The sequence below is a fragment of the Amaranthus tricolor genome, chromosome 13, assembly GCF_026212465.1.
Source record: "Amaranthus tricolor cultivar Red isolate AtriRed21 chromosome 13, ASM2621246v1, whole genome shotgun sequence".
NCBI classification, from domain to species: Eukaryota; Viridiplantae; Streptophyta; class Magnoliopsida; order Caryophyllales; family Amaranthaceae; genus Amaranthus; species Amaranthus tricolor.
The window spans coordinates 11,895,329-12,140,328 of NC_080059.1; the positions used below are offsets into that span (position 1 = coordinate 11,895,329).

Consider the following 245,000-nt stretch of genomic DNA (forward strand, 5'->3'; position numbering starts at 1 on the left):
CTTCAATCTGTGCAAAATTATATTAGTTTATAAATTATAAACAGTGTAAAATTTCTACTAATAAACATTCGGCCAATAAAAAAATTATACATGACAACATTATGTTAAAATGCCATTTTTTAATTTATATTAAAATTATTAATTTGTATGATGCTTTGTAAAGATGACTTTAATTGTCGTTATAACACAACAATTGTGACCACAATATCATTATTATTTTTTGTGGATATTTTGATTTATAGGTACCTTGCTGAATAATTAAGAGATACAGGTCAAGGTGATCAAGACATAACCTTTTTGTGTTCCAAAACAATTTATAGAGATGAATTTAAAATTTGTGGTAAGTTTTGATATTATCATGGAAAAATGAGTTTAAGACAATATCCAAATGCTTACTAAAATTTATCTGATGGGTAAATATATAACGTGATAAATAAGCACTTGTATCCCAAATCATACCATAGGTAACTATAATTGACTTAAAATAAAAAAATATTAATTTTAACAAAGAAAACAATTTTTTAAAATTGGAAAATAAATCTAATCCCACGTTTTGTGTTGAAATTTGATACATGATCACTCTTTTGGCCAAAACTTTTGATAGGAAAATCATGTTACTGCAATGTTTACGGCATTAAAACGTAGATTTCAATATCTTTCCAATGATATATTATATGCCTGATTTCGATAACCGAGAAAGAAATGATGATCGTTTAAAGTTTGCTTGTGCTGAAATTTGATATATGTTCACTCTTTTGGATGTAACTTTTTATACAAAAAATGTATTAATGCAAGGTTTGTGACATTAGAAAATAGACTTCGAGAGTTTTCCAACGACATATTATATACCTAATTCTAACGATCGAGCGAGAAATGACGACCGTTTAAAATTTGCAGTGATTTCTAACATTCAGTCGCGCGTTTTACGCGGCAACACCGCGGTTCGATCGCTCGTTTTACGCAACCATACCTCGGAATGGTCGCGCACGACAAGATGTTAAAAGTCCCTGCAAATTTTAAATGGTCGTCATTTATCGCTCGGTTGTCAGAATTGGGCATATAATATGTCATTGGAAAGAGCTTGAAGTCTAGTTTTAAATGACGCAAACCTTATATCAATAAGATTTTTTGATAAAAAGTTATTCCCCAAAAGATTGAACATGTATCAAGTTTCAGCACAAACGAACTTTAAACGATCGTCATTTCTCGCTCGGCTATTAGAATTGAGCATATAATATATCATTGGAAAGATCTTGAAGTATAGGTTCTAATGCTGTAAACATTGCAATTATGTGATTTTCCTATTAAAATTCATAGCCAAAAGATTGAACATGTATCAAATATCTATGCAATCATTTTTTTTGAAATTAACGATCATTATTGATGCTTACCGAATCATTTGGTGATTATTTTCATTTGCCATAATATTTTGATATTGAATTTTAATTCAAAGAGTTTTCATGGAGAGAAATTAGAGGGATAAAGTTATTAAATTTTATAAAGGGCAATATTAGAATTTCAATATAAAAAGGATGGTGACACAATGAAAAAGGTGGCGAAGTATAGTAATGCCCATTCAACATTTTGTAGTTATTGATTGGTCAACATCATCATAATGAGACCAGTGATAAGTGCACTTATTGCACTTATTTATATCATTTTATACTCCTTAATGATTGTCGTTGTTTGTAAGTTCGTGCTTATTTTGAAGATTTATGCTACATTACTCATTTTGGTTATTGATGTTGATTTTGAGTGGTTTTGATTGTTTTAAGCATAATTCAAATGGTTTTAATGATGACGGAGTTTACTAAGGGGATTTTAGCTCGGTTGAAGATGTTCTACAAAGAAAATGAGCAAAAGGGTAAAAGAGTGTTTACAATGCAAAAGTTTTGAGGTGAAATTTGATACATATCTAATCTTTCGGTCATACCTTTAGATAGGAAGATCTTATAAATGCAAGGTTTACGATATTGGAAACTAAACTTCAAGAGCTTTCCAACGGTATATTATATGTCCAATTCCGATAAACGAGCAAGAAATGGCGACCGTTTAAAGTTGCTACGATTTTTCAGCACAAAACGCCGACTCGGCTAAAATGATCTTTTCTTTAATCTTTGAATTAGCTTTTTAGAGTTAAGTCCTTATTAGTATAAATAGTCCCTAAAAAACTGATTAGGGTTCCTCTCCTTTTCTTTATTATTTTTCTTTAGACTTTCTTACTCCTTTTTCCATTAGTTTATTCTAGAATTCACACTTCAATTTAGTTCATCATTAATTTTTTCCATCAATCTTTCATTGAATATTGTAAGTTTTTCTTTAACATTTAATTTCCTTTGTTTTTAATTTCTTGTACTAGTTTAATCTTCCATTAGTGAACTTTTGTTATTGTCATCAATCATCCTTTAATAATAATTAGTTTTTGTTCTTCATTTATTGCTCTTTGATTCAGTTGTTGTGTTCTTTGGCATTTAACTATTGCTTCTCTTGTAATTTTCATTAATATCATTCTTATTCATGTCTAGTATCATCTTAGGGTTTATGTTTATTGCTTTCACCATGATTAGTGAGTAGATCCATTTTCTAGGGTTAGTCTTTAAACCTATAAATTAAGTATGATCTAATGATTGAATGTCTCTATGAAATTAGGATTAAAGTGGTTAAATTGTGCCAAATAACTCTAAATTAAATACGTTTTGTCGGACTAGTCCATAGAACTAGCATGTGAAATTGAGATCGACTTTGCTTTAGAGTAAATTTTAGTTAAATTCTTATTAATTCGTTCGTGCGAGAGTTGAATTAGTAGGGTCTAAATCAAATAGTTAATCAACAGAGCGAGAGTTTGAGATTAACAAGATCATGTTTAACCACGTAATTAATCCGACATCTCATGGACACTAATGAGAATTTGATCATACAAGACTTTAGGGGATTCCCGAAACCCTAGATCTCTTCATCATATAGTTTTAATTCATATTTCTTATTGCATTTGTAGTTTGATAGCTAAACAAGCAACCAAACATTTTTCTCCTTGAGCAATATAATTAGTAGAAATTTGTAAGTTTATTGTCCTAGCTTCCTTATGTTCGACCCTCGACTACATGTACACCATGCGCTTGCGGTTAAATAAAATTTGCACATCAACCGGTCAAACAGATAAGATTGAGTAGGGTTCGGGTTCATTTCATATATAAATAGGTCCAAAACTGTTTGAGGCATATGTAACCCGCTTAATTAATTGAATCAAAATCATAACATGATAATTAGCAACACAGAAGGTCAACCCAATTTTTACCCATTTAATCGGTTTAGATTTTTTAATTTCATTTTAGGAGTTTTCACGACGACTTCATCTTATTCCTCAATATTTAACGTTATTATGAGTCTTAATTTGGCATTTATTATGAAAAACAGGAAAATATTACCGTATTAAGTTCAGGTTATATTTATTGATTTAACTCGAAATTAATTTGTTTGATTAAATGAATTATACAGGTTTGTTTCAAGTTTAAATTTTTAACCTTAAAACATTTCATTAAATAAACAAATCGGATCGAATCAACCAACTTTATTATTTGGATTAAAAGTTTTATTTTTTCGTAGCATAATTAGTGGCATAAGTTCTTGTTTGTCACGATATGTATATTTATCCATGGTATTGTTTGTAGCACAAGTGCTTGTTTGCCATTATATATATTTAACGATGATATCAGTGGTGGATCCAAGATTAAGAGCCATAAGGTGCACTATCAAAACACCATATTGCCTCCACGAGTTACTGAATGAACACCATATATAATGTTTTCTCTGCTGCTGCAAGAGCTGAAGGCTCGTGATTCTTTTTCTTCCTCGTCTTCTTCAATACGAACTTGATTCATTTACTTATGAACAACATGATCACTAGCTTAAATAAAAATCTTCATGTAAGGATTTGGGAATTTTGGATGCAAATTTGAATCTTGTAGTTTCCGAGGGCGGTGAGCAAAATTTGAAAAATTCTTCGAAGGCCCTATGCAATTTTAAAAATATTGATATTTTTTTAACAAACTTTGTATTTTTAACACTTAACATATACAACGTAATTCAATATCGAGGCCCTGTGTGGTTGAGCATGTTGTGCGACCCCTGGTAGTTTCAATGTGTTAACAATTGATAAGTGTAGTATTTTACACTTATTACACCTTGTTTGTTGTTTATCAAAGTCATTAATTAGTGTTTTGAGGTTTAAACTGGTTGAGATTCCCTATTTTGAATTCACGTAAGGATTTTGAGAACTTTGGATGCAAATTTGAATCTTATAGTTTCAATGTATTAACAATATTTGGATGCAAATTGGGATCATACAGTGTATTAATAACACTATTAATTCTTAGGGTAAAATGGTACCTTTATTTTCATCATTAAACTTAAATCAATGGAGAATTCCATATAATTATTCTTCTAATTGTGGATCCATTTGCACAAAAACTAAGAAATATAAACAATTATTAACTAATCAGCTTCAAATAATTGCAGAAAAAAAGAAACATTAATTTTTAAAAAATCGTCCCTTGGGCACATAGCCCCATGTTGAATTTATTTTGATAAACAATTAACCCGTACGTACAAAATGAGTTTTGATAGAAGTAGTGGCATAGGCAGTATGTGTATATCAAAATCAAAAAAAAAAAAAAAAAAAAAAAAATTACACTTAAACCTACGTAATAACTAGTAGAAAGATGGAGACCTAAGTAGGTAGTCTAACGTTTAAACCCTTTGAAAATTGATACTATCTAATAATGTGATATCAATGTACATATAATAAGTTGGTTAGCATGTTGACCGAGTGAAATTAGATATTTTCAAAATATATTTGATAATCTATTATTTACCTGATCAAGTTAGCAAACTCTAGTAGCCTCAAACTGTAAATAAATTTAAAAATATCTAAATATCAATATAGAGACAAAATTAAATTTTAGATCAATCCGAAATCGATCTAATTACGCAAATAAACACCTCTAATTAGAACTATTACTTTGCGAAATAAGTTGTAATATTTCAAAAATATACAAATACTATGTTTTCCAACCTAAATAAACAAAGAAATGTAATGAGACATTAGATGCATAATATAGCGTAGTATTAGAATATCAAATAATAAGTTACTTTAAGATGTAACAAAGTTAGGAATATGTGGATTTATAAATATATATTATTATTGCTTTGCTTTGTAGCTTTTATTGTTTGATATTCTAATAGTGAACTGCATCTACTGTCTCTTTTATCTTTCCTTGTTTATTTCAACTTAATCTACTTAATACACCAATTTATCACAACGTGTATTTATTATAAACAAATTATAATTTAGGTTGGAAACACAGACTTTGTATATTTTTTAATGATAGGTTTGTAGAGTAATAGTTTTAATTAGGTGTTTATTTGGATAATTAAATTTATTTTAGATCGATCTAAGAACGAATATATTTTTGCATTCACATTGATTTACATATTTTTAAATTTATATAGAATTCGAAGCTATTAAGGTTCAGTAACATAATCGGCTAAATAATAAATCATCGAGTCTACATACTACAATACCAACTTATGACAAGTACTCAATGATTGATATCAGTTGACTAGTATCACTATCCGTAACAGCCTGTTTTGGAATCGTTATAAATGCTTGTTCAACATCTTCAATCGCACAAGACCCTAAAAAATTAAGGGCCTCAATATTAAATTACGTAGTATATATTAATTGTTTAATGATACAAAATCGTTAGAAAAATATCAAAATTTTTGAAATTGCACAAAGCATTCAATGAATTTTTCAATTTTTGCTCCGCCACTGGTAATGAAAAGTTAGTGTAATTTTGGTATATATATATATATATATATATATATATCTCTTCAAAAATTTAATGGTCATACTTATTCACTTTCAACAGTCTCATTTTTTTTTCACAAAATTCATTCAATTCGTTAACATTTGAACATGTGGGTATTAGGTTGTAATGAAAATTTGTGAATAAAAATCTATTTTATGGTCAAAATTTCAATACCATGGGAACAACGAATAACATTTGTTCTCTTTTGTCCTTTCAAAAGTTATAACATTGTCTTTCTTTTGTTCGTTATTATCAACAGCGAACAAAGGGTTTTAACTTTTGACCAATTTTTTTATTCGCTATTAGTTTTAGCGAATAAATATCTGATTTCAGCTTTAACATGAACACGTACATTTTAAAAATCAAAAAGCTTATTTTCAAAATTTTTTTGAAAATGAGTTTAGTCGTTCAATTGTTCACATAATTGATCCATAGATTGAAGTATGCAATAGAACTTGGCAAAAAAGAACTCAAAAAAAAAAAATTGGAATTGTTCGCTAGCTTCTTGGGCTGGTGGGCTGCATTTTCATTTGACAGTACTTGCATTTCATCAGTTTGATATATTGCTTTAACAAAATTTACATCAAATAACACAAATTTCTATTTGAGACCGTCTTTATAAAAAACGTCTTAAGTTTAGGTCAGCCTAATTTTTAAATTTAAAAAAAAAAAAAAAAAACTATAACTTTTTGAACAATGCTTTTTAACTTTCATTTTTCAGTTTTTTTTTTTCTGTTTCCTAACAAAACTACTTATATTCCTCTTCCAAACTCCATTTGTGGTTTTCAATCTCTTCTTCTCCTCTCTAACTCCATTGTTGTTTATTCTTTATTTATCTTCTTTAGCATTTGCAAAACCATCAAAGTTATGTATTTATACTTCATCCTTTTCGTTTTTAAAGCTTTCATTGTCATTTTTTTTTTGGATTGATTGTGTTATATATTAATTGGATTTACAATTTTCTGATTTTTTTTTTAAATTAAGTTTCATCAATGGTGTAAATAGTGATGTTGAAAAAGACAACAATGTCTACTGTTTGGGGGAAATTAATAAAAGCAATTGTGGTTATAACATAATATATTTGGGGTTATAACATAATATACTTGTAATTATAACATAATATATTTGGGGTTATAACTATAATATATTTGGAGTTATAACATAATATGGTTGGGGTTATAATAAAATATATATTTGCGGTTATAACGTAATAGATTTGGATTTATAACAGTATATATTTGTGGTATACTACTACAAATTTGATATTATAATACTACAAGCAAATATATCATGTTATAAAACCTCAAATATATTAAATTTTAATTCCAAATATATTGAGTTACAACCCCAAATATATTATTTTATAACCCCAAATATATTATGTTATAATCCCAAATATATTATTTTAACCTCAAATCATAAAAATCAGTCATAATTGTCTTCTTCAACATTATTGTTTTCCATCATTAATGAACCTTAATTTTTTTAAATAAAAAAATCAGAAAAACCACAATTTCTATTATTACCTTCCCCTAATGTTATACATTGTTGTTTTCTTCAACATCATCATTTTTCACCATTGATGAAGCTTTATATAAAAAAAAAAATCACAATCGAATTCAAGCATTATTTCTTCCATTGTTAAGACAATATTTCAGGTTGTAGAAGGTGTGTATATTTGATGGTTAAAGAAAGAAGGGAGATAAAAGAAATCTGAATTATTACTAAATCATATTTTATTTTGCATGGGAATAACAGTTAATCAGAAAACTTTTAATCCCAAAAAGAAAGCAGTATTCTACAGTTTTTTTTTTAAACAGCAATTGTTTTTAAAAAACAGCAATTTTTTTTTTAAAACAGATATTATTAAAGAAGGAAAGTGGCTGAACTCTTGAGAGCCGTCTTTAGAAAAGACAGTCTCTCAAGAGAGAGACTGAATTTAAAATAATGCACAAGACTGAATCTAATACCATTTCGTTCCCTTTATCTTGAGAAAGGATGTCATAAAAAAAAATTAAAAAAAAAAAAAGAAAAGAAAAGAAAAAAAGAAAAGAGTTGTTTAGTGAGGAACATAGTTTGATAGTTACAGGTACTACATAGGAAAGAGAAGAAACATTGATTTTATATTAAACTATGTTCTGAATGAATAGGATGGAAGAGACAACTACTTCAATTGTTAGAGATATGAACCGAGTTTCAGAGAAATTTGTTACATCATTGATTTTAATTGCAATTCATTTTGTTTGAATGCCAAGTTGGAGAATATCATTACGTTAATGATGATGATAAATTCTCACTTAGAAACAGAGAAATGAAGAATGTCATTTGGTAAAGAGGTTGGGTATGTTGGTGGTTTCGTTGTTCGGTAGATAGGCTGGGTAATTAAGATTTTATTTTATTTTTTTAACAAAGTCAAAATTTTCATAAGTAGCCTGTATAAAAGGTTATAAGTCATTCACTCGTTTGGCTCTTTTATTGTAAATAGAAGCAAAAGATTAAACCTTTGTAGAATAAACGTAATGTAATGATTATAAATTACTCCTATAAAGAAAAGCATATTTGAAGATAAGAATTCCATTTATTACCCATAAGAAATGACATCACATTATATGAAAATCTAAATTAAAACTATTTCACAACGTACATTAAAATAGCCACAAATTATTGTGCAAACACAATCTTAATAAAAAACATGACTTATATTTAGGTTAATATATATTACTCATTTTTTTAATCGCATCACCGTAAATAACCTCTCTAATAGAGTAACTATAAGATAGCAGTACCAAAGCACAACACGGCCCTATGCCACCACACCTTTATGGCTTTACACAAGAATCCAAGGCAAGAGGGGGAAAATGACCCTATTCGTCCACATTATGTTGATGGATGTTAGTCCTCCAAAAATATATTTTATTCATTACTATAATAATAATAACAATAATCTACAGCTGGCAATGGGTGTTGTACACGTTCCCAATAAGGTGGGTAATTGACGATAATAATAATCCACAAGCTATACAATTATAAAGAAAACCCAAAAAAAATTTAAATGAATTACTTCTATTGTCAATGGTTTAGAAAAGTTTTATCAACAACTTAGTAGACAAAAAATGATTGCACATGTCCAAACCGACACCCATCCTTAAATCACGCGATAGATTACATTAAATCACAGATAATTAACCTCAAGTAATATGATTAACAACTGCAGATCAACAAACATGTACCGGGAGAGATCTAAATTTTGATAAAACCACAAACTTACTATTAGAATTAACCATTTTCACTAGTTGATTAAGAATATATTAGCAGAAATTCTAAATCTTAGAACAAATTTTGATCTATATTGAATCCTATTTGTATGTCCTATATAGTACAGCCGAATCCCCTTTGCAATAGTATACAATGGCGATTCTTTGTATGAATGTATACAGCTGCGTTTCACAAAAGAGGCGGAAACAGATGATTCTTTCCCTTTGGTCAAGCAGGAATCAAAGAGGTTCATCATTGTTTCCAAGGGAGGGGAGATTCGTGTAATCGACATATACCTTAAACACTCACCAGTCAGAAGATGATGCTACGTTAAGTTGGTTACTTCTAATCTGAGATTTCTGACATGAAAGAACAAACAGGGATTGAAGGGATCCAAGTAGCAAACCATTATGCTTCAACTTCTTTGTGAGTTGGAAAGGATGAATTCAACCGACAAACTTCAATTACTTTTCATATCACTGGAATAGAACAAACGGAATGCGCAAACTTATTTTCCGATGTTATACCCAGCTAGTCGCTGTCGCTGTGATATCTATCTGCACAAGTGTACAAAAGTGATGAATTCAAATATTGCAGTCGTGTACTACTATATTTTAAAGAATTAATAGAGACGTCAAAACATACTTCCAGAAGGTCTTTTCCCTTCCATTGCTTCTCTCTTTTCCTGGCAGCTTTGGCACAAGAAAGGGCCATCCCAAGGCCGAGATTTTCGATTAGAAGAACCGGCATGTATTGAAATACCATCTCCTGGTTTAATCTCAACTTGACAAATTGCACACATGAACAATTTGAACATATTGCAAAGTGGATATTTGGTCTCAAGCCTACAAAACAAAAATGCTGTTAACTCTTATAAAAAAGCCATATATTTAATCCATAAGTTCCCAATAGGAGTGACATATAAATTAAAAAAAAATAAAGGTGACCATTATTGGTTAAGAACTAGACTCCTGAAGAAAATTACAAGCTAGAGATGATGAGAGGAGATCAAAACCTTCTCGCTAGACATGCAGATCCATCTTCAAAAATTTCCTGAACCACATCTGGTTCCATATACTCTTTTTCAGTTTGAGATGTCGACTCAGTTGCCTTCTTTCGGAACATGGCCTTGAATACCCCTTTTCCTGCTTTTTTCGGGGCAGGCATAGAAGGAATATTCTTCTCTGATTGACAAATGTCAACAACAATGCATGTAGTATCATCCCTGAGACCCTTCAACTGTACCGCTTCCTGAAAATGCAACAGTCAGGAAAACACCAACCCTCATTTAACACAATCAACGTTTACCAAATAGACCTCTGGTTCCTCGGATTCAATATAAGTACTTTTACATAAAGCAAATCTCGGGAAATATAAAAGTACTTTCATCAAAATCTGGTATCTAAGTAAAGTTTATGCAATGTTTTTTACGAAATAATTAGGCAGATACTAGATAGAATATGCCAATTAAATTTTTTAGAGCAAGATACTCTGAAAGCACATTATATTCAGATCAAAAAGATATTAAAAGCACTGCACTAAGTAGCCTACCTTCACAATCTGAGCAGCTGCTGCATCTGCTGACATCGTACGAGAACAATCAAGTGCTGATTCAAAACTTAAAATATCCCATACACCATCACTAGCAATAATAAGCCTACCACCAGAAGATGACAGCTGCAACAATTGCACACAAATCTGATCAGCAAAATGTACATGGCATATCCCATTGTATTGGTATTTGGTACACAATAAATATGAGAAGGTCTTAGATGTGCTTGCCTCATGCTAAGTTACTACAAGGCATTCAAAAAAACAAAACATGTCGCCCAACAAAAGGCGCCAAATCAGATTGGATCGAAATCATAGAGAGAGAAAAATGATGGTGATGTTTTAGACCTGAATCATCTACCTAGTCTGGACTGGTACCAATGAAAGAATATTTTTGGTGGAGAAAAGAAAACGCCCGAGGAAGTATCTCAAGATGTTCAATTTAGAGTTGAGGTTAGGAGCAATGACCAGATGAGAAACTTTATGATATGAAGTTGTATATAAACTTCTTATGATAGAGCCCTAGTAAACCCTACACCAAGAAGGTGGGACTAGTTCCCTTGATGCTATGAAGTTGTATTAATATAAACTTCTTATGATAGGGCCCTATTAAAACGCCCGGGGACACTTTCAAGCTTCTACCTCATTGTGTAAATTTCCTTCTTCGGATTAAGAAAAACTTAATTTCCAAAAACAGGTGCCAAATCACCTCTCTAACAAGATAAATAACTCTTAATAAGTTAATAACATTTAATCATTTGGAAGTAATCCCATGCTACACTTTAGCCAAAGAATCTACATCTCTGTCAAATGGTTATAGTTCTAGAAACTCATTCCCTACTAAAACAATAATACAATACAATAGCAGTATTCTCAGTTTTATAATATATGCTATAACATCTAAAATCAAACACCCTTAGGTCTGTCAAAAACGCTAAGTTCACCAACTCTTCAAAGTATGATGCAAAAGAAAACATGAGCATATAAAAGAACGTAAAGCCTATGTTAAATAAACTTTCATTCAGATTTCAAACAGGTCATACATCAAATTTTAAAGAAGCGTAATCTTAAAAAAGATTCCATGACAGTCACCTAACTGTAAACAGATCCAAAAATGACAAATCATTGGATCATATAGCTGAGTTCATCAAGGATCAAGGTTTCGACATCTTTAATACCCCTCCATTCCATTTTGTTTTTGTATCAACCTTAATTGGCAAAGAAGTTAATTAACACATACTAGAGTAAAATCTTGATTGATTCATCTCTATGTAAACTGTATTAACAGTAACTCTATAACTTTAGTTATGCACGATTAAAGTTATCAAGGATTGATAATTATCTAGTAAAGAAAAGATTAATTATCACTAACAAGAAAAATAAAGAAGAAAAAGGAATAGATAAAGATATACGTAACATACCCTCACTTGTTTTACATAAGGAACCGGAACAATAAACTCACCGACATCCCTATCTCCAATGGATCGAGATAAACACAAGCCACCAGGCCAACATCTCAATGGACCAATCTGCATACATTTTAAATGGCATACTCAGATAAAGAACATCAAATAAGGAAAGGTGAGACTGGGTCTGGGAATGACATCCAATAGAAAAAACTCATACATTCACTGTACAAAAACAACAAACAAGTATCAAACAATAGCATTATTCATATGACCATGTGCTAACACTTTAAGTCCTCCATTATTGTTAATAAGCAAATTATGACATAGAAAAAGGAAGAATTAAGCTTCCAAAAACGATTAGAAAAAGGTCCCTGAATGAATTACGTCAAATGAAATCCAAATAGTTCAAGCATAAACATTTCGAGAGTTTAAGAACTACTAATGAGACACATTTTACTGGACAACATTTTTAGTTTAAAAGGAGTCAAGAACATTACATGGCTCAAGGGCCCAAGGGACAACAGGGATGACAAAAAAATGACTGGATAAGCACTCAGAAACAACAAAAGAAAGAGCAAATATAATGGAACAGAACTATTCTAATAAACAAAGAATACCTCTGTTCCACCACCAGTGTTAAGCCGACCAACCTCACCCCCACAAGCGGTGACACGTTCTCGCCTGATTGGAAAGTTGAAACAAAAGATGAATGAGCAGCACCTATTAAAGGTTGACTAGCATTGTAACATAAGTTATGCCCAGGACATACTCTTGAACATTGCTTTCAAGCCTGTGATCAGCTGATAAGCAAAATATATCACCTTCAGCAGATTCAAAAATGCAACGAGAGTCCCCGACAGATGCTACAGTTATAGACCATCCTTCAATAATCGCAAAGGTAACAGTAGTTCCCGATGCATGTCCTGAGTGTTAAACATCCAAAAAAGTTACATATTTGACAATATCCTACAACTACAAGCTACTTGATCCATCCCAGCAATGACATTTCCTTTCACAATATGCCACAAGCAACGTCAGTTTTTGAAGCTATACTACAATCAACATTTTCACCAAAATATGACTGTCGTTTTTCGTTGAAGCACGAGTGACCTATCAAGCAAAAAATTCAATTATGGGGTTGATGTCCTATCAACGAAGACAGCTTTGGTCTAAAACACACCTAATATCATTATTAGTATCAATGTCAATGTCAATGTCAATGTCATGGTTGAATATTAAGCATGCAACACAATGTCAAAGCCTTAATCTCAATAAAAACAAATCAATATGAGAAATCGTCGCTAATAAAGATTAGTTTTATTCGTATCTAGCTAATACTAATAGTGTTCCAACTAAGAAAATAAAAACACACTTTGTATTACACAAGCTCTTAAGAAAAACAAAATTCTACTTCATTCAGTAAACTGGAGTTTATTATTTTAAAAAAAATCAAATAAAAATGTTTACCTTTCTCCAAAAACTCTTTATCAGTTTTGACAAATCCAGCAACCAGAGCCCTGGGAAGAGCAGCTACCCAATCATCTCGATTAAGATCCGTAGGTATCGCTTTTAAAACATTACTTAAAAGATTTTCTTTGGCATATATTGCAGCTGCGGTTCCATTATGTCCATCAAACAACTGCAGTAAACAAAATTACTTCCATTAATCTCATTCAACAACAGCTTTTGGCCCACAACTAACACATCAAATTTAATTCAGATTAATCCATACAAAAGTCATCCAGTAATCAACTAATCCACACACAATTAACTAGATGAAAATCAGAATTCCTTTCATAAAAGTCAAAATTACATCAATCACATTCAACTACAGTTTTCAGCCTATAATCAAAAACATATCAAATTTAATTGATTTACTAATACAAAAACCATCCATTAACCAGCTACAACAATGCCAAATACTTAATTCTGAAGAGACTGAGTCGGTTACATGATACATCTTTCCCAACGGTTGTCCACATGAATCTGTTTTTCTATTCATTTCAATCTTCTATAACAATTAACTAACTAATCCAAACAAATTTATGAATGAAGATCAGATTTCCTTAAATAAACTTCAAAACCATGTCAACCAACAAAAAAAAGAAGATTTTACCCCAAAAACTGAAAAAGTGGCGACACCCTCTCCAACAATTCGTTGACATTCAGTTTTTAAAAGCGTGAAATCCTCGCCTTTCTTGCTTTGATTAGCCTGACCATAAGAAAGTTCTGGATTTTCAATTTTCTCACTGTTTTGCTCCCTTCTTAACAATACCGATAAAGGTACAGTTTGATGGTCGCCTCTCGACGCCATCGTCTTCGCTTTTTCCCAAAAAACGAATCAATAACGGAAATCCACAAGCCAACCCACAGAACCTGTCTTCAATGCATAGAAAACTTTCTGCATTATTATTCACAAACAAAATATCATCAAATATTATAAAAATATAAATTCGAATGTGAAAGTTGGAAAAAATAATCGAATTTACCAGGAAATGGAGAAAAGGAAGATCGAAACGGCGGCTAGACGGAGAGAGGAGAAGATACGGTGGTGATGATGACGGATTGAGTTGATCGTGAAACGAGGATCCCGGCCAAGGGGAGAAATTCCATTGTTGAATGAGAGAAAATAATGTGGGGGAAGGGAATGGAGGGGAAGAGAAGGAAAGTGCGAAAATGGAAGATTGTGCTGCTTCGCTAATTTATTTTTTTTTATTTTGGGCTTTATTTTTTATACGTGTATAAGTTTTTGTATACTCATCCAGTGTTCGAGTAGTATTACTTTCGTAATTTGGTGGTTTATATAAAGTTACATTTTTAGTTGGTTTAAGACGCGATCCTCTCAATTTTGATATAAGATGGATAGCTTAATCAGTTGAAAAATAGTTTTTTTTCAATATGTACATAATGCTTTATCTATTTAAGATTATAATTAATATTTTTAAGGTTAAAATTAATTTTTTGATTGACCATTTTAAGGTCTGAATTGATCATTTTTTGATTAAAATTACAAAAATTTTGATCCAAAAAGCATTCATTTGTTAGAATATTTTAAGGTCTGAATTGATCAATTTTGATCGAAATTTAAATTTTTATAACAAAGCAGCCATAAACTCTTGATCATTTCCAAGACCATTCATCGAATGATTTGGCGAAACATAACTCGAGGTCGACACTTCCACCGAACTTCACATTAAAGATAAGCAAACACTATACCTACAACTTTATTTTCAAGTCCATTATAAACAGAAACTGTTGAGGAAAAAGTAATATCACTATTTATTGATCGATGATTAAAGAGTACAAGTATTCTTATGTTCCATTATAACCATTATGTTGCATTGAATAATAGTACTTATATTGTGTAATGTTTTAAAACTATATTGATAGTGTTATTAATCATTTATTTGTTGTTTAAAATCAATCTATAGAATGATAGAATAATACATTAATACTCCCTCCAATTTAGCACTAACGTCTCATTTGCTTTTTGAACACTATTCATCACTTACTCTTAATTTGTATTTTATTATTAATCTACAAGTTAAAACATAGTCATGTAGGATCTTGTTTGATTCGTCTTAATGCAAGGATTATTCATATTAACTTTCCATGATTTTTAATAATGCACAATTAGAGATATTAAGGATTGAATAAGTGCATTGGATAGAGTGCATAAAGTAAATGAGACGTTAGTGCTGAATTGGAGGGAGTATCATTTTATTAAACTCCGTTATGAAATAGTGAAAACAAAACCATATTTAGGTAGAAATTGATCAGTTTAACGTCAAATTTGATCACTTATAGGTCAAATTTGAAATTTTTTTATTTTTAATTGATCTGTACAAGGTTTACTTTAAGTTGAAATTGATATTTTCAAGGTTAAAATTGATAAATGCCCAGAAAATGAAAAAACGAGAAAAAGTATGTAAGACATTTACACATTTGAATTGGATAAGCCCAAATTGATGATCTCATAATAGGACCGTCTCAGCCAAGTTTTTGTGTTACATATTAAAGTATATTAAATCTCATTTGAGATGGTTATGAGAGATTATGTTGAATAAGTTGGCCCATTTCAAAAAAAAATAAAAAAAATACTTAAGACAAGAAAATTGCGGAAAAAAATTTAATATTGTAATGTTTAAATTCCACTGATATTTCAAATTTAGTTTAATCAAAATTGCCTTTATTTTCTTCCTTACATTGTTTGTAATTTGTTTGTTTACTTCTTCCTAACTAACATTTAATTTTTTTCATTTTATGGATTTCTATTGTTATTATGTTTTTTTGGAATCTTTTCCTTATATATTGCTTTTTTACAACATATTTTCAAGTTTACGTGGGTCATAAATATATTTCCCACAGTACTGTTCACATAACATTGATGTTTTTTTAAAAAAATGCTCCATAAAACCGCCACCTATAGTAGCGATTTGATGCAAAGCATAAGTCGCCACCTGAAGCAAAGGTTCATGAGAGTTTTTATTTTTTTTAAAAAAGTAAGAAAACTACCACTTCAAATGGTGGTTTGATCTTGGGATAAAATTTTGTGATAATATCCATCATTTAATCTTGAAAATCTGCAGGTGAAATATCCATCATTTATAAATAGTTTAATGACTGTTAGCATTCAGATAATTTACCATCATTTATTATATATATACGCAATTATTAGAATTTTAAGATGATAAATTTTGTTAAGTGAATCTCTTAAGGAATACATTCATAATGTATTCAAACTATGTTCTTGGTCAAATAAAATGTCTTATCAGTTGAAAAGTAATTATCATTTTAGATAAGTCATAAACATAACTACAATAAAAACATTTAACTTGTGAAGAAAATTATAACCATGTAATTTTTCATTATGCATGTAAGAAAAATATTTTACTACTTTGGTTGAATGATCATAACACTTTATGTCAAATAAAAGTATAATTGTTATGTAAATATCACTTTGTTTTATGATATTTATATACTAGAAAAAACAATCAAATGTTTCATTATATTTTTAAAATTACTTTTTCTTACAAGGACTTTCCAAGTCACGATTAGTTGCTACACTGTTGACAAAAGACTTACATTGAAAAAAAAAAGAGCAAATTCAAAAGACAAAAGACTTACATTGAAAAAAAAAAAAAGCAAATTCAAAAGACAATATTGGTCTTCAATCTACTTCACTATCTTCAACAGGTGTACATTCATTTGATTTCACTACTAGCATTTACCATCCCTCACTTATTCTGCTATTTTATGTCTCCTCTAAAACATTTTTTTGTGTTTTCTTTTGGGGATGGGGGTGGGTACATGTTGGTAGTTTTTAAAGATTCAAACGTTGTTGAACCTCAACCCACCGTATTCAAGAAGATAATTGCAATGAAGTTGATTAAATTAGTTGAATGATTGATCTTATGAACAAAGAAGAGATTCAGTGAAAGAAACTTTTTTTTTTAGGGTTTCAGCATAATGAAAGCAGTATGAAGCTGCTGTGTTTTATTACCCGAGCATAACCGCCACTTGAGATGGCGGTTTCCATAGCATTATTTTTTTTTTAAATTAAAACCCCATTAATGCAAAACGCTTTTCCAAAAAACGGTTTGGTTCAATTTTCAAATAAAATCGCTTTGTGAAGTGGCGGTTTACTTTTAAAAAGGAAAAAAATATATTTTCAGTACTGTCCTACATGGACAGTATATAGGGAAATAATTTTCTGAATAATGTAAAGTTGGAAATATTTATTATAAAAGCTATATTTATAGAAAAGGTTCGTTTTTTGTGGATATATGGAATTTTTTTGGGTTTAATTTCATATTATTTTTATTTTTTTCCACGAATTCTTTCTTCTATATCATATTTTCAGATATGGAACCTTCTACTAATGCTCATTATTCTTTTGAGGACGACGAAGCTCTTGCTATTGTTATATAAAAATCGAAAATATAGTTCACAATGTGAAAGATGTTGTTTCAAAGAGGAAGGATGGTTTTTCTCAGATAAGTTGAAGTATCTGAGTCAAAGCCTAAGGCTAAGAGGGCAAAATTAAACATTGTGAAGTTGGAAACTCAATGGGGAACATAAGTTTAAACTATGACTAATCCTATGTGAAATTTCAATGGAGTATCACTATGTCGGAATAATCAAAATCACTTATCCTATATCTAATATATGTATCAAAATTAAGTTAAATTTGCCAAATTACTATTTTTAGATTCGTTTTAGACATGTAGATCGGAGTCTAGATCTAGATCCCCTCTCTGAACGGATCTATATCGGAGTCCATCGAGACTCGGTCTAGATACAACATGTGTTAGAATTCACAAAATTAAGATAGTATTGAACAAATAATATGATTCACTACAACAATTACGTAGCATTTCAACCAAAATAGAGCAGTGACTGGTGAATTTCAAAATTCACGAAATAACAAGATATTTCTGGAAATTCACAGAACCTAAATAAACATAAGAAATACAACCAAATCCAACTATTTTATGGAAAAGGGCTTTAAAGGCATAAAATAGATCAGATGAATCTTTGAAAAAGAAAGAGTTCTTACTTCTTAGCCAAACTGACATCCAGCAAACCTAATCTTTTACTTAGGCTATAACCCATCATCAAATCAGTCAACAAGAAGCTTTTTTCTCTTGTATCTCACCATCACCTTCCCCTTTACGCCCACCACCATAGCGTTCCAGTCGATCTCTGGGAATGGAGAAATTAGTTCAAACTCAAAGTTCCTCAGAAGATGGCTCCATATAGCCTTTATTTGCAAATAAGCAAAAGGCTCTCCAAGGCATCCATGCCTACCGCCTCCAAAAGAAATGTACGAGAACTGTCCTGCTAACTTGTCCTCGTCCCTCCCAGGGCCAAAACGATCAGGGTCGTAGCTGTCTGGATCTTGGTATATATGTGAGAGACGGTTTGCAACTGCTGGCGAGGTGGCAACAATATGACCCTTTGGAATGTCATATTCTTTACCGTCTTGTGTAGTCACACTGAAATCACTGTGCGACTGGCGGAGTAACATAATCAATGGAGGATGAAGTCTAAGCGCTTCTTTGATGCATCGATGCAAGACTTCCATCTCGGATAAAACATCATGATCTACATACTCCCCGTGCTTCTTCATTATAGTTTTCTGCTCTTCAACAACAGCAGAAAGGAATTTCTTGTATTGAAGAAGGTAAGCTCCAGTCCATGTAGATGTAATGGAACTGGTATGTTGACCAGCAAATAGTGCAGCAATAAGAAGACCTGTCACCTCTCCTTCAGTCGTACCACGACCATCTTTGTACTTCGAATCAATAAAGCACTGCAACATGTCATTTTCACATTTACCAGACGATTTTCGAGAGCATATAATGCTTGAGAAGATCTCTGCAAGTTTCTTACGGGCTCTATCACGACGACGATGAGCAGGTATAGGCAGGTATGGAAACATAACACTAATAGGTTGCATCCCATTATCAAGATCATGAAATAGGGCAGATACATCATCAAAGAGTTTGTCACGAACTTCACGACCCAAGAGACATCTACTAGCAGTCAAAATAATAAGATGCTCCAGCTCGTATTTCAAATCAACCTCCCCAGAATCACCCCACTTGGAAAAGTAGTCCTGCAAAAAAAAAATCATTCAGCTTTATACGGTTTCCATCAGAGAGTAGGCTTAAAAATCTTATTTCACCTTCGTAACACAGTTACAAAAGTTCGATAACAGTGCAACCAGGCAGCGGCAGCTATATACTAAAGCAACTGTAAGTAAGAATCAGAGACATAATACAAACACGATTGAAGTATTAAGTCTAAAGTGAAATTCAAGCTGTCTACACTGTTTTACTCGTATTTTATATGTTTTTGCCCAAGATTGGAACACCGCAATTCTCTGATGAAAACTCGGATACACCGAATCATTGGTAACTCAGACTCTCAGTTCTTCTGATAATTTTTGGACTTATTTAATGCTTGCTGAGCAGAATTTCCAACAAGCTGTTATGCCCTAAATACGCGGATAAACAACAGCTACAAAGTGAAACATATTTTTTAAAGGGCATGCAGTCTTAGAGATGAAGAGTATATCAGCAAAGGACTGATAAATTTGGACATTTGTGCTCACGTGAGAATATGAGATGCTCAGAGACCACAATGTCTTAAAAAATTTCATATCATGTTTAATTTTAGAGCAAGATACACTGTAAAGGGCATTTTCTAGGATGAGGCCACAGAAGAAAAATATTAGTTACATGAAAAAAACAGTGCTCAATGATTTGTATTGAACACGAGTAATAAAACATTATTAAGGGGAAATATTTCTGTTTGAGATAGGCATGAGAATCGATATGACTAGTCATCAACGTTCCATTAAACTAACGCATTACATGGTTCCCACTTAAGCGGAGTTTTGAGAGTAAACTGTACACAAACTAACCCTTGATAGTGATAACAATATAATAGGCAATATGACGTGATGTAAACATCAGACAATTATGCACAGCAACAAAGTATCCTGGTCCGCTGGTCAACATGAACCGTATTTGAGTGTGGAATAGGTAACTGATCATTGCTAAATGCTGGCTAGGTCAATAATTCAGCAGTAAAATGTGCAAGACCGCAATAGGTAGAACACACACTTCAAATAGAACATATAACAAAGCCGGTTAGGTAGATAATTCAGCAGTAAAACATGCAATGCCGAATCAAAACCATACAACAACAATGCCAAAGTCTTGATCCCAACAATACATGTTTGGCTTCAAGAACCAAAACAAATTAGCGTGGGAAATCGTAATAAGTTATAACATATCACTTCTCCCTAAAGACACATTATTTTCTAGAGCCTATGCTGGTATTCCATCATTCACCAGTTTATAGTTTTTCAGGGAACAATGATAATACTGAAAGATAAGAGAAGGCAAGTGTGATAGAATAAGGTGAAATACCTGAGCTTCCGTAACCATCTGATCAACATAACCCTTAAGCTTATTGGCTCGAAGAGCCTCAGTGAAGAAGCGAAATTGCTCCTGGCGAATGGAATAGTCTACATCAAAGACCACACCAGGTCCAAATGTCGGGACATTAAAGCGATAAACCTCCTGCTGACTAAGATCAGTCTCAGAAGCCTTAAAAAAGTGAGCAGACACCTCAGGGCCAATTAAGAAGGTAATATTCTTATGGACAAGATTCAAGGTAAATACACTTCCAAGCTTTGGGTACTCCTGCTTCAACATAGCAATGGGTCCCTTTAGGAAACGAAGGAGGCCACCAATTACAGGAGGAAAGGCTTTTATCACAGGAGGAAGGCGTTTTCGTGATCTTGGCATTATGAGGACAGATATTAATTTGGCAGCTATAAGAGTTGCCACAATGAGAAGCCCTACATTAAGAAACTTGCTGTCCATGACCTCCATCTCCATGTTTGTTCTGGCTTGATAAGCTAACAACTGGGAATCAAGTAAAATGACAAAACATAAGTTAATTATACTTGGAACAAAATTCTTGCAGAATTACAACTTGGAATGATTACAAAAAAAAAAAAGTGAAGTATTAAAAGTCCTCAACTTGATACCATCATTTCTCAAATGATTTACTACCCATTTGGAGATCACAAATTCTTAATTGAGACAGTCTCATGATGAGACCATCTCATCTTTATTGTGTTGGTCTATGTACATTTAGTGAGTTAAAATGGTCACTTACAATTTTAAAGTGATTAATGAGAGAAATAGACTAATTATATGACCCTTCTCAAAGTGAGACAGTGTCATACAAGACGAGTTGTTTTGAGATAGATTAAAACCCATTATAATGCAGATGAATCAGTAGCTACAAGTCATTCATTCACACAAAATAAACCCATCTAAGGACAGAACCTACCCTAAAAACAGACATCTACTGAGATCCAAGACAAATAAAACGAAGAATACAAATTCCTCCATGTATTTCAATTGAAATAAACTTTTTTTGTAATGTATCAAAATCAATAGGACAAACGGAACACTATAAAACAAGAAATAAATTATCATAAAATACAAATTACTGAAACAAAGTAGCAATGACCAAACACATTATTTACCAAAACTCAATATAATCAATAACTCCTATTCAAATCAATACTCTAAAATAATCAAATAAGCAAAAGAAAAAAGGTTTCATTATTGTATTAAAGCATTAAGAAGATAAACAAAACATATCAATGCATCGATGATATCGAATCAGAAAAAAAGTGAGATTATTGAGAGACATTACAGATTGAAGAAAAGAGCACATATCAAAACTTACATGAAACAATAGCGGATTAAACTAAGCAGCAAAATTATATAGAAGCATGATTAACAAGTTGAAATAGATTAATGAAAAAAGACAGAAACAAAGAGAAGAGAGTGAGAAGAATTACCTAGATCATGAAGAAATGAAATGTAGGATTGGAAAGAAAAAGTGGAAATTAACAATCAAAATGCTACAGCCTAAAGCCCGTGGTAGGCACTAAGTGGTCACTCTCAATCCACTTGGCAATGTTTTTGTTTTTCATTTAGTGCCTCGTAAATGAAGAATAGGTGGCAGTATTGGGCTGATTAAGTGTATAATTACGATATTAAAGTAATTATCTGTATTTTTAAGATCATAATTTACTGTATTAAAGTGATTATTTTTTATAGTATTGAATAGATTAAATAATTACTTATAATCTTAAAGTGATTACTCACGATCTAAAGTGATCAATTAGAGAAATTGTCTATTTATTCAAACTTATTGGTTGTTTTTTACTCCCTCCGTATACATTTTACTCTATAACATAATTTGATGTTTTATATTATTTGGAATGATTATATTTTAAGTTATGAAAATACCTAATTAGTTATTTTAAACAAAATTTCAGTTGATTTTATTATTTTTACACATTAACCGCGAGTTTACAATATATAAAACCATGTATCAATTTTCATTTTAGTTCGTCCCATCGATTTTATGCCTCATTTGTTTGGAATGGTCTCACATTTCTTTTATTATTTCATATAAGCTTTCTTTTTTTCTCCTCATCTTAGGCTTTGTTTGGTTCAACTGATTTTTACTGATTGAAACTGATTTTATTTACTAAAATTAATTTTTACGAATTTGAATTGATATTTACAGATTAAAATTAATTTTTAGTTATAAATTATAACTAAATTTTACTAATTAAAACCTTAACTCTTATCATTCACTTTTTTTGTCTTATTTTTCATTTTAATTTCGCAATAAATTTTTTCAATTTTACACCTTGTGAAAAATAAAAGAATGTAGAGCTAATAGTGTTTTACGCCCAAAACACAAACACAAATGAGGATGTCTGTTAAATTGTGGGCGCCAGACGGATTGTGTCCCGATCAACTAGTAGTGATTTGTTCTGCTTAATTATTATTATTAGTCATTCAGATCTAATCTTATTCTTGACCACCATGGTATTATAATAAACAACGCTTTTAATTGAGAGTTAGGTCTTATCTCAATTGGGGTGTGTACTATTAATTTATATTTAATTTATAATGCCCTTGCTCTAGCCTTTTTTTTGTCTGTATATTCCGTAAAAAAATAAAAATATTTGTAAATTATAGTCTTTAAATTTAGAGTTGTTGCAAATTATAGACACAATTTTATTTTTGCTAATTGCAGCATTCAACTTACCAAAGTGAACACCATTACAACCAAGTCATCGAATTTTATTGAATCATTTTCGAAATACCATTTGACTTTCCCAAAAAGCCAAAGGGACTAAGAAGTCGATCAAAGGGTATTTTGTGAAAATTCACTGGAATACAATAACTTAGCTGCAATAGTATTCACTTTGACAAATTAAAGACAGTAATTCGCAAAAATAAAACTTTGAGATTGTAATTCGTAAAAGTCAAAGGCTTTATTTGTCGTCATCCTTTGTATTATGCCACCAATTTTAGTTCATAAATATTTCAACTTTGACCCTCCATCCTCAAATAGTCTCTCAATTCAATATCTCTTTTGGAATCCGACTAAAATTTCGATTTCTTGCAATTTTATTTTCAAGGTATTAAGTGTTGTTTCGTATTTTTCAAAAAATAAAAACAAAATTAGGCAAGTCATACAAAATGGGCAACTTGCCTAGGTCAAGTTGCCCATTTTGTATCATTTGCCTAGTTTTTCCCCTTTTATATTTTAGTTTTTGTTAAATTTTATTATAATTACATGTTATATTATTATTAATTAATTATTTGTTCAATTATTTGTAACATCCTCAGAATAGGTCAGACTTTTAAAAACACATTTAATGAAAAACACGAGCCAAAACCTACTCATGGGAGTGTTACCGCCACATCTATTTCTAATAAAATAAATGTAAGGCTTAACGACTAAGAAATAACTTAATAATTTTAAATCCAACAAAGGGTTTTACAACATAAGAAAAGACTGAAACGTAATCTGTGTCCATATAAAATTTAAACAACCTAAGGTAAAATTTAAACTGAAATACGACCCTAATAAAAACTATATTTCTAAGTGATCCTCACCCCACGATTCCCACGCAATCGATAACCTGCAACATAAGAATGCAAGAAAAACAAGGGGAAAACTCCCAAAATCAGAAAATTGAGTAATTCCAACTCCATCCCGTAGAACGATTAAGTTTGAAAAGGATTTAAGAAAATAAAATATAATCAAAATGGAAAATAATTTTTAAAAAAATAATATATATATATATATATATATATATATATATATATATATATATATATATATATATATATATATGAGTTTAAAAGAAAAACAACTTGAAAAAAAAACCAATATATAATATCACATAAACCAATTTATTAATTTGATATTTAATAATGACAAAAACATAATCAATTTTTAATTTAAGGGAACGAGAACGTCAGTAGGCCAAGGCTTTACCCCTATACCTACTTCATCAAGAGGTCGTCACCCCAAATAATTCAAGGCCAGCAGAGTAGTCTCAGGGAACCCTAGTGTGCACACCCCTTCTATTTGGATCACAACAAATAGAAGGAAGACCAAACAACGTATCAAGTATCAGAAATAATAATACCTGTCGGCAGTTATACTAACCAAATAGGAGTTCATCACCCTTATATTTGGATCACAACAAATATAAGAGCTTCATTTCCCTCGTGTTACACTTTACGTGATTTAATATATTTTAATAATTAGTCACAAACACACAAACATATAATCAAACATACATTATACATTTTATTTTATGATCATAGGTTTTCCCAAGAAAAATATATCTCAAGAATATTCAATTGCAATATTAATATCATAATATTTTTCTCCCAAATTCAATCGCATTTAAAACTATTATTAAAATAATAATATAACTTTCATCAAAACAATAATATTATAAGTATTCCCTTTCAAATTAAAACCGTATCTAATTTCGTTATCAAAATAATAATATAAATTTTATCAAAATAGTAATTATAAATTCAAGTTTGACAAAATATAATTTGAAAATATATAAAACATAATATCATACAAAATAATGTCATATCAAATCATGTACCCATTTAAACATATTAATTATCACTTAGCACATAATACTAACGGGATAGTCCTAATTAGATGGACATTGAGAATTACCTTGTCACGCGATCCTAGACAACGTACGCTCCTAATAATCTTTGTCTACGAAATCGCTGTCTTTAATATCGAAATCTTGCGTTTCCTTGACTGAATTTTAAGCAAATGGGAGATGGAGGAAGTAGTTTGTAGGAGAAAAAGGAAGTGTGAGTAATAATGTGAATGAATTAAGGGTAATTGGTTTAATTTATAATAGGTAAGTGAGGTTTGTTATAAGATTTAGAGGGAGAAGTGGGAAGTTATTTGTTAATGGGGAGTTATATTTTTTTTATAATTTCTGAAATTTATTTATTTATATATTATTATAATAATTATTATTATTATTTAAAAAAACGGTTGTTACATGATTATTTAATAATGATTTAACTATTGTTTGTTAATTTTTAATTTTTAATATAATTTATTTATTTAATTATAGTTAATGTTTAATATTGTTTTTTTTTTGAGATTTGATATATTTTATAATTAATTTTTTTTAAAAATTTTTTTATGTGTAATTATGCAAATAAAAGTTTGATAATCATGGTAGATGAAAAAATTATTTAGAGTTGGATTAATTGTAACTAGTTCTAGTTCTAAGCCTATTAGAAGCGACTCTCATTACAGGGGTGTTTCTAGGTCAATGTGGTGTGCTAGGCAGCAAGAACTTAGGAGTCAGGCATATAGGGCCATAGGCGGATTTAGTGTATAACCCTAGGTAGCACGTGGTATCCATGATAGAAAAAAAAAAGTTTTGAGAGGAAACTTTAATCATCATGCACGCACTTTATAAAATTATTGGAGCATTGCCTTGAGATAATCATTATTGTATTATATTGCTTATACATGTCAATTTAGAGTAAAGATTTTTTGTTGTTGTTTAATTTACAATTAACATTCTGCTAAAATTTTTACAATAATTTATATAATTTATTTACTTCAATAAAGTAATGTTACCACTTACCCATGAGTTTGAATCCTGCAACCGCTACTGTATAGGGCTATTGCCTTTGAACAAGTACGTAATCATATATGAACCTATAAGCGAGCACAGTTTCTTAGGATTAATAACTAATGAAGAGGATGTGTCTAGTGAGTCTGAGCGACAAACACACATTCTCTAAGACGACCCATTGGTTGACCTATCGAGAAGGGTTAGAGGTATAGGTTTCTTTGTTCATAAACAGGTGCTAGTATTTTTAGCGGTGTTGATGGCCAATCTGTTGATAGCTCATTTAATGATCCTACTCCTCGGGGTAGGCAACATAGGTAGGCTTCGGGCGAGAATTAGGTTAATTATGGATGAGCCAATGCTTGGCGGCCTACAAAATGTCGACTTCTTCCTAGCTATGGAGGACGCATATCTAGGCTAATATTTGAAGGGAAGGAGCCTACTCCTCCAGTTTAGGGATGCAAACGGGGCAGGGCGGGGCGGGTATTGGAATTACCATCCCCATCCCCATCCCCGCGGCGGGTATAATTTTTTCCCCGTCCCCGCCCCGATGGGTTTGTATCTAAAACCATCCCCGCCCCACCACCCATCTGGGTATCCATCCCCGTGTAATACCCATTTTTCCCGCCCCACCACCCGTCAAATCCCCGCTTAATACCCATCTGTGCCATATATTTATATTCAATCATTTTATAAAACTAATAACATTATTGCATAAATATCAATAACTAGTTAAAATACCAATCGACTCATCATTAACAACTTTGAACTCTTTTAACCATTTTATGAAGACAAATGTGAGTCCGGACGAAAAAGATATCGCATTTACAAAACGGGAAAGAAAACGGAAACTACCAAAAGACTTAAAAATATTTTAAGGCGGGGCGGGGCGGGGCGGGGCGGGTATGGGGCGAGGCGGGGCGGGGATGGGGCGGGTATCACCTAAAACCCATCCCCATCCCCATCCCCGCGGTGGGTATGAATTTTATACCCGTACCCGCCCCATGACCCATCAAACCGGGACCCATCCCCTCCCCGATGGGGCGGGGATGGGGCGGGTCTCCTATTAGACCCGCCCCGCCTGCATCCCTACTCCAGTTGCAATATCATATCATTTATGATGTCAATATATTAATTTTTTAATTATTTTGAGATTTTTTTTTATCAAAATGATTTGTTATTAAGTTAAGTGACATATACATGGATGTGTATACATATCTAATTATACATTTTAAGATGGACAACTAAAAAATTACTAAATTAAAGAGTTTCACATCAATATTATCGATAATAGGAGAAATGCTATTAATCGAGCTTAACAAAGTGTGGGCTATTTTTTTTTTTAAAAAAAAAAAAAGTGTGGGCTAGGATTAAATTTTTCGTAGGAGAGCCCAACATTTTCCACGAAAGGGTGAAAATTTGAAATAAATAAGTAATTTTAAAAAAAATAATAAGCTTTGAGTAAACTTAATTCCAAAAATAAGCGTCTTTATGTTGGAGTCTAAGGTTAGGTATGTTCGCAGTTACTAACAGCGAACAAAAACATTGATCAAAAAAAGTCAAAATTGTTTGATCGCTGTTATAAACTGCAAACAAAAGAGAGACTATGTTATAACGTTAGATGGAACCAAAAAAATAGAAATCATGTTAATGTTATAACGTTAGATGGGACAAAAAAATGGAAATCATGTTTGTTCACAATTACTGATTGCGAACAAACTTGATTTTTATTTTTTTTCTCCATCTAACATTATGATATTGTATCCCTTTTGTTCACAGTTACTAACTGTAAACAAATAATTTTGACTAATTTTTTTGTTCGTTGTTAGTAACCGTGAACATACCTGATTTTAGGCTAGGACATGAAGACGCCTATTTTAAGAATTAAGTTTACTAGAAGCTTATTTTTTATTTTTATTCTGATGTTAGAATTACTTTATTTGTTTCAAATTTTTCCAAAGGGTTGACATAAACTTTCAAGGAAAATATAAAAATAAAAGAAAAACCAAAAGGCTTCATCTTGCTTCTCTCTCACGTTAAACCAAAATATGGAAGCTTGCAAGTCGCCTCGCCAGCCATACATAAAGGGAGTGATGAGATGAAATTTTGAAAAAAATAAACTTATTTTTTAAAAAAAATTCCAAAATAAATTTTTAGAAATTTGAATTTCCAAAATAAGGTCTCAATTAGGTCTTTATGCCAAAGCTAAAGTCAAATGTTTGTTCGTTGTTATTAATAATAAATAAAGAAACTAGTCAAAAAAGTTAAAATCCTTTATTCAATGTTATTAATAACGAACAAAAAAAACAATGTCATAACATTAAAAGGACAAAAAACAAGTACAAGGAGTAAAAATAATAAAATGGTAAAAGTTCATGGTATTAGTGTCCTCAAGATTCTACTTAGGAGACCTAGGATTCTATGCGTGAGTAGAAAATCATTATAACATAATGTGCGTTTAGTGAGATATATTTAGCTTTTTGAAGATTTAGTAACATTTATTAGATTCTTTAGCAGTATAATAAATAATCACACTAAATCTTTTTGCGACATAAGATCTAGTGACATTTCTCAGAAATGTCACTATAGACTATAGTAACAATCACATATACTACTAAAGACGAAATAAAGTATCGCTAAATCATTTTATAGTGGAACTTAAAATAAAAACTAATAATTATTAAACTAAAAATATAAATCAGTGACATTTTTTTAATGTCACTAAATCTAGTGTCGCAAAAAGTAAAATGTGTTGTAGTGAATCCAACACCTATTTTTAAAAGATAGTTACTCTCTCCGTTCTTTTTTGTTTTTCTCGTTTATTTTTTGCATAGTTTTCCAAGTAAGTTTTGAGTGTTAATATCTCTAAATGTGCATCATAAAACATTACAAAAAAAATATAGTAAAAAGTAGACATTAAGACGAATTTGACGAGATCTCGCATGATATATTTTATCATCTATATATATCTTAAAAATTTTTATTAAATTTCTCTCTCTTTAAAATAAAATATTTTCTAAGTGGGAAGAACATTAGGAAACGGAGGAGTAAGTTACAAGGTGGTAGCTTAATATTTAAGGGAATAAAATGCGATATTATTTTGGGCGTTTCCACACTTTTGTATTATAATATCACCTTGATTACAATCATAATAACATGCTGAGATAAATCAAGTGATTACTAATATTCAAATGCAATATTATGTAGATAGTATCAAATATTAGCCACATGGTTCTATTATATTAGCCATCTTAAGGATACTTGTTAATGGACATTTTTGGTTCTTGAAGATTCGATATGATATCCTCTTCCAACAACCATAATTCATAAGGTTTGAAGATTCTAATCTAAGTTGAATACTATGAAATTGCAGGACATTTAGAGTATATTAAGACAACTATATATACTACATATTATGTATTATAGTGGAACAATATGTAATAATAGCAAAGTCCAAAATAATGCCAAGAGGTGAAAATGCAAAAACAGATCAAAACAGAAGAAAAGCGACTAGTCGTCGCTTGTTCTTTACCTCTCTCAATTTTGACAGAAACAAAATCCGACTTTGCTTTTTGGGGAACATCGAGTCGGCATTCAGGGCGACGACTCGTCGCCAGTCCCTTGCCTTGAACTTTGCTGTTTGGTAAGCTTCAAATGTTAGTTATATTTGTTAAAACATCATTTGTCTCATATGTGAGCTTTGGTTGAAAGAATCATTTGTTTCATAGCTTGATTTTGGATTTGAAGATTGGCTACAGAGTTTCTTTGATCACCAAGAAAGACACCATGAAAATTAGGTTGCAACGATGAACGTCGTTCGCACTTGATATTAATAGAAGGCATTTAAACACTTTTCTTTTGTGATATTTCTGCCACAAGAGTGTTTGGGATGACAAATAAAATTCACAATGAGATATAATCTATTACAACAATCCCTTAGCACAAAGAGATTGCAATGTAAGACAATATATTGTAGATGGATTAAAAACTTAAAGATGTAATAAAAGTTAATTACTCCTTCACCACAATTTATGCAAAAGAAAAGCAAGAAGAATATGTATATTCAAGAAAGAAATCAGCAATGTATGAATGGATGAGTGAAATTCCCTGGTGTGTGTCAACCAATGCCAACTTATATTTCTAATGGAAGCTATATGAGAGAGTACAACATAAATCACTTTCTTCTAGATCTTCTCTAAAATATCTATTGCTTTGTTATTGAACCTATACTTGTTGTAAAAGGAACTCAAGGAAGTATGACATAAATTGGTTATACTTCAAGATCATTTTATAAAGGGATATTCTACGTGGTAGTAACAAACTTTTGCGAAAGGCCTGTGGTAGCAAATTTTTAAAAAATTCCATAAAATAGCATTGTACTTTTAGAATTTAAGTTGTCGTAACATTAATGTCCAAAAAAACGTTGGATTATACATTAAGTTGTGAAATTTCATTTTTACTTTTGTCTTCTTCCTTAAAATACAATAACGTTCTTTCTTTAAAATTCAACAAAATAGCATTGTACTTTTGGAATTTAAGCTGCCGTAACATTAATGCCCAAAATACTTAGATTATGCGTTAAATTGTGAAATTCCAAAAGTACAATGCTATTTTGTGAAATTTTTTAAAGATTTGCTATCACTGGCTTTTCGCAAAAGTTTATTGCTATCATGTAGAATATCTTTTTATAAAAGCTTATTTAAAATCACTAAGACACTAAGTGTTTACAGTTGAGAATCACTTTCAAACCAAGTTGCTATAAGACTATGATTTGAATGTCATCAATATAAAACGTATCTTTGATTTTGTGGTAATATATCGAACCGTGTTCAGTAGTGTACGTAGCAGTCTCAAGCTTTTACATACACCAATAGAAAGTCAAACCAATAGAAATTGAACAATACACCAAATGTAATCTGGTTCTAGAGGAAGGAAATGAGCAACATCGATTTTGTAAGATGGAGGCTAACACTTGCATGGCAAAGACAAGAACAATAATGAAACTTCCACAGGTCTGTTTGTGGTTTTAGGGGGTAGTTGTTTGAATGGCCCATGTCCTGTATTAGATGTTAATCTAGAAAAATCTATGTAAAAAATCTAAACAAGAAACTTGTCGAACATGTTTCTAGAATATTGTTAGTAAAAATCTTAGGAAAAATCTAGAATTAGCAACCTAGAATAATCTCAAGAATTATCTAGATATGAATATAATATGCTAGAAAGTGTATAACACTCTAAGCTTAGCTAGAATAGCCTAAAAACTAGGAGACTTACCAAGGCTATAAATAGCCACTTGTTGTACTTTTGAAAAATGAAGTAATGTAAGCTATATTCACTTAACAATTCAAAAATATTGTCCAACTCATCTTTACTCCTCCCCTAACTTGCAACAATAACCCACTAACTTCCGCATATTAATTCTAACATTTGGTATCAAGAGCCAATTTAATCCAAAGCCTCCACTTTTTATCATCCATCTTCTAACCGTCATATTAACATTATATTAACTCCACACAAAAAAAATATAAAGTGGCCTACTCTACAAACTCAAACTCAAATACAAACACAAACATTTTTAATCCCCAAGTTAATTGGGTACCTATATTTAAAGGGGAGAAATTTGATCGATGGAGTATGCAAATGAAATCAATCTTCATCACCCAAGATATTTGAGAAATTATTGAAGATGGCTACGAGAAACCCAAAGATGTCAATGACGAGGCTTCTTGGGATGCCTCAAAGAGAGGCCAATATAAACAAAACATAAGAAAGGATCATTATGCCCTTTCCATAATTTATCGCAGGATAGATGAAACAATACTACCTACGATCATGGCCGCTACAACGGCAAAGGAGGCGTCGAGTATCCTGGAGACAAAATATAGAGGCTCGGAAAAGGTAATACTCTTTAAACTTCAATCTTTGTGGGGTCAATTTGATAGCTTACAAATGACAAATAATGAATCAATTCAATCCTATGTTGATCGAGTCTCAAGTATTGTTAATCAAATTCGATCTAATGGAGACACAATTGAAGATGTTAAAATAATCCGAAAAATATTACGAACTCTTACAAAAAAATTCGATCACATAGTGGCTGCTATAGAAGAGTCTAATAAAGATTTAAGATTGCTTACCATGACTGAGCTAATGGGCTCTCTATTGGCTCATGAAGAAAGAATGCGTTGATTTGATGAGCAGTCGGTAGAACAAGCCTTTCAAGCTAAATTAAAATTTTCTAATGGAGAAAATAAAAATTGCCAAGAAAATAATTTTCAACCAATAAAGAAAATTTTTAATAACCGTGGTCGGGGAAGAGGAATTTATAAAACCAAGGGAGCCGAGATAATAACTCTTTTTGCATATTGTGTAAGAAAAATGGCCATAACACAAGAGACTGTCGGTACAAATGTAAAAGATGTACACACTCTCATTTTGAAAAAAATTGTTATTTCCGGCAAAAAGAAGAGGCTAATTTTGTAAAAAATAATAACTCTAATGATCAATTATTTTATACTTGTTTAAATGCTCAAGAAGAGCAAAATGACACATGGTACACTGATAGTGGTTGTTCCAACCACATGACCGGAAATAAAAATTTCTTTATCACTCTTGATGAAAATATAAAATCACAAACAACTCTTGGTGATGGGAGTAATCAGGAAGTTTTCGGAAAGGGAACAATTATTGTTAAAACAAAAAATTGCTCCTCTAAATTCATCCCCGACGTCTTTTATGTCCCGCTAGCACAAAATTTGTTAAGTGTGGGTCAGTTAGTCCAAAAAGGCTATATGGTAAAATTTGATAATAATCAATGCCATATATATGATAAGAAAAAGGGGCAATTAATCACTACCACCAAAATGGCTCCAAATAAAATTTTTCCACTTAAAATGCAATTGGAGTCTAATACTTCCTTAAGTACAATGGTGAATGAATCCGCATTGTGGCATTTAAGATTCGGACATTTAAATTTTGACAGTTTAAAACTGTTAAAAAATAGAGAAATGGTGATTGGGCTATCACCAATCACTAATGAAAAGAAAATTTGTGAGGGTTGTATCTATGGCAAAATGCATAGATCACCATTCCCAACCTCATCTTGGAGGGCTAGAGCTCCATTAGAGCTTGTCCATGCTGATATATGGGGTCCTACCAGGAATCCGTCTCTTGGCCGAAAAAGATACTTTCTATTGATTGTGGATGATTTTTCACGCATGATGTGGGTGTATTTCTTGGAGAAAAAATCAGAAGCATTATCCCACTTCATGCAATTTAAAGCCCTCACAGAAAAACAAAGTGGGCATTCAATAAAGGTTCTAAGAACCGATCGTGGGGGAGAATTTCACAAGCAATGAATTCAACAAATTCTGTAAACAACACGGCATCAAAAAGGAGCTCACAGTCAGACGCACACCACAAAAAATGGTGTTGCAGAAAGGAGAAACAGGACAATTGCTGAAATGGCTCGGAGTATGATGCAAGGAAAAAATCTGCCTAAACATTTTTGGGCAGAAGCTTTCTACACAGCTATTTACATATTTAACAGGTCTCCCACAAAAGCGGTAAGAAGCATGACGCCGTATGAAGCTTGGCACAAAAGAAAGCCAAGGGTTGAGCACCTCAAAGTTTTCGGGTGCATTGCATATGCCCACGTCCTGAAGGAGAATCGGAATAAGCTAGACGGAAAAGGAGAAAAATGTCACTGGATACAGTGACGAGTCTAAAGGATATCGTCTCTATCAGCCCGAATCCAAGGAGTTGATCATCTCCAGAGATGTCATATTCAATGAAGGAGCACAGTGGCAATGGAACAAGAGCAATCCAGAAGTTCACAATCCAAAAGTTCCAGTGACAGTCATTCCACCTCCAAACCCAGACCAAGGCGAAGACACAAGCAGGCTAAGATCAACACCAAGCAGCCCAAGATCACCACCAAGCAGCCCTAGATCACCATCAAGCTCGAGTCCAACACCAGAATCAAGTCCAACACCGGCCTACTTGGATAAATATCAGTGTAATCATGCTATCATGGCTCTCATTGCCAACGAACCACAAGGCTTCCAAGAGGCAGCACAAGAAGAGGAATGGATTGACGCCATGAATGAAGAAATCAAGATGATCGAGAAGAACCGCTCATGGGAGCTTATTGACAAGCCTCGAGACAAAGAAATAATAGGCCTCAAATGGGTCTATAAGATCAAATACGATGAAGATGGCTCCATTCAAAAGTACAAGGCTCGCTTAGTTGCAAAAGGCTATTCACAACAACCCGAAGTTGATTTCAACGAGACATATGCTCCAGTTGTTCGAATGGAGACGATCAGGTCAGTCCTTGCACTCGCAGCTCAACTTAAATTACAAGTTTTTCAATTAGATGTCAAATTTTCTTTTCTTAATGGCGAGTTAAAAGAAGAAGTATATATTAAGCAACCGCAAGGATATGTAATTGAAGGCAAGGAAGAAAAGGTGTATCGCCTTCGAAAGGCCCTTTATGGGCTCAAGCAGGCTCCTCGTGCATGGAATAGCAATATTGATGGCTATCTTATTCAAAATGGGTTTACAAAAAGCCCAAGTGAGCCATCACTTTACATCAAGACACAAGAGTCACATGATTTTCTCATCTTGTGCCTTTATGTAGACGATCTCATTTACATGGGCACTAACTCAAAAATGATCGAAGATTTCAAGAAAGCAATGATGTTGGAATATGAGATGACCGACCTTGGAGCTATGAAATACTTCCTTGGCATGCAAGTTAAGCAAGGTCCAGGAAGAATTTTTCTCTCACAGGAGAAATATGTTGAAGATATGCTCAAAAATTTCAACATGAGCGATTGCAAGCCAATGACGACACCAATGGGTACGAATGAGAAACTTTCCAAATATGATGGAAAGGAGAAAGTAGACGCATCGCTCTATCGTAGCATGCTCGGATCTCTCATCTATCTCACAAACACAAGACCAGACATCGTTCATGCAGTAAGCATCATCTCAAGGTTTATGAGTGAGCCAAGCAAAGCACACTTAGCAGCAGCCAAGAGGATACTCAGGTATATCAAAGGAACAAAAAGCTATGGGATAATGTACGAGTCCGAAGCAGACTACAAGCTCATAGGCTACATGGATAGTGACTGGGCAGGATGCATCGATGATCAAAGAAGTACAAGTGGATACGTGTTCCAGCTAGGGTCCAAGTCTATCTCATGGTCATCAAAGAAACAAGCTACGGTAGCACTATCATCATCAGAAGCAGAATACGTATCAGCTACAAGCGCGGCATGTGAAGCAGTATGGCTAAGAAGAATCCTAAAAGATCTACAACAAAAGACAGAAGATGCAACTACCATCTATTGTGACAATATGTCAGCAATAGCCATGACAAAGAATCCAGTCTTCCATAGTCGCACAAAGCATATTGAGATACGACACCACTTCATTCGAGAATTGGTCGAGAAACAAGAGATCGAGCTACAATTCTGCAAGACAGAGGAGCAACTCGCAGACATATTTACCAAGGCACTTCCAACAGAAAAGTTCATCAAATTTAAAAGACAGCTTGGAATTCAAGATTTTTCAGATTAAGGGGGAGTATTAGATGTTAATCTAGAAAAATCTATGTAAAAAATCTAAACAAGAAACTTGTCGAAAATGTTTCTAGAATATTGTTAGTAAAAATCTTAGGAAAAATCTAGAATTAGCAACCTAGAATAATCTCAAGAATTATCTAGATATGAATATAATATGCTAGAAAGTGTATAACACTCTAAGTTTAGCTAGAATAGCCTAGAAACTAGGAGACTTACCAAGGCTATAAATAGCCACTTCTTGTACTTTGGAAAAATGAAGTAATGTAAGCTATATTCACTTAACAATTCAAAAATATTGTCCAACTCATCTTTACTCCTCCCCTAACTTGCAACAATAACCCACTAACTTCCGCATATTAATTCTAACATCCTGAACCGAGTCATTCAGGCACCTGGTTAAGGGTACTCAATATTTTGGGTCGGGATATCATGTGCCTGATTTTACTACATCATGATCAACTTGAATGTTACATTAAAGAGAAATGGATTAACATATTTTTATTCCAATTTGGTGGTTTATATAAAGTTACATTTTTAGTTGATTTAGGACGCGATCCTCTTAATTTTGATATGAGATGGATAGCTTAATCAGTCGAAAAATAGTTTTTTTCAATATGCATTTAATAATTCATCTATTTAACATAATTGACATTTTTAAGGTCAAAATTAATTTTTCAATTGATCATTTAAAGGTCTGAATTGATCATTTTTTTATCAGAATTACAAAAATTTTGATCCAAAAAGCATTCATTTGTCAGAACATTTTAAGGTCTGAATTGATCAATTTTGATCGAAATTTAAATTTTTATAACAAAGCAGCCATAAACTCTTGATCATTTCCAAGACCATTCATCGAATGATTTGGCAAAGCATAACTCGAGGTCGACACTTCCTCCACCTTCACATTAAGGATAAGCAAACACTATACCTACAACTTTATTTTCAAGTACATTATAAACAGAGACTGTTGAAGAAAAAGTAATATCCTATTTATTGATCGATAATTAAAGAGTACAAGTACTCTTATGTTCCATTATAACCATTATGTTGCATTGAATAAGAGTACTTGTATTGTGCAATGTTTTAAAACTATATTGATAGTGTTATTGATCATTTATTTGTTGTTTAAAATCAATCCATAGAATGATAAAATAAAACTCCCTCCAATTCAGCACTAACTTCCTATTTGATTTTTGGACACTACTCATCTCTTACTCTTAATTTGTATTTTATTATTAATTTACAAGTTAAAACATAGTCATATAGGATCTTGTTTGATTCGTTTCAATGCAAAGATTATTCATATCAACTTTGCATGATTTTTAATAATGCACAATTAGAAATATTAAGTATTAAATAAGTGCATTGAATAGAGTACATAAAGTAAATAGAACATTAGTGCTGAATTGGAGGGAGTATCATTTTATTAAACTCCATTATGAAATAGTGAAAACAAAACCATATTTAGGTAAAAATTGATCAGTTTAATATCAAATTTGATCACTTATAGGTCAAATTTGAAATTTTTTATTTTTAATTGATCTATATCATTTTATTAGATTTGCCAAATTACTATTAGATTCGTTTTAGACATGTTGATCGGAGTCTAGATCTAGATCCCCTCTCTGAACGGATCTATATCGGAGTCCATCGAGACTCGGTCTAGATACAACATTTGTTAGAATTCACAAAATTAAGATAGTATTGAACAAATAATATGATTCACTACAACAATTACGTAGCATTTCAACCAAAATAGAGCAGTGACTGGTGAATTTCAAAATTCACGAAATAACAAGATATTTCTGGAAATTCACAGAACCTAAATAAACATAAGAAATACAACCAAATCCAACTATTTTATGGAAAAGGGCTTTAAAGGCATAAAATAGATCAGATGAATCTTTGAAAAAGAAAGAGTTCTTACTTCTTAGCCAAACTGACATCCAGCAAACCTAATCTTTTACTTAGGCTATAACCCATCATCAAATCAGTCAACAAGAAGCTTTTTTCTCTTGTATCTCACCATCACCTTCCCCTTTACGCCCACCACCATAGCGTTCCAGTCGATCTCTGGGAATGGAGAAATTAGTTCAAACTCAAAGTTCCTCAGAAGATGGCTCCATATAGCCTTTATTTGCAAATAAGCAAAAGGCTCTCCAAGGCATCCATGCCTACCGCCTCCAAAAGAAATGTACGAGAACTGTCCTGCTAACTTGTCCTCGTCCCTCCCAGGGCCAAAACGATCAGGGTCGTAGCTGTCTGGATCTTGGTATATATGTGAGAGACGGTTTGCAACTGCTGGCGAGGTGGCAACAATATGACCCTTTGGAATGTCATATTCTTTACCGTCTTGTGTAGTCACACTGAAATCACTGTGCGACTGGCGGAGTAACATAATCAATGGAGGATGAAGTCTAAGCGCTTCTTTGATGCATCGATGCAAGACTTCCATCTCGGATAAAACATCATGATCTACATACTCCCCGTGCTTCTTCATTATAGTTTTCTGCTCTTCAACGACAGCAGAAAGGAATTTCTTGTATTGAAGAAGGTAAGCTCCAGTCCATGTAGATGTAATGGAACTGGTATGTTGACCAGCAAATAGTGCAGCAATAAGAAGACCTGTCACCTCTCCTTCAGTCGTACCCCGACCGTCTTTGTACTTTGAGTCAATGAAGCACTGCAACATGTCATTTTCACATTTACCAGACGATTTTCGAGAGCATATAATGCTTGAGAAGATCTCTGCAAGTTTCTTACGGGCTCTATCACGACGACGATGAGCAGGTATAGGCAGGTATGGAAACATAACACTAATAGGTTGCATCCCATTATCAAGATCATGAAATAGGGCAGATACATCATCAAAGAGTTTGTCACGAACTTCACGACCCAAGAGACATCTACTAGCAGTCAGAATAATAAGATGCTCCAGCTCGTATTTCAAATCAACCTCCCCAGAATCTCCCCACTTGGAAAAGTAGTCCTGCAAAAAAATACTTTATACGGTTTCCATCAAAGAGTAGGCTTACAAATCTTATTTCACCTTCGTAACACAATTAAACATGTTCGATAACAGTGCAACCATGCAGCTGCAGCTATATACTAAAGCAACTGTAAGTAAGAGAATCAGAGACATAATACAAACACGATTGAAGTATTAAGTCTAAAGTGAAATTCAAGCTGTCTACACTGTTTTACTCGTATTTTATATGTTTTTGCCTGAGATTGGAACACCGCAATTCTCTGATGAAAACTTGGATACACCAAATCATTGGTAACTCAGACTCTCAGTTCCTCTGATAATTTTTGGACTTATTTAATGTTTGCTGAGCAGAATTTCCAACAAGCTGTTATGCCCTAAATACGAGGATAAAAAACAGCTACAAAGTGAAACATATTATTTAAAGGGCATGCAGTCTTAGAGATGAATAGTATATCATCAGCAAAGGACTGATAAATTTGGACATTTGTGCTCACGTGAGAATATGAGATGCTCAGAGACCACAATGTCTTAAAAAATTTCATATCATGTTTAATTTTAGAGCAAGATACACTGTAAAGGGCATTTTGTAGGATGAGGCCACAGAAGAAAAATATTACAGTTACATGAAACAACAGTGCTCAATGATTTGTATTGAACACGAGTAATAAAACATTATTAAGGGGAAATATTTCTGTTTAAGATAGGCATGAAAATCGATATGACTAGTCATCTACGTTCCATTAACCTAACGCATTACATGGTTCCCACTTAAGCGGAGTTTTGAGAGTAAACTGTACACAAACTAACCCTTGATAGTGATAACAATATAATAGGCAATATGACGTGATGTAAACATCAGACAATTATGCACAGCAACAAAGTATCCTGGTCCGCTGGTCAACATGAACCATATTTTAGTGTGGAATAGGTAATTCATTGCTAAATGCTGGCTAGGTCAATAATTCAGCAGTAAAATGTGCAAGACCGCAATAGGTAGAACATACACTTCAAATAGAACATATAACAAAGCCGGTTAGGTAGATAATTCAGCAGTAAAACATGCAATGCCGAATCAAAACCATACAACAACAATGCCAAAGTCTTGATCCCAACAATACATGGTTGGCTTCAAGAACCAAAACAAATTAGCGTGGGAAATCGTAATAAGTTATAACATATCACTTCTCCCTAAAGACACATTATTTTCTAGAGCCTATGCTGGTATTCCATCATTCACCAGTTTATAGTTTTTCAGGGAACAATGATAATACTGAAAGATAAGAGAAGGCAAGTGTGATAGAATAAGGTGAAATACCTGAGCTTCCGTAACCATCTGATCAACATAACCCTTAAGCTTATTGGCTCGAAGAGCCTCAGTGAAGAAGCGAAATTGCTCCTGGCGAATGGAATAGTCTACATCAAAGACCACACCAGGTCCAAACGTTGGGACATTAAAGCCATAAACCTCCTGCTGACTAAGATCAGTCTCAGAAGCCTTAAAAAAGTAAGCAGACACCTCAGGGCCAATTAAGAAGGTGATATTCTTATGGACAAGATTCAAGGTAAATACACTTCCAAGCTTTGGGTACTCCTGCTTCAACATAGCAATGGGTCCCTTTAGGAAACGAAGGAGGCCACCAATTACAGGAGGAAAGGCTTTTATCACCGGAGGAAGGCGTTTTCGTGATCTTGGCATTATGAGGACAGATATTAATTTGGCAGCTATAAGAGTTGCCACAATGAGAAGCCCTACATTAAGAAACTTGCTGTCCATGACCTCCATCTCCATGTTTGTTCTGGCTTGATAAGCTAACAACTGGGAATCAAGTAAAATGACAAAACATAAGTTAATTATACATGGAACAAAATTCTTGCAGAATTACAACTTGGAATGATTAAAAAAAAAAAATAGTGAAGTATTAAAAGTCCTCAACTTAATACCATCATTTTTCAAATTATATACTACCCATTTGGAGATCACAAATTCTTAATTGAGACAGTCTCATGATCAGACCATCTCATCTTTATTGTGTTGGTCCATGTATATTTAGTAAGTTAAAATGGTCATAGAGAAATAGACTAATTATATGACCCTTCTCAAAGTGAGACAGTGTCATACAAGACGAGCTGTTTTGAGATAGATCAAAACCCATTCTAATCATCTAATGTAGATGAATCAGTAGCTACAAGTCATTCATTCACAGATAATAAACCCATCTAAGGACAGAACCTACCCTAAAAACAGCCATCTACTGAGATCCAAGACAAATAAAACGAAGAATACAAATTCCTCCATGTATTTCAAATTGAAATAAACTTTTTTTTGTAATGTATCAAAATCAATAGGACAAACGGAACACTATAAAACAAGAAATAAATTATCATAAAATACAAATTATTGAAGCAAACTAGCAATGACCAAACTCATTATTTACCAAAACTCAATATAATCAATAACTCTTATTCAAATCAATACTCTAAAATAATCAAATAAGCAAAAGAAAAAAGGTTTCATTACTGTATTAAAGCAATAAGAAGATATACAAAACATATTAATGCATCGATGATATCGAATCAGAAAAAAAGTGAGATTATTGAGAGACATTACAGATTGAAGAAAAGAGCACAGATCAAAACTTACATGAAAACCCAGATGTAAAGCTTAACCAAATACAAAACCAAAGATCAGAAACAACACCAGCTCTAATCCCTCTTTTCGTCAAATATAGTGAAAGAAAACCAAACAAATGAAATCAGAAACAAACCCAAAGAATTGAAATCACAAACAAAGCCAAAGAGTTTAGGGTTAGGAGTTTTCTGAGATTGGAGAGTGAGAGAGAGAGAGACGGATTGTGTTAAATTGTGGGCGCCAGACGGATTGTGTCCCGATCAACTAGTAGTGATTTGTTCTGCTTAATTATTATTATTAGTCATTCAGATCTAATCTTATTCTTGACCACCATGGTATTATAATAAACAACGCTTTTAATTGAGAGTTAGGTCTTATCTCAATTGGGGTGTGTACTATTAATTTATATTTAATTTATAATGCCCTTGCTCTAGCCTTTTTTTTGTCTGTATATTCCGTAAAAAAACAAAAATATTTGTAAATTATAGTCTTTAAATTTAGAGTTGTTGCAAATTATAGACACAAGATTTTATTTTTGCTAATTGCAACATTCAACTTACCAAAGTGAACGCCATTACAACCAAGTCATCGAATTTTATTGAATCATTTTCGAAATACCATTTGACTTTCCCAAAAAGCCAAAGGGACTAAGAAGTCGATCAAAGGGTATTTTGTGAAAATTCACTGGAATACAATAACTTAGCTGCAATAGTATTCACTTTGACAAATTAAAGACAGTAATTCGCAAAAATAAAACTTTGAGATTGTAATTCGTAAAAGTCAAAGGCTTTATTTGTCGTCATCCTTTGTATTATGCCACCAATTTTAGTTCATAAATATTTCAACTTTGACCCTCCATCCTCAAATAGTCTCTCAATTCAATATCTCTTTTGGAATCCGACTAAAATTTCGATTTCTTGCTATTTTATTTTCAAGGTATTAAGTGTTGTTTCGTATTTTTTAAAAAATAAAAACAAAATTAGGCAAGTCATACAAAATGGGCAACTTGACCTAGGCAAGTTGCCCATTTTGTATCACTTGCCTAATTTTTCCCCTTTTATATATTAGTTTTTGTTAAATTTTATTATAATTACATGTTATATTATTATTAATTAATTATTTGTTCAATTATTATTTAATAATGATTTGACTATTGTTTGTTAAGTTTTAATTTTTAATATAATTTATTTATTTAATTATAGTTAATGTTTAATATTGTTTTTTTTTTGAGATTTAATATATTTTATAATTAATTGTTTTTCTTAAATTTTTTATGTGTAATTATGTAGATAGAAGTCTGATAATCATGGTAAATGAAAAAAATATTTAGAGTTGGATTAATTGTAACTAGTTCTAGTTCTAAGCCTATTAGAAGCGACTCTCATTACAGGGGTGTTACTAGGTCAATGTGGTGTGCTAGGCAGCAAGAACTTAGGAGTTAGGCATATATATAGGGCCATAGGCGAATTTAGTGTATAACCCTAGGTAGCACGTGCTATCCTTGATAGAAAAAAAAAAATTTTGAGAGGAAATTTCAATCATCATGCACGCGCTTTATTATATTATTGGAGCATTGCCTTGAGATTATCATTATTGTATTATATTGCTTATACATGTAAATTTAGAGTAAAGATTTTTTGTTGTTATTCAATTTACAATTAACATTCTGCTAAAATTTTTACAATAATTTATATAATTTATTTACATCAATAAAGTAATGTTATCACTTACCCATGAGTTTGAATCCTGCAACCGCTACTGTATAGGGCTATTACCTTTGAACAAGTACGTATTCATATATGAACCTAGAAGCAAGCACAATTTCTTAGGATCAATAACTAATGAAGAGGATGTGTCTAGTGAGTCTGAGCGATAGACACACATTCTTTAAGACGACCCATTGGTTGACCTATCGAGAAGGGTTAGAGGTGTAGGTTTCTTTCTTCATAAACAGGTGCTAGTATTTTTAGCGGTGTTGATGGCCAATCTGTTGATAGCTCATTTAATGATCTTACTGCTCGGGGTAGGCAACATAGGTACGCTTCGGGCGAGAATTAGGTTAATTATGGATGAGCCAATGCTTGGCGGCCTACAAAATGTCGGCTTCTTCCTAGCTATGGAGGACGCATAGCTAGGCTAATATTTGAGGGGAAGGAGCCTACTCCTCCGGTTGCAATATCATCATTTATGATGTCAATATATTAATTTTTTAATTATTTTGAGATTTTTTTTATCAAAATGATTTGTTATTAAAAGTGTGGGCTAGGATTAAATTTTTCGTAGGAGAGCCCAACATTTTCCATGAAAGGGTGAAAATTTGAAATAAATAAGTAATTTAAAAAAAAAAAAAGCTTTGAGTAAACTTAGTATCAAAAATAAGCGTTTTTATGTTCGAGTCTAAGGTTAGATATGATCGTAGTTACTAACAGTGAACAAAAATATTGATCAAAAAAAGTCAAAATTGTTTGATCGTTGTTATAAACTGCAAACAAAAGAGAGACTATGTTATAGCATTAGATGGAACAAAAAAAACAGAAATCATGTTAATGTTATGACGTCAGATGGGACAAAAAAATAAAAATCATGTTTGTTCACAATTACTAATTGCGAACAAACTTGATTTTCATTTTTTTTCTCCATCTAACATTATGATATTGTATTCCTTTTGTTCACAGTTACTAACTGTCAACAAACAATTTTGACTAATTTTTTTTTTCGTTGTTAGTTTCCGTAAACATACCTGACCTTAAGCTAGGACATGAAGACGTCTATTTTAAGAATTAAGTTTACTATAAGCTTATTTTTTATTTTTTTTCTTTTGTTAGAATTACTTTATTTGTTTCAAATGTTTCCAAAGGGTTGACATGAACTTTCAAGGGAAAAATAAAAATAAAAGAAAAACCAAAAGGCTTCATCTTGCTTCTCTCTCACGTTAAACCAAAATATGGAAGCTTGCAAGTCGCCTCGCCAGCCATACATAAAGGGAGTGATGAGATGAAATTTTGAAAAAAATAAACTTATTTTTAAAAAAAAATTCCAAAATAAATTTTTGGAAATTTGAATTTCCAAAATAAGGTCTCAATTAGGTCTTTTTGCCAAAGCTAAAGTCAAATGTTTGTTTGTTGTTATTAACAATAAATAAAGAAACTAGTCAAAAAAGTTAAAACCCTTTATTCAATGTTATTAACAACGAAAAAAAAAAACAATATCATTAAAAGGACAAAAAAAACAAGTACAAGGAGTAAAAATAATAAAATGGTAAAAGTTCATGGTATTAGTGTTCTCAAGATTCTACTTGGGAGACCTAGGATTCCATGCGTGAGTAGAAAATCATTATAATATAATTTGCTTTTAGTGGGATATATTTAGCTTTTTGAATATTTAGTGACATTTATTAGATTCTTTAGCAGCATAATAAATAATCACACTAAATTTTTTTGCGACATAAGATCTAGTGACATTTCTCATAAATGCAACTATAAACTATAGTAACAATCACATATGCTACTAAAAACTATAGTAACAATCACATATGCTACTAAAGATCAAATAAGGTATCGCTAAATCACTTTATAGTGGAACTTAAAATAAAAACTAATAATTATTAAATTAAAAATATAAATCAGTGATATTTTTTTAGTGTCACTAAATCCAGTGTCGCAAAAAGTAAAATGTGTTGTAGTGAATCCAACACCTATTTTTAAAAGATAGTTACTCTCTTCATTCTTTTTTGTTTTTCTCGTTTACTTTTTGCATAGTTTTCCAAGTAAGTTTTGAGTGTTAACATCTCTAAATATGCATTATAAAATATTATAAAAAAATATATAGTAAAAAAGTAAAAACGTATAAAAGTATAAAAGTATACCTTTTGCATCAGTGACATTTGTTTCATATGTGAGCTTTGATTGAAAGAATTATTTGTTTCATAGCTTGATTTTGGATGAAACATCACTTGTTTCATAAGTTGGCATTGGTTGACACACATCAGGGAATTTCACTCATCCATTCATACATTGCTGATTTCTTTCTTGAACATGCATATTCTTCTTGCTTCTCTTTTACATAAATTGTGGTGAAGGAGTAATTAACTTTTATTATATCTTTAAGTTTTTAATCCATCTACAATACATTGTCTTACATTGCAATCTCTTTGTGCTAAGGATTGTTGTAATAGATTATATCTCATTGTGAATTTCATTTGTCATCCCAAACACCCTTGTGGCAGAAATATCACAAAAGAAAAGTCAAACCAATAGAAATTGAACAATACACCAAATGTAATCTGGTTCTAGAGGAAGGAAATGAGCAACATCGATTTTGTAAGATGGAGGCTAACACTTGCATGGCAAAGACAAGAACAATAATGAAACTTCCACATGTCTGTTTTTGGTTTTAGGGGGGTAGTTGTTTGAATGGCCCATGTCCTGAACCGAGTCATTCAGGCACCTGGTTAAGGGTACTCGATATTTTGAGTCGGGTTATTATGTGCTTGATTTTACTACATCATGATCAACTTGAATGGTACATTAAAGAGAAATGGACTAACATATTTTTATTCCTATTACTAGATAGAATGATAAGACTTTAAGCCCTAGCTACTTTTAGGACTAAGAATATTATTAATCATAATCTTCTGTTCAACTTATTGATAGATAAACTACTAATTCTTAAATGAGACAATCTCATATTGAGACCATCTCTATATGGTTGACATATGTGTAATTAGTGCGTTAAAGTTATTAATTAGAGAAATGAACTAATTATATAACCAGTTTCATGGTGAGTCGATCGAGCTAAATAAAGAAAAAAGAATTTTATCTTATAAACAAGTAAATGAATCAACGTGTATCGACCAATTAATAATATTTGAACCATAATCCGACCCAAAAATTTTATATTTCCCAAAATTTTGACGTGCAATTAATAGTTCGGGTCATCAAGTAATCGGGTCAGTCGAGACGGTTTTTTGAACACCCGAGTTCTATCTAGTTTTTTGAATATTACAATTGTGGCACAAGACCTCATAGACAACCATTATCCGGGAGATGTACTAGGATTTACCCGACCGAATGGGTAGCTACCAGACAATTCCTGTTTATTCAACTCTTACAATAAATATAGTCGTCTATATTGCTTCCCCTGTTCCATCGCCCATTAATTTCTTCTTCCTCTCTCTGTATTTCTCTTACATTACATGTTTCCATATTTGGAGTATTCCTGCATTAGATCCTCAATAGCTTCCATGGATTCCTTTCTAAATTTTTCTGCTACCTCTTCTTTCTTCTTTGAGGTTAGTCTTTGTAGCTTTTGCGTCGACTGATCACTTTTTCCTTTGATCGGTAAATTCGTTATATCACAATCACATCACAATCACTACAAAAAATTTTATGTAATATTCCCATGAATAATTTAATTTGTCCTTCATAGCTTTGAATTGTGATCATTTATATGAGTTAATTGTTGGATTTTGGAATAATAGGATTTTAAATCGAATATTCTCTCATCCAAACTTTTCTGGGTACCCTATCTTACAAACTGTTCTTTTTGTTTTTTTTTTGGTTTACCCCTGATTTTGCATTTTGGGTCTGTAAGAATATTGGGATATTCTGTTCATACAAGTCAGTTATTCCCAGATGTTTAATTGGTTTCTGCTGAACCTAAATTATTTTGTTTTTGAGCTAATTATCTGAATATTCTGTCAGATGATACATTGATCGGTTAGAATCATATTCAAAAGGGTATTTTTCTTAATCAGAAATCTTGAAAAAAAGGGGGAAAAATACAACTTTCTGATTCCGAAGAGTTTTGGTTGTTTTGTAAGCTGTAAATTGGTAGGTTTTCTGGTTGTAGGTTAAATTTGGGGCAATTTTATCTTCTTTTTCAGATTCATATGTTTAGTATCTATGATTATCTTTTTGTGGGTGCATCATATGATTGTGAGTAGAATAACTTACTGTGATCTAAGTTGGAATTGAATTGAAATTTCATACCAAATAATGTTTGCTGTTGGGAGGTTAGGAAGCTATATTAGCCGCGGTGTATACACCGTTTCTGGCCCTTTCCATCCCTTTGGTGGTGCAGTTGATATAATTGTAGTAGAACAAGAAGATGGTAGTTTCAAATCTTCGCCATGGTATGTTCGATTTGGAAAGTTCCAAGGTGTTTTGAAGGCTTCTGAGAGAGTAGTTAGTATAAATGTCAATGGAGTGGATGCTCATTTTCATATGTATTTGGACCGAAAAGGTGAAGCATTTTTTGTTAGAGAGGTTGATGCAACAGAAGGAGGATCAGTGGTGTATCCTTCTTCTGGAGATGAGATGGAAGTGAAATCTGATGATTGGAGAACCCAAAAGTCTATGAGTTATAACTATGATGCTAATAGGCCAAATCTGGTTTCTGAATTGGAAGGAAGTAATAGAAGGAATTTAGCACGGACAAATAGTCGTCGTGCAAGGATATTTGGACTCCCTTTTGGTAGAAAATCAATGAAGGGGAATGGTTTTCAAGAGGGAATGTCTAGTGTTGAAAGTGATAGTGTTACGTCTTTAGAGCGTGCTGAGATTGCTGCGGACTTGTTGGAGGTACGGTGGACGACTAATATTCGTACGAGTAAAACCCAGAATGTCATGTCTGTTGCTGATAATAAGTTGGAAATTGCTGAAGGGAATGTTGTGTCTGGTATGGCTGGATGTAACATATCAAGTAATCAGGAAACTGATGCTGAATTTTCTTGGTCAGCAAATACTATGAAGTTTACCCTTGAAGAAAGTTACATGGAAGCTGATTTTACTTCTTATAGAACTAATATCTCTGATGAAAAAAATTCTATAGGTGAAAAATCTGTGGAGTCTAATTCAAGCTCGAAGATTTCACCGATGTTGGAAAACGAAAACAGTGGCGGTAGTTCTTCCTTTGATGATGCTCCTCTTGCAGACGAGGTTGGTACCTCTCCTCGATGTAGTGTAGGTGACGGGTTTGTTGTGGACACTGCTGAGAAGAAAGATGTTGAAGTAGTTCGTTTGGAAGACTCGGTCACAGAGAAGGAAAGTTCTTCAAGTACTCAAGATTGTTTCGGAGGTCCTACCATGGAGGGTAGTCATAGAGTGAATTCCTTAGATAATTCAAAAGAAGAGCATTTCTTGTTCAGTGATGATGATTCTAAGGTAGAGAACGCGGAATCTAAAAAGTCATCGTCAGGGAGTGAAGAGAGTTTTTCTCAAGACTCAGTAGGAAGCAATGAAGATCGCATGTCGGATTCACTTATCATGGATGTGCCAAATCAAGTGATAAATAGAGTATCTAGCCCTATAAGCATTTCAAAAGTTCATAGTAATGCTAATGAGGAATCCTTGGTACAAGTTGTAGAATCTTTACCTAATATGATGTTTGATGGTGATGATTTACCACTTAATGCTCCTCAACCGTTCGGTCGTTCCTTGGATTCTACACTTGAAACATGTAAGATGATCAATGATGATGTTCCAATTGCTTCTGGATTAAGTGAAGGGATCACATCTTCAAGATCCCAGATGTCAGATGAAATTAAAAAGATTCTTTCTGATCCTGCAATAGGTAAAGACATTTTGATACTTAGAACTAACAAAAGTAAATCATAGTTAAAACTATTTGGTTGGCGTGCTATCATTCCAACTTTTATATTTGTAGTGATTTCTTTTGTGTATTTGTGCTTCTGTGCTTTTCATTGTGCACCATATCCTGATCCGTTTCATATGAAAATTACATATTCAATAGCTATTACGGCCCGTTTGGTAATCGATACTAAATGTTGGAAATGGTAATAGCATGTTAGTGTAATTTTTGTAAGAATATCTGTTGATAAATTTAATGTCCATACTTATTCTCCTTCAACAAGCTCATTTTCCTCACAAAGTTCATTCCAATGCATTACCACTTAAACATGCGGTATTAGGTGGTAATGGAAAATTGTGAACAAAAAAACTTTTTTACGATCAAATTTTCATTACCATGGTAATGACATGATACATATCATGAAAATTTACATAAAAAATCATTTCCATTACCACCAATAAGTACATTAACCAAACGGGCTCTTAGGGTGTCAGAAAATGTTATTTATATTGTAGGTACAACTTAAATGCTACATCAACATTTTTTTTGGAAATACAAAAATTACCTTAATTACAATTTTGCAGAAGTATCTCTTTGCAAAGGCTCTTTATATGAAGGAATGGGTTATGAAGCTGCTGCTTGTGCTTTCGACGCCAAAAAATTGGATATTGACAAATTTTTATCGCTTGATTTTGATGTTTTGGAATTTGATAAGCTAGTTGTCAGAATCGGCGGTCTTTATTTTCCCTGGGATGCAGCTTTACCTATTGCTTCAGCCATAGGCTCAAAGGAACAGGGGCGTATTCTGGAACCAAAAGGTATGATAGATGTTGGTAAAGCAGATAACAGGAATTGTGAAGGAGTCACTGAGAATTCACTTAATTCCAGAAGTGGGTCTTGGAAAATATGGCCATTTTCACTTAAGGGTTCAAATAGGAGGCAAGACAGAATTTCTAGTTCTGAAATTTCTACTCAAAGCCCCAATGAAATCGTTGAAAATGCTGATGTGGCTATTAGTGGAGTTGCAAAAAAAAAGATTCGAGCAAAGAGTCCTACTTCTGAACAGCTTGCATCGCTGAATCTTAGGGAGGGGAAAAATGTTGTGACTTTCACATTCTCAACAGCAATGCTTGGAGAGCAACAGGTCGCCAAATTGTTTTTGTTTGTTCATTCAATTTTGCTTATATCCCCTCAACCATTATGGTTAGATTTGATTCTGAATTGAACTTACTTTGTTAAACTGAACAGGTAGATGCAAGAATATTTTTGTGGAAATGGAATGCACGAATTGTGATTTCAGATGTAGATGGGACTATTACTAAGTAAGAACTAACCAAATTTTACACATGTGCTAATGCCATTTCTGCAAAATATATTTTATGCATATTGTTGTTATTGATTCTTTAGAAAGGATTATGCATTAAATTTATAGAAAAAATTGAACTTTTCTGAGCTTAATCGTTTAATTGAAGTTTTTGGCAATATGTATGTTCTTTGTCGTTCATCTTATGAGATGAGTCAATTATATAATATAAGAATTGGCTCTCCATTCAGTGGGTGCTGTTGCGCTTGATGCAATTTATATTCCTTTTTCTCTAAATACGGTTTAACTGGGGTTACAGATGGAGATTCTTGAATTTTTTGGTGTTTTTCTACAAATCTTTTGTGCTCACATTGTTGTTTATCATGTACATTTTGATGTTATAGCATAATTCACTTTTTCATATGAATAAATACAAACATTATTGGTCGAAAGACTAAAAAAAAATATTTTATATCTATGTGTGTGTGTTTTCATGAAGCATTTGCTATTATTTTTTTGAACATCGTAGTTCAAATTAATAAAGGAAAGGAAAGTGATGGACTCTCTGGATGGGTTTTGTTGCAACCTCCTGTTGTTATACCTCTGCTTTTATCTATTTAGTTAAGGAGGCATTTGATTTGCAGTAATCAATAGTAACTTACCTGCTTCTGCCTCCAAACGTGTCTTATCCTAAAATATATTGTCTTACAATTATTTTTCATGATTTTTTTAAGTTGAAATTTCACAAGGATTGAAAAATATATGGAAAGGAATCTCTAGAAATACCGTTTGGTAAAGCAGTACATTAAATGTTTGAAGAGGCACTAGATAATTATTCTAAGGATCTTTCTCTTCAAGAAAACAAGGAACAAAAAGTAAAAAGCTTAGGCCATCTATATTTAAATACTTTTCTTTGTCACAACAAAGTAAAATGTGTTTTTGGGTCTTTTGAAAATAACATCTCTAATGGTTTTGATTGTTTTGGTGTAACGCTACTTGCCGGGTACATTTGGACTTATCATGACTTTTGAGCATGGTGCAAAAATGTGGTAATAGTTACAGTAACTAACACGGTGATGTGGTAACGAGGATGATGCGGTTTTCGACTTGTCGTACCGCCAAATATCGGCCTAAACCATGAAATATCGCTTGGAATGGTCTGAAGCGCGGGTTTTTTAGATCATTACGATGAGAGGGTGATACCGGTTTGGTAAATTTAAAAACCTTTACAATACGGCCGATACAATACGATGCGACCTTGTTTTTGCACTATGATACTCACTGAGCATATGAGTCTATTGCTTCTGTAGCTGTAGGAACAAAGTGATTTCTTCACTGACTGCCTTTGTTGAAAACATGTTCCTACGTTATAGGTTTAATTTTATTCCTTTTCATGCATTAAGGATATAGCTAAACTAAGTTAACATTTATTACTATAGTGGTTGTGCTTTATTTATTAAATTCCACTCTTAGTATACATTATTCATTAATCTATAATATGTTGTTATTAGAAGTTGACAGATTAGCTATGTACTTGATAGTAAATTATATTTTGAATCAAAAAGTATTACTAGAATGGTTTACATTATGAAATGAAGGGAGTACTTTTGGCTGAAATGTAGAAAAAGAAAGAAAAAATAACCTACAGTAATGAGTAATGACTTGCTAACTGCAATAAGCTTGACTCTCTTTACCATGTTGAGTGTTGATCCCTATGTCTTATGAAATCCATTGTCTTCATTTGTAACTCTTTCTGTTGGACATTAATATGCAGATCTGATGTTCTTGGGCAGTTCATGCCTTTGATGGGACTAGATTGGTCACAGACTGGCGTAACAAATCTTTTCTCAGCTATAAAGGTTTGTCATGGAATACTCTGTGGAAGTTTTATTCAGCTATATCCAAATTATTTTTACATTGAAATTGAACAGACATAAATAGGAATAGTTTTTGCTTATAAGGTGATATTCTATTATAAACATCTAATTTAACTATCATAAATTCCTTTTTTTTGTTTTCTTTGGCAAACTTACTAAATGATACTTCTCAAGTTTCAACTCTAAAATCGAAATGTATACTAGATGCTCTCTAGGTTTCCTCTTTTTATGCAAGCTTTGGTGTGAGATTTACGAATTGCACGGCCTTATTTGCTCTTGTTGCAGGAAAATGGATATCAATTGCTTTTCCTTAGTGCTCGCTCCATTTCACAAGCCTATCATACTAGGCAATTCTTATTTAACCTTAAACAGGTGACTGGTGATTGCAGATATTGATTTTCTTTCTCTAATGTGGGTTCCCTCTGTAATTAGTTTCGAACATGCTTTAAAATTTGGCAGGATGGGAAAGCACTACCTGAGGGCCCTATGTTAATATCTCCTGATGGACTTTTTCCTTCTCTTTATCGTGAAGGTTAATATACGATTTTTCTCATGGATAAAATGTATCCATTTTCTTTAAATATATTGTCCGTTACTCACATTTCACATTCTAGCTGACTTATATTGAGTCAGTTAAAATTGCTAATGGAACAAGTTGTTATTGGTAACATATTTAATTACTGGTTGTGCTTGGGAGTTGGGATACTTTTCTTAAGTTATTATGCCTCAGAATTTTGTCATTTGTAAGGCTGAAATAGAGAGAAACAAATGATAAAACAGAGAGATCATGGTGTCTTTTCTGCAATTAAATCCCTGCCCTGGGGTGGGTCTTTTGTATGTCTTGGATGACTGACATGGTGGTGTTATTACTACTAATTGTATATAGTTTTATCATGTATGCGGATGTTACGTGTAACATCATAGTTCATGTACTTCAATGATGTTTTCAACTCTATTTAGCAATCCTAACTTATTACCTCTGATTGTTGTTATTACTTTTCTGGTGCAGTAATCAGAAGAGCTCCACATGAATTCAAGATTGCATGTTTAGAGGTCAGTTCCTTGACTGCCTCTTTATTAATCCTTGTTTTTGTTCAACTTGACTTTTCAAGCTATTTTCATCATCCTGTTTTCTGTTAATAAGATTAAACCACATCGCCTTGCGCTGATACGGTAGCGGAAAAGTATGATTGTGTCATCCAACTGTTGGATTCTTTAATAGATTAATGTATCCTTAAGGTGGAAATCAGGAAACCTGGCACATATCATCTCATAGTCTTCCTTCAAAGAGGACAACAACCACTTATTGACGGCCTGCAATCTGTTGTCCTGCCCCACTATTTCTTTCTGACTTCCTGCCCCCCTCACGGATAGTATAAATTTGTACTTCTGTACTCTGAAGTTAGCTGAGATGGCCACTTACGTTTGGCTATTGAGCTCACATGTTTTTCTGAAGTTACTCTGAAGAGCCACCTTGTAGGCGATTACTATTCACTAATCACTAAACAACCTAAAGTGTTCATATAACCTTGCTGCTAACTTTCCAAAGGGATGTGCAGCTAAGGATTTTAGACGGTAGTGCTGTAATTTCTGGGCAGACTTGGTTAACCAACTAAAATGTCCTCTTCAAGTTAGATGCAACCTTTATTCTATGCTGAGCCCTAAAGAGATGATACAAAGTTCATGTAATATGACATCCCTTTCAGTATTTGGGTATCCATATTCCAAGCTGTCTACTGCTGTTTCCCATTTTCCAATTTTTTGGGGATGGGCTATGATATTCGATGAAGAACAATAAAAAAACTAATGCAAAGTAAACACCCAAAAACAGAGCAAGCAACAACAATGGCAAAACACAAGAATATATGAGGTATCTAATGATACCTCCCCTCAAACAAAGTATCTTATCATTTATATAAACAAGAATACATTAATGACTCACCTTACAAGCTTTAAGAGCAATCTCCCAAAGCAAAGATTGAACCTTTACTTCAATCTCTCACAAATATGCAAATACAAGGAGAAGAATTCTTATGGTGTGAACCCTAGTTTTACTCTCTTGTATATGCCTCTCCCTATCACCCTAATGATGTTCTAAGACTCCTTATATAGCCCTAAGACATATTAGAATAACCTAAAACAAAAGGCTTAAAAGCCAAAACAAAACCGGATACAAAACAGAATCGCATTGTTTTCCCCACTGATACTCGCTCGACCCGAGTGAGTTATGCTCGACCAGTCGAGCGCCTTTTCTGAGGTAACTGGTCAGCTTCTGTCTTGTGGCTCGATTGAAGCCTACATGCTCGACCACTCGAGCCACCTTAGAAACCTTCCATGAGCACTCCCTTGCCTTCATCAAGGCACACTAAATCTCCCACTTTGATCACTTTATCAAGTGATCCAAAACATAAGCCCTCATACTTCCTTGCACTCACAACCTCGTTCTCAAACGTGCAAGCCAAGGAGTACACTACGAGGTGATCGAACTCACCTCCATCATGTTGAGATTTGGGGCTTGACTCAACACAATTTCTACCGAAATAGGATAACCCCATCCATATAGACTTGAAAGGTGTCATTCTCATGCCCAAAGATGTACGAGAACTTCTTTGGGCATGACAATGACACCTTCCGAGGGAATCTTTCTATCTTTGGGCATGACAATGACACCTTTCAAGGCTAATTGGTTAGTCTCCTCACGAATCGCGAATTGCAAAAACGAATTATGGTCGGTTTTGGGCTATTCTTGGGAAAACTTGAGCGATTCACGAACTCAAAAAAAAAAATTAGCGAGCGAATTATGTTACATTGGCTCAACTATTTTTAATCTGTTTTTCAATTTCATCTTTCTGTGATTGGGGATTATGATATGGCCATACGCTCACAAGATTGCTTCACATCCTCAAAATAATGGTGTGCTCCTTCCCTCGAGTAGGAGGCAGTCACACTTAGGGTTGAACACGGTCCGGTCTGGTCTGGTTTGACAGAAAAATCAGACCAGACCAGAAATTCCGGTCTGAAAATTTTTCAGACCAGTCAACAGATCAGACCGGACCAGACCAGACCGTTCTAGAATGGTTTGGTCTTGTCTGGTCTACGGTTTTTTTTTTAAAATTTTTTTTAAAAATTTTTATTGAGTGAGAATCTAAGATAAACGATAATCTGTAAACAAAATACATCATCAAATCCGAAACATCACAAATTTTCAATAGTTAAGTACATCACTAATTTTATAATATAGAACATAAAGTAAATTCATAGTAGTCACTAGTCAGCACTCAGCAATAGCGACTTCATCCATGAATATGCATCATTGCATCAAGGAACATCAATAACTGAAGGAGCCAAATTGATCTTCGATAACTCTATACAATAAAAAAAAAAATCAAAAAATATAATTTTATAAAATAAACATAATACTAATCATGATATGAAAGATCACATACCGTTCTCTAGTTGTGCTATATCCTCCAAGCACTCCTCAACTTTTAGAGAAGAAGCACGAAGCCAATCTTGACAAGAAATAAGAGCTTCTGCCATTTTTGGACTTAATGAACTTCAAAATGAATCTAGAACTCGACCTCCAGTGCTAAAGGCACTTTTCGATGCAACTGTGGATACAGGAATGGCTAGCACATCACGAGCTACAAGAGAAAGAATGGGAATCTTCACCATATCTTTCTTGCATATCAAACATTACATGATACATCTCACAATTAATCACAGTGTTACATCAAAATTACAGCACTTAATCAATATATGATAAGTCAAGATTCATAAACCAATAATCATCAAAACAGAAGATATCCAGTAAATTGTACAATACAAGTTGCAAACTTTATCAGTTGTGGTCATCAAAAAATTACACTTACCCAATATATAAAGACTCAAGATTCAACCAGATAATCATCAAAATAGCATTTATCTAATAAATTAACAATAAAACATGCAAACTTCATAATTTATAATCATAAAAATTAACATTTATACAATATAAATTATAATTTGTACAAAGTGGGATTTCGATGAAGTCATCTTCCTAACTATTTGTCTGCGGCATTTTATACATAAATTATAATTAACAACAAAAAATTAGTTATGTCGAAGAAGAAATGGAAGATGAAACAAAAACCCTAAAAATCAAAAACTGATAAAAAAACCCTAAAAATCAAAAAAATCAACCAATATACTTACATTACGAGATTCTACACTTGATTCCGTGGTGAATGGTGAGATTGGAGAATGAAGATTGGAGGAGGAGCGTCGAAGCCTCGAAGAACCACAGAAGCAGAGGCGTCTTTGAAGGAGGTCGTTTGTCGATTGGCGTCTGGCGTCTGGCGTCTGTCGATGGGTTGAAGCTTGAAGAGTTGAAGGAAGCGAGGCGAGGCGAGGCGACTGTCGACTTCAGAGACTCAGACCTGGGCAGGAGGCGAGGAAGAGAGGAGAATGGGAGAAGGAAGCAGCTTTGCCTTTTCGTAATTTACGGCAGCAGGTCGAGGAAACAGGAAATAAGGAATACAGGATAGCCCTAAATCTAATCCCTAATATTAGAGTTTATTACGGTTTATTGGTCTGGTTTGGTCTACAAAATTAAAAACCGGGACCGGACCGTAAACCGTTTAAAAAAAAAAAAAAAAACCGGACCAGACCATTCAGACCGTAGACTAGACCAAATACTTAAATTACGATTTGGTCCGGTTTGGTTTACGGTTTAGACCAAACTCTGTTCAGCCCTAGTCACACTAGCATGTTAGATACACCCTTAAGCCAGTGCACCACTTCCTTCAAAAAATCTGGTACCTCTGCCCATTTCACTTTCTTTTCCTTATTCACATTCCCTAACTTAATTCTATTCAGCTCTACTAAAATGCCATATCCTTCCTTGTTAAATCTTTATTGCTCTAGACATGGACTTCTAAGAAACTAATGAGTGGTCAAGAAACAGATCATCCTTAACTCTCATTTCCTTTGCCTCCAAGTTGGGTTGCATACATATTACAATTTAAAGGGGCAAAAGATCATGCCGAATGACATATTGTGACCGCAACAAAAATTTACCAATGCAATGTGCTATCTTGCCAGCTCCTAATGTCACACCATAATTTTTTTTGATTGATTATGGAAACACCTGACTACTCCATAGTTGTAGTGGAAACGAAATTATGAGTCACACTCGAATTGATAATGGGAACACCTAACTTAGGTAGTTTCACCCTTTTTACAATATCATGCTTTATCCCATCTACACTTAGTTGCAAAAATCTTGGGCCGCACACCCGCAAAAAGGCACAAGGGGTTTCTCCCATGAAATAAAAATAAGGTGTCATTCCGTTATATAATGGACTCTTTGTAATGGATTTTGAGCTTACAGTTTTGTAAAACCCTGTTGTGTAACCTGTATTTAACACCACGAGGTGTCACGTCCACAACATGGTGATCGTTACGCAATCGCGATAACATCTATGTTTTTCCTGTAGTTGTGCCTCGCCTAGCGCCCATCTTTTTCCCATTTTTGGCTAAACTTACAAACCAAAACACATAATTTTCTTTTTGCACCTCAACTCATGTACCCTAGACTTGGAATTTGGAAAATCGATCATAGTTTTCTATGAGCGGATACACTGGGTATAATGATGATGATTTTTCAAGCACCTGCCTCCTGTCACCCAACTAACGCCAACTTTACAAAAATTAAGCTTTTAAAGTTTGCTTGTGCATCTCTAAGGTGGATCAAGAATAGGGTGTTCCTTGTGTATTAGTGTGAATAGAGGTTGTTGGAATAAAGGAAATTTTTCTTGAATAGTGTACAACAAGGATAAGGTTACATCCGACTCCAAAACCCCACCCTAGGTGGTAGTCACTTAATGATCTTGGGGAAATTAGATGTTGTTGAATCTATCAAAAACACTATTTATGGGTGAGATGTACATTTGAGATAAAGTTGCACTTAGGGAGTTGCATATACCGATAAAATAGAGGTTCAACTCTATATATTTAGACATGTGTTAGCACAAGAAGAAAATGTTGTGATAAGGAAAGTGGGGGGCTAGGCTGCAGTTCCTTTTAACCACCATATTGGCACTCAAATTGAGAGTTGATACAGATGTGTGTCTAGAAATAAAGGTTGGATACCTTAATTAGCCTCAAATACAAGTAGAATTGGAAAGAGATGAACCATTTAAGAAGAGGGTTGATTGATTGCCTAATTTTCTTCATATTCCATGATTGTTTTAAGATCTAGATTAGTTAATTGACCAAAGTTTAAAATTTTCCATAGACGTGCGGAGTCATGCTTGTCAGGTGTGGTGCAGATCTTTGTTTAACTCTGCCACATCTCACAGGCTTCCTTTCCCCCAAATTAGGAATTAAAGAGCGTGAGAGATCAATGGTAAACTGGAAAGTCGGATGTCTTTGTTCTTTTTTCTAACCTAGGAAGGGTTTCATTGAAATATGAAGTGTCAAAAATTAAGAAACCCGAATGTAATTGTGTATGACGTCTTTTTTCCGCTTTCTATTTTCTCTCTAATATGATTCTTAAAAGTTTTTGTCGCTTCTACTCTATTTCATTTTCTCCAAACCATGGCATTTCAAAATGGTAGTAACTAACTGAAGAAAATGTTTGACAAATTAATATTAAGTACATGCTCCAAAAACAAAGCTCATTAATTCTGTTTGGTGCGTCGTCGCGCTCCAGTCCAATTTTAAGAAGTGTTTATGTATCCAAAATTATCAGAAAGACTTTGACTCCCAGTAAGATCAATGCCCATGTCATATAGATCAAAATGCTACTTAACTGATATGCTTCTAATATTGGAAACCTGATGCTTGCTTTTTATGTTTATGATGATTAACCATGTTATGGGGATAAATATCTGATGGAGTTTGAAACCGTGGGTATCTAGGATGTCAAGGTGCTGTTTCCTCCAGATCATCATCCATTCTACGCTGGTTTTGGAAATAGGGACACTGATGAGTTAAGCTATCTCAGAGTTGGGATCCCCAGAGGAAAGATCTTTACCATTAATCCCAAGGTAGACAAAGAAAATACTTCCTCGGTCTTTTTAATTGCACGATTTTTCTTGTGAATGCAAAATAAGCAATCAGGATAATAGTGTCTTTTGACAAAGTTAGCCATGTAATTCGGAGGAAACATTATCTCCATGTGCAGGTATTGTTGTCATTTGCTAGGTTATCTGGACTCTTATACCCATGTCTGCTCAGACACGTGTCCAAGTGTCTTGGCTATTTATGAAAAAAAGTTAATATTTTGAACCAAAATTGAAATGTCCAATTGTCATATCTATGTCCGAGTGTCAAGAGTTGGACACGGATACGTGGGGTAAAGTGAAGAGCCCGGGTAGAAAAGGTCATTTAATGGCACCAAAGTTGTCGAGTAGGAAAGAGTAGTCATTTTGAAATTTACCACAGAGGAATATGGTACAACCAAAATGGATGGAGGATGTTGCTATTGTAATGCAACATTAGTTTCGAGGATTCGTTCTAATTTTTCTTCGTTTGCAGGGTCAAGTTGTTGTAAACCGTCGAGTGGATTCAAAATCGTACACTTCCCTTCATAATCTTGTGCATGACATGTTTCCACCAACAGAAGTACATGAGCAGGTTATTTCTCTGTTTATACTATTACTAATCTAGATCCAAATCCGCGGGTCCAAGTTTTGAGGAACAAGATCAGATTACAGATCCAGGATCATGTCCAGATCCAAAATGGATCCAAACTTATTTTCGTGTGTTTAATTGAATTTTGTTTCGTATTGAGATAGCGATAAAGGTATAGACTTAATTAATGATAGTGATATAGGTACATTTATCTACGGTTGACGATCAAAGCCTTGGTCAGAGAAACATTATTTTTACTACTAAATGATTATAGAATACTTAATTTTGTGATATCTAATTAGCGCTTGTATAATATATAATAAATGATTAAGGCATCCTCCCCCGGCCCTGGGTGTAGCTTCGTTCTGATTTTTGGCTCTTGAATTGCATTTCTTGATGTCTTGAACTCATGCTTTTCTCTGTTTCCAGGAAGATTACAACTCATGGAATTTCTGGAAGCTTCCTCCTCCAGATACCATTATTTGAAAGATCTATGTACAATGATTTAGGCATCAAAATAGAAAGCAAGAAATTTGCATGTTACTGCAACTGCGAAGGTGCTTTTCTATACTCTTGTCCTCAGTTAGTAGTCGAGCCTATATCATAATGTGTCTTAAGTCGTAATATGTGACGGTTATGGGAATCACTTTATATACAAGTTTTCATGGTAAGTGGTATGTTCCGCGTAACATAATTTGCCAGCCAATCCGGTTTTGAACCACAACCTCCTCAAAATGGCTTTAAAAAAGCCCGAAATCGACCAGCATTTACTTTTTCTGATTCGCTAGAAGATTAGCGAATCGTGTAATACTGGGCATGGTATAGTCGATATTATATGGTTGCTTAACTCGGTCCAAATATTTTTTTCATCTTGCCGATTCATGATGCAAGTCATAGTCCCGGCCTCAAAAAAAATTGTATTAACTGATTGTAGTTTATTATGCAGGTTTACGAGTGCAGTTTCGGATGCTTGATGTTTTTGTGCGGGAGTTAGGTTATGCACTGTTAGTATAGAGATAGTAGTAGTATACGAGGAGGGAAAAATGGAGATTGTCTAGTCTCTTCTCTTTTTTCAGTGGATATAGGATTCCTTATTGTACATACATTGTGATTACAATTCTAAATTGAATAGGTGAAAATAACGAAAGCCGAAAGAAAGAGAGCTTGTATAATGTTCAGCTAGTAGAATTGAGTCTTATCTTAGTTGGAGCAAATCCTTTTCTTCTGTCAATATACTCTGTAATCTAAAAAAGAAAATATATATATTTAGCTAGGATGATATTAAATTAAGCTCTAAGTAAAAGAATAATGCAAATATATATTATCATGATTAAATTTATCGAATACATGACTTTTTTGAAGTAAAAATTAAATATTGATTTTTTAAGCGTCGGAAAAACAATCTCATTTCCATGTAAAAAACCGTCTAAAATCAAGCGTCGAAGATTTGTGACGTTAAGTTTTTAGACGCTTTTGGAAGCGTCGAAAAACTATATGCTTTTCCATCTAAAAACTCGTTGTTGTGACTTTTTCATTTAATTAAACATATCATATTCTAAATTAAGTATATAGAATTGCTATAATAAATTATATAAATGCTTATCTAATTTAGCTCCAATATTAAAAAAAATCTTAATTTAAATTAGGTAAATATTTTTATGTAATCAACAACTCCCTCCGTTCTTTTTTGATCTTTCACTTTGGGTTTTTCACACATATTAAGGAAAATAGAATCTTTGGGTTGTAGTAGGTATTATTTTAATTAAATAGTAGTGTGAAGTAATGATTGTATTGAAAGTATGAGGTTGTAGTGGGTATTATTTTAATTAAATAGTAGTATGAAGTAATGATTGTATTGAAAGTATAAGAGAGAAAATAATTATAAATAAAAGAAAAGAGGTACATTAAAAGAAAATGGGGGTTTTTAAGGGGTAAAAGTGGGATAAAAACTTTCTAAAAATAGAAAGTATTTGAAAGTGGAAGAACTTTTGAAACTACCCGTTATAGTAATGTGGAAGATAAAAAAAAAACGGAGGGAGTATCACTAAATAAAATAATTTCATTTATCAAGGCTCCCTAAGAATGATAAATGTCATTTTCCAATATTTTTATTAGTATGTATGATAGTTATCTGATCATTTAAGAACAAAATATACTTCCTATATGAAGCATGTGTGGTAATTTTTTTTATTATATAAAGATTGATCAAGAGAAGGGGAGGAATAGGTAAAATATGTATACAAGACTTTATATGAGAAAAGTAGTACTTATTTTAACTGAGACAAAATCTGATTATCATGAGCGGAAATTTAAAGAATGATAGAAGCAATCAGAATGCAAACATTTGATATATAATTAATTTAATATATATGATAGCTATGCGATTTTTTGATTAAAAAAATGGTCGAGAGGAGGGGAGGATTAGGTTAAAATCGAATGAAAAACACAATATTTACCTCAATAAAACAAGACTCGTTTATCATCAAGCAACTAGAATGCTAACATTTGATGATTGAATTATTTAATATAATGGCGACGTAATTTCTGCTCATTGTGAAGGTGACTGAGTAACTAAAATAGTTGTTGAAACCTATCCTTACGCCAAGCCACGCTTATCTTTATCACTTAGTTTTCTTATACCAATTTGCCCTCCTTCTAGGGCTGTTGCTGTGGATAGTTTTAAGGTGCAATCGCTTAGGGCTCAGCTTATAAAGAGACTTAAAGTGAGTTAATCCTTATTATTAAAAATTAGTTCTTTAATTATATTTTTGTACCATATTATTATTTGATCTTAAATTTGTACATTGGTTTGACATTAATATTATGAAAAAAATATGATGCATAGTTAAAAAAATAAAACTTTACTTATACTTTTTTATTTTTCACCTAGGACCTAACTATTATTAAAAACATTGCAGCCTTCTTCTTTCTTTACCACTTCACTGCCAATAAAATTAATTGAGTGTACATTACAAGTCTAATATAATTATACCTGATGTGTTCTAAGAGTTGGCTAGAAGTGTGATAAAAGAAAAACAATAAATTAACGAATATCCTATAATACAGAAAAAAAACATTTTGTAACAATATAGTTTTTCTGTCTATATAATAGATAATTAATTTCTGACTTAACAATAATATTAAAATTGAAAATAATATAGATATTTTATATTTTTAAATATGAAAATTAACCTTAATTAATGTTTTATATAATTATATAACTTATAATCCTACAATATAAGAAACAACACTTGTCTAAGATAATAAAGTCTAAAATAATACAAACATGTTTAGGGTTTAGTGCGTTTAGCAATATGCACCACAAATATAAGATGAGTGTGATTGAAAATCCAATTTCTGCCTAAAACAATGTGTACGTTACAGTGACCAAATGGCTATCAAACCCAATACCACATGCCCTAACTCTCACACCAACACTCTTACCATTAGACCACAAGTTGTTTAGCAATTCTTTTTGTCAAATTTACATACTTAAAAATATATGTTTAATACTTTACTTATAATGCTTTATTATATATTATTTATATATATTATATATTATATATTACTCCTTCTTATTCATTATTATTATCCCAAATAAAAAATAAGTGAAATTCCTTATATATCAAGTCATTCTAAATAAAGAAAGTACATATTTACGTATGTCCAGTTTGTAAATGAGATAAAATCCAAGGGCATTAGAGGTAGTAATCAAGAAATTGATCTAGAAATGTTGTTACCAACTACATGAGTAAAGAAAGCAAGATTTGGCACCAAACAATGATATGTACCTTCAAAAGCAATGCAACCTTTACTTGTTATTAAGACACTTGGACCTTCAATTCTTCATAAATTGTTCAACAACCTTATTTCACAATTCTTGCTTTTCTTTAACCTACTATTATCCCTTCTAATAATTATGATTTAAACTCATAATTAAGAGCTATATATAATCTAAACTATTACCTTTCATTTTATATATACACATATTAAAGGGTAATATTGCATTAATATGTTACTCAAAAAGATAATCATGAATACAAAACCTTCCAAGGCTTTGGTAATTAGAATAAATGTCATACTCTTTGCTTTGTTTATAGTTGCTTATTGCACTCTTCTTCTTGCCCCTTTTTCTTCTACAAATCAAGGAAATAATGTTGCAATATCATCCCTCCTTCACAAGGTAAGGTGAGGTTATTCTATATAGTTAGATAATGTTTAATTATTTATACACAAATGGTAATTCATTTTCGAAAGTTTTCTCTTTCGCCAATATAAAGGTTCGATTCTCATCACATCATAATGGATTATTTGCTCAATTTCCGAGAGATCCTCCTTACGTTGAAATAAAAAAAAAACTGGTGTTAGATTTTCGAAACTATAATTTTTTGTTTTTTTATGATTTAGTATCTTCATTTAACATATTACGTTATCTAACTCGTTAACACTTTCACAATTATGTATATGTAAATTCCTATATCTAGGTGTTCATGTATATAACAACCATAAAATATCGATAAATCTACAATTATTGATTTTCAAAGCCAACAACTATAACTATATAACAGAAATTTTATTTGTTTTATTTTATATTGCATGTGTTTGGTTTTTTCTCACCTATTAATAATTATACATTAAAATACAAATAAAAATAATATAATTAGAAAATAACTTTTATATATATATATATATATATATATATATATATATATATATATATATATATATATATATATATATATATATATATATTCTTTTTCAACGATATGTCACAATCAGTTAAAACGTATCATGACAGGGCGTAGAAGATGGCGTGAAAATGAAGGCAATAATAGAAGAGCAAGAAGTTAGATCACATGATGTCATAAGGTCCAAAATCATAAGTACAAAAAGGGAAAAACCAAAATTCCTAAAAGAGATGGGAATAAGAGGAATGATAATAGGAGCAATAAACATGGAAAATGATGATCTTAGTGAATGGAACAAAAATGGAGACACAATAATAAAAATTCCCATAGAGAAAGTATCACAACTTTTTGAATGGAAACATATATTCCCTGAATTCATTGATGAAGAAGAAGAGAATGAAGGTTATTCATGTCCCGAGATCCCGATACCGAGTTTCCAAGAGTATGGGAATTTAGACATGGTGATAGCTAATTTGCCATGTAATTTGGAAGAGAAAGATGGGTGGAATAGGGATGTGTTTAGGTTACAAGTACATTTGATTGTAGCTAACTTGGTTGTCAAGAAAGGTAGGAGAGATTGGTATGGAAGAAGTAAAGTGGTATTGTTTAGTAAGTGTAGACCAATGTTGGATTTGTTTAGGTGTGATGATTTGGTTAAAAGAGAAGGAGATTGGTGGTTTTTTCATTCTCATATGGGGAAACTTGAGCACAAAGTTAACTTGCCTATTGGATCTTGTAACCTAGTTTTGCCCTTATGGGGAGAAGGTAATTCTTTTTCTAACCCTATTATAACTATCTTTAGACAATAAATTTGGTAATAATTTAAAATTTTGTTTGGAATATTCTCTAATATATATATTATTACATTTACCTATTTAGAAAATATCTTTTATTGAATTCAAAATAATTACCAAATTTATTGTCTAAACTTATGCACTAGGTGTATAAGTAAGAAAAATCGTTATTATTATTATTCTTGTTTTTTACTATTTTTATATTTTTTAAATAAAATAATGATTGAAAAAGGGTTCTTCGCATAATATTATATATTTATATATGGATGTAGGATCAAATAAGAAGGCTATTTAAAATAATAAGATCAAAGATAAAAACATTTTTTAGGCGCCATCATGTAAAACTCCTAAAAAGATATATGTAAAAGTTAATAAGGTAAGAGATAGGAAAAAAATAATAACAAAAAAGACATTTATGTAGTTATTTTTTGTCAAAAATAATAATGCAGTAAGTACTTCTATTTTGAAACATTTAAATAAAAAAATAGAAGCAAATATAAAACAAAACTACATATGCACAACAAATTTGTTTTGCTTTTTCCTTTATTTTCCTGGCTAGCTTAATCTAGCTAGATCTAATGCTCATAATTTACCATTACCATATATTTTACTATTAATTAGATGTTTTTATTTATACTCCCTTTTTGGAATTTTTAACTTGTGACAAACGTAAAACAATAAAAAAAAAACTTAAAACAATATAAAACATAAATGAAATCTAAATACTTTCTCCGTTCCTTTTTGTTTGTCCACTTTAAGTTTTTCCACTTTAGGAGAGGAAAATTAAATTCGATTTTTAAAGTATATATTGAAGATAAAATATATTCATGTGGGATCTTTTTATATTCCTCTTGATGCAAAAAATTTTGATGTATAAGTTTTACAATTTTTTATAATATTAATGCGTGTTAAAAGATATTGAGGCTCAAACTTTGCTTTAAAATGCGTATAAAAGTAAAATAGACAAACAAAAGAAATAAGGGAGTATAATATTTCTAATTCTATTAAAAAAATTTTGTTGCATTTATGTTCACCAATCATGTAGCAGAAGGTTGGTAATTGGTATCACGTCCCTTTCGGTTTTTAGTTGGTTTCTTCAAACATTGGCAAAATGCAAACTAGTACCCACTTTGTTTTCTCACTTTTTTTTTAATCTGCTTACCATTGAAAATGATACACAAATAAAAAATAATTGCCGTAGGATCTAGTAAAAATCATTAAGTTAATTAGCGAAAATACAAAAACAAAAAAAATACATGCTTATATAGATACGTTTGTGTTTTACTATCTGAAAAAAAACAAAACAAAAAATAAATTAAGTTCTTAATAATTATGAAAATGACATCAATGAATGTGGAACATGAAACCGTCATATGTACCCTGTTTTCGTTTTCACCAAGTTAATAATTAATTTTCACGTAATCTTATTCATAAAAAAGTATATGTAAAAATTAATATATATTCTCTTATGTAAATCACACACTATATATATATATAGCAAGCCTAAAGAAAAATACATAACGAATAATGAAAAACTAAAATATTTTTGTTGAGAAATTAATCACATAAAAAGCTAAATATAAATATAGATATAATTAATGAAAAGTAAAGTATAATTACATGGTTAGTTGTTTAATATGTGTATAGATTATAATTTGTCCCTAAAAATATATTTGTTTGTGACATACATTAGGGGTGAACGAAGTGTACGATACATCAAATATAGAAAAAGAAAGAAGAAAAATGAGAAGACGAGAAGCGTACGTGACAGTATTACACTCCTCAGAAGTGTACGTATGTGGTGCCATAACTTTAGCACAAAGTCTTGTTCAAACTAGTACAAAACGAGATCTTGTCATTTTGATAGACAAATCGATTTCACTCCCTAAACGAGAAGCTCTCATAGCAGCTGGTTGGCAGATCCGTTTGATAAAACGGATCCGTAACCCTAGAGCTGAGAAAGGATCCTACAACGAATACAACTACTCAAAATTCCGGCTATGGCAACTTACGGACTATGACAAGCTAGTTTTTATTGATTCTGATATAATTGTATTACGTAACTTAGATCTTCTATTCCATTTTCCTCAGATAACCGCGACAGGAAATGATGGATCTATATTTAACTCAGGAATAATGGTAATTGAACCTTCAATATGTACTTTTCGAACCCTAATGGGGCTTCGAAAAGAGATAACATCCTATAATGGAGGCGATCAAGGGTTTCTAAATGAGGTATTTGTGTGGTGGCATCGACTTCCTAGACGTGTTAATTTTTTGAAGAATTTTTGGTCAAATACAACACTCGAAATTAATAAAAAGAACAATTTATTTGGGTCGGATCCTCCTAAATTATACTCAATACATTACTTGGGTTTAAAGCCATGGTTTTGTTATAGGGATTATGATTGTAATTGGGATCTTGTAGATCAACATATATATGCTAGTGATATTGCACACAAGAGATGGTGGAAGTTACATGATTCAATGGATGTTAAGTTGCAAAATTTTTGTGGGCTTACTAAGGAAAGGAAAAGGGATTTGGATTGGGATAGAATGCAAGCCAATAAGTTTAAGATTAATGGAGATCATTGGAAGATCAATATTAGTGATCCTAGAAGATTTATTATACAATAATTCTTGTTAGTTAATTCTATTATTTTTGTAGCAATGAGATTTTTTTTGGTAACTATTAATGGTGATTTTTTTTTTTACTTTTTGTTTGTACATTTTGTGTTCTTTTTATTTATTTTTTATTAATATATAGGAGTATGAATTATATAATATTAGTATATTACTAGTAGTTCTTTTCTAGAGCTCTTGCAAATTAATGATGTCCATGACTTGGTTTTTCTAAAGAATAAAAAACATCAATTTAAACGGGTTGGTTAAATTATTAATTTTAGCAAGCTAAAATACCATCTTAAAATAGTTAAATGGTAAACTTAAGCCAGCTTAATAAATGGAAAATCAAAAATACTTACTGTGAATTAACTGAATAAAGACGATATCATATTAAGCAGAATAAAAAATAAAAAACGCATACAAAAATGAAAATCAATTTGAATAAAAAACGCCCTCACAATTGTAAATTAAATGTTCAATTTGTTTCAGGTTTGACAAAAAAAAAACTATTACCAAATAAAACTCTAATCAAATCAACTTAAACTTCATTTTTAACATTAATGGTGAAAATTTAATTGGAAAAAAAAAAGGATAGTATAAATATTTGATGGATAATAAGGATAAAAGTTATAGGTGGTTTAACTAAGAAAGATGACAACCACAATTTTTTTGCTAAAAAACAAGGATGAAAGAGGAAAGCTCATAATTTTTGAAGTTTAAATTTTTTTTTTAATAAATTATTGAAACGGTTAAAGAGACGCATCTCTTAGAGAGACTATCTCTTTGAAGAGTTTGTGCTAAATATTAGGTATCTAATACATCAATATTTAGTGGAGTAGTTTAAAATCTTACAATTAATTTTCCAAAAAGTATACTAATCAAAATAATAATAATAATAATAATAAAAAAACACTAAAACTGATAATTTTTCATACTCTACAACAATATGACGCTTATTTTGTTATTAGTTGAACACATTTTAAATAGTAAAAGCTCATGGTTACAAGGTAAAAGTAGGCTTATTTTTTGGAAAGAAGGTAAAAGTAAGCTGGGGAAGAAGGTTTTTGAGAATTAGACATAATAGCAAATTGTGTAAAATGAGAATTAGAGTAACGGGTAGGAATCATTAGTAAACATCCAAAACAATGAAAAATATATAGCAAATCGATTGGACAAATATAAGTACAGGAAAAACATATAGCAAATCGATTGGACTAATATAAGTACTTATTCTACAGCTGAGTTTACACTATAATATTAAAAAAGCTCTTACATGTTTGTATTATATAGTGCAAACTCAAAATGAGGAAGGTATATTAATTTGTCCTTAAACAAATCAAAAAACAATGTTAAAACTTTTATTTCATTAATATATGGTTGATTGTTTGAAGTCTAAATTAGAGCTACACAACGAATTGAGGGCCTATTAAAACTGAAATGCGACTTCAAATATGTAGACTTTAAATAAACTGAGTTTTATTTACTCAAGAAAATAGGCTAGAATAAGTTTGAAAAATAGTACTTCCTCCGTTCTGAAATACTTACTATTAATTGTGACTTGTTCAGTAAAGAAATGTCACTGTCAAGCAAGTATAATAAAACAGAAAAAATAAGAAAAACAAATAGACTTAATAATTAATACTCATAGAATAATAAATGAGATTAATTTTTTAGCACTTGGCCAAGGATCCTCTTACTCTTAGGCTCCAATATTTTATCCCAAAATTTAGTTGTTATATTAATATTAATTTTTAAAATTTTTTTTGGCAAAAACAATGTCGCAAGTCCAAAGTTACTACAGTTTGAGCTTCCAATTAAGCTCACTTGTTTCCCGTAACCCTAGAAACCATTATCTTCCATTATCATCTTCATGCTTCTTCTCTCACACTTCCTCTCTTTCTCCTCCAAATTTTGTGACGCTTTCCAGAAGAACGAATGTAGTTATTCAAGCCTCATCCGAAAATTCACCGCCTACCAATACCATTTCAGTTGATGAGGATAATACGCTTCAATCTGAAACGCAACTCATTTCTGCTTCGGAAATTGTTAGAAACTTTTATGCAGGAATTAATTGTCATGATATTTCTGCAGTTGAGCCCCTTATTGCTGATAATTGTGTCTATGAAGATCTTATTTTTCCTCGTCCCTTTGTTGGCCGTAAGGTAACATTTTATTGCAAAAGGGTTATATAATGTAAGCTTAATTTTTTTTAATTATAGCAGCTTTAGATAAAATTCATTTGGTGTTATAGGACAAACATTCTCGCCCAAACGACTAAGCCTATAAACCCCACCCCAATTGTACTTTATCCCGTTCTTTGAAATGGACCATAATAATCGAAATCCAATAAGGCCAACGTCCTCATTGGGTCACGGCTGCATTGGGTCACAGTTACGTTGGGTCACGGCTGGCTCTTCCAGGCCACCCACTCTGCAAGCCTTCCACTTTGCAGGCCACCCACTCCGAGTCGGCTCTGATATTATTATTAAAGGACAAACAGGAGAGTTCAGGTGGGAGCCCATTTGTCTATAAACCCCATGGTGCGATAGCTCTCTCACTTAATAGGTTAGTCTTTTGGTGAGCTCTTCTGTTTGTCCTATAACATTTGGCATTTGGGATTATTTCAGCTTTTTCTGTCTCATTCAGTTTGATACGTTTGATTTTCGATAGAGAAGTAGTTATAATTAAAGAATGACACTTCCCAGTCCATAAGACTAATGACAATACAAGACATAGTTTCCTTGTTAAAAAATTATCTTAATTACATAATGGAAATTCCTAGTATTAAATTTTGAAGCTCTTCAAGAATGCGCATGAACATTCCAAAAGTAATTCTTATATTGATAAGTGAAGTACTGGCCTGGTGCACTAGAGGGTACTTTATTGATGCCCGTGGACATAGCTGTTTGCCTTTTTCTTGCGTACTAGTTACCATATAGAGCAGCAATATGATTGATATGGTCGATGTGTTTTTGCTGATGATATGCATTGCTGATCTATGTTATAGATACTTCAAGGGTGTTACCATAAAAATAGGATAAAAAGAAGTCCATGCCTTCTAATTCTGTTCTTGATAGTACTCCTTTTTTTTGTAATCATAATGCATATGCTCATCTCTCTAAGATGCCTCATATTTTGCGTCTGGCTATCCACAGTCTATCCTGGAATTCTTCGGAAAGTTTATTGATTATGTCAGCACAGATTTGCAATTTGTGATTGATGCTATTTCTGAGGAAGATTCCTCAGCTATTGGTGTCACATGGCATTTGGGTATGGAAAAAAATCTAACTTCATGTTCTCGCTTTTCTTCGGTTCCTGCTTTTAGATGATCTTAACAGTAACTGACTGCTAATGTTTTACCCCAGAATGGAAGGGAAAGCCTTTTCCATTCAGCAAAGGTTGCAGCTTTTACCAAGTGGGAGTGTTTAATGGCATGCGACAAATAGTGTAAGTATGCATTTTCCCTGTTCATGAGTAATTTGACAGATTTAACTTATTGTCTGAAACATGAATTTGAGATAGTTCTTGTTTGCATACTATAGCTGTTTTTTTTGTCTTGTCATTCTCTAATCTCTCTCTACCCGTGTTTGTCTCATTATGTTTCTAATTAAACTCAATACAACTCTTATATATCTACTCATAACCTGAAAATTTCCTCCAATTTTAAAAAGTAAAAGAAGAAATGAGAAATGCTCTTCTATTGAGTATGGATGACTCATTTTAAATTTAATTCAAGTAGTCTATTTCCTCAGTTTGGAAATAGTTGTCTTCTTTGGAGCACTGGAGTTTTCATGAAGGTTACCCTTTCCCTTTTTTAAACACTTTTTTAAAAGAAAGAAACTCAATTGAAGTTGAGGAGAAGCTTTTTCTTTGATTGGTCAGTAAGCTGTCTCCATTAAAATTGCAAAGTGACCTTTTCTTTCTAAAATTAAGGGAAAACAAAAAAAGATTTGTGCACTTTGTGATAGTTGTGCCATTTGATATCTCTCACCATTTAACAAAAAAGAATAAGCATTATTATATTTGTTAGTTGATTAGTTTTGCCAATAAGATAGCAACTAAGACAACAAACAAAAATGAAATAAAAACAAGGCAAATAAACTAGGGATTGGGTAATTGACATATTGATAGCAAAGGGAATGACAAGCAAGCTAGCGTGAGAAATTCGATAGGACTGTCTTGTGATAAACTGAACTAAGGTATTGTCTCGAACTCTAAGCCTAAACATTTAACCAAGATAAGGCTCAAGCATACATATACGACATGAGGACATGCAATTCTACACAAATGATAATCCTGCAGATCTTTCTAAAAGGAATCGAGATCCTTAACGAAGCATGCTTCCGAGCAAGACAATGCCAACATGATTTCCTAGACAAAACAATCAACTCAATAAAAAGCATGTAAACAACCAAGGATGTGAACTACAAAGGACTAGAGCATACTTTCTAGAGTAGCCTTCATTCCTCCATTGACTTAAGCTTCTAAACTTAGCTATGGAACATTGGAGTACCAAATTCATCCAAAATTAAGCCACTAAACCACCTACATATCAAGGGCTCAAATCCCCAAACCCGAGGGTCAACTACTCATGATCCTTAAAAACAAACAAGAAAAATATGAGTAAATTCATAGATAACAAAAAAAAAAAAAAGAATCTACTAACAACTAAGAAGCAATATATAAGCAAAATCCATAAACAACTCGTCCTCAAAAAATTTGGTTGTTTTTGCCATCGGGGATAGAGATCTTAAAAAGATGTGGGTGATTTATTCTTTGCCATGTTATGGCCTATATGGCTAGAGAGTAATAGGATAATTTTTAATGATCGATTTCTATCGGGTGGTGGTGTTATGGGAGAAGGTGGTTTTTTGGCGTTTCTTTGGGCTAAGGTACACGAATTATCAACGGTGCTCTCAAAATGATTTATGTAGAAGTAATTGGAATGTGATATTGTAGTTATTATGATTTTGATTTTGGTATCCCTCATCCCTTGGGTATATGAAAGTATTTCTTCATTAATTTAAAAAATTTCCTTATCAAAATAAAACTTTTATTATATCAGTGTTCTCCTGATGCTCAAGTGGGATGAAAATTTCATGATACTTGAAAGCTTAAGGGTAATGGTATGTGCAATTCTTAAGAGGCATATCTAAAAGAATCTATTTCTTGCCGCTGTCACTGATTAGTGTTAGATACTTAGATGTATGGGTATTGCCTACCATTCAGAACTTGTTGCATACACCCAATCAACCTATTCTGTTTAAGCTAGAATATGATTTTTACAATGCAAAAAAGCTCTTCATGGTGGTTGTACATTATCCCCATTACATAATTTAATTAGTGGCACAATACAACATCCAGTAGTGAACAATCATTGTTTTAAATATGTGACTAATTTTTGTGGATGCCCTTAATAGATTCTTGTGTAATGGTTACATTTACAACAACCTTCTGTTATTCCAATCCCACTTAGTGGCTCCCGCTAGAGGGGTCAGGGGTGATCAAATGTATCCAATTTTAACCTTGTAAGTTGTAATAACAAAGAGGTTGATTATAATTGACCTTTTGTAATACTCTGACATCACCTGCTGTTGCATTGCTCGGTCAGGCTTTTATCCATTGTGGAAAATTTCCATCCTCTGAGACACTTTACATAAGAAGCACACATCACTTAAGGAGCCATTTTGCTATATTCCATTATGACGGAACCTTAAACTACAAGTCTTTGGCTCCTTCAAGACTGGTCAGAATGGTTGTATTTAGTGATTTCAATATTTTTTCTTGATACTTGATCATAGTGCATGGTATTTACATAGCTCTTCTTCTTATGATCTTCAGGAAGCCCTTCTCCCTTTTTCGCACTCCTACATATTATGTTTTACAAATTTTGATTTGGTGCGTCTCATATGTTTAACATGAAGTTTCTGTTTTTCGAAAACAGCTATGCTCGAGATAGTGTGGAACCTGCAATTAAACCAGGAGAATCGGCTTTGGTGAGTTGATGCATATTTTTAAAGATCTTTTGAAGTTTGTTTTATATGTTTCATGCATGGAAAATTACACAAGGGGCACAAGAGACATTGATTAAAAAAAAGCAAAAAAAACAGCATTATGCACAACTATAAAAAAGAAATCAAAGAAATTAGAAAAAGAGAAATTTCAAAATCCCGTGGTAACAATAAGAGAAAGACAATTGAGGTGACTTCATATTTTGGCACCACAAAGAACTTTTGGATTCCTATCTTCTGATTCCGAAAAAATAAAACAGGGGAGAAAAAGCCTTTGGAGGAGCTTAGAAAATCATAAAGAATATGTTATGTTATCTGATCCTCCCTCTGAAATTCATTTCTATATTTTCCTATTGTTTTTACTTATTTATTTTATTTATACGCATTTTATTTATCTTTCTCGTTGCAGAAAGTTCTCTTAGTCTTTCTCGAGTCGGGGGACTCTTTTGGCCACGCTCTCCTTTATGGGTATGAGTTGCCGCCGTCCTTCTCTCCCCAAACCATAGTTTTTTATGAGCGGGATACACTGGGTATGATGATGATTATGATGATTTTCCTATTGCCTCTATGATGAAGGATTCATCACGATTTCACTTTCTTATCCCATATAATAATTGCGTATAAAATTTTATGACAAATAATTTTTGAAGACTAAGAGAGAGAACAAATGTGATTTATTCCATGACAAGCATAATCAAGCATCTTTAGTGTTCCTCAACTATGCTGCCTTTACCTGCCAGTAGAACTGGCCACTGGGGTGGATTACCCTAGTCCAACTCAGTGTGTCCGAAACTCCAACTCACATTTAACCGAGCCTGATGCAGTTCTAATAAGTTGGTTTTTGTGTTTACAAAGAAGCATTCTGGGATTTAAACCTGTAAATATTTGTATCATTAATCATATGCTATATGTCTAAATATAAGAATTAAACAATTTTAAGTTGACTTCCTATATCAGAGTCCTTCCAATTGAAAACACCTGCATCCAGTCCTGAATACAAAATGATATCATGATCTTCCATATTCCTCCTGAAGACATGAAAAACACTTTTAGTTAAGCAAATGCTGGATTCTATTGAAATTGCAACTATATTATCTTATTCCCATGTGGTCATAATGTACAGGTTGCTATTAGAGGAGTTGTATGGCTTCTGCAGCGATTCCCAAACCTCATAGAACGACTATAATGAAATGGTCCTGGATGCGCAATTATTCACATTCACCTTGATTCCGAGTGATTTGTCTGTTAATATTTGCAGCATTGCAAACACACTAATACATATGCTGAACTATTTTTTCGTACAAGATTTTTGATGGGCCATAGATTCACCTGCCTTGGTGTATATTTAGAATGTGAAACGGGAATTAATAGCAAATTAGAAACCCCTTAGATTTGCTATTATATCTGCTTACTGTAAATCATTGTATAGACTGTAAGCTATTGAAATATATGTACAAACTGGTTTTTTATTTTAACTTGATTTTATTTTGTTTTATTTTTTTATTATTCAAAAGATATCAGTTTCTCTTGATAGTACCAACCATCCAACTTCTTGAAATTCCATAATTCATCATCTAATATAATTATATGGTTTCCACACAGATAGTTTAAAGGAAACTTGTGCAATATTATTCTTACATAAAAAATCATTTCTAATTGACCGGCCCTTAAATGTAGCAAACATCATTATGTAATACTTACAATAATTTGATTAAAATAAGTCTTTAAATAATAGTGTTTATCCTTTACAACTTTTCTGGAAGTTTTCACAGAGATTTCCCCTTGATGTCGACCAAACTTTCACCATTTCCTCCAGAACATCCCCTATGTATTACATTTAAGATGACGGATATGAATCTAAACCAATTATATTCATCCACTAAAAAATCTTGATCAGTTTGACAAGAATATCAAGCACTTTAAGAGGCATTTTATATGCTACCATTATGCCTGATATTTTACCAATGTTAAGAGAATTAATTATATTAGATTACATGAATCAAAGAGTTCTCTACAAGGCTATATGCACATAATGAGCAACTGTGAACTTAAAAACTGCAAATTGAAGTGAGCAGCAAAAAAAAAAAAAGAACATCACAAACTGAAGGGTATTCCCAAGTTAGGTTCTAAATCCTTCAAATGACGAAGAAAGAATTTTGAAGAGTCCATCTGGGTTATCAGCTTGTACCTGTCAAAATAAAGAAACCAAGAGATTTGAATACAGATAAAGAGAAAATAATAAAACAAAACATTCAAGAACAATACCCTCCTACAATACACATTTGACATACACAAAATATTGTCAAAAAACACTGAAAAATCAAAGGTTTATAGCAAGCTAAAGATTCATTCAAATCAGCAGAAACTAAAATTGACCCATTAATTATCAGCAGATAACCAAAGACATTAAGGGATTTATCTCATCACTTATAACTAAATAAAACAACTGGGCAGAATAACTCGACACAAACAGAGATTTGAGGTTTGTAGGATATCCAATATACTTCCTCTTGTTCAAATTAGTAACTACACAAATGCATTACTTTAACCCATAAATATCTTTAGTTGCACAGCATTAAAAAGTTGAAATTATGAAACATATACATCGAGAAGAATCAAATAAAACCTCACTAGACTCATTGTTTTTGTTTGCAATTTGCAGTAAGTTTAGTGAATTCAGAAGCAATTTGTGTTTCCATGTTTGCTTTTAAAAGTCAACTAGGACCAAGCCAACATTTAGAAATAAGGGAGTAGCAAATAGAGAAAGGAGCGCAAGTAGGTAAGGGAAATATTGAATAAATTAAAAGTCAGTCCTAGACCAACTTTTGCATTGTGTTTGGATAGAGCATTAAGGTGGAAAGGAAAGGGAGGGACAAGAAAGGAAGGAAAGAGAAATGAAAGGAGATAATTTATTTGTTTGTTTAGATGGGCAATGGAAGGAAGAGAAAAGAAAAGGAAAAGATTAAATTTTTGCACTTAAAAATCATGGAAGAGAAATGACAATTTCATCCAGATTGGAGAACAAAATGATAAGAGTAAAAGTGTGTTTGGATGGAAAGAAATAGAGAAAAAGAAAGGAGAGGGATTTGGAGGCACGAGGGATCCCTTGTTTGGATAACAAAATTGGAAGGAATTTAGAGGGATTAGATGAATGTTTTTTGTTAAGGTATCAATATTTCCAGAATTAAAAAGATTTGAAAAGAAAACTCTTGTCCCTTTCCTTTCCCTTCCCTTCCCTATTATCCTAAACAAACAAGAGATTCTTCCCTTTCATTTCTCTTCCCTTCTCTCCCTCCCCCATCCTTTTCTTTCTTTTCTCTCTATAGTTGCAATCCAAACATAGTATAAAAGTCATTTTCATTTTTTATTATTTTGGTGGTCAATATACCATTTTCCTTCCAAATAATTGCAAAATTGAAAAGATTTGATGATTAAGAAAAATAAAAAATAAACCCCTTCAAATCTCCTCAAATTACTACCCCCCAAATTCTTACCCCTCTATCCAAACAAAGGAAAACATACCCCTCCAAATCCCTCCCTTTTCTTTCCTTCCAAATCTCTCAATAACAGTGTTGATTTCAAGATTTCACTATTCAGAGTCTTCACATTCCTCAGCTTTTGAGCTACCCAATTATCCTGAGTATAAACAATGAATTGACAGCCTGATGTTACTCCACCTCCAGAATCACTAACATGAGACCTAAACCCATTATCCGAGAGTCAAAGACCAGCGTCATCATGTCATCATCTAGAATTTCAACATTATGCTTGCGGCTCATTCATCAAACTACTAAATGCTTAATATCCTAAATTCTAGAGATGATAAAACCATTTTGATAAAAATAGACAACTAAGTGATTCGCAACATAATTAAGGTAGCCACCCCTAAATGATGTTCAACATTTCATTCGAAATCATGTTTTAGATTTGCATTACCCCAAGGCCTAAAGGCCCTCTTGTGGATAATAAACATTGGTAACGAGTATGAATTTGTATGTCACTTTTTAGCCATAGTCCCACTTCATGTCGAGGTAATGGAACTCCACCGCCCAAACAAGTGTTTTTCTTTCACAAAATTCAATTCCTAAATGTTCCACCTTTCAGATGGTAATAGAAATTTATAAAGCAAAATAGAAATTTTGAGAGGTAGACAAGTATTATCTTTAACGATGGTGAGAGATTTATCTTAAGAATGACTATACATATATACTCCCTCCATTACTTAGAGAAGTTTCCACTTTTCATTTTGGAATGTTTCATTTGTTGTTTTTATAAAAAATCTTTCCATTTATATCACAAATTTTAGACAAAAGGGGTGTTTTATTTGTTGTTCTCATAAAGAATCTTTCCATTTATATCACAAATTTTGGACAAAAATAACCTTACTCATCCTCATTTTAATATTTTGTTTGTGGCCCCGTCAAATTTTCCACTAACTTCATTTTAACATTTTTATATTCCTTATGGTACCTTTATGTTTCCCACTAACTTTATAAAAACATTTTTTAATTAGTTGCAGACCCCATATTTTTTCCACTAACTTTCTTTTAATATTTTTTAATATTTATGATCCCCACTTTTTCTCCATCAAATTTATCATTCAATAAAATAATACATTCACTATCTATAAGATTCTATTTTTCTTAATTCCGTAAACATTCCTTATGGGAACTTCATTAAGGAGCGAAGGGAGTATATATTTTCCTCATATCATCATTAAGTAGCTATTGCCAAAAGGATCATAAAATCAATCTCAACAATGACACATTACACTAGTCTTTGAAAGTTTTCGGTTAAGTTATCAAAAGGGTAAAAAAGTATATGAAATTTTAGGACAGCTGCAAATAGCAACGTAACCTAGTACCTAAGGAACAAAGACAAAGGTTGTCCAATGGGAGATGCCACAATGCTCTGTGAACACTTGAAGACAGTTGAAAAAGAAAAGGACAAGTGATAGCAGGATGACCAATGCTAAAACGCTTTCATTCGAATTCCTACAGTGCTTAGGGCTCTAAGAAATCATAACATGACCTGAAGTAGTCAACCTTCTTTCTCCATCCTATTGCTCCTATCCTCTTTTTTTTGCTCCTTTTCATTGTTCTCCCCCTTTCTTTTCACTAGTAACAGAAAAATGTCGGGGCTTTTTCTAATAGCTTGTTCTCAAAAAGTGATAGGCTGGAACATTCAAAAACCTATGAGGAATTGATGTAGCTACAAAGGCCACGCTCATAGATGGAAACACTTTACAAATTTCATACTTCTCCAGAATCCAAGCCAACTTTACTAAGATTATAATTTCCATGCAGCAGTACACTGGGTTATACTTATAACTAGGATAAATGTACTCCATCAAAAAGTCAAAGTATATGATCATTTGCATCAAACTTGTTTTATCCAAAATATATCATCTTCTTGTTGAACCCGAAGTCTAAAATCAAACATTTATGGGCAACACTCCACAGATTTGTCCTCCAAACATTGATATTCATGTCCTACGAATCCTCCTATGTATAATTAGAATCAAACCAAAACTATAAATAAATGATCATTTAAAGCTCAGACTCTCCTAGAGAAACTCTTGTGTAGACTTGGTCCACACTAAAATAGTTTGGACCAAGTTTTATTACTCGTATTCCACTCTCTTCACTCTATATTATCAATGTGACCCTATTGTGATTCAATGTTACCCTTGTTGTAAGACAAAGTTACCCTATATTTTATGATTGTTATTCTTCCCCTATAATGTAATTAACTTGTATTTATTGTGTTTGGTTTAAAATTTTATCATATTAACAACAAATTTTGAAATTGATTTGTGGTTATTTATTTTAAAGTTTATAATGAAGGTGACCTCTATTTTGATTCAATGTTACCCCTCTAGAAATACCCTTTATGATATACAAAAGGTGTCCTTGTAGGGTCTAATTAACGTAAAACTTGCATTTTTATATTGTTTGGTTTAGAATTCTACCATATGGACAATAAATTTGAAATTGATTTGTTGTGTTACAATATAATTATTGATTTTTAAGTTTACAATCACGGTGGCCCCAATCGTGACACAATGTCAACTCTTTTGTATGAAAAAGTTGCCCTTTATTACATCAAAGTAACTGGAAAAAAAAATTGAAAAAAATAAATTGGAAAGAAAAATGGTCATGTGGTTTTAACTTTTTTTAATTTTTATTATTTTTAAAATTTTTAAGAGTGGAGTGGAGTGTAAGAGTGTAAGAATGTAAAGAGTATAAGAATGAAGTAAAGTGGAGTGTAAGAGGATAAGAGTAAAGTGGAGTAGAATGGAGTGGAATACTGGAGTGAAGTGAAGTGCTAAGAGTTGGTCCACACTAATATTAGTGTGGACCAAGTCCATTCTAGACTTCTTCCTCCTCCCATCCCCCACCATAGCATATAGAACAAGTCATATGATTAATCTAAGAATTAACCTGCAATCAGCAATTTGGAACACTTGACATTGTCTGCAGGTAACCAAGTTGCTCAATAACATATAAACTCACCCAGTGTCCCGCATCTTCAAGGACATGCATTTGCACACCAGCTCCCTCGTCAGCAGCAACCTCCTCGGCAGCATGAATTCGTTGAATATCCTCAAGAGCCCACCTATGCAAGCTCCTCTCAGCTTTCAGAAAATTTACATGCACACCTTGAGGAACATCTTCGACAACTTTCCTGTAATAGAACCACGTCAATGAAGTAAGTTTCCCTTTTTTGCATCTGACAATTTGGATTCAAAACAATGCTGCAGTAGATAGGTATCAGCAGTTTCAGTTTCGTGCTCAATTTACAATTCTATTAAACTAGAATCAGGAGGTACTGAACTTGATTTTCACATTGTTGAACAATATCCAAATAATTATGAATGTTCAATTACCAAGTTTACAGGCAGGACGGTAAATGCAACAGAGCTGAGTTTTTCCAAATAGATAGGTTGCACATACCATAAGTTTGTTTCTTCAAAAGAGTGATACATTTCAGCAATTCCCTCAAGATCAAATGCCCATGAAAAGGATAATTCTGAGTTAACCGAGCTGCTACGTTGGAGATTAGTTGCTACCCACTAATGACAAAAGACAATAGAAAGGAAAATAAAAAATACATACAAAAAACTTAGTTAAAGAATACTTAAGTTAACAGTACATGCAAAATTTGGTCCTTCGAATTTCACGAAAGCCTTTTGTGATCATTTCATGCATGGATACATCGACCAGCAATTTTGCAGAAAAGTAGGGAATATAAGTGCAAAATAAGACTAAATAATTCATTTCTACTGAAATCTTGCTGTCTGAGAAAAGATTCAACACTGAGAGATCCAGGGTAATGTGTAGAACAATATTGATTACTGCATAAGAAGCTGAGGTATTATGATCATATCATTAAACTACACAAACACGTACACACAAACACAGAACACAGAACACAGAACACTGAAACAAAACTCTTACTTTCTGTGCCACCATGCTGTCTATTTCTCTCTAACCCCCACCTCCTCATTAATTACACATTCTTAAACATGGAAAGTGGATCTTAGTAGCTTAGTGCCAATTCAGTATCATTTTAAGTTTTTTGTTGTCCAAAAATTAAAACACGATATCAATTTTAGCTTTAAAATTTTCTAGAACTAATACATGAGGTATTAGTCATAGTTTCAAAATTTTGAGTTATCTCTAGTTCTTTTACGTCATACTTTTCCTTTTATGTTTTTTTATTCAACATCATCATGCAGCTTCTTCATAGTGAAAACTCTATCCTTTGCTTTAAGCTCAATTTTTTCTAGGAATGACTAGTATGAGCCAACAACAATGCTTAGCCTTAATTCCAAAATATTAGGGTCAGCTACATGAACAAATATATCAATTCCAATGGTCGTCTACATGGATTCTTCATCTTCATTCTGAAAACGCTGGTTGAATCCATACAAACTTCAAAAGGAGCTCCACCAATGACTACATAATGTGATTAATTGTAGACAAAAATCCTTCTGAAGAAGTTGGAAACTCCATTCTAGCAAGATATTAGAGCTTAGGCATGATAATAGCTAATGATAGAGAAGTTGTATGAAAACCGCAGTGTATATTGAAATGTAAACATAAATTGAACAAAACCAATTCAAGAACTACAATAATGGATAGATACAAGCATTCGAAAGGCTTGCAACTCTCCCAAAATGAGCAAAAGAGTAACATAAAGTGAATAATTCTGATGGCTTTTTCATTAACCCTCATCCTTATTTATACTAGTTTTTCCTTCTCTAGAATTATTCTCTTCTAGAATATATACTCCATAGCTAATACGAACTACAATAATGGATAGATACAAGCATTCGAAAGGCTTGCAACTCTCCCAAAATGAGCAAAAGAGTAACATAAAGTGAATAATTCTGATGGCTTTTTCATTAACCCTCATCCTTATTTATACTAGTTTTTCCTTCTCTAGAATAATTCTCTTCTAGAATATATACTCCATAGCTAATACTAAATACTTATAGTACCCCCATATGGACATACCAATGCTTACAGTGGCATAGAGCATAGTGGTCATGGTTCCATAGAAGTTCAGTTTCCCATCAATATGAGCATTACTCGAGGTGCTAAACAATAGACGAGTATCCCAATGTGATCCACAAATAAATTAAGAACTAAGGATCCCTCTATAACACAATGCTCTTGATAAATCCATGGAGCCTCACAATATATCAAAGATTAAGGTAACGACATGAGATGCATCATTGGTTTTATTGAATGGAACAAAAAGAGCCATCTCGCTAGTTTAGTCAACCTTAACAATTGCATCTTTTTGCGTTTTTTGTGCGAGGAATTACAAAGGATTAAAATAAAAGTATCACCTTATTGCATGTAAAGCTTAGCATCGGATTACAAAGGATTAAATTAAAAGTATCACCTTAATGCTTTATTTCTTCCGCTCCTCATTTTGTTCGGTGCATGGAATTTAGCATTTGTGAAATAGAAAACGTGATGCTACCATAAATCAAATTTGTTGTTACTTAACTACCGAGAAAATATTATTCACTTAGGTAACATACTAACATTGGAGGTCCACAATAAACATGACATAGACTCGCCAGAGAGCCATTTGTGTAGCATAGCTAATACCACATCATATCATGAACAAGAAGATTAACTTCACTAAACAAACTAATGTATCGATGAAAAACAGAAGTAGGAAAAATTAAAAGATTTTTGAGGATTATGCCAACAAGAAACACAAATTAAGAAGTGAGAATATTAAATTTGCACAAAACGTATTAAGTTAACATAGGTGGAAAGATACCTGTGCCACATCTTTAGAGAACCCTTCTTGCTCAAGGGCATCCATGACATATTGCTTTGACGGAACCTTCCTCAACAACAGAAAAAGAGTCAATAAATATTATTCATTTCACGTATTATTAAGATAAGAACATATGACAAAATATTTTAACAAGCAACTGCAACCAGAAGTAGGCGTTAACTGATCCAACAAGAATGGAGGAAAATTTCATAGTAGACTTCAAGTCGGTTTAAGAATTAGAGTTACAAAAGAAAATGACTAACTTTAAAACATTATCGTGGAAGCTCATAATATGTTGGGTATCTCAAGCATGCTACTTGCACGAAATTTACGTGAAGGAATAAATAGAGTAATATTCCTTTATATACTCCTCTCCCTCTTTAGAACTACCCCTAAAAATGACATTTTGTGAGGTCTTTTTGGAAACATTCAAGGCAATCTCATGGGGACAGATGTATACTTTCAGTATATATTGAGTTAGACATATGACCAAACAATATTAGATTTCTCTCCAAACAAATAGCATAAGGTAATCAGCTGTCTAGATTTATAAATATGTTGCTTGAATCAAAGGTTTAAACGATATAATTGTTTGAATCAGTGTATCAAGACTCAGACTAATTGAATGATCCTTAGAATAGAAAACTCCAACCGGTTTTGAACATAGAATATTATGAGTAAAGCCACAATTACAATCCTAACCCTTCCCAATTCAATCCTAGGTGAGTGAAACCTTTGAATTCATTTTAGAACCCTTAATAACACGATAAATAAAAAGTTCAAAAAACAATAAGATTTTTAGATATAAGACTATCTTTTTAAGTAATTCGTAGCACATTGATCACTGAAACATACAAAAGCTAAGGTAATTTTTTGTTCATTGGGTATTGGTCTCAATGTCTCAGTATAGGGATTTTCAATTGATTTGACAATTTTCGTTTGAGAAAAGTCCATGTTTCCATAGTGTTCTGAAGTTGGATTTTGTTTCATTTCAAAAAAAAAGTTGGATTTTGTTTGAAAAGCTCCACCGAACTAAGAATCATATCTGTATCAATTCAAAAGGGAAACTTCCTGAAATACTAGACCAGGCTGCACTATTCTTACATGGTCTTACACAAAAGACAGAAGCACCAATAGCTAGGAAAGGGAGGGAGAGAAGGATAAACCTTTATTCTGTCATAAGTATCAATCAAACAAATTCCTACACTTAATGGGACTAGGGAGTACCAATTTTTCTTCCAATGAATCAGATTTACAACCACCGAAGTAGATGTACATTGTTAACTAGCTCACATGAACTGAAGCACAGAATAGAAAGAGGTAACAATTTCACTTCAAAAATAACAAACCTTTTCAGGCATTCTCTTGAGAAAAGAAATCAATTCTGCTGGGTGATCCTCCCCGTGTCCACCAGGTCTTACTTTTCCTGGAGTAGCATCCAGTACCCAAACCTGAGAGAAAGCAAAAGGGAGAGCACATAGAAAGCACGGTGAATTTAAATACAGTTCAAATTTTCAATTAAGTCATAAGATTCAGATTTTCCACTACAGTTACACGACATAAAATTACAAATTGTGAGATTTCCAAATAAACAGTATATAAAGTATTCAAGAGAGAAACGTTGAGGTTAAGGTCAAAGACAACAGCCCGGGGAGAATCAATGCAATATTCACTTGCGAGTTGTAAGCAAAGAACAGCAATTAGTTTCTGAGAACTCCATCCTTACCCTCACAGGTCTTGCTAGAGGTTTTGCAGCTTGCTCCACCATGCTCAATACAACTGCATAGCTTTTCCAAAAAAAATCAATAACTTAATCATACAAATATTATAAGGTAGGCATCAAGCACCACTTTAATTACACAATTCCATGCAGTCAAATAATGTAAATACCTTTTCCCCCAAAGCTGTGACCAACTAAAACTCGAGGTACAATTCGAAGCTGAGCAACCTATAAGTGGAAAAAGAGGAAGGTTCTTTATTGGCTTGCAGTTAAAATTATGAAATGAAGGGTACATAAATGGTGAGTGGAGAAGGAAAAAAATATGCATTAATGGTTAATGATGAGAAATATAAGTACATGAAGTATAAGGTGACATGACTGATTCAAAAAAATAAACCCGGAAGAGACCAAACACAGACAAGAGACAATAATAAATACAATATTCCATTACATTACATTACCCCAATGCAATTGGCTCGCACCTAGGCAAGGTTTGGGGTTCCGATATACACAACCTTACCCTTGTTTGCAAGTGATAACAAAGAGGTTGCTTCCGATTAAGCCTTGATAGATAAATAACAAGTACACATGATAGATAAATTTACAAGTACGCATGATTTGATGAATCATTTTAATGAATAAGAATTGATAATTGGTAAACTATAGAGCATGTTAGTGAATGCAAAAGGAAAGTTGCACAAAGAAGATCTCAAAATTATAACCGAGTTGGCTAGTCCAATATGATTTCGGAACATGGCGAAAAAATGCAATAACGGTCACAGTTGCAGTAAAGGACACGGTGATGCGTAACGACCTAACAGGAATGATGCGGTTGCAGTACCGCCATATATACCCACAAATTTATACTTATCAAAATTTATACCCACCAAATTCAAAACATCGCGAGCAGCAGCAGCAACAGTATGAGGCAATCCTTTCTTAACTGATGCCGACTCACCATGGCATCGCAAATCTACTAGTAGAAACTGCACCAACATAAGAAAATAAAATTCTTTAATGTTATGGACAAAAAAAAAGCTCACAAAATTGGAAAGGAAGCCCAAAATCTTAAATTTGTCAAGTGTAACAGCAGTTCAAAACTTCAAATAGTCAATTAACCAAGCCTCCAAAAGCAGTAGAACTGGACATCAAAAGATAGATTATATACTGTTGCAACTTTGTTCAGAAGCTAGTTTCAAAACTAATCCAATCAAAAGGTGAATTAATCTTCTAATTCTAACAACACTTCCAAATCTATTGAACTATTTTAGAAAAGAATAAGCTGGCTAAACTATTACGAGGTCAGTTTTTGACCATTTCCCTCTTCCCCAACTCCCCCACCCCATAAATAAAACAACCACCCACGATCCTATTGAATTATTCTTTAAGCATTTTGCAGTGCAATGTTACTCTTTCATTTGGAATATTTTTCCTGAACTCACAGTACGCACATCCTTATGCTCAAAAAAAATACATTCATTTTTTTGTAGCAACAATTTCCAGCTTCTCTATTTACGTACCTGCCTGAACTAAGACTCAATCTACAAGCTCAAGGAATAAGACATTCAATATTCAACATGACAATGAAACTATGTTTCCAAGACACAATTATGATGATCGTGTGGATCCAAGTATCGTCCTTTTTTTAAAAATTTCAGGTTATGGGGCCAACATCCTAAATTAAGGCACAAGTACAACCATATGAGCCACAAGGATGACCAATTTAAAAATATATTCCAAAAGGAAAAATGAATAAGACGAACAAGCAAAATATAAAACTTATTGCAATGTTAAAGAACTATTACATGTAAATCCAATAGTACTTCGTTTTGACTTTTGTCTTCCAAGATCCACCCGTGTGTGTGTATAGTTTAGAGCGAAATAAAAATGAAAAAAATAACATCCCATTACCCCAAGGCCATTAAGTGGCTCGCAGGGTTTGGGTTGAATGTATGGAACCTTATCCTTATAAAAACAAAGAGGTTGTTTCTAATTGATCATTAATAGGAAACATCTTATCCTTATAAAAAACAAAGAGGTAGTTTCTAATTAATCATTAATAGGAATCACCTCATCTAGACGACATATAGATAAAAGGTCCACACGATATGATTAGCAAATATACCAAAAAATCATTATAATATAATCTGAAATTAAACAATTAACTTTTTTGACTTCAAGGAGAAAAAAGTGGATAAAAGCACAAAAACAAAATAAAAAGGATAAAAACTTCAGAATTTCTTGCCAATTCCAGCGACCAACTTACGCCATTTGGTTTTTACTTCGACCGTTTTTTTGTCACAACTGCCTCCATACGTTTGAAGTTGTTGTAAATACTGTCACTACATCAGACTGTAAATTAAGTCTTAGTTACCTGATTAAGTTGCTAATTACCATTTGACTATCACTAATCACATTTAAACCTAATTTTCCAACTAAATCTATTTTAAAAAATAGTCATTATTATTTTCTCATTGTTTATACTTTATAATTTTATTAATTCATTTACTACTTGTTTAGAATCGTTTTTGTAATCGTGATTTGGTTTCATATAAAATTCATATAGAGTTGATTCGAGCATTAGCTCATAAATAGTTGTTTATGTAAGAGGGATTTTGTTTTGAATTGATTAGCTGGTATGTTACACTTTGTTAAAAGTGACAAATTAAGATTACATTAAGGAAGCATAGTAACACTAAGGAGTAAGGACAGCTCTAAATTTTAGCAGCTGGTAGTATTGACTAAATTGGACGTGGAAGGAAGGCCAAAACTTGATCGGTAGTAGTCAAATGGTTGCAACTTAATTGGATAGTTTGATTTAATCAACGGGAGTCCAGCCAAGTAGCAATAACAAGTATTTTAAACTGATCAGGCAGCAAATGGCCAAAAAAAAGGTTGGAGGCTATAAAAATGAAAAGCCTAAAATTGATAGCTATAATCAAAAAAAAATATTCTAAACTTAAAAGTAGATCAGAAAGGATAAAAACTTCAAAGTGGATTACAACTCCACCTAATAATCCTCTCATATACTCAATTGATTTTATTTAAGAGTCCTTATAATTTTAAATTAGCAGCACAAGTTTTACTATATTATATCTAATTCTTAACGCTTTCAGTCTTTGACCCTTTAAATCTCTCTTTCCTTAAACATCTTTGGTAAAATCCTGACGAGAATGACTGCCAGGTATGACAGTTTAGTTCGCACCATCATAATCATCTCATCTTCGCAGTCAAATTCCCTAATTTTGTTAAAAATATTTCTTAACTATTTAGTTTGTTTTTCTTTGGCTTGTTTCCTTTCATAAATGGTCTTACCCAAGGTATGTTACCGTAAAGGACAAATTTTCCACACTGATACACGTGTCGCACCTGCCGTACACCAGTACGCCAACGGAAATTCGATGCACAAGCAACACAGCATTAAATAAGAATACTTTCTAAAATTATAGTGTAGATATGATCTCACTCCTTAAGGCCTTATACAGAGTACAAACTAGTCAATCAACCAAGATAAACGAAAAAGAAGATTACCTGCCACATTGGGAAACTTTTGGCCAACCTGCGAGCAAAGGATCCTAATATTCAAGAATACCAATGAGAAATTAGATCAGAACTTCCACAAAATCCAAGGTACAAATAAAATCACAAATGTTAATTAAGATAGTAGAGTAAATGAACACCAAATAAAAGATATGGAACTTCAGAAAGCTAAATTTTGATGTTGGTTAGTACTTGGTACAAAAATAGACCATAAAAGCCTTGAAAGATAGTTACAAGGAAAACAGTGCCAAAATTGTAAGTGCCTTAACGAGTGAGTTATGAAAAATGCACAGAAGCAAACTTCTACCAAGACTCAAGATCCTTGAAACAGGAAGAACTTGTGCACTCTACCATCAATAACGAATGAAAGAAAGATATGACCTCGACAGACGCCTGTATTTTCATTCAAGTTTCATTTGGCCTATTAGTTAACCAAAGAACCCAGGTCTGGGTCTCTAGCAAAAACATGTGTATAACAGCAAACCAGAGTTTCAAAACCGACGAGTATACACTTCACTTCTTAAATTTTATAAGAATCAATGAAAAAAAGCAAACCGACATAGCCAACATCACCGAATGGGATAAAATTTGAATGGTGGGCTTTGTTACCAGATAAATGTTGCTACATGCTAAGAAGATACACACAAACATACACTACATGAAAAAGAATTTCACTATGTCAACATTTACACAAAATGTATTTTGAATTAAGATAGCCAGGAAAGAGTATCAAAGTTAGCAAAACAGATACACAAATTAATGCATTTCTGATGGGAAAGGAGTATCTAAAATTCTCAGTAAAAGCACCATTACATTTAGAAGCATCACCTATCTTAGCAACAAAGACAGTATACATACCCCAATTCTTTCGACAACCTAAAATGCCATGGACCAAAACTGCAGTAGGCGGTTCAGGTACTGACTTATCCATAATAGAGTTCCATCTGACCTGAAAATAATGCATGTCAGCTCCAACCTTGATAGAAACTTATAAATAACAAAAATGACCAGAAATTTTAGGGTTTGGGAGCATAAGCATGTGTTGTACAGTCACAAAAAACGGCTCAACATATATCTTTCAGAGAATGCAAAGATTACGGAAACAAGATGCAAAACATCTTGGAGCATCTTCGAAGACTTAGCCTGAAATAGACTACATTTAATAAAGCTTAATTATAAGTTTATTAAGCTGATTGGGGTTATTAAGTAAGTTAATTCAAGTAATAATATTATTTTGATAATATTGACTCAAGTATTTGATTTGTTAACATTTTCAAGAAAGAGGTATATTTTATTTAATGTATAAAATTCGTATAAAGAATACTTCGATAAAAGTGTATTTGATTATATTTTATTAATTGATTACTATCTTATCTTTATAAAAATAAATTTAAATGAAGTATTGAAAAGTAAATTTCTAAATGCAAAATTTTACTTATTTCGTAAATCGTTTATTATACCCTTATAGCATGTCTTATATAATACTGTCTTACGACGAGACGACTTTAATAGAATTTAATGGGTCAAAGCTAAAAATGAACCCATGCTTATCTCATTTAACCGACACACCCCTTCCCCATTTCTTTCTTCATCCTCATCATCTTTTACCTTCAAACTCTCAATCCCTCTCTTCCCTCTTCTCTCACGTCCCACTCCCCTCACCCACAGCGGCGGCACAACCAAGCCCAGCCACGAGTTCCACCACCAACAGCAACCACTTCTCCTCCTCCCTTTATTGTTGGTAACCACTTTTCCCTCTTTTGTTGTTTTGTTTTCAAATTTAACTGTTAGGGTTTTGTAAATTGATTTGGGGTTTTTAAATCAAATTTAAGCATCAACTTGAATTTAATTAGAGTATATGAGTTTAATTAGTAATTAGTAGTTTGGTTATTTGGGTTATTTGATTTCTAGTATAAAACTTGGTATTGTGGATTTTGAAATTTCAGTTTCGAAACTGAACTTTCTGTTTTGGCTATTTTGGGCATGGTTCTAATTGTTTTTGGGTTCTTATGTCTTCTTGAGATTTGTAGAACTTTGATTCGCGGTCGTGTGGACACTTGAATCACCCCGAGATGAGTTCGTATGAGAAAGTTATGTCCAAAATACTAGTAGACTGTCATAAAGATCGACAATGGGGTTCCGTTCGTTCTGTCCAAATTTGTGTTGCTGTTTTTGAAATAGTTAGAGTCGTTTTGGGGTTTTGGTATCTTCATGAGATTTGTAGAGCTTCGAGTCGCGATCACGTGGGCACTTGAATCGCTCCAAAATGAGTTTATATGAGAGAGTTATGTTCAAAATAGTGAAATACTAGCAGGCTGTCTTGAAAATCCATAATGAATCTTCTGTTTTGGCTATTTTCGGATCGTTTTAATTGTTTCTGGGTTTTAGTGTCTTAATAAGAATAGTAGAGCTCTGAGTAATGGTCACGTAGCCACTTAAATCGTCTCATTTGGTTTCCGTATGAGTGAGTTATGCCTGTTTTAGTAAGAGGTGTCTTAAAACCATTACGGGATTCCTAATTTGGAATCAAGAGATACGGAAGTTAATTGGATAATTAAATATTTTTGGATGAAGTATTAGATTCTGTTGAGACTTGTTGATTGTAGGAAGAATAATGACCTTTGTGTTTAATCAAACACATTCTAATAGATTAAGGGTCTTGGTGTAACCTTAAATCCTTGTGAATCTTGATATGTAAGTGAGATGGATGGACATTGAATTTACGAAATTGGTGGAACATGGTTGTTTATAAGAAAGTATTGGGTAATTGATATTCTTGAATCGGCTATGAGATTTTAAAGGTTAGAATGCTAGCATAACTCTTGGCTAAGATGCGGTCTTAGGAGGAGATGCAATGAGCTATATGAACCTAGTTTGTAGTATCGAACGCTTTGTTGTGATGTTATGTTTGTTATGCTTCAGGAGACGACGTCATCGAGGAACCATTCTAGCTGTTAGCCGCGAATCGATCACGGCTCTTTGAAGCGTCTTGTTGGTGAGTAGTAGCAGTCCCTTAAAGGGTTTGATCAGACTACTTTCTTGAAAATAAACTTTTTACTAAAGCTCTTTTGAGATTGGAAATTGTTGAGACAAATGATGTTGTGAATGTTTATGTTGATTTTATGATATGGTCAATGGATCGGGCTTGCGAGCTGGTCATTGACGGAGTTGAGGAACATTGTTCCCTGCTCCCTGTTTTTGAAGCGAATTGTCATTGAGATATTGACTAGCTTCACCCGAGAGCGACATAGCCTTAGAGCTATGGGGCACCTCTCAAACTAGACTCCCTGTGCGCATATAGATATAGGGAACTGATGTTGCTTTTAAACCATTGTTTTGAATTACTGTGTTTTGTTGTTTTGGATTGTTACTTCTCATTCAGTTTAATCTGATTCCCTGTTGTTTCCATCTTTTAGCTTGTCTACAAATCGGAACCAGTCGGGAATAATGGATTAGCGGAGGTGAATAGAGTTTCCAAGGATGTTAATTGAGCTGAGTACTTTGGAATTATAAATTTGTATTAGGAATTTTGGATAAATGTAAATTTGTTTTGGCTGTGCTGGTTATATCGGACTTGTAGAGAATTGTATGATTATCTTGTGTAATAGTTAGATGTTGGCTTTGGGATTTAGCTGAGTTAGTTACATTGAAGAGCTTGTGACCCCTTTGCTTGAGTTTTGGAAGTGTGATTTCAGTTTCTTGGGAAACGAACCCAATGATGACCCTGTTTACCCAGTCAACGGTAAGTCGGGTTGTTACATAGCCCCCAATAATGCTCTGAAATTGAAATTTTGGTCACAGCCATAGGGGAATTGGCACACAGCAATGTTTTTTCATAACAAATACATTCAAATGTACAATGTCCAGAATAAGCACCTAATTCTTATAAAAGAAAGGTACAAATGACATAAGAATTTACTGTGAGGTAGTGGCAATGGAAACCCTCAAGTCTCAACTGTTGAAAAAAAATGAATGCAATAGTAATAAAGGCTCCCCGGCTGCATTCTATTTGTCATTTTTCGAGCTAAAGAAAAACATGCAACGGGAAAAGAAGAGTGAAAGGGAAAGAGATGGTAATATAGATTGAGAAACTATTATTAAGTCAATATAGCATTGATTATCAAAAAAAAGTACACATAGCATTAGTTTTTAAATCCCTTTTTAAGAAAATGACGAAGTAGCAAGACACGAGTCATAACACTAGATTTCCAAGAATTTTTTTTTTATTACTTGAACACAGTGCTACTCTCATATTCTATAACTTGCCCTGTGAATAACCTATAAAGAAGAGTGATAATTAAATTATAGGAGCACATAATCTTGAATTGACTAAAAGAGAAAGCAGCAAGAAAGATGGAAAGTTTAATTTTCAAAGGAATAATCTTGGAACTTCTAATTTCAGTCCTCCATTATAGTAGATGGTAAATATCACTTGCAATATCATCTAATAATTGACCAGTTATAACGAAAACACAAGTAGTATGAGACCTTCTCTTAAAATGACAAGTAAACATGTACAACTTTAGCTTACATTGGCCCAATAACACAAAAGCGGTACCTGCCAAGGTGGGGGTGTTGTAGGGGGAGGGGGATTATGAGGTGATATACACTCCCTGACTAACACACCATATTGGTTTATTTAACTTACTAAAACATGATTAAAAAACTAAGCATTTAAAATGACATATCAGGGTAAGCAGCATTATACGAATGGTGTTTCAAAAGCGAATGGTTTCAGAAAAATAAATTCAAAAATAATGCCAAAATTTTGTAAGAAAATAGTAAGGAGCAACAAACCAATGTTTCCTCGCCTTAACGCTGTAACAATATGAAGAGTAGTTTTTTTGGTTTACACACTCACGACTAGTCTTCTTTTCCCAACTCTTTCCGCTCAACCCCACACCAAAAGAAGTTCACTTGTCTCTTTTACCTAACACCACCTTATGATCATACCTGCAACATTAAACTCCTACCCCAATCCTAAATCTCACCTCCCTAGTCCCTAATCTCCCTTACACACCCATATTTTACTGCATCTCCTCCCTAATCTGCTTGCAAACCTTTTGTCTTGGCTCTTGCATATCACATTGTGCACTTACAACTAAACCAAAGACTAATCATTAAGGTTTTATTTCTTCCCTTGCAATGTCTCTATCTATATCAAACTCTTGTGTTAGAGGGAGGCAACCTTAAACAGGCAAAATCAACAACATATCAGTTTCCAGATGACCCCTCACCCCACCATTATTCCAAGGAAAGTAAAGGAAGGAATATGAAAGATACTTATTTTCTTTGATACATCAATGATATGTCAAAAAGAGTTGATCCCATGATAATAAAGTTGCAATATCCACAAACATGCTTCTTTAAATCGTAACCTTACAAATTAGTTGATATACATCAAATTTTTGACCTTGCCAAATTACATTTTTCCAAGTGTGGAAGGTTCTTGGACAGTTTTACACCACAGGTTATTGATAGCAGACAGACTGATTGGAAAGTTCAGTGTGATCCCATTTGCAGTGTTTGTTTTACTATTTTTTTCATGTGCTGTTTGTGGCAAATGATAAGAATGCTATTTTGCTTCTACTTGAAAGTTCTAGGATCAGAAATGCCTGGCAGGAGAAATCCAGATTGCAGCTAAAATATATAAAATAAATCTGCCCATAACTTGGTTGCTACAAATCAGCCATATAAGAGAAATAAATTGGGAATAACAATATAACGTTGTCAGTAACAGTATTTTACATCTAGTGGTAAATAGAGATAAATCAGCTAACAGGAGGCATGTTCAACAAGACAGGAATAGAGAGCTTGTAGAAGAATCAATTGTTAGTGTTATAATCAGAGGAAATAGAGAGAAAAAGGAGAGATGATGAAATAAGTTTATTTTCTTTGGCTCTACATTGTTGAGTTTATCATTAATGGGGTAGCAGTCTCTCAAAAGTTTGAGTTTACCCGTATTTCCAAGAGAGCTTTATAGTAATCAATACAATTTGCTTTCACATAATCTCTTCTTTGAGCATCCAGTTCATAGCACAGGTGCATGCTGTCTTGTTTTTAAAAATATATTTGTAGACGACTAGCTATAAACGCCAATAGATCTAATGGAGTATTGAAGCCATAGCACTAGAGAAGTCTTTACAAAGTAGCATATGCAGTTTTTTTAAGGACACGCCTGCAACATGCTTACAAATTAGTAAATTTTAGTGGGGTAAATTATATGGGTGGATTAATCAGAGAGAATACTTTTCGAGTTTGGCATGAGTCATGCCCTTTTCTCTCTCTTGCCCCAGCATCCCAAAAATAGTGTAAAACAAGGTTACATCACATCGTCCGCGTTGTGAAGGTTTACAAAAACAACAAATCAACATTTCCCGCGTTACAAAGGTGTAAAGAAACCATGTTTTGGCCTTATCAAGCGATGGTTTTGACCGACATTTACACGTTATGATAAGCGCATCACTCCCATCACCGCATTGCCGTTCTGTTACTGTTACCGGATTTTTACACTATGTCCCCAAATTAATTCCAACCCAAACTCCTTAATCAGCTCTCTTCAACATCTCCAATTTTCCAAAACTCTCCCTTCAACAATGGCCGCCATAAAAAGAAGAGTGTGCTTGGTAGATGGTGAGGATAATTATCATCTCTTTTTGCATTGTAGCTTCACAAAAGAACTATGGGGCAGACTTTTTATGATAAGTTTAGATCATTGAGTAGCTCCAAGAAAGATTGGGCTTCATTGGGGATTTTCTATTCTTCAATCACTGGGGCTTTGAAAATCAGAGGGAGCTCAAATGGTTGTGGAGATGTTGCTATGCAATTCTTTGGACTGTTTGATTGGATGGAGAGGAATAGACGAATATTTAATGATCGTTTCCTTCCATTGGAAATTGTACGGGAGAAGCTTAATTCTTAGCGTTCCTATGGGCTAAAGCAAATGGTCTTTTTGAGCACGCTATTTATAATGATCTTTGTAGGAGTAATTGGAAAATTGTAATGTAGATTTTAGATATTCTCATTTGGGACTTCTCATCCCTAATTTGCAAATTTGTCTGGTTTTTTTTCCCATTCATATAATTTTTCATTATCAAAAAACTAAAAGAAAGACTCTAAGAAATCAACTACCCAATAAAGTAGTTAGAGATGTCAAGATGCCCCCATATTAGATGATTAATTTTCTCCCTCAAAGTGATAAAAAATAATCAATAAATGAAAATTCGGTTCAATCAAACGCAAGATAAAGGAAAAAGTGATAACATTGAAGAAATGGATAGGTTGATTAAAAATAAATTGATAATTCAAAGGGAAATAAATATTAATGTGTATGTTTGTTCATTGGTAAGAACAAATTTGATGAGTGTTAAAAACTTCGTCGTATTGCCACTGAAGGACGACAACCGGAAGATGATTGTGAAATCTAGAAAGAAGAGCAAGTCATTTTTTTGGCAGGCTAAAATTTACCCTAGTATACCCTAGACTAAATATTTACCCTTGATTAGGGGGTGATAGAGTACCCTTGTAAATATTTGTTGACATCCCAACCTTGCTTATAGCCTAACACCCTTACTTTTTTTCTCCATAAATTTCCCTTTCTATTTACAAGGTATCCAGTGTGCCCTAATAAGTAAAGATATTATTGCAATACCAGTCTAGAAGCTGGTTTTGTCGTTGTCGGTAAACCTAGCCTAGCATATGAAGTCTCATTTCCAAACCTTCCCGGGAAAGATATTGATGATAGTTAAGAATAACTTCTGCAATAACTCTACTTTCATACTACAAACTATGTTACTTGGACTTGAGTACTGATGTCGAATACCGGATACTGGTACGTGTCCAAGTGTCGGATACATCTAAATATCCAATTTTACGCCTAAAATGAAGTGTCTAAGTGCCATACTAATGTCTGAGCATCAAGGATCAGACACGGGTACGTGAAGCAAAATGAAGAGTCCAAGTAACATAGAATGCAAATAGATTCTTCAGAATTTTAATAAAATTTGAATTTTGAAAAATAAAAAGAACAATTACACATACGCCAATACCCTTTATATAAAGCCAATACAGATTAGCAAATACCATTTATATAAAGCCAAGACAAACGCTATAAGGTCGAAAAAGGACAACATTTCATTTCATGTCAAAGGAAATGCCCACATCTTAAAGTATGCCAATAGACCTTTGGCGTTTGGTAAATAGCCAAGAAACACTTAGTTCTCATTTCATTTAGTTGGATTTCACACATAGCAAAAGATTTCAAACTTGAAGGTAACAAAGGATATGATATGCTAGAAATGAAGTTGTTTCCAAAACAAAGATAACTGGTGACTTACAAGAGCTCCCTGCACAAGATCATAAGCCTGCACACATGTTACCTATTTTAGTCAATAGAAGTACACAATATGAAAAGATAAATTTCGTATAAGTTTCAGAAATTTTAACATAAATGATGAGGAAGCAACATTATACCAATGTTCCAAACTGCTTGCCCACATATACATTCTGTGTAATCCTCTCATCCACAAGTGCCATTTGAAGATTCAAACAATTACCAACCCTAGCTGATGAGCATGACATCCGAAGTAGTTCACTCTGTAGGAAGTATAAAAATTATATATAAATACACCAGGGACAAACAAAAAGTTTTCTTTCCTAGAAGTTCGTCTACTTCCATATTAATTTTTTATTTTCTTTTATGTTGAATATTATATTATATTATATTATATGTATAATGTCAGTTATTTATGAATATGTTATTGGCCTGTAACACTGAATTTTCTTTTAACCTACCCAAGTCAGCTAATTCCGGGGAATTTTTTTCTAAACATTTATCCTCGTTCTTGTTGCTAACAGTGGACGGCCAAGCAAATTTTTATCCACCTTGAGGGCAAGGTGGAACTTCAGGCGGTCGGTAATGTTATGAATTGGGCCAAAGAGTACAAGCGCATTATCGACATTTTACTATTAATTAGTCTTTCAGTTTTATTAGTTAGGATAGCTTTGAATAATAACGAATAAGGAATAGTCTTTGGGAATTAGGAGTAGACTCGAATTGCTTAATATTGTGTGTTTACTATCTCATTTTGGTTACAGGTCTTGACCGGGTGGTTACATTAAACACCTCCATAAGTCTAGGCGTCGCGTGATACAAGAAGCTCTTCAAACGCATGCCTTTTTGCGCTTGCGCGGCTTGTGTATGCCAGATGTGATGTTTAGTTGGTTTTTGTGTCAAGGAGTTGTGTTTAAACATAGTACTTCAGTACGAAATAGGTCCTAAGTTCATCAATCAAATGAAGTAATCCCTAGATTATACACTGATTTCGGTAATAAAATCAACAAAATATCGAGCTACTTCAGTACGATGAACAACAAATCAAACACTATAATTTTTATTACTCAAATTTGGAAAGGGAAATTACTCAAATACAATAAGGATGTTTAAGCATAGTACCTGGACAGACTTGGTAGGCAAATGAAGTCCGAACCAATTAGACCTAAACGATGATGCTCTCTCGTGAGAAACCGCCGGCAACTCGGCACATCGCACCGTGGTGAAGTTGGAGATGGCCGACATTGTCGATGGGTAAGATTAACGAGAAGCAGCGAAAAGGAACAGGGAGAAGTCGGCGAAAAGGCGGAGATGCCGAAGCGCGCTCTTTTTATTTCTGTTTTTTTTTTTAAGAGTACAAATCAATCGCTTTATGCGGATGTATTGAATACGTGTTCTGCTTTGTTTTACTTCCTCAACGCGATTACTCCCACACTTCCACTTGATGTTTTGTCACTTCGGACTTCCGACCTAAAACATGTGAAAAGCCTTCTATAACTTTTATTCATTCTTTAAAGAAGTTGAATTCCTACCATAAATATTTACAGAAATTAAAAAAATAAAATATTTTAAACAATAGCTATATTATTTTACTGAATAATAAATTTAAAAGAGAAATAATGAGACCATAAATATGTAAAAAATATTAAAAAAAAAAACTAGTAGAAAAAATATGAGGTTCACACATAATAAAAAAATATATAGTTATAAAGTTAGTGATAAACAAGTGGGATCATAAGATTTATAAAAATGTTAAAATGAAAATAGTAAAACATATATAAAGACCAAAATTTATGAATTATTACTAAAATATTAAATTGATAATAAACAATGTTATTTTTGTCCAAAATTTATGATACAAATAAAAAGATTTTTTATGAGAATAATAAATAAAAACAACCTCAAATGGCAAATGATAACTTCTTTAAGGAATAGAGGGAGTATATAGTTAAATATTCTATTAATACCCCTCATATTTACTAGTATTGTCTCATTTGCTTTTGAACGGTATTCACTAATCACTCTTTATGCTTTGTTGTTAATCTATAAGTTTTTTTGAGCGGAACCTAATAATTCATTGACAAAATGTCATACGTCATTTTTGAGTTAAAACATAGTCAATTGAGATTTTGTTTGATTTCTCTTAATGTAACTTTTGTTTGATACTTCTATTAGCTTTTTATATTTTAAATAAAACATAATTAGAGATAACTAGAATTAAAATAATACACTGGATAGAATGCAAAAGGCAAATGAGACAATAAAAGAGAGTACATCTATGAGAATATTATAAGTTCCTTGTTCTTAGGCCATCTGACTAAGAAACGGTTTCTCACAAAAGTATTTGGAATGTATTGTCATATATATATATATATATATATATATATATATATATATATATATGATATATATGTATATGATATATATATATATATATATATATATATATATATATATATATATATATATATATATATATATATATATATATATATATATATATAATTTCAGTGATTCACGTTCTATAATTGTTAAACATAGAACAAATATATAGAGAGTATTTTGATATCTAAACTCAAAAGTATTAGTTTTAACATCTAAAATAATATGTTGAGCATTAAACAACTAAAAGTGAGTATTTTAAATAAAAATATTAATATTTTAATATATTCAATTGGACTACTTAACCAAATTTATGATTCTAAGTGAGAATTTGTGTGATATTTATTCCTTCATTTAAGATTCTATCCTTATTTTTTTCTCTTTTCTGCCAATAAACCGTCAACTATTAAAGTTAACGTTACAATCTTCTAATAGCAAGCAACTAGTCAATGTCTTTGGCGAAAGGTCACACACACTTACTCTTCATTCCCAAACATCATCATCATATCTATCATCATCTTCAATCGTAAATTCTTTTATAATTTTTTGGCCAATTTATTATTGTTAGTCGTATTTATCATCTTGCCTCTATTATTCATTACCATTTCTTGAAAGAAGTTACCTTTTTTATGTCATTCTTTTAGCGTATTTTCTCCTTTTTGGCCATGTTTTTGCATCCATTAGTGTTATTCCTTTGTGCTATTTAGTTGGTTTTATGTCAAGCTGTTGTGTTTGGCTCATTGTAGTTTTTAGCATTAAAATGTGATCATCTCGGCTTTGACTATTCTAAGGGGTGTTTGGTATTGTTATTGTAATAGAAAGGGAATGAAAACCAATAAAAGTGTGGTAAGGAAATTAAGGGCTTGTTCGGTATCCATTTTTTGAAGGTCACTAAAGAAAACGCCTAACTCAAACCGTTACATATTGTTTGTTTCAACTCTAAAGTAATTGTTTACATTACTTTCAGGAAATGGAATCCTCTAATTTTTTACCGCTCGTAATAGAGGTGTAACGAATTCCCTTACCTTATTCCCTTTGCTCTCTTCATACCAAACAAATAATAACAACACCACTTACCATTATCTTACCTCTATTTATACATTTCCTTTCCATTATATTTTAAGTTGTAATACCAAACACACCCTAATAGTGCTTCTTTGAAAATTCGTTGGGTAAGTATTCTAAGTAACGAAAACAAAGCAAGCCGTCTTTTTCTTCCTTTTATACTCCTAGCTTAAAGAAATCAGATTTCACTAACCCTTTGAATCTCCTGTCACCCACCTTCTTGGTCTATTCTGTCACCACCACGATCACCGTCATGCACCACCATCCCTAACATTTTTTCCTCTCTCCTCTCACTAAAAACCTCTCTTTACCTCAAAATTATTATCAAATTCTTTATTCTTCTTCACATTTCGGTCTCTATCGTCTTCAATTTTCTTTGCCATTGAGTTAAGAATTTGATTCACCTTATAAAAGGCTTTGAATTAGTTGATTGTTTTGATATAATTAAAAATATAGAAGAAGAGAAAATGACTTTGGAAATCTTGACCATAAGAGTCATAAGAGATCATTAGAAGAGCATTAAATCAAGAGCAACGTGAAAAAAAAGAGAAAAAGGAAAAACAAAAAAGGTGTTCAACTCAGTTGGACAACATTATTTAATACAAAAATGTTATTTTCCTATTTTTCTCCCATGCACTTCGGTATTTTCCTATCTTGGGTGGAGCAATTCATCGGTGCGGTCATTAATTGTGCAATTCGTGAGAAGCTTTAACGAATTAACGATGATTAAGAGGATGTGTTTATCAGAGATCAAAGCAAAACAAATCGAAACCCAGATTTCGATTTTATAAAATAGGTTTCAAAGCAAAGCAAACACCCAAAGTAAAACCCATACAGATTTCATAAAATGAGAGTGAGAGAGAAAGAGAGATGGACATTCAGAATATGCATAGATGAGGATGAGGGTGAGGGTGAGGGTGAGGGTGAGGGTGAGGGTGGGTAAATGTGGGTATAAAGGGGGGTTGATTTCATAAAATGGATGATGGTTGATCTCATAAAATGGGTTAATTTTCAGAAGATGATGAGGGTTTTAAAGGGGGGATTTTAGGGTTAGCAAGGGATGATGTACATTAAGTATTAAAAGAAAATGGACGGTGCAGATTGCAGGCAGAATATAGATGGAGAGATGGATTTATTATGGAGGGAGTTATTAATTTTGATTGGGAAAGTAAAGTTAGTTGGGAAAAAAATTAAATATGAAGGGAGTTATTAATTTTAGTTCAGAATAGGTAAAGATTAAATAATGATAAATATAAAAGTTAATAAGGTATATAGTAGAATAAAAATAGGAGTAAAGTAAATATGTACATGGTTGTAATTTGTTAAAAATAGAAATATAACAAATAATATGAAATTGCTAAAAATGAAAAATTTTGCAAGTAATATGGAACGAAGGAAGTATATCTTACTAATTTGACACTGTACTCTGATTTATTTTTAAGATATTGCTTCGCAAGTGTCAATTGACCCGAGTCTCAAGTGTCAAGTCTCAAGCCCTGACTCTTGAGTAAGGACTCAAATCCAAACCCATAAATTTTAAATTATTTGAAGCGCCAAATATACAATGACGCAATTATTACAATTAAATTACTTCTATAAATATTATTAAAAAAGTCTAGAGATGTTAAAAAAGACTCACCATTTTGACATTTAACAGACTTGGTAATCGAATCCAACTTAGACCTAACTTAAAAATGATATTAAAATAATAAAAAAATCATAAGAACCAATTATAAACCGACCCGAAACACCGTGCGGAACTCAAACGGATTATCCAATTCAACAACTCTAAAAAAAATTGTGGCCACTAACTACTTGCTGCCGTTGCTGGTTGTCGTTTACCACTGACTGTTATCCTATTCCTAACCACAACTATACAATCAAATGACAAATATTCAATCAATCTTTTTCATTTCAATTCTGGCTCTTCTAATTTCCATTTTTATCCAATTTTTCTTACCCACAATAATAATTCCAATTAAAACTCATATTTTCAACATTCCCAATTAATTTTCAGGTCCCAACAGAAATTTAATGAACTACACTACACTACACTTTCGCATGGAATTAAAGTGATTTAATGGCCAAAATTTCACAAAGGGAGAAACTATTATTAGGATACGGATCCAATTCTGAATTTGATTTCAGTGATGTATTTGGTGGCCCACCAAGATGTTCTTCTCAAGAATCATACCAAAATGAAATTGATTCCATGGATTCGATTAATCATGTTGATCATTCCGGGTTTCGGAAGTCATGGATTGGGTTAGGGGAGAAACCCGTTTTTGGGGACCAAATTGGGGTCCAAAATAATCACCCTAGTCAGGATTTTTTTGATGATATATTTGGAGGTGATCAAGCATTATTGAGTTGTTCGTTGTCTCCCAGTATTCATATGCCGGGTAGAAACCCGTTTTCTTCGCCTCCGGGTTCTCGGCCCATCAGTCCTTCACCTCCTGCGGGTCACCAATCTGCTAGCCCTTCTAAATTCAGGTGATTAATTATTATTTTCTATTTCGTTGAAATTGCAACATGAGCACATGCTAATATCAACTAAGATAAATTCTTGTGACAGACTGTCTTCTTGAGAGATCATCTTTAATTGGACCGATCTAATATATATTTTTGAAAATATTATAAGTAAGCATTAAAAATAATAAAAGTAGACATTTAAGATATTATAATTAGGCATTAAGAATATGATAAGTAGGCAATAGAAATAATATAAGTAGACATTTAGTTTTAATAGATTGAACCTGAGAGACATCTCACTTAAAAAAATGTTCACTCAAGACACTAGTTGTATATAAGTTTTTTAAATCATGGGTTGAAAATAAAATAGAAATAAAACGAATAATTAAATTAAAAAGAGTGGTGGACTGAAAATATTTTAAAATTGTAGCAAAGTATAAGAAAAGAACTAAAATAAATTGTGTAATTGAATTAGAGAGAGTACATTTTGAAACTGAAATAAAATATAAGAAACGAATTAAAATAAAATGTGTATAAATTTTAAAAGAACAAATGAAGTATTTAACTAGAAGCGATCCAATTAGAAAATAAAATGCTCAAAATTTTAGTAAATTTTGCTAAATGCGCCTCCTTAAATTGCAATGCCCATACTTTAAAAGTGCAAGGACACTTACATTTTGAGCCTTAGCGTAAATAAATTTGATATTCATTAAATTTTGTAATTAACTATAATTTAATTTAATTTAAAAATAAATTTAAAATTATGTAAAAATTAATAATCAATCTGAACTGTTAAGGTGCGACTCAATTATTTGCCTTTGTCACTATTTTCGAAAATTGTGAACTGACATAATGGTTGAAAACCTAGCCTTGAGTATGTATTCAATTCTCCCACCTAAAAAAAATTAATTTGTTCTTGGCACTTAGGTATTCTCCGGCCTTATAAAAAACTCTGTTTATATAATTAATTTATATCATAATAATTTAAAAATTACAGTCTTAAAGTTTAATATTTTTACGAATTGTAACCTCAATGTTCATTTTTTGTGAATTACAGCCACCAAAGTATGAAAATTTGTAGGTTTAGGTCCAGCGCAGAATTTCGACTATTTTGATGGTTGGAGTTATGTATTTTAGATCTGAACTTGTAAACTTTGATACTTTGATGGCTGTAATTAGCAAAAAAAACAAACATTAAAGTTGTAATTCACAAAAATATTAAACTTTAAGATTGTAATTTGCAAATTATTCTTTATTTTATAAATTGGGCAAACTTTGACAAGATTTAGTTTTGATGTTGAAATATAATAATTACTAGATAGATTCTCGTATCAAGCAAGGTTTATAATTTATTTAAATATTAAATTACTAATTTTATATGTGTAATTAAGTTACTTAATAACTTCTAAGGATATTGAATTATAAATTGATTCGTTTTAAAAATTGTAAAAGTATTAGTATCAGATTGAGATACATATTATGAATAGTACTATACAAAACATAATTACTATAAAATTATGCACTAAACAATATAGATTATAAGTAATTACATAAAATAATAGAAAATTTAAACACATAAAAAAAAATATAAAAAATAATTTATGTTTAATGTCTTTGTAAAACCTTAAAATAATTTTTCAGCCTAAAGAAGACATTTTTTCTATAATAATTAACATATAACTTATTTTATTTATTTATTTATTATAAACTTGTCAAACATAGGTGATAAAATCATCATTTGAAATTTATTTCACCGATATCTTATCCTAATTATTTACTTAAATAATTATGTGTAATCTATTGATTTGTACAGTTTTTTATTATAGCCATGCAAGTAATAGTATGATTATCTATGAAAAAATATTTCAAAATTATTTTCTTTTCTTAATTTATTACAAAATTACTTTAATTAAAATAAAATTTCTACATAAATTATTAATATCTTATTTGATAATCATACATTGTAATTAAAAGATACTACATAACTTATTGATTGTATATGATAAAAAATTGTTAAATAAAATGTATTTTAAAATCTTTTGCAACTAATCAGTTCAACAAATCTAATCAAAAGATATTACATGATATACCAAAAAAATATTTGCCTAATAAAAACACGAAAATAGCGAAATATTTTTTATTGTAATTTCGACATGTGTTCTAATCGTTTCATTAGTATATTGTATAGATATGGCAGCCTACCAGGAAAAATATCAAGCATAGAGAAAACTACTTCCAAATTCTCAACGCGTTTTCTTTCAAAATTAAGCCAAGCATTCCAAACCCATTCAGCATCCTCAGTTGAAGCTACTTCATCTTATGGTCCAAGTTCTTTGTCACGAGAAATCTCCCTGGAGTCAACAACAATCGATAGCAAATTCAATGGAACAGACCACAAACCAGATTCTACGACAATGGAATCAAATGAAAACGTACAGTTTCACTTTTCAATATATAAATGGCCAAACAAAGGAATTCCAGTTACAATTACATCATCATCATCATCAAATAAAAGAAGCCCTTCAGGATCAAAACACGAGAATGAAAGATATGTGGAAAGCAGTAAAATTGATGTGATTGTTAATGATGCTTCTTTTTCCGGTAGTAAAAGACGAATGCGATCTACTATACAAGTAAGGGAGTGCAAATCTGAGGATAAAGCTGTTGCTGATGGGTTAGAGAGTAGAAAAGAAGAGCTTAATCATCCATTGACTTCTTCAAAGATAACAAAATCTAGTATGATGTCTTTAAGCTCCTTGTTTAGGGAACACAAACAAGGTATTTGGATTTTGTTTCATTATGCTTGTTCTTTCTATACTAATATATATAGTAATATACTCCCTCTGTTTCTTCATGAAGATCACCGAAATTATGAAAAATAAAATCTTTTAGATAGTAAATATACTCCCTCCTATTCATTGATTTAGGGACATTTTTTTATTGGGTCAATTCATTAATTATGTCTCATTTTTATTTTTGTCATTCTTTTTCTCTTTTACCCTTACTACAACAATACAACAACAAATACAATCAATGTCCTTTATGGAAAATGAGAGATTTCCACCCACTTTTAAGTAATCCCCCACCTTTCTTTGATTTTGGTGCAAAATCTAAATGTTCCTTTACCTATAAATAGGAAGGAGTATTATTTTATTAAATAATTAATTTAATGTAGGAAAAATATGGATCATTAATATAAAAATAATAGAAGTATTAAAAGAAAATTAGTAAAAAAAATATTGAGACCATAACTAATAATAACAATGTATTTATAAAGTTAGTGTAAATCATAAGGACTATAAAAATCTTTAAATGAAATTAGTAAAAGATATGTGAGGACTGAGGACTGAAGACCATAAACATTATTAAAATATTAAAATAAGGATAAATAAGACTATTTTTATTCACAAATATAATATAAATAAAAAGATTATTTATGAGAACTAAAATACCCAAAATAATAAATAATATCTTCTTCAAGTAACTTAGGGAGTACTAGCCTTTTCATGATATTATTAGTATTGACTTAGTTTGTTTTTAGGTGCATCACTGCCAACTTAGGTCATGTTTAGTTCAACTGATTTTTATTGATCGAAATCGATTTTTACTGATTTAAACTGATAGTATTATTACTGATTTAACTAACTTTACTTATAAATTATAACTTAATTGTACTAATTAAAAATGATTTTTACTTATTATAACTGATTTTTACTAATTGTAACTGATTTTTACTTCTTATAACTGATTTTTACTTATTATAATTGATTTTTACTAATTGTAACTAATTTTTACTTATTATAATTGATTTTTGGTAATTATAACTGATTTTTGCTAATTAAAACTAATTTGATTTATTACTTAATTTTTGAGTTGAACTAAATAGGGCTTATTTATATATTAAAGGGTGAGTTTGAACAATGAATTTTTTGGTTGGTTTTTAGCTTTTTGGACTATTAAATAGTTAAAAAAATATTTGATAAATAACAATTAGCTAAAAAAATCGACTTTTAAGCCAATACCAAAATGTGACTATGGATAGGTAGCTTTTTCATTGATTTTTGGCTTTAAACTAACGTTTTCTCTAACAAACTAACAACTTGTAACTAAATTTTACCAAAGATTTCTATAACAACTGACTTAAATAGCTGATATAAGCAAACTAACCAATACTCTCATCTGATCAAACCAATCAACAATCACATGTCAAATAGACTCAAATTTAACTTTTATTCACTATACAGATAGATTAGGTAATTTTTATGATTCTTCTAATGTAACTTTTCAAAAAATGAATTTTCATAAATGATCAATGTTATCAAAGATGAATAAGAAACGCTCTTTGTTTAGCATTATAAAGTAAGACTACAAATATTCTACTTTTAAATTCTGACTCTTGGAGAAAGTTTAGATGATTAGATGTGAGTTAGTTGATGACATTTGAATCATATAATGTTGATTGCTACCACTATTTGAGTCCCTTTGACATATAATTCCTATCTGTGTTTAATTGTAGAAGACAAAACATTATGTGCTGAAAAGGAAGAGAAGAAAAGCATGGAGAATGAAACAAAAATTAGGGGTTTGTCAAGTTACAAAAAAGTGCGTGACAATGTACGTGAAATTGAGGTTGATAAAAGCCATGGTACATCAAAAGTGAAGGATTTTGTCAAAAATTTGAATGAAGAAACATGTTCAAAAGTTAAAGATGATGTTGATGATGAAATGATGCAAACTTCTACTGTTAGCTTGGCCGAAGCTTTAGGCGACTCCATACAAATGGTTTATCTCATTTTATACTTCTATGATTTTTATTAGGCCATAAAAATTCATCACATAATTATTTGTGGCCCGTGAGCCTACTCAGCTCGAGCTTACAAACTAACGGGCCACAGGTGATAAGTGTTGACTTGCATATATATATGTTAACTTGTATATACTTCATGAAGTTCATTTTTTCCTAAAACTATATGGTAATAGGAGGATTACCAACAAACCATTATATGCAAGTCCATTTCCTAATCCTCGCATGTTAAGAATTTTCAACACTTTCCTCACATGTGAACCATATCATATCTGAGAACCATATTTGGATTTGATCTCATGTTAGATTGTTACAATTCATCACATAATCACATGTGGGTTCACTCGTGTGGACACACTCACGAGGTACCAGCGGGCTCAGGCCCACAAACTCATGGATAATGAGCGTTTGACTTACATATACACACTTGATCAATTTCATTTTTTTCTCAAAACCATATAGTTATAGAACCATTACCCACCAAATATTATATGCAAGTATAACTACTATTTTAAAGTATTTCCTAACAATTTCCACCATTGTGTATAATCTTGATAAGAGGTTTTCGTCCATATTTTCAGGTTGATGCCGAGTCTTTTCTATCAAGGGAACACCTAGACTTCATCATTAATGATGCTACACTTTCTGGTATTCCTTCTTCGATTTTTAATAAAAGTTGGCGTAAATAAGGTTAACGTGATATACTCTTAGGTTTTATAAATCATGTTAAATGTTAATGAATGACTACGAAATAGTACTCCTATGCCCTCATATTTTCACTACAAAACAAAATAAAATTGCGATAAACAAAATAAAAATATAATAATCATTATTATTATACCTAGTATATCCCGCTTATAGAAAATTATGGTCAGAGTTTGGGGAGAGAAGAAAGACGATAGCTCATATCCATAGAAGAGAGTGCGGTCAAAGAGACACTCGGCTCGTGAAAATTCTTCAAAAAGAGAGTTTTTATAAATAATAATAAATTATATAAAATATAAAACGCAAATTTTCTAAGTGAATATGTTGCATTGTTAGTTGCATGTGCTTTGAATTTTAGTTGGTTGTTAGTAGGAAATTAAGACAATCATAAATAATATTGATGAAATTAATGTGTGAATGAGATGAAGACATAATTATTAGGATGAGATTATGAAATGGAATGTGGATTCGTTATTCTATATAAACTTATATCAAAATCGATGTAATATAAATTGTACATTTGGTTATTCCGGCGGGTTTTGATTACAATATTTCAAATAATTAGTTTATATTTAGACCATTTTATTTATAAAATACCGTTAACATTTTAAAATTAAAAAAATATAGCAAATCATATAAAAAAAATGTAGGAAAGAGGTTGTAGGAATTTCACAATATGAGAGTGAGAGAGAGTGAGAGAGATGGACCATGGAGGGGTAATATTCAGAACATGGATGAGGGTGAGGGTGGGAAGATGAGATTTCATAAGATGGTTGCCTCTTGCCTGATTGTAAATGGAAGGCAGAATAGGTGAATGGAGATTTCATAAGTTATTAATTTGGTTGGAAATAGATTAAGATTAAATAATGGTAGATATAAAATTTAATAAGGTATAAAGTAGAAATAAAATAGGGATAAAGTAGATATTTATATAGTTATTTTATTGCAAAAAATGAAAATATAGCAAGTAATATAAAATTACCAAAAACAAAAATAAAAAATATAGTAAATAACATGAGACCGCGGTATTTCTCAAGAAAAGTTGTCTGAAAACCTCTTATTTACTTTTGGCAGAACCAAATCCAGAGGTTGATCTTGATAGTGTTACAGAATTAGAGCCGGAAATCAATGTAACTTTAGTTGATGATGACACCCAACAGCCGCAACAGGTACTTGATCTGTTACGTTATAATTGTAGCTAATAGTAAATTTAAAATAAAGTTATTACTTGACAAAAATATGAGAAATAATTATTAAAATAATATTTAAAATAAGTCAGTGAAGACTATAAGCAATATAAAGCTGTTAAACTGAAATTAGTAAAGATATATGAGGACCATAAGCGTTAATAAAATATTAAAACTAAGATAAATAAAATTAAAAATATACAAAATTTGTGATATAAAGTAGAAATATTTTTTAAAAAAATAACAAATAAAATAATCCAAAATAATAAATAAGAACATCATTTTTCTAAAGAAAGAGTATTTGTTTTCCAAAAATTCTATCCATAAAATATGTTAAATGAGCGTGACCTTGAATAATTATATATTTTGATGAAACATTGTTAATTGATAGGGTGAGGGAAGGGTAGAAGAGGCGGACAATCAATCAACAAGTGAAGAAACTAAGGTATTATCTCATTCTCATCTTCCATATACAAGTGGAGTATTACATTTATTTACCCGCTAATTTTTTATATATTTGAATTTTATATGGTGTAAATTTAAAAGGACAAAGAAAATAATAATATATATATATATTGAAATACTTGATAAATGTTTTCAGTGTTATGAACGTAAAGTAAAGCAGTGGTCTAAAGGAAAGGAGGGAAATATACGTGCCTTGCTTTCAACTATGCAATATGTAAGTCTAAATAGTAATTATTGTCACCACATTTTTAGGAAAATATAATAAATGATGTATTAATTCATATAAAAATTAGCTAGTTGTCGTAAATAATTTAATATGAAGTTACATACAAGAAAAATAAGAAGCTTTTATCTTTTCCCACGTAAAAAGAAAACTATTTATTTTCAAAATCATCACAAATTAGCTCCAATTACAACTTCAAAGTACAAAGTAAGTTCATGTTTCAAAAAACGTTATATATCAAAGTTTTAATTGATGTCATAGTGGAATTTGTTCTTACTTGTTGGGACACATAGGGCCTTAATTTGATTAGTTGGACAATCGATAAAAGTTTATTTTATATGTAGTTTTATCTGAAATAAAACTAGAATTTCAAAATATTTTTCCTTTTAATAACGCATGCTACCATATGCTCTTAAACTAGGTCCACCCAAAAATGTTTTCACCTTAATAGGAATATATGTTAGTGTAAATTCACATTATGTGCATGGTAATAAATTTTCATCTTCAAATATACATTTCTATCACAAGTTTTCATTTACAAGTAAGGGACAAACATTAGCTGATTTGGTAAAGTAAAATATTTAAGACGCACCATTGTCGATTACCATATCTAAAACGGTCTACAACACATGACCCTATTATTAGAGGTGTCCTAAAATACATTTTTATACTTATTGTTGGAGTTTGGTGACTTGAGAGCACCAGGGTGAGTGCTTGATGATGCATTGGAAACATAAAAGGTGTGTATGATGATAAGTAAGATCACAAGCATCTAGGAGATGCCTAGTCAAAGTGCTCGAACTAGGCAACTATGGGTAGAGTTGTGCCTTGAACGAAGTACTGAAGATCAGAACACACTAAATCCTTTTTTTTAAGCGCTTGTCCGAACATAAATTATGCTCAAATGAGCACTTCTTTGCAGTCAGCCTCTATTCCAGTCAAATTCTGTTTTTGCGATTGCGTACCCCCTCATTTGCTGTGGGCCTCTTGTTCCAATCATTGACGTATGTCACCTAGTATGAATATTTGTGAACGCATTCAAATCTATATTGATTCTAACCCTAAACAAATAACCTACCTTCTAGATTTTCTTTTTCTAGTGTAATACTTCATTGTAAGAGTTCTTGAAGAACTCCATTAATTTTCTCCACTTAAATCGTAAGAACTTGTAAGATAAAATTAACACAATTTACAAGACGGCCCAGATAAGAGGTTGTTATACATATATATATATATTATAATTCGATGTGCTTTCAGATACTTTGGGCAGATAGCGGATGGAAGCCGATACCACTTGCGGAAATAATAGAAGCAAATGCAGTGAAAAAAGCATACCAAAGAGCATTATTATGTTTGCACCCTGATAAACTCCAACAAAAAGGTGCTACTCCATATCAAAAGGTCATTGCTCAAAAGCTTTTTGATATTCTGCAGGTATATCTAATTTCTCAAACACCTTCATTATTCATCACATGCATTTTTTTCATATTTTTGAGATTTTACTTCATCATATTCATACTCCCTATATTCATACTACTTACTTCCTCCCTTCTGAAATACTTGTTATATTATATTTATTAATCTATTCATCTTTCAAGCTTATTTTATATATTGCGGCTAATGTGTAAGAATAAAATATAATCAAACAACATCTTGTTTGGATCGTCTAACTACATACTTTCATAATATTGACTTTTTATAACTTTTAGTTGTGCTTAGTTTAGTATATAAATGATCAAAATAAGACATTAAATCGCGTAAAAAGGTCAAATGTAGCAAGTATAATGGAAGGAAAGAAGTATGTAAATTAAAGTTGAATTTTCTTCATTTGTATAGTTTTGATGGAATGTTTTGCCTAAGTAGAGCTAAAAAAGAAAAATATTCCAATTTTGTTGCTCACTTAAAATTTTTTCTCAAAGTAGTGTTTATGTATAAGAGATATGTCACTAACCTATTTTAATTTTGATTTGGATCCTTCAAACATTAATGATAACCAAAATAATAGTAGGTTTATGTAGAAATAAAAAAGAAAAACAATAATATTCTAATGCTCACTAAAATTTATTTTTCAAAATAAATTTTAATATTGGAAAGAAGTTTAACTCATTTATCTTTATTTGATTTAGAGGCTTTAAACCTAAAAATAAAACCGGCAAAATAATTAGCATACACATAGTATCACATGTGGCTAGATAGAATTAATTATGATACAATAATATATATGTAATACAACAAAGAATTAAACGTCACCTTTTTTTCTTTAGATATAATAAAAAAATATCATGAAATTAAATAGGTTAGGGGAATTTGGAAAAAAAATTATTTAGGATTACATGGGTTATTTAGGACGACTAAAAAGAGTTATTGTCCCAATATAAACAAGGAAAATTTGTAAAAAAATATTCAATTATTATTTATCTGCATTAAATATAATTCATAATAGGGATTAACTCAAAATAATCTATATTATTGAAGTGATATTCTTAAAATATTCCAAACTATTTTTCTACTATAATAATCGAGAGCATTTTGAGAAGATGCATAAAAACTTTAGGTCATTAATCATTATGAGAACTGAGAAGGGTACACCAATTGTAAGAAAAATTTTGAGTTAACCCATACTAAGGATTATTTTGAGTAGATGAGTCAGGATAAAAACTATACTTTTAGTAATTTTTTCCAACAATAAATCAACGTCCAACAATAAAATTATATCTATAATTTTTCTACTTTAGTTTACTCTGCTCTAAGTCTCAAATGTATCAAGTATTTGTGGCTAGATATAGGTGTATCAAGTGAAGCGATCTTTGCTTTTTTTTCTCGTCAATTAAAGATATTTTCGAACATTTTTTAATTCCTCAAAAAATATATTTCTTCTATTAATTTAGTTTACATTGAGGTTTGGAGGCTCCAGGCTAAAAATAAAGTAGCTCAATACCATGCCTCATTTACATGAACACTACTTTGACAAATATTTTTTAATAAGCATTAAAGTTGGAATTTTTTTCTTTCTTAACTCTATATAAACAAATCATTCGTTTTGATTAGTGATACCTAACCCTAACCTTCCTCGCCTAGCCTACCCTAGGGTGTAATTAAATTTTTTAAAAATTTTCAATGTTTTTAATAATTTGTAAAATTTTAAATAATTAATCCAAACATTTTTGGTGTGTTAATTGTGGGTTCTGTTTATTTTAAACAAAAATATTATATAGTGATAGATGGTACTTCTATTTAAGGAATTTTAATTATGCAGGAGGCTTGGGAGCAGTTTAATGCCATTGGACTTCTATAAGAGGTGAAAATGAGCGTATATATTTATTATATTTTGGTTCATGAAAAGTGAAAGTTCTCATATAATAATTTTGTTGATCATGAATGTATTGCGTAAATACTTTTTGAAATTCTTGCAATGTGTAGATGGTATAATTTTTTTTCTAAAAATAAATATTTATGAATTACAGACTTAAAGTTTAGCAGTTTTGCAAATTACAATTTTAATGTTTATTTTTTGCGAATTATACAGTCATCAAAGTATTAAAATTTACAGGTTTAGGCCAAAAACAGAAAACTCCGACCACTTAACTTAATCCTGTATTTTGGCCTGAATTTGTAAACTTTAAAACTTTGTTCGCTCTTACTAACAGTGAATAAAAGGGAGATAAAGTCATAGCTTGTTTGTTGTTAATAGTAGAGAACAAATAAATCTGACTTTCTTTTTGACCAGTTTTTTTGGTTTGGTGTTAGTAACAACGAACACACTGAAATTCAACTTTGATATAAAGACACTTATTTCGGGAATTAAAATTCTTCGAAACTTATTTTGGGAATTTTTTTTATAATTAGCTTATTTTTTCAATTTTTCGCTAAGAATGACTTATCATTTTGAGCCCATGAGGACTCAAATATGGCTTGACATTTGAGAAAATTTTCCAAAATAAGATTTATTTCTAAAAAATTTTCCAAAATAAGCATCTTCTATTCCAATTCTGTGGTATACTAATGTGAAAATTTGAAACAAATAAGTAATTTTAACAAAAAATATATAAAAAAAACTTCGGGTAAACTTAATTTCAAAAATAAGTGTCTTTATGTCTGAGCCTAAGGTAGGTTTGTTGCAGTTACTAACAGCGAACAAAAAAATCGGTCAAAAACTGCGAACAAAAGGAAAATAATGTCATAACGTTAGATGGGACAAAAAATAAAAATTATATTTATTCACGATTATTAACTCTATTCTAAGTATATTTTATAATTCATATTCAATTTAGCTTTATAATTCCATACTCAATTCGTTACCAAAGGATAATGAATACCTTTACTTTGTTTTCAATGGAGTATTATTTAGAGGGTGTTTGGTATTAGATATAAAAATGTAATGAAAATGAAATTTATTAAAAGGAGTAATAGTATTTTTAAGTGCTATTATTAATTATTGTTTGGTATAAAAAAGGTAAGAGAATGAAAAAAAACAGAAGGCATAAACGCATCATCAATGTCATTTTCTTAAAACTAGACTTTACAACATCCCACTACCTCATAAACCACCATTGAAGAGCATGAGAGGAGGAGGAAGATGATAATTTGAAGCTTATAAAGACGCATTATTATAGAGGAGAAGAAAAGGAAATTGTTACCCATCGCAATCCATTGAAAACAAAGTAAAGGTATTCATTATCCTTTGGTAACGAATTGAGTTAACCCAATCTCATACTAAACAATTACTAATGTAATGATTAAGTGAATCTCTTACATAGACTTAGATTAACTCATACCAAATGCCCCTTAAAGTTTATAAATGTGTTTGCATAGAAAGACTTAGGAATCAAAAGTTTCTAAGATGCCCTCTATAAAGGTATAGGATTCTCTTAATTATTTTTCTCAATTACCCATTCTAAAATTTTGACATCTATGATAGAATCAAAAATAAAATCTCAAAATTCCCCCTATTTTCCTCTATCAAGCAATTCTAACCATTAGATTTGAGTAATGGACCCTCCATTACATTTTTGGCCCTTTTGGTAGGTAATAATAAACGGTGGAATGGAAATGGAAAATTCGTGTAATTTTAGTTGAAAAATCTCTTGGCTACGTTGATGGCCATGTTTGTCCAAATCCAATCATCTCATTTTCTTCATAAAATTCATTTCCATGCATTACCATTGGAAGAGGTGGTATTAGGTAGTAACGGAAATTTGTAAACAAAAAAGTTTTTTTTGATCAAAGTTTCATTTAAATCATTCTCATTACCACCATTTAGTACCACTAACCAAACGGATCGTTCAAGTAATGGAGAGGATCCTAACTCCTATAAAGCCCCTTAAGTAGGTTGACTAATGCAAATGAATATTGCCTATGTGAATTTGATTTTGTACTTTCATCATACTACCTAATCAAGTGCAATTAGTATGCTAGGCTAATGGGCACATCTATCATACACACTCGCCTCTTAAATGGTTTGAGATAGTCAAGTGACCCCATCCTAACTACGTCATGGAAATATGGCTTGCATTAGTTAATTTCGTTTGACTACCATACCAATCGGTCACTTCAAAAGATGGATCATCGCGTTGTGCACGATAGAGACTACCCGTGTGACAAGATAAACTAGACGAAGTAGGGTATGTACTATGTAGGAATACATGTTTTCGTAATACCACAGACCGGAAATGCAGTATGGTTGTTAAATTCACAGTCACATGGAACATTGAAATACACAGATTTCTTTTAATAAAAAACTAAAAAAATTAAGTTTGATCTTAAAGTAATTTTCAAAACAAGTGTCTTTGTCCAAACCTATAATCAGGGCTTGTTCGTTGTTACTGACAACAAATAAGAGAAGAATATGCTAAAAAGAAAAAAAAATTATCACTATTTTGCTTGCAGGTAACAGGCTAACAGTGAACAAAAGAAAAAACAAATCATAATTTTTTTAAAGAAATAAACTTCCTTTTTTGTTTTTCTTTGAAGTACTACATTGTTGGATTAAAGAAATCTAAATACAAATTTCTAAAAAAAAAAGTTCACAAGAGATTTGACTTCATACTAAGTGAAATTTCCCAACTTTCCACGAAAAAAAAAATTTGTTATAGCAAGTTACTTTCAAATTTCAATGAATACAACCTTTCATAGGAAGAAGAACCAGTATAAGTCCAAGACTAGTATGCTTCTAACTATACACTTGAGACAGGTTAATGCCAGTATAACACTGTGATAGTCAATCTAATGAGTTAGTACAAGATACATGCCTGGGAAAAGCATAATCGAGTTCAAAACCCCGAAACACCCTTTCGAAACTCAATTCTATGAAGCTCTCAATTGCCTATTTCACCTCCACTCGAGGGTCCTGCAACCTAAAAAAATGCTTTATATCTCGCTTGTACAATCATTCTTTCGCTACCTGGTTAAAATAACATCGACGTTCTTTTCTGCATAAGATGATTTCCTGGATGCTCGGTAAAAATCAAAACGAAAAGACTAACCCTCACTAAACTTACAAGAAATGAGGCTTTTTCACTAAGAAGTCCGGGATCTCCCAGCCCTCGGGGTGATGGGAGAGAACTGTTAACGAGCGCTTGCTTGACATCTCTCAACCAAAATATCATCGGAAACCCAAAATTTTGCACATTCTCTTTAGAGGACATTGTGAATGCACTAACAAGTTAATGTATATATTCCTCTTTTTCCTCATATAACTTCTTTAAACAAACACAAGACAATGAATATAGGCGAACCGAAATTATCTTTGACACAAAAAACCTGCAGGAACACGAGAAAGTTGCTTCAGATTTACTGTAAGCACAACAGTTTAAAGGAATTGACACTTGCAACTGTAACAGAACCCCAGGATAGCCTTTATAATTTCAGTACAAGAATGGGAAGGTGACTTTAGTATATGAATATACATCACATATATCACACACATGGTTCCCGTAAATCTGCGAGTATATATCCAATGGCTGCAGTGGCCATACACTCATCATAAACATTAATCAGAATAACCGAAGTTAGGAATCAATTGGGGAGGCCATGAAAATATATTCAATCGTTTTTCTGATGTAAAGCACTACGCGGGCTATTATTACCATTGAGCGTGGCGTGATATATCCTTTTCTCAGGCAATCCAATATCTGATTGTATCAAATTACCCTGCACAAAAACATAAATATCATAAGAAACATATACTTTCCACGATGAGGATATAGAATGTCACGATTTGCATCATCAACGATGTTTCACATTCAGAAAATTAGTAGGAAGTAGGAACTAAAAGTGTAACAATATGAACAGATGCTCATAGAGTAACATATCAGATCTCATGATTCAATACATGAGAAGTATATAATTATAAGAAACTCCTTCCGTCACCATAATTACTTAACCTACTTTCCTACTAAAGGACCCTCTGGAGCCACCATTTTTCTCTTCAATTCTCCTTCAAAAAAGATTTACCCAGCTAACTCCTAAAACAATACACATCTACTACTACAAGTAAAATTGTAAATACAGTATTCATTTCCATGCACGTCAAATCCAGCTCTTGATATATACTTCCTCAGTTTTTTTTTTATTTCAATATTTTCTTCTTTCAATGTGAGATGAACATAAATAAACCTTAGTTTACTCTATTCTTATCAAGAGGAGAAAATTGTGGAAAGTACAACCACTATCAAAACAATTGCAGAAAAACAAAAAATAGACAACTATTAAGAGTATGAACTGTTGCAAAAATATAAGATGTGAGGGCATGGAGAAGAGAGAAAAATATGAAAAGTTCAGAAAAGATGGTTGGAGTGTATAGTCAAGAATCGTTATAAAATCTATTGGCTTTAATCATGGACCAATATGATTTTACCCCATTCATATGTGAGCAAACTGCTCCCCAAATAGGTATTGTAATCAATTGTTGCAAACTAGGGTTGTTGCAAACTAGAAATAACATCCCATGGTAGTTTGTCATATAAATATTCAAGTCAAAAAAAATAAAACTAAATTGGTTCTCGAAAATACTTAGACATCTTCTCAAACCATGTTCTATCAAGTATGACCGTTTGCCACAACTTCATAGTATGGTTCATAAGCTTAAGCTCTCTTTAGTTAGAATAAAGAAAAGATAAAAATTTAAAAAGAATATATATATATATAGGATTTGGATCTTGTGAAAACCAATTAAAGTGGTGAAAACTGTACATAAAAGCTTATATGGTATACATATTTAGGTGGCAGTTGTGTAAATAATTGGACATTTTTTAAATGGTGTACAAATATGCTTAAAAGGTGTACATATTTAGATGGCATTTCTGTAAATAATATGAACTTTTTCCTTCACAAAAATATGTACACCGTATAAGATAATATGTACCTCTTTTACAACAATACGTATACCATATAAACTTTGTCTGGTTTTCAGTTTTCACCACTTCAAGTGCTTTCATTTGATCCTGCCTATATATATATATATATATATATATATATATCTAGATGTAGGATCAAATAAGAAGGATTTAAAAATGAGAAGGGTGAAAAGGATTTTTGTTTGATTTTGTTTGGTTACTATATGTACAAAAAAGGATACTATGTTATAAATTAAGAACATTTTAAAAATTATTTCATAGTTACCTTTCTGTGTAACAGTTACTTCTACAATTATGAGTTTTTGGCTCAATTGTGACCATTGATTTTTTTTTATTTTAGTGAAATCAAGGGTGTAGAGTCCTTCTTACCCTTTTCATTTTCAATCCCTTCTCATTGAATCCCTCCCCTATATATATATATTAGGTAGTTGACAAATTTCCCAATATCAATGCATCAGTTGGTAGCACAATACTTTCACAACAATGACAGGGTGATTTGTTAAAATTGATTGGCTTTACCAGAGTCCCCCTATCACTGTCACTATGATGAAGTAACTCATGGAAAGACTTAAATAAATTTTCAGTGAGCTGAAGCTTTAAGATTTATTCAGGGTGAGAACTTGGTAATCGTTTCAAGCAAAAAAAAGATTTATATCCTTCTACTTATAATTTCTTGTTTGCTTAATACTGCTAATGGAGTATTAAATTCAAAAAAGTCAATGGAATAAAGTGTATGTACAGAAACGAATTGAATAATACAGATACACATTAATGAAAGATGAATAAAGAGGCTCCCCACTCTCTACAAGCTTTTCCAAATGATATCAGCCCAATATCCCTAGCTTCGCTAAAAAACAATCTCCCAAATCCATCAATTTTAATTACTCATTAGTAAACGACTTTCAGCATCACCTTTGTCGTCTTTTCAATTGGTCCTCCTGTATTAAATTAGGAAATGATTCTCTTTTTTCACCAAAGAAATTATCGTTCTATCAAGCCCTTGTATATGGTTTTTCCATGCTTGAGCATGAGCAACACTAATTGACAGTCTATCTATGTTACCTACACAGTACTAAATTCTAGTGCAGGGTAGCTTCAACCCCTTGTGCATCAATCGACCCTTTTTAATCTGTTTCTCATAAACAATGAGGAGCCAGCCTAGGGCATCATCAGTATGTTTTTGCTAATGGCTATTTATGGTTCAGCTAGTTCTGTAATCTAGAATAGTTTAATTTAGTTTTACAAGTGCGATATTGAGTTTTCAGTTATGGTTAGTGTTTACTTTATCATTTTCTGGACTTGGCTAATTCTCTTCCATTGAAGTTTATTCATCAAATTAGGGCCACAGTGTGGGTTTCTTTGTACTCTTTAACCTCCTTTATCATGTCGGAATATCTACAATATATCGAAAGATCTATAATGTACTCCCCCAAGGTTGAAAGGCTCTCTTCTTGAGCCAACTCCCTATTAACATTTCTTCATCACCAAGGGTGGTTCAAAGAGTTGTAATTGGGCTACCAAGGTGGCTAACTGAATTGTTGCGAAGATGCATAATTTTCATTCACATTGAAAACTAGAGCTTGACTGAATAAAAGTCAATAATACTCAATAACAAATTCAGAAATAGAAAAGTCAAAATAATTGACAATCTATATCTAATTAATCCTATAGGCCATAGATATTAGATGAGTCAAGATACTTCATATTAGAACAAATACTTAGCTCTACTAAAAGGTCACAAAGATAAGAATACCTCGTTAGCCATCAGCTTCCGTACATTATTGGCATATAATTTAGGATTATCTTTCTCTTCCTTCGATGGATAGTAGATAGGCAACCTCATCACCTCCATAAAGTTTACAAATTGACACAGGAGTAAAATCACATGCCTTACCTGCAATTAAGATATCCATTTAAAAATGAGAGTGAAACCCTCAAATGAGGCATACAATTATGCTTTGCAAAAGACACTCACTCCAGATATCGAGTCCCAGGCAGGACTAAATCTTTTATATGGATATCTTAGGATTACAGGATGAACCGGAGCTCCTGCTATGAAAGCACCAGTTTTGAATGGAAGAAGGAAGTCTCCATTTGTAGTTGTCCCCTCTGCAAAAGTTGCAGTCCATCAATTGCATTGAAATTGAAAATAAAAATTATAAACAGAATATGCATAACAAAGATAAAAGCACATGCAGCATAGTAAATCAAGATCATAGAAGCTGAAGCATCTTAGATACATGCTAGGCTACTAGCCACCATTCCAACAGAAGACTTCTACCTTGGTTTAGGCAGGGTTTGATTCTCATTCAGGATTTTCAAGGGTTGAAGAAGAATGATTTTGAGACATGAGATGGCCTTGGCACCAAGTAGATCCGCCCAAGGACGTTAACAGTGAAAACCTCCCCCGAAAAAAGAAAATGGAAAGATAAACAAAAATAGAAAAAGAAAGAAAAACAACATGGCATGGCTGTATATTATTAACAAGCATTGCAATCAGCAAGCATTTACGATTTTACAACTAAAGTTACAATATCAAAAGCAGCTTAATATTCTAAACAGCAGATGGCAAGGTGTGTTCAATGAGAAAAAAAAGGCAATTTCTACAAAATAAATTCATACTGCTAAGTGCTAACCAACTTTAAAACAAACATGAAAGTACAGTTGTTGGGCGTCTTTCCCATGACTAATAAGCTCAACTAAACTCAACAAAATGAAATGGGTGAAGCTGAACTCAAAGGGATATTACGGAATCAATAATTTTTTTAGTGAATAGTGACATGTCCGGGTAAAAATGATAAACATTGGACAGATTGAAGGTGAATTTATAGTAATTGGGTAGAACAGGCTATTGACTTCATCACACAGCAATGGTAATTCTTGGACAATGAGCAAAAGACCCAACATTGTAGTGTATAGTTGGTTACTACCAAGAGCTCTAACTCACATTTTATTGCATATTTATATTTAGAAGCACTGCACTGCCCAATAATGAAAATTAAAACCAATGTTCTCCATAAGTGTTTCCAATCTAACCAGAATTAGAATAATTATATAAGTTGGAATAAAGAGATAAACCTGGAAAAATCAACATCAATGGAGCATCACTATTGTCAAGTGCTTCTTTGATTCTATCTGTCACAATTCCTGAAAGATAGAATACCTTAGGCTGTTAAGAATTACCACAAAGCAACTACAATGAAATTTCATGATTTTCCCAACAGCATATCAGTACCTGAAACACCTTTGAAGTCTGACGATTTATCTTCTCGCTGCACAAAGACGCAACCAAGGCACTTACTGCAGAAAATTTTAATAAACTTATTTCATAAAACAGCCATATATAAGATGAGGGAATGAACCCTTGCCCAAAACACTTATTCCTTAGAATTTAGTAAATGGAAAAGAAGTTAAGCTAACCTGATGAGGCCAACAAGAGGAAGCTTACCCACTGATCTCTTCACCAAAGAAGTTTTATAAAATATATCAAAACAAGAAAGAAATAGGCATGTGTCAGTGTGAATACTAAAAGAATGAATAAGAAAATCTCAAGCCACAACCATAATCAATCAAGGGATGAGATGAATAAACCTTGGCAACAAAGCTTGGAAATGAAGACGACATGTGGTACAAGATATCCAAATAGGAGATATGGTTTGATATGATTACTCCAGGCCTTTCAGGTTTCTCCGATTGATCTTTGCTGTCACTCTATAAAATGAACAAAGAGATTTTAGAGCTCGCCCTACTTCCACGGTTACCAATATGGAAGCAACATAACTATAAAAATTAGTTATCTAGGTACATTAGAGTGACAATTTTAAATTGACAAAGAAATTTTTTTATCCCACGTGCCTCTAGCTACTTGGCTACTTCATCAAACTTGGACCGTTTGTCTCTTTTCTTTTCCAAAAAACAAAATATCAAAAATTCAAGTGAAACAGATGTCACATGGCCTTTTGTTGAAACAATTACATACTCCATTAAAATAACTTAAAGTGTCTTTTGAGCATATTGTGCAAATTAAGTAGCTATAGCGTTTGCATCATAAACTAACGAGTATCTTGCACTAATGTCGAAGATAGGTTGTCTTTTGAGGTTATGTACACATAAAGGGGAGTTGCACAATAATTTTCCCTAAAATCCCAACTAGCAGCTAGAGTTAAAATACACTGATGCAACTCCAATAGTCTTGTCCGAAACCATAGAGCTTGCAACGGTTTATTTTAATCTTTAATAGTTGCACAGATTATTCAGCGCTTTACTTTAGACATGACTTCAAACTATATTAACCATATAAGAGTTTATATTCATATTGCATCGATATTTAAAATCGATAAACATAGATCATAATGCAACGACATTGTAAGGAATAAAGGATATAGAATAAAATACAGTTAGCGAAATGAAATTTATTCTGATAAGGAGTAATAGCATCAATTAAATTTATTCATCTAAGAGACACTGGTAGTGACCTAACATTTCAATTTTGTACTATCTTGTCAAGAAGACAAATAAAGTTTGATTCAGCGCATGTTCTCTTTTACTAAATTAAACAAAATTTAAGTGAGAAGGTGAGAATAATGTACACCTATAGGCTAAAAGTACTGAACTAAACGGGTGGTACTGAAGTATTAATAAGATGACGAGAACATGTCGTCCCTTAATACCTTAATAATATGCTACTTAAACAAGAGGCATATAAATGATGAGAAGCCATAGCAACAAGAGAAAAATTAAGAACTTAAAGATCTCAACGTTGTTATGAGCAAACAAAGTACTACTTAAAAGTCAACCCCCTTTTGCTATTTCAACCATCTTCATCGTTTCAGACAATTGAGCATCTTGATTCACCATCTCCTTTTAGTCCTTTGGTGAATTCTCACTAGTGCATTCTTTGCGTTATCATTCTCCCCTACACTTTGTAGACCACGACAAGCATGGATGCTTCCTCAAGCTTAATTTAGGGGGCTTAACTCAAATCAAATATAATGGGTGTTTACTGTCAACTGAACTGTAACATGTCATTCCCGTAACGCCAATAAGTGGCTCCCACCTAAGCGGATTTTGGGGAGTTGAATGTCCGCAACTTTACCTTGTTATCACTAACAAGTAACAAGGTTATTTCCAATTGGCCCTTAATGGTAACATCATTCGCAACTTCACACAAATAAGAAACGCACAAGATTTACCAAGTAATTTTTAATACTATCCCTTATTCAATTAGTTGCTACACTTAAATAGAAAGTACTATTAATCCATCATGTGTAAGAAAAATCTCAATGGATGTTTTTCACAACATCAACGCTACATACACTTCAATTAGCACAACTAAAGATATTAAGGCTAAAATTAGTGAATTGGATAGCGTAAAGACAAGGAAAGAGTGGACGTATTCATTATAATTTGATTTTAAAGAACTTTTAATCTTTAGGCCCATCAAAATAAGAGACATCCATAGCAAACAATTTCAACAGTAGATCCCAATTTACAGTACTTTTATTTAGTTCACAATAGAGATGCTTGAATTTCTGTATACCAATGCAAGTTTTTCCATATCATAATTAAACAACAAAGGGAAAAATCAATTCTTCACAAATCAAATTTATTAAAATCTAAACCACCAAGATGAAAAGGGGCATAAATTTGATACCTCATCAGTGAGTTTGTGATCATGATAAATCTTGGATGTATGAGAAATCCAATAAAAGCCAAAAGTAAACAACAAAGCCCTAGAGAAAAACCTCCCACTACGAACAATAATCTCTCTTCTCCATCCACGCAAATGAGCATAACCTTCTTGCTGTTGCTGCTGCTCCGACGTCGGAAAAAGAGTACAAATCTTACAAATCAAGTAATAAATCACAAGTATACTCATCCCAACAACCACTCGAATAGGAACCAGCGTTAAAATCGCAAAACCCAGCAATAATTTCTCCATAACCGGAAGTTCTCCAAGTCCCATAGGCCCATAAACATCGTGACGCACATAAGCAGCAAATTTCTTCTCCATTTCCTGCAATTCTTCTTTTGTCAACTCTTTTTCATTGTTTGCTTGATCTGGTGATGATGATGATGGAGAATTGGGATTCAAGAGTGGTCGTTCGCCATCATCGATTTGTTCTTGTTCTTGTTGTTGAAGGTATTCTTGGGAATTGTTTGTTTGGTTGAGATTTTTGAGCTCGGTTTCCATTGCAGTTTCTTGACAGAAGGATTGTTATTAAGATCTTTGGATGTTGAGTGTTACTCTTTTACTATAACATGATTATAATTGGGCATTCTTACTTTGGGGGTTGTGTGGGGGACTTTCACATGCTTTTTTAACAAAATAAATAAAAATAAAAATAAATTGAAAATTTTTTTTTTTTGAAAGAAAATTGAAAATAGTTTTAAGAGGAAAAGGTTGTGAATAAACAAAATTGCTAAATATTAGGGTTGGTAATAATTTGGTGTGATAAATCCAACTTCAATTCAACTTAAAATTAGAAGTTTAAAAATATATCAAAAAAAAAAGGAAATGAGAATACCAATTTAAATGATTTTTAAGGATGAGTAAATTAGGTGAGATTCGATCTCAAAATCATGTTTAAAAAGGTGATATTTATTTAACCTAGATAATTTGTTCTTACTTCATCTTTTTAACAACTTTAGGACCCAAGTATGTCTAAAATGGTCAGACTTAGTCCTAAAATTGAGCATACTTAAATGTAGAGCAGGTTTGGCTCATGGTAGATTTAAATCTAAAATTATTAAATTTTTAATTAGTAAGTATTATTTATTAATTATCAGAGACAAATAAATTTTCTAATCAAGTTTTATACTTGCAACCAATACTCTTAAGTTGCTAAGAGTAGTTTATTGGTTAATGAATTAGAGATTCATCAAACATAATTTTTGGTTGTTTGAAGCAAGCTAGTATGATATTTAGACTATAAAAGTTAAAAGTAATTATACTAAATTATATATATTGGATATTTAGAGTATTAAAGTTAAAAGTTTAAGTATTTTAATATACTAAAGTTTAAGTATAATAAGTAAAAAAGCCCATGGCAAAATACTATTAAAATAGTAAATACAAACACAAAAATATGGACGAGAATGTCGCAGGTTAAGACGAAGTATGGGCCGGCCCATTTCACGCGTGTGTAACAACATTTCAATTTTCTGGCCATTTATTAATTTTACCTTAAAATTTTAAAAATTGATACATTTAAAGTCAAAATTGATACCTTTAAGAGGTTGTTACACGCGCGAAGTGGACTGGCCCAAATTAACGCTCTTATTATGAGGTCGTTTCGTCCAAGACCAGCTGAAATACAAAACAGTATTTACATAAGTCCAAAGCAAAGATAAAATAAAGTAAATGAACGGAATAAAACAAATTCAAAAGCCAAGTTGGCTTTTAATGTGCAAAAGTAAAAGTGAATTCAGCTTTTGTTGCTGGAATCAAGGTTTTGAGGCAGCAACTAAAGTCGACTCGGCTTAAGGGATCTCCATGGAAAAGCTGAGTTGGCCTTTTCTTCTAGAAATTACGTTTGTTTCAAAACATAACTCGGCTTTAAGTTGGCCCAAAGGAAAGCCAAGTCGGCTTTTGACTTTGGACTTCAGTTTGTGGGTTTTTTGTAACACCCCGCTCATATTGAGTCTTCAAAATAAATATAAATTAAATTAATTAGTCGAGTAACGTGTGACGTGTCAACGTCTTGGATCAACAGGTTGTGTGACGTTTCCGTCGCGTATTGTTTCAATATCATGCTTTACACTTATCAATTAAATAAATTAAATAAACAAATAAACAAAAATGATTTATGATAATTATTTGTTACTCATGAATAGGAAGAGAAGGTTAAAGAGGCATACATTTACGAGTGTTTGTGTAGAGTTATGACGATCAATAGACTAAACCTTTCATTCTAAATCATTAAACAAAATAAAATTCAGATTTTTATTAAGTGTGGTACATCACCCTTAATGCAAAGAATGAACATCATAATGTTGAGTGAAGCACTCCATAAACTCTTCAAGAAATTCAGATTTTTATGCCAAAAATCTATCATTTTTTCTTGGAATACCAACAAGAATTCAGAAATTATATCACTTAATCTTAATGCAAATTATAACTAAACCCTTCATTAAACCTAATAATCCCTATTTAAACACCACACCAAGACCCTTCAATCCTATTCTATCAAAGTACCAAAGCAAACAAAATTCAAAAATACTTTAGAGAGCTTGTAAGAGTGTGGATTTTTGGTGCAAAGGAAAAGAGCATAAAGGAGGTTTTAGTTTATATTCACTTTGGAATTCTAAAATCAATTCATACCATTTCCATCTTTGTAAATCATTTCAATCCATAAACCTTTTATAGTTTGCATAATTTTTGTAATGAAATGATAAGATAAGAACATATTCTTGTGGTTTTGGTATGTGTGTTTGATTAATGAATTATAATTAAAGGATTGTTCATGACAAATTACGTATTTGGCTAGCTATTGATTTATTATTTATAGATGTGTTATAAATAAAATGTATACATAAATTCCATAAGAAATATAAAGTTATGTTGTTGTATGTGTAGTGAATTATGAAAATAGTGAAAGGAATGCTACACTTGTATATATGTTCATGAAGGATATGAATCATATATGAGAATTGGGATAGAATTTTAAATATATATATATATATATATATATATATATATATATATATATATATATATATATATATATATATATATATAAACAAACGAAAGATATTTTCCAGAAGAAAACAACGAGTCGTCGCCAGTGTTCTAATCTAGTGGAAGTCGTTTCAGAAGAAAGCGACAAGTCGCTGCTTATAGCAATGACTCGCCGCTGACCTTCTGGTTGGTTTTTTCCTCATTTTTCATTTTTACTTCAAAAATTATGAAACTTGGTACCTAAGGTAATTAGTACACTCTGAACACAGTGGTGATGTCGGATTTTTCATTCGAATTAATTAATTTTGCGTAAAAAACTAATTACATAGAAGTCGTACATTGAACTTATAAACTATGACATTGGTGTATAAACCCTTGTGCGTGTGATATCTTGAGATGTAATTAATGTGGTATGAAACATGTATGTGTGCACGTTTTGATACGTGGCTCTACTTTTGTTGATAGGACCTCGGTTCATAAGGGCTCAGTAAATGCTTTGAATTGAAGCTTGTGTATGTTGATTGTGCCAATAAGGTACGTCACGCCTAGACTTTGCATGACTATGCAATTGTTTTTATTGATTAATGTAATTTCATCCAAGTGTGTGATGTTATATTTCACTTAAGGATTAGACACCCTAAATAATTGGAAATGAGTTAAATGGAAATTTGAGGATGATTGTTATTATCGCCCACATAGGTTGTATATGGGATTTGGATACCTTTATGGGGTTGTTATTATGGAATTTTGGGCTCATGGCAAGGTCCTAATAAGGGCCACCATGAGGGGGTATGCATACTCTTACCTTGATGATCCCGTTAAATTGTCGGGTAACGTCTTGGTCAGGAAGTTGCATTGGGATTAGCTCTCCCATGTGTATTCTTCCAAAATTTTACTTTGGCGACCCACACAGGCCGGACAACGTCATAAGCTGGGAATTTGGTTAATGGGATAATCGAATGACGATTAGAGCCTTTGTATGTTAGGATGGATACATTGCTTGTTTGACTATTTATTGTTCATGTATTATATCTTTCACATGTATGTTGTTCCTTGAACCTGCGATGATGTTGTCGTGATGATAACTAGCAGAGGATTGACAGGTGTGGAGTTAAGAGATGCATGTGAGATGGCTATAGGAAACCACCATCCTTATTAGCCCTTTTATTTGTGTCGACAGTTGGAATCTTTTGAACATTATTTTTTTAAAATTATCGAGGCCACGAGGCTCTCAAGTTGTAAGACTTTATATTTTTCGCTACAATTTATTTAAAGATTTTGAACCTTATTTCTTTATCCTTTGAACGTAATCGATTCTTTGACTAGTTTGACTTTTTAATTGTCCGAGTTTCAACCCGAAGTTTATATTCTTATGTAAATATTCGGGTTGTCTTTATTCGAACTATTACATTTTTCCTTTAGGTTTTAACGGTTAGCGTTTTATTTTAATCCTATTTAACCTGATTATTTAGTCACTAAGTGTCAGGTAGTATTGGGGAACATGGGCAAGTGGAGTTTGGAATCCAACTACATAAGGAGGTCATTTGCAAAGATTTGATATATTGAATTTTGTTGTCATTTTCTTCCTTGCTCCCCATTTTCATTCTCTAAAGTTTTTAAAAGTGAAAGAATCTTGCAAACTCTAATCACTTTATTTCTTAGGTTAATCTATATAATATCTTATTCTTCACATTAATTAATTATATAGTGCTTAAAATTGATTGCAAACCATTGTATCTCAAAAGTGTATTCCGAATTCTTAAGCCTAAGCACCAAGTAGGTGGAACAACGCTTTTAGGAAAACTACATAGTGTCTCGATTTGGTATCAAGTTTTCGAAGACAATATTGTCTAAAATTATCTTTGGTTTGGGTTAGTTATTTTGAAAGTTATTTATTTAATTGTAAGTTATATTTTCTAGAATTTTGTAGTAGGTGTTAAGATTTATAATCTTATTACGATGCTTGTAATCTTCTTTGTGGTCAATAATGTGTGAAATTATTTAGAACAAGAATAACATGAAAAAAAGAAAAAACATAATGTATAATATTGTGATTATTACTTAATTCAATACTGATGTTGAATCAAAATTAGCACGTATTATAAAAACTCTAATTATAGACCACTTCAGAATATAAAACTTTAATAATTGTTGTATGCAAGATTATTAGAATTGTGATCCTTCTCTAAATTTGTATTCTTATTTTGTTAATAAAAGTTGGGACAAATCATTAGTCGCTTATATCTAAGATAGTCAAGAGCTCATCGTGAAATCTTTAGATATTGCTTCAGATGGGTTCTACTTTTTGAGTGAGACTGACATGAAATGAATTCGCAAAAAAATGATCGAGGAATAATTGTTAGAGCTTTAGAAAAGTGTCTACACTCCTGGGCCTCGGTGGAATAGATGTGTACAATGTAAGAGGCAATCTAGTGAGGGTAAGCTTGATACTAAAGGAAATGAGATTACTACCATGTAACTACTAAAGACAACTATTGCTGTGATTGTACGGTTTATGAACTGCACAAACAAAGTTATTAAGCCAAAGTCTGGCACCCAATAAAGCCTCATTGGTGTTTAAGTTGGTAGACAAAATGTAAAGGGAGAAGTTGAAAGAAATACAAGATCAAGAAAGTGATAGAAAGCTTGATTTGTGAGGGAGAGATTGAGGAGATATATTGATGGATTTGAAGGAAGCATGAGAAGATAGAAGCTATCATTGTGAAAGATTCATGTTTGAATGGAAAGATGAGTTAGAGCAACTAGGTTGGGTTAGCTCAATCATAATCTCTAAAAATCAAAGCTAAATATCATTGTTCTCATTTAAACAAGGTCAAACTAAATTGACTATACACAACCTTACTTTTGTATTGATAAAACGATTGTATTTGATTGACCCTTATTTACAAACATCATACACCAACCTTAACCTTATGGCTATTATGTAGCATTTAATTCATTCATATCAATAAAGCGTATTTGATAATGAATTATTTAATCAATCAATGGCAAAGCTAAACCAAACGAGATAAGGCGAAGCAAAAGTGGCCAGACCTCATAAATTTCTCAATTGACATCCAAGGGACATCATGCCTCCAAATCCAACACTAAGTGTTACGATTTAATACTACACATTGACATTGAAGAACAAACGAAGGTAAAAAGATGCATAAATAAGGAGAAGATTGTCAAATGATGCACATCACATTCAATATCCTCACTAGTCCTCTCTAATCAGTCCGACGCCACAAAGGATAATGAAAACTATAGATATATAGTTATCATTCTTCCATAGGAGCAGCACCCTGATCAGGGGCACCCTGGTCGGCAGCTGGAGCAGCCCCATGTTCCTCCTCCGGAGCAGCATCTACATCCTCGGCAGCAGGGGGCTCTTCCTCAACTATCTCAAATGAGCTGATCAGATCCTGGACTGTCTGTTGATCCAATACATGGAATGGTTCCCCAACTCCCACCACAGCGACTGTGCAAATGGAGCTCGTGAACTTCTCTCCCTGCAAGGTTTCCTTTATAGCAAAGAGTGCATGCTTGATCAACTCTTGTGGTGATGCATCATTAAATGTATCAAATTTCCGTTCCAAGTAAGTTTTTGCAGCCTGTGAGCGTGACCCAATAGCAAACGCCTGGTACTCAAAGTAATTTCCGCTTGGACAGTTATAGTATAGATGAGCTCCAGACTCGTCCAAACCACCGACCAACAGACCAACACCATAAGGTCGCTTCCAAGAACGTTGAGTGCAGACCTGTCAAGAAGATATTGAGGTCATTGTCATAGTAGCTAACACTAATACAGGGCAATGAGCCCCTTTTTACAGCATAAGGCAGAAATAAAGTTTATCCGTGTTCTAAAATGAAAATATTCTATTAAAAAAAGAGTAAAAGAAAATAAAAAGAGAGCCCGATGCAAGATATAAAATTTACTAGCACAGCTCTACAACACAATATATCACAAACTACTTCCAGTGCATGTCAAAAAAAACACAATCATAAGCAAGGAAACTGAAGAGTTCCCATACCACTCTCTTGCAACTTGTACACAAGATAAAAGCGGAAAGTGTTAATGCAGCAACACATGGATCACAAAGAGTATATGACAGCTTTATAGACGTGGACATGTTCGATTTGCCTTTATTACTTTGTGTACACTTTTTACAACTTTAATATCTAGATGGGACATTTAAAACACTGCTCAGTGACAAACTGTGATTCTGTGTGAGTCTAAATGTGATTGCAATATTTGAAATCAAAAAATATAGCTTCAGAGTTACAAGAGTTTTTTTGTTCAAAAGATCAAAAAGTAGGTTTGGAAACATTTGTTATATATGATAGTGTTTCATGGAATGTGCAGAGTAAAGTGCTTTTTTTTATCCAGATATGAAAAAAAAAACACATGCACCCTTACTGTAAAACGATATGCACTTCTTTTTCACATAAACTAAAAACCTTCAGTAATTGTCAGCCGTTATCAATTTTCAATGAGGGAGCAGTGACAATGACGTCAACCATCACTCAACATCAGCAAAACGATGCTAGATTTGTTATGTGTGAGTCGATATGGAGTCTTATTTCCATTCTCAATGTCCAGATAACTAAACATGTCATATCCCCCATTTGTTGGGTCAACATGAGATGAAAACATACTTTTTCTAACCCGTATATCAACAGGATTGGAGTGCCATCATACTTCATGATGTACAAGAATTACTAGGGAGAAAAGCACTACAATAAGGAAGCTACAGGTAGGCTTACTGTCTAGACTAGCCACTCATAAGCAGCTTTTGGCAGGTTCATATCAATAGAACACTCTAAGAAAAGATATTCAGATAAGGTCCTAAAGACATGATCCAAACCTAAGATAAAAACAATTTTTTTTTGTAGCCTACAACATGAAAGCCTAATTCATTAAATCCCTCGTCCTCAAGTGCTACACTACATATTTTTAGCTATTTATTTGCAGTGACACAAGCAATCATACCTCAAGCTTCTTAATGTGAAAGAAGAAACAATAAATATTTAAAAAAAATAAAAACAATAGCAAATTCATGAGGATTATAGCAAGTCCTTCTCACCAAATCAATCTAAAACTTACCAAATCTAAGATGAAGCAAAACGTATGTGCTTAAGTCATATTCATAGAACTCTTACCATGCATCGATACTGATTCAACAATCATGAAAATCCTCCCTCTTCCCCTTCCTCAACAATGTCATTCTAACCATCACGTTCTACTGTATACTCAACTAAGTTCTTTTCTGAATGATTTATTGGCCCTTTCAACAGTAATCCATTTTCTCAAATAAATTCCAATAAGCACATGCTTAATTAGCTTATGATGAAATGTTCAATGCACTTTTCCCCCTCTTTTTAGTCCTTTCCCCTATCTTTTTCCTTTCTTTTTTCAGCACCTTCAAAGGCTTTTAATATTATTACATGTCAACAAATTTGGGAAATATTACTCATCATATTATTAGTAATGTAAATCAATCTTGCACATTATGTGCTCTTATGTTGTAGAAACCAAATGCTACAAATCCAAATTGAAGTTCCTTACATTATATACAGAAATGAATCTACATATTAGTTATTTGAAAAGGCAAGAAGGTACAAATCCAAATGCCTCAGAGTTTGTGGCACCCAAGTCAAGCGCCTCATAGTGCCTTGTAGTCTAGTCTCAAAAAGAGTCCATTTGATGAAGACAACCAACAAATATATTTTCTCTTCTTTTTTAAGCATATTTTTTGGAGTTTGAAAATTGTTTTTCCACCTCCCCAAAACCAAAAGGCCTAGAACCTCTAAGACCCTTAGCGCGTTAGAGCGCCTCGCGCCTTTAAAAGCTAAAGGGAATTGAAAAAACAACAAATTAGAAAATTCCATTCCTAGACAAGGAGCATTGTTGACAAGCAATATACTCATTAAACTAAATTCCGTTGATATACCGACTTCATTGAACTCTTAAACTTCATAAGTTGCCACACGGAAAGGGGAGACTGTAATCCACTATGGTATAGATATAAGATCATGTCTCCCCTAGTTCAAAAATTAAGTAGAATGGCGCACTATAAATATACCCTTGGAGTAGTGATAGTAAACTGCAAACTACAAGAACCAAATACTCACCTATACCAAAAGCATGATAAATTTCTTCAAAGATCCTTCCAACCCCTTGAGTTTGCCCCAAAAATACCTTCTTTGAGTAGGTGAGTGGAGAAAATCATAGAGAGTAGTAGATAGATAGAAATGAAGAGATAAGGTCCTCTCTTCCATTAGTAGTGTAAGAAAACCCAAAAGAAGGTTGCTATTTGAAAATTGGGCATCTTAGCTGAACAAAATGGATATTTCTTAGGCCGGCCTTGAAGTTTTCAACTTTAAATAGATCTTTTAGAGGACAGGTCTTGAACTTTAATTTCAATAATCTTGGTGCAGTATGAAAAAGGATTTCAAAGAAGATTATAAATAATGATATCCACAATTCATTCAATAACAACACTAATCGAGAGATGAATATATCAGAGCAGTAGCTTGTTTTGTATTTCTAAAAGATAGGTAAAGCCAAGATGGTGGAAACTTATATGCAAGAAAAAGGCTTCTCCTAAGAGGACCTTCATACTTTGGTTGTTGTTTCAAGAAAAAAACGTACACAGATGATATGTTATTCAAATGAGGAATTCACACTGATGAGATGTATGTTGTGTGCCAGGAAAAAACAAAGTAGCTCCTGTCATGAAACTTTTCACTATAAACGCATTTCTTAGACGACAACTCATTAGTCATTACACATTGCTAAAGCCATAAAATTAGGCATCGTTGATATTATTGCTCAAACTTCTATTTTACATATGGTTGACTAAAAGCTACTTTGTTTTGCATACCCTAAATAGGTCATGTTACACAATCATATGATCGTAAGGTGTGTCATTGATTAAATTTCCTAAAAGCTATGAGATATAAAAATTGTCCAATTGAGATAAACACCTAACAACCACCATACATTCCAGCTCTTTGAGAACTTCTGACATACTATTAAGCAACCAAGAGAATAGTGTTGAATATTGGGAAATTAAGCTTAGAGCAGACAAGATTGCCAACCAAATCATGGATTGGATACTTATCCAATGAAAACCCCCATACACCAACTCAATTAAAAATCATTAGTAACTTATTTTAAATCGATTTTCTTTACCTGGCAGACAATGTCTAAAAGGTCTTAAGGTGCACTAAGGCAATCCAAGTCTAAGTCTTAACTCTCCAAATTTCCACCCCGATTGCCAAACATGCCCCCATAGGGTCTAATGGTGTACACCCTATTGAAGAGAGGCACAACACTTCCTGTCCCTCCGCTCCGCCTCCCCCACTATTAAAGAAGAATTCTACAAATTACCACTAGAAGAACAACAATGCCAATGCTTTAATCAAAAAGATTGGAATCCGCTGCACAAACCAATACCTCATTCCCAATTGCCGTCGTCCACATGAATTCTCCTCCTCCGTTCATTTCAAAATCACAAAATAACATATACAAAAACATCAAAACCCTAAAAAGAAACCAAATACCAATTCCAACAAATACATAACAATACAAACAAAACAAAATAACATTTTAAACTGAATTCGAATAAAAGGATAAAAACAAACCTGGGCTTTATCAGCGAGTTGAACAACAAGTCGACCAACAGGAAGCGAAGATTCATAAGTGAAACTATAATTAATACATTCAGATCTCATATATCTGGAAAGAACACGGCCATCAGCAGTAAGACCAGCAATGGCTACACCAATATGATCATCAACTTTAAAGATCTTGCGCTGATGAGACGAAAGTTCAGATTGAGCTTTGTTAACACAAGCCAAAACAACATGAGTTTTGGATCGAAGACCAATAGCAGCAGAACCTTGCTTCACTGCTTCCATGGCGTACTCTACTTGGAAGAGTCGTCCTGCAGGACTCCATGTTGTTACATCTGTATCGTACTGATTTCTGAACATTTTAAGAAAATGGTTACTTGCAAAGAAACAGAGATTGAATTTGATTTGATTAGCTAATTTTTGGGGTTAGGGCCTGGGGTTTTGATGAGGATTTCTTTTTGGGCAAGAAAAATAAAGCGACAGATGGGTGAAGTAATTAAGTAATATACTCCACGGCAAAAGTTATGTTGCCTGACGAAAAAAGTTTTAAAGTGCTTCCATACATGTTCGAAATGAAAACGGATTACTCGCCTTATCGGATTGATTCAAAATCGGGTGTTTTGAATCAGTTTATAATCGAATTTTGTATTCACGTTGGTTTTTATATAATTATAAATCTATTTTTAAGTTGGGTCAAATCAGGTTTTGATATAAGGTCGAATGAATATCGGATTGTATAGTCTGTTTTGAACCTCTTTTAGAACTAATTTGCTAACAAGAAGTAAACCAAGTATTATATGAGGTCGTCTCATCATTAAACGAATCTTTACGATCAACCTAATTTTGTGATTTATCATTTTAGAATTATAAGTCATCACTTTAAGATTATAAGTGATCGCTTTAAGCTAGGTTATGAATGATCACTCTATACAAAGTGCTCATGTTAAACTCGAAGTGATCACTTTAAGACTGTAAGTGATCACTTTAATATTGTAAGTGATCATTTTAAGATTGTAGGTGACTTTAAGGTTAGAACTAATTCTTTAAGACTATAAAAAATAATTACTATAAAATTGTAAGTGATTACTCTAAAACTGCAACTTCACAAGTGATCACTTTAAGGTTATACTTTTCCTATCTGAAATACTTGCAACATTACGTTTATTAGCACTATTCATCGTCAAGTTTATTTTATATATTATGGCTAATGTGTAAGAAAAAATATAGTTAGGGATGACAAGCGGGTAAAATTTTACGGGTTTTGCACCGCATCCGCACCGGTTGGGCGGGTATGGGTTATGAATTTGGTGGGTAGTGATTTGGGTATGGGTATGAAAAGTCCTACCCGCCATGGGTAGTCGATATGTGGTGGATATGAGATCTTACTAGGCCCATACCTACCCAACCTGCCTTATAGTCGGCCACCCTATATCTAAAATGTATTAATCTATATTCATTTGTATATTTTTATTAAATAGCTATTGAAAAAAAATTATGGTATTAATTTTATCTTATTACATTGTTTGATTTAAAAAAAATAGATGTACAATTGAAATTTGTAAGAATTTATGAGGTATATAATGCGAACTTTGAGTGAATGTGAGACAGGTACCCAATTGACCATAGTGGGTGGGGATGGATTTGAATGCATACTCGAGAGGACAGCGCAAGGGTATGGAAATTTTACCCGATAAGGGTGATGGATAGGTGTGGGTATGGAAATGTTAGATAGGTATGGGTAAGGGAGGGCATACCGCATCCACCCGCGCATTTTGCCTTCCCTAATTATAGTCAAGTGAGATCTTGTTTGAATCATCTAATCACATGTTTTCATAATATTAACTTTTAATAATTTTTAGATGTGTATAGTTCAATATAAACACATTGGAATGCTTAAAAAGTCAAATGTAGCAAGTATAGTGGAATGGAGGAAGTAATTAGTCGCTTTAAAATTATAAGTGACAATACACATTGGGTCACCACAATAGAGATGGTCTCAAAGTGAGATCGTATCATTTGAGAATTTGTGATTGGTTAAACATAAAATCTTAGGTGAGACTATCTCACTTGTGAGAAGCGCTTCATTGGGCTAGCTAACATATTTTTTTCAAGACTTAAGACAAATTCAAGGCTTCAAAATTAACATTTTAAGTCACGGAAATCGGCAATTTCAAGACATAAAAAGTGCAATTTTATGACTTAAAGACCAACTCTAAGACTTAAAACCATTTTAAGGCTTAAAATTCTCAACCTAAATTTAAAATAGGATGACTCAAATATTGAAATTGGTATTTAAAATTTCAAAAATTAGTTTTTTAAGTCTTAAAATTGGCCTTTTAAATTTTAAAATTGACTTTTTATGTCTTGAAATTGGTATATTAGAACTAAAATGATGAAAGAAATTTACTGGGTCTGGGCTAGTCGCACAGCTTAGGCCGTCTCATTGGAGATTCATTGTTTGTTAAATATATGATCAGCTCCTGTATAAGGTAGTATCACAACAAAACATGTCCATACAAGGAGTCAAATCTACTAAAGCAATTATTATATATATAAAATTTAATGTTTTAATTGATTTAACTTGACGATTTAACCAAATTTAAAATTGTTTCTCAATAAGACCATCATAAATGAGAATGTATCTAAATATAAAACAAATATACCTCTTATTAGTAGAGATTCTCTAGCCTACTCTAAATAAAAATATATATACTTAACAATAATAACCATTTTTATTTTAATAATAGTCAATCAAATTTTAACACTTAAATAAATAAATATTTTTGAGTTACTTTTTGACAAACAAAACTTGTTCAAAGTACTTTCCAAATAAATGTCATTCTTTTCAAGTACTTTCTAATAATTTTTCTTTTTATTCACTCATTTTATGTAACAAACTTTTTCTGAAGTAGAATTAGCACCTTTGTTAAAACCTTAAGGTTAGAGAAATGAAGATGAGAAGGTGATGAAAAAATAAGTTAGAGCTATTATATTGGATTAGTCAAAGATAAATTCAAACTCCAATAAGTCAATCTTCAACAAAATTCAGCTATTTGGCTACAATACTTACCTTTTTTTAATTTTTTATGGTTTTAAATTACAAAAAAAAATAGCAATTATACATTTTGTAAGCCTCAAACTTTGTTTTTAAATATCTCGTGAAACGACCTCAAAACAAAGAGATTGTGTGCTAATAATTGTATTAATTGGACTATTTAGCCTATATATAAAGAACGTCTCACAGAAAAGCTGATGCAAATTCGAGTATTATGGTTATTAATGATCAAGTCCAAGAAGGTTTTAGTCCAAGTCATAATAGTGTGTTCTTGTCCAAGTCCTTTGAAGAAAATCCAATGGGTTCATTTAGTGTTCAAAGTCCATTCAAGTTTGGTTCCTTTGTTACTTGCATCACTCGAAATTGATGAAGTGTAGTCATAAATAATAAAATGACCGAGGAGTGCATGCAACCACAAAGCTCTTATGGGGTTATTCAAAGCACCAAAAGCCAAGGCAATGAAGCATCAAGAGTCTCTAACTTTGAAGTGAGTGTTCCTTAAGTTAAATACACCCTAACTAGTTAAGTAAGTGAGTGTTCCTTACTAGTCCCTCCTATTCTCTTCTCTTTCTCTTGTAAAACTAAGTAAACATTCTCCATTCTCTGCTTCACAATTTTGGAATCTAAGCTCTACAAAATAGACTTAAAACACAATACTCTTTTATCACCTATAACCTTTCTATAACCTTCTCTTACACACAAGAATTTGTAATTGATTATACATAACCTTATCTTTGTACTAATAAAACAATTATTTTTTATTGACCCTTATTTACAAACATTATACACCAACCTTACACTTATTGTCTGTTATGATGGCCTTTAATTTATTCATATTAAAAATGCCCTATTTCGAAAATGTATAATATGGATATACTCGATCAATGGCAAATCTAACCAAATGAGATTAAGGCGAGGCAAAAGTGGCCAAACCTCATAAATTGCACATTTGACATCCAAGGGACATCATGCCTCCAAGTCCAACACTCAGTGTCCGCGGTTTCCACTAAACACATCGGCATTGAAGAACAAACGAAGATAAAAAGATGCACAAATTAAGAGAAAAGATTCTCAAATGATGCTCATCACATTCAATATCCTCACTAGTCTCTCTAATCAGTCCTGACGCCACAAAGGATAATGAAAACTATAGAGTATCATTCTTCCATAGGAGCAGCACCCTGATCAGGCGCACCCTGGTCAGAAGCTGGAGCAGCCCCATCTTCCGCCTCTGGAACAGCATCTATTTCCTCGGCATCAGGGGGCTCTTCCTCGACTATCTCAAATGAGCTGATCAGATCCTGGACTGTCTGTTGATCCAATACATGGAATGGTTCCCCGACTCCCACAACAGCGACTGTGCAAATGGAGCTCGTGAACTTCTCTCCCTGCAAGGTTTCCTTTATAGCAAAGAGTGCATGCTTGATCAACTCTTGTGGTGATGCATCATTAAATGTGTCAAATTTCCGTTCCATGTAAGTTTTTGCAGCCTGTGAGCGTGACCCAATAGCAAATGCCTGGTACTCGAAGTAATTTCCACTTGGGCAGTTATAGTATAGATGAGCTCCAGACTCGTCTAAACCACCGACCAAAAGACCAACACCATAAGGTCGCTTCCAAGAACGTTGAGTGCAGACCTGTCAAGAAGATATTAAGCTCATTGTCATAGTAGCGAACACTAATACAGGGCAATGGCCAATGAGCCCCTTTTTACAGCATAAGGCATAACAATGAAGGCAGCCCATTATAATCGGTTTGGAAATACACAAATTCTTGTGAGAGACCATCTCTAATTGGGCGGGCCCATAAAGGAAAACGTAGAGTAAGACTAGGCATTAAGCTTTCATGGGCAGGGCCTGGACCTGAGAAACGTCTCTCAGAGAGACGGTCTCTCAAGAGACAAGCTGTTGGAAATAAAGTTCATTGGTGCTCTAAAATGAAAATATTCTATTTTCAGAAAAAATAGAGAAGGAAAAATAATAAATTTGCTCCATGCAAGATATAAGATTTACTTGAACTGCTGTACAACGCAAAATGTCACAAACTACTTCCATTGCATGTCAAAGAAAACACAATCATAAAGGAAACTGAATAGTTCCCAAACTAAACGAGAAAAGTATTAATGCAGCAGCACATGGATCACAAAGAGTATATGACAACTTTAAAGAGTAGACATGTTGGATTTCCCTTCATTACTTTCTGTAAACTTCTTAAAACTTCAATATCTAGGTGGGAATCTAAATGTGATTGTAATATTTGAAGTCAAAACATTGCTTTGAAATTGGTCAAAAACATTCAATCAATATCCCTTGAGGGAGTTACAAGATTTTTTTTTCTCAAAAGATCAAAAAGTAGGTTTTGGAGCATTTGTTATAAACAATAATGTTTCATGGAATGAGCAGATGGTAAAAAGCCTTTTTTAAAATCCAAATATAGAACGAGTGAAAAATAAATGAAAAAAAATATGCACCCTTACTGTCAAATGATATGCATACCCTTCTTTTTCAACATAAACTAGAATCCTTTAGTAATTGTCAACCATTATCATTTTTCAAAAGGGGAGCAATGACAATGAGGTCAAACCATCACTTAACATCAGCAAAACGAAGTTAGACTTGTTTTGCATGATCTGCTATGGAATCTTATTTTCATCCAATGGCCAGCTAACCATCCATGACCCATCCACCATTGGTTTGGTCAACATGAGATGAACAAACCCATATACCAATAGGATTGAAATGCCATCACACTTCATGAAGTACAAGAATTACGAGGGGAAAAAAAAAAAAGCAATACAATATGGAAGCTACAGGTAGGCTTATTTCTCCACTATCCACTCATAAGCAGCTTTTGACAGGTTCATATCAATAGAACTCTAACAAACGATATTCAGATAAGGTCCTAAGGACATGATCCAAACCTAAGATATAAAACATCTATACTTTGTGGCCTATAGCATAAAATATTGAATCCTGATTGTCTAAATTCATCGTCCTCAATTGCTACATTATATATTTTTAGCTATTTTTGCAGTGGCACAACCTGGTACTACTTATCCATTTAGCAATCAGGCCTCAGGCTTCTAAATCCGAAAGAAGAAACAATAAATATAAAAAAAAACAACTGCAAGTTCATGAGGATTAAAGCACCTACCAGGCTAACACCTAGCAAATCTATCTAAATTTTCCAAATCTAGGATGAAGCAAAACTTGCAATTCATAACAGGTCAATCATAGAACTATTACCATACAGTGATATTGATTCAACCACCATAAAAGCTTTCCCCCATCCCCTTGTCAACAATATAACCATCACTTCCAACAAGCAAACAATAATTAGCTTATGATAAAATGTCATTCTAACCAACTTTATTGAACTTGTATACTTCTTACGTTGCTACAAGGAAAGGGGAGAGACTAACCCCTATGGTATAAATATAAGATCATGTCTTCCCAGCATAAAAATATAAGGAAAGGGGAAATGTCTCCCCTGCAATATAATTATACTGTTGGGGTAATGATGGTAAACTGCAAACTACAAGAACCAAATACTTACCTCTCGCACAAGCAAGATAAATTTCTTGAATGTGCCTTCCAGCTCCTTGAGTTTTCCCTAAAGTTTCTTGTTTAAGAGGGTGAGTAGAGAGAGTCATAAAGAGTAGTAGGCAGATAGAAAGAGGGAGATAATAAGGTCCCCTTTTCATAATGGTGTAGGGAAACCCAAAGGAAAGTCGCTATAAAAAATTTGGGCATCTTAACTAAGCAGATGGATTTTTATTAGGCCTTGAAGTTTTCAACTAAAGATACATCTTTTAAAGGTGAAGCAAGTGTTATATGATTCGTTAATCTCCTAGCCAATCGAGAATCAAAAAAAAGCAAATTGTGGTCGGTTTTGGGCTATTCTTGGGAAAATTTGAGTGATCGGAAATTCAAAAAGTGAATTAGCTAGCGATTATGTTACACTGTGCTAGGTCTTGAACTATAATTTCAATATTCTCCATGGATTAAGAAAAAAGGATTTCAAAGAGGATTATATATGATGCCATCATACCCAAAGTTCATTTAATAATTACACTAGTTAAGAGGTGAATGTATCAGCGTAATACCTTGTTCTGCATTTCTAAAAGATAGGTTAAGCCAAGTTGGTGGAGATTAATATGGAAGAACAAGACTACTCCGAAGAGGACCTTCATACTTTGGTTGTTGTTTCAAGAAAGATTGTACACAAAGGATAGGCTATTCAAATGGGGAATTCATACTTAAGAAATGTGTGTTCCATGTCGGGATGAAAAGGAGTCTCATGAGCACCTATTTCTTCAATGTCCATACGCATTGGAACCTAGAGCTGATGTCATAAAACTTTTCACTAGATAGCTTCTCTTAGAAGGTGGGTTTTCTCTGCCTTTTAAGAAATAAGTCGACTCATGAAGCAAAGATAAAGATCAGAGAGGGAGGCATCAGTGATATTGTTGCTCATACTTATGGTTTACATAAGGCTGACCAAAAGTACTTTGCATTTACATAATCTAAGTAGGTCAAGTTACATAATCATATGATTATAAGGTGTGTCATTGACTAAGCTTCCTAAAAGCTATGAACTATACTTGCAATAAAATTACCAGATTGAGGTAAAGCACCTAACAGCAATAATAGCCTCCTGCTATCTTAAAACATCTGACATACTATCAAGCAACAGGACAATAGTGTGAAAATTCAGGACGTGAAGCTTAGAGCAGCACAAGATCTCAAAGTTAATCATGAATTGGATACTTTTCCGTATTATGGTGTACACCCTATTGAAGAGAGGCACAACACCTCCTGTCCCTCCGCTCCACCTCCGCCACCATTAAAGCAGGATTCTACAAATTACCACTAGAAAAACAACAATGCCAATGCTTTATGTCCAAAAGATTGAAATCTCGGCTACACAAACCAATACCTCATTTCCAATTGCCTTCGTCCACAGGAATTCTCCTCCTCCATTCATTTCAAAATCACAAAATAACATATACAAAAACATCAAAACCCTAAAAAGAAACCAAATACCAATTCCAACAAATATGTGACAATACAAACAAAAACAAAAATAACATTCTAAACAGATTTTGAATAAAAGGATAAAGAAACAAACCTGGGCTTTATCAGCCAGTTGAACAACAAGTCGACCAACAGGGAGCGAAGACTCGTAAGTGAAACTATAATTAATGCATTCAGATCTCATATATCTGGAAAGAACCCGGCCATCAGCAGTAAGACCAGCAATGGCTACACCAATATGATCATCAACTTTAAAGATCTTGCGCTGATGAGAAGAAAGTTCACACTGAGATTTGTTAACACATGCCAAAACAACATGAGTTTTGGATCGAAGACCAATTGCAGCAGAACCTTGCTTCACTGCTTCCATGGCATACTCTACTTGGAAGAGTCGTCCTGCAGGACTCCATGTCGTTACATCTGTATCATACTGATTTCTGAACATTTTAAGAAAATGGTTACTTGCAGAGAAACAGAGATTGAATTTGGGTTTGATTGGCTAATATTTGGTGCTTGGGGTTTTAAAGAGAATTTCTTTTTGTGCAAGAAAATTATTTGAGAGATGTTTAAACTTTTAAGTTCTCTTCGGTGATGGAAAGCTACAAAATGTTTGATGTTTGTCTTTTTCACTAAATAAAATGATTGTTGACATTAATTTAATTTTTAATATTTTTAATATAATATAAAATTATTGGAATAAATCAAACAGAATTCTATTAACTAGGCGTTCAGATAAAATATAAACCAAAGTGCTGAAAAATAATTTTGATAAATTATAAAATTGTGTGATCCTACTCAAGAACTACATTTTGATAAGCATAAAATTATATATTAAGAAAACCCATGAGAGAAAGATGAAAATTGCGGAGATTTGTATGCTGTGATGAATGTGCGGTCACACCAGGATTCGTATTATTAATCAGGAATGAGATTATTATAGTGAAGCTAGAGTCACTCCCATTTCTGCAAAGTTGTGTAAAGATAGATTGAGGTGATTTGGTCATGTGTATAGAAAAGCTAGAGATGCATCAACGAGAAGAGTGGCAAACATCACAATCGATGATAAGAGACATTGAGCAAGACCTAAGAAAATTTAGGAAGACCAAATTAAGAAGAACTTGTGTAAGTTACATCTATCGGAGGACCTTACTTGGGATAAGAGTAGTTGGAGATGCAAGATCTGTGTACGTGAGTCTCATTAGTTTTTTTGTTTAGCGTTGTGTCTTAGTCGTCTTTGTCTGCTTGTAGTTTGGTTAATTTTGTCTTCTTGGATGGTGTTGTGTACGTATAGTTTGTGTTTTGTTTTTTCTTTTGTAGACTTTTCCTTTACAAGGACCTTATTGTCAGACGATACTCGAGTTGAAAGCCTCCCTTCCATCGCAACCTCCTCATGATGAGGTTTTAGTCTGCCTTCTTTCCCACCCTCTCCAAACCTTGTCTTAGGCAAATGAAACTCATTGAGATAATGATGATGAAAATAATATATACATATACATATATAACTAATACTTATACAAATGTTGAATTATACTTGTAGGTATTACACATTATTTGATAATATTACATTAGTAATTAAGTACAAATTAGAACAAAGAACAAGTTGTTTGTAGAATCGATCCACCCTAATAAGTGATCCTACAATGATTTTCTTATTCCTTTACAAGTTGTTCAAGAAACATTATCACAAAAAAAAAAAATAAATAAAAATAAAAAAAATAAAAAAAATAAAAATTGTTCAAGAAACACAATTGAGTATGGACTATACCTCAATTCTTTAATAATATTACATTTGTTTCTCTTATTTCAAGGGGCTAAAGATATATAGTCCTTTGGTTTAGATTATAATTGATTCAACTAAAACGGCTCATTAAATCATGTACACATCTTATTTACGTGAGGTTGGAGATAATGTTTACTATCAAGGATTAATCACTAATTAACAGTAGTACGACTACAAACATTCGATCATCTAAACTCCGTCCTTAGTGGGGGCCACTTAATGATAGTGGAGTATGAAATGTTATTATGGAAAAGCAAAGTCCCCTGAGATTTGAATGGAAATACAAATATTCAATCAATCAATCCATGCTATCTTGATTCTTGGCCTTTAATTACCTCATCCCTCTAAGCCAAAATAAAGAGCAAAACACCCAAAATACATACACAAATGCTATAACATTAAGAATTAAGATACATGAAGCAATAAACTTGAAATATAAATCAACACTAACTTCTCTCATGAATGGCCTTCGGCCATACCCATGAGAATTTGAATTTTCATGTTCGTTTTTCGTACGTTCCTGATACACTGATATCTCTACAATTGCGACTTCCATTCCGGTAAGTCTAACAACATAAAACTTTGTACCCAATCATCGTTTCTAAATGACATTTAGATTGGGTAAAAACCTATGAATTCTATGCCTAAATCAGGCAGATTGCGCCTGCTTTTCGCCTACGATTAACCGCCTAGAAAAATTACAAGCTGTGAGAGACAAAAAGGGGGAGGGGGGGAACAAAACTACTGCTTCTGCCTATATTTTACAGATTCTTCATTCAAGGAACTATCGGAATGGTGTATGCCTCCTTTAAAACGACTAAACCATGACGAACTTATCTCACTAGCACCGGTACATTGATCCTCATTTTCTTCTTTGTTGCTGAAGAGTGTTTGGTCGGAACAATCCAGAGACGCCCCACATGCTAGGTTGTATGACTGGCATGCTGAATAGCAGACTCGTAGCCTGTTGTCACCGTCGTTGTCGCACTTCTGAATCGAAATCTGGCATAACGACGATCACAATATGTGAATAAGCTGATACACGGATAGCGGCTAAGTATAGACATACATAAATGAAACTCAATGACGAAATTATAGTATCTAAAATTATATAGTAAAAGGCATCAATTTATATAGATACAAGGCTAAAAAAGAAATTTAACATAAACCAAAAGAGTATTGTTTTAGGAAAACCACTAATTTGAATGTCCCTTAACATCGATAAACTGAATGAGGATATGCTTGGATTGAGGGTAATGCGTTAAGAGGGAAATAAAAATCAAGCCAACAAAATGAAAGTGAGTAAAGATGGTCGTAAAGACAAGAAGGTGCAAGTAATAGAAGGAACACATTCTCAAATGAGAAGGTCTCATGGTGAGACCATCTCTATTGGTCTGGCCCATATATATTTTGTGTGTTAAAGTGATCACTTACAATTTTAAACTGATTAATTAAAACAATGGGCTAATTATATGAGCTCTCATGGTGAAACAGTCTCACAGAAGACGAGTTGTTTGAGGAATAGGAAAAAGTCAGCTATTGCCTACATCAAGGGGGCAATAGTTAACATCAACACTCAAAGGTAACGGTTTACCCCTTGCAAAAAAACCTACTATAAATGAAATCAGCCACATTGGTGAAAGTGTGAATCACAACATTAAGTGGAAAAAGAGCATATGGCGAGTTCTCGCACTCATCCACACTTGTTTATTCCATTTTACTACAAGTGTAAAAATCGAGATGTTCATGTTATGTCGATCACGAAGCATCTTAGATCTTTATCTCGCAAAGTTAATTCACAAAATTAAGGTCGCCTATGCTGAAATATAACTTACTAGTGAAATAGTGTACTTATTGGTCTTGCAGTTATGAACTCGTGGAATCAATGGTCCAATTACCAAATGCCTATCACGAAGTGGTTTTGACTTTTTCACCACGTGTTAAGCGAGCCAATTAGATCTTCGTGATGTTCTTCTTAGAAAGCCTTGGATATGCCCACATGATGTGTTTCTATAGTGCTGAGACCAATAACATTCTTGTAAAGCAAAAGCTCGAATCTAGTGTTGATCCAAACAAAAGTGGCGAACAAGCTGTTCTCCGTTTAACCATCGGAAGAAACATAAATGATTAAGAACAACGATCGCTAGGGACACTTGAAAAGAATATGAATTACGAAGAGAGGATAAAGAACTGAAGGGGAAAAAGAACAAAAAATTGCAAGAGAGAACGACAAAACACTTGATTTGTTAAAACAATATTTGAAAATGCAATATTTTCAAAAGCAGGTGGCTTCTCATCCTTTATGGATTTGCCTCAAAGGTCTAATCATTCTGAATCTTTGCGACTCCGAGTATTTAAGGTTGAAAATTTTTTTTGACTCATGACTAAATATTTTTGTTATAAGGTGTGGTAATTCGAGGAGTGAATCCCAGTTTTTCGAGCTCTCACAAAATTACATCACTGCTCGCAAAAAAGATGGAACTTGACATCAAAAGAAGTGAACTTACCCAGCAAGCTAGCCGTTTAGCAGCATCATCACAGTAACTGCTTCCAAAAATGTTGAAGAACTTCCTTGCACCACCGGGGAAGAGGCGATGATAATTGGGCATAACAACCACCTCTTCAAGTTGTTGTAATATACTTGGTTCACTAGGGGCACAATGTTGCCCTGAGAAATCATTTTGAATGACATTTTTACAGACTGAGAGACTTGACATCAACAACGAACTGTTTTGGCATGTGTAGCCAGCATAATCAGAACAACGAAACTCGCAAATTCCATTGTCACATACTCCTCCATGAAGGCTGCATTGCTCATCACAGACAGCTGTACATCACATCCAAGAAAAATACATCAAATAAACAAGATACCTTTTTCCTTCTACGTGAAAAATTCGCCAAAACACAAATAGATAGACCTGTAGAGCGGAAGTGACCTGGATTTCAACCCAAAATATTAGGTTTTGACACCCAAAATTGTAATGGATTTGAGCTGTTGGGCCCATTGCAAGTTATGGGACTCATCCCACATTGGTTGTGTGGGCAACCAATGACGAGCCAAAAATCAACTGGGATGACCAGATTGGTTCTCATGTTTGGTCTATAGTGGCTATCACTATACTATAAATGATCAAATATGACTTGCCAAGTTGAAAAAGATATTTCATAAAATTTTCTCCATGTACATGTATGAAAAAGCCCATGTAACTATGTAAGTACAAAAAAATAAGAAACAGACAGTAAGGTCTCCATGTTAATAGGCGACTAGCTGTAGTGTAAAAATGGGGGTAGATTTGTCCATTTCACCCCAAAAAATTGTCTATAAAAAGAAAGGGCAAACTTATTTGGAACTCTTCCATACATTGGTGCACTTAGAAAAAAAAAGGGAAAGTATATTGCACTAATAGATGAGATAACAGTACTTAACCCATTAAATCAACCTGAAGACTTTGGGATCTTGAACTAATTTATTAGTATTCAACCCAACCCAGAAATGACCCAACCAAAGCTGAAATTTTATTAGAATCCCACCTAACGATTAATTAACAGGTATAGAGGAAAGACGATGAATACTGATTTCTTGCTTTTTGTTTACCTATGTCAAATAAACACACCATGCAATCAACCCTTAAGCTCGCCTAAATTTAAAAGGCAGACAAAATTTAAGATAGCCTTCCATTATTAATTGATGAATTGCTGGACACCAAACAAGACAGAAGATCCAACAATACCTCCGGGTGAAAGTGGAATCTCCATTTCAAGCAAAAGCATCTATTCAATAGCTAATCAAACCATAAAAATCTCTGCTAAATCATTCAGAATAAAACTAGTGATATCATCCGAAATTGTTATATTGAGGCCCATGCCGGCCATCAATATTACCTGTGGAACAGTCAATGCCTGTGTACCCATTCTGACATTCGCAGACCCCGCTTTCAAGGCACTTTCCATGTTTGTTACAGTTAGTAGGACAGTGACCTGCAATAAAATTACCATGCAGTTACAGTGACACTGGGAGCCTGGAGGGGAAAAACAGCCAAATATTCCTGCAATGACGACTGAATACAAGGTGTAACTCACGTTTATTGCAATCAAGACCATGGAACCCGGAAAAACAATGGCATCTCCCATTCACACAATCTCCATTGAAATTGCAAGAATTAGGACATTGACCTGTGAATGAAAGTGAGGACGTGCTGCAAAGTTCATGATAAGCAGGGCAAACCAGTTCACCTAAACAACCAATGACCATATATCAGGACTGAAGAAGAATAATGGCGTCTGAAAAGCCATACATTTCACAAGATTACTAGTTAGGTGATTACCATTGAAACCAGGAAACTGAATATGGCCACCCGATGCAGGGCATGCTTTCCACACGCCATCTACAGCAACCTATACAAAATAAAAAGAATAAGAATTTTTCAGAAATTGATACCAGTGCAAAAGGATAATACTCCATACTCCCTCTGTTCCTTGAGTTTGTACCATTGACCAAATTTTGTGATACATTTTTTTGGTCAATGGTGCAAACTCAAAAGGGCTCGATGTGGAGTATCGGTAGCCACAAGATCTACAGAATAAAAGTTGTCATACTACAAAACAATATTTTTTTTCAATCATCCAAAATCATAACTTTTCCTCTTTCCCTCCCTCCACTACCTCGCCTCTCTCTTCGCTCGCTAGTTGCTACATTTCCAGCCCAGCCATCACTTTGCAGCCTACAATTTGTTACACCACGACAAATTACAAACTATAACACCCAGCCTTACCTCCAATGTGTTGTTTATGCATCGGTGCTGGTAACATCCATTTCCTTGAGTTGTAGAACCACGTACAAACCCAGTTCGAACAAGTGATGACGCCATGCATCTGCTTAGGTCCAAGACCAAAATTTAGTCACCACAAGCACTTAACAGACATATACACATATCTTTCATTTCCGTTCCTTTGAAATAATTTCATGCCCATTCAAAAACAAGACTCAAAAGACAAATCCAACATCATACCATAACCAAGCTACCCAATTACATCCAAGTTCAATTACACAGAAAAAAGCACACAAAAAGTCATACCTGGAGTAGCTTCCTCGCACTTCTCCCAGCATTCTGTCAGGTGCTCTTGCACTGTTGATGTCCGTACATGACCCATCAGAATAAGCTACAAAGTATGTGCAATAATCAGCCAATGAAGATTGCCCGCCTGCAAAAACCAAATGTTGTCTTAGAACAACTACACATGCAGACAGACCTCCAAGCATAGATGCAACAACCTCAACAGTTCTAAGTTCCCACTCTATAATTTGAAGTTCAAATGTTAAAATCAGTTTGCGGATTCAGAAATTTTCAAGCTTTTGTCTTTACTATTTATGTTATTCATCTGATATATGTGTATTGGATGTACTCCTTCAATCGCAAAAGACATTCCAGCTTTCAAGCAGCACCAATGCTTGATTTTACCTTCGTAGTTATAGTTCATTGAATTAAAAATAATTTCATGCCAAACGAATGTAATGGCGTGCAAAGATGCAATTATTATCCAAATTTCCATTGAAAATTATAGCCACTCATTTTGAACAGGCAATTGGTCTTTTTAGCGGTTCTTTATAAAATAGAAAAAGTTATAGGCCACTCCGGTTCACGCCCATGGATAAAATGTCCATGGATCATGTTGCAAAATTCAGTAGATATACCATAAGAGGAAGAACACTGCATTATACGAACTTCTGAAAATAATTCTTGATTGCATGTACTTGAGGCCTATAGATCTAGAGCTTATCGTTTGGACTAAATCAACATTGAGCCTCAAGTTTAACTTGATGAGTTAAAGTTGTAAATCTCAACTCTTTTAGTATCCAGAATTATGTGCTTTTCTCAAGACAGAGAGAGCATTGTAGATTTTAGGAGTCTTATGTCTGTCCCAATATCACATGATTCGCTAATCTCCTCGCGAAACGCGAATCGAAAAAAGTGAACTATGGTCGGTTTTGGACTATTCTTGGGCAACTTGAGCGAATCATTAATTCAAAAGGCGAATAAGCTAGTGAATTATGTTACATCGCACTGTCCAATGCATAAGAAAGGTCAACGAGTTCCAGCATACAATAGCAATTCAATGCTTTATGTTCTTGCAAATTCTTCCAAGGTTGTTTGATTAGGATTTAGGTTAAGGACATACAATTGATTTGCAACACTTTAAACTAATTATCTAGAGGAAAAGTCAGACAGAAATAGTCCCGAAAATGATCATTCTTCACAATAACATCCCAACTATGAGTTATCTTAGAATAATCCGAACTTAAAATTGTCTCTACGAATGGTCAATGAGATTGTGACCTCAATGAACAGGTGCGGCAGGTAAAAACAATGACATACCATGTTTTTATTGGTCCCTTTATTTTCCCCCCTTTCTTCTACTTATCCCTCCTCCCTTTTACCCTCTACAAAATCTCAACCTCAACACACAGTTGAGCTCCACCCCAGTTCCATGGATGCATTACCCACCACAGACACCACCACGATCAAAAAGTCAGCACCGCAGCAGCAGCAGCAGCCCAAAATATGAACCATACCCACCACGGAAATTATTCCAACACAAGTACAACCTCTTACTGCCCCAAAGCTCCTAACCCAGTCGTAGTACCACTTTTCCCTCCTCTCTTTACCTATGTTACCTGATAATGCCTAAAAGCCCTTCGTACCCATGTCCAGACTAAACGACACGTGACACAGACAAGGGACACAGACCTGACTCGTCATGGTGCACATGCAGATCAAAAATATAGGCATACGCAATTAATAAGGAGGAAAGAGGGATCAATGAAGAGCATTAGAAGAGGATAATGATATAATAATTTGCACTTTAACATATGAATTACAATAGTTATTTGGGCCTAATATCTTTAACTTGTAACAACTTAAATTTAATTAAACATTAGTCATTTATTTTTAGAAAAATATTAATTTTTATTAAAATTATAGTAATAAAAGTTGGCGAAAAAAATACATATTTTTTAATCATTGTATTTATGTCCGTATCTATATTTGGATGGTGTCTCCTTGCCCAATAATTTCAAGCATTGCTGAATCACACAGTTAGCTTTTTTCAATCTCTTCATCTTTCTCTTTCCTATGCCTTCTAGATCAACAAAAGGTCTTCACCATGAATTCCAATTTCCAACAATGAGGGTAGAACTCCATGGTTGAATCAGAGTAGTGTGTTGGATTCGATAATTACAAAATTGGAATTTTGGTTATGAAAATTTTAGTTAAATTGCTAGAATCAATTTCTTTGTTTCACTGTTCAACTTTTCCCAAGGAAATGAAAGTAGTCGGACAAAGAGTAAATATAATATTGTTGCTGAAATTCAGGACAACCTTAGAAGTCTTCTGTTTTTATTGTTTTGAGGTAGTTTTACAATATATTAATACGAGGAAAGATAAACTTTTGAATTATGATTTTTCAAGTTGGTAAAATTCTTTGATATCTTATTATCCATAACTTCATGATTATTTTGAATGGAACAACCATAATTGGGATTGTGTCCTTTTCAAGATAGTGTACATTCAACCCCTAAGTGGGAGCCACTTAATGACAGTGGGGTAATGAATGGTCGTTGTTGACTATATTCAAGATTACTATCGTCAAATTAGCCTAAACTAAGACTGTAGGGAAGTAGTTGTCCAATGAAAGCTTGTCCAAAATAATAGTCCACTAAAAGCTCTTCTAAGACAAAAATAGTACATCAATATCGACAAAAGATGATAGAGCATGCAATGGATCAAAGCATTTTTCTTCACTTGACTAGCACATGATTAGACTAGGCACAAATCCCATTCAGAATTACTAGGTTAATAAGAAAAGGGAGTCCTTAGTTAACAATTGAACAAAGAATAAGAACCAGGGCATAGAAAATTACCTTTGTTAGCCTGTGGGAAATACTGGGCCCACTGAGGAAGGTCGCCATTATAACTTATAATGGGACAGTATCCCTCTGCCTCCCTGTTGTACGTACAGCCTGACAATTGGGTATTGTTGCAATGATAAGCACCCTTCCATTGATTGCATGGCAAGGTAACAAACTCTGTTCCCTGGCTGCGTCCCCATTCAAGGCGTTCTGCCATGCTATAGTTGGCCTTATACCATCCACTATCCTCCAATAAAGCAAGGGTCATTGTTGAAACAACAGACCTCGTGTCCACAGACCCCGTCATGATCTCATTCATCAAAAGTCTCTTCTCCCAGTGTGAGCCTGCGAGCATACATAAGTCAGTACGTCTATAAACAGGTAAAACTTTAAGGAAGTCAATGAATCCGGTACTAACACGACAATTATGAGATTAATGAACAGAAAGTACAAATAAAGACTTCTGTACACACTACAAGGGTTCAAAGTTTTCAAAAAATGTGGAACGCATTTAACAGAGAAAACTAACACATTCGTGCACACATACATCCCGACTCTGAACTCAAGTTATGTGCAGATAGATCTGAGATACAAGTACATAGGTGTCCATGGCTGCTAAAGAGGGGTTCATCCTAATTAGGGATGAACAAGATGAATAAAGGATATGGCAAACGCAATTTATGTTTTTAATTCATCACCCATAGTATTCACAATTTTTAAATTTCTTAAGGAACTTTACAACCTAAAAAGCCAATAATATAACACACCCCCAAATACATCAATTAATAGATTTTTACCCATTTCCCCATTCGTCTTCACTCTTCATCTAGTTTTTTTCACGCCAAATTTTCTACATAAAATTAAAGATATAAATTCGCAACCTCCTCTTCATCTCAAACTAACATCACCACAGTGATCCAATTGTTTGCATCTCATCAGTATCTTGATAACTGAATCCTATCAAATAGGCTCTTAGCCCCCAAAGGTGATATTCCCCTCATATTAAAGACATGATCTGTTGGCCTGCCGCTTCCTTCTCTAAGAGCCTCTATCAATACAAACTACTCCTACGTAGTTCACCAATCTAGGTCTCTCCCATTTTAGTTGATTAATAAATCTCACCCAGATCCCAAATCATTCTTTTATTTGTGTTTTCCCTCCATTTTTAATCACCTTCAAGCTTTTTCATTCATATACAGGAAACAATTGATTGGACTTAAAAGCTGATACACGTGAATGAACAAAAATTTGAAATTGATAGTTGCAAAAGACAATGCAGAAATAGTGAGATCAAAAGAGTAAATGACAGAGAACATGCTAAGCAAAAGATAGGGGGCAAATTCATATGGGGTGATTGAAAAATAATTTGGATTTTCTCAAAGGCCGAGTCCAAGGCCGGAAAGGAAGGTTATGTTGATATCATAATCACATCCACAGTGCCCCACACTGACACAGGCACATAAAAAAAGTTTCTTGCAGAGTTGATACAGCTTGTATCCAGCAGGAAACACATGAGATATGTAAGGATGAAACAAAAGGGTGAGCACGAGAAAGATAAAATTGTAATCAATGACCTGATGTGCCCCTTCCGCCACCGTCTTCCAGCTCTAAACCAGTAAAATTCTCAGAAAATGCCTGCCAAAGTATTAAATACATTATCTTTCAAATAACAATGACTACATGCAATAAGTAATAAGTTCAATATAGATACCCCATAATGATAACGAGCATGCATGATAACACGAGGGAGCACCACACGTGTGACCATACGACCCAATTTTTCATCCATGCTTTGTTTTATAACCTGTAAAGAAGATGAGAAGCTGATGTTAAATCATTACGAAAGGACAAAAAAATTTCAGCAAAAAAAAACAAAAAAATTAAAAGATTTTCGACAAAAAATACAATAGAAGAAGAAATTGTCAAACTACATTCCCATGAAACTGTCATACTTACACAAGACAGGTTGAAAACCCCATCGAGGATTAATAACAATAAATACTACATAATTCTCAAGATAGAAATGTTTCATTATTTTACTAATGTTTTTTCTTTTTAATGAGTTATCTGATTAAAGTATTCCACTTAAGATTTATAGTTCTTCCATTTTGGCTTAAAATGGAATACGGTAAAATGACTCTTTGAATCATATGCACTTCACATTTAAGTGCACCTATCAAGGGGTCAATCACAACAAACTTTTTGTTTTGACAAAGATAAGGTTCCGTACATTTAGCTCCCCAAACTAAACTAGATAGGAGCGTTGGGGTCATGAAATCTTAGTTATCAAACTAACTACTCCCTTTGTTTTTATGGGAGTCTCATTTTTGCCATTTTTGTGTATCTTCACCATTGCGTTTATAGATTCAAATGCCAAATCACCCATCATATTCTTCATTTGGTCCTATATCTTCTCACTCCCTACTCTTTTTATTCCCAATAGCCCTTATAAGTACACACTAAGTTGAGTTTCATTGGATTGAGTGTAGACAAATTTTTGTACTCCCCTAAGCATATCACATTATAAAAAAACCCTCCCAAGTCCTAACTCCTAACTAATACATATTCCTTTTTGGGTTGACCAAGTTTAGTTACTACTTTTCCTTCCATAATAAGCTTTTAGTGCTCCTAAAAAGTAAACTTACTATGCATTTGCACTATTCATTCAATTAAATAACAATTTGATTCATTCATAGTTTCATACCATCTAAACCTAACCAAACCCTTCAAATAAAATAAAAAAAGTCAAGATCCTTATGTTATTGGGAGTGAAGGTACTAAATAAATAAATAAATAAAAATAAATAAATAAAAAAAAAGGCCAGCTGGAGGTAAAACTTAGTTCGTAAACTAAGAAGAATTTCGAGAACATATTAAAGGGCATTAAGATAAGATAAATCAGGTAGCAAATGCCAAAATTTGAATCCCAATAGAAAGTTCGATTTGGATTTTAGCAATCATCCAATACTACAACTCAGTTGCAACTCCAAAAATGAGGGACTGATTTGAATAGTAAAAGTAAGCAAAACAAAAAAGACTTATAGAGTAAGATTTAAGTAATTTTGTGTCATGGATCCTAATATGCCAAGGCCCAAGATAATTCACACATATTCAAGAAGGAGGAAATCAGCTATACAGCAAAGCAACTGAATGCATGGAGTTTGTTACAAAAGGAATATTTTCTGTTTTATATTTGATGAGCTGTACTTGCTTGATTATTCTAGAAACTTGTACTGGCTATATATAGTAGAGGGTGGGTTAGATATTGTTGATGCTTGTAGTACGTATTGGTCTTGTACCTAAGGAGTTATCGGGCCACTCGAAGAGCTCGAGGGAGTACACTGCTCTCTTGTAAATAATACAAGCATTCCACCTTCTTTCTCTCTTCTCTTCGTCTTCTTCTTTTCTCTTCTTCTGTTTCAACATTACTGTGATAACCTTACATCCATTGGTGGCAGTAGTAGGTACCAACATAACATTTTGTTACTCTTAACACTCAAACTCACCTTATGTGTTGTTTGAGTGTGGGTCCTACCAACACTCTATACTAACCCTTATTTGATATTCTTATAGTTTAAATAAGCTCAAAGTATCCCAAAACAGGTAACAGACCACCAATCTGCAATCGGAACGTTTGACCCTGATCGCGCTCCGAGCAACATAAATTAGCTAGATTAGACTAAAGGAAAAAATGATGTTGTGTCTCAACTATTACACCTCTTGAACTAATGGCCACAACTACATTTTTATTTTTCACTAATCATTGTGAATTACCCAAACTAGCAAGCATGGTCCCATACCATTACACCCAAGCACGTAAAGTAATGCCTTACTAAAGGTTCCCTCGTCTACTTTCTTTTCCCCTCTTACTTCTTTTCCTATCTTTCTACTCCTTGGTTTGATTGATCTCAAATTTGCTTAGCTTTGAAAAAATTCATTGTGATTTTATGGTTTCATTGTTTGACAACAAAAGTTTACTCTATAAGAGGACAATCCTAAGCAAAAACCCATTTGTTCTATTATGTTTTCCATTCAAAAGCCATCGGATAGATCCTACATTACCTGCGCACGTCTTCTTTTGCGCTCATCACGGAAATGTGCAAAAGCATGTGGATCAAAACCAAGAACATGCATGACCTGTAAAAAAATCAAAGCCATCAACATAAGGAACAAAATTCTAAATTCCTTTCTCATTTAGAGAAAAAACCTTTCTAACCTCATGTATAAGAGTTGCAGAAAGCAATGTTTCGGCTTCTGCAGTCAAATGGCGTGGAGCAACATTTACATGGCCTTTAAGAACGTCAAAATTAGTCAGTTATCCTTTACAAAAACATTATATTGCCCCAATGCCACTAAGGCACTACCGCCAAGGCGGGCTTAGGGGGATTGGATTTATGCAACCTTACCTTGTAATAACAAAGATTCAGTTGTTTGCTAAGTGGCAGAAATGCATGAACCCAATCCCTATGCCAGACAAACTCCTTCAATTTACCTGCAATAGCACGGCCCCACTGATCTCGCTCACACGCCACTGCCCATGCTAGTGTGTTACCAGTTGTTGGTCTTGTAGTTATTAAAAGAACTAGATCGGCATCAGCAATACCCTCTGGAAGGTATATAGCAACATAACATGTGATCAAAACCTTATAAAAGGTTGATATATTGAAGCCATTTCAAAGAGAGCTAAGCCAGAAAATAGAGAACCTTCTACATAATCCCTAGGTAGTTGCACACCTCCGTCTTGTCCACATGCAGAATATCCACTTAGCCGCAACTTCCCTCTAACAGGCTCAACAGCTAACGCTGTCTGGAACCAATCTACAGTCTGTGCCAGAGCCTGCCCACCCATTTATGAATGTCCATTTTTACATGTCAGGTTAATAAGCAAAATGAGAAAGATATAGAATAAGTAGTGCTTGATATGAACAATCTTTGAAATTAACTAGCAACACGGAAATAATCAGGAAAAAACACAAAAAAAAAAAAACAACAAAAATTGAAAAATCTTGTTTTCAATTAAATAAATTTCAGTAGCAGGCGGCTGTACATTCCAAGAAAGGGAGATCAGACATCTGAAACAAACCCTGACATTTAGAATGTTTCAACCCCAAAGCTCAAGCACAATTATTTTCTACACTAAAAGCTCGATGTTTTAGCCTACTTATTATTTCATTTTAGTATTTCCAAACTACATATTGTTTTGACCCTAAAGCTCAAGCACAAGTATTTGTTACATTATGTTGCTTGATTTTCCAAGCTCCTTGATGTTTCATTTCATTTTTTCCACTAAAGAACCAACTGGGATGTTACTTCTCTTAAAACCACGTCAGGTCAAAAAATGAAGTAGACAATCCAGCAGAAAGATAAATTTGAAACATAGAGCACATCTCAATGCCGCATTTTATTAGTTCAACCCACTAACTACCATGCAATCTAAATTCAGTCAAAGGACAGTTTACATGAAGCAAAGATCATAAAAAAAGAGGTGGACCTTATGGAGGCGATGCTTTTTGTCCTCTCCAGATATATCATCCAACGTACAATTATACCAGCAATCCCCAAATATCGGTGGATCAAGATGAGGGTTACAAGAAGGTGTTCCCATGGAAGATGTCACAGGAGGCTCCCCAAGCTTATCAAACAAGATGCAACATATTAGACAATAGACTCAACACTCCTATCTCTCTCTCTCAAAAAGTAAAAAAGGAAACGAGATCCACTACTGTCCATAGTCCATACGATTATACAAGAATTCCTAGACCATTACAAATGCTCACCTTTACTATGTCCCCAACATTTCTGCAATCTCTATCAGGAGAATGACCAACAGCATCATAATTTAAAAATATTCTAATTGGCAATCTCCCATCTTCAGGTTGCTGCACAGATTCCGAGAGACCAAGCAAAGCACGCCCCTTGCGATGGAGAGACTCTGTGGCTCCAGACTCTTCATACAATTGAGGGGTAACGGAATAAACCTGACGACCAGGTCGTCTACGCTGTGCAATGATTTGATCATGTATACAAGAATGTGAATTAATAATTGTACTTTCCCTTTCTTCCCCTTGCTGCAGTGGTCGATAATCTACCGCATGTGCATTAGCAAATAGGAACAATGCCAAAAGGAAAACAATCTGCCACAGAGAAACAACAAACTTAATAATCAATACAAATGCTATAAAAATTTTGAGCAAAAAAGAGGGTATCCTCCTAATTACAATGTGCCATATTAAAATGGCTCATCAAATCATCTACACTTCTTATTTATGTGAAGTTGCATCATAGTGTAAAAAAAGACCGCATCGCATCGTGTCGGCCACATTGTAAAGGTTTTTAAAAACAACGAACCGATATTTTCCGCGTCGTAAAGGTGTAAAAAAAAACGCGTTTTGGGCCATATCAAGGGATATCTTTATTCAACCGATATTTAGGCATTACGATAAATGCATTACTTTCGTTACCGCATTACCGTTTCATTACCGCAGTCACGACAGTTACCGCATTTTTACTCAATGAGTTGCATGCTTGCAAACGAGAGTCCATTAAAACCATAACCACCTCTTTGTTATCATTAGCAAGGGTAAAGTTGTATACATCGAACCCTAAACACTGCAAGGTGGTAGCCACTTATGACATTTGGAGTATTGTTGGGATGTATATGAAAAAGAGGGCAAAATAACAAGGCAGAAGAATCCAAGAATGGGCATTCAACTAAGCATGTTAAGGGGCAAAAATTCTCCAAATTTATCACCTGAATTTCATGTTGGCTAGTATAAGCATCAGTTGCTAACTTAAATATCACTAACTAATAACAGATCAAACAACACAACAAAAAATTCTAAATTCTTCTGGGTTTGAATGAGCTCACATCAGTAATCAACTCAATCACAAAAATAATCAAGTAGAAAATCCCATAAAGAGCAAAAAAAACAGAGATTTTACATACAATCAGGTTAAAGTTGGGTCAAAAGATCCAATTTTTTCTGTAGGGTATCATTGAATTAAAACCAATTCCTTCTCTAACACCCAACCCCATCACCAAACAATCAACAAATTCAAATTCAAATTCACTCAAAAACAACTATGATGATTAGTATACAAGGAAAATATCACATAAATTCCATTTTTTTTTCAAGTCTAATTAATGAGTAACAACAAAAGAGGAAAAAGGGTAATACCTGGAACAAAATTAGTGCAAATCTGAATGTATGAGAAAACGAAAATCCAAAAGATGGGGTTGTAGAAATCTTAACCTCCATCAATAAATTATGCCCATTAAAAATGGAGTTTTTCTTAACCAATTAACATGAACAACCCAGCATTTGAAACAAGGAGACTGAAGAAGGACTCAAACAATTCAATAGGTAAGAAGAATGAAATTTAGCTACAAAAAATCAAAGAGAATAAAGTGGATTATGAGTGTTAAAGAGTGATTGTATGCTTCTGGGTTCGTGAGATGATGCAAAGTGAGGTGGGTTCAGGGTTGTTTGTTGTGTTGAGCTACCAACAATGAGGGTGAAGAATGAAGATATTAACGGGGAAATGAAACTTGCAGTAACTTTTTCCCTAAATATAATACTTAAAAAAAATCAAATTCCTAACAATATCATCCATATACTATTGTAGCATTGTTATTTTTTTTTTTTTAATTATATTCGTCCTAATTAAGGTGGGTATATGAGTATGATTATGGTGGTAGTGAATGAGCATTACTAGGAAATAACCGTGATTTATATCAATTGTATATTACTTTGATTTACACTATGTCATATGTCTATTATTTTTATAATTTTTTTTCTTTTTTACTTTGATTATTTTATTGTTTTTATTTTTGTCTTTTTTCTGGTTACTTCCAAATAACCGTTATTAAATAATATTTTCTATGTCATATGTCCTAACGTCAATATTGTTGGTTATGTAAATAGTTTTGGGTTTTAACTAGATTTATTAATAGTGTTAACAAATTTGACTAAAGTTGCTAAAATAGTGATAGAGTTTTAACTTAAATTACTAAAAAAGTAATAAGTGTTTTTAATTAAAATTGCAAACGCTTCACTTGAATACGTCATTGCCTCTAAACAAAGATCCTACATGGAAAATAATTGCGGAAATAAAAAATTAATAATATTGATTTTTTTAGTACTTCTATGCTCCTTGAATTTCCTATATTTGATTTTGTAGAATATTAACTTTCTTAATGTTAATTGGAGTATAAAACTAAAAAAATAATTGAATTTAAGAGATGTGTTGATGAGACGAATGGGTTACCCACAATTTACTGCATTCTACGTCATAATCCTGAGTTTTTGACTTTTTTCACAAATAATGTTTTAAATCCGCATGATGATCTTTAAATTTCAATTTTTCCATGTCATAAATAAAATATTAAGTTTTTGGTTAAATTAAGTACTTATTGCGTTTGGATTTCAAAATATGCGGTCAATTAGGGTAATCACCAAATTTTAAAAAAATACCATTACGTTAGTTAAAAATATCGTAAAGTAAACAAAAGAACGTCCCTTTTGTCTACCGCGTGGAAAAATTAGAAGTTCAAGGTATCCATATGGATTAAAAAAATAAATTTCTACCACTTAAGAAAGCCGAAATTCAGGAATACCACATGAAATTTCCCTGTGATTTTTAACATGATATTTGTGATATTTGGTGGTTAATAGAGAATAATACAAAATAAAATTTTGTCAAATGACTAAAAGTTATATTAAAAGTTAGTAGCTGATTAAAATAACTTATTTAAACTACTAATTTTATAAACTTGTGTGAGTAGTTGATTTTAAACATGCTGATAACCCTGTTTGTTCAAAAATTGTCAATCATATAATTTAATATGAAGACTAAAAATTCCAAATTATAATTAATGAACATTTGTCTTATTTCTATTTGCTACTAAAATCATGTGCTCAAATATCAGAAAAGCATAGAATTGGAAAATTGCATCAATCACAATTTAAAATCTTCATATCATATCATCAATTTATTATATGAAGTATTAAAGATTAAGTAAGAATTTCACATGTCATAACTTTATATTTAATGTATACTTGTCATAATTCTATTCACTTTTAAAATCCAATAACAATTTAATTTGAAAATATGTTAAATAATACTAATTATTATATTTAAATATCAAATAAAACATAATTGAAAAGTTTTATTAATCATAATTAATATCTTTCTATAAAATCTCGACTGAATATTTAATGTAGCATAATTATAAATCAATTTAAATCACAACTATAATTAAGTTTATATAAATTCATAAAAACTTGATATTTTACTTTGGAGTACTTCTAATATTACATGATTCATTAAAGTTGAAAATCAGAGGACAAGTAGAGAAACAAAAAGCTACTATCACTAATTGATTTATTCATATTTTCTATTGATTTATTTGCTTTTAATATATATAACATATTTATGATATCCATGATTTATTATTCCTATTTTCTATTGGTTGGGATTAACTTAAATTAGGTGAGATTAATTAGCCTTAAAAAGTTTATATGAATTAATCAAATTAATGTATTCCATTTGAGTTTGTAACTTAAAAGTTACTTAAATTTGTCTGTATATTTATATAATTTGTTCCTAAAATATCATAAAATTAGTAATAATTTATATTTGCCACTATTTACCTTGTGATACATTGAAAATTTAGATTATAAATGCTAAGTTTTCTAATTGAATTGACGCCTAACACATATGTGCATTGCAGGGGCACATAATACCCTAGTTTATAAAAAGTTGTTCCGACTAGCTAGTCTACCAAACACTAACATTAGACGGTTTGATGTTTAACTGTCTATTTGTACCTAATAAGCTAAAATTGTCCAATAAACTATTTATTAATACTGTAAAATGTGCGAACGTGAAAAATAAAAAAATTGAGTTTATAATAAAAAATAAAAAGTAAAAGTAAAAATTGTAGTAATTTAAAAAAATGGGCAGTTCTGAATTAAACAGAAAATAGAGATTATTTATTTTATTTGTTGTACTAGTTTGAAACGTTAGGTTTGTGATGTTGAGCAAAAAGCACTTGTTAGCGTAGGTGAGAAAAGGGTGACTATAATAAGTTAGGTCAGGGTTGGTACACAATTATTGTTTCCATTCCTTTCTTTATTATCCTTATTCCTTATTTTTAACAACCACTTCATTAAGCCTATAAATATCTTCTAAATTGGATGCTTGGATTGGATACCATTAATCTAATAAGTTTTAAATTAGACTTTGTTATATTTTAACCCCATTTCAAATTAATTTGAAATTCTTTGAATCATAATCTAGAATTTTGATTTGTAATTCAAAAATTAATAGACTTGAAAATACAAAAAAATTGAGTCAAATTTGACTGATGACTGTAATGTCAACTGTTTTTTCCTAATTTTTTACTTTTATAATTAAAAAACTAAATTTCAAAAGATAAAATATAAGTGAATATGGAATTTCCTTTTAGAACCAAATTGAGAATTAAGGAGAGGTTAACCATTACATATTATTTGTACAAATGATACCATGAATTTCAAACTATTATTTTTCATTAATATTTTATGATCAAATAGTTTGAATTTTTATAATTTAACATCTTACTACAAATAAATTTAAAGAAATAGCATTTAGATATGTAATGGAAGAAAATTATATTTTGGGAAATAAGTTAAAGGGACTTGTTAAGAACATTGGTTTTGGTATGTTATATTATCCTTTTTTTTTAAAAAAAAATTTAGTTTTAAAAAATGGTTGATTTTTAAAAAAAATGTTTTTGACTGTAATTTTTTTTCTAACATGTTTTGAAGCTCGTGTATATGCATCATATATAATACCCCTCCGTTCATAAGCACAATATATTGGAAATGTAATGTTATTACAAGTATGTTACAAATACAATGTATAAACAATAACACTATTTGTAATCCCTTTGAAGAATGGATATGAAACTAAACACCACTAAGATTATGTTGCAACGATGAACTTAATATTAATAATAAGCGTGTAGTCCATGTACTCATTTTTCTTTTGTGATATTTCTTCCACAAGAGTACTTGGGTGATAAGTGAAATTCACAAAGTGATACAATCTATAACAACAATTTCTTAGCGCAAAAAGAATGCAATGTAAGACAATGTATAGCGAATCAATTATAAACTTAAAGATGTAATGAAAGTTAATTACTCCTTCACCACACTTAATGCAAAAGAGAAGCAAGAACAATGTGTATGTTTGATAAAGAAATCTTAAAATGTATGGAAGGGTAGAATTCCCTTATGCATGTACCCTATATATAAAGGTGTGTTACAACCAATGAAATAAATGGTGCTTCATCCAAAGCCAACCTATGAAACAAATGATGTTTCAACCAAAGTCAACCTATAAAAATAATGTTTCAACAAATTTAACCAACATTTGAAGGTTACCAATTATTGGCAATAATTACAATCAATCATTGCAAACAAACAAAACTAACAAAACCGCAAAATTCAAAATATGGGACTAGCGACCATAGCCAAGTTGGTTAAAGTAAATGTTTGCAAAATCATGTTATTTTCAAAAGACATGTCAAAATTAAATGGTGGAGGGGAGGGTTTCAAGTCAAGTTATTTCCGATTATGTTAATTTCGCGTCAGATCACTTTTGGATCAGATCAGTCCGGGTCAAGTATAGATCAACTCAACGGGTTAATATTTTTGTAAAGAAGAAATTTTTATCATTAAAAGTTAACTAAAAATATTAGTACATAATACTCAATGCTATTCACTTTAATTGTTTCATTTGAATCTGCACAACTTGCTAATATACTAGTTTTATCTTTAATATCACAAATTGTGTATAATTTAGAATTATAAAAAGTTAATATTGATAAAATTTACATTAACACGAATCAAACAAGATCTCGCTTGATTATGTTTTAACTTATAGCTTAGGAATAAAATATAAACTAAGAGTAATTAGGAAAAATTGTAAAATCCCACATATGTTTTGTAAAAAAGACCAATATAACTTTAAAGATTTCTACAAAGAAATATTGATTTAAAAGACAAAAATTAACTAGAAATATAAATATCTTAATTCAAAATTGATTACATGGAACTGAAAAAAATTTGAGGATTTTTGCTATACAACTTTTTATAAAGTCTAATCCTTTCTGCTTTATTGTTTTTTAATTGTGTTATTTACTGGTTTCAAAATTCAAATCTAAATCACGTTTTTTTAGATAAGTTTTAGAATAAAAAGAGGTGAAATCATATTAAAATGATTGAGCAATAAAAATTAAATCAATTCATAATTATTTATCTTATATTAGTTTGAATTGCTTTTAATATAATGATGATACATTAAGTTCTTAAATTAGTATCTTAATCTATGACATGTATGAATTATGATGACATAATTCATGATTTTTTAAAAGGAGTAAAAAGGAGTATTACTAAAAAGGAGTGTTACTTTAAAAAAATTGAAATATACATAAAATTATTTTTTAAAAGAAAAATCATGTTTCAAGCACATTTTTAATACTTACAAATCCATGAATAATTAACTCTATTGTTAAAATTTTAATAATACTTAATTCTTCAAGCCAGTATTATAATAAATGCATTATCTTAATTTTTTAACTTTCAAACTATCACACTTTTTAAGGGAAATTAGATGGAGTATTAAGTTATTAATTAAAAATAAAAATAAGTATTGAAGTAAATTTAATGGTTTGTGCGAAAACCTAAACCTTAAATTATGTACTTTGAATAACAGTACTCTAACTATTAAGCTATCCTTGTTTTTATTGTCTCAATACATAATGTCATAAATTAATTAGGGGGGCAAAGCAAAAACTACAAAAGGGCACGCGTTTTGGCCGAGGGCCGAGCCTCCCCCAGCCCCTTCTTCTTTCACCCTTGCTTCACATGCTAATACATAACAAAAATCGTGATATTGTTGTATCTCATCAATTGTGTGAGAGTCGTTGTTATCATTTTTGTTTTCCAATAAACCTTACAGTCACTTTATAATTAATTTTGTTAATTTACTTGAATAAATACTTGATTGCTCGTGACGGGTTGCACCACTCAATATGTGTCTAAAAGTATATCTTTTTTCACTAATACACCATTATGCTGCGATAATTCAACCAATGTAATCTTATGGATATCATCCGGAATAAAAAATTATAATCACTATGCAAAAATAATACATTGTCTGCATATGGCAACCCTCTCTTTTGAAATTCAAAGGTATAATTTTCTGAGTCTCTATGATGAATAGTGTTCTAATAAATAATAAAAAAAAAGTAACCTTAAAGTTAGAAATTTATTTAGCTTAAACATTAAGTTGTTTGATAAATGACTTTTGAGTTGACTTTTGACTTTAGACTTATTGGTTGGTCAAATACATAAAAAAAAACTATATGATAAATGACTATTAAGTCATTTGAAAATCTAGTTTTTAAGCAAAAATTGAAAAGCTACTTTATTAGTTTTTTTTTTTTTTTTATTTGGCATGGTTGTTCACTTTTTCTTTGATAAACATCTAACGAGTAAAATCAAATTTTACCAAATATCTCTCTAAACATCAAATTTATCCAATTAGCTTAAAAGTAATAAAAATTTAATTTTTTCAGTTGGCCGAATAAGTCAACATAAAAAATAGCTATCAATTTTCAAACATCCCACCACTTCACGAAAAAATATGAGTTACAATTTTTTTTACAACTAAATTTAATTTGTCAATGACAATAAAGTTTTTAAGTTGAATATTTTTTTAGTATACGTAGTATGATGGAAAAGATTAGGAGATATGAGAATCAAATTCATGATCTTACCTGAGAAAGTTAATATATGCTCTAATTGGCACATAATCTAATTCTCAATTTAACCGGAAGGGATATTTTACTTTGAAAACCATAACTTCAAGTCTTCAGATTCAAAGTTAGAGTCATCAACCCAATATCACGCACAAGTTAGGGTACAGGGGGAGGAGGATAACGGACATATCATACACGTGCCCGCTCTAAGGAGAGGGCAAAGAGAAATGCGCACACTCAATTTATCCCCCCAAAAAAATAAGTTCATGTAAAGATAATGGGGAGTGGCACACATCGTGCCTGGGAAGACACCTGTAGCTTTAAACACACATTAAAACTATAACCGAGCCAAGATAGCAAAAGTAAATAACCAGGACAAAAAGAAAAATATATAACTGAAAACTATAAAAAAAAAATCTTAAACACAGATACGATGCCTCTAATTGATTATGTCTCTGATTAGGTCCTCAAAGAGATGCAACTCCATCCAGTCTTCAAGTCTTAAACTATCCCTATTCTAATACAATAGTGCATTAGTCCTCCTTATGTCCCACGAGTTTTGCTATATGTTCCTTCTTAATTTGTCTTTGCTATATTGTTTTTGACGTGATTTATGCTCTTTCTTTAATTTTCATCCACACATCTAATTTATTTTTATATCTCTTTTACTTTTTCATAAATTATTTTCCCTCTTTTGTTGTAAGTTACTCACAAATTGTATTTATAGCAAGTGTTGAGACAAGAGGGAGTATTATTAAAGTGTTGTATTTACTCTCTCTATCCCTATGAGAATACACCCTGTATTTTTTGGTGAAATTTAGCGGAAAGGAGAATTGAGTTGGAGAATAAGACAAAAATAAGTAGATGATATAAGCAAGTAATTAAGATAGGGAAAATAGAGAGATAATAAATTTGTGAAGATTATAAGAAATAGAGTGGGACAAATACAAAAAAATAGTGCAGAATGAGTGAGACAAACTAATATGAAAAGTGGTGCAGATTTAAAGAGACTTAGGAAACACTCCTTCAAGACTTTCACCTAATGAAAATTTTCATTTTCTATTATAATTTGTTTGACTGACTTTACATTATTTTTACTTTTGAATATAACTCCACCACTTTTATTCATTATATTTTCTCTTATATCAAAATATCCTTAATTTGAATTATCCTAAATAATTCCACCTATGAGCCATCTGTTGTGAATAATCCCAACTATTGATTATTTCTAAACAATTCAACTTCTGTGTATTTTTGGCTGACAACACCCATTGCCATATTTGAATTGACTATTGCAAGAAGTAGGAGTAGACCAATGAAGTGTTGAACATTTAGAGTATATAAATCTAAATTTGTATATACTACTACTTAATATAGTAGTGAGAATAAAATAAATATATTATAAGTCCAATTAAATGTTTCAAAGGATTTGATGAATCATTACTTTGATTCATAAGCTTTGCTTGGTGAAACATTACTTTGATTCATAAGCTTTGTTTAGTGAAACCTTACTTTGTTTCAAAAAGAGGTGTTGTTTGATACATTACTCTATAAATAGAGGTTGCATGCTAAGGGACATTTCATCCTATCTTCATATCATTTTTGATTTCTCTTTTAAGAATACTCTCATTCTTGTTCTTCCTTTCATGAGATGAGAGAGTAATTAACTCTCAACATCATCAAAGTTCATAATTCACTACAACACTTGTATTTACTATTGCAATTTTCTTATGCTAAGATTTTGTTGTGTAGATTGTATCTCATTGTGAAGTTCATTTGTCATCTCAAGCACCTTTGTGGGATAAATATCATAATAGGAAAGTGCATAAACGCCTTATACTCATAGCAAGTTTTTGAGCGACTTCTTTGATGGCCACAACCTTATCTTCATGATGTCCATTTGGTGATCTACAAAGCAAGGAGTTCCATTGCCATCCACACAAGGGACATACAAATCGGTTTGTTTTATTGGTATTTGCATTATATTTTCAATATGAAGAACATAAGGAGGAAGAAGAAGTGATTGTAACAGTTAGTAGGTAGCTATGAACTTGTTGGTTAAAAGTTAAAAATGGGTGTTGTGAGCAAAAAATATACGAATGTTGCATTATTTAGAAATAAGGAAAAATTAACTAGAATAATCCAACATTTCATTAATTACTACTGAAATGGTGGTCGATTTTTAGGGTCACTTACCCAAGAACATTGTTGCTCAAATGGTGGTCGATTTTTACAGGTTAATTACTACTGAAAAAAAGAAAAATAAAAAAATAAATCAAAAATTTTAAAGAAATAAATAAATCAAAAATATCAAAAATTAAAAGTTAAAATTAAAAAATAAACTTGATTTATATTTTTATTTCTTTAAAATTTTTCAAGTTTTTTATAATTTAATTTTGTATTTACTTTTTTACTTTTTTTATGCAATATGAGTTGTTGTATACCGAGGTGTCAGTGCATTCTAAGCAAGCACCTTTTATAGATGAGATTATTCATGGTTAATCAAAAGTTAGGATTATTGTAGGGAAATCAGTAAAAGGTTGAATTATTCTGGGTAATATTTTCAAAAAAAAATCAATAGTAGGGTTAATATAAAGCAAATAGGTAATAGGTGAGATTATTTAGGATAATTTTTTCTTTCCAGCCCATATTGTATGAGATCGTCTCACGGTGAAACGGGTCCATAAAAAGGTTCATTAGTAAAAAAACATTTAAAATAATTAAATTGAAATACCACTTATATAGAAAGCGATTTCTTTTTTTTTATAATAGTTTTGGTTGACCAAAAAGAAGTCGTCTCACGATGAGACGTCTTCATCAGAGAACAAGTATAAAAAACCCGTGCAATGCACGATTTATTTAGCATTGATATATAAACATATGATATTAAAAAATAAAGCTAGAGATGTATGTCGTAGAAATATTTAATTTTACAGTTATATGTATAAATTAACTCTGTAATTTTGGAAATTGTCAGCAATATATTATTTTCTAACTTACTCAAATTAACTACGAATATATGCTAGTCAATATAGATTAAGAGTAGACCTGTGCAATGGGCCGAATATGTGCAGGGTGGGCTTTACTTTAAACGGGCCGTGCTGGGTCGGGTCTTACAAAACTGAATGCAGACTTTAAACGGATTGGGCTTTATGGCCCACCCGAACCCACCCCGACCCATTTAAAGTAGACCCTTTGTTAGATATGATCTTATCATCACAATAGTTGATTCATCAGGCTCCAGCTCTAATAGCTGCTTATTGACTTGCTTTAAATAGTCATGTTTCTGCCAGTATTTGGGTAAGTATATAGGATGTGGTCACCATTAAGTTGCGAAGACAGAGGACAAAAAGTGAATTCTTTCATCGATCTTCATCATCAGATTTTCCAGTGAGTCATGAGTCACGCAATTTCATTAGAGCAATTATGGGCATATATTGACAATGAGTTCTTTTCTTATGATTTAAGCCTTTAAGGCCCGTCAAAAGCCCGATTTAAGTCTGCATCATACTCTCTTCGTTTTCTAATATTCTTTCTATTTAGAATATTCTATTTTGAAGAAAAAAACTTAATTAAGATTTTCAAGACATATATAGATGATAAAATATATCCATGTAAAATCTTGTTAAATTTGTCTTAAAGTATACTTTTTTATTATATATTTTTTATAATTTTTTATGATGCGTATTTAAAGATATTAAAACTCAAACCCATTTAAGGCCCAACCCATTAAAGCCCAACTAATAGAGTCAGGGCCCGGATCCATTGCACACCTCTAATTAAGAGTACAAATATTGTTCAATTAAACGTCTGTGTTATTTTTTTTAACCAATAAATAAGTTTCATTTACACAATTTTCGTCAAATTTATTATACATAATAGGGCAACCATGCTCCCAATTTGCAAGTCCAAGTCCCATACTCCCATGTGTTTTTCATTTACATGCGCAGCCATCAAAGCAACCCTGACACTTTTCTCCAAGCTGACAAATCCTCGCTCTTCAGTCTTCAATGTACACGTACACTTTCTCTCCAGTCTCTCAACTTCACCAAATTGCATGAGAAAAAGCTTCAATCTTTAAACAATCCCAATTTCTCTTTCTTATGATCCTGAATTCTTGTATTTGATCACTTCATTTATCTGGGAATACATTTTTTTGATTTTGCTTATTGGTTGAAGATGATGAAAGCCAGGAAACCCCATTTCATTGAGGTTTTTCTTCCCAATTTGAGTTCTAACAGGCTGGTACTCATATATTCTTCTTCTTCTTTTTCCTTTAATTTCTTCTTCATCCTTTATCTTTTTGGCGTACATTTTGTGATCAAGCTTAATGTTTTGGTGATACCCTTATCTTTTCTTTACTGGGAAATGTGCTTTACTGTATCTAATCTTCAAATGGGTGTCTTTTTCCCCATTTCCCTTATTTTACTACTGTATTTTGTTGGGTTTCTACTGTTGTTTCTAGGGTTAGCTTACTTGATTTGTTTGAAATACCTAAGGATAAATAAGAAATTATAAAGGCTGGAAATTTCATTTGAGAGGTTTATGATGACCTCTTTGTGTGAATTTTTGTCTTTCTATTGTCTGCCGCCTTCCCTCCGACCAAGACTTTGATCATAGATTGTATGAGCAGAATATACCAGTATAATGATAATGATGATTTTTTGTGAATTTTGTATTTTTTTTTTACAAGTATCTGTAATAAAAGCTGTGTTTTGGCTTGACATGATCATACATAGTCTCATTTTCTTGCTTGTCATTTGACTGTTTGAAATTCCACTGTGTTACTAGAAGCTGCATAATTGTGTTTAGCTCACTTCTTTTAGACTGTGGATGAAACATAGCTCTCTTTCTGTAATTAGCATTAGAATGTTGTTCTTCTGTTGTCCTCAGCTTCCACTAATATCAATGTCAAAGCTTTAATCCAACATATAGGGTTGCGTACATGAACTAAACAAATCAATGTCAGTGATCGTTATACTTTATTCAGTCCAATTTATTAATCAACAACAAATATAATCAATTTATGAGCGGTCTACACCGGGTAAGATGATGATGGTGATGATGAACAAGGATAATCAATTACAATGATAATTCACACGTACTCTCATCAGCTAGTCATTCTTATCCGTTTTTACTCGGTCTTACAAATTCCAATTCTTCATGTCATTATTTGCTTGTTATACAAGTTCATTTCTACCTCTCTCCCTTTTCTATGCTCTTCAAATTTTCAACCTTACACTTTTTTAACCAGTCAATTTTCCGATTTTTGCACATAACCCAACCAACTTTAACGATTTTCTTGCATTTTGTCTTCAACTTCTTTAAAAGACCTCATAACCCAAGTCTTCAGTTTCTTTAACGGTGCATGTTTTGGTCATTGTTACACACTTACACATTACCCAAGTTATCGGGGTATTTAACCCTCATCATATCCTTCACATTTAAGCAACTACACCTTCCTCCAAACATCTTCATTCTCAATCATGTTGTTTTTTTCATCCATTTCAAGAGACATTTGAACAACCCTCATCTTTTTACTTATCCTTCATAAATTCCTTCATATGCTTGATCCAATAGCGTTCCTATTGGAATTAAATTATAAACATAAAGGTACATGATGGGAACTATATCCTAGTGGATCCTCTTCATTTGAGTATTTGAGTACATTGAAAGTCACATCATATCGATATCTATGTATCTCCAAAGATATAGTTATATGACACTAGATCTATATGAATCGAGGAGGATTTTTTTGGACGACCACAGGAAATATATTTTATGGTTCACGGACCAATGTCTTTGGGATTTAGGCTTTCACATTATTATTGTTGTAGTTCAACTTCAGCCCTTCTACATATATTTAAAAATAGCTGTAACGTGTGGGTAGTTTACTATTAGATTTTTTAACTTATATTATCAACTCATTCGTGTGTACCTAGGGTATAATTTGGATTTATAATACCTTTGTAAATATCTGAAATTTTGTTTCCAATAGTAGAAAGAAGTGAACTTATGTCCTTTTTTTGATGTGTAAATGAGATTAAGTGTTCTTCCTATATTTCTTCCATCAAACTTTTATTATGCTGATGTTAATATTTAACTTTTTGCTGCCAGAAAGTGCCATCTAAATTTGTTGAACACCTTGGACACCGAAAATCTGGATCTCTCTCATTGACGGGACCAAGTGGTAATATTTGGCAAGTCGATTTGTTTGAGTATAGTGGTCACTTGTTTTTCCGTGATGGGTGGCCTACATTTGTAAAGGATCATTCCATACAATGTGGTGATACACTAGTCTTCAGATATGACGGAAATTTAAAGTTTACTGTAAAGATTTTTGATGAAACCTCATGTGAAAAAGATGAAGCATTTCTTGCAAATTGTACTCAAGGAGCTTCTGAGTGTGATGACAATTTGAGAAAGAAAAGAGAAAGGGACACTGAAGCTTCCTTGGTAAAGTCAGATGCTGAAAAGAAAATGAGGGGCAGCTGGGTGCCGGTTCATGAAGATTCACTTGCCGTTAATAAGAAAAAAAAGTCCAAAAGGTCAAAAAAGTCAAAAAAGAAATCGAAGGACACTGTAATGAATGAGCATAATACTGGAACAGACAACACTGTCACAACATCTGAGACGACAGTTGTTTTGGCTATGGCTGCTCCTGACGGATTCGATGCATTAAAATTTCATAACAAGAAAATTACTCCAAATTTGGAGAAATCCTGGAAAAAGAAGCAAAGTAAGCCTACTTACCATATTTTACTCATGGCTCGAGGCCCATGCGTTCTCTAATTTAATAATAGCCATTTTTTTTTTGAACTTTGGTGAAATGGAGTCAAATATTTACTAGCCTTTACTCTTTAGCCTTTGGAATTTAAGAGGTTTAAATTGGCAAAGTTAATTTCTTGCATTACTTTGTGGATGCTACACTAATTCCACCAGTAAGGCTGCATACACTAATTCTTCTGATTACATTATCTTAATTAGAGCCTGAAAAGCAGAATACACCAAGCATATCAAAGTTCATAGAGGAAAGGGCTGCTCATTACTTCTCGTCTACGTTTCCATATTTTGTCAGAGTTATGAGCTATTCCAATATAAGTGGCAACAGTACTTTGGTGAGTAGTTGTATTCTTTCATGTTTTTGGCTTCATGATTTATCGTCAAATAAAGGACTGATAGTGGTTATTGAAAGATAGATAGCTTTAGGTGTATAAATTTCGATTGTATTAGCCGGTAAAATAAATATGTTTATAAAGCATGTAATTAAAAGATTTTTCGTGAAATACAATATCGAATTGACGAAAAGTACCGAGTTGCTTATTGCTTTCCATTGATTATTTTCTGATTTCATATAAATGTATGCCACACCATTACATTACTCAATTATGTGTATCGTTAAAGTTTGTGATGCAGAGCTACTAAAGTAGTATACTGAATTGAGGATGAAACTAGAAACTACATGGTGTACTATGTTGATGTCCAATTGTTAATAAACATAGGGGCATATGATTCTTTCAAAAAATTTCGTATCTTGAACGGAAAGCAATTCTAGTTTTGGTTCTTTGCCATCTCCTTCAGCAGTTGATTTGTTTGGTCCGAAGCAGTGCAAGTGTGCAACATAATTCCCTAGTTAATTCGCTTTTTGAATTCGTGATTCGCTCAAAATAACCCTAAAATAGCTCAATACCGACCATAATTCGCTTATTTTGATTCGATATTCGCAGGGAGATTAGTGAATCATGTGGTAGTGGTCTGAAGTGATGGTTTATTTATTTGGGCTCCATAAAATTGTCGAGGTATAGGATCTTATGTTAACTCAAACTTTAAAAATTATGAGAAAGGCACACATTGTTCATGTCTAAATGTTCAATATAGTCTGCATTGCCTGTTTTGTTTTCCACTAATAGGCTTTGTTGCATCTTTCTTGTGACGATATCTGACAGCTGTTTTAGAATTTGGACAATAAGTTTATTTGTGTGTCCTTTTGTGACTAGATCCTAGTATATGTAAATCTTGCTAGCTTGTTCAACTCTTTGAAAATCTTACTGTTAAAAGCCCATTTCATTAAAATTTTTTGAACAAATTTCTTGCTATTTTTGCAACTTACCATTGTGGTTATCATTCCATGTGACTCTACCATGCAGAAAATTCCAACTCAATTTTCAACTTTGCACCTTCCAAATTCGCGAATACAAGTGACACTCATGAATCTGAATGGAGATTGTTGGACTGTAAATTCTATTCCAACTATAAAACGCCATACTAGAATGCATACTCTTTGTGGTGGCTGGATAGCATTTGCCCGTGCTAATGGTGTCAAGATAGAAGATGTGTGCATCTTTGAGCTAGTGGATGAACTTAAACTGCGTGTCCGCATTCTACGACTGGGTTTGGAAGGGTTGGACTATCAAATTGGAAGCAGTTTTGTTGACACTGATGGTGTCGGATCAGGTGAAAGGTGCTTTGAAACGATGGAAGATGTAACACCAGATGTAGGAGTCGATTCTGCTGAAGATCTAGTTCAAATAAATGAGGTATGTGCTAATCAAATGGAAAGCATAATTATCTAACAGATATAATGCCTTACTTGTAGCAAGATACAACATTCTCCATGGACACCAATAACCAATATACTGTTGTACAGGGTCTTGACTGTGGTTCTCCATCTTCCTTCGGTGTTCGTGATGATTCCACCTCAGGTATCTTCTTAATACCTCTTATACTGTATACTCACTTTTTGATGTATTCTTTAATGATATTATAAGATACAATGATTCTTCAATATTTCTCAAATAGGTTAAGTTTTGTAGATGGCGTCATTTCATAATATAGCTTTTTCAATATTATGTTTTCGATTAACGCTGTCAGAGCTCCTACTATGTGATGCTGGAAACACTATGTCATATCACACAATTGGAGACAACCAAGTGGATTTACAAGTCAGACACACTACGGAAATGCCACATACACCTGAAAAATCCAGAGACTTCCTATCTTTTACTTCTCCTTTTCCTAGTTTTACGAAGGTTATGATGAGCTCCAATGTTGGTGGAAAATGCGCTTTGGTGAGTATTTCTTAGGCAGTCCAAAACGTTTCAAATTTTGAGACATGATGTCTTTGCTGCTTCATCCTCTTCCCATGTTTGACTTGCCAATTATGCTCTGTAAAACTGCATTCTACATGAGGACTTCTTGGCTACAAAACTCGTTTTGTGTCACTATGTACTTGTGGAAATTCTTAAATTTAATTATGTTATTGAAGTAATTTTTTTCGTTTGGAGCATTTCTATTGGGAATTATTGGGAGAAGTAGTGAGAAACTATAAGAATATGCTAGAAAAGAGATAAAGTGAGAAATATATATTACTTGTATATAGCTCTGTATGTTGTTTTCATACAAAGTGATGAGTACAAACACCCTTTATATAGGGGAAGAAAGATGACAACTAATAAATGTAACCAATAAATAGTCACAACCTTTAGTCTTTCAACTACCATAGTCCATAACTCAAATTATTCATGGTTCTCTTAATAATCTACTTAATACATGAACTTTTTAATGAGAAAGACTAAAGGTCTGATTTACTAACACTCCTTGAAACTTTTGGTCTTTATTCCAAGTAAGCCTATGAGTTTCTCAAATCTTCCCTTTAAAAGCAGTTCAGTGAAAATGCTTGCTAATAGATCTTCCCCATAAATTTCGACCAACTTGACTTCTCCATTATTTCGAGCTTCTTTGAAGAAATGATACTTGAATTTAATATGCTTGAAGATAGCTCCTCAAACTTCGCCATATCAGACATTATCTATTTAAGCCATGTTGCTTGATTTACAAACAACTTCACAAGATGCAATGTATTTTAATTATGCTGTAGATTGGGCTATTGTACCTTGCTTTTGAGATAACCAGGAAAATACTCCATTTTCTGGTGTAAAAGTGTAGCCTGAGGTGCTTTTCATATCATCAAGAGGCCTTGCCCAATCACTATCTGTGAAACCAACTACTCTTAGACTAAGTCATGGTCTGAAATTGAATATTATAGCCTAATATACCCTTCACATATCTTTAGAGTCTCTTTGCTGCTACTAGGTAAAGTTGGCTAGGACTTTGCATCAATCTTGACAAGGAATTTTCCACAAATATAATTCCTGGCCTTGTTGCAGTAATGAAAAGTAAGTTACTTATCATGCTTTTGTAGATTGCTTGATCTGCTTTCTCATTTCTGTCACCATTGCACAACTTTTCATCTACTTGAAGTGGAGTTGTGACAACTACAAGAATGCAATTCTCAAGCTTGAACTTCTTCAATATAATTTTTGCATATATTTTTTTGGCAAATGAAGATTCTCTTTTAATTTTGATCAACTTCGATTCCGAGAAAAAATTGACAAGTCCAAGATCTGTCACCTTAAATTCTTGCATCATTTTCTTCTTGAATGTTAAAGTCAATTCCTTGTTGTTGCATGTGATGATTAGGTCGTCCACATACAAGGAAAGAATTAGAATATCTCCATTTGTATGAGTCTTCACATATAAAGTATGCTCACTATGACTTTTCACAAACTCTTGCTAAGTAAAATAATCATCAATTCTACTGTACCAGGGCGTGTGTTTGGGATCATATAAGGCTTTCTTCAATTTCAATATTTTTCCCCATTCCCTTTTACTTCAAATCCTTGGGGCTACTAAACATAGATCTCTTCTTCTAGGTACTGAGAAATGCAGATTTGACATACATTTGATGTACCTTCCATCCCTTTGAGGCGGCTAAAGTAAGACTGGACGAATACGGTCATGTTTTGAGACAAGTGCAAAAATGTCTCATTGTAATCAATGTTGAACTACGAGAATAGCTTTTGACTACAAGTCTTGCTTTATACTTCGAAATGGAAAAATATGGTTTAGTCTTGATCTTGTAAATCCACTTAACTCTATCGGCTTTTTTATGGGGTCACTTATCCAAAAGTTCCCATGTCTTATTCTTCTCAATCATCTGAATCTCTTCTTCCATGGCAACTTTCCATTCTGCATACTGAAATAGCTTCATGATGTTTTGTTCGTTCAATGTTTACTATGTGGCATGACTCGAATTGTTCAATCTCATCCACTTCTAGAAATTTGAAATATAATTATATGATATGCTTCTTTCCTCTAGAAAATTTGAAATTTGAAATATCTGAGCATTCGATTATCTTTTTTTACAGGTCATCCCTAGAAAATTTGCAGCCGAATATCTTCCAAGTTACAGGTCTGAGGTAGTTCTCCGTAATTTGAATGGTGCCTCTTGGAATGTTACTTCAGTTCGGTATGGACTGCAACCAAAATTCTGTGGTGGCTGGAAATCATTTGCACAAATGAACAATGTGAAAGTTGGGGACACGTGTGTCTTTGAACTTCTTGAAGAAAGGGTATTTCAAGTGCGAGTTTTTGAGGATTATCCAACGAAACCGGTGTGTGCCGATGACGAAAATATAGCCAATGATTCAGGAGCATCTATTGAGTCTACACAATGTGGTTCTTTATCAGAGAGGGTGCTGCAGATGGGTGTTTTTGAGCGAAGTCTGAAGGAACCAGAGTATCTAAATGATGAAATTATCGGTGATGATTCAACAGATTTCATTCAGTCGACACAATTTGGTGTTGAGTCTGCAACATAACTCGTATCCTGTGGTCACAAATCCAGGTGAGCTCTACTGCGCCCTCTTTTGCCTTATGTGCTGCTTTATGCATTTATGCCATCCCTTTAAAAATTTCATTTGTTGGCATATGGTATATATCTCTTCTTTCTAGATAGAGAATGAGGGACTAAAATCAGGCCATCGTTTTATTGAAAAGACTTTCCTGTCTCGACTTGAAAAAATAAAATTGCTTCTTGATTTGTGTATTTGTATTTAAGTTTTCTTCCTTCGTTACAACACGAACAACAACGCTGATGTGCAAATTTTATTTAACCGCAAGCGCATGGTGTACGTGTAGTCGCGGGTCGAACACAAGGAAGTTAGGACAAGAAACTTGCTAATTTCGATTAATTATATTGTGTCATGGATTAACTTGGCCATAAGATGAAATTACTAATAGTGAACAGAAAATGTATTTGAATGTATCGATTTGTATGTAGAAATGTAATTGTATAACGAAGAACGAATGTATACAAAGAACGATTACAAAAGATAGTATACAAGCATTCGAGAGGCTTGTTTTCTCCAATGAGTATAAAACTCCTCTTAAAACTATTACTTGAATGAATGCCTAATTCTCCTCCCTTCCCCTCTATTTATACTAATTATGTCTACATTTTATTCCCCCAACTTAACAAACTCCTAAGTATTATTTATTACTAATTCCTATATTACCCCTTCTAAGCCCTTCATGACACATTGCTCAAAGAGAAAAATGTTTTGTTGGTTGTTTAACTATCAAACTACAAATGCAATAAGGAATATGGATTAAACTATATGATGAAGAGATCTAGGGTGTCGGGAATCCTCTAAAGTCTTGCATGATCAAATTATCATTAATGTCTATGAAATGTCGGATAAATTACGTGGTTAAACATGATCTTGTTAATCTCAAACTCTTGCTCTATTGATTAACTATTAGATTTGGACCCTACTAATTCAATTCTCACACACTAGTTTTATTGAACGAATTATTAATAAGAATTTAACTAAAATTTACCCTAAAGCAAAGTCGATCTTAATCTCACACGCTAGTTCTATTGACTAGTTCGACAAAACATGTTTAATTTAGGGTTATTAGCACAATTCAACCACTTTAATCCTAATTTCATAGACACTTTCAATAGTCAAATCATACTTGACTTATAGGTTCAAACCCTAACCCTAGAAAATAAATCTACTCACTAATCATGGTGAAAGCAATAGACACAAACCCTAGGATGATACTAGACATAAATAAATATGAAAATAATGAAAATCTCAAGAGAAGCAATAATTAAATACCAAAGAACACAACAAATAATTCAAAGAACAATAAATGAAGGACAAAAACTAGTTTTTATTGAAGGATGATTAATAACAATAATTAAAGTTCACTAAAGGAAGATTAAAACTAATACAAGGAATTAAAGACAAAGAAAATTAAATACCAAAGAAAACTTACAATGCTCAAAGGAAGATTAATGGTAGACTTAATGAAAAACTAAATTGAAGGATGAAAATTAAGAGTAAGAGAGAGAGGGATAGGAAGTCTAGAGGAAGGAAGAAGGATAGGAAGAAGAGGAAGAGAGAGAAGGAGAGAGAAACCCTAATCAGTCATTACGGGCTTATTTAAACTAATTAAGAAATTAACCTAAAAATTAATGAGAAAACCGCAAGCAAAACACGACTTTAGAAACAAAGAGACGAGTCGTAGCTTTTAGGCGACGACTCGTCGCTTTTCTGCTGACTGGCGATCTTTAAACAGCTGTCATTTCTTGCTCGATTGTCGAAATTGGACATATAATATACCGTTGGAAATCTCTTGAAGTCTAGTTTCCAATGCTGCAAACCTTGCATTAATGCGATCTTGCTATCAAAAGTTATGACCAAAAGAGTAGACATGTATCAATTTTCACCTCAAAACTTTTGCATTATAAACACTCTTCTACTCTTTTGTTCATTTTCTTTGTAGAACATCTTCAATCGAGCTAAAATCCCCTTAATAAACTCCATCATCATTAAAACCATAAGAATTATGCTTAAAACAATCAAAACCACTCAAAATCAACATGAATAACCAAAATGAGTAATATAGCATAAATCTTCAAAATAAGCACGAAATTACTAACAACGATCATCATTAAGGAGTATAAAATGATATAAATAAGTGCAAATAATTACACTTATCAAATGCCAAAGGCTTAATCCCAAAAGATTGGTGTCGGCTACATGAACCAATAAATCAGTTCCAGTAGTAATCCACATGAATTCTCTTTCTACATTCATTTAGTTTTCTACCATCTCAAGCTCTAATCCAACTCTATCCACGCTTGCCGTTCAAACATAGAATATAAATATGTACATTCTGTTACATAACAACCACTCTATAACGGATCTAGAGTTTACCATCCCGCGAAACCCCATTATGTTATATGATTTAAAATCATAAAGTAACAACCATTATGAGTTGTAATTCTAGAATTTTAGCCGATTTAATCCTTATGTGTTAGTTTCTAAAAGTCTATTATAAACTCTAACTTAAATTTATGTTCTATAAAACTTGAATTACTATGATAAAATGAATATTTTTCAAGTTAATACAGCACACTACGATATCCGCGTAATGAGTCATAACACCCTGAGTTCCCGCGTCTATGATATTGCGAGTTAAACCGCAATCGCATTGACATTCGTGAACTTTCAATGCGTCCAAGTCATCTTTGGGCTTCCTCGTCCTCTTTTTAAACCCCTTGATTTCCAGCTTCCTATCTTCTTTACCGATTCACCAATATCTCGTTGTTGCACATGCCAAAACTATCTATTACGATTCTCTTTCACCTTTTCTGTAATATATGCGACTCTAGTGATGGCTAAGTCCGGTTTGGGCCGATTTCGGTTCTGGTTCCATTTGAATCCGGTTGCGCCAAATGGAAGTTATTAAAACCATAGGTGGATGGTCCACGGTTCTTTCAACGGTTTAATCAGTTGTTTTTGGAACCACCCCCGACCCGTAGTTCTGGTTCCTTGCGGTTCCGAGAAACTCGCTCCATGGGCATCACGACTCCTATGCCCTTTTTTATATCTTTGTTTTAAATTCTATCCCTCCATTATATCCGCTTATCCATCTAAACATTCGCATATCTGTTACTCCCATCTTCCTATAATGATCACTTTAAAAGCCCAACATTCTAAATTCCCGTCTTCTGTGTTGGACTTTCATTGAACATATTGTTGATATTAAGACTGACATTGTTGTAAAGGTAGCTTTATTTGAATTTTTTTTGGTCAAAACCCATTGAATGTATTTGTCAAATGATTTTTTGTTGCCATCAATCTACGTTGAAGGTGGTAGGAGAAGCTTTTCGGACATCAAAATGGCTAATTGGGTATTGGTTTCCAGTTAAATAATGTATCATCTAAATGTCTGATACAAACCATATGAACATCCTGTACAAATAGGTCATGAAGCTGAAACCAGCCAGGTAAACAACGGACAACAGATTGTTAACAAGGCGACTAATTAATTGTGTGAGTGTAATTGAAAGGAAACTATATTCTGGTGATGTACACTAACCTCAATAAGTTGACTATTATTCGTTCTGTGCTATTGACAATCTTTCACGTCGATTTATATTGGTTCGTGTGGTAGACCTCGTATTGTTAGGATTAAGACTGAAAGTGCGAGATTGTTTTTGTAACACTAAGGAGTTGTACGTAACCTTTTTGTATTGAAATAAGTTAAGGAAAACAATCCCGAGAGGGTAATGGAGTTGTAAGTTTGTGCATTTTAGGTACTTTATAATGCAAAAACAAGGTCGCATCATCATATCTTGACTGTATCATAAAGGTATTTAAGTTCACCGTGACCAAAATATAGATTTTTGAAACCGTATTTTTGCACAATGACTTGCATACTGAATTCTAAACTTAAGTCGTAGAAACTTATGAACAAATGAACCCTCTTCCCCACCCCCAACCTTCACATGTGCTAAAAATCCTACTTATTGAACATTCACTCAAACACTCGTCTTTTGCACTACACTTAATTGATCGTCAATCATTTTTGACAGGTGACAACTCTTTATGGTTTTCGAAGATTCAAATTAAGGAGATATGCTTATTCCTGGGGGGATTATCGCCTTGAGTGAATTAATGAAAACCATTGTATATTCTTGTGATGTATATAATCGGGAAGCATGTGAACCGAAATGTTCTTCCAGTGTTTTATTGTAGTCTTGACGGATTTGAAGTGCCATTTTGGCAGTATCGCCACCGGAATAAAGTGTACTTTGTTCTTCTGTAGGCTGGAATTTGAGGTTATCATGAAGGATTCAAGTCTGGACATTTTACTTCATGATGTCCATCAAGAATAGTTTTGGACTTGGTTGAGAGTAAATTCATTTTTCTTTCACACTTAAATAGTCACCAAAATAGAAATTGGAAAAATTGCCTAGAGTAATCCAATTATTTACTGACTTTCTTACAATAATCTCAATTTTTGATTAAACATGAATAATCCCTTCTATAAGAGGCGCTTGTTAAAAATGCAACAAGGTAATTTCTTACCTATAAAACAAGTCATTTTGCATAAAAAAATAAACAAGTAAATACAAAATTAAATTATAAATAAATTGAAAACTAAAAAAATAAAAAGAGAAATTAATTAAGTTTAATTTTATAATTTTAACTTTTTAATATTTTTGATTTTTGAATTTTTTCTTTTTTTTTTTAGAAATTAATTTTCAAAAATTAGTTACCATTTGGGCAACAATGTTCTTGGGTAAGTGACTTTAAAATTGAGATTATTGTAGAAAAATAAATAAAAAGTTGGATTATTCTAGGTAATTTTTCCAAGATTTATATATACTAGAGCTAAACATTCAACTCTAAAGTCCTACTTGGATTGTAGTTACAGTTAACATGGGAGGAAAAATTGCTCACAATACTTTAATTTTTTTTAATTTTCCTACAATAATATTAGCATTGATTAACCATGAGTAATCTCAAATATTGGTATTGATTTTCCATGGCGTTGTTGGTGTGCTTATGACCGGTATTAATAAATCAAATTTTGACCATTTTTCATCATCTTCTCCCATTAATAGCTTCCTTTCCTCCATTAAAATCTGAAACATCTATCTTCATATTCCTCCATTAAAATGTGAAAAACCATTCTCTCTTACTTATATTTCTTCTTGTCCATTAAAAAACCATTCACTAAGAATAACCATAATGACTCAAAATTTTCATCAACTTCCAAATTTTCATTGTTAGAGAAACTCCATGATGTGAATGTGGTGCTTATGCTAAATTGTCGATAGTTAAAAAAAGTTTAAGAGTTGGAAAGAGGTTTTACGGCGGATGTCTACTTTCTTGTAAGAAGATTAACATTTTTATTTAATGTAATCCTTTTTAGAATAATATGCAAATTAAAGCCTTTAAATTTAGGGCTTTTGCGATTTACAGTCTCAAAGTTTATTTTTTGCGAATTACAACCATCAAAGTATCAAAATTTATACTATTCAAGCCAAGTGACCGTTGACCAACCTAAATGACCTTTGACAAGCCTAAATGACCATAATGGTCACCTTTGACTTTCATTGAGCATCTCTAATCGCGTTTGAATTTCCTAATTACCAATGGTACTCTTGTATTTTAGCACTTTATCATTGCCTTTACCAATCATAACGATATTTTTTCAAACAATGGGTGTTGCGTTTATTCTTAATAAGGTAACTCTTTCGGAAATTCAATCAAAGCAAGTACTTTTTCGCTTATTTCGACACTTAGATCGAAAAAAATATTAACGTCATTTTTACCCATCATAACGATATTTTTTTGAAAAAAGGAACATCATGATTACCCTTATGAGTTAACTCTTTTGAAAATTCGGTCGAAATAAATACTTATTCGCCTATTTTCTAGCACGTAGACCGAAAAAGATATTTAACGTCATTTCTATCCATCATAATGATATTTTTTTCAAAATAGGACTGCCCTATTAACCTTACCCAACTCTTTCAAATATCTGATCGAAACAAGTACTTATTCGCCTTTTTTCCGACACGTAGATCGAAAAAGATATTTAATATTGTTTTGAAAAAAGTATCATTATGATGGATAAAAATAACATTAAATATCTTTTTTGGTCTATGTGTCGGAAAATAGGCGAATAAGTGTTTATCTCAACCGGATTTCCGAAAGAACCATGTAAGGATAATTGCGATGTCCGTTTTATGAAAAAATATCGCTATGATGGGTAAAAATGACTTTAAAGTACTAAAGCACAAGGTTACCAATGGCAATTAGGAAAGTCAAAGGTGATTAGTGATGATCAACAAAAGTCAAAGGTGATTAAAAATGGTCACGGTCATTTAGGCTGGTCAAAGATCACTTGGGTTAGTCAACGGCCACTTGGCTTGAATATTGTAAACTTTGATACTTTAATGGCTGTATTTTGTAAAAAGTAAACTTTAAGTCTATAATTCGCAAGAGCCTTATACTTAAAGGCTGTAATTCGCAAATTATTCTTGTTTTAATAGTGCACTTATTGAATTAAATTAGGTCTTACTATTTGTTTGTTGGTTGCCAATTGTAAATTTTGTAGGAAATATTAATATTCTTGATACATTTGTAAATAAAGAAACAAATAAGTAGAAATATTTTACCCTAGAATACAACAATGTAAATATAGTAACAAATCAACTTTATAATCCTCACTTGTACATCAGTTTAATTATTTAAAAAATAAAGGAAAATAAGACTCTAATTCTCCACCAAAATCTGTTTCACAACATTTTTTTTTCATGATATTATAGCGAAAATGATTTCTGTGAAAATTTTTCTTTCTCGCTTCATGGAGAAAACTTTACTTCTGAAAATCAAACAGAACCAGTTGTTGTAATAAAACACCATTAAACCAATCATTTGGCCGTAAAACTATACAACTGCAATCATGCAAAATGGTGTCGCTTGATGCACCTTGCCATCCCTCAACCACATTATTGCCTTGCACCTATCAACTGAAATCCCTATAATTAGGTCTAATTTATAAGCACATTTTAAACGAAAAACTTAAATCAAGCCCTAATCATAGGAGCGTTACCGCTATATTTATTTCTAAGAATTAAATGTAAGGCTAAACAACAATAAAATAATTATATATAATTTAACAACTAAACAATTCTTACAATTGAAAGTGAAATTTTAAACTGAGACATGACTACTAATAAAACAAATTTTCTAGGTAAATCTCACTCCTCGTTCCCAAGCAGTCATTAACCTGCAAAAATAAGAATGCAAGAAAAACAAGGGTAAAACTCCCAAAATCTGAAAATTGAATAATTCCAACTCCATCCCGTAAAATAAATTAGTAATAAAATATAATTGAGTTGAAAATCAAGTACATAATATAATATCACATAAATCAATTAATTACTTTGATATTTAATAATAACAAACACGTAATTTGATTTTTAATATTTAAGGGAATGAGAACGTCAGTAAGCCGAGATTTTACCCTTATACCTACTTAATTAAGAGGTCGTCACTTTGGCAAAGTAGAAATCCATAGGTAAAGACTAGTATATAGAGGAGATTTTTAAAGGACAAAATCTTAAAGAATTTGGATTAAAAAATGTAAAATTATGGCTCTATATCTAAGCCCATAGCCATGCAACATGATAATAAGGGAGAGATTTGACTTCTTTTCCAACTTATTGTCAATATCAAAGTAATTAATTGATTTAGGTAATTAGGATTAGTTTAGGCGTAAAATAAGCTTAAAAAATTTAATTAAAGGTAATAATAAAAATTTACTAGCTTAAAAGAGTTTAAATAAAAGGGTTAAAGTCGTTAAAAAAATCGTTAATGAAATTAGTTAAGAAATAAGAATTTTAAACAAAAAGTTTTACTAGACCGTAAACTAAGTAAATGATTTTGAAAAATTCGTAATATAAAATAAGAGAAATTTTATATGGTAGCATCGAACTTTCATGAAACGCCAATAGTAGCACTTTTGTAAGATTTTTCCACATGGTAGCACCTAGTTTATGCCTAATCTAACTGCTGTAAAATTTTTCGTTAAATTCTTGTCAATTTTCGTTTAATTCACCATTTTTACGTTTCTACCCTTATTAAGCGTTGGTTGTTGCCTTTATAATTTGCCTTAAACTATTTTATACTCTCAAATGTTTAATTTACCATTTTGATGTTTAATTCACCATTTAATTCATTAAAGCTCTTAAATGTTGTAACAATTTTGTTTTCATTCAAATTGTTGTCTTTATAATTTACCCTAGTTAAGTACATATGTATTAGTGCTTAAATGCATCTTTTGAACTTTATAATACTTGTTAAGTACATTAAGTGAACATTATGGCTTATGTAATAGTGCTTAAGGCACCTTTTATCAAAACTGGCAACAATTTGAATGAAAACAAAATTGTTACAACATTTGAGAGCGTTGATAAATTAAACGATGAATTAAACATCAAAATGGTAAATTAAACATTTGAGAGCATAAAAATAGTTTAGGTTAAATTATAAAGACAACAACCAACACTTAATAAGAGTAGAAACGTCGAAATGATGAATTAAACGGAAATTGACAAAATTTAATGGAAAATGCTATGACAGTTAGATAAGGCATAAACTAGATGCTACCATGTTGAAAAATCTCACAAAAGTGTTACCATTGGTGTTTCATGAAAGTTCAATGCTACCATGTGAAATTTTTCATAAAATAATAACTAAAGTTTTTGTGTTAAAAAAAACAATTAAAATAAGAGTTTAAAATTTCAATTCTAAGATAGTTTAAGGAATCGAGAAAGGATTAGAAATTAAACGGAACAGAGGTTAATAAATGAGTTTTTAGGAAAATGAATTGAAATTTAAGAATAGTAATGAAACATTAAGGTTATGATTTTTGCATCTTTTACAAAATTTTATGTGGAAAATAAGATTATTGAAGTAAAACAAGAATGACCATCAAATTTCTCAAAAGATTTACCCACCAAGATTACACTAAATTTTCATTAATATTTTGAATATTTAATACCGACAACCAAACAGACTGTGTGTTAAGTACGAAAGTAAAAATTGTGAAAAATCAAAATCAAAATTGGCATCACTCTCCATCTTACATGTTTTGCAACATCAGTATTTGTTTAGTTTATCCCATAAGGCTTGCTATTAATATAGGCTATAATTTGGAACTCAGGATTATGAATGATCTACAATCAAAATCAACCAAACAATCAATCAATAAATACTTAAAAAAATTATCTATGTAAAAGAAATCAATTGATTAAATTATATATGTACACTTACTATAAATGGTAATAATTAGAAGTATATCATATGAATTTGTCTGTTACTTACATACTTAGATCAAATTTCATGTCATCAAGATGTTCTTTAAATTTGAATTTTCCATAAAATAAATAATTAAAATAAAGGTGATTTACAAACTACAATCTTTAAGTTATGGGTTTATAAAACTACAACCTTTATTTTTTTTTCCGAATTACAACCACCAAACTAAGCTGTAAATTAAAAAAAATTATCTGATAATGACTGTTGGTCGAAATTACCTTTGAGTTTTAATTATTTCATTTAATCAAACAAAAAACAATTTACCGTCAATGGTCATTATGCTAGTCTACGGTCATTAGTAGGTCACTTAATCGATATCCGATAATCTAGTTTGAACGGTGCAAATTTCAATGTATTGTACTCCCTTCGTTCCTTAGATTATTTCTATTTGCCATTTTGGATCATTTTATTTATTGTTCACCTAAAAAATATTTCTATATATATTATAAATTTTGGACATAGTTAACCTTATTCATCCTCATTTTAATATTTTATCAATGCTTATGGTCTCACATAATTTCCTCTAACTTTATTTTAACATTTTTATATTGCTTAAAGTCTACACATATTTTTTATTAACTTTTTAAATATTTTTTAATAGTTGTGGCCCTCATACATTATTTTTCAACAAATTTTATTTTAATACTTTGTAATGTTTATAGTTCTCATTTTTCCTCTATTAAATTTAGAAAAATTTTATATGATAGCAACTGGGAAATTCTATATGGGAAGGAATTGAATTGGGTTTAATTTGCCATGAACCTCTTCTTTGATGTAAAATCCCAGCAACAATTTGCCATCTAAGTGGATGGACCTATTTTCTAGGCTGGTGGTGTGTTAACCGCCACCATAAACGCCTTTTTGATGATGGTGGTTATTGTGTAAAGGGGTAGTGAGGTGGTAATTTGGTGAATTTTGAGTCATGTTTAGAGTAAGGATGCTCTTTAAGAGGTTTTAATTTTATAAAAAAAATTTTAATCACAAGAACCAAAAGATAAAGGAATAATCTGAAAAATAATAAAAGTTAACGGATTATTAAAGTTTTAAACAGAATTTGATATGATTTTAATAAACGTGAAACCTTATTGCTATCATGTAGAAAAATTATAAAAAAGTGCTACCACTCGTGCTTCGCTTATCATATGGAACTAGTATAAAACTCATGCAATGCACAGTGTTTTTTAATAGGGAAATTATCAATGGTACCCCTAAGTTATTACACTTTATCAATGGTACCCCTAAGTTTTTCCGATTATTAATAGTATCCTCGTGTTATTGAGCGTCTTACAACCGTAACCTTTTCTAATTTTTTCCATCCAAAATTGTCCAAAACGTGTAACTTTTTTCTTTTTCTTTTATTTTTTTAATGTTTTAAATTGAAAAATAAAAGAAAAAGAAAAAAGTAACAGTTTTTGATGATTTTGGACGGAAAAAATTAGAAAAGGTTATGGTTGTAAAACACTCAATAAACACGAGGGTATCATTGATAGTCGAAAAAACTCAGGGGTACCATTGATAAAGAACAAAAACTTAAGGGTACCATTGATAATTTCCCCTTTTAATATGGAATTATATTTAAATGCAAATTTAAGATAAAAATGCAATTATATATATTTTTTTATCCCTATTTTCTTTTTTAATTATATTCTTATAGATTGTGTATTGATTAGTTAAATATATATTAATATGTACTTTATTAAATACAGTAAAAACCTTAAATAATAATGTCATTTAGTATATCGGTATAGTAAAATTTAATATAATCATAAATTAAATTTAACGAAAAAAACACTTACTAAATAATTAAATTAAAAAATAATAAAGTTTTTTCAAATTAAAAATCAAATTTTTTAGTTTTAAAAACGCAATTTCAAATCACATTTATGTTTGTAAAAATATTGCCTACTTAATTTAAGAAATCTTTTCCAAGAAAAATATAGTCAATTAGGCATATGTTTCAAAAATATTTAAAATAAGAACAAATAATAGAAGATTATGTTGAAATCATTCTAATAAAACATACTTAATTTAAAAGATCATGTCAATTATTATGCCTAAAATAATATTTTGATATTTATTACAAGAATAAAATTGATTGCAATAAAAGATTTTCTGATCATATTGTTCTAACAAATTTATTTTTAAGATAAAATTAAGCCTTGCATACAATTGTTATATAAGGAATTTATTTGGTAATAGTACAATATAACATTTTTTTAAATATTTTTTTTCAAATTATATTTGGAAGTATTGTTGTCACGTCAAATTCATTTAACCAATAAGATTATTGTATTTAGCAAATGGTTGTTAGACTATCATTTGTCATTTAGCAGCAAAATTATTACTCTCTCTGTTTCCTAATGTTCTTCCCATTTAGAATATTATATTTTGGAATAAGAAATTTGATTAAGATTTTTACGACATATATAGATGATAAAATATTTCCATGTGAGATTTCGTTAGATTCGTCTTAATATATAATTTTTTATTATATAATTTTTATAATTTTTTATGATGCGTATTTAAAAATATTAAAATTTAAAATTTACTTTGAAAATTGTGCAAAACGTAAATATGAAGAACAAAAAAAATGGAGGAAGTAAATAGTATGATTCACCTTAAATTTTTTATTTAATAAAATAATATATTTAATATTTAAAAATCAATTTTTCTTAATATCCTTAAATATTTCTTATGTAAAATAACTTTATAAAACATAGAAATCATTGAACTCTAATTTGCACAAGTTCCTTTCAATTTGAAAACAATATTATTAATACTATTTAACTATTAAAACAAAATAGACGACTTTAAGAGCATTATTAATAGGGAGAAAAATTTGTTCATCACACTTTGATATTTTTCTTAAAGCTCTTAATAATTATATTTTTGTGTTTGTTAACATTTAATTGAACAAACAAGTTAGAAAAAGATCCACATGTCATGCATTGGTTTGTTGGCATTTTTTTTTCTTTTCATCATATATATTCTTTTAATTATTTTATAAAATTCACAAATTATTTTCAAAAAAGAAATTTACCAAATCCATTATGTAATATTTATTTAGACAAAAAAAATTAGTTTTTTTTAATTAGAGTAAGTGAGAAAAGATGATGAAATTTAATTGTATTGTTTGGTATTAAGAGAATGTTTTTTATTTAGAAATTTTTATTTGAGTTCACGGATAATTATGGCCTAAGTAAATATATTCCTAATTGGGATTATAGTTATGCGCTTAAGAAAGAAATAAAATCTTTTTGTGATCTTCCAAATACCCCGGCTCTCTCTCTCTCTCTTGGGGTTTTTGCTTCCACTGAAAGCTCACAATAGTATTTCCCTCCCTTTGTACGATTGGTGCCGATCGTCGTGGAAAATACCCTTTCTCTACGTTTCAGTTTTTGATGATTATCTAATTTTGATCAACAATCTCAATTTTACTGTTCAATTCTGCTTTCTTCCTGCGTTACTCGATGGAAGATTATGCTAATAGTGATAATGAATATTTGTATGATGATGATGATGATGAAGATAACGATCGAGATACTTTGAATATAATTCAAGATGTTGATTATGATGTTCCCTTTAATTATCACACTGGTTCTTCCCTCAAGGTTATGGTTTTTCCTTTTCGTTGCCTTTTAATTTCTATCTCGTCTTCTCTTCGGTATTTTATACGTATATCTTCTGTTTTGTAGAATTAGGGTTTTAGTAAGGTGAGCTTTTGTTGAAATTTACATGATTTTTAGGGTTTTTTTTCGATCATTTGGAATTCGATTTGAATTGAGTTTTACTTTCCCTAAAATGATTTGATTTCAGTGTTTTAACATTAAAAAACGAGAATTGAAAACAGAAATTGATGGGTGAGGTTTGGAAGTGATAGTGTGAATCTTCACATGAAATTTTTGTGATTTTGCTTCAAATTAATGTCTGTTTCAGCTATTTCCTTTAAGATATTGATATTTTATGCAACTTTCTTCCAATTTTACCATCGAATTGTGAATAAAGGCACATTTCAAATTACGGTGCTTTGTGCTAAGTAATTTTCAGTTCTCTAGTTCTGCCTTTGCTTTGATTTTTGTTAATCATGTTGTGTTGATTTTTCTTTTTACTTGGTATCTTGTAGGTGATCACTAGGGATTCTCTTCGAGTGGCTCAGGTATACATTTGATCCTTAACTTCTCATTGTCTTTTTATTTTTAACCTAGCTATATTTCAATATATGTTGTATTGTATATTTGTGGGGCTTAGACTTTAATGAGACCGGCAATTGTCCATTTCAGAGAGAAGACTTGCATAGAATAATGGATATGCTTTCATTGAAGGAGCATCACGCAAGAACCCTTCTTATACATTATCGTTGGGATGTTGAAAAGATATTAGCAGTACTTGTGGAAAGAGGAAAAGATCAATTGTATGTGGAAGCTGGTGTCCGGGTCACAGAACATGCTAATGTATGTTCAACCTCGTCCTCTTTGACGTGTGATGTATGCATAGAAGAAAAACCCGCCATTAAGTTTACAACAATGGACTGTGGGCACTACTTTTGCAATGATTGTAAGTATTTTTGTTTGATGAAACTGTGGAACTTAAATACTCTAGAGATATTAATGCAAATTTTACTTGTACAAATTTTCTTATATTTATGATGTTTATAATTTTACCTCGAGAAGATTAAGCATTACCGTGGTAGTTTTAAATATGATTTAGTTGATAGTTAGGACCTTATTCATTCAGGATGACACCTTTTTTATTACCACTTACCATTATGTTGCTATGGCTATGTTACCCGGATACGAAACATGGGGCCAGTGTATTCTTATCAACATGGCACATACATGGAATGCGCGTCAAATGTGACCCTGTGGAGTTGGACACAGCCACTTTTTAAATGTTTTACCTTATACTTTGATGTAAAATGACCCATTATACTTGCTAAATTAAGGCTTTGTACCTTTTAGTTTTCAAAGTAGCATAATTTTGATTCTTTAATTCTAAAACTATTAATAGTTCATGCTATACTAAATTTTAACTTAGATATTAATATTGCTGCTAATTAAATTAGTTATAGGGTTAGTGATCTATTAGAAATGCGTGGAAAGGGTTTGTATTTGCTCAAGTGCTCAATAGATCAAGCTCACACACTTATCACACTAATTAATTATTCTCATAATAATGTATTGTTTTCACACTTTCCATAGGATAATTAGACCAAGAGAAACCCTAACAATTACACATTTATAGAATATTCCCTTGTAATATTAGAAATAAAAATAAACTATGTTAGTAATACTACTTTAGTAAAGATACTTTGATACTTTGAATAATTTTTAGCCTCTCGGTTTGTAGTAATGCCTTTACAAAGTGACTCTATGGCAACTATTGGATGTAATTGAACCTCAAAAAAAGCTCAGATTGACCTCTTATATGTTGTGCTTGAGTTTTTCCTAAGAGCCTTTGAATATGTTATGTACATTTTTTGGATGGATAATTTGTGGTGAAAGTTTGTCCAATATATTTGCTCTCGTAGTCCATTTGTAGCGTTATGATAGGAGCTATTCTTCACTTTCTTGCCATGCATTTTCATTATTTTGTGTAGTTTTTACTCCCTGTACCCCTTTGTATCTTCGTCATACATTGCAAGCCCTCTTGTCATAAATATAAGGTGGTGTTGTGTTATACTTGTGTGGATTTGTGTACTTGTTACGTTTCAAAAGATAATCATTTGGTTCATGTATGTGACACAATCTTTTTAAGATTTAGACTTTTGCATCATTACATTTCTTGAACCGCAATATTGTTGGGGTTAATTTTAATTTTTGAACCTTGTTTTCTATGCCTTTTATACATGCCATTTTTACATGGCCCTTTTTTATTGTCTTCTCTTATTTAGGTTGGACAGAACATTTTATTGTGAGAATAAATGAAGGTCAAAGTAGACGTATTAGATGCATGGCACATAAATGTAGTGCAATTTGTGATGATGGAAAAATAAGACATTTAGTTGGCTTGAGAGATGCTGCTGCAGCTGAAAAATTTAATCGATTTCTTTTGGAGTCCTACATTGAGGATAATAAAAGGGTTAAGTGGTGCCCAAGTGTTCCCCATTGTGGAAATGCTATACGTGTGGAGGAGGATGATTTTTTTGAGGTTGAATGCGCATGTGGTCATCAATTCTGCTTTGGATGTTCATGTGAAGCACACTCTCCATGTTCTTGTCTGATGTGGGAACTTTGGGCTAAGAAATGCCGAGATGAATCGGAGACTGTCAATTGGATCACAAGCCACACTAAGCCCTGTCCTAAATGTCATAAACCTGTGGAGAAGAATGGAGGATGCAATCTTGTCGTTTGTGTTTGTGGCCAAGCGTTCTGGTAAGCATATGTCTGTCAACCTTTTCTGCTAATCTGTCAATTCTTTTGAATGCTTTCCCTTCCCCTTCTTTTTGCAATTATTCTAGGCTTTTCATTATCTGACGTCAAACATGCTTATGTTATCACTTGTCTTCATTTGTGATATTTTGTCAAAATGCTAGTTATGTATCAAACCATTACTTTATCCATTATTCATTTGAGAAAGATTTCTCTAGAATCATGGTTTCTGGAGAATCCTTTGCGGTATACGCTAGGTGTCAAATCATTATTATTATTTTGTATGTTTAGGAGGCAACTTTTGGTGGGAAAAATGTTTTAGTAGCTTTTGCATTAGTTTTACTGTTCTATACAGAATTAGATTATTGATCTAATTGAATTCTATTTTTTTCCTTTACTATATCTGTATTTGGTTAGAAGCAGCTGCAAGCTTTGTTTACAGTTTTAGACTTGGAAATGTTGTGTATCAAAATAATATGGTTGACGTGTTAATTCTCTTCCATGGTTGATGGAGCTTGCCAAGGCTGAACAAATTTAAAGCTTCTTAGTATTAAAACAGTTCTATGAACTTTGTTTTCAAGCTCTATCTTTTGTCCCTCCATCCCGCGCTTGTGATTCTTGCCCAAAATATAGGTTCTTGTATTGGAAGTATAACGTCTTATCAACATTTAGTCAATTGTGAATGTTAGATGCTTGATGCATAAAAGTTATGATGTTGATTGTTCTCAATTGATCTTTTGCGGATCTTTTGTTGCAGTTGGGTTTGTGGTGGAGCCACAGGTAGAGACCATACGTGGTCTTCTATTGCTGGTCATAGTTGTGGAAGATTTAAAGAAGATGATCTCAAAAAAACCGAACGTGCAAAATTGGAGTGGTACCGTTATGTTCATTATTATGATCGTTATAAAGCTCACACTGATTCCTATAAGGTTGAAGCTAAGTTGAAGGAAACTATTCAGCAGAAGATATCATGTTTGGAAGACAAGGATACGGCATCGAAAGATTTTAGCTGGGTAACAAATGGACTCAACAGATTGTTTAGGTCCAGACGTATCTTGTCGTATTCATACCCTTTTGCTTATTACATGTTTGGGGATGAGCTGTTTCACAATGAAATGTCAAAAGAAGAGAAGGTGATAAAACAGAATCTGTTTGAAGACCAGCAGCAGCAACTTGAAGGCAATGTCGAGAAACTATCTATGTGTTTGGAGGAGCCATTTCATACTTTTGAAGATGATAGAGTAAAGGAAACAAGAATGAGCATAATAACAATGACGTCCATAGTTGACAGCTTGTGCAGGAAGATGTGAGTGAACTATTTATTATTTTAATGTCATTCTTTTGATATTATTTTTTATTTCCTTCTGTTATTTTTTCTGTACTGTGTAGTTGTGGTTTCTTTGTCAGGGATTTTGTTCGAGTTTTATGTTGAATTATCTGTGTATCTTTGTTGAGTTGCCCAGTTGTGTATTATATGCAGGTATGAATGCATTGAGACTGATTTGTTAGGATCCCTCCAGCACACGATCCACATAATTGCCCCTTACAGGTCCAAGGGTGTGGATAAAGCATCTGAACTTTCAGATTGGCGGACTCAGAACTACACCAGTGAGAGATATTCCTGCTCAGATGGTATGTACCTTTTTTTCTTAAATGTGATCTCGTATGAAAAAAATGCGGTAATGGTCACGACCGTGGTAATGGATCGTTGAAGCGGGAGTGATGTGGTTATTGTAACGCCTAAATATCAGCCGAAACCATAAAATACCATTTGATACGGCCCACAACCCAATTTTTTAACACCTTTACAACGATAGTGTAATAATGCAGTAATGTTTGCTATCACGGTAATGGAACAATGATGTGGGTATGGGAGTGATGCGGTAATCGTAATGCCTAAAAATCGGTCGAAACCATAATATATTCCTTGATGTGGCCCAAAACGTGGTTTTTTTTACTCGACAACATGAGCTATATTGGTATGCTTATTTTGAACACATTTACAATGCGGCCGTTACAATGCGGTGCGGCTTTGTTTTTACACTATGACATGATCTCATATTATTACTTCTCAAAATGTTGGACCCCTTAAATCATTTGGCCTATCTTTGAACGGTTGGACCTAACCTAAAGTTGTCAGATTTGTAATCATCCCGTAACCTAATATAAATGGAAACCTTAATGCCATGATGTAGATGTTTTTCTATCTCCTTTAATTTAGAATAAAATGAGCAAATGATATTTTATTACCTAATTATGTATGTTATCGTATAAATCGGTTGATGGTCAAGTGAATCACTCTAATTAGGTATTAGGTGCTTTCCAAACACCCCCTATAACTCATAGCCCTTCTTAGTTATCACTTTTTGATCACGTGTAATGAGAATCCCCTACTTTATTTGAAGATAGAATGAAGCGAATTGATCTTTCACTAGCTCTACTGAGTACTGATACACACATAATATATACATAGGAGTGAAGGGCTCGAGCGAGTCATCTACAAGCTTGGTTCTGAATCAAAATGAAAGTGGGTGCTCTTCCAGAAAACGTACTCAAGAAGAGTCTTCTAGCTTGGGTCTGCGTCCAGTTGAGAGTGGACATTCCTCCAGCAAACGCGCTGCTAATGCAGATTTTGCAGGCAGATTTTTTGATTTGAACTTGCCGGCTGATACAATCAACAACAGCTGATTCATTTGTGTCTAACCTAAATGGATATTGATATAACCCATAACCTGAATGTGCCACTGCATATTCTGATTCCTTTATATTATCCCCTCCAAGGAACGATCTCAAGTTCAACTACCATATTATTAACCCCGTTTTGGTACTAGACAATAATATCTATTTACTATGTACAGGGCTTTTGAGCTACTAAGAAGTAACTATGGAAGTTAAGCAGGTATTACTTGATACAAATATGTTATCCATATGCAGTTTTTAATTGTTGGACTTCAAATCTTTGATCTGAAATTTTCACAATTTATGAAGTTTAAATTAACTTGCATATAAGTGAAAATTTGAACAAAATAAGCTTTTTTTTTCTGAAAATATTACCAAAATGAGCTTGGGAAAATTTTATTTTCTGAAATAAGCGTTTTCAAGGCCAACCTTGAGGCATGTTAATGTTTATTGTTACTTACAGTAGCTGATTACTTGCACTTAGTTGAAGAAAGTTATTCCAACAATCACCTGATGTTAATAACAACTAACAACGCACGATTAATAGGTTGATTTTCTTTGACTCATTTTGTGTAATCGCCCGCTATTTGTAACAACGGGCTATATTGCCAACATAAATCCTCATTTGACTGCCTTGGACTTTTTATGTTAATGGCCTGTTGTTACTAATAGTGAGTAATTTTTTTTCCATTTATATATATATAATGAAAATGTAATATAGATACAACAATTCAATATAAACGAAAATTAATTAATAATAATGTCCAAAATAGTTTCTCATTCCTCATCTACTATCTAATTGTGTCAGCCTAGTTTGCCTTTTATGATAGTAAGAGGTTGTAATGTGACGCTTTGGCAAAGGTGGTGATTGGTATTGCACAATAGGTGGCTATGATGATTTTGCATCGCCATGTGGACATGAGGATACATCGAGTTCATCCAAATGCATACGTTGGGACGAACTCGGCTCCTTATCAGTTGGCTGAGCAATGGGCTTCTCGACATTACACTAAACTTTGTAGATTTTTTGTGGTTGATTTTCATTTAGCATCCCTCTAATTTCCCTTCATGTAAAATGTATCCAAGAAAATTTATTTGTTAAGGTATTTCCAAGTTCGAAGTGTTAACCTAACGTTCTCGTGCAACCTTTTGATCCCCTCGAAAAATCGCAACAGTCCTATCATCACATTCATATTGGATGAGAGTTAATAAGTGGAAATAGCAACTTTAAGTTTGTCGATTAGAGGATTTTCCATGATGGGATTATAGCAAGATTTGATGTCAACAATGGTGAATCTTACCGAAAAGGATATTCCTTTCCATTTTCTCTGAACTGAACAAGCAAGACTATGGTACCAATGGGCATAACTCAGACTTCCTCTAAATTCCACTATGTAATATTTGGGACAAGTATTTTATTTCAAATTATGAATTTTAATTATGAAATCATAAATGAAGAATTTGAAAATGACAAGGTTTGAGTAGTTATTCTCAAATTCTCAACTTTAACTACTTTAAAAATAATGGTGAAATTTGATTTAAATTTAAATTTGAAAATTTTTAATTTGGACCAATTCTAAATTTCAAAATGAAATCATTGTTCCCAAATATGATATAAGATTTTTTTCGAGAGATTCAAAGTAATGAGTGTCATATTTCAATTGTCTTAAATAGTCCATGGTAACAATGTCTGCAGTACTATCACTATCAACACGTACTATTCTTACATTTAGGACAATTTTGTCAACATAGGGTATTGGATAGGACTTTCCAACTTCTCATTGAAAATCATATATGATGCATCAAGATTTTTGTTGGTAGTGATGTTGGCCTTCATCAAAGTATTAATGTTGTTTTGATAGATCCGTTACTCGTGTAGAGTCGGAGTATCCATTGGATATGATATTGATGAAACCTTTAGTGGCACTACGCAGTTTTTGTTTCTTTCTATCAGAGTTTAGATCTCGTTACGCAGTTTTTATTTCTTTCTATCAGAGTTTAGATCTCGTCTTTGATCGTTGTATGGCCTGCCCTTGGCCGGTAAGTTTAAAACTGCTAGTTTTGGTTCATTAAGTGTCCCAATTTATCTTTATTGGCGAGTTAATTAAGAATTTTTTTTTTAATTTCTCAAAATTGTGCAACGGTGTGGCCATGCTCCTTGTGATGCCACACCACATGGACATTGAAGAGATTGTGAAAGTTTAGATCATATGCCATAAATATGTATATGATTATGAGTGTGATTTGGGCTGAAAATTTTGACATGAACATAGTTATGATTTAGCAAATCAATAACATTATCCAATAAAAATATTCAACCATACAACATTTTTGGCGTGAAAATTCACTTACAAAAGAATACACTACGCATGTCAAAGTTCGTTTCTTTAGTTATTGAATATGATTGTGATTTGTAGCCTAATAAATCAACTAAAATTTGCAAGTTAAACTAAGTGTAATATAAACACGATTGTTAAAAGAAAGTTAGTTTATTAAGCTAAATTTTGATCGACATTAAACAATTAAAAACACAAATAATTGTGTGAAATGATCTCACTCTGAGACATTCTCTAAATATAAATTGAATAGTCTAATTAATACAATTATTAGCATATAGACTACTTTTTTTGAGATTGTCTCACCGAAAAATGGTCTCTCACAAGAATAACTCAGAAAATATGCTTAGAACGCTTTTTCCATTCTATTTGGTTTGGTAGTTCGCTCTAAAAACTCATTTTGATTTGCATAATATAACAAACTCAATAAAAGTAGCACAAAATGAACTATACAAAAAAAGTCTCAAGCATACCATACACCATAATAGGAATAAGGAATACGGAATAAGGATGTTCCCATAATCTTTCTATCTTTTTTTAACTGATTTAAAAGCAGCAAAAAGAGCTTGGTGATCAACGGCACTTGTATCATAAGTATCATTAACCGAAGGGCATTTGAGCATGTCAAACAGTGACGATGTCCCACTGGAAGATGTTCCTCCTTCCATTTCTCTATCTTGTGTACTCCTTTTAGCTTGAGAGCTACTCCTATTATATTTTCCTGAACTGTTTTTCTTTACTTCATTTTCTTTTTCACCCTGTCCCTGTTTATAATGTTCAAGGGTAAAGATCAGATCACTCTAATAAGTTATACACAAATTCTTATGTGAGATGGTCTCACCGTGCAATGTTGCTCATACATGGGTTTTATAACCCAATTAATAAAATTATTTGTATATGGGTTCTTTGTTTTGAGTTTGTCTTACCGAGAGACGGTCTTTAACAAGAGTAATTCATTATAAGCCAAGTTGGAGTTGGAATAGATAAGCCCATAAAGTGCTTCATAAATTATGCTTACCAAATCAGAGCAGTCTTCAGGCATTGACATTGCACTTCTACTATTGCTGTCGTCTCGTCCAAATATAAAAGATCTTCTAGTTTTTGATCCTTGCTTTCGGTTTGATGTCCCTGGATAGCTGGATGATCGACCTCGTAGAAGAAATGACTACAGTTCCAAACCAAAGGATTAACAGACCACTATTTTTATATTCAAAGAATAATTACTAGTATAGAGTATACTATGATAAGGTTTAAGAACCAATGTAGATGGCTTGCTTTTTCCTTTACCTTCGAAGAATTACTCCTGCTACCTTCAGATAGGACAGCATTGAAAATTGCTGGAAAACAGAAAACAATCTACCAAATAAGAACAATAAAAATATTGAATCTAGTTGTGTAATAAACACAAATCAAATGGATTTGGCTTTACATGATGTTTTGGCTTTCTTCTTAGCTTCAGTAACGACATTCAGCTTTTTTATGCGAGCAAACACTTCGCTAGATGTTTCCATTGACGTAGACAAAAGTTTCGTCTGGCCTTCTGAACCCTGATACACAATTACAAGAAATTAAAAGTCATCTTAACCAGTGTAACAATCAGTAAATAAGCAACCATAAGATTAAAAGTTTGTTAGTATTGGTAAATACCCTTTTCTGAATCATGACTTTCTTATTAGACAAACTTCTTTCCGTTTCTTCGCCTTCAGAAGACACATACATATCGTCTTTATCTGTAAACATTTGTGGAATCATTTGCCTTAGCTTTTTTGTAGTTACACCTGAGGCAATATAACCTTCTGCATCTTCCTCAGAAACATCATCATCGGATTCATCTTCATCTTTATGAGAAGCAACATCCTTATCAGATTCATCTCGTTCATCATCTGCTTTATCAGCATCATCTTCATAAAGAGAGGATGCTTCCTTCTGTTTTATACCACAGTTTAGTTTCTGTAAGAGTTTTTCTGTTCTAGCTTCATCTTGCTGCTGTTGCCACTGCTGATGATATTGATTGTTTCTTTCATGATCAATTTGCTTTTCTACCACATTGCTAACAATGTAATCACAGTTTTCTTCCATGTCAGAAGCTTCTTCCTCATCCTTGTCTTCGAAGAGATCATCACTATCATCTTCTACAGCTTCCTCATCCAAAAAATCCTTTACAAGATTAGCAGTAGCAGTGGAACTTCCTTTTGATAAGGGTTTTGGTTGGGGTTCAATATTCTCCTTGTCACTTTCTTCGTCACTGGAAGATCTACGACCGCAAAGAAGAAAGCTAATCAATTTCTTGAGAAATGCAGAATAAGAAAATTTGGGGGGTGGGTTAAGTCAATTACATGTCATCAGCAAAAGCAGAATCAAGCAGTAAGTTCAGTGATGGGACTGATGGAGCAGTATCTTGAGCAGAAGAGCTAGACTCGTTTGAATGGTCGCCTTGTGAATCAATCTTTTCAGAATCCACAAACAGATCCTGTAATTATACATTCGCATTTGATCACTTCAAGATTCTCATCAGGGAGACTTCTAATCAAAACTAAAATTTGTTGGAGAAATAGAAAAGAAAATAAACCTGGGTGTCATTGAGTGGAGCACGAAACGACTGAGCTGTTTCATCCTTCGGAGGCTGCAAAAGTTACAAACTGTACTTTTAACATGTTCATACAACAAATGCTATAACTGAAAAAAGATGCTCGTCACTAGTACCACAACTACGGTATTTGATTATTTGATTTACTTCTAAAAATATACTTCTTCCTCAATTTTGTTTATCCCTATTACCAAAATACCAAGTCAAAGGCGACAAAGTTAAGCTCAAAATAGCACCAACCTTAGGATGAACCAAGGCACATCCCAACAAAAATTAACATGGACACAAGCTAGACTCACGCAGGCAGCCCACACACAGTACTGCAGCATGTTCAAGGCATGACACAGCACAACGCAAGCTTATTGCAGGCCCCGACATAAAACACATAAGGTAAAGGGCCCTTGTCCATGCCAGATAAGGAATGTGAAAGTGGCATGGCAAAACAACCTTTTTTTGGCCCGAGGTGCAGCACATAGGCACAAATACACAATATTCAACACTTTCTCCTAGATTCCGCACTCGTTAGATTCATAACAAAAGACTATTTGCTTAAATTGAAAAAACAAAGGTTAAACATCTCAATAGAAATCTTGATGCAACATATTGACCTAGGGAAATAGGTCATAAGAAAGCGTAGATAAGTATGAATTTACTTACATCGATATCAATATTAGTTTGCTCATCAATTGAATGGGATTTATCTTCACTTGTCTTATTCAGGGAAGCATCACTTGTGCCGATTTCCACTGTTTTTTGGGGTCTATTATTCAGTATCTCAGTAATATAATCATCTTCCTCTGAATCCTCATCTAGCTCAATCTTCTTAGAAACCATCAATCTTAAGCAACAAATGAGATCAATCAAAAAATGCTAAAATGATTCAAATTAAAAAGGAAAATTACAAAACTGTAAAAAAGACCCACTTTTTGGACACCTCCATCTTCCTTTGTCTGATCTTTTCCAATACAGATGAAATGGATTTTTCAACCATTGGTGTAGGCCTAAAACCCACATTTTTCCTTTCTGTAAAAAATCAAAATCAAACAATCTCAATCAAAACTAAGCCATTTATGACAACACAAACCATAAGCTTAACCCAAAAATTTCTGAGTATAAATCTCATCCCCTTATTTTAAATGAAATATTTATAGTCATGTACGAAGACAATCTATAATTCTCTATTGCATCCACACTTTTAACCAAAGAATCTCTTATGTATAAGGGCATATTAGACTATATAACACATCAACAAGCTTCAATCATGAGTTTTAAGCTTTAAATTGAGATTATTCCTCACAATATTTAAAAGAAATTTACCTCTCATAACCCTTTGGAAATCAACATGCTGGGCTGTACGTGCTTTTCTATCCTACAAAGGAATTTTGAAGCCACCACAAGAGTACACATTCACAGTAAATAATCAAAATAAAAGCTATTATCAAGTCGATTACATTAGAATATCAGTTATACTTACTTTCTTCTCCTTTCGATCTGATTTTCCCTTGTTAGATTTCTGGGTTTTGGATGGAAGACTACTGTCAGGCTTTTTCTTCTTCTGTTTGACAGAACCATCATCTAAATCTACAGAATTTTTCCTTTTCTTATCTGAATCAAAATCGGCATTACCTTCAGATAACCCACCAACGTCACCAATATCATCAAAATCTAAAACCCTTTTAGCAGGCAACTGATTAAATTCCGAAAACAAAGGAGCTATCCCATCATCAAATTCATTCTCTTTTCCCAATTCATCGGGTTTTTGGTCGGATTTAGAAGCAGAAGATGAAGGAATATTGATTTCCATGGAATTATCGTCTTCCAAATGATCCAATTCAGTTTCAGTTTCCATTATCTCGCAGAAAAGAGTTGAGGAAAGGGAGAAAGAGAGAAGGAATCTGAAGGTGAAATTGAAATAGAGCAAGAATCAAAATGTATTGTGATTGTGATTTCTGAATGCAGTAATCGTAAATGGTTTAGGGAAAGAATTGGAATTTAGGAATGGAGGGAGAAACTAAATAATTAAAATATTTTAATTTTGAAAATAATGAGTTGCGCGCCATGTGAAAGTGTAGGACTTCTAAAAACGCAAATTCTTCGCTCCAAATTCGAACCCAAACACTGTGCTCCGCGCCTCCGCAGAATAATCTTGGCCCGGAAAATGAGATCAAAAAGGAGGTTTTTGGTATAGTAATTGTAATGGAAAGGGAATAAGGACTCTAATAGTGTTACTTTGAAATTTTGTTTGCTAATTATACTAAGTAAGGGAAACAAATCAATAAACTTTTCTTTCCACTTGATCATCAGCGGTAACAATGTTACGTAATCCGTTACCACTTGATAATCTATTCTGTTACTTTTCATGTCAAACAAACAAGTAGTAATGACATCCATTATTTATTTTCGTTTCCATCTTAAAATTTAACCAAACCACACTCCCTAAGTAAGAATTAAATTTAATACTTTATTAAAATAAAGTAACACTAATTCTTACATGAGACGGTCTCATGATGAAAGCATCTCTATTGGGCTGATTCAGTATACACTTTTTATTTTAAAGTGATTACTTATAACGTTAAAATAATCACTTGTAATTTTAAAATATTCACTTTTTATAGTCTTAGAATGATTACTTATAACCTTAAAACAGTCACTTAAAATCTTAAAGTAATCAATTAAAAAAATGGAATAATTTTATGGTCCCATCTCATGGTAAGACACTCTGATAAAGTAATATTCTCTTTGTTTTTATATGATTTTTCAAATAGAATTTACGAAATTTAGTTTTAAATTTTAACTATGAATTTTCATCGATTTATATGAAAAACATATTTATGTGAGATCTTGATCCACCAAGCACGCTTAACTGTGAAGTTCTTAGCAAATGAGCTCCTTAGAAAAACAAATGCACCTTGTCTATTAGTTATAATATACTCCATCCATTCTTATTTGTTCTTCTTTTTTACCTTAAAGGAAAACTCGTGAAGTTTTTTCCATTAAGAATCTTTTCATTTTCGGACATCTTTATAGACAAAAATAATCTCATGTGTCCAACACATTTTATTGAAAGGCCATTACATATTTACATTTTTAACCATAAAAAATTACTTGCTTTTTTCACATTAATGGTACATTTTTCCTCATTATAACTCTTTTCTCTTTTTAATAAACATTTCACTTTTTTTATGGTTTCAATCAACAATAATCAATATTTATTTCAATTAATAATAACTTTTAATTCATTATTATTATCCTTCATTAGTAGTACTCTCCAATTTTTTTATGTGCTAGATTAGTTGGTTTACTTCTCCACCTTGGTTGTGAAGAGTTTTGTGTTCAATCTTTACCACGTGCATCTCACACACTTTTCCTCCTCCTTTTCCCCTTCCCCTAACCTTAGGGTCAAGATGCACGGTACCGTGGATACCTTTCAGATTAAAACAAAAAAGATCTGAGGAAATATTTAATTAAGAGCTTGTTTGATTTGCCTCAATACAAATATTATTAATATCAAATTTTTATAATTATTTAGCATACATAATTAGTGTTATTAAAGACAAAATTAATACATTAGATTACATGAAAAGTCAAACATTGCAAATGTTTTGGAATTAAGGAACTACTTATTATAAATTATTAGTGTTTTAGGAGAATGTTGAGTCTGGACCATAAAAAAGTAAATAGAGGAAATGAAAGCCCTTTTGTATTTTAGTATATTGTTGTCATTTAGAGCGTAAAATGGTTATCATAAATAATAAATTAATTAAATCAAATCAATTAATTAATTAAAAGTGTAAAAGTGTTTTCGCGAATTGCAAAAAGGCTCACGGATCGCTAAATTTCAAAACAAAGTTTCTGTTTTGGAAAGTGCTCAAGTTGTGGCTCGCGACTTTCACGCTGGTTTATGTAATGTTTGTTTTATTCGGTTTTGTTAGTTATGATATAACTACCTACTCTTAATATGGTTATATTATCTTAATATATTGGGATGGGTTGTTTTAATGTCAACATTGGTTTGTGAATCGATGTTATGTTTCATGGAGCTGACATTTTACTTCGTGAAATGGTGTTTGCTCTTTTATAAATATAGAAGGCATGTTGTAGGTTATTTCTTACAGACATTTTCTAAATTCTTCTTCTTTCTAGCACTTTAAATAGAGAACTTACAATCCTTGATTGTAATTTTCAGTTTCTTCTTCCATCTAAGTTTTTCTCATGTCATTCTAATTTCCTTATGCTAGGATTTTAGCGTAATTCTTTTTATCTTAAAATATATTTCCGTTATACATTCCCAAATAGCATAGTACGGAGGAAATGGCATTTTAGGATAAAGCATCTCACCTAGAATTAATATCAAGTTCAATACACAATCTTCTTATTACTTTGTTTGTGTTTGAAGATCGGTATCTTAGGGTTTTCGGTGATGTACATAAGCATAGTTCTTCATTGTCATATGTAACTTTTTTCTGTACTAAGTATTTGTAACATTATTTATAAGTTTGATTTATAAAATTAAAGTCACACTTTACAACATGGTAAGAAGACAAAAGATAAAGAATTCAAATGTGATCAAGAGCGATCTTTTCAAGATTAAATTGAATATTCATCTCAACATGTTTGATAAGTTAGTGTTGTACATGAATATGAGACATAAACAACATAAATCCTTATACTTCAGAACTAGCCAACACTATTCCCTACAGTTTAAAAATCAAAAACAATTGATTTATACAGTAATGAACTGTTCAATTCTCAGTCGTTCACTCAACCTTATCTGCTTCCAGTTCCAATTCCCCACACCTCCCTTAATTTATGCAAATCTGTCCAGACTCACTCTTTGCTTTCTTTCCCTCAATTCTGTATCACTTCCACATGCCCATACCTCCTCCTTCTCTTATCATCCTCTCTTTATGATTTTCCCCCGATTCTGGTTGTACTTAGAGAAAATGGCGTCTTGCAATTATACATGCCATATCTACACATACAAGTATTAGAATTAATTGTCTCTTCACTTGATTCTCATTAATGAAGGGTATATATATATACAAGAATAAACCTAAAAGGCCATAATGGTAATAATACTACAGTAAAAATATTTACATATTTATTAACTCTATTACACCCCCATAGTCAATGCCGGACAAACGCTGAGACTGGCACGAAAATCATCAAAGAGAATTTCAGGAAGACCTTTTGTAAATATGTCAGCAATCTGAAACCGAGAAGGAACATGTAACACACGGACTCCCCTTTTTGCACCTTTTCTCGAACAAAATGAATATACATTTCAATATGCTTTGTGCATTGATGATGAACAAGATTGCCAGAAAGATAAACAACACTCACATTATCATAATAGACTAGAGTAGCTTTAGTAAGAGAACAATGTAGCTCCAGTAGAAGATTGCAAAGCCAACAAGTCTCGGAAACAACATTAGCAACACCTCGATATTGCCTCTGCACTTGGACTTGGATAAAGTGGGTTGTCGTTTAGATGACCAGGAGATGAGATTATCCCTAAGAAAAAACACAGTAGCCGGATGTAGAACGACGTGTGTCAGGACATCCTCCCTAATCAACATCAGTGTAAGATAATAAGGAAGAAATAGAAGACCTGTACATCTGAGCCCGTAATGAAGAGTACCCTCAATGTAACGAAGGATGCGTTGTAGGGCAGTCATATGTTCAACCCTCAAATCATGCATAAAGAGACATATCTGTTGAACTGCATAAGAGATATCAGGTCGCGTAAAAGTAAGATACTGTAATGCACCTGCAAACCAATGGTTGTCACATAATCTGCAAACCGCTGGAACCAGGCTCGAGGTGCTTGCTTAAGGCCATATAAAGATTTGCGAAGACGGCAAACATAATCAGGATAAGTTGGGCTGGAAAAACCCAATGGTTGTCACATAATCTGATGCATATAGACAGTTTCATTCAAATGACCGTGAAGAAATGCATTTTTGACATCCACTGATGAATAGACCAATATTTGGCAAGGCAATACTCAATACAAGTTGAATAGATGCAGGTTTAACAACTGGACTAAATGTCTCATCGCAATCAATACCCTCCTGTTTAGATTTTCCATTACCCACCAAGCGAGCCTTATAGCGTTTAAATGACCCATCCGAATGAGTTTTATGTCGAAAAATCCATAATGAACGAATGACATTAGCATTAGTCGAGGAACAAGATCCCAAATATTATTTTCAATCAAAGCAATATATTCTTCCTGCATGGCACTTTTCCAATTCGGGTCACGTAAAGCTCTGATGGGATCCTTAGGAACAGGCGAGGGGGAAGAATGAATAACCAGGAATGCTTGAGGATAATATTTGGGATTGGGTTTGTGAATACCCATTTGACTATGTGTAGTCATACGAGGCCTCGAAGTGGGTTGGCGAAGTGGAGGTGGGCCATATGGTGTAGGACTTTGATGTAAAGGAGAGGAAGTGGAAGAAATTGGTCCATTAGGAGATTAGGCCATTAAAGGTGTGGAGGAATGGTGTGAAATGGGTCCAGTGGCAGTAGGCGACCCAAGGAATAAAGTTCCTGGAAGGCGCGGCCCAGAGGAAGGAGAAGTGGGGTGGGCTGGAGTAGTTGGATCGTGAGCTAGATGCTAGCTAATAGAGGGATGTATGCCATCATCCAAAAAAGTATAAGACTCCTTGGTGGGTGTGTAATTTTGTGAGAAAGGAAAAGATGACTCATCAAAGATTACAAGTCGAGAAACTATGATTTTGTGAGATGAGAGATCAAAACATTTATACCCACGGTGAGAGATTGGATATCCCAAGAAAATGTATGGAGTGGAGCGGGATTGAAGTTTATTGATTTTATTTGAGGAGATGAGAGGAAAGCATAAGCATCCAAAAATGCGAAGGTGAGAATAAAGAGGAGCCTTGTGAAACAGGATATGAGCGGGAGTAAGATTGCCAAGAATTTTGGATGGCAAAATGTTAAGGAGATAAGTGGCGGTATGTAAGGAGTGAGGCCAAAAGGTAGGTGGTAGAGAAGCATGACAAAGCATAGTCCGAATAATGTTGTTGATACTACGAATTTTACGTTCACACTTGCCATTTTGAGAGGATGTGTCAATACAAGAAAAACGAAAATCAATGCCATTTTTTAAACAGAATTGATGAATAGATTTATTGTCATATTCACCCCCCTGATCACATTGTATGGACTTGATGGGTGTTCGGAATTGAGTGTGGACATAAGCATGAAAATTAATAAGAATATTAGCAACGTACGACTTATGAGTAAGAGGAAAAGTCCACAAATAATTAGTATAGTGATCCAAAAAAAAGAACATAATATTTAAAATCAAAAGGACAAGTAATAGGTGAAGTCCAAATATCTATATGAATAATATCAAAGGGTTGATGACAAAAAGACAAAGATGAAACAAATGGCAGTTTCACATGTTTGCCCAATGAACAAGAATGACACACAAAATTTGGAGCATTATTACAATCAATCGAATTACAAGATTTTAAAGTTTGTAAAATATTATGTCCCGGATGTCCTAAACGGGAATGCCAAATACTAGAAGACAAAGCTGAAAAAGCCGATTGATTGGTAGAAGTGAGAGCTCCAGTTAAAGAATGAAAAGGATAGAGATCGCTTGTGCTATTACATCTCAGAATAATGCTCCCGGTCCCAAGATGCTTCACAGAAAACCCAAAGAGATCAAATTCAACAGAAAAAAAAATTGACATAGGTGAATTTTCGAACAGAGATTAAATTTTTGACCGATTTGGGAGCATGTAAAACATTTTTAAGATGAAGGGATGGATTAGTGGGAGATATATGTAAGTGCCCGTGACCATAAACAGGGATTAAATGACCATTACCAACCAGAATATTATTATTAGATAAATGCTTTGAAGGAAAATAATGAGATAATATACATGCCGAGTTAGTCATGTGAGAAGTTGCACCCGTGTCCATATAAAATTGATCATCCGGAGGATTGATGGAGAAGACTTGCATTGCTTGATCAATATCAGTAGGCACCAAGCCATAGGTTGGAGTGGATGGTGCACCCATAAAGAAATTTTGGGCCTGAGAAGGACGTGGCCCAAGAAGACCATCTTGCTGTTGTCCAGGAAAGAAATGATGGGACAAAAAAATGGTGAATACCATTACTAACAAACAGGATCGATTATGCTGAATACGAAGAACAAACGAAAAAAGACAAAACTGAAGAATACCCGATTTCATAGCACGGTAGATAATCTTGAAGATTAGAGCGTTTAGATCTTCTAGATTAACACGTATTCCCTAAAGTGACGACCCTTAATGTTATCACTTTTAATTCTCTCTGATAATGGGATGGCAGAAGAAAAGGAATATGTATAACTCAGGGACCATAACTGCTCTATATATATATATATATATATATATATATATATATATATATATATATAATAACTTGTGACTGGTATTCGGCCTATCATGGAACCCAGTCATAAAACGAGTCTCTACAAATTTAAGGCCCACAACCTATTGATACATTTAAGTCTAAATCATTTAAATTTAATTAGATCACTTTAATTATAGCATAAAGACAGTTTTAATTAATTATAACGACATATAAATATTTACATATAAGCCTAACGTTGGACTTTGGTCCAACAAGAAAGCCCTTTGACTTGTAGGTGTGCTGGGATGAGGGCAAGGAGGCACAGTCCAATTGGGAGTAGCCCTTTGACTTCTATTATGTGATGGTTTTCCTTTAGTTTAGTAATAATTTTATGGGCTTGATAACATTGATGATGATATGTCATTTCTACTTTCCTATACTCCTTGAGTTAACAAAGGATATTTAAAAATTTTGTGTGTTCATTGCCTTGTTTTTATTCCATTTCAAACAAATAGTTATGTTGATATATAGTAAAGGCTTTGTCGTCATTAGACTCAAAGAACAAATATAAATGCGCTCTAAGTAGCCAATCAATGGTGAATCTAATATTGAAGTTTAAAGAAGACAATTCCAAGATATGGTCAGAGAGATCTGCTTATGTTGTAAAGTTCATATTGCGTGAATTGTACATTAATCTTGATGTTATTGATTTTTAATTACTATTTTCAACCATAGTAAAATTTCTAAAATTATAAATAACATATTGCATTTAAAAAATAATACCATTTTTGAAATGGCGTGTGACAACTAGTATTACCAAAATTTCGTAGGTAGCACACGATGTAATTCTAAATATCCAATCAGTTTTCACAACTACTTTTACAACAATTCAATACTTAATCCGCAACTGACCAACATATTGTACTATACCATACCATAGGCCGTCATCACACGGGTTAAGAGTGCTTCTTGGCGTGCTTTAATATCCAAATCTTGTCCATGCGATACACCCAACTCGAAATGTTGTTCTTCGTGGTGGGTAGGAGCATACTAAAAATAGATAAATTCTTTGAAGATCCTGTGCGATTTCAAAAATTATGATATTTTTCTAACTATTTTGTATTTTTAAAAATTTAACATATATACTAAGTAATTAAATATTGAGGCCCATAATTTTTCGGGGCCTTGTGCGGTCGAACATATTGAACATGCTCAGAACTAGAGGTGTTCAACGGGGCAGGTCGACCCAACGGGTCAAGGGTTGGGTCACATTTTAACGAGTCATTAGTGGGTCGGGTTAATAAAGGGACGGGTCATTAACGGGCGCCTTGGTGTAGAGGGTCGGGTCAGGCCGGGTTGGATAATTCTAAGAATTAATTGCAAAAAAAAAAATTTACCACTTTTTTTTTATATTTTTAAATGATATTATTATATACATAAATAGGTCGATCCAAAGAGCCAAGAACATTACAAAAAAATTGCAGCTACCTACGCTTAAAAATGCAGTTAGGCACTCTTAAAAATGCCCCTGCCATGCACATAATTTTAAAACATTTTATACATATAGTAATTTAATTATTTTGATAGTTTTATACATATAGTAATCATATTGAAAAAAATTCACATACTCAATCAAAATAGATATTAAATATTATAATGTAAGTTATTAACAGGTTACCTCTTAATGCAACAATAGCAAAAATAAATTTAATATATATAAAGATCAAGATATTACATTTTATAAGAACTACACTTAAATTATGCATATGAAGATGACAACATTTAATTCATCTTTAAAACAAACTTTTTGCCGTCATGAAGACATATAAGCAGAAATTTTGTTCAAATCCTGCAAAGTCGTTGGAAATATATAAAATAATTGAAAAACTATATATTTGAAAGGAACAAATGAGAGATAAATCTATGAAGGAATTAGAGTTGTTCAAAAGTAATCCGACCCGAAAATCTGATTTGAAATCGAAAGTAAACCGACCCAAAGCCATACCCGAATCGGTTGACAACTAAAAATGGGAAAACTGAACCCCAGCTGTAACCGATTTTTCTAACCAACACGTAACTGTTAACCGAGATTACCCAAACTTAATAGTGACTGACCCGAGTCATATCCGACCCGAATCATGCTCAAAATCGAACTCGATCCGGCTAAAACCGACTTAACCCGAACGAAATTTAGATCGAACTGCTGTAAACCGGAACCAATTTTTTTACATAGAAGTATGATTGACTCATATTTAATCATCTTATTAGTTATTCTAATAAAGTCATAAAATTTTAAAAATACATGGTTTCATATATTTAGAGTTAATAATCAATAGTCAATGTTTATTTAACTACTTTTAATCGAATTATATGAAAATTGATAAGACTTTATAATTTTAATTTCCGGTCAAACAAGTAAAAGTAACAATGTAATAATAATCACTAATTGATTTGCATTTTTACTATTTTGCTTTAAGTAAAGGAACCTTATCACCAATAAAAAAATGACTAACAACTTAATCTGATACTGACTCGATCAATAGTAATTAGTAATTCACAATTCGTAGATGAATTCTACTTGAAAAATACCCGAACCCGATCTGTACCCTGTAAAACCGAACCAATTATTAACCGATGACAACCCGAGACCGAATGAAACTCGACACGAACTTCAACCGACACCGAACTGATGCTAACCCGATAGCTTGAATAACCGATCTTCAACTGAACCTTAACTAACTGACCAGACCCGAGTATGACCCGTCGCAACACGCATTCGAAATATAACAAATCCGAAATACAACCGAATCGAATGACACCCATCCAAAAACCGATCAGATTACCCGAATGAACACCTCTAGAAGGAATGGATTTGAAAGATGATAAAGTATCTAGTACTCTGTATAAAGCAAAATGTGTTTAATATAATACTTAATAAACCAGAAGTATTTTGGCTTTTTAGGAAAATTTTAGACTGTTAAGAAAAATGTAATCAATACAATACCTAAAATCCAAAAATATTTTAGCTTTCTAGGGAAGTTTTAGACCTTTTTTTAAATGCTTTGTAAGGAGGCCATGTGGCAAGATTATATACTTTATCAGGTCTTATTCTCCAACTGCCATGGCAAGGTGTTTATTGAATTAGATTATTACTAGTGTAATGCCCGTGCAATGCACGAGATTTTTTAAATTTTCATGTATATAGTAATTTAATTATTTTGACAACTTTTTCTTAGTATAATTGTTAATTATTCAGATAAAAAAAAGAAGATTAATAATCATATTAAAACAAAATTACATACTCAATCAAAGTAAATATTAAATTTATAATGTAAGTTATTGACATGTTATATCTTAATGCAAAAATAGCAAAAATAAATTTAATATATATAAAGACATTACATTTTATAAAAATTTAACTTAAATTACACAAATAAAAGTGACAACATCTAATTCATCTGCAAAAACAAACAAACAAACAAACAATTAATCTTGTTAGTAAACAAACAAACATCTAATGCAACAATACCAAAATGTTGTATTTTTCCAAGAAACTTTAAAAGATAGGAATGTTATTATATGATATTTTCTTAGTGTTGTTAAGTTTATTAGATGATCGAAAATATTTCAGCAGAAATTTGTATGAAGATAATAATTTTGTATGCTTAATTTTTCACGATATGAATTTTATTTAGCTGAAACTTATTTTCATCTTTCAATGTTGTTGAAAATATATTGAAGAAATGATATATTATATATTTTGAATTATGAAAATGAGTAATGAATATGGGGTAATGGTAAGACCTTTTAATAATAATAATAAATAATAATATAATTAATACTAAAAATAAGCATTGAAAAGTTTTGAGTAAATGATAATTGAGCAAATAAAGTTGTGGAAATAAAAATTCTTTTTACATAGAAGTAGAAACAAAAGAAAACAACATTAACACTCTAAAGTAAATAATAATTAAGCAAATAAGGAAATAACATTTAATTAAAGAATATGACATAAAGTGACATGTGGCAAGTAATTGTGCATTTCTTAACTCTCTTTTTAAAAAGTCGCCACGTGTGAAAGTGATTGTCATATTATATGATTATTATTATTATTATAATTATATGATTAATTTGTTTATTTTAGAGCAATAAATATACTAACTAAAAAAATCCCAAAAAATGTTCATTAAAAAATATACACTGCAGAGTGCAGAACAGCAGAAGCATCACATTTAATGTAGATTTGATTTACAAATATAATTGATGATATAGTCCACCTCCTTTTCTATGAGAAAATATATAAAAATGTAAATTATGATTTACATTTACATTTTGTATAAAATTTCTTTATATGATAATATATACCTGGTGACTGGTGTATTTAATTTTCACACGCATACTTGAGCAGCTGCTAGTCTTGCAATGGGAACTCTGTCAAGGAAACAGCCATACAACAGGGATTATATTCAAAACGCTTTAAGGTAAAGGTAAAGGACAATCTCAATATCTCGCACAAGGTAAAGTTCGAGTGGGGGTTTTTCTTTTTTCCTGAAATAGGTAGACAAACCATACCCGGTAACCTCGAGGAGGGAGTAAAGAGGGATGTGCGCAATCAAGAAACCCCAACTTATACCTATTTCTATTCTATTGGGCTGACCCAATGTACATTTACTGTCTTAAAGTGATCACTTACAAGTACTCATCTGTTCCGTTAACATTGTAGCATTACGTAAATCTATATAAGAGCTTTTAAGAGTAAATGTTGCAATATGTTGCAATTCTAATGGAACAGAGGGAATGATCATTTATATACTTAAAGTGATAACTTTTTATAATCTTATATGAAGTGATGGTTAAAGTGATCATTTACAACATTAAATTGATTAATTAGAAAAATAAACTAATTATATGAGTCTGTCTCATAGTGAGACGGTATCATACAAGATGAGTTGAAAATAAGAAGCTTAGTAAACCTGAATGGAGAACACGAGACATAATCGAGTCCAGCCTCCGCAAAAAATGCAACAGATGAAGGCTCTCCTCCATGCTCTCCGCAAATACCAACCTGTAGAGTGTATTTACAAATGTAGTTCAGTATCTTTACTGTTTAGATAGTATAGAGATCACTTGGTTAGTCTATGTAATGTAATTGACCCCATTGCAAGTTTCGAAGTTTGTCCCACATCGGTTGTGTGAGCAGCTGATGAAGGATTTATAGATCAAATGGGATTTCTCACCAACTCAACTCGGAGTAGTGGTTGGTCTTATAGAAGGTTGAAAGTAATATATGAATTGCCGCACGTTCAAACTTCAAAGTATCATGTAAATTTTAAATTCGTTGATGTCACAAAATCATAGTTTTTTTAAATTTTATTTTTAGATATATTACATGTAAAATTAATTTTAGTGTTCATAAAAATAATACTTCTTCCTATACCTACTATTTGTCCCCTTTGGAATTTAACGCTATCCGCTAATCACTCAATCTGTATTTTATTCATAATCTATAAGTTAAAACATAGTAAGCGAAACTCTAAGTTATACCTTCAAGCTAGGCCTTGAAGCACGACCTCTCTCAGTTGCGTGTTTGATAAGCTGGCCCACACCCTTTTGGTCGAGAACCTAATATCAAGATAAGCAGAAGCAGCATTGAGTTAAGCTAGTAATAAAAAGATTACTATTTTTAGAAGGATGTAAGATCAGACTTACCTCAAAGGGATCAGTTTGGAGTATGCCCTGGGACATGTATATAGGAAGGAATTTACCAACATCATCTCTACTATATCCAAATGTCATTTGTGTGAGATCGTTTGTTCCAAATGAAAAGAATTCTGCTTCCTTTGCAATCTACAATAGAAATTATATCGAACTATTATATTTTCTGCTTGATTAAATTTATTTTTTACGTAATCAATTTATACATCCAATCAAATTAGAACACATGGCAAAGCTCTTAGTATATGTCATTTGTCATTTTTCAACAAAATTAGTGTACCCATCTTTAGAGAAATCAAAATTCGCTCTACAAAAAATTTATCATATCCGGGTATTAAAGCTATTGTCAGAATTTGGTGAGGGGAAGAACGGGAGTTTATTGTACCTCATCTGCAATTAGAGCCGCTCTAGGGATCTCGATCATTGTTCCTACCTTGAAGTTCAAGGTGGTACCTGTCTCGGAGAATACCTTTGATGCAACATCGCGTATCAAATTCACTTGATGGCCTAGCTCCTGTCATTAAGATATATAGTTTGTTATTTAACGACTTGAACCAAATTAAAGAAATACAATCTGTGATATCGTAAATATTAATAAAACTCGAAGAGGTATATTTCTAAAAAATTTTTTAGGTTGGAGGTTGGTTGTGACTTATGAAAAGGTGGTTTCTGTAATACATAGAGGGTTCTGAAGGCAATCTATTAAAAGATAAATCGTTACTTTCTTGTCCTACAGTGCAGATTTTTTTGTGACTTCATTTTGGGAAGGACACACAATATGGTAGCTTATTTGCTGCTAAATGGATACTCGTATCAACTTGGAATACGTATGTTTAGATTCGTACTTCATAAAGGAAGCAGTTGGAAGTTGTAAACATTGGAGATCGTCTTTATTGGTTTGGGCATGTGCGACAAAGGCCAGAAACAACTCTAATTAGAAGGTGGAAGGTCAAAACCAGAGAGACGTCAAATAGGAAGAGGGACGTCAAACTTGACTTGGAGTTGGATGGCAGGAGTGAGGATAGATATGAGAAATTTAGGCTTAGAAGTCCATACGACAAGAGCTCAGAACGCATGGAGGAGAATGGTTTATGTAGCCGACCACATTTTATGGGATTATGGCTATAATATTGTTGTAGCTTCATCCCAAGTATATTCACTTTGACGAAACGTTTTTTGATTCAAAATTCCCACCCTATTCACTTTCAAAAAAGAAATAATATTCCCAAGTCCCGACAAGGTTTACTTCTACGCTATGTTACTTGGACTTGGGTACTGATGACAGATATTGGTACATGTCCAAGTGTAGGGTCTAATTATTCAATTTTACGCCTAAAATGAAGTGTCTAAGTGTCATACCAATGTCTGAGCATCAAGGATCAGATAAGGGTACATGAGGCAAAATAAAGAGTTCGAGTAACATAGCTTCTACAAGTGTTTTTTCCTGAAAATGAAGCTGCCTGTGGAAGAAATTAAAAGTACAAAGTAAAGAAAATACATAAATCGAAGAATACCTGAGGTGTTCCAACAAGAGGAACCATAATTTCAGGTAGGACTTTAATGCCTTGGTTGGTCATTGACACTGCAGCTTGGAATATTGCACGTGCTTGCATTTCAGTAAGTTCAGGGTATGATATCCCCAGCCTGTAAGAACACAACCACATTCCATTACCATTATTTGTAAAGAAGACTAGAATCATAATCGTGTATACCTGAACTTTTGGACAATGCGCACACATATTCTAATAGATTGTAAGGAATCAGATTAAGGGTGAAAAACTACAGTTCTTTGAATCTGCGTACACCTAAACCCACTCCCCCTCGAACTAACTCTCGGGTGGAACCATAGATGCCTCTTCTAAGGCAATTATTAGGAATTGTGTGTTACTTTAATCAACGAGAAAAAAATGCTTTCACATACCAAGGTGATTCTCTTGTAACGCACAATAGCTGGATCGTCAACGATTAACAATAAACCAGAAAAAATGAAGATATATATGTAGATGATTATTGGAATTGATGTTATTAGTTGTAGTCTAGTATTGAAAATATTAATATTAGTATTAGATAGATCCGAGTAATTTTTTTATTGATGATTTTCGACGCTAATTTGTTTTGGTTTCATGTAACGGACCCCATATTGTTGCGATATAAACGTTGGTATTATTTTTGGGGTTATCATCAAAATGAGGACATCATATCATTACCTGCAGCCCCGGAAACCCAACATAGGGTTGACTTCGGATAACTTTTCAATCCTGGAATAGACTTCATCATCTGTCATGCCTGTTTCAGACGCTAAGTCCTTGACAATTTGATCTAAGTCACCTTCTGGAAGAAACTCATGAAGTGGAGGGTCAAGCAATCTGATTGTCACAGGAAGCCCTGAAATTTGCAGAAAGACGTGAATAAGCACAGAATTTCTAATCACCAAAAACATGGTACCATCACACCAAGAGGGAGAAAAAAAAAAAAAAGAAGAAAACTTGCCATCCATGGCCCGAAAAATCCCTTCAAAGTCGGATCTCTGATAAGGTAACAGCTGGTCCAGAGCTACTTTTCTTTGCTCAGGTGTAACTGCCATTATCATTTTTCTCACTGTCTTTATCCTATCATCTGAAGCAAAGAACTGAGGCATCGAAAAATCAATGATTTATTCACATTTTCAAGCTATCACAGGCTGTTTTGTGCCATTAAGAACATTATCAAATAAGAGGAAATGGAATATGAAAGTATTTCAATATGTACATTGAATGGCATTTATTCTCTTTTTGGTTCATAATATAATGCAAAAATATAATTTCGGTCACAGTCGCAGTAATGGTTATAAATTAGATTTTTGGTCCCTGTGAGCTCAAAAACCTTTCTAATATGGTCGCAATATGGTGATGCAGTCTTGTATTTGCCTCATGGTCCAAAATAAAAACTTCCTTTCTTTTGATCTGAATAAGAAGTACCTAAAGTATAATCTTTGTTATCAACAATCTCTTACGTTGTTTTATTTTGGTTTATGTAGCAGATCCTATATTGTTGGGTTAAGGCTTTGGGAATTATTGTTGTGTGGTATTGTTGCATTGACTTGAGTAAGGCCAATATAAAATGACTCGGAAAATTATGAAAAAAGAGTAACCCGACAAATAAGACTCCTCTAAATTTTGGGTTAGAATTCTGAATGGGTGCGAAATAAAAGCAGACACATTGCTGCAAGGGAAACTATATAACATGATGAAACACTTTTTCAAAATTTACATAAACCTTTGCACATGATAATAACAATGAAAACCAATTCGACACTAAATGAACCTTAAAGTAAACTATAAAGAAAATTATAGCACTCTTACCATATGCTCAGTCCTGCAAAGCCCAATCCCTTCAGCCCCATTGTTTCTTGCTGTCAACGCATCCTCGGGTGTATCAGCATTGGCCATGACCTTACAGAAAGAAATACAAAATTAAGTTATTAGAATGTAATGGTCGGTATTTTACTCCATAATTTTAACATCTTGATAGAGTCAATATGTAAAAAGTAGCTTATAATGAAATTTATCAAGAGAAAGCTGTCAAGTATTCTTCCATTAGAAGTTACTAATACTTTACAATTTGGGGAAGTGGTATTAGTTGCTACTATTATCATCTAGACACAAATTTTACCATACTTTGGGAATCCTAATTGGATAAAGAAAGTGCAAGTTGAGAAAATTAGTAAATATTATGTCATTATAGAACCTTAAGACGTCGTATGTTATCAGCCCAAGACATGAAGACCTCCAGATCCCCGCTAAGAGCAGGAGGTGCAAGTGGTTCTTTCCCTAGAATAACTTCACCAGTAGTTCCATTAAGAGAAAGCCAGTCGCCTTCTGCTAGTACATTATTTCCAACCACAACAACCTGCACGATGAAGAATAAATATCAATATTATCCATCATACAATGAGATAACTCCGCCTAAGAGTACTTCTCGCTCATTGCAGGTCCCAAGCCCAGAAAAAGAAAAGTAGTCAATATGTTTGTGACAATCAGCTCAGCAAAACCTACTAGTCAGATCCCATGATTTTGAACCAAAAATTAGTTCTTGTTAGCCAACGCCAATCTTTTGGGATTAAGGCTTTGACATTGTTGTTGTTATTGCTGCTTTATATAAAGAGATCAAAAATCAAGTAAGAACGGAAATTTAAAAGCCAAACCTTCTTGGCATCATTCACTTGAATATCTGAGCACCCTGAAACGCAACACTTTCCCCATCCACGAGCCACAACAGCAGCATGGGATGTTATTCCACCCCTCGCAGTCAAGATTCCAGCAGCCACATGCATGCCTCCTACATCCTCTGGGCTAGTTTCAGTCCTCACCTACAAAATGCAGATACTTACTGTATGTTTTGGGAAGAGCTCAGTCCCCTCACATTTAATCAGGAAAATTATTTCAAATTTTATATTCTAAAGGATTTTGTAAAATTTAATTAAGAAAAAGATATGAGCGAAAAAGAAACACAAATCTTCTATAATTTTGAAAGATGCATACTCCTTCCATCCCTCTCAATTTGCCTCATTTTCAGTTTTGGTTTGTACCACTTATTTGTCCTCATTTTCTATTTTCGTCTGTCCCTCACAATATCAATGGATTTAACTTGTGAAAAAATGAATAAATGTTAAGGAAAATAATTTGAGAATGGGTCCGCTCTGCATAGGTTCTGGGTGGTTACCGTTTGGGTCTATACTTTGGGCTGACACTGGGCTCATGCAGAATACTAGTTTGGAAACCTAAAATAAGACGAAACTAAGGTTAATTCAGTGAATTAAGAACAATGAATCCCACTTCATGTAAGTTCATTATAAATCGTTATGTAATAATTCAAGAACTAATTCCAAAATCTTCCCATATCCATGAGAATTTTCCCAAATCATATTCTATTCACTCTTTTCACAATCGTTGAATCTGTAGGGTATTGTTCAAAATCAAAGCTTCCACTCCATTGTTAAAGTTAGCATTCTTGTTGAATGAAGGGGGTGTATCCCATATAGAAAGAATACCGACAAATTTGTCATCCTTGTTTATATACTTGCCTTTACTACGGATGCACTAAAAATACATGTGCGTGCTGACAAGGACAAGCTTGGACGTTTGGCACACGTCTGCTTTTATCTGATCACGCATTTTTATCTTTACCACCTTCACCATATCTTTAAATCTCTCGAGTGATACATGAGTCATGATTTAATATGTTTGGCTGTTTATTAATAAACCCTTAATCCAGCTAGAGGCGAGACTATCAGCTAGTTCCTATAGGCCTTCTCCTAAGCATCCTAATTCCTACCTAAAAGTTAAACTGAAGCCCACCACTTGAGTAGAGATTAGAGATGGTTCTGAATCTTGGGTCCTTGAGAGAGACATAAACTACCAGAAAAAATGGCTAATGGTAATATGGCATATATGGGTGTAGTGTAGATAAGATAAACCAAGCTGTAATATAACAACAGAACTGAGATATTAGAGGGGTAAATGACAAAGAAACACATTACAATAGGAAAAAAAAAGGGCACAATGTATACCAGAATGACACTTTTTCCTTGCGCGTGCCAGGCTTCCGCATCTTCAGCACTGAATACAATCTGCCCCACAGCAGCTCCAGGAGATGCTGGTAGCCCAGTAGCAATCACTTTGTCTTTGTATGCTGAAGGATCTTCAAACTAGTGCACAAATCAACAGGCATAATGATGATCAATACCCATGACAAACATGATACTATGTACATGGATAAATTTTTCCCATACCAATGTCCAAAAAAGTAAGTTATAGATTTTTTGAAGCATTGAAGCAAATTAAAACCATGCAATATGGAGTGATTTTGATTAGGTGTTATTTGTGTGTCCGTATGTCGTATTTTGAAATCCAGATTAATTAAGTTCTCAACTGATTATCCATCATGGAAAATTGACTTCTCGATGAAAGCTTCTGTAATAGGGTGCTATACCTGAGGGTGAAGCAGCTGGTCAAGATGTTGTGGTTCCACCATCTTAACGGCAGTATTAGTATCAACAATTCCTTCATTCACCAGGTCGACAGCTATTTTTACTGCACCTTTTCCGGTTCGCTTACCGGATCGGCATTGTAGCATCCACAGCCTATTTTCTTGAACAGTGAATTCAATATCCTGCATTGACATAAATGGATCACCAATGATTATTGCAACAAATACAAAATTTAGGTTAAAGAAACTGTCTAATATTTGCGCAATAATCAAGACTAATGTCACACGATTCGCGATTCGATTTTATTCGTTTTATGATTCGGGTTTGCGATTCGCAAATCGACGTATTCGTTGTTCGTTTGCTTAGTTTGTTTGGTTCGATTTTTAGGTTCATGATTCATGCATTTGATTCGTTAGAGTTTTTTTCATATTATTTTATTAAAAATATCAAACATTTAGGTGAATAAAAAGAGCCACAAGATAAACAAAAAGTTAGAAATAGAAAAACACTCCATTTTTCATTAAGGCTCAAATTATGCTAACATAACTAGTACTCGCAAACTACAAATAGGTTATGAAAATACAATGTAAAAGTTTTGTAAATCCTTCAAATATTGGAAAGATTTGAAAGGAAAACATACTAATTTCACCTCCCTTTCCCACCCCTCCCCTTCCCTTCCCTCCCATTCTGTTCCATCCAAAAAAGTTAAATACAGTTTTAATAAGTCAGAACTATAAAGCTTTGGCCCCATCAACACAAGTGACACAAAAATCTAAATCTACATACAAATTTCATTGTAAAAGGCTATCAAACATTACCATCATATCCTTGTAATGTTGTTCTAAAATTTCACAGTTCTCCACGAGTTCCTTGTAAGCTTCAGGCATGCACCTCTCCATGGTGCCTAAGTCTTCCGGTGTTCTTATGCCAGCGACAACATCTTCTCCCTATTTACGCATAACTTTCAATCAAGACGAGAAAGTGAAATTATATCGTCGTCTAAGTTTGTAGCAAGTTATAGATATTACCTGAGCATTAATCAAAAACTCCCCATAGAGCTTCTTTTCACCAGTGCTCGGATTTCGAGTAAAAAGAACACCTGTTCCTGAAGTATTCCCCATGTTGCCAAACACCATAGACTGGATATTAACTGCAGTTCCTTTCAAGCCAGAAATCTGGTTAATGCTTCGATACTTGACGGCTCTTGGACTGTCCCAGGACTCAAAGACTGCTTCAATAGCTAACTGAAGTTGTTTCAATGGACCTATAGATCATTAAAATGGCACAAATAAGGGAAATTAGGTGCTGAACTACTTCAACCAGGTGTGCAAATGGTGAATTTTTGGCCTGGAAAAATGTCAGTTTCAAGGCATAAAAAGAGAGTAATGAAAATTAATTCATACTGGCAGGAAAAACTTCTCCTTTTGTCTCTAGATACACATTCTTGTACTGCTCCGCGAGCTCTTTTAGATCTGAAGCAGTTAGCTCAGTATCAAGTTTAACCCCTTTTGCTTCCTTCAGATGTTCTAACTTCTCCTCGAATGCGGAATGAGGTATACCCATGACCTTGAAGAAGAGACAGTCAAAGTTAGCTGGAAAATTTACGATGTAAAATTTGAATTTTTATACCTTAGTCACAAGCAAGCTTTGACGAACTAAAATACAGGACTTATAAGATATAAAAAAGAAAAAGGAGTTGAGAAAAATAAACATTTTTATTAAAGAAAACAATAAAACAGTAATCAAACAGATCTTTGGATGGCTTTAGGGCCTGTTCACCCTAATCTTAGTAGAGTTAAAAGAGTAGCAAGAACATGCGAGTGAATTAAATGGGCAGACTGAACAATACGAATTGAATTGAACTGACTTGAACCTGAAATGATTCGGGGATAACAGCCTTTGGATGTGAAAGAAAGCAACATATAACAATTTCAAGTAAAGAGAAGAAAGGACACTTGAAAATTAACCTACTTTGAGAATGATTAGCTTACACTACAAAGAGGTAAAAACTTACAACACCACCAAACATATCCAAGAAACGCCTAAAAGAGTCGTAAGCAAAGCGTTCTCCACTCTTTGCAGCAAGGGCATTAACAACTTCGTCATTAAGTCCGAGATTCAGGACCGTGTCCATCATCCCCGGCATAGAAATCTGCAAATGTACAGTGCCAACTTTTTGTCAGGAATGAAAGAAGCGAGCATAACAACTGTAATGAACAACTCTATTGTTTGACAGAAAATGTGTCGCTAAATTCTGTAAACTGGAACATTTTAACAAGAAAAACAAACAGAAAAAAATGAAATATCAATCTCATACCGCAGCACCAGAACGAACTGAAAGAAGAAGAGGCTTAGAAGGGTCTCCAAGGTAGGCACCCATATCATTCTCTATCACTCTCAAACCTTCTAAGATTTCCTCCCACAAACTTTCAGGAAGCTTTTTGCCATTTTCCTGATACTCTTGGCAAGCTTCAGTTGAAATGGTCAGCCCAGGTGGAACAGATAAGCCTATGCTGGACATTTCGGCAAGATTTGCTCCTTTACCACCTAGCTGCATAATCAGAAAAAGAGATATCTCAGCACCACAAAGCATGATAGACTTCTTAGTTAAACACAAACATTTGTTCCTACTCCTATGGTGCAAGCAAGATACGACAGTCTAAACTCAATATTATTACATGATAGCAGGATTGAAACTGAATCAACACAAACACAAAATTACTGAAGAAACGTGAAGACCACATGACATGATAAGCATAGTGCAAAACAAGGACACATCACCGTATCACAAAGGTCTTTGAGTTTATCGCGACCGAATATAGGCCGCATCGACCGCGAAATCACCCCTATAAAGTAAAGCCCTTTTTGCGACCGTGACCAAAACCATATTTTTGCACTATTAATGATAGGACATAACAAATATCCAAACCAGACTCATTTAAGTTGATTTGTCAAATCATATTTTCATTTTATATTTACATTGTTCTTCGTATAAATTACTAGTAACATGAGCTTGATGTAGCATCAAATACGAACAAAACATATTTAATAGAATTTCCAAGTCCAATGCAAATAATTTATTAGGCCGTGACAATTCGTCACATAATCTCACCGTGACGCATTCGTGTGGACACAGGACACCCGTGGGCTCGGGCCTACAAACTCACGGGTCAAGAGCATTGACTTGCTCATACACTAGGTGAGGTTCATTGATTCCCAAAACCATATGGTAGTAGGAGGATTAGCTCACCTAGTATATATGCAAGTCTACAACCCACTATTTTATCGATGTGGGATCTTGTCTCACATGTGAAATATTTCCAACATAAAAGTTGGGTAAAAACTCCCAAGTTCATCAAATCCACTTATAAAATGTTAAATGACTTACCAAGGATTTCATGCTTTTGTTGCCTTCACTTCTTCCTTTACCAAATGTGAATACTCGCTGCACAAATTAAAGAGAGTCAAGAGTAACTAAATATACAACATTCTAATTTTGTGAATGAATTAAGTGATCAATAGGATCTATGTGATTATTCAAAACACACAAGCTACTTATATTGTACCTTTCTCGCGGTTGCAATTGGCTCTGAGACCAAAGCCATGACAGTGGGTGACCTCAAGTGCCTAGCATGCTGATGCAGACATTTCTTGTTTTGATATTTAACACGTCGAACACTTTTGGCCCGGCCACGACCAAGTAGATTTTGGTCTTTCAGATAACCAATCTGATCTAAGGGTCTCACTTTCAATAGGGCTTGTGCGCAGATGTCATGATTAGATCGGGTAAGAATTCCTTTATAAGCTGAAGCCATCATCCTTTATAAGTTCAGTAGACCTGAAGAGGGTTATAAACATATTGGAAGTGAATGGACGAGACCTCAAATGGGAAATTGACAGTTTTTAGACTGAACATTGGAACTTTATATTGATCATTCAGCTAATTTTAGCAACATTTAATACCAGACTCTAACGAAAATGTATTTTCTACATATTAATACTTCAACCCTCTTGATTTGAATTCCCATTTATCTGTTTGAATAAGTGATATAGAAGTGTAATATAAAGGTACCTATAGGATTCAACTCAACACAGGAAACTCACACAAAAACAACAATCGTTCCACCTAACGGTGTACTAAGCATTGGGGCAGAAACATATACAAGTTATGGGGCGGGTCTCACCAGATCCGGACCCGGACCCTTTTAAATCCAGAACTGGATCCGGACCCTAAGGGTTCAAAATTTTCAGACCCAGACCCTTCGGATCTGATGGGTCTAGGGTCTTTAATGGGTCTGCAACAAAGTCTCTTTGATTTGTCAAAATTGAACCTTTTGCAAGTCTTTTTCGTATTTTTATAAGTGACTTATCATCGTATTTTACATATATTTAATACTAATTTAACATCCATAGCCGCATAGCGTTATCCATATACGCTTAAAATTCTATTAAAAAAAACTAGTTCGAGTCCATAAATTCAAATACAAAATAATTATTAAAAATACTTATCTAAATGCATAATTAAAAACCACATATAAAAGACTAAAAGAAATACACAGCAAACTTAACATATATACCGACTATGAATGGAGTCTGGAGTATTATATATATATATATATATATATATATATATATATATATATTATATATATATATGAAGTGAATTAATGATAGAATATTTAGTTTTAAATAATTAATATTAGAAATTAGAATATTTAATTGTATAGGGTCTGGGTCTGAGTCTGGGTTTGAGGGGCGGGTTTAAAGTTCAGGTCTGAGGGGCGGATCTAAAGGTCGGGTCCGAGTCTACAACCTAGGACCCAGACCCAGACCCGTCAAATATTTTTTGAATTTAGATCCGATTTGAATTTGATGGGTCTCAAAAAAATAAAACTCAGACCCTTATAAAGAGGCAGATTCGAGGCGGAAAGTTGAATAACCCACTAACACTACTACTAATAACTAACTAACTAAATAAAATTAACCTACAAAACTACCACCACCGAACATTATCTTCTTTTTTTTTTCATGCAGTTGAAGGTATTAGTTCAATCTTTAATATCTCTAATTATATATTATAAAAATTTGATATTAATAATCTTTAGGATAAGACGAATCAAATAAGATCACATAACTATGTTTTAACCTATAAATTAAAAACTAATCCCAAAGTAAAAGTGTTGAATGAATAGTATTTTTTTCTGATAGTTGCCGCTAACTTGAAAATTTGGAACAGAGGAAGTAAAAAGTAGGAATAATTAAAAAAATAATTTTGGAGCATATTTCAACGCTCAGCAAAGCAAAGAATTAGTGAAATTCGTATATCATAGAGCACGCACAAAATCTGAAGTTGAGCAATAAATTATCCAGAATTCCAACAAATTTTAAACAGAACAAAAAACGGCGAAGAATTCAGTACATATTGAAATAATACTTCACATTATAATGAAAAATATCCATGTTCAAATTAAAAAGCCATTAATGTTATTCCTAATTAATCAACAACAGGCAATTGATTAAGATAGCAGAAGAGGGAAATTGTTACTTACTTTGCTAATTCAAGAAGAAAGTGAAAAAGAAGGACAATGCTACAAATTCAAAATTAAAAACTATTCATTGTATATAAATGGAAACGAAAGGCTGAGAAAAAAGAAGAGAGTAAGAGATAGAATGATCCATATACAAAATTGAGTTAGAGGCTAAAACGAATCCAACCATTTAAGACAAAACCTACTTGTGTTAGTATTACAAAAAACTTGTCATTTTTGTCATTAAAATTGATGGTGACATTTTTATACTTACTCGACTTAATTTCTTATTTATCTTTTGCATTTTTGTTATTGCACTAATTTAAATTATAATATTTTTAAATGTGTATATTTTAAATTATAAAAGTTAATATTAATAATTTTTATATTGAGACGAATCAAACAAATTTTACTTAACTATAATGAGACATTAACTTTGAATTGAGGGAGTATTTCTTTTGTTTTCATAAAAAGTTCTACGACTTAAATAGAATTTTTTAAATGATGGAGATTATCTTATTCTCTCTAATTTAGAGTTAATGTCTTATTTACTTTTTGCATATTAAGCCCATTCACATTTCACTCTTAATTTATATTTAATTTTTAAATTATAAGTTCATAGTAAAGTTAGATCTTGTTTGGTTCGTTTTAATGCAAATATTTTAATATTAACATTTTACAATTTTTAATTATGCACAATTTGTGATGTCATGGATTGAGACCATAAATTTAATACAGAAATTAATTGGAAAACATGCAAAAAGCAAATGAGAAATTAACTTTAAATTGGAGGAATTATTAAATAATAAATTTAATACACAAAAAATGAAGACAATAAACATTATAAAAAATATAATAAAAAGTGCGTAAAAATATAAGGACCACAATTATTAAAAAAAATATTTTTATAAATATTGGAAAACATGTGAGGACCACAAGTAATATAAAAATGTTAAAATAAAGTTAATAAAAAATATGTGAAAACCATAATTATAATTAAAATATTAAAATGAGGATTGATAAAGTTAATGAAAGATTTATTTATCGAACAATAAATAAAACAATCCAAAATAAAAAATAAAATAACTTTAAGGAATGAGGAGAGTAATAATTACAGCTAGTCTCTTGAGAGACTCTTTCTTTGAAAGACGTCTCTAAGGTCCAACTCATTAAAACTTAATGTTTACTTACAATATTTTTAATGCCGACTTATCGTATTCTTAATACCTACTTACAATATCTTAAATGTCTACTTACATTATTTTTAATGTATACTTACAATATTTTAAAAATAAATATATACGTATATTAAGCTGGCCCAATTAGAGATGATATCTCGAAGAGACCGTCTTTCATAAGAATTTGTCTAATAAATAGAGCGAGAGGTTGGAAAACATGATATGTGGATGTGGTTGAGTTGTCTAGTTTATCCCTCTTCCCGCTCCAAAATCTTTCCCTCCACTGAATTTATGTTGTGCATATTTTAAATATCTGTTATCTTCTTTCATCTCAAAGCCTCAAACCACACACTACCCACGACAAAAAAAATGTAGTTTCGAATGAGTGTCCACGGCTCAACTTTTTTTCAAAATTTTTTTATACTTTTATGCTAAATTTAAAAGATCATATTTAAGACTTAAAATACTAAATTTAAGATTTAAAATATCAATTTTAAGACTTAAGTTGATTTAGTTTTACATCTTAAATTAGGTATTATAATTTTTTTTTAAAAAAAATTCCAATTTCAAGACTTAAAAGAACAAATTCAAAGTTTAAAAGACAAATTTCTAACGTTATCTTGAATTTGAATTTTTAAATCTCAAATTTGAATTAAAAAAAAATTCTACAAAAAAATTATTGTATGAGACGATCTCACCCTAAAATGCGTCTTATACATGAGTTAAATTGTCTATCTGAAGTACATACTATGGGAATACGAGCTCATTAGAGGCTCCTTTTTTCAGTGTCGTTCCTGAAAATTATTGGACCCTAGGCAAATTATTAACAAGAGGCGCTACGTTAACAAGAATTTCTAAAATGTAATTTTCATACATCTATATCACAAAAAAATTATTTTTAGTTTCATGTGATGGAAAGAATATAGTTAAAGGTATAAGTGAATTATAATAAAAAAAAACATTAAAATCATAATCATTTTCATCAAAAGTGAATTCAATCAAAATCAAATAAATTGTAGTCAAAATTACATTTTAAGGTGAAATTTTTCGTCCTCTTAATATTATGACACTAACAAAAATTCAATATATTACCAAGTTTTTCAATTAATGACTAAATGGTTTTCTTTTACTAAACTAATAAAGTTTAGTTATTCATAAGGAAAAAAGTTATTTTTTAATTAAAATATTGCAATATTCCATACACTAATTTTCTCCATTCTCGCTATTTCATAGTATTTAATGACTAATTGATTCTTTCTCTAATTATGCATAGTCACAAAATAAAAGTTGATATTAATTATTTTTTGTACTGAAACAAAATAAATAAAATTTTAATTAAATAAATTTTAACTTACAGATTAAGAATAAAATACAAATTTAAATTAAATTAATTAATTAATAGTGACAGTCTAAACATTACGAAGCCCTAAGTAACTTACTAAAATAAGTCATAGAACCGTTCGGCTTTGATACCAATTGTAACATTTCGTCTTTCTAAATAAGAAAAGGTTGCGAAAGTAACCTTTAAGAGGGTTGTCACTTAATCTTAAATAAATAAGAACAACGATATAAACCTTATAAATCTAAAAGTATATAAAACTTAAAAGAGCTAAACCCTAGTACATCATTGTAGAGCATAACTTAAACGAAAAGAAACAAAAGTCTGAAAGTCTAAAAGCAAGAAATCATGAGACAGAAAAAGTCTTAGAGTCCACTCTCACACTTACGGCTGGCAAAAGCTGACCCGACCTGCTAACCTGATCTGAAACCGACCCGAAATTAGCGGGTTTGGGTTTAGATTATGAGGAACAAGTGGCTAAGGTGAGGGAGAAAATACAAGAAATTTATAATATTTATGCTCTTAAACTATCTACAACTTCTCCAAGACAAAAATATGGAGGTTTACATGTTGAAAATATTGAAGATGCTACCGATGAGTTTATGACCGTAAGTGATTTTAGCATTAATTTTTTGTTTGTTTTTTTACCTTTTAGAAATTTGATGTAAATGCTTGTTTTATAGGACTTTGATAGTTTCTCTAATGAGCATAGTACTGTGAATATGAAATCTGATTTGGAGATGTATTTTGAGGAGCAACTAGTGCCTCGTTCAGTTAATCTTGATATTCTTGCGCATTGGAAGACAAATGTATCTCGTTATCCGGTACTTTCTTTAATGGCTAGAGATATTCTTGCCATTCCTATATCTGCCTTTAGCATTGATGGTCGGGTACTTGATTGCTATCGAAGTGCTTTGAAGCCAAATATTGTCCAAGCTATTGTTTGTCTAAAGGATTGGACATTTGAAGGAGGTAATTTTCTATACACTAATATGTCTAAGTTAATAATGGTTTTGGTTAGTTGCTTTTATTGGTGTTAATATTTTTGTTTGTTAATGAAGCAAAAATGGAATCACAATTGGATGAGCTTTGTGGGATGGTAATGAAGATTAAAGTTGTTGAAGAAGAAGAAGACATATCTTACCCTAGTCCTAGTCCAAGTCCAAGTCCATGTCAAAGTTCCGATCAACATGAATTCAGCTCAAAAGCATCTTCCTCGGCCACCATATTTTAGATTGTGATGATTTGTAGAAACTAGAAACTAATTATGATACTTTTGTTTTTGGCTTGTCAACTTAACAATTTGTTGTGCTATTTTCCTTGTTTGTGGACTCTTGAAGACTTTTAAGTTTTAACTAGGAAGTATAGACTGTTATGGAGCCATCTAGCAAGATAGTATTATCTTGTTATGAATATGATGAAATGTGAATATAATATTTGGGTCAAATGGGTCAAATGACCTGAAATATATGGGTTTAATGACCCATTTAATTAGCAGGTTAAATGGGTCAAATGACCTGAAATATATGGGTTTAATGACCCATTTAATTAGCAGGTTAAATGGGTCATTAGCAGGTTGACCCGACCTGCTACAGATCAGGTCGGGGTTTCAATTTTTGACCCATTTAATTAAATGGGTCAGGTTCAGATCAAGGGTCTAGTGACCCATTTATATATGACCCGAACCTGAAAATGACCCAACTCGACCTGTTTGACACCCCTACTCACACTTCTAGCCCCCACGGTAGTAATCCGGCTATCATTTACCATTTGTATCAAAATATAAATTCACTATCAGTGGGGAGTAACTAGTTGTCCTTCCTAATTATAAAACACATACAATATTATTCTAATCAAAAAAAAAAAATTAAACTCAAATATACTTTTATCAAATGCATTTGTTTTTTTAAAATATAAACTTTACAATTAATAAATTTTAATTTTTATATATGAAGAAATACCAAACCTAATGTTATGAGCTATGTCTGAGTTTTGGAATAGAGTCGACTCTAATTTAACCCAGTCAACAAAAGTCAACTCCATTACTAACTCTTGGCAAAAAAATACTAATAAAAGTGTTATTTTACTCAAAAATACAACTATGTCAACAATACTCCTAACACATAAACAAAAAAGAAAAAATACAATTAAAAATTTATCAACTCCAAAATAATAAAATACGATATTACGCAATTTTAATCTAAAAGCACAATTTACCAAAACCCAATAATTAACTCAAATTATCTCCAATACCCAAATAAATTCTAAAATTACCGAATAGCACTTAATTAAAAAAAACATAAATGAAATAATTAATAAAATAAATTAATTAATAAAATAATACATCATGTCTTTTGAAATTGTTATACCACCTTACTACCTTTCGAGTAGTAAAAGAAAATAAAATAAAATAAAATTAAATAAAAAATTAAATTAAATTAAATTAAATAATTTACAAATAATGCTTTATAATACTACTTTCATATATTAATCATTACGCATTATTCTTCAACTAACTGTTCCTAAATAATCTAACAGAATATATATGTTAAACATTGTTTTTTTTTTCTTTTACACTAAAATAAATATCAACTCACTAGTCATTTAAATATTTACCAAAAAGGGAAGTCACTATTATTAAACAAATATATATGTATATGTATAATTTAAAAGGGTTAATTGACAAATTATCAAACGAAACTTAAAAAATATAAAGACCCCTAAATTACTCAACAACCAATTGAAAGATAATAAACCAAAAAATGGAATTTACATGGTCGCTTAATTTACATCCACAATTAACAATAACAGTAGACTAAATTTAACAAGAATTATCTTAGCCCCTAAAATATTATGGGGGCTGACCGCAGCAAATAATACCCTTTTTGCTGCGGTTTTTAACCGCAGAATTTAAATTAGGCTATTTGCTGCTATCTCTATTGCTTGGGGCCAAAACCGTAGCAAATAATGACAAAAAATCGCAGCAAATGAGGTTTTTTCCACTAGTGAATAATTATAATTAGCATATCTAATAAACTTTTACATGTCTAAATTTTCATGCACCTAAGTAATATTATATGAGAATTAAGATAAGAGAGGAAAAACTAATTTACCTTTATATGAGCTCTAATCAGATCGAAAATATAAAAAATTTGTAAATAACAGTCTTAGAAAATAATAATCATTTCTTCAATCTAAATATAAAATCCCAAAAGTATTAGTAAATGAAGAATATATGAATTTCTATATTACACAAATAGCCATAATAGTATTTCACTATTTGTGAAATTGTGATAGTAAGAAAAAGGAATTAAAAAGTTTTTTTTTTTTATAAGAGAACCAAAATGCCGTGGATCACCCCACTAATACAACCTCCATCATTTTCTTATAATCAATCAAGTTTAATACTTCTATGAAGATAAAGAGTTTTTTTACATGTTATTATTAATAAAATTAATTTAGATATTATTTTAATTAAATAGGAGTACTAAAAGGGAATATGAAATGAAAAGTTTTATTTTATAATTAAATTAGTCACCATAATTTTAGTTATCATGTCTAATTATTTATATGACATTTCAATATATGTACTAATATACAACACCTAGTATTCATGAAACAATTTAGTTTATTAGTTATTTATTGTGTAATAATAATAAATTTAGTTAGTCTCTTAACTAAATGAAACTAATATTTTTTTTACCCACTTTAAAAATAATATTTTTAATTAAAAGTAACTTATATTTATTAAGAGATGGAGTATCTTTTTATGATAAACTAATAAAAAAAACTTATCTGAAATTTTGGGATGATACATTTACTCTATTTCACAATGCGAATGGGGCAATATATACCCGAGCCGAGGTGTATTCCAAACCGAAAAACACACCAAGTTCTTAAACATTGACAAACATTGTGCGGGAAGCCACAAGAAGCCTAATTAAACGGCTGCTAACGTTTTACAGTGTACTTTCCGATTTCAGTACTCCTTGTTGTATAAAAATGTCAATTAAAAAATGATATTTTGTGATAACTTTGAACTTTTGATTTTTACGGTGAATTGAGAGGAAAATTCAGGGAACGTGTTAAATTCTGGCATAAGGTCCTAACATCCTAACACATAGCTAAACTAAACCTGGGATAAGTTCGCATACTCTTGAGTCTCTCTTAGAGAGAAAGACACTCACTGCTTCCCTGAGCAGAAGGAAGACCGACGATGATCGCCTTAGAGGTCCCAACTCCTTGAAAAAGATACGATGATTTTGCTGAAGACAAGCAGATCAGACATGAAGACGTTAGGTTGCTGAACTGTAGCAGGCGCAATAATATCGATACGTAATTAATATTAATGATAATGTTTACAATAAATGTTGAAATCTCAAAAATGTCGATCTGCTAAAAACTTTTAAAAACTAAAAACTATTTATGACAAATGATAAATATTACATAGGAAAAAAATCAAATATATATCATTTGTTTTAAAAATATATAATGATTAAAATTAAATACATCATGCTTAACAAACATCAAGTAAATAACAAAATACACCTAAGACCTCGATAGCATAAATAAATTGTAGCTACGACCTGGATCAGATGTTGAAACTAAATCCTGCATATGTTGTCATCTATAATACGGATGACAACTGAGTGAATCCGTTAACGCTCAACGTCGAGTAGATTTTCCTATCCAGCTCAAAATACAGAAATTATACGCTACATTTACAAAATAATATTAATTTAAGTGCGAATTTATAACTAATTGGTACCACTGTATACTTGTACTATATTCTTTTACTGTTTGATACTTTTAAATAATTAAATACTCTTCTAAACCATGACAGAATTACATTACTGCCACATTTACAATATGGTAATCTTAATACTTAAGTAAGTTCATTTGGTTAATATTCATAACCTTACAATCATAGAATCAATACTAATCAAGTTTATCACTTATCAAAAAATATAACTTTATAACATTTGATATATGTAAGGGTCTGATTAGGTGAGGACCGTTGTCCTAAACCCCAACTGTGGTGGGAGTCGTCACCCCTCCAATACAATTATGTTCGAGCTTCTACAGGATAGGTAGCTAACCCCCTGTATTACATCACATTTTACGTGGTGACTAACACGGGCGTCGGGATTTTTCATGCCGATCTATAGTACGACATTACCTTACTATCAGGGTCATTTAATCAATACTCAAATAATTTCAAACAAGCGCATCACATTGTTATTACTACAAATTGATTTTCACTTTGACGTTGACTTTGACCTACTTAGATGGTAACTTCCGTTACTTAATAAGATTTATAATCATAATGTTAAATTTACCTATATATCCTTATAAGCTCAGTACTAAATTTTTACACATGAAACTTTAATTATAACTTTCTTTAAATAGTCCATTTGTTGAATAAATTCATACTAATAACTTAATGTTCTATTGATAGTCTCCAAATTAATATTCTTCACAAGTAGATACTAAAATTTGTTTCTCTTGAAATAAGTTCTAATAATCAACATTTCTAACTTTAAAAGAAATAAATATTTTATTCTTTTCACAATAACAAATATTCTAATTATAATTCAAGCCAAAATTACATCCTTTGAATAAGTTTTCAAAATTCAACAAGTTCACCAAAATCAACATTTCATGTTTAGAAAAGCAAGTAAAACTTATTAAGTTCACAAAAATTAATATTCTAATTAAAAAAATAAAACTTATAATTTTACAAAAATCAATATTTCTAGTTATAAAACAAGTAATACTTTGTAAGTTCACCAAAATCAATACTTCTAGTTATAAAACAAGTAAAAACTTGTATTTTCACAAAAATCAATATCACTTGTTATAAAACAATTAAAACTTTAGTCTTTTAATATTTTCCTAAAATCGAAATTTCACACATAATTTAAAAAGGCAAGTTCATTAAAAATACCTTTACATCTTTTTACCTAAATTTTGGTCAAATCGTCAAATAAAGAAATATTTTTTACAAACTAGTTATTTAATATCACAAACGTTACTTTTATTATAAAATTTCATACATTCAAGAAAACACTTTAATATTTAATGACTTATAAAAATTTCTTAAAAGTATCTTTTGAATTGTTATTTTATTATTATCACAAAAATAGCTTGTAATAATTTAAAATAGTAAGTCAAACTTTTTTTTAATATGATAGTAATGGGCCTATCAGTAATTTGGGGCTTTTTTCACTTAAAAACAACTTAATTTAATTTATCATAGTAAATCCTAGATTTAAATAATTAACATAACCACTTTAAAAAATAGAAACTTTACACAATAACTTAGAATTTTATTATAAATTTAAGGATAAACTTTAATATCAAAATAAAGTATGATAACAACATTCTTAGTATGACCATACTTAATAAAAAAAATGTTCATAAAATAACTTACTCTTATAAAGTAGTTTGAAAGATAGCATAAACATATTAACAAAAATTTTAACATAAAAATTCTTAAATACAATAACATTCCTAATGTAGCACATAACTCATAAACATACTAACATTAATTTATACAATAAATTATATACTTAATATCACTATAATATAATTCTTTACCCAAATTCCTAAACTTGTTCAAAGATTACTAAATTAACATACTAAAAATACTTTTAGCATAAACATACTTAATATAGTCTTAATCATAATTTCATCATATTGACTTATTCCTACTTAAACAAACTCAACATATTTCATATTTTGCATATTGTAAAGTAAATATGATGTAAAATTCCACATCAAGAGTAGGATAAGAAGTAAATACCCCACCTCCACCAAGGATTAGTACTAAGTACTAATTAAGAAAATAAGAAAATAAAATCCTTCAAGTAGTGCTCCAAACTAAATGCTCCAAGCTCCAAGCTACAAGCTCTAAATGCTAGTACTTCTAAGCTCCCAAAATAAGTACCCAACTCCAAAAATAATGATCCTCCAAGTACCCAAAGTAACTACCCTAAAATGATGATAATTTAAGCAAAATAAAGAGTGTTCTAAATTCCATCTTCTTGAACTTCTTCAACTAATAATAAAGGTATTGAGTTAGTTTTGATTTTAATGAAGTGAAAATATAAGAAAGAATGTTATAAAGATTTGATGATGACGGTGTAAGTGATTTCATGGCTAAGGGGGTATTTATAATGAATTTTGGGCAACTTCTAGTTCATAAGTTGTATGGAAAAGAGTATTAGGAGTATAGAAGAAGGTTATGTGTAAATGATTTAGAGTGTGTAAGTGAATGTGTAAGAGATTAGAGTATGTAAGTGAATTTGTAAGAGATTGAAGTGTAGAAGAAGGTTAACTTGTGTAAGGAAATAGCAGTAGCTTGTTTAAGTGATGAATATCATGGGGTTAAATAAAAAAGATTTTAGTTCATCAAATTTTTGATCAAATTTTTGTTCTAGTTTGTACAAGTAGAGATGCTTTAAAATAATGGGTAAATTTGATTAAGATTTGATTATGAAAAAAAGATAGTTTATTTGAAAAATTTTGCTTAAAACTAAGTCAATAATAAATAAGACTAATTTTTAGGTACAAAATAAATAAATCAAAGTTATAAGGTTAAATTAATAAGTTTAGTTAGTTTAGGAACAGAAATTAAAATGTAACTTTATAACAAAACCGTAAATATAATAATAAAAATTTACTTTTTGCAATATAAAATAATTAAATAATATTTTAGTATTAACTAATTTTTTAAAAAAATTAATATTTAAAGTTTAATATTTGGAAGAAATTACAAAATTGAAAAAATAGGAATATTTGGAACAATTAATCTAAAGATTAAGATTAGGAATTTTGAGTTTGTTACACAAACCCCCAAGATTGGCAGACCAAAGCTAGAAAGAGCATAAAAGATAACATAGATATTTGCACCCTAAAAAAGATCTTAACGGTAATGATGACGTGTCCAGTGATAGTTGTAGTCACGTGATATAAGCCGCCATACTTAAACAAGGCGAGGCACCACTACCTACCTCGTACTGGACTACTACATTTAATGCTAAAAAAAGACAGATGTAAAATAAGAATCAACCAATCAATGAGCTCCACGCAACTTCTGCAGATCATTCTAATGGTTGTTCACATAGTTGTAGGATCCATAGGAACATTCCCTCAAGATATTCCTCACTGATATGATAATTAGGGTTTTAGAAACCTCCTTCTAAGGCCCACTGCTATATACATACAATACAATGTACAGCCAAAGGTTACGTTAACTATTATTCAAGCATTCATACTCTCAAGCAATTATTTTACTCTCAAAGTAAGGATCTCACATCCGCAAATAAGCCCTAATATTTCTTGTTTTAGAGCGAATAGCCACTGTGCATTCTAGAGAAAGGTTAGGTTACCTTTCTTACATACTTACTGACTTTATCAGAGAAAGAGGTCCCCCGGAGTACCCCTCTCTAGCCCTCGTTAGTTCACCGTGCAAGTTAAAGTTCAAGATGTTCTAGATAGAAACCCTAAACCTTACCCGAAGTTCATTATCTTTAGTAGACTTAAAAGACATTCTCAACATCATTACTAAGTGTGTTGATTGTTCAGTTTTAAATAGGAACAAGTATATATAGAAAAAAATCAATATTAGAAAGGAAAAATTGTTGTGAATTGTAGCAGGAGCGGCACTCTCGATACATAATTAACATTAATAATTATACTTAAGATAAATAATGCGGAAGTGTAAAACGCCGAACTGTTAAAAACCATTTAAACTAAAATCGTTCAAAACATAAGTAAAAAAAAATATATCTTACAACTGAGAAAATATAAAATAAGGTTTACTTAAATACGATAAAAAAACATAAGTACAATATAGTCATCAAGTAAAATCATTGAAGCTAAGTCCTCGATAGAATAATTAAAGTTGCGGCCTGGATCGAAACCTGAGCTAAATTTTCCTACAAAATACTGTCATCCATAATACGGATGACAGCCAATTAAATCGGTCAGCGATAAAGCTGAGTACAATTTTCTCAACAAGCTTATGATGCGATAGTTAAATCATGCTTACAAAATAATCATCAAGCACAATATAGAAAGTTATTACTCATTATTGACCTTTATTAAGCCATTAAGTTACATTCTCAATACTTGCAGAATTTCATTATTGCTACTAAATACTTGGTAACCTTAATGCTTATTTAATCAAATTCAATTAAGCCTCATAACTTTACCATCATAGCACATCACAAGATCACAACAATAATGACAACTGATATATATAAGGGTCTGGTTAGGTGAGGACCGTAGTCCTAAACCCTAACTGTGGTGGGCGTCGTCACTCCTCTCAATACTGTTATGCTCGAGACTTCACAGGATGAGTTTTTCTTAGACCCCCTGTCTGACACCGTATTTTACGTGCCGGCTAACACGGACGCCGGGATTTTACATGCTGGTCCATGGTTCGACGTTACCTTACTATCAGAGTCATACAATCAATATCATGCAATATCAAACAAGACTCTAAACCGAAATAGTTTACATTCTTATAAGTCAAACTGGCACTAGTCAAAATTTTGACAATTCTACCCTTTTAATAGAAACAAATTACTAGTATCTAATAAATTAATATTAATTAAATAACAAATTTTCGTAGCTATACTAAGATTCCTGAAGCTAAACTAAGTCATTATTATGTTATAAATAATCATAAAAGTCAAGAGTAATATTAATAACGTATTTTATCAAATAATCAGTATAAAACGGATCTATCATAACTATAAAAAAACATAATCCGACATGTTATTAAAGGTCCAAAATCTAAATGAAATGAGTTTTCGAGAAAAACAACGCTAAGCATTTTAACAAATTTGTTTGACTATTTTACCAATAAACCGATTAAAAATTTATCAAAACACCAAGATGATATGGAATCATTTTAAACACATAAGTTTATTTAACTAGTAAAATTCATATATATTTATATTATCATATTAATCAAAAATTTTCATATATATGACTTTTTTTCGAGTGTCCCAAAAGTATTATTGTTTTGACGAAAATATCTCTAAACTGGATATGACTTTAATATTACCAGCCATACCAGGTAAAGTTTAAATAACTAAAATAAAATCATGTTGATCATACTTTTATATTATCAAGTAACTATAAATAAATATCACATAACGAGGGAGTTAAGAAAATGTGTACCATTTTCCTCCAAAGGTGGTGCTAAACCAAGAGAATAATAATAAGAAAATAAGAACTTAAAGAAATAAGCTCCAAAAGAGAAAATCTTCAAGGTTCCAAGCTTCAAAGAAGTAGATTTTCAATTACCCAAAAGAAAATGATATCCAAGCTCCAAAAGATAATACTTGACTTTTTAAAAGTTGATGATTATTGGCTTAAGAAGTGATAAGATCAAGCTCCATCTTCATTTGATTCTTCAACAAATAAAAAGGGTATAAAGTTAGTATTTAATAAGATGTTAATGAAGTGAAGATTTAAGAAAGAATGGTAGAAAGATTTGATGATGGGGGTGCAAGTGATCTCATGGCTAAGGAGGGGTATTTATAATGGGTTTTGGGCAACTTTTTAGTTCATAAGATTGTATGAAAAAGAAGGTTAACTTGTGTAAGTGATTTAGAGTGTGTAAGTGAATGTGTAAGAGTTGGAGTGTGTAAGTGGATGTGTAAGAGTTTGGAGTGTAGAAAAAGATTAACTTGTGTAAGGAAATGGTGATAGCTTGTGTAAGTGATGAACATTATGGATTGATGTAGAAAAGATTTTGATTCATCAAATTTTTGTTCTAGTTTATACTAGTGAAAAGTTTTAGATTAATGGGAAAGTATGATTAAGGTTTGATTATGAAAATATGATAGTTTACTTAGAAAATTTTAGTTAAAACTATACTTAAAGTTAATAAGAAAAATATAGTTAATTTTTAGGTATAAAATAATTAAATCAAAGTTGTAAGGTTAAAATGATAAGTAGTAAAGTTAGTTTAAGGAAACGAAATTGAAACGTAACGTTTTAATAAAACCGTAAATATAATATTAAAATTTTACTTTTCGTAGTATAAAATAAATGATATTTTAGTGCTTATAAAGAAATTTAAGAATATATATATACATATATATATATTTATATATATTTTTAAGTTTAATATTTGGAAGAAATTACAAAAATCGGAATAAGGTTTAGGAATTAAAGGTGATTTGAATTAGATAACCAAAGGATTAGGAATTTGAAAAGAAATTTCGGAATAATTAATCGAAAGATTAAGATTAAGAAATTTGAACCTGTTACATGAATAATCCAACCTATTTTTCATTACCTGCCAATAATCCTACTTTTTGAAATTTTTTGAATAATCTAACTTTTTCTTTCAGTTTGTTACCAATGGACCCTTAAGAAAATGACCTACTATATCAATTTACCTCTCATCTTCTCCTTCTTTATAATAATCCAACCCAAGGTTATCAGGATCGAGATTCTAGCTACCTAAGATCGTTGAGGGGGTAGAATCGAAGCCGGTAGATTCAGATCGTAGGATCGTGTAATCCTACAAATATGCATTAATGAGCTTAGGATTACTAATTATCAATTAAATTTGTTTTTTTAAAGTTTTAAGTTGTAAATAAAAACTTATTTGACTTCATCTATTAAATTTGAATAAGAATACTTTTAAAAATCACTTTAAACTGCAAATTAAGAAAAACTTGAACTTTATAAAAGTATTGATATAATTTTTTAAATATATATGTATATATATATATATATATATATATATATATATATATATATATATATATATATATATATATATATATATATATATATATATATATAAGTGAAATCTTGATTATGTTAAAATATTTTACAATTAAAACTACCCTTTTAGGATTAGATCGTAGAATCGTAGGATTGTAGAATCGTGTTATGATCCTTCCACTTAAATTCTTGAGCTAAATAGGATCGGACGATTCTACCAAATTAAAATCCTACCTACAATCCGGATCGGTCACTTAATTTTGGATCGTAGCATCGTGGAATCGTAGATCAGAATCGAGATTCTGATAACTATGATCTATTTTCCATTACGTGCCAATAATCCCACCTTTAAATTTTTTTTTTAATAATTCAACCTTTGGTTTCATTTTGTTGCCAATGGACCTTCAAGAAGCTAAATACTCAATTTCTCCTTGTCTCTAGTTTATAATAATCCAACATATCTAATCCATACTTATTAAGTCTCTTTTAATTTCTTGAACACATTTTCTCTTCAATTATTATCAAATAATCTATAATTTTTAAAATACTCAATTTCTCCTTGCCACTGATTTATAGGGGTAGCATACATTGAAGGGAAGTGAAAAAAAATACAACTATTATTAATTTTTTATTAGAGATATTCTACATGGTAGGCACAAACTTTTGCAAAAGGCCAGTGGTGGCAAATCTTAAAAAAATTTCCACAAAATAGTATTGTACTTTTGGAATGTAAGCTGCCGTAACATTAATGTCCAAAAAAACGTTAGATTAAATGTTAAGTTGTGAAATTTTGTTTTTACCCTTGTCCTTTTTCATTAAAATATAGTAACATTCTTTCCTAAAAATTCCACAAAATAGCATTGTACTTTTGGAATTTAAGTTGTCGTAACATTGATGCCAAAAAAACGTTATGTTATACGTTAAGTTATGAAATTACAAAAGTACAATGTTATTTTGTGGAGTTTTTTTATAAGATGTGCTACCACTGGCCTTTTACAAAAGTTTCTGCCTACTATGTAAAATATCTCTTTTTATAATTATATTTATTATAAAATTTTAACGTGTAAATTTCAACTTGATAAAGATAATACATAACGGGTCGATGACTACCCGACTCAATGTATTTTGCGGCCCATAACCTGGGTACCCGACCCCGAATTGTATTATTTTTTAATAAAATTGACCCGCCATTTAGGATAAGGGTCAGCGGGTCGGTGGAAAAGCTTAAGCGGGTCGGCAAGTTGGGTCAAGTGGGTTGGATTTTTTTTAACACCCCTAATTGATGGGATATGTATGTAGAGTCAATTATTATTTATGCGATGATCAACTTCATAAGTTTGGGAAATAAAAGCAATTTCATTTAGTTTCTTGAACAGTTTATTGGCAACAAACTGAAAGCAAAAATTGGATTATTAAAAAAAATTTAATGGTGGGATTATTGGCAGGTAATGGGAAATAAATTGGATTATTATAAAGAAGAAAAAAGATAAAAGGTAACCTGATATAGCAGGTCATTTTTTAAAGGGTCCATCGGCAACAAACTGAAAGCAAATGTTAGATTATTCAAAAATTTTCAAAAGATGAGATTATTGGCAGGTAATGGTAATAAGTTGGATTATTCACAATAATTTCTCCTTTTTAATATTGATTTTTTCTATATATACTTGTTCCTATTTGAAACTGAACAATCAACTCACTTAATAATGATGTTAAGAATGTCTTCTAAGTCTACTGAAGATAATGAACTGCAGGTAAGGTTTATGGTTGCTATCTAGAACGTCTTGAACTTTTACCTGCACGGTGAATTAACGAAGGCCCGAGAAGGGGTGCTCCGGGGGACCTCCTTCTATGATAAAGTCAGTAAGTATGTAAGAAAGGTTAGCCTTTAATTATAGAGACATAATACATGAGCAATGATTAATTAAACAAGCAATTCGTTTTTTTAGGGTTTTTTTTATTATTCGAGGTTTTGTTTGTATTGATAGTTATTTTGATAGTTTTATAGGCCATCAAAATGTTAGGGCTTCTAATTAAATTTTTGGTTTTATTCGAAATTTATGGATTTTTTAGTTAGAATTTTGCATTTTTGGAGATCTACCTTTTGGATTATATGGCATTGAGAAAATATGATTTGTTTCTCATTTTTTCTTCTGCATTTCTGATTTTGAAATTGATTTTTTTTCTTGAATATGATTATATTTTAGATTTTGTTGTTGATTTTTTCCAGGTTTTGTTCAATCTTTCTATTTTACGATTATCGCTTTTATGTTTGTAAGGTTCTATTAATTATATTTTAATTAATATTTTACTTCTTGGTTTTTAAAGTTTTATGCTTGATTTTTCTATTGGTTTTATTTAGAGGAGGAATTATTCAAGTGTTGATGTGTTGGAATTATTCAAGTTTGGGTTTAGATTGCTTGTGTGCTTATTTTTGTTGTTTCTGTAATATCTGGAATATTTTCTCAAAAAAAAAAAATTAATAAAAAATGAAATAAAAATAAAAATAGAAAAATAAATAATTAATAATTTAAAATACAGAAAATTAAATTAAAGAAACATTGTTAAAAAAAACTAAGTTTCACGTTTAAAACAAAAAAAATAAAAAAAAAATTGTTGAAAAAATTCCAAGTTACTTTATTTTTTTTACCTAAAAATTTAATTTTGAAAACTTAGAAGTACACGGTTACTTTTAAATTTTCAAAACATTTCACCCATTTCTTAAAATAACTCCTCATTTAACTCCGTTATTCTTCCCTTTCTTCCCTCTAATTTTAACCAACATTATTCCTCTATTAATTAAGCAATTCACTCTTTAAAGTATTTCACCATATTAATTTTCTTTCTTCTCCTTCTTATTCTTTTTCTCTCATTAACCATTTTTTTCTTTCTTTACCCCTGTTATCAATTTCGTTTTCTCCTTTATAGTATTTTTTTTTATCTTTAGCCATTTTCTATTACAAATAAAAACTATACTTCAAATGTCAAATTCGTAAGCGAAGGTCAATAGGAGCATACATTTATATTCTAAGTTGTTTTATAAGGTAATTCTCAATGTCCATCCAATTAGGATTATCCCGTGATACTTGATGTGTTTAAGTGGGAAGCGTGATTTTGTATGATGTTAAACTTTTTATATTTTATTTTCAAATTATATTTACTAATTTTGTTAACGGTTTAATTTATAATATTATTTTGATGAAATTTATTTTATTATTTAATTTTAATGACGAATTTAAAATGCGGTTGAATTTGGGAGAAATAAATTTATGATATTAATTTCTGTTGACACGAATTGATATTAAAATGGTAATTTGGAAAATGAGATTAC

At 32.3% G+C, this 245,000-nt stretch overlaps 16 protein-coding genes across 31 annotated transcripts; 6 read left to right on the forward strand and 10 right to left on the reverse strand.

The window, feature by feature from the left end:
* Positions 1-8,515: 8,515 nt before the first annotated feature.
* On the reverse strand, positions 8,516-14,849 carry LOC130798022 (probable protein phosphatase 2C 12). 3 transcript variants are annotated; one of them, XM_057660859.1, is made up of 10 exons: positions 14,575-14,849; positions 14,202-14,461; positions 13,553-13,724; positions 12,855-13,008; positions 12,703-12,766; positions 12,098-12,205; positions 10,677-10,802; positions 10,141-10,376; positions 9,771-9,970; positions 8,516-9,682 (listed from the first exon to the last, which is right to left on the reverse strand). In XM_057660859.1, the coding sequence occupies exons 2-10, from the start codon at positions 14,397-14,399 to the stop codon at positions 9,657-9,659; spliced, it is 1,284 nt and encodes a 427-aa protein (XP_057516842.1). In that variant the 5' UTR covers positions 14,400-14,461; positions 14,575-14,849; the 3' UTR covers positions 8,516-9,656. The 3 variants fall into 3 exon arrangements, with proteins under 3 accessions (XP_057516842.1, XP_057516840.1, XP_057516839.1); XM_057660857.1 differs by having other exon boundaries at positions 14,202-14,465; XM_057660856.1 differs by having other exon boundaries at positions 8,517-9,682; positions 14,202-14,486.
* Positions 14,850-18,463: 3,614 nt separating this feature from the next.
* On the reverse strand, positions 18,464-22,612 carry LOC130798023 (sterol 14-demethylase-like). Of its 3 annotated transcripts, none has more exons than XM_057660861.1 (3): positions 22,482-22,612; positions 21,028-21,528; positions 18,464-19,706 (listed from the first exon to the last, which is right to left on the reverse strand). In XM_057660861.1, exons 2-3 carry the CDS (start codon positions 21,499-21,501, stop codon positions 18,708-18,710), a joined length of 1,473 nt encoding a protein of 490 aa, XP_057516844.1. In that variant the 5' UTR covers positions 21,502-21,528; positions 22,482-22,612; the 3' UTR covers positions 18,464-18,707. The 3 variants fall into 3 exon arrangements, with proteins under 3 accessions (XP_057516844.1, XP_057516845.1, XP_057516843.1); XM_057660862.1 differs by lacking the exon at positions 22,482-22,612 and adding an exon at positions 22,367-22,391; XM_057660860.1 differs by lacking the exon at positions 22,482-22,612 and adding an exon at positions 22,334-22,366.
* A 15,354-nt stretch (positions 22,613-37,966) lies between these two features.
* LOC130798024 (sterol 14-demethylase-like) lies at positions 37,967-42,149 on the reverse strand. Its single transcript, XM_057660863.1, has 3 exons — positions 41,851-42,149; positions 40,525-41,025; positions 37,967-39,209 (listed from the first exon to the last, which is right to left on the reverse strand). Exons 2-3 carry the CDS (start codon positions 40,996-40,998, stop codon positions 38,211-38,213), a joined length of 1,473 nt encoding a protein of 490 aa, XP_057516846.1. The 5' UTR covers positions 40,999-41,025; positions 41,851-42,149; the 3' UTR covers positions 37,967-38,210.
* Positions 42,150-46,893: 4,744 nt separating this feature from the next.
* Positions 46,894-61,515, forward strand: LOC130798025 (phosphatidate phosphatase PAH2). Its single transcript, XM_057660864.1, has 11 exons — positions 46,894-49,410; positions 50,013-50,572; positions 50,677-50,750; positions 52,506-52,590; positions 52,894-52,980; positions 53,068-53,140; positions 53,618-53,661; positions 59,511-59,639; positions 60,130-60,228; positions 60,655-60,782; positions 61,172-61,515. Exons 1-10 carry the CDS (start codon positions 47,835-47,837, stop codon positions 60,709-60,711), a joined length of 2,784 nt encoding a protein of 927 aa, XP_057516847.1. The 5' UTR covers positions 46,894-47,834; the 3' UTR covers positions 60,712-60,782; positions 61,172-61,515.
* Positions 61,516-64,104: 2,589 nt separating this feature from the next.
* On the forward strand, positions 64,105-68,421 carry LOC130798026 (UDP-glucuronate:xylan alpha-glucuronosyltransferase 2). Its single transcript, XM_057660865.1, has 3 exons — positions 64,105-64,408; positions 65,024-65,678; positions 67,401-68,421. Exons 1-3 carry the CDS (start codon positions 64,238-64,240, stop codon positions 68,342-68,344), a joined length of 1,770 nt encoding a protein of 589 aa, XP_057516848.1. The 5' UTR covers positions 64,105-64,237; the 3' UTR covers positions 68,345-68,421.
* Positions 68,422-70,024: 1,603 nt separating this feature from the next.
* Positions 70,025-75,814, forward strand: LOC130798029 (uncharacterized). 2 transcript variants are annotated; one of them, XR_009039008.1, is made up of 6 exons: positions 70,082-70,494; positions 71,488-71,602; positions 71,698-71,779; positions 73,944-74,078; positions 74,277-74,328; positions 75,467-75,517. XR_009039008.1 is itself a non-coding variant. In XM_057660868.1 (5 exons), exons 1-5 carry the CDS (start codon positions 70,108-70,110, stop codon positions 75,527-75,529), a joined length of 699 nt encoding a protein of 232 aa, XP_057516851.1. In that variant the 5' UTR covers positions 70,025-70,107; the 3' UTR covers positions 75,530-75,814. The 2 variants fall into 2 exon arrangements, 1 of the variants encoding a protein (XP_057516851.1); XM_057660868.1 differs by lacking the exon at positions 73,944-74,078 and having other exon boundaries at positions 70,025-70,494; positions 75,467-75,814.
* An 86-nt stretch (positions 75,815-75,900) lies between these two features.
* Positions 75,901-98,958, reverse strand: LOC130798027 (uncharacterized). 2 transcript variants are annotated; one of them, XM_057660866.1, is made up of 13 exons: positions 98,364-98,958; positions 97,382-97,504; positions 97,246-97,272; positions 89,768-89,858; positions 88,901-88,944; positions 86,257-86,355; positions 85,540-85,597; positions 85,376-85,428; positions 84,999-85,100; positions 83,650-83,715; positions 81,300-81,418; positions 80,859-81,030; positions 75,901-76,531 (listed from the first exon to the last, which is right to left on the reverse strand). In XM_057660866.1, exons 1-13 carry the CDS (start codon positions 98,484-98,486, stop codon positions 76,463-76,465), a joined length of 1,146 nt encoding a protein of 381 aa, XP_057516849.1. In that variant the 5' UTR covers positions 98,487-98,958; the 3' UTR covers positions 75,901-76,462. The 2 variants fall into 2 exon arrangements, with proteins under 2 accessions (XP_057516849.1, XP_057516850.1); XM_057660867.1 differs by having other exon boundaries at positions 80,787-81,030; positions 98,364-98,678.
* Positions 98,959-102,584: 3,626 nt separating this feature from the next.
* LOC130798030 (J domain-containing protein required for chloroplast accumulation response 1) lies at positions 102,585-114,020 on the forward strand. 6 transcript variants are annotated; one of them, XM_057660871.1, is made up of 9 exons: positions 102,585-103,181; positions 105,337-105,938; positions 107,680-107,942; positions 108,546-108,612; positions 109,744-109,838; positions 110,248-110,301; positions 110,458-110,535; positions 111,802-111,978; positions 113,801-114,020. In XM_057660871.1, the coding sequence occupies exons 1-9, from the start codon at positions 102,769-102,771 to the stop codon at positions 113,837-113,839; spliced, it is 1,788 nt and encodes a 595-aa protein (XP_057516854.1). In that variant the 5' UTR covers positions 102,585-102,768; the 3' UTR covers positions 113,840-114,020. The 6 variants fall into 6 exon arrangements, with proteins under 6 accessions (XP_057516854.1, XP_057516852.1, XP_057516856.1 ...); XM_057660869.1 differs by having other exon boundaries at positions 102,586-103,181; positions 107,677-107,942; XM_057660873.1 differs by having other exon boundaries at positions 102,586-103,181; positions 105,349-105,938.
* A 2,456-nt stretch (positions 114,021-116,476) lies between these two features.
* On the reverse strand, positions 116,477-125,199 carry LOC130798031 (lysophospholipid acyltransferase LPEAT1). 3 transcript variants are annotated; one of them, XR_009039009.1, is made up of 10 exons: positions 124,552-125,199; positions 122,490-122,609; positions 122,319-122,356; positions 122,134-122,198; positions 121,977-122,045; positions 120,874-121,007; positions 120,652-120,792; positions 117,630-117,693; positions 117,042-117,303; positions 116,509-116,944 (listed from the first exon to the last, which is right to left on the reverse strand). XR_009039009.1 is itself a non-coding variant. In XM_057660877.1 (9 exons), exons 1-9 carry the CDS (start codon positions 125,089-125,091, stop codon positions 117,284-117,286), a joined length of 1,191 nt encoding a protein of 396 aa, XP_057516860.1. In that variant the 5' UTR covers positions 125,092-125,199; the 3' UTR covers positions 116,477-117,283. The 3 variants fall into 3 exon arrangements, 2 of the variants coding, with proteins under 2 accessions (XP_057516860.1, XP_057516859.1); XM_057660877.1 differs by having other exon boundaries at positions 116,477-117,303; XM_057660876.1 differs by lacking the exons at positions 116,509-116,944; positions 117,042-117,303 and having other exon boundaries at positions 117,369-117,693.
* A 5,394-nt stretch (positions 125,200-130,593) lies between these two features.
* On the reverse strand, positions 130,594-135,766 carry LOC130798032 (proteasome subunit alpha type-1-B-like). The gene is made up of 2 exons (XM_057660878.1): positions 135,229-135,766; positions 130,594-131,339 (listed from the first exon to the last, which is right to left on the reverse strand). Exons 1-2 carry the CDS (start codon positions 135,577-135,579, stop codon positions 130,860-130,862), a joined length of 831 nt encoding a protein of 276 aa, XP_057516861.1. The 5' UTR covers positions 135,580-135,766; the 3' UTR covers positions 130,594-130,859.
* Positions 135,767-139,166: 3,400 nt separating this feature from the next.
* LOC130798034 (proteasome subunit alpha type-1-B-like) lies at positions 139,167-143,913 on the reverse strand. The gene is made up of 2 exons (XM_057660879.1): positions 143,405-143,913; positions 139,167-139,911 (listed from the first exon to the last, which is right to left on the reverse strand). Exons 1-2 carry the CDS (start codon positions 143,753-143,755, stop codon positions 139,432-139,434), a joined length of 831 nt encoding a protein of 276 aa, XP_057516862.1. The 5' UTR covers positions 143,756-143,913; the 3' UTR covers positions 139,167-139,431.
* Positions 143,914-145,501: 1,588 nt separating this feature from the next.
* Positions 145,502-160,561, reverse strand: LOC130798035 (uncharacterized). 2 transcript variants are annotated; one of them, XR_009039010.1, is made up of 18 exons: positions 160,174-160,543; positions 158,773-159,129; positions 158,487-158,627; positions 157,700-157,832; positions 157,488-157,601; positions 157,212-157,285; positions 157,058-157,132; positions 154,708-154,800; positions 154,571-154,631; positions 153,009-153,341; positions 150,166-150,292; positions 149,863-149,962; positions 149,416-149,485; positions 149,171-149,323; positions 148,973-149,068; positions 147,598-147,917; positions 146,926-147,180; positions 145,956-146,092 (listed from the first exon to the last, which is right to left on the reverse strand). XR_009039010.1 is itself a non-coding variant. In XM_057660880.1 (17 exons), exons 1-17 carry the CDS (start codon positions 160,252-160,254, stop codon positions 145,832-145,834), a joined length of 2,589 nt encoding a protein of 862 aa, XP_057516863.1. In that variant the 5' UTR covers positions 160,255-160,561; the 3' UTR covers positions 145,502-145,831. The 2 variants fall into 2 exon arrangements, 1 of the variants encoding a protein (XP_057516863.1); XM_057660880.1 differs by lacking the exon at positions 146,926-147,180 and having other exon boundaries at positions 145,502-146,092; positions 160,174-160,561.
* A 10,134-nt stretch (positions 160,562-170,695) lies between these two features.
* On the forward strand, positions 170,696-182,935 carry LOC130798037 (B3 domain-containing protein Os01g0723500-like). Of its 2 annotated transcripts, none has more exons than XM_057660884.1 (8): positions 170,696-171,050; positions 172,923-173,544; positions 173,793-173,923; positions 174,953-175,342; positions 175,453-175,507; positions 175,677-175,873; positions 178,013-178,491; positions 181,814-182,508. In XM_057660884.1, exons 1-7 carry the CDS (start codon positions 170,985-170,987, stop codon positions 178,463-178,465), a joined length of 1,914 nt encoding a protein of 637 aa, XP_057516867.1. In that variant the 5' UTR covers positions 170,696-170,984; the 3' UTR covers positions 178,466-178,491; positions 181,814-182,508. The 2 variants fall into 2 exon arrangements, with proteins under 2 accessions (XP_057516867.1, XP_057516866.1); XM_057660883.1 differs by lacking the exon at positions 181,814-182,508 and adding an exon at positions 182,539-182,935 and having other exon boundaries at positions 170,697-171,050.
* An 8,148-nt stretch (positions 182,936-191,083) lies between these two features.
* LOC130798038 (probable E3 ubiquitin-protein ligase ARI2) lies at positions 191,084-197,209 on the forward strand. The gene is made up of 7 exons (XM_057660885.1): positions 191,084-191,454; positions 191,967-191,999; positions 192,124-192,397; positions 193,734-194,214; positions 194,969-195,517; positions 195,692-195,843; positions 196,685-197,209. The coding sequence occupies exons 1-7, from the start codon at positions 191,314-191,316 to the stop codon at positions 196,897-196,899; spliced, it is 1,845 nt and encodes a 614-aa protein (XP_057516868.1). The 5' UTR covers positions 191,084-191,313; the 3' UTR covers positions 196,900-197,209.
* Positions 197,210-199,428: 2,219 nt separating this feature from the next.
* Positions 199,429-203,986, reverse strand: LOC130798036 (uncharacterized). Its single transcript, XM_057660881.1, has 11 exons — positions 203,288-203,986; positions 203,131-203,182; positions 202,737-202,836; positions 202,471-202,651; positions 201,796-201,849; positions 201,563-201,696; positions 200,874-201,480; positions 200,656-200,773; positions 200,514-200,563; positions 200,245-200,391; positions 199,429-199,990 (listed from the first exon to the last, which is right to left on the reverse strand). The coding sequence occupies exons 1-11, from the start codon at positions 203,660-203,662 to the stop codon at positions 199,754-199,756; spliced, it is 2,055 nt and encodes a 684-aa protein (XP_057516864.1). The 5' UTR covers positions 203,663-203,986; the 3' UTR covers positions 199,429-199,753.
* A 9,500-nt stretch (positions 203,987-213,486) lies between these two features.
* Positions 213,487-227,581, reverse strand: LOC130798039 (pyruvate, phosphate dikinase, chloroplastic). The gene is made up of 22 exons (XM_057660886.1): positions 227,420-227,581; positions 225,437-225,708; positions 225,259-225,315; positions 224,188-224,421; positions 223,885-224,022; positions 223,274-223,436; positions 222,899-223,134; positions 222,689-222,817; positions 221,873-222,052; positions 221,451-221,588; positions 220,086-220,250; positions 219,629-219,790; positions 219,244-219,333; positions 218,393-218,531; positions 218,110-218,287; positions 217,417-217,546; positions 216,288-216,416; positions 215,897-216,034; positions 215,732-215,809; positions 215,161-215,252; positions 214,553-214,618; positions 213,487-213,645 (listed from the first exon to the last, which is right to left on the reverse strand). Exons 2-21 carry the CDS (start codon positions 225,686-225,688, stop codon positions 214,576-214,578), a joined length of 2,871 nt encoding a protein of 956 aa, XP_057516869.1. The 5' UTR covers positions 225,689-225,708; positions 227,420-227,581; the 3' UTR covers positions 213,487-213,645; positions 214,553-214,575.
* Between the last annotated feature and the right edge of the window lie 17,419 nt (positions 227,582-245,000).

Excerpts from the sequence above, each read along its gene's own strand:
- LOC130798022 (XM_057660859.1), bottom strand. The coding sequence starts at position 14,399 with ATGGCGTCGAGAGGCGACCATCAAACTGTACCTTTATCGGTATTGTTA. Across the intron at positions 12,767-12,854 it reads CTTGAAAGCAATGTTCAAGA|GCGAGAACGTGTCACCGCTT; the intron begins GTATGTCCTGGG and ends CTTTCCAATCAG. Across the intron at positions 9,683-9,770 it reads AGGGAAAAGACCTTCTGGAA|ATAGATATCACAGCGACAGC; the intron begins GTATGTTTTGAC and ends ACACTTGTGCAG.
- LOC130798023 (XM_057660860.1), bottom strand. The coding sequence starts at position 22,354 with ATGTGCTCTTTTCTTCAATCT. Across the intron at positions 21,529-22,333 it reads TGTGCTCTTTTCTTCAATCT|TTGTTAGCTTATCAAGCCAG; the intron begins GTAATGTCTCTC and ends CTTGATTCCCAG. Across the intron at positions 19,707-21,027 it reads AGATGGTTACGGAAGCTCAG|GACTACTTTTCCAAGTGGGG; the intron begins GTATTTCACCTT and ends TTTTTTTTGCAG.
- LOC130798024 (XM_057660863.1), bottom strand. The coding sequence starts at position 40,998 with ATGGAGATGGAGGTCATGGACAGCAAGTTTCTTAATGTAGGGCTTCTC. Across the intron at positions 39,210-40,524 it reads AGATGGTTACGGAAGCTCAG|GACTACTTTTCCAAGTGGGG; the intron begins GTATTTCACCTT and ends ATTTTTTTGCAG.
- LOC130798025 (XM_057660864.1), top strand. The coding sequence starts at position 47,835 with ATGTTTGCTGTTGGGAGGTTAGGAAGCTATATTAGCCGCGGTGTATAC. Across the intron at positions 50,573-50,676 it reads CAATGCTTGGAGAGCAACAG|GTAGATGCAAGAATATTTTT; the intron begins GTCGCCAAATTG and ends TAAACTGAACAG. Across the intron at positions 53,662-59,510 it reads TCAAGATTGCATGTTTAGAG|GATGTCAAGGTGCTGTTTCC; the intron begins GTCAGTTCCTTG and ends GTGGGTATCTAG.
- LOC130798026 (XM_057660865.1), top strand. The coding sequence starts at position 64,238 with ATGTTACTCAAAAAGATAATCATGAATACAAAACCTTCCAAGGCTTTG. Across the intron at positions 64,409-65,023 it reads TATCATCCCTCCTTCACAAG|GGCGTAGAAGATGGCGTGAA; the intron begins GTAAGGTGAGGT and ends GTATCATGACAG. Across the intron at positions 65,679-67,400 it reads TTTGCCCTTATGGGGAGAAG|GGGTGAACGAAGTGTACGAT; the intron begins GTAATTCTTTTT and ends GACATACATTAG.
- LOC130798029 (XM_057660868.1), top strand. The coding sequence starts at position 70,108 with ATGTCGCAAGTCCAAAGTTACTACAGTTTGAGCTTCCAATTAAGCTCA. Across the intron at positions 71,780-74,276 it reads AATGGCATGCGACAAATAGT|CTATGCTCGAGATAGTGTGG; the intron begins GTAAGTATGCAT and ends TTTCGAAAACAG. Across the intron at positions 74,329-75,466 it reads AACCAGGAGAATCGGCTTTG|GTTGCTATTAGAGGAGTTGT; the intron begins GTGAGTTGATGC and ends CATAATGTACAG.
- LOC130798027 (XM_057660866.1), bottom strand. The coding sequence starts at position 98,486 with ATGTCGGCCATCTCCAACTTCACCACGGTGCGATGTGCCGAGTTGCCG. Across the intron at positions 86,356-88,900 it reads AAAGTTTCCCAATGTGGCAG|TTTCTACTAGTAGATTTGCG; the intron begins GTAATCTTCTTT and ends ATGTTGGTGCAG. Across the intron at positions 81,419-83,649 it reads TCTCTAAAGATGTGGCACAG|TGGGTAGCAACTAATCTCCA; the intron begins GTATCTTTCCAC and ends TTTTGTCATTAG.
- LOC130798030 (XM_057660869.1), top strand. The coding sequence starts at position 102,769 with ATGGCCAAAATTTCACAAAGGGAGAAACTATTATTAGGATACGGATCC. Across the intron at positions 103,182-105,336 it reads GCTAGCCCTTCTAAATTCAG|TATATTGTATAGATATGGCA; the intron begins GTGATTAATTAT and ends TCGTTTCATTAG. Across the intron at positions 108,613-109,743 it reads TAATGATGCTACACTTTCTG|AACCAAATCCAGAGGTTGAT; the intron begins GTATTCCTTCTT and ends TACTTTTGGCAG.
- LOC130798031 (XM_057660876.1), bottom strand. The coding sequence starts at position 125,091 with ATGGAAACCGAGCTCAAAAATCTCAACCAAACAAACAATTCCCAAGAA. Across the intron at positions 122,199-122,318 it reads CCTCTTGTTGGCCTCATCAG|TAAGTGCCTTGGTTGCGTCT; the intron begins GTTAGCTTAACT and ends AATTTTCTGCAG. Across the intron at positions 122,046-122,133 it reads AGACTTCAAAGGTGTTTCAG|GAATTGTGACAGATAGAATC; the intron begins GTACTGATATGC and ends TCTATCTTTCAG.
- LOC130798032 (XM_057660878.1), bottom strand. The coding sequence starts at position 135,579 with ATGTTCAGAAATCAGTACGATACAGATGTAACAACATGGAGTCCTGCA. Across the intron at positions 131,340-135,228 it reads AACTCGCTGATAAAGCCCAG|GTCTGCACTCAACGTTCTTG; the intron begins GTTTGTTTTTAT and ends TCTTCTTGACAG.
- LOC130798034 (XM_057660879.1), bottom strand. The coding sequence starts at position 143,755 with ATGTTCAGAAATCAGTATGATACAGATGTAACGACATGGAGTCCTGCA. Across the intron at positions 139,912-143,404 it reads AACTGGCTGATAAAGCCCAG|GTCTGCACTCAACGTTCTTG; the intron begins GTTTGTTTCTTT and ends TCTTCTTGACAG.
- LOC130798035 (XM_057660880.1), bottom strand. The coding sequence starts at position 160,254 with ATGGAGGTTAAGATTTCTACAACCCCATCTTTTGGATTTTCGTTTTCT. Across the intron at positions 154,801-157,057 it reads GCAAAAGAAGACGTGCGCAG|GTTATAAAACAAAGCATGGA; the intron begins GTAATGTAGGAT and ends TCTTCTTTACAG. Across the intron at positions 147,918-148,972 it reads AGGCATTGACTGTTCCACAG|CTGTCTGTGATGAGCAATGC; the intron begins GTAATATTGATG and ends TGTGATGTACAG.
- LOC130798037 (XM_057660884.1), top strand. The coding sequence starts at position 170,985 with ATGATGAAAGCCAGGAAACCCCATTTCATTGAGGTTTTTCTTCCCAAT. Across the intron at positions 175,508-175,676 it reads TCGTGATGATTCCACCTCAG|AGCTCCTACTATGTGATGCT; the intron begins GTATCTTCTTAA and ends TAACGCTGTCAG. Across the intron at positions 175,874-178,012 it reads TTGGTGGAAAATGCGCTTTG|GTCATCCCTAGAAAATTTGC; the intron begins GTGAGTATTTCT and ends CTTTTTTTACAG.
- LOC130798038 (XM_057660885.1), top strand. The coding sequence starts at position 191,314 with ATGGAAGATTATGCTAATAGTGATAATGAATATTTGTATGATGATGAT. Across the intron at positions 192,000-192,123 it reads ATTCTCTTCGAGTGGCTCAG|AGAGAAGACTTGCATAGAAT; the intron begins GTATACATTTGA and ends TGTCCATTTCAG. Across the intron at positions 194,215-194,968 it reads GTTTGTGGCCAAGCGTTCTG|TTGGGTTTGTGGTGGAGCCA; the intron begins GTAAGCATATGT and ends CTTTTGTTGCAG.
- LOC130798036 (XM_057660881.1), bottom strand. The coding sequence starts at position 203,662 with ATGGAAACTGAAACTGAATTGGATCATTTGGAAGACGATAATTCCATG. Across the intron at positions 201,481-201,562 it reads TCTGCTTTTGCTGATGACAT|ATCTTCCAGTGACGAAGAAA; the intron begins GTAATTGACTTA and ends TTGCGGTCGTAG. Across the intron at positions 200,774-200,873 it reads AAGTCATGATTCAGAAAAGG|GGTTCAGAAGGCCAGACGAA; the intron begins GTATTTACCAAT and ends ATTGTGTATCAG.
- LOC130798039 (XM_057660886.1), bottom strand. The coding sequence starts at position 225,688 with ATGATGGCTTCAGCTTATAAAGGAATTCTTACCCGATCTAATCATGAC. Across the intron at positions 224,023-224,187 it reads CAGTTCGTTCTGGTGCTGCG|ATTTCTATGCCGGGGATGAT; the intron begins GTATGAGATTGA and ends GTACATTTGCAG. Across the intron at positions 223,437-223,884 it reads TGGATATGTTTGGTGGTGTT|GTCATGGGTATACCTCATTC; the intron begins GTAAGTTTTTAC and ends CTCTTCTTCAAG.